Consider the following 288,358-nt stretch of genomic DNA (forward strand, 5'->3'; position numbering starts at 1 on the left):
GTTTTCTTTACTGCTGAGTAGAACTCCATTGTATAAATGTGCCACTTCTTCATTATCCACTCATCAGTTGAGGGACATCTAGGCTGGTTCCATTTCCCAGCTATTATAAATTGAGCAGCAATAAACATGGTTGAGCACGTACTTCTAAGGAAATGAGATGAGTCCTTTGGATATATGCCTAGGAGTGCTATAGCTGGGTCATATGGTAGATCAATCTTTAGCTGTTTTAGGAACCTCCACACTGATTTCACAATGGCTGGACCAGATTGCATTCCCACCAGCAGTGTAGAAGGGTTCCTTTTTTTCCACATCCCCGCAACATTTATGATCATTTGTTTTCATGATGGTGGCCAATCTGACAGGAGTGAGATGGAATCTCAATGTAGTTTTAATCTGATGACTAGTGACGTAGAACATTTTTTGAGATGCTTATATGCCATTCGTATTTCTTCCTTTGAGAATGCTCTATTTAGCTCCATAGCCCATTTTTTTTTTTGATTGGCTTGTTTGATTCCTTATTATTTAACTTTTTGAGTCCTTTGTATATCCAAGATATTAATCTCTATCAGATATATAGCTGGAGAAGAATTTTTCCCATTCTGTAGGTTGCCTCTTGCTTTTTTCACTGTGTCCTTTGCAGTGCAAAATCTTTGTAATTTCATGAGGTCCCAGTGATTAATCTGTGGTTTTATGGCCTGAGCAATTGGGGTTGTATTCAGAAAGTCTTTGCCAAGACCAATATGTTGAAGGGTTTCCCCTACATTTTCCTCTAGCAGTTTCAGAGTTTCAGGTCTGATGTTAAGGTCTTTAATCCATTTGGACTTAATTCTTGTGCATGGAGAGAGAGAAGAATCTATTTTCATCCTTCTACAGATATATATCCAGTTTTCCCACCACCATTTACCGAAGAGGCTGTCTTTTCTTCAGTGAGTATTTTTGGCACTTTTATCGAATATCAGGTGGTTATAGCTTGGACTTATATCTGGGTCCTCTATGCTGTTCCACTGATCTACATGTCTGTTTTTGTGCCAGTACCACGCTGTTTTTGTTACCATGGCTCTGTAGTGCACGTTAAAATCAGGTCTGGTGATACCACCAGCCTTACTTTTGTTGCTCAGTATTATTTTAGATATTCGAGATTTTTTGTGATTCCAAATGAATTTTTGGATTATTTTTTCTATTTCCATGAAGAATGCCTTTGGAATTTTGATAGGGATTGCATTAAATGTGTAGATTGCTTTAGGTAAGATTGCCATTTTCACAATATTGATTCTTCCAATCCAGGAACAAGGGATGTTTCTCCACTTTCTAGTGTCTTCTGCAATTTCTCACATGAGTGTTTAAAGTTCTCCCTTGGTTAGGTTTATTCCAAGGTACTTTACTTTTTTTTTTTTGATGCAATTGTGAATGGGAGTGATTCTCTGATTTCATCCTCTGTGTGTTTGTTGTTAGCATATATGAAGGCTACTGACTTCTGTGTATTTATTTTGTATCCTGCTACATGGCTGTAGGTTTTTATCAGCTCTAACAGTTTGCTAGTAGAGTCTTTAGGGTCCTTTATGTATAGAATCATGTCATCTGCAAATCATGATAGCTTGATCTCTTCCTTTCCAATTTGTATCCCTTTTATGCGTATCTCTTGCCCTATTGCTATGGCTAAGACTTCCAAAAATATATTAAATAAAAAAGTGGGGACAGTGGACACCCTTGTCTTGTTCCTGATTTTAGTGGAAAAGCTTCCAGTTTTTCCCCATTTAGTAATATGTTGGCTGTAGGCTTGTCATAAATAGCTTTTATTATATTGAGATATGTTCCTTCTATTCCCAGTCTCTGTAGGTCTTTTATCTTAAAGCATTAGGTTGGATTTTGTCAAATGCTTTCTCTGTGTCTAATAAGATGATCATGTGATTTTTGTCCTTCAACCTATTTATATAATGTATTACATTTATAGATGTGCATATATTGAACCATCCCTGCATCTCTGGGATAAAGCCTACTTGATCAGAGTGAATGATCTTTTTGATATGTTTTTGTATTCTGTTTGCCAATATTTTGTTGAGAATTTTTGCATCAATGTTCATGAGGGAGATTGGTCTGTAATTTTCTGTTTGTTCTATCTTTGCCTGGTTTTGGTATCAGGGTGATGCTGGCCTCATAGAAGGAGTTTGGTAGAATTCCTTCTTTTTCTATTTCCTGGAAAAGCTTAAGAAACAATGGTGTTAGCTCTTCCTTGAAGGTTTGGTAAAATTCAGCAGTGAATCCGTCTGGGCCTGGGCTTTTTTCAGTTGGGAAGTTATTGATAACTGTTTGGATCTCCATGCTTATTACCGGTCTATTTAAGTGATTAATCTCATCTTGATTTAATTTAGGTAGGTCATATAAATCAAGGAATCATCCATTTCTTTCAGATTTTCATACTTTGTGGAGTATATGCTTTTATAGCATGTCCCTGTGATTTTTTGAATTTCTCTGGAATCTGTTGTGATGTTACCTTTTTCATCTCTGATTTTATTAATTTGTGTCTCTTTTCTCTTTGTCTTGGTCAGATTTGCTAAGGGCTTATCAATCTTGTTTATCCTTTCAAAGAACCAACTCTTTGTTTCATTAATTCTTTGGATTGTTCTTTTTGTTTCTATTTCATTAATTTCTGCCCTAATCTTTATTATTTCTTCCCATCCACTGATTTTTGGTTTGCCTTGTTCTTCTTTTTCCAAGGCTTTAAGGCGAAGCATTAGGTTGCTTACTTGCGACCTTTCTAATTTCTTAATATAGGCACTTAAGGCTATAAATTTACCTCTTAGAACTGCCTTCATTGTGTCCCAGAGATTTTGGTATGTTGTGTTCTCATTATCATTTGACTCCTTAATTTTTTTGATTTCCTTCTTGATTTCTTCATTGACCCATTCATCACTGAGTAGTGTATTGTTTAGTTTCCATGATTTTGTGTATGCTCTGTAGCCTTTTTTGCTACTGATTTGTAGTTTAATTCCATTGTGGTCAGATAGAATGCAAGGAATTATTTCAATTTTCCTGAATTTGTTAAGATTTGTTTTGTGTCCTAATATATGGTCTATTTTAGAGAATGTTCCATGTTCTGCTGAAAAGAATGTATATTCTGCAGCATTTGGGTGAAATGTCCTGTATATATCTGTTAGTTCCATTCCTTCTATGACCTCATTTAGTCCAGATGCCTCTCTGTTTATTTTTTCCCGGGATGACCTGTCAATTGATGAGAGTGGGGTGTTAAAGTCACCCACCATCACTGTGTTTGGTGTTATCTGTGACCTTAGTTCTAATAGTGTTTGTTTGATGAATTTGGGAATCCCCATGTTAGGTGCATATGTGTTTACGATGGTAATGTCCTCCTGTTGAAGTGTGCCCTTAATCAATATAAAGTGACCTTCCTTATCTTTTTTGACTAACATTGGACTGAAGTCTACCTTGTCAGATACTAGGATAGCAACCCCTGCTTATTTTCTAGGCCCATTTGCTTGAAACACCTTTTTCCAACCTTTCACCGTAAGATAATGTGCATCCTTTGTAGAAAGGTAAGTTTCTTAGAGACAACAAATTGTAGGATCCTGCTTTTTAACCCAGTCTGCAAACCTATGTCTTTTGGTTGGGGCATTGAGGCCGTTGATATTAAGAGACATTATTGAAAGGTGTGTATTTATGTTTGCCTTTTTTTTTTTTTTTTGTGGTTCTGGTTCTACCTTGCTGTCTTCTGTTAACTAGTATTTGAGTATTGCTTGTTTTTTCTAGGTTCCTTATATGTGTGCTTTCCCTTTTCTTCAGCATGGAGGATTCTATCAAGTATTTTCTGTAGAGCTGGTTTTGTCTTCAAATACTCCTTTAACCTGCTTTTGTCATGGAATGTCCTTATTTCTCCGTCTATTTGAATGGATAGCTTTGCAGGATAAAGTAACCTTGGTTGACAGTTGTTATCTTTCAGAACTTGGAATACATCCCTCCAAGCCCTTCTGGCTTTTGAAGTTTGTGTTGAATAATCTGCTGTAATCCTGATGGGCTTGCTTTTGTAGGTAACTTGATTTTTCTCTCTAACTGCTTTCAATATTTTTTCTTTGGTTTGTGTGTTTGGTAGTTTGATTATAATATGGAGAGGAGAGGTTCTTTCCAGGTTTTGTCTGGCTGGGGTTCTAAAGGCTTCCTGTATCTGCATTGGCACCTCTTTCCCAATTTGGGGAAGTTTTCTTCTATGATTTTGTTGAAGACACCTACTATGCCTTTGGAGTGGAGTTCTTCTCCTTCTACTATGCCCTGAATTCTTATATTGGATCTTTTCATAGTGTCCCGAATATCTTGAAATTCCCACTCATAATTTTCTATAAGTTTGTCTTTCTCTTTGTTGGCCTGTATTAGATCTGCCACCTGGTCTTCTAGCTTAGATATTCTGTCCTCTCCTTCATTCATTCTACTGGTGAGATTTTTCTACAGAGTTTTTTATTTCATTAACTGTGTTCTTCATTGCTAGTAATTCTGACTGGTTTTTCTTTATTATTTCTATTTCCTTATTTATGTCTTGTATTGCCTTCTTTATTTCATGAAATTGGTGTCCTGAATCTTCTTTGATTCCTTTGATTTCCTCTTTAAGTTCCTCTTTGACTCCTTTGATTTGTTCTCTGACTTCTTTGAACATATTTACAATCATTTTTTTGAAATCTTTCTCAGGCATTTCCTCTAACTCGTTCTCACTGGAGGTCATTTTTGATGCATTACTATTGTTAGGTGGATTTATATCATCTTGCTTTTTAGTGTTTCATGTGTTATAATGTATATATTTTTGCATCTTGGATTAAGTTAATGCTTAGATTTTCTAGCTAGCTAGATATTCTTAGCTGTATCAATTGATTTGATGTTATATATCTTCAGGATAGGAGCTTAAGGTGTTAGGTATGGCTCTTAAGGCTCTCAGAGTATCTACAGAGGTGCTCCTAGGGGTTGAGTTTCCCTGCTATGGGAGTATTCAAGTAGGCTGAGTGGAATAAAATACAGGTAGGTTCTAAAATTGAACTAAACACTGTACACATTCAATCAACAACAGCACCAAATATTTATGCAAGAGTAGTTATTATAACAACCAGATCCTCTATCAACAACGAGGTTAAGATTTCTGGTCTGTTGAGGGATCCAAGTCAGCTTATGACCAAGTGAGATCCTTCCCTGGTACAATCAATCCCAGTTACCTTTTTGGATGATTTTGGTCTCAGTCAAGTTGCTGGCTGGGTTGTTGGGCTGCTGTCCTGATATCTGGAGCTGGGCAGTGGCTTTTCCTGCAGGGCAAACCAAGGCTGGCAACTGGCAACTGTGTCCCTGCAGATCGGCACCCTGCTGCTGGAATTGCTACTACTGCTGCTGAAGCTGCTGCTGCTGGATCTGCTGCTGCTGCCGCTACTGGATCCACCACTGCTGGGGACCGCTGCTCTGTTTGCTGGAGCTGGGCTCAGGCAGTGGGGGAGGGGAGGGAGCCACAGCTGCTCTGGTTGTCTCGATGCTCCACGTGTTCTTCTACCTCACGGTCTGCTCCTCCGCTGCTCGCTGCCGCTCTCCCCTCACATTTCCCGAGTTGCGGAGAGCGAGGTGTGAGGGGAAAATCCCGCACCTGGCTTTTCCTGCGGCTCGAGCTGAGCCTGGCGGCTTTCTGGTGTGCTGCCACCGCCTCCACGGTTGGCGGACCTGCTGGGCCCCTTTTGCCATCCTGTGCAGGCTCTGGATGCTCTGGATCTCTTCTACTTCTCCACTGCTGTTTTAATTTCCTATACACCTCACTTTTTAGTAAAAGTGTGTATTTTGCTGAGTTTTTTTGGTCTTCCCCCCACCCCCAGGCTGCTTTGGCGTGGTACCTATACCACCATCTTAACTGGAAGTCCGACAAATATATTTAAATGTAGCTTAGAAGTATTTGGAGACATTTATAATGAGTCAATTTTATAATTTTTTATTTTTATTTATTTTATTTGAAAGTGACAGAGAGAGAGAAAGAGGCAGATAGAGAAGAGAGAATGGGCATGCCAGGGCCTCTGGCCACTTGAAATGAACTCCAGACACGTGCGCCCCCTTGTGCATCTGGCTAATGTGGGTCCTGGGGAATCAAGCCTCAAACCGGGGTCCTTAGGCTTCACAGGCAAGTGCTTAACCACCCACCTCTCCAGCCCTAATTAGTCACTTTTAATAGAGGGATAAAAGACATTGAAAAAGTTATTAATTAAGTTGATTAAAATGATAACATCTTTTTTTGTTGTTTTTTTGAGGTAGTGTCTCACTTTAGCCCAGGCTGACCTAGAATTAACTATGTGGTCTTGGGGTGGCCTTGAACTCATGGTGATCTTCCTACCTCCGCCTTGTGAGTGCTGGGATTAAAGGTGTGTGCTACCATGCCAGGCAAATGATAACATCTTGATGCATCTGTCCAAAATAAGTATTTGTTGGGGCTGGAGAGACGGCATAGCGGTTAAACACTTGCCCGTGAAGCCTAAGGACCCTGGTTCGAGGCTCAATTCCTCAGGACCCATGTTAGCCAGATGCACAAGGGGGTGCACGCGTCTGGAGTTCGTTTGCAGTGGCTGGAGGCCCTGGCGCACCCATTCTTTCTCTCTCTATCTACCTCTTTCTCTCTCTGTCGCTCTCAAATAAATAAATTTAAAAAGTAACAAAATAAGTATTTGTTGACTCGTCATATCATGGTATCCAGGTTTAAGTTGTGATTACCATGCCTCAAGATATCAAGGTTAAGACTTCAGCTCACTTATGTTAACCTGTCCTTGATAATATTTGTAACTCCACCAAATTAGCTATGCTCCTCTATCTGTCAACTTTTAACTACTTAAAAAAACAAAAAACTGAGCCTTAGCATCAAGGTTTATTCATTAGTACTTAATCTTCTGCTAGAAGATTATTATATGTAAAGATACTATAACTGTGAGATGGTCCCTGTGTTGTTCATGTTGGTTTTGCCAGGTGGTCATTGCTAGGGTTATCTTATAAGTCTTATAAAATGATTTAGTTTAGGTGTATGTGGATAGAACTCTCTGAATGGGCAAAGGATATAAAGATACTTGTGTCCTGGGTTGGAGAGATGGCTTAGTGGTTAAGCACTTGCCAGTGAAGCCTAAGGACCCCAGTTCAAGGTTCAATTTCCCAGGACCCACGTTAGCCAGATGCACAAGGGGGCGCACGTGTCTGGAGTTCATTTGCAGTGGCTGGAGGCCCTGGTGCACCCATTCGCTCCTTCTCTCTCTCCCTCTCTCTCTCTCTCTCTCTCTCTCTCTCTCTCTCTCTCTTCCTCTTCCTCTCTCTGTCTGTCATTCTCAAATAAATAAACAACAACAAAAAAATTTTTTTAAAAAAGGAAAAAAAATGATATAGTTATTGTGAACCATTGTAAATTAAGTTACAAAATTGCCCAGTGGTTAGAGGTACTTAAAAAGATTACTTTATGTCTGCCAGAAGGTCTCTAATGTATGTAAAATGACCAGGTTCTGTTTTGTTCTTTTATTTTTATTTATTTATTTTGGTTTTCCAAGGTAGGGTCTTGCTCTAGCCAAGGCTGACCTGGAATTCACTATGAAGTTGCAGGGTGGCCTCGAACTCACAACAATCCTCCTACCTCTTCCTCCCAAGTTCTGGGATTAAAGGCATGTGCCACCACACCTGGATCTGTTTTATTCTTTTAAAAAATATATTTTAAGTTTATTTATTTGACAGAGAAGTCAGGAAATTGAGAGAAAGAATGGGTATCCCAGGGCCTCCAGCTGCTGCAAACAAACCCCAGACACATGCACCCCTTGTGCATCTGGCTAATATGGATTCTGGGGAATCAAACCAGGGTCCTTTGGCTTTGCAGGCAAATGCCTTAACCACTAAACCATCCCTCCAGCCCTGTTTTATTCTTAAGCTGTGTGTAATCAAAGTCTCAGTCAAGGTTTTAGTTAGGTAGTTGTCTCATTACTGGAATCTTAAGTTCATTGCTTATAGATATATTTATACTTATGACATGTACCTTGCTCTAGAACACAGCCTCATGTCCAAATAATCTTCTTTGATGAAAAATAATCTTGAACTCTGCTGTTCTATTTCAAATTTGGGGGTAATTGGTACCTACATAGGAATACAGGCTAGCCAAAGTTGTTATCAAGCACACATGCCAAGTTTTTATATTGTATTATCTTTTCCTGACATTTGATTTCTAGATCAAATTAATTTATTTAAAGTTATTGATAAGATATTGTTTTCAGGGCTACTAACATGTTCTTCCTGTACTTTTTTTTTTTTTTTTTGAGGTAAGGGCTCACTCTGACCAGGCTGACCTGGAATTCACTATGTAGTCTCAGGGTGGCCTCAAACCCATGGCAATCCTCCTACCTCTGCCTTCTGAGTGCTGGGATTAAAGGTGTGCACCATCATGCCCAGTTCTGCCTATACTTAAGATTGACAGATACTTAAAAGATAAAATTTATATGCTTTCTATGTTCCAGATGGGTACTGTTACCTGACAACTAAGCTTAAATGCTAATCAGAATGATTTTAAACTGTTGTGTAATTCTTTAACCACATCTGCTTCATTAACCAGGTATGCCCTGAATTACTTTAAGCAGATTGTTTTGATAATCAGGTGTGTACAGTCTCTCTGAGTGATTAATAACCATATGTAGAAGCTAAAGTTAATTAGAAACAGTGGAGTTAAGAGGATAACCAATATCTTGGTTCCTATCCCCAGGTCAAAAGGCGACAGGGGACAACGGGGCACTTCTAACCTTTAGCCACTGGCAAGTTACCTGTCTTTGTGGTCAGAAAGGAAACAGAAACCTGGAGAACAGGAAATGGACTCCAAGTCAGTGTATCTGCAGAAGGAGAGTCACTTCAGATACATCTTCTTTTTTTAATATTATTTTATATTGATAAATTCCATAATTGTAAACAATATCCCATAGAAATTTCCTCCCTCCCCCCACTTTCCCTCTTGAAACTCCATTCTTCATCATATCCCCTCCCTCTCTCAATCAGTCTCTCTTTTATTTTGATGTCATGATCTTTTCCTCCTATTATGATGGTCTTGTGTGGGTAGTGTCAGGCACTGTGAGGTCATGGATATCTAGGCCATTTTGTGTCTGGGGAGAGCACGTTGTAAGGAGTCCTACCCTTCCCTTGGCTCTTACATTCTTTCTACTGTCTCTCTGACAATGGACTCTGAGCTTTGGAAGGTATGATAGAGATATTTCAATGCTGAGCATTCCTCTATCCCTTCTTCTCAGCACCATGGTGCCTTCTGAGTCATCCCAAGGTCACCACCATCTGAAAAGAGAAGCCTCTCTAACCAAAAGTGAGAGTAGCATTAACATATGGGTCTAAACATTAAGAGAAGTGCTTACTGGGCAGTTTGGTGAGCATAGTATATATATTTACCTAGACACCTGCAGATATTACATCCCTAGGGCTCATGACTAACACTGTTGTAAGTTTACAGTATGAGGGATGAATTCCCTCCCATGGATCTGGCCTCCAGTCTAATTATAGAGCAGTTGGTTTTCCCCATAACAGGCATGCAACTATTACACACATTGGCTGTTTTGGCCTGGCTGGCCTAAAATATAAGGCTTGCAGTGTCCACTGTTGAGTATATTCACTGGTGATTTCTCTCTCTCCCATTGAACTGCACGCAGCATCACTTTTTCCAGCTTTCTGTCAAGTGGTCTACATGGAGGAGGTTTTTAGCTCAGTTCCAGCAGGATTTCTCAGTGACCTTGAAGCCCAAGAATGTGGAGTCTTCAGCAATAGGGTCTTACCATTTATTCCTGGTGGGAAACCAAGGACCTTGGCAATGGCCTGTAATGTTTTGGGGGCATCAGGAACCTCCCTGGCCAACAACTCCCTGGAAGGTATCCCATCCCTGGCAATGAAAATTTTCTAGTAACAATCTATGGCTTCTGAGTGTTCCATTGTCCAAAAATTTAGTTTTCCATATGACTTATTTGTATCCTCTTCGATTTTCATTAGCCCTCCACCTTCCTTTTACTCAATCTCTTCCCATGACCTCACTTAGGCCTTTTCACCCCTATTAATCTCTTCTTCTACTTACATATATACAATATCATCCTATTAATTACCCTTCCTCCCTCCCTTTCTATTCCCTTTCTATCTCCTTATTAGCTTACTGGACTCTGCTACTGAGTTTTATTCCTACTCACATAGAATTTCAATCATTTGTAGCTAGGATCCACATATGAAAGAGAACATGCGACATTTGGCTTTCTAGGCCTGGGTAACCTCACTAAGTATAATACTTTCCAGATCCATCCATTTTTCTGCAAATTTCATAACTTCATTTTTCCTTACCACTGAGTAGAACTCCATTGTATAAATGTGCCACATCTTCACTATCCACTCATCAGCTGAGGGACATCTAGACTGGTTCCATTTCCCAGCTATTGTGAATTGAATATCAATAAACATGGTTGAGTAAGTATCTCTAAGTTATTGAGATAAGTCCTTAGGATATATGCCTAGGAGTGGTATTGATGGATAATATGGTAAATCTATATTTAGCTTTCTCAGGATCCTCCACACTGATTTCCATAATGACTGGACCAGATTGCATTCCCACCAACAGTGTAGAAGGGTTCTTCTTTTTTCACATCCTCACCAGCATTTATGATCATTTGTTTTTATGATGGCAGCCATTCTGATAGGAGTGAGTTGGAATCTCAACGTAGTTTTAATCTGCATTTCCCTGATGACTAAGGATGTAGAACATATTTTTTTAGATATTATATGTCATCTGTATTTCTTCTTTTGAGAACTCTCTATTTAGTTCCATAGCCCATTTTTAATTGGGTGTTTGATTTCTTATTATTTAATTTTTTGAGGTATTTGTATATCCTAGAGATTAATCCTCTACAGATGTATAGCTGGCAAAGTTTTTTTCTTCCTATTCTGTAGATTGACTCTTTGCTCTATTCACAATGTTCTTTGCAGTACAAAATCTTTGTAATTTCATGAGGTCCTAGTGGTTAATCGGTGCTTTTATTTCCTGAGCAATTGGGGTTATATTTAGAAAGTCTTTGCCAAGACCAATATGTTGAAGGCCTTCCCCTATTTTTTTTTCTCTACCAGTTTCAGAGTTTGAGGTCTGATATTAAGGTCTTTGATCCATTTGGACTGAATTCTTGTGCACAGGGAGAGAGAATGACCTACTTTCATCCTTCTACAGATACATATCCAGTTTTCCCAGCACCATTTGATGAAGAGGCTGTCTTTTCTCTAATGAGTATTTTTGGCATTTTTGTTGAAGATCAGGTGGCTATTCTGTTCCATTGATCTACATGTCTGTTTTTGTGCCAGTACCATGCTCTTTTTTTCTTACTATGGCTCTGAAATATAGGTTAAAATCAGGTATGGTGATGCCACCAGCCTTACTTTTGTTGCTCAAAATTGTTTTAGATATTCGAGGTTTTTTGTGATTCCAAATGAATTTTTTGAACTGTTTTTTCTATTTCTGTGAAGAATGCCACTGGAATTTTGATGGGGATCGCATTAAATGTGTAGATTGCTTTTGGTAAAATTGCCATTTTAACAATATTGTTTCTTCCAATCCAAGAACAAGGGATGTCTTTCTATTTCCTAGTGTCTTCTGCAATTTCTTGCTTGAGAGTTTTAAAGTTTTCATTGTAGAGATCCTTCACTTCCTTGGTTAGGTTTATTCCAAGGTATTTAAAAATATTTTATTTATTTATTTGTTTATTGGAGAGAGAGAGAAAGCCAGATAGAAAGAGAGAATGGGCATGCCAGGGGTTCTAGCTACTGCATACTAACTCCAGATGCATGTGCCCCTTGTGTATCTGGCTTACGTGGGTCCTGAAGAATCAAACTGGTGTCCTTAGGCTTTGCAGGCAAATGCCTTAACCACTAAGCCATTTTGTCAGCCCCAAGGTATTTTTTTAATGCAATTGTGAATGGGAGTGATTCTCTGATTTCATCCTCTGTGTGTTTGTTGTTAGCATATAGGAAGGCTATTTTTGTGTGTTATTTTGTATTCTGCTACTTGGCTATAGGTGTTTTTCAGCTCTAACAGTTTGTTGGTAGAGTCTTTAGGGTCCTTTATGTATAGAATCATATCATCTGCAAATCATGATAACTTGATCTCTTTCTTTCCAATTTGTATCCCTTTTATGGGTGTCTCTTGTCTTATTGCTATGGCTAAGACTTCCAGTACTATATTAAACAAAAGTGGGGACCGTGGACACCCTTGTCTTGTTCCTGATTTTAGTGGAAAAGCTTCATGTTTTTCTCCATTTAGTATTATGTTGGCTATAGGTTTATCATAAATAGCCTTTATTATGTTGAGATATGTTCCTTCTATTCTCATTGTCTTTTATCATGAAAGGATATTGGATGCTTTTCCTGCATCTAATGAGATAATCATGTGATTTTTGTCCTTCAGTCCATTTATATAATGTATTACATTTATTGATTTGCATATGTGGAACCATCCCTGCATCTCTGGGATAAAGCCTACTTGTTTGAGGTGAATGATCTTTCTGATATATTCTTGTATTCTGTTTGCCAATATATATATATATATATATATATATATATATATATATATATATATATATATATATATTTTTTTTTTTTTTTTTTTTTTTTTTTTTGGTTTTTCAAGGTAGGGTTTCACTCTAGCCCAGGCTGACCTGGAATTCACTATGGAGTCTCAGGGTGGCCTCGAACTCACAGCGATCCTCCTACCTCTGCCTCCCAAGTGCTGGGATTAAAGGCGTGCGCCACCACACCCGGCTGTTTGCCAATATTTTGTTGAGAACTTTTGCATCTATGTTCATGAGGGAGATTAGTCTGTAATTTTCTTGTTTTGTTTTTCTTTTTCTGGTTTTGGTATCAGGGTGATGCTGGCTTCATAGAAAGAGTTTGGTAGGGTTCCTTTCTTTTCTACTTTATGGAAATGTTTAAGAGCATTGGTGTTAGTTCTTCCATGAAGGCCTAATAAAATTTGCCAGTGAATCCATCTCGGCCTGAGCTTTTTTGTTGTTGTTGTTGGGAGATTTTTTTTTTTTTATAACTGCTTGGATCTTCATACTTGTTACAGGTCTATTTAAGTGGTTAATCTTATCTTGATTTAATTTAGGTAGGTTACATAAATCAAGGAATCATCCATTTCTTTCAGATTTTCAAATAGTGGAGTATGTGTTCTTATAGTATGTCCCCATGATTTTTAGAGTTTCTTTGGCATCTGTTGTGATGGTGTCTTTTTTATCTCTAAGTTTATTAATTTGTGTTTCGTTTCTCTTTCTTTTGGTCAGATTTGCTAAGGGTTTATCAGTCTTGTTTATCCTTTCAAAGAACCAACTCTTTGTTTCATTGATTCTTTGGATTTTTTTTTTTGGTTTCTAGTTCATTAATTTCTGCCCTAATCGTTAATATTTCTTCCTGTCTACTGATGTTTAGTTTGCCTGGTTCTTTTTCCAAGGCCTTAAGGTGAAGCATCAAGTTGTTTCAGAGGCTTCTAAAGCAAGCCGCATGGTTAGCATGACCTTGACTTATCCAGGGGATGACACAGTGCTGAGAGTCATAGAGCTCTCCACAGGTTCCTAAGAGTCTCTCCTAGAGCCTTAAACAACTTCTAGAATACAATATATTGTTAATTATGGCTGCCTGTATTGTCTTGAACACCAAGTAAGTGAATATAACTACAAAATGTTACAATACAAATGAAAATTTAGATAGTTTCCTTTGTCTGATGCTGGCTTACATTACTAAGCTCTTGTGTTAACTTATGCCGTCTTTTGCCTTCAAGTAAAAGATCCAGTAAAAAAAAAAAAAAAATTTTTAAAAAAGAGAAAAGGGCTGGAGAGATGGCTTAGCGGTTAAGCGCTTGCCTTTGAAGCCTAAGGACCCCGGTTCGAGGCTTGGTTCCCTAGATCCCACGTTAGCCAGATGCACAAGGGGGCGCACGCGTCTGGAGTTCGTTTGCAGAGGCTGGAAGCCCTGGCACGCCCATTCTCTCTCTCTCCCTCTATCTGTCTTTCTCTCTGTGTCTGTTGCTCTCAAATAAATAAATAAATAATTTTTAAAAAAAAGGAAAAAAAAAAGGCCAGGTGTGGTGGTGTTCGTCTTTAATCCCAGCACTTGGGAGACAGAGGTAGGAGAATCACCATGAGTTCAAGGCCACCCTAAGACTACATAGTGGAGTCCAGGTCAGAAAAACCAAAATAAATAAATAAATAAAAATAAAGGGGAAAAAAGAAGGAAAGAAAATGGTTTGGGGTAAAATCCACCTAGGAAAGGTACAATGAATAAGAATACAAATTCTTATTTATTTATTTATTTGAAAGCGACAGACAGAGAGAGAAAGAGGCAGATAGATAGAGAGAGAGAGAGAGAGAGAGGGAGAGAGAGAGAAAGAATGAGTACGCCAGGGCCTCCAGCCACTGCAAACGAACTCCAAATGCATGCGCCCCCTTGTGCATCTGGCTAAAGTGGGTCCTGAGGATTCAATCCTTGAACCAGGGTCCTTAGACTTCATAGGCAAGCATTTAACCGCTAAGCCATCTCTCCAGCCCAAGAATACAAATTCTTTAAAAGAAGATAACTTAAGAAAAAAAAATCTAGAAGTAACCTGATCTACACTGATGGCTCAGGATAGGATGTTTGACCAGGCTGTGATCAGCTGGAGGAGTAAAATAGACTATCCAAAGATTGTCGTTGCTGGTTATATTTAGGTAGTGGTTATCAATTTGTATTGGTCAAGTCTTCTTGTTATGCCTTATTACAATGGAAATGCTTACCTTGCTATCATGTGTTAAAATGTGTAGCTTATTTTGTTTTTCTAGGATTTACAGTTATCAAACAGTACTAAATCACAGATGAGGCTTGAGGCTTTAGAACTATCTTCAGGTTGGTAAAAGGTTATGGGAATTTATGAAGCTAATATAAATACATTTTACATTATTAGAAGGACATAAATGTACAAAAATAAATTTTTTTTCAAGGTAGGGTCTCACTGTAGCCCAGACTGACCTGGAATTCACTACGTAGTCTCAAGGTAGCTTTGAACTCACAGCGATCCTCCTACCTCTGCCTCCCAAATGCTGGGATTAAAGGCCCACCATGCCCAGCTCCTACGAAAATTTTTTGAATGGTTATTTTTAAATTTTTTAAATTATTTATTTGAGAGCGACAGACACAGAGAGAAAGACAGATAGAGGGAGAGAGAGAATGGGCGAGCCAGGGCTTCCAGCCTCTGCAAACGAACTCCAGACGCGTGCGCCCCCTTGTGCATCTGGCTAACGTGGGACCTGGGGAACCGAGCCTCAAACAGGGGTCCTTAGGCTTCACAGGCAAGCGCTTAGCCGCTAAGCCATCTCTCCAGCCCTTCTTTTTTTTTAATTTTTAAATTTTTATTAACATTTACCATGATTATAAAAAAATATCCCATGGTAATTCCCTCCCTCCCCCCTGACACTTTCCCCTTTGAAATTCCATTCTCCATCATATTACCTCCCCATCACAATCATTGTACTTACATATATACAATGTCAACCTATTAAGTACCCTCCTCCCTTCCTTTCTCTTCCCTTTATGTCTCCTTTTTAATTTACTGGCCTCTGTTACTAAGTATTTTCATTCTCACGCAGAAGCTCAATCATCTGTAGCTAGGATCCACATATGAGAGAGAATATGTGGTGCTTGACTTTCTGGGCCTGGGTTACCTCACTTAGTATAATCCTTTCCAGGTCCATCCATTTTTCTGCCAATTTCATAACTTCATTTTTCTTTACCACTGAGTAGAACTCCATTGTATAAATGTGCCACATCTTCATTACCCACTCATCAGTTGAGGGACATCTAGGCTGGTTCCGTTTCCCAGCTATTATAAATTGAGCAGCAATAAACATGGTTGAGCACGTACTTCTAAGGAAGTGAGATGAGTCCTTTGGATATATGCCTAGGAGTGCTATAGCTGGGTCATATGGTAGATCAATCTTTAGCTGTTTTAGGAACCTCCACACTGTTTTCCACAATGGCTGGACCAGATTGCATTCCCACCAGCAGTGTAGAAGGGTTCCTGTTTTTCCACATCCCGCCAACATTTATGATCATTTGTTCTCATGATGGTGGCCAATCTGACAGGAGTGAGATGGAATTTCAATGTAGTTTTAATCTGCATTTCCCTGATGACTAGTGATGTAGAACATTTTTTTAGATGCTTATATGTCATTCGTATTTCTTCCTTTGAGAATGCTCTACTTAGCTCCATAGCCCATTTTTTGATTGGCTTGTTTGATTCCTTATTATTTAACTTTTTGAGTTCTTTGTGTATCCTAGATATTAATCCTCTATCAGATATATAGCTGGTGAAGATTTTTTCCCATTCTGTAGGTTGCCTCTTTGCTTTTTTCACTGTGTCCTTTGCAGTGCAAAATCTTTGTAATTTCATGAGGTCCCAGTGGTTAATCTGTGGTTTTACTGCCTGAGCTATTGGGGTTGTATTCAGAAAGTCTTTGCCAAGACCAATATGTTGGAGGGTTTCCCCTACTTTTTCCTCCAGCAGTTTCAGAGTTTCAGGTCTGATGTTAAGGTCTTTAATCCATTTGGACTTAATTCTTGTGCATGGCGAGAGAGAAGAATCTATTTTCATCCTTTTACAGATATATATCCAGTTTTCCCAACACCATTTGCCGAAGAGGCTATCTTTTCTCCAATGAGTATTTTTGGCATTTTTATCGAATATCAGGTGGTTATAGCTACCTGGGCTTACATCTGGGTCCTCTATTCTGTTCCACTGATCTACATGTCTGTTTTTGTGCCAGTACCACGCTGTTTTTGTTACTATGGCTCTGTAGTATAGGTTAAAATCAGGTATGGTGATACCACCAGCCTTACTTTTGTTGCTCAGTATTATTTTAGATATTCGAGTTTTTTTGTGATTCCAAATGAATTTTTGGATTATTTTTTTCTATTTCCATGAAGAATGCCTTTGGAATTTTGATAGGGATTGCATTAAATGTGTAGATTGCTTTAGGTAAGATTGCCATTTTCACAATATTGATTCTTCCAATCCAGGAACAAGGGATGTTTCTCCACTTTCTAGTGTCTTCTGCAATTTCTCGCATGAGTGTTTAAAGTTCTCATTGTATAGATTCTTTACTTCCTTGATTAGGTTTATTCCAAGGTACTTTACTTTTTTTTTGATGCAATTGTGAATGGGAGTGATTCTCTGATTTCATCCTCTGTGTGTTTGTTGTTAGCATATGTGAAGGCTACTGACTTCTGTGTATTTATTTTGTATCCTGCTACATGGCTGTAGGTTTTATCAGCTCTAACAGTTTGCTAGTAGAGTCTTTAGGGTCCTTTATGTATAGAATCATGTCATCTGCAAATCATGATAACTTGATCTCTTCCTTTCCAATTTGTATCCCTTTTATGTGTATCTCTTGCCTTATTGCTATGGCTAAGACTTCCAAAACTATTAAACAAAAGTGGGGACAGTGGACACCCTTGTCTTGTTCCTGATTTTAGTGGAAAAGCTTCCAGTTTTTCCCCATTTAGTAATGTGTTGGCTGTAAGCTTGTCATAAATAGCCTTTCTTAAATTGAGATATATTCCTTCTATTCCCAGTCCCTAGGACTTTTATCATGAAGGGATGTTGGATTTTGTCAAATGCTTTCTCTGCATCTAATGAGATGATCATGTGATTATTGTCCTTCAACCCATTTATATAATGTATTACATTTATAGATTTACGTGTGTTGAACCATCCCTGCATCTCTGAGATAAAGCCTACCTGGTCAGGGTGAATGATCTCTTTGATATACTCTTGTATTCTGTTTGCCAATATTTTGTTGAGAATTTTTGCATGTATGTTCATGAGGGAGATTGGTCTGTAATTTTCTTTTTTTGTTCTATCCTTGCCTGGTTTTATTATCAGGGTGATGGTGGCTTCATAGAGGAGTTTGGTAGAATTCCTTCTTTTTCTATTTCCTGGAAAAGCTTAAGAAACAATGGTGTTAGCTCTTCCTTGAAGGTTTGGTAAAATTCAGCAGTGAATCCGTCTGGGCCTGAGCTTTTTTCAGTTGGGAAGTTATTGATAACTGTTCGGATCTCCATGCTTATTACCGGTCTATTTAAGTGATTAATCTCATCTTGATTTAATTTAGGTAGGTCATATAAATCAAGAAAATCATCCATTTTTAATGGTTTATTTTTAATTTTTTTTTATTTATTTATTTGAGAGCGACAGACACAGAGAGAAAGACAGATAGAGGGAGAGAGAGAGAATGGGCACACCAGGGCTTCCAACCTCTGCAAGTGAACTCCAGACGCGTGCGCCCCCTTGTGCATCTGGCTAACGTGGGACCTGGGGAACCGAGCCTCGAACTGGGATCCTTAGGCTTCACAGGCAAGCGCTTAGCCGCTAAGCCATCTCTCCAGCCCTATTTTTAAATTTTTAAAAATATTTTATTTTTATTTGACAGAGAACGAGGGAAGGAGAGAGAGAGAGAGAGAGAGAGAGAGAGAGAGAGAGAGAGAGAGAGAATGGGCATGCCAGGGCCTCCAGCCACTGCATACGAACTCCAGAAGCATGCATCCCCTTGTGCATCTGGCTAATGTGGGTCTTGGGGAATCAAACCTGGGTCCTTTGGCTTTTCAGGCAAGCATCTTAACCACTAAGCCATCCCTCCAGCCCTTTTTTAATGGTTTAAATGTGTTGGCCAATAAAATCAGACTTAAATCTTGTCTCCAAAGGATAAAGCCCCACCAAGGAAAAAGGTGTGTTTAGAACAAATCTGGAGCCCAGCATTAAGATGTAAACTCTGATTTTAAAATACTAGTGATGCTGGTTGTTTGATGGTGTTCTCTTGGATTTTGTAACACAAGGAAACCCACTTACCTGCACCAGCTTGGTGATAATATTTAAATAAAAGATTGGAAGAAGGAGTCAGTCCAGTAAGTTTGGATGGGCACCATAGTATAATAGTCGCTCTAACTGCTATTAAAGTTATAGGTGACACTCTGTGGATTCATGGCACTCTGGTAACGAAGACCCACACAGTTGAAGGAAACATGTCTTGAATGGCAGAAGAATGACCAGAGAAGCCACTCTGAATCACCCTGCTGAGGCACCGAGAATGTCCTAAAGATAGGCAGCTCTGTTCTGACTACATCCAGAAGCTTCTCAGTCTATGCATAGCTGAAGCTTGGGGATCTACAGGTCCATACCCATCGCACAACTGGGAGCTGATTGGCGCATGTGCACAGGAAGCTTGAGGAAGTCTATGGGAGACACCTCTGGACAATGATCACGATGCCACACCATCCAACTGGGTCTGGCAGTGATACTGTTGCTGGTATTCTCAGTGGGGATGGGGGCAATGGCTCCACAGAGTTAAAACATGGGGGAAAGAATAGCTATAGCCCTGTTATACCTAGTGACAGAAAACATGATTAGAGGGCTGCTTTTGTAAGTCTGTGCCATATCAAGCCATGGGAAACACCCATGACTAGGAATTAAAATTGGAAAAAAATAGTAGTCTCTACACACTTTGAAAATACCTTGTCTGCTGTCAGGGATGGTGGTTCACTCCTTTAATCCCAGCACTTTGGAGGCAGAGGTAGGAGGATCACCATGAGTTCAAGGCCACCCTGAGATGACATAGTGAATTCCAGGTCAGCCTGAGCTAGAGTGAGACCCTACCTCGAAAAACCAAAATAAATAAATAATAAAATAAAATACCTTGTCTGTTACATTAATGGATGATGTACACCAAAAAAAGCAGCTGAATTCCTTGGTTGGTGTGGTTATATAAAAACTGGAGAGGCCTATACTTATTTTTAAATAAGGAGTGCTGTTTTATACAACACACACACACACACACACACACACACACACACACGTGTGTGTATATATATATATATGGAGAGAAAGAGAGCTGCTATGACTAGAGTCCAGAGATTTAAAGAAAGTGTGGCTAGAGGAGAGAAAATTAGCAAACTCCTGGATGTTGTGGGAAGCTATTGGTCATGGGCTAACTGGTCTATGTCCCTGATCAGACCACTAACAAAGATCTTCTTAGGATTATTATTTGGGCCTTGCATGTTGGACCTCCTAACTAGACTTATCACCATTAGATGCTCTCAGTTCTGAGGGCTTATTACAGTCCAGTGAAAGAAGAAGACTCAGATTTATAAAGATTGAAGTTTTTTTATATAAAATAGATAAGACTTCAAAAGGGGGAGAAACTATTGAAGAAACACTATCTAATATTTCTAGCTTATATTAGTGTAGATGGAGTATAATCAATTTATCTATAAGAAATGCAAATGTGCCTAGGACTTTCAGTGAAGCAATAGATGTTGAGATATTGTTGTACTTCCCTCTGAAACAGCAGTGGGGGAAATTACTTTGATGGTAGCTAACAACAATTCTGTGACTCCAAGCCTGACCCCTTTGGACAATATGTAATACCTTATCTCAGGAGACAGCAGCCTGTACTTAATCTTATTTGACAGAACCCTTCACTCATGGATGTAAATCTTTCCCCTCTTCAAGTGTTGGAAAACTCAGACAAAGGATTATAAAAGGCGTATACTTCTAGCAGAATCTGAGTTCAGGGCCTCTGTCTTTCTGGTGTTAGCTAGCAGAGGTCTGCACTCCCTTTCTCTGAAGAGGATTTTTGCCTGATTTTTGCTCACTGACTCAATTATTTCCTATAACACATACATGATCTGAAAGGTGCCCAAGAGGAGAGTTTTCTCTCTAGCCATAACATGTCTCAAATTGCAGAAAACCAAACCCAAGCTCTCATTGTATGATTGGCTAACTTTCAATGCAAGCTCAAGTCCTAGCCTGAAGTTAAAGTGAGGGCACTGACTGGAGTGAGATTCTGTAACTTGAGATGGAGATATATGGTAAGACCCTGGAAAATCTGGGGACATTGAACTCTCAGATTCTGAAGAACTCATTTTGGTTCCCTGGGTAATTAGTACCCACACAGGTATCTGGACTAATCAAAGATGTTTTCAAACACAGGTGCCAAGACTTTATACTGTCTTACTTGTCTTTTTGTTGACAATTTCTAGGTTAAATTAATTGGTTTAGATTTGTATTGTTTTCAAGACTGGTAACAGGTTTTGCCTGTATTTATTGCTATTAGATATTTAAAACATAAGCCTTTCTATGTTTCAGATATGGTTTATCTGTCACAGGACAACTAAACTTAGAGGTTAGACAAAATAACTGAAAGTGCCAGGTATGGTGCACACCTTTAATCCCAGCACTTGGGAGTCAGAGGTAGAAGAATCACCATGAGTTTGAGGCCACCCTGAGACTACATAGTGAATTTCAGGTCAGCCTGGGCTTGGAAAACAAAACAAAAACAAACAAACAAACACCTTAAAGTGTTTGTGTCATTCTTTTTTTTTAATATCAAAATATATTTTATTCTGGACCTCTTTCAGATCTGATTCAAATTACAGTCATCACAGCAATACAATGCAAAGGGAAACCGCAACAAACAAAAGCTGTGCCTGGAAGGATTGAAGGTCACAGGGACAAATCATTGTGATGGGAACCAAAATACATTGTGTCATTGATATGGTCCAGGACAGCACAGAACAGCTCTATCGGTGTTCCTCACATAAGAATCATGAAAACTGGGCTGGAGAGATGGCTTAGCGGTTAAGCGCTTGCCTGTGAAGCCTAAGGACCCTGGTTCGAGGCTCGGTTCCCCAGGTCCCACGTTAGCCAGATGCACAAGGAGGCGCACGCGTCTGGAGTTCGTTTGCAGAGGCTGGAAGCCCTGGCGCGCCCATTCTCTCTCTCTCCCTCTATCTGTCTTTCTCCCTATGTCTGTTGCTCTCAAATAAATAAATAAAAAATGAACAACAACAAAAAAAATTAAAAAAAAAAGAATCATGAAAACTGAACAGGAAGGTTCTTAACATGTACAGAAAACTGTCATGGGCTGGTTTATACTTTTACAACAGTTTTAAAGTTAACTGGATAACTAAAGAAATGATGCAGACATTTTAGTCCAGTGCTATAGGAGGCTCACAGAATTAGACCCAAAGGATTTGTGAAAATCAAAATGAAAACATTATATAGCTACAATGTCCAAGTCAGGAGAGAAGAAAATTTCTTCAGTATTTAAGATTCACACAGCTACAAAATGCAGTCTGCCTGTTTTTGTTTGTAATGCGATGGATAAGTACACATCAGACTAGATAACACATGCAAAATATTTGCTTGAACTTATCCAGAAACTTCAAAGAAAACATGAAACAGCTCACTAGAAAGAAAAAAAAAAAGCTCTAGTTATTCACCCTGCTCCAACTGTCAACATAAAGGCAGAAATAAAGCTATCCATGCTTCACAACTACTGATAAGACAAACTTCTAACTCAGTGTATTAAAAAAGTGAATACTTCCTCTTTTTACTCTCCTACATTTAACTAGAATCATGTTTTAAAAACTGATATTAAATGTGACACTTCAAAGCTATGACTGGAAGGAGTGAGTCATTCCTTCATACTCACCCTCCATCCCTACTGATTGAGAAAAGGAGGGGAAGAAAACAATAATCAAACAAACACACACACACACACACACCACAAACAACAACCTCAAAAAAACACAACCACCAGGGTCTCTGTAGGTTTGCTGCTATTCCCCAAAATGTTGGCTGTTGCTGACTTGCCACAATGTTGGTCCACAGAGGCAGGATTTCTGTGAGGACCGTGACAGTAACTCACCACATGCAAGTACCATTCTTTTTTTTTCTTTATTTTTTTTAATTTTTATTTATTTATTTATTTGAGAGCGACAGACACAGAGAGAAAGACAGATAGAGGGAGAGAGAGAGAATAGGCGCGCCAGGGCTTCCAGCCTCTGCAAACGAACTCCAGATGCGTGCGCCCCCTTGTGCATCTGGCTAACGTGGGACCTGGGGAACCGAGCCTCGAACCGGGGTCCTTAGGCTTCACAGGCAAGCGCTTAACCGCTAAGCCATCTCTCCAGCCCCAAGTACCATTCTTAAAGTGAGAGTCCAAGGTCTGTAGAAATGTACACTATGCTTATGAAAATGAACATGATCTTAGAAAAGTAAAACAGCACTGCATTTAAGATTAGCTTGTCTTTAATCTAGTAAAATTTGCTGTTTGTGCTTGCATCAGCGTGGTCACTTGTGATTTAAGAAGCAAAACTGCACAGTCCTCTCGGGCCTCTACTCATGACTAGTTTATGTTCCTCTGGAACGAGAGCATTCCACGCAGACAGATAGCTCCTTAAAAATAGTACTCTCTCATTAAATTTAATTTGACAGAAAGAAGTTTAAGGAAAAAAGGAGTGCTTTATATGTGAGAATGTACTTTGTGTCATTCTTCAGCTGAATACGTTTTACTAATCAAATGTGCGGTATATGTATATCCTTCAAGGTTGGTGTAACTTCCTTTCTAAGTATTCTAATAACCTATGTAGAAGCTAAATGCCAATTGGATTCACTGGGGCTAAAACAACCAGTATTTTGGCTCCTGCTCCCAGGTCATGAGGCCACTGGAGATGATGGGACACTTTTACATTGGCCCCTGGTAAGTCACCTGTCTTCCTGATCAGGGAGGATACAGATACCCAGAAACAAAAATAATTGGTGTACAGTCCAAAACAAGGGTCACGACTGAGGAGAAATCAGCACAGCCCTGACTCATCCTAACAGATAGCACCAGCATCAGAAAAGCTGTAGGGCTACTCCTGGGTGCCTAAATTCTTCTTTGAAGAGCAATTAATGACCTCCAAAATTAATCCTTGATTAAATTTCAGCTACCTGCTTGGTCTTAAACACTCAGAGAGGAACATATAACCAAAGATAAAGGGATGCATCAAATATTATATGAACTATTTTAAGTAACACAACAATAGTTTTACAAAAGGGGAGACAAACAAGGCCTTAAGGCATATTGGCCCCCTCTCTAATAGTTCTAAAATCTAAAATATATATGGTGACTCTGACCAAGGGTTGCTTAATTTAAAATGACTTCTTTTTTTTTTCCTGAGCAAACAGTACAATGTAATTTTAATCTGTATTGCTAATAAGAAGACATTTTACAGCATAGAAACATGATCTAAGTGATCATTTATGTTATCTTGTCATAAAATACAAGTGCTGGTGTACAGCACTGATACAGTTTCAATGATGAGGAAATCTGTCATTCATAACAGAGAGTCATGGAGGGACTTGCTGCCATGACTGGTTTTCCACGGCAAATATCAGTAGTAAAATAAGTTAAGGTACAAAATAAAACCAAGAAATTACCTAAACTGCAGGAACATACGATTTCATTTAAGAAACTGAAGACTGGGTTCTAGTTAACCTTTTAGTCCATACAAAAGTGTTCTCTTAATAAACCCCAAGCAACCACAGATTCAGATAAGCTGGTGGAATAAAGATGACAGCTCTCCACTATGCCATGAAGCCGTGGATCTCGTCTCTGGAAATGTGAAGGTCATGCGGCATCCTTATTCCCTAGTCTGTAAAAGGTGTTGGTCCACAGATGCAAAGGAAGACACTAGATTCTTCTCGACCTATTTTCAAAAATTCAGAAAGAAGAGCTGGTGATATGTGTCCCTGTTTGCCATTCCATTCTGAAGTAGGTGCTGAGAGAACAAATTCAACATCAAATCTTATCTTTAAATGCTAATTTCTCCAGTTGGCTTCTCCAAAATTATATCTTCCTCTGTTTTATTGAAGAACATCAACTTCATTTTCCTGAGTCTGGGCACATAGGTCAAAGAGTAGTTCAGTACTTTAATCATTGGTGTGAAGCCTGTTCCAGCTGCCAATAAAAAGAGCTCTTCTAATTCCTGGAGTTTGGAGATTTTAAAACTGCCCTGCGGACTGCTTACAGAAACAAAATCTCCAATCTGCAAACGATCAAGCTCTGGTGTGAAGAGCCCATTAGGATAGATTTTGATCAAAAAGTAGATCCACTTTTTGTTGGGAAGAACTGGTTCTTTAAATTCTGAGAGTAAGGAGTCAGATACAGGTGTATATGGCTTTATGATTTCTGCACCTTTGACAGTGAACTTGAGGTAAATATGTTGCCCGATTGGCACCTGAAGATGAGAACTTGCTGGCAGCATCAAACAGAAAAGCTTGTATCATGAGTAACATCTTCCTTGGACCCTAACTGGCATTTTCTGTAGTGCAGACCTGAGTCTTTCTTTGGAGTAAATGAATTATGCTTCTTCAGGGGATGACCGAGACATTTCCAAGAAGTGCTTTGTCTTTTTTTCAGGGTGATCTCTATTTTTCCCACATTCTCAACAACTCGCACAGAAAAATCTTCTTGTACTTCATGGCATAGCCCCAGATGTAAGAGATAAGCATAATCCTTGGTGATTGTTTCTCCTCTGAGGGAACCATCTTGGTAGTCAACTATGATTGATTCTAAACTGATTTCCTTCTGTTTAGTGTATATGACAATGGTGACTAAAGAGGCTGTCTGGAACCAGTCATAGCTTGGGGAAATAGGATCTTCTGTGGGCACTGGATGTGACACAGGGCTCTTGGGAAGCATGCCATTTAAGATTCTCTTTTCGCCCGGGCGTGGTGGCGCACGCCTTTAATCCCAGCACTTGGGAGGCAGAGGTAGGAGGACTACCATGAGCTCAAGGCCACCCTGAGACTACAGAATTAATTCCAGGTCAGCCTGGACCACAGTGAGACCCTACTTCAAAAAAAACAAACAACAACAACAACAAAAAAGATTCTCTTTTCCTCATGACAGTCTTTGGCAACAGCAGGCTTCACGGCCATCCTTCCAACCAGGCACTCCTTCAGTATGTACTCATAGTTGACCCAGCGATGAACCTGATCAAAAAGGTCAGTGCCATCTGATCCTGCTGCTCTCATTAGTTCCTCTTCAGGATGGTACTCCATGTATGGGCTGACATTATACACGAACCCTCTGATGCATATCCAGCAATCATCCTTCCTGTTGTATTTTCTGAGTTCTTCGGTGACTTCAACTAACCTGCCTTTTAATCCTGTTAGGTCCTTTCCACTTTTGGTCAGTCAGATCCAATCCATAAGACTTCTGCCCTGTTTTAAAGGTACGTTGCTATGCCCCCCCCCCCCGCCCCTGAGGTGACACGCTGCTGGGAGCCGGGGCAGGAAAGCCTGGGAAGGGACGTTCAGCATCCTGGCGGGCCCTGGGGGGAGTGGTACCCAGGGTTTCCCCCAGACCCGCTCACCTGCCCGGACCCCAGGGGAGATATTTCCCTCCCACTCTGGCTCTGCGGCCGGGCAGAGGCCTAAAATGACTTCTTATACCCAAAACAATGGTGAATCCCTTCTAACTTGTGCCAGGACATCATTAATAAGTCCTGAGGCCAAAAATATATTGTATATCCCTTACTGGCCCCCAATGGCTCTATGGTACCAACTTTTGGCCCTGGCTACCCCCAGGACAAAATTAAAAAGGTTACACTCTAGAAGGCTATTATACAAAATATGGTATATGCCATTATCAAGATTAAATGTTGTGTATATATATCCCTGGTAAGTTTGTTAATATCTCTTCTGCTTTACAAGTCATACAGAAACATTCAGACCATCTCAGACACTACTGTGCCATTTAATGAACAGTTTCAGCCAGCTCATGCTCAGACAGTCCTGAGACAATCCATCTACCTGGGTTGCCTCAAATGCTTCCCAAGTCCACAAGAAGGAAAACCCTAAAGAAGACTAGTGTGCTGTATGCCCACTTCTCATTAACTCTTGCTTTTATTCTTTCTTCCCAACATATTCTTCCAAGACTATTGTCCTACAGTCCATCAATATACTTTTGGGGTCCTTTAGAATAGTTCTCCTCTCTGGGAGAGACTCTCTAACTGCCATATTTTCCCACCCCCATTCAGTTGGAAATAGTTCAAGATCTGACATCATCGTCCCCTTTCCTCTAACAAAATAAAGGGGAAAAAAGAAGGAAAGAACATGGTTTGGGGTAAAATCCACCTAGGAAAGGTACAATGAATAAGAATACAAATTCTTATTTATTTATTTATTTATTTGAAAGCGACAGACAGAGAGAGAAAGAGGCAGATAGATAGATAAATAGATAGATAGATAGATAGATAGATAGATAGATAGATGGGGAGAGAGAGAGAGAGAGAATGGGCGTGCCAGGGCCTCCAGCCACTGCAAACGAACTCCAAATGCATGCACCCCCTTGTGCATCTGGCTAACGTGGGTCCTGAGGATTCAATCCTTGAACCGGGGTCCTTAGGCTTCACAGGCAAGCGCTTAACTGCTAAGCCATCTCTCCAGCCCTAGAGTGTCTTCTCATGAGAGGGGGTGGTGAGAAGGAGTACAGTTAGGGTAGCTGGACCATGAAAGTGAAAAATCAGGAAAGCTGCACTTGCTAGAAATCAAAGATGATCTGACTTGTTATCTCTTGCCTACTTCCCTAGACCTGGTTTTCCACAAACAGCCAGGACCCCTCCTAGGAGGGAGGTCTTTCATAGGATTTAAACATTGTTGTTGGTCAAGTTCAGTCCCTACAACTTGGTGTCAGGGCTAGCTTCTTCCTAAGACAGCCCCTAGCCCTAACAAACCAGCTGTGCCTTTGGTTCACTTGAGTGAAAAGTTAGCCCACCACTATAAGGTTATCACTACAAGGGAAGGGCAGGCTCTCTAACCACTTGGGAACTTCTAGCTGTGGGTGAGTTTTTTTCCTCAGCTGGGTCCAGTTGAGGGAGAACCCCCTAGCCCTTACTCTCCACATGGGTTCCTTTATTCCCTCTAGCTCCCCACATGGTAAGAAATTTCTCTTTTCTTTCCACAGTTTTCACAGGTCCTCCATGTGGGATCTCTAGCCACATGGGTGCTTTTCCTTGGCTCTGTACTTCCCTCAATAAATATAATAATTTCATAATTAAAAAAAGAAGTTGTTTTGCATGAGAATGTGATGTACCCACCCTTAGCAGCAGTTGCATCCCCACTCCATGTCTTAAAGTATTATCCTCTCCATCCTTGCCTGAAGGAATTAATCTGGCTTTGAGGAACCAGCAAAGACATTCCCTACCAGAGATGTCAGTCAAGACTATGCTGACACTCCTCAGTGCTCCCCCATCTTTGCTTCTAGACCTATAACCAGATGTAAGGCTGGGAAGACTCCTAAGGTTGAGATAGAAAGGTTGACTCTTAAGAAGATGAGATATATCCCTAACTTCAAGAGTTTTCTAACTTGTATACACAGAAGCATGGGAATATGTGTGTGAATGGATTTGAAGGGTGTAGGGTGATAGAAGAAGGAGTATAAGATTAGATCACACTGAATTTATTGAAATAGGCCCATTCAGCAGAGATTGTAGATTTAACACTACAGCTCATGCAGTTAAAAGAAGTGCCAAGAGTTTATTTGATTGATTGGCTGAAGTATGGATCCAAAGATGGCCTACTGTGAATGTGCGCGAGTTGCCTATATCAGGCTTGGCTTAATATTGATGAAGGGATTAAAAGGCTCAGAAAACTTGGAATGCTGGAGTGGATTTGCCATGTAAACTCATCTTGGCGCCCAGAATGGTTGGCCCAGAAGACGTGCCCTTCACTAAGACTATAGAAACAGATCTGTGAGGAGAGCCCAGCAGACTGAAAGTGCCCAGCAGTTGCCATACCACGTAAAGAAGCCCGGCAGTGTGAACCGCCCTTGCCACATTATCTGAATTAGATGCAATGGGTCTAACTGGATACTGGAGTAACAAGGGCCAAGTGACAGTGCTGAACTGTCAAAGGCAAGGTGAGTGTGTTTACTGTAATGGGCAGCATAAGCAAAACAATGCCCATAATGGTATGACTCATGTAGACATTTGGTACTGAGAGGGAGTAGGCAGTTAGGGTGAATGGGTCCCTGAAAGTAAAACACACAGGAAAGTCTGTACTTGCTAGAAATCAAGGATGATCTGACTTCATATCTGTTGCCTAGGAGCCTAGCCCTGTTTTTTTCACAAACAACCTGGACCTCTCCTGGGAGGGGGTCTTTCATAGGATTTAAATATTGTGGTTGGTCAAGTTAAGCCCCTGGAGCTTGGTGTCAGGGCTAGCCTCTTCCTGAGACAGCCCCTAGTTTTAACCAACCAGCTGTCCTTCCCATTACAGTACTGTAATGGATAAATTTGTGGTTCTTGGGTACAACCTGGGACCCCAAGCCTTGAGGCCAGTGTATCCATGAGGAGGCATCAAAGGAAGGGGTCCACGCATACCATGTGGAGGCATGGGGCCTGGGTGATCCATGGGGGATCCAAATGGTGGTCCTGGGGGGGGGCATGCCCATTGGAGGAGGTCCACGATGAGGCATTCTAGGAGGCAGTCGGGGAAGTGGCTGCCCCCCAGAGCCTGGAGGCCCAGCATGAGGATGTCCTAAGCAATGGGGGCCATGGTGGGCCAGCTGCATCTGACACATACCTGGATGGGGCATCCCACCTGGTGGGAATGGATGAGGGTGTGAATGTCCATGACCAGGGTGTCCAGCCCCTGGGGTACCTGCTGCTGGGGGCTATGTTCTTTAGCCTCAGGAGACATAGGTGGCGGAGGCATGGCTGGGGGTATTTCAGGTGGGAGGGCTCCAGGAGGTGGAAAGGAGCCGGGTGGAGGCATGCCTGGAGGAGGAAGCCCATATCCCAATGATGATACCACAGGATTGGGGGCAAGGGGTGGAGGGGGTGCATCTGCAAACAGCTGATGGTGGCAGTCAGCCTGGGAGAGCCGGTTCTGGGCCGCCAGCAGCCGCTCAGCAGCTGAGCAGTGGCGCTCACCCTTAGAGTCCTTGAAGGCATAGGACACAGTGATAGGGCGGTTACAGAGGTACTGCCCGTTCACGGCCTCAATTGCTGCATCCGAAGCATCGAAGGAAGCGAAACTAATAAAGGCATAGCCTTTGGAGTTGCCTGTGTCAGGGTCCTGCATAATCTTGGGGGTTTGTAGGATGACCCCAAAGGCACGGAAAGTATCATAAAGCAGCTTCTCGTCGATCTCCGGGTCCAGGTTCCCAGTGAAGATGTTGGCCCTCCACATCCAGGTTTTTGTTGTGAGCCGAGGACTTGTTCACTCGTATTGGCTTCCCGTAGTTCGATCATGTTCATAATCTTGATGACATAGCCAGTGTCTTCCTCACTTAAGAATTCAACAAAGCCATAGCCTTGGTGCTGACCAGTGACTCTTATCCTTCGGCATGTGGGTGTTGACTACGGGCCCAGCCTGGAGGAAGAGCTCCCACAGTAGTGGTTCACTAACCTTCTCGTCCAGACCCCCACGTACACCATTGCATCCTGGTTCTGTTCGGGGATGGGCCCGGCAGCTATGGCAAAAAGGCTCCCACCTTCTGCAAGCGAGCAGCGCCACCCTCTGACCTCGATTGCATAAAATGATTTTTTAAATGTTACTTTTTATTCATTTACCACAGGGAGATAGGAAAGAGCTGAGGAAGGGAAGGTAAAGTGGGGAGAAGGGAGATAAGCCACACAGTCCAGGAGCCCATGTAAACGAACACAAATCTTGGATTTAAAATAAAAAACACACATGAAAGGGATTTTTTGTTTAAAAAAGCTTGCACTTCCAAAAAGATTAAGGACAGTAATAAAACTAGTAAGTGTCCCTTCCCATTCTGGATGGTTGCCAGGTTGGGAGAGGGAAATCTTACCAATGCATTGACTTTCAAAAGTGTTGCTACCACAGTTCGAGGCATGGGGGTAGTGTCTACGTGGGCCAGAGAAGATATACTTTAGAATTAGAGCTCAGTTCATCTGGACACACCTGCACCATCAGATGCCCCTGCCAATTGGCTTGAGCACAGAGGAGGAATCTATCTACACCTGGGCAGAGTGTGTGCACAAGAGAGATCTGATTCAGTGAGATGGGCAAATGATAAATCCTGCAACTGAAGCAGGCAAAGTGAGCTGAGATAGGCATAGAAAGGATGTGACATAGGATCATCCTAAGATCCCTCCCTTTAAGGGTCATCCTGATCCTCCCTGGCCAGAAACTACCTGCCTGCTGCTCTGGAACCCCCACATTAATGGCTGATTAATCATAGTGCTCCTAGAAGTGAACTAGATAAGAACCCTACTAAGTTCCTGTTTGATCTGTATAAGCAGAAAAGTTCCAACACAAAGGAAGGAAAGGCTACTTTGAATAACAGCAACAGAGAATCAAGGCATTTTTCAACAATTTCCAGACTTGAGCCAATTTACAGATCCAGAGCCCCTTGAATGAAGGGGTGGTCCTGGGTCTACTTGAGGAAGGACCCTCCTACAACCCCCCCCCCTTTTTTTGAAGTAGGGTCTTGTAGCTCAGGTTGACCTGGAATTCACTATGTAGACTCGGGGTGGCCTTAAACTCACAACGATCCTCCTTCTTTGCCTCCCATGTGCTGGGATTAAAGGTGTGCACCACCATGTCCAGCTCCCCAAAAGTTTTAATATTAAGCTTACTCCTATCCTTCCTCAGAAGGCCCTATGGCCTTTTGCTAGGGAAACTGTACAATGGGGAAAAGGAAATAATTAGGCCTCGAAATCAATGGGGTTTTGACAAATGTTAGACTGATAGTGGGTCTAGTGAGTGCCTGAACTCATCCTGTAGTTATTTCCCCAGTCCTAGAGTGCATTAGGATCAATATACCTGGGGGTTGGCAGAACCCCTACACTGGTTTCCTGACCTGTAGAGTGAGGGTTATTATGGTTGGAAAGGCCAAATTGAAGCCCTTGGAGCTACCACTAACAGGGAAAATGGTGAACCAAAAATGGAGGAATTGCCAAAATTAATGCCACTATAAAGGACTTGAAGGCTGCAGAGTTAGTGGTTCCCACCAATTCTCCCTTTAACTCTCCTATTTGGCCTGTTCAGAAGACAGATGGATCCTGGAGAATGACAGTGGATTATTGGAAACTTAATCAAGTTGTGACTCCAATTGCAGCTTGCTGTACCAGATGTGGTTTCATTATTTGAACAGATTAACACATCTCTTGGTACCTGGTATGGAACTATTGATCTTGGGAGTGCTTTCTTCTCAATACCTGCCCATAAGGACCACCAGAAGCAATTTTCCTTCAGCTGGAAAGGTCAGCAGTATACCTTTACAGTTTTACCTCAATATACCTTAATATAACCTTAACTCTCCAGCCCTGTGTCATAACTTATTTTGCAGGGATCTTGATTACCTGTCCCTTCCATAAGTTGTCACATTGGTCCATTATATCAATGACATTATGCTGATTGGATCGAATGGGCAGGAGGTGCCAACCACTCTGGAGTTGCTGGTATAGCATAAGTACACCAGGGGATGGGAAATAAATACATCTAAAATTCAAGGACCTTAGACCTCAGTGAAGTTCCTAGGAGTTCAGTGGTACGGGGCATGCAGGGATATTACTTCTAAGTGAAGGATAAATTGCTGCACCTGGCCCTTCCTACCACTAAGAAAGAAGCACAACGTCTAGTGGGCCTATTTGGATTTTGGAGACAGCACATTCCTCATTTGGGTGTGTTACTCTGTCCCATATACCAAGTGACTCAGAAATCTGCTAGTTTTCAGTGGGGCCCAGAACAAGAGAAGGCTCTTCAACAGGTCCAGGCTGCTGTGCAGGCTGTTCTGCCCCTTGGGCCATATGATCCAGCAGATCTGATGGTACCTGAGGCATCAGTGGCAGATAGGGATGCTGTATGGAGCCTTTGACAGGCCCCCATAGGTGAATCACAGCGGAGGCCTTGGGATTCTGGAGCAAGACCCTGCCATCATCTACAGACAGTTACTCTCCCTTTGAGAGACAGCTCTTGACTTGCTATTGGGCCGTAGTGGAAACTGAACATTTGACAATGGGCCATCAAGTTACTATGTGACCTGAGCTGCCCATTATGAGCTGGGTGTTATCTGACCCACCAGGCCATAAAGTTGGATGTGCACAGCAGCCATCCATCATCAAGTGGAAGTGGTGTGTATGTGATCGGGCTCTAGCAGGCCCTGAAGATACAAGTAAGTTACATGAGGAAGTTGCCCAAATGCCCATGGTTGCAATGCCTTCTGTCCCCAAGCATGCACCTATGGCATCGTGGGGTGTGCCCTATGATCAATTGACTGAAGAGGAGAGGACTAGGCATGCTTTACAGATGGTTCAGCATGTTATGCAGGCACCTCCCAGAAGTGGACAGCTGCAGCATTACAACCGCTTTCTGAGACAACTCTGAAGAACTATGGTGAAGGGAAGTCTTCATAATGAGCAGAACTATGGGCAGTGCACGTGGTTGTGCATTTTGCTTGGAAGGGAAAATGGCCAAATGTGCGGTTATACACTGATTCATGGGCTGTGGCCAATGGTTTGGCTGGATGGTCTGGGGTTTGAAGGGAACACAATTGGAAAATTGGTGAGAAGGGCATTTGGGGAAGGTGTATGTGGATAGAACTCTCTGAATGGGCAAAGGATATAAAGATACTTGTGTCCTGGGTTGGAGAGATGGCTTAGCACTTAAGCGCTTGCCTGTGAAGCCTAAGGATCCCAGTTTGAGGCTTGATTCCCCAGTGCCCACATAAACCAGACGCACAAGGTGGTGCATGCATCTGGAGTTGGTTTGCAGTGGCTGGAGGCCCTGGTGTTCCCATTCTCTCTCTGTCTGTCTCTCTCAAATAAAGAATAAACAAAAAAATTTAAAGATACTTGTGTCCCATGTTAATGCTCATGAAAAAGTGACCTCATCAGAGGATGACTTTAATAATCAAGTAGATAAGGTGACCCATTCTGTGGAGAGTGGTCAACATCTTTCCTCAGCTACCCCTGTCATTGCCCAATGGGCCATAAACAAAGTGGCCATGGTGGCAGGGATGTAGGCTGTGCATGGGCCCAACAATATGGACTTCCACTAACTAAGGCTGACCTGGCCATGGCTGCTGCTGAGTGCCAAATCTGCCAGCAGAAGAGACCAACTCTGAGCCCCCGATATGGTAGCATTCCTTAGGGTGATCAGCCAGCACCTTGGTTCTGCCAAAAGAACCATCGGGGACTTACAGAATGCCTTATTCATTATCATGGTATTCCATACAGCATTGCTTCTGATCAAGGAACACACTTCACAGCCAAGGAAGTGCAGTGCCACCATATCCTGCTCCCTCCCCCCTTTTTAAAAAAATTTAATTGTCATGTTTATTGAGGGAAGTACAGAGTCAAGGAAAGGCAACCATGTGGCTAGAGATCCCACATGGAGGGCGTGGGAAAACCTTGAAAAAAGAAAAAGAAAAGAAAATTCAAAGAGCTCCTGCCATATGGGGAACTGTAGGGGGTAAAGAGCCTACGTGTAGACTAAGGGCTAGGGAGCCCTCCCCTTGGCTTAGCCTGGGCCTGGCTGAGGGGAAACTCACTAGCAGCTAGAAGTTTCTAGGTGATCAGGCAGCTCAGAGGTCCCCATTTTGTTTTTGTTTGTTTTGTTTTGTTATTTTCTTCTTGTAGTAGGGTCTCACTGTAGCCCAAGCTGACCTCAACTCTCAGTAACCTCCTACCTAAGTGCTTTCCTGAGTGCTGGGATTAAAGGCGTGCACCATGTCTGGCTATTTGGAGTTTTCTAGCTTATGTAAATAACAATTTAAAAGAAGCAAGTCTACTAGTACTACTGCTACTGCCAGCGTGGAGGCTCCTCATATTCAAGAGGCCACCTTGGGGTGTGCACCAAGAAGGTAACACTGCACAAAGAGGCCCATAAGGTAGGAGGGATATAAATTGGGCCCAGGTCCTGTGGGAATGTGGAACAAAGTTGTATGCTGTGTCCTGAGATCTACATTAAATGGGAAGTAGTGAGAAGCATTATAATACAGGACCGTTCCATTTAGTTTTTAGGACCAGTGTCCAGGTAAGCAGACTGACTTCGATGAGCTGGACAGGGAGGTCTCTGGGGGCTAGAATGCAAGTTTTGCAAATGGGATTAGGTATGTTCATGGTGGTATGGCCATAGACAAAAGCAAGATTTTCAAATAGCCTTATCTGTGCAAGATGCCCCACATAGCACAACTCTTACTGTGAGCCAGTTTGATGAAAACTGCACCTTTAGTGGCTCATTGGCCAAGTAGTGTAGCTGGGTAGGGACGATGACAAGATGACGATCAAGACAAGGTGGGAGGGGCTGGAGATAGCTCAGTCAGTCAAGCATAGCTCTGGTTCGAGACGAGGGCGTGGAACAAAAAGACCCACACTGAATTTGAGTGCAAAAAATAAATATAAAATTTATTAAAACACCCACAATATTTTAAAGATACCAGGAGTAATACAGTTCACAAACTCCATTGTTTGTGTAAATTATAATAAAATACAAATCAAAAAAGGATACATACTTGCAATTTCTAGGCACCCTAAATTAAATTTACTGAAACACTGGGGGAAAAGGGAGGCAAGGAGGGGAAGCTCAGGAGGCAAACCAATAAAGTGGAAGGAAAAAATATTAACAAAAAGGTAAAAATTATACAAAATAAAATTATCAGCATAAATTTACTGTACTAAGAATATCTACAGTTTAATAATACACATCCTATTGCCTTGAGACATTGCAAAAATCTACCATTCATCCATCAACCCCAGATAAACTTCATTTCAAGTAGCCACAGTTTACAAAGTCAAGACGGAATATTCAAGTATGGTTGTTAAGTTCACCTCCACTGGAAGCCAGGTAACCAAACAGGAATTCAAAGAGTTAAGAAATAAAACACATCCGAAAGCTACAAGGGTTCTAGATTACATCTAATGCATTAATATGCCATGAGACAACCGGTCCTTGTTTCTTTAAATAAAATGACATCACTCCTGTTTGTTTCTCCCTTTATTCCCCCTCAAAAGAAAAAAGAAAAGGCATTGAACTGAGAAAATTTGGGATGTCTGAATCGTCAATTAGTATCTGAAATTCCCATGTGAACAGTGAGGAGTCCTCCTGAATGATGGGTAGTCAAAATGAGGAGCGCATGACCACTACCCTGCAGAAAACATCCCTGATACTGGAACAGAAGCAAGTTAAGAGTAGGCTGCACAGCTCACTGATTCTTAGGCGCAAATCAGCTTTGGACTTGGTGATCATACCAAGGTCCCTGCTCAGGGGAAGAGCCCATTGCTCTGCCCTTGTGAAAGCTGGGGGCACCAGGCAGTCTGCGCTCTCAGAAACAACTATGCGGAGCCGGGTGGGGCCGTGAACCTGGGCAGAGGTGTGCACCCCCAATGTGTTATTTTGGTCCAAGGTGTGGCAAAGTTGGCCATGTAGGACAGCAGATAAAACTAGGTATTGAAGGACTCATTCAAATGACAGCAATAATGGCTGAGAAAGCTCAATGAGATGGGCAGCAGAAATTCACATTTTATCCAAAAGCAAAACTTAAGAGAATGAAAAAATCCAACCATGCTCCTTTCTTTAGGCATTCTGCCACTGTAACTACTGAGGAATGAGAAACAAAAATGACCCCAAATGTGTCAAGGTCAAGTACATCACCAAATGGATAGCCTGCAGGTATCATAACCCTCATGGAATCTATCAAAGTTGTCACAATGTCCTGTTTTTTTGAGGTATTTAAAAAAAATATTGTGACAATGGATGATGCAAAAATGGAGCGTGTGGTTGAGTTCTTAAAACATCAGCTTATGTGGACATAAGAAATTTAGCACCAACTAAAAAGCAGCCTTGGTGGCACCAAGGGAGAAAGCAAGCTTCTGCCGTTAGTCTGAACATGAGGGGCTGCCAATGAGTGGCAGAAGCCAAAGGCTGGCATAAGCCTTTGTCCGCCACCACAACTGGGTAAGGGGAGGTAGGATCCCTCTGTACCTCAGAGTCCCCTCCAGGCTTAGCAATCTGCCCAATCTGGCAGAAGAGCAGGAATACCAACTCCCCTTGTCAAAAGCCACTGCCCTCCCTTTTTTAACCTGGCCTGAGAAAATGACCACAAACCCACAGCGCTCGCCCGGCAAAGGCTGAGCTGCCCTTCCCACCTGCCTTGCTTTGGCCACCAAGGGAAGAACAATAAAACCAACAGGGTGGGGGCGGGGGGACTGCTCAGAGCAGATTATAGCATGGTAAACAGGGGTCTAAGAAGACAGCACCAAAAGAGGAGGGAGGGGAAGAGCCGAGAGACTGGAGCCCACCTTGTTTTTGGTTGGTTGTGGTTTCAAAATGTTGATTAGCACCTCAGCAAGACAGAATCAGGGACAGTCACATTAAAACACCATAGCACCATTTTATTAGACTATTTCAATTCATAAAAATGCTTCCTAGTCCATAAAACACACTTCAGTAACAAAAGGAAAGAGATATTGGTTGAGGCACGTCAGGGATATATCAGAGTTTTCCACCAGCTTGGCCTTGGTTTGAGATCTCGAGGTGGTTAAACGTCAAGAAAGTCTGGCTGGATTCCTCTCAGTGACGTCAGGTTTCCATCCTCACTGTCAACCATCCTCACACATCTCCCACTGTCTGATACAAAGCAACAGAGCTCTGCTTTTCTTACTTTAGCACTTAGCAATCCCTAGCTCTACAAAGACTGTTCCCAAAAGGCCGGTGGAAAGACCAGAGGGGCAGGAGGGGTCCTTTTCCATGCACACCACTGTCACATCAGTGAGAAGGCAAAGCAGCACCCAGGAGGCTGGGGGACAGGAGCTTAAGCCCTGCTAAAGCCATATCCCCGAGCTAACCCCCAACCCATGCAACACCTTTATTGGAGCTGCTAATAGGAAGATGGTTTCTTGAGCTAGCACCAGTTATTCTGTGAGAACTTGCTGCAAAGTGATTTTCATCTTAAAAAAATCTCTTAGCATAGAACTTCACAAGTACTTCCTTTGCATGCAACAGGCAGGGAAACAAAACAAAGCAAAAAAGGGAACCAAACACTTGCACTACATGTGGATGGTGTCTGCAGATGGGCACACTGGGGAGATGGCTCTAAGACGCAATGGTCTTCCCTTGCTAGACTATTACTATTAAAACTTGGTCATGCTGTCAGTTTCTTTAGTTGCAATGGCTTTATTTTTCTTCTCATGATAAAAATGTCAGTCAATCATCTTTAAGACTTAAAAAATGATAGTGCCTGTAAAAAATAAAAATTTGATTTTCCTCTTTAAGAAGCCTTCAGCAGCAAGGGGGGGGGATAGAGAGCTGTGCATAGTTACTTCTTAAATACACGTCTAAAGCATGCTCATTTCAATGACTGAGATTTGAGGTAGGTTATACATGTAGTGTGAAAATCAGCATGGGCTCAAGTGTGGACACAGCACCCTGAGCCCTGGACAGTGCTTGCTAGGAGGACACAGGAAGGTCAACACAGACTGCCTCCTACCTTGCCTTGCAGCAGCCCGGTTTGGGCCTAGAGTTTATGAACCAAGGCTATGTGGGCTGAGGGAAAGACGTCACATGCTTTTAACTTGTATTGGTTTCTCCTTTCATCTAATGGCTTTGCTACCAAAGGGTGGTGAGGGGAAGAGTATACTGAACACACGTCAGAGAGATTCACACACTGCCAAGTATCCGAATCACCTGGTTACACTCAGGATCTTCCAAACCAACAGCCAACCTGGGGCTTCCACGGGCCATACAGACGGTCACATTCTCCAAATGCTTCGTAAAATATCGTATTTCTTGCTTAAGATCATTTAAAATGAAGTTTTCAAGGCACCCCCGCATCTACCTAAGCACGGAATCAAATGAGACCTGTGTAAAAGTACTGATGCGATAAGCAAAATAGCATTTAAAGGACCCAACTTTTCCTCAAAACTAGAAAATTAGCATGCTCCTTAAAGACTCTGCCTTCTTTAGCTTGTCAAATGGAAGGTCAGAGGTTTTCCTATAAATCTGAATTCTGAATAATTCTAAATCCTGATAAGCTCTTGGGTATTTATTTCAAAAGCAATAATATTTCATTTTTGTCCTGTAAAATAAATGCAACTTTACAGAATATGGTAAAAGTGAAGGATAGACAAAGCACGTTAAATATTCAGCTACTATTTACAATTTCTCCCACAATTACATGTTAAAATGTACTTTTTTTTTTTTCAAGTTGCTGTTTAAGTCTAGGCAAAAGTGCTTAAAAAACTCTTTTCATTATTTACAGTTAAAACCAGACCACAAAAATGCTCAGGACACCTAACAGCCACTCTCTGCCAGCGCTTCCGAAGGGCTACAGTCAACACCCTGCCGCTCGGCTCTCAGCTCTGGCACAAGGCACAGGGATGCTCAGGAACTTGCCTTTAGCACTGTCACTGGATTGCTCAACTCAATTCATGAAGACCACATCTGAAGAGAACTGCTTAACAAACTTCTGATGTTTCAGGGCTTGGCTGTCACTCACCACATGGCCATATCCCACCGTGTGTCCCAATGAAGCCCTCCCCCCACGTCCACATGAGTAGCTTGGTACCACTGCTGCTAACAGCACAGGAAAAACAAACACTCTAAGAAGTCTGACTTGCTGTAGATGAGCGTTGCTTCTACCTGTCGGCCCAACCTCTCGACAAATGTCACAAAAATTAAGCACCGCATTCTCAAATGAACTAATGAATGCACCAGGATTTTAGAATGGGTGTTACAGGAGCAAGGAAGGGGAGAAAGTGATCCAATGGAGACTTGGCCCCCACAAGGGAGGAAAAGCATAGCAACCTGTTGAAAATCTTTGACTCTTGTACTTTAAGATGAAGTGTAGGCCACTCCCTGCACACCCAAGAACGTGCAGGCTGGGAGGCATGCACCATAGTCCAATGTGGAGATCCAGGAATAAGGACGATGCATGTGACTTGCTGTTACACTGGTTGGCTGAGCTCCTACAGGACACCCCCTGCCCTGAGTCAGGAAAGTCCCAGCACAATTCTACAGCACCAGGCTCTTGCACCACCACAGCACCGCACAGAGCCATGCTGACTCTTCACAGCTTGGGTTCAACTTCTTGTTTGTAAAGATACAGTAGCCCTTTTTCAGTATCAAACTGTGGGGCAATTTTTAAATTGCCACTAAGCTTCCTTCAGCTCAGTACTCACTGGCTTATCAATGTGGTGGAAAGGGCTCCCAGGAACCTCTAGACTCCTACTCCAGCATGAGGTGCTTACCTAGCGAACCAGGACATCATGTGACTTGATAAATAACGGACAGAGGATTCAGTGTGGAGACTAGCAAGCTTGAAGCTGTCTACTTCCAACCTGGTTTCTGGGGAGATCTACACCAGCACCTCTAGGCTGGGCCCCTCGATGTCTACAGCTTCTCCTGTCCTTGGAGAGGACGGGTTACAAGGGCCCCTCTGCCTGTGGGAGGGAGGAATGGATTGGGGCTGTAATGCTGCCCTTGGCTGGTGAGTGGCAGATGGCCGAGAGAACCGCCAGCTCCCAGGAGGCTGGGCTCACCAGGCAGGCACAGCACTGCAGGCCATTCCTGCCCATCCCTTACCATTACTATTGTCGCTTAAAAAAAAAACCCAATAAATACACATTTTAAATGGAATTTAAAACTACTCCTTTGTGAAAGGACACTATAAACTTTCTTTCCATTATTGTGATATACAAGGATAAAGTTTTAAAAACAAAGGGAAAATAAAACCCCCTCAAACAAGAGGAAAAATAAAACAATGTGGAGATATAAATATTAAGATCACTGAATCACCCGACAGCCGTGGTTTCTTCTTCAAAGTGCTGGGGACGAAGGGGAAGGGAGAGGCGGGTCAGTTCTGAGGTTTGGACCATAAATACATATATATGATAGGCATATCCATATATGTAGATATAGAAAGACTTCTGCACCCCCAACCCGCCCCCAGGCATGAGGGCAAAAGCACCACAGAGACAGCTCGGGCCAGGCCCGACGCTGAGGTACGCTGGCTCCTGGCACCTAGATCCAGCGGCTGTAGGGACCAGTGACCTTCGTGTAGGCGTAAGAGGACACGGTGACCGCGGAGTCTGTGGGCATGGCCAGTGCCTGCCGGGTGGGAACAGCCCCCTTCTTCTCCTTGTGCTGGGGCTCAGGGACCATGGCACCCCCCCACTTGCGCTTCTTCCCATAGAGCTTCGCCTCCTGCTGGCCCAGGCCCAGTCGTGCAGCTTCCTCTTGCCGCTGCCGTGCCCGCTCTGCCAGCTGCTTCATCTTGGCTTCCCAGAGCGCCAGTCCGTGGTTGGGCTGGTTGAGGTTCTTGTGCTGGTAGAAGACCAGCGAGATGCGGGTGGGGTGGCAGCGGTTGGGTTTCTTGAGAGGGGTGGTGGCATGCAGCTCCCGCCGGGCACACTCAATAAGGATGGAGCCGTGGGCAGGGGCCACAGCCACACCACCGATGTTTTCATCCAGGAAGTTGTGTTCACTGTCTGACCACAGCTCCTCCTCCTCCTCCTCTTCCACACGAGGGCCACCCTTTTCCTCCTTCACAGCTCCCTTGCTGGCATGGTCCTCAGCTGTTCCCTCCTCTAGGTTGAAGGGATCCCACAGCTTCTCCTCTGACTTCAAGGCTCCAAAAAGCTTGTCACTGGAGCTCAGGGGCATGCTGAAGGCCTGCCAAGCTTTGTCCAGCTGGCTGGCTCCTGGGGTTGGAATCCTCCCTTCCTCCACTTTCATGGGGTTCCACAACTTGTCTTGGAAACCAGGGCCACCTTTCAGGGCAGAGGTGAACTCTCCTGCCCCTAGACCCCATGGCTTCTCCGTCAGGCCAGGGCCAGCCAAGGTCGAGGTGCTGTTCCCAAATTTGCAGGGGCTCCACGGTTTGCCTCGGAGCCGTCCTCCGGAGTGGGGGTTGGGCTGCTGGCCCTCAACGGCAAACAGTCCCCACTGGCTGTCAGCGAAGTGCGAAGGGGTCAAACAGCTGGCCCCATAAGAACCAAGCTTGTCAGGGACGATGGCAGAGCTCTCCCCAGGAGGGAACACACCCCAGCTGCCTCCCACACTATTAGTCCTTTTGGGGGACATGCTTGGGCCTGAGTACTGTCCCCATAGGTGACTGGGACCCCCGTTCTGAGATGCTTCCGGTACAGGTGTTCTGCCTATCTTACCAGGGTCTCTGGGTACAGATTCAGCCTGGGCTAGAGAGTCGACTGGCTCTTGCTTGATGGATCTGTTGTAGCAGTTGGAGCTTTGAGCAAAAGGAGAGGGGTCCCTGGATGCTGGGTGGAGCTGGGGGACCTTGGGAAGCATGTACTCCTTGGGGCCTGGGTAAGCAGACTGCTGGTGGTGAGGGGCAGGATGGTGGCTATCTGTGGAAACAGCCTGGCTGGGTAGCTCAGCAAACTCAGCACCACTGTAGGCAGGGCTCAGGCTGTTGTGCAGAGCATGGAGGTCTGGCTTCTTCTCAAAACTGCTGCCACCCCCATGTCCCCAGGCACTAGGACCCAGGAACTGGGAGGGGAAGACGGGGTTACTGGATGGAAAGCCATAATAACCAAAGGAGGGAAGAGTGTACTTGGAGTGGAACCCGTTGACAGACGCCAGGCCAGGCTGTGCATAGCGGGAGTGGTAGGAGTATACACTGCTCATACTGTAGGGGTCCGAGGGTCGGCAGCTGCCCAGCACCGAGTAGCTCTCCACCACTGTGTTGCTGCTATACTTGAAGGAACTGAAGTGGTTTTGTGGCTCCACCTTGAGGGAGGGCTTCAGGCTTTGCTGGGACAAGCCACCTTTCAGAGACAGGCCTGAGGGAAAGTGAAAGACAAGGTGAAAAGGGGGCCAAGAGACCCACAGCCTGGCAAGGCCTGGGTGGAGGACAGTGGATGGAACCTCCCACCTTTCTTGAGACACGTCCTCTCTCTCAGTACAGGCAGGATAGGTGAGGTGCTGAGGTGAGCTTAAGCTGGGCCTAGACTTGCTCCCTCGGTACACAGGCCCACCCTGTCAGAGGTGGAAGGAAGCCACTTGTATTGAGCTCACTGTACTCTGCTGTCACCTCCCTTCTTATCTGACCCTAGTGAGCTTCCTCAGTTTCCACTGACATGCCACCTCCCCTGACTGCTGCTGAAGAGAAATGGGAACTCAGGCGCTCATAACCCACAACTACCCATGGGTCCTAGAATGACACCACTCTGCCCAGACTGAGAGTTTGAGCATGCTAATTGAGAACCCAAACTCTCTTCCAGCTTAGGAAGCTCATTCCTGAAGATAACCAGTCTGCTTGGCACTAGGCACCCCTCTGATGGGCATAGTGCAGAGATGCCCCAGGACATCCCCTCCTCAGTAGTCAGCATGCAATGCAGGGGTGAGAAAACTTGAGAAAGGGAGCCATGTCTGCCCTGGCAGTGCCCTCTGCACTCACCTGGGTCAGTAGAGACCCCAGCCAGCTCCAGGGCCTCCTGCTTGATCTTCTCAGGAGTATTCAACCTTTCCTTCTGCATCTTCTTCTTCTCAGCCGCTGCCTTCCTGGCTTCCAACTGCCGCTGGCGGCATGACTTGGCAGGCTCAGGCAGGCGCCTGACCTCCCGAGGGAAGGCGGTGAGCACCTGGATGGCCCCACTGCCCACCTTGGCCTTCTGGTTCTCCTCACTGCCAAACTCATCTGTGCTGGCCATCTTATACAGGGGGAGCACATGCAGCTGCTCATCTTCGGGGATCTGGCCCACACAGCGATTGTCTTCCTTGGTCAGTGTGCAGACCTGGCCCGTGGAGGGACAGAAGACAAGGAGGCCATGCTGAGAGGGAGACACCAGTGTTCCCGGACATGTGCCCTCCTTCCCCACACAGTCCCAGCAGCAGCCATGCACACAGTCTCTAGGTTCTGAACAGTAACAGCACACTAACAGAGTCTGCAGCGCAGCTTCCAAGGTGGATCGGCCATGTGATCTCATACGGCCTGCCGCAACCAAGAGTGGGGGAGACGACGCACAAGGGGTTGGGGCTGGGCTGGGAATGGGAACCGCTCTGGTGCACCCCAGCAATGCTGCCACTGCACTGCATCACCCAGCCAAGCCTCAGACCTGCTTGAACCCTAACACAGTTTCTTTGCTCTTAAGCTAATTTTCATCTTTATTGAAAAATGATCTCCACAACCCCACTACCTAGGAATAATCATTGTAAACCTGGGTTCTACATGCATACATATATACACAGTACTTTTTGGTAATTAAATAGGATACTATACATGCTGTTTTGTAGCAGCTTCATTATTTTCTTAATGCAGTTAATACGCTTTCTTAGAACAGATACTATGAGGTATACCTGCCACATATTGATAAAATGCCCTCCAAAAGCTTCATTTGTGTGTTTACAAAAACACATTGCACATTATTAAAAATGTATCTTGTTGCTGGCTTCCATTTTTACAACAAGGCTATCTTCAAGTTTACTACCTATACTTGTTTTTTCCCCTCCTGTTTTGGCTGTGGTATTTAGGACAGTAACCTTGGAGAGATGGTTCCTCCCAGAGCTAGCTAATTCCTGAAGGTGGCAAAGATTTTTGGAAAAGACACCTTTGATATATGAGTGAGCTAAAAAAATGTAGACCTGTCCCACAACTACTATTTTATCAAGCTCATAACAATAAACCAAATCTCTTCCTGCCCTAAATCATGCCAAGACCAAGTCCTAGACAATGTCCTCTACAGCCCAGAGCCTGCTCAAAATATCCAAACCATCCAATCCTGAACTTACTCATTATTGCCTGCATCACCCAATCATCCTGTGGACATCACAGTAAAGGACCCCTGTGCTCCTGACCCAGCCTGGTGCTTCTCTGAATCATGCCAACCCTCCTCTCTCCAGGAATCTGGGATTGGAACATTCTTTCTTGAGGACTTTCATTTCCTCATCTGAATGTCTTGATACTTTGTTTTGAGGTAGGGTCTTGTATTCTCAGAGTGGCCTTGAACTCATGGCAGTTCTCCTACCTCTGCCTCCCAAGTGCTGAAATTAAAGGCATGTACCACCACATCCAGCTTGATTAAAACAAATCTTGGAATATTTTAACACAATTCTCTAATTGTCTTTCCTCTTTAGTGAATTTTCTGCCTTGTGCCAAATTTTTTTTTATAGTATTTGGTTTTCATCATCTATATAAAGTCATCTTTGGATATTCAGACTATCATTCCTTGATCACAAGTAATGCCTCAGGATTTGAGTTGAAGGCTCCGTGTTTGCTTGTCATGTAAAGCCACATGCACAAAGTGGTCTGAAGTTCGTTTGCAGCAGTGAGACATCCTGGTGTGTCCATATACACTCATTATCTCTCTTGAGTAAATAAAAACATCTAAAAATTTATTTATTTGCAAAGGGAGGGAGGGAGAGAAAGAAAAGAGCTGGTGCCAGATGTGGGTTGGCATATGCCTTTGCTCCCAGCACTTGGGAGACTGATGTAGGAGGATAATTATGAGTTCAAGGCCAGCCTGAGACTATATGGTCAATTCCAGGTCAGCTTGGGCTAGCGTGAGTCCCTACCTTGAAAGACAAAACAAATAAATAAATAAAAATTGGGCTGGAGCGATGGCTTAGCAGTTAAGTGCTTGCCTGTGAAGCCTAAGGACCCTGGTTCCAGGCTCGGTTCCCCAGGTCCCACGTTAGCCAGATGCACAAGGGGGCGCACGCGTCTGGAGTTTGTTTGCAGAGGCTGGAAGTCCTGGCGCGCCTATCTCTCTCTCTCCCTCTATCTGTCTTTCTCTCTGTGTCTGTCGCTCTCAAATAAATAAATAAATAAATAAATAAATAAATAAATAAATAAATAAATAAATAAATAAAAGAAAACAGCTGGGCATGGTGGGTCACCTCTTTAATCCCAGCACTTGGGCGTCAGAGGTAGGAGGATTGCTATGAGCTTGAGGTCATCCTGAGGCTACATAGTGAATTCCAGGTCAGGCTTGGCTAGAGCAAGACCCTACCTCGGAAGACCCCCCCAAAAAAGAAGAAAGTGAAAGTAAGTATGTACACACCAGAACAAACTTTACATACATGCACTATGCACTCACTATGCCTTTCATGTATACTGGGGAACCAAACCCCAGCCACCAGACTTTACAAGTAAGAACCTTTAATGGCTAAGCCTCCTCTGTAGCCCAAAAAATTTCTTACAAAAATACTGCCACAGTCAGACCACTATGCACTGTGAACATTCTGATGATCACCCTCAGACGCCTGACTGCATACACATAGCGACACATGCTTTCACACAGCAAGGCTGCTTTATATACCATGCTGCTCTAAAACCCACTTTGCTTGGCTCCTCTATTTTGATTGTGTTGTTTTATTTTCTATAATGGTTAATATTGTGAACTTGATTGGATCTAGAATCACTCAGGAGTTCATTTTCACTGGGCACAAATGATGTGCCCAGAGTCAGTCTGTCTCTCTCTCTGCTTGCAAATAAATTAAAACTTTCAAAAACTCCTTTAAGGGCTGGAGAGATGGCTTAGCGGTTAAGCGCTTGCCTGTGAAGCCTAAGGACCCTGGTTCGAGGCTCGGTTCCCCAGGTCCCACGTTAGCCAGATGCACAAGGGGGCGCACGCATCTGGAGTTCATTTGCAGAGGCTGGAAGCCCTGGCGCGCCCATTCTCTCTCTCTCCCTCTATCTGTCTTTCTCCCTGTGTCTGTCACTCTCAAATAAATAAAAAATGAACAACAACAACAAAAAAACTCCTTTAAAAACAAGCATATATGGGCTGGGTGTGGTGACACACACATATCTTTAATTCAGTCCCCATGTCCCTTCTGATTCCCCCACCTGAGACCACCCCACAGGTAGGGATGTGATGGGACCTAGGCTTCCTTACCACGGTGCACCCATTGTAGAGGTTATGCTGGTCCTTGTGAGCATGGGCGCAGAAGTCCATGCAGGCTGTGACTCCTGAGAAGGGCCTCCCCTCCTTCAGCCCCAGGCGGCAGTCAATCGCTATTTCCTCATTGGTCACCTGTGAATGGCCAAGAAGAGCTGCTTATGGGCCTTAAGGTGAGTGACCTTGATGCTATACCTGGGAGTTAGGACTTGGCAGGAGACAGAGTAAAGATCACATCTGCCTTGAACTTGGGCTACAGAGAAAGGCTTTCTGATTGAAATGCCTCTGAATAAAGGCACTGCTATCATCTGGGAGGTGTGGGGCTGAAGGAACTAGGGCTTCAGTGGTAGAAAGCAGAGCAGAGGTGGCACAGGGCCATGGGGGAGGCAGGGATTAGGGTGTATGGTGTGGGGATGAGTACAGTGTCTTGTCACTTTGGTCTGAGCTCTTCTGATAAGAACACCAAGGAACCTGAACTGCCACCTTCTGGGAGCCTAGGCTCAATGGGATGTGGAAGGGAAAGGCACAGGCCCAGTACCTGGTTCTGATAGGCCTGAGGGGCCAACTGCTTGTACAGGGGAGCAACTTCGGTGGCCAGGTCCTGGAAGCTCTTCCGGAGCACTTCTTCCTGCAAAAAAGAACAGCCACACAGATCCAGAGTGGCCCTACCCAGCAAGCCACTCTGGGAATGAGCCCTGTGCAGAGCCACTTCTGGGTGCCACTAGGAAGGGAGGAAGCTAGGTGCCACTGGGGTTTTACAGTGTTCCCTTTGTAGTGACTATTTTAAAGTTGGGCATAATGAGGTACCCCACGAAAAGTCACTGCCAAAGGTCTATAGTCATCCTGACTGCTAAGCTACCAGGGTTCAGCCTAGGACAACAGAGCAGGCCCTTGCTTTCTGTGCCAAGTACTTTGGGTCACAGGTGTGGAATGGTAAGAAGGAAAATGTGGAGCAACAGGTGTGGATCCCCTTTCCATGTTAGGGAAAGGAAAATAGAGGTAGACGAGACTGTGCTGGAAATTCACGGTTGGTCAGCCCAGAGCCTGTTACAAGCCAGGTGTCAGATGAGCTCCAAAGCTTTAATCACTAGGCCCAAACTACTATATGTGCCTACTAAAATGCAAATAAGTTACAAGTCAGGTCCCTCAGTAGCTCCATGTGACTCACCGCAATAGTCAGCAGAAAATGTTTCCATTATCTGGGCAAGTTCCAATGGACAACTCTGCTTTACACCAACAGGCAGCCACCCCACTACATATGCAGCAAAGTGTTAGGCTTCTGTTGCTTCTTCTTTTTTTTTTTTGTGAGTTAGGGTCTCACTCTGGCCCAGGCTGACCTGGAATTCACTATGTAGTCTCAGGGTGGCCTCGAACTCTCAACAACCCTCCTACCTCTGCCATCCAAGTGCTGGGATTAAAGGCATGCACTACCATGCCCAGTTTTCTATTTCTTCTCTGGCCTCTCATGGTAGCTAAGCAGGGCTTGCAGAAAGAAACTCAAGGAGGCCACAGGCTCAGGTATACAGAGTTTATGAAGCAGGAGGGAAACAGTAGCACATACACATCTCCCCCCACAGTGCTAGAGATAGAAACTGGGAGAATGGTTCAGCCACCTATCCACAGGGTGACAAGGCCTGGCTGCTGTCTAGATACTGCCGCCAGTACACTGGGCTCAAAGCTCCTCAGCACTGGGGTGAGGCATGGTGAGCTCTGTAGAGGCAGTTTGGGGTTGAACCTTGCCTTCACCATGGACCAGCCACAGGCCTTGAACAAGCCATTAGCTTCTCTGTGAGGGAACAGTGCCTCGGTCATGAGGCAGTCCTGAGATGAACTGAGACAGCTTTGACATCCAGCATACAGTAAATACATAGGAAATGGTGGCTGGCAAGAGTCAGATCTATGTGGGAGAAATTAAGACATTATCTTTTTCCGTCATCCTTAGGTCCTGGTGGCCCTAGGGGCTCCTTCACTCACTGGAGCAATTGCATTGATTGCTTTATGGGGGGAGGATCCTAGCTTATAAAAGTCTAGTATCAAATTTAGCTATTCTAAGTTCATGTTATAGTCTAAAAACCAACTCTTAGGGGAAAAGAGAGTTTTCAATTTTAAGATGTTTCCTTTTACTTATGAAGAACATAGCTTGAAAGTCAGGAACACGGATGTTTACTTGGGCTGTGGAACAGAAAAGTGCTCAAGGGGTAAAGTGGGAAGACAATACTAGCAGCCTGGGGCTTTGGAGAATGAGACAGGCATCAACATGCCTGCCTGGAACCCAGCAGAGGGGCCAATCCCCAGTCCTTCAAGAGTGCAGGAAGGTGAGAGGGGGCTGCTGCTTTGTGCTTAGAACGCTGAGATTACTTATTGGCATGGCCATTGCAACATGGGCTACTGAGGAAAAATGGCTATAGGGAGGTGGCCTGAGCCAATGCTCATGGATCCTACAAACTCAGCGGGACATGCAGTGGAGACCCTGGAGTGCCTGTCCCAGGCATCACACTCAGCAGTGGTACTTGTGGATTGCACCTGGTTGTCATGACCAGGCCTCCCAGCTTGGGAACAGTGAGGGCCTTGATGACCTTATGAATGCCTGGAACATCTTCCCAGCAACCAGACAGTGCAAGAGATGCCACAGAAAATCCAGTGAACACTCAATGAGCCACTTGTGGGTACAAAGTCCCTCCTTCCTACTCCTCTTCCTACACTTCAAAAGATGTCCTAGAAGAAATAACCCTTCAAGAGGATCAAATTCAGATGAGAAATCTGAGTATGTATCTCAACTATCCAGAATAATTACTTTATAGAGGTTGTTTAACCTGCTAGGGCCTAAGAGATCTACAGCTAGTAGGTCTAATTTTTCATACCTCTAGACACATACTTTATTTTATATAAGATAAGGCTTAAAAAAACACAAGAAAACAGGCAACGTGCATTTGCTGCTTCTGTGTGCCAACCCTACCACCTCTTGCTTGGCTATTAACAACCCAGATGGGAAAGGGTAAGAAGGGCCCTTGTATGCTATGGGATGCTGTGCTTACCTCCTTGGGGTTGTCCCCTGTGAGACGGAACTTGCGAGGTGTCTTGCTCCGTGCATACTTGCAGCCATTGAAGTACATGCTCCAGGAACAGCCGAAGGAGAAGGAGGCACCGCAGGTGTTGGGGTCTTTACCTTGGCAAGCACAGGTCCGGCTGCAAGAGACATCACAGGTGAGACACACAGACATAATCTCTCTGTTCCGGAATCTTTTTCCTTCCTTAAGGGGAGGCTTTACTGAGACCTTGTAACCAGCAGCCTCTCCACTGACTGGGGTTCATTTTTTCCCAGCCCTTAAGTAGTTCTTAGGAGCTCGCTTGGGCATCTGCCCTAAGATGAAGAGCAAATCAGAGTCTGTGGTTGAGATTTGGTAAGCAAATGAACATTCAGTAAGGTTCATGCTGTGCCTTAATTCTAACATCCCAGACAGCTCCAATACAGACTTCCAAGCAGGAAACTCCCAGGGTTTGAACATACCTGCTTGCTACAGCTTAGATGCTGACAGGCCTAAAATTCAACGCTCAATAAAATGTGGAAACAACCCAAAGGTCCCTGAATTGGGAATGGAAAATCACTGTGACACATCCACATAGTAGAATACCACTCAATGATAAAAAGGAATGAGTCAGTGACACATGTCAACACAGAGCCCTTTGCCATGCTCAGTGGAAGAGGCCAGACTCAAAAGGTTATGTTCCATGTGACTCCTTCTATGTGACTTTATTTTTTTCCATGTGTATGTGTGTTTGTGTGTGTGCACGTGTGTTTGTGCATGTGAGGGCCAGATGTCAATGTCCAGTATCTTTCATCTTATTTTGAGACAGGGTTTCTTGCTGAACCTAGAGTTCACTGATGTGGTTAGATAAGCTAGTTAGTAAACCCTATGGATTCTCCTGTGTCTGCCTCTCCAGTGCTGGGGTTTATTATGGGCACATGTTGCCATGCTTGGCTTTGTTTTTTAAATATGGGTACAGGGAATCTGAACTCAGGTCTTCATGCTACTGTGGCAAGCCCTGCACCCACTGAGCCATCTTCCCAGTCCTGATATGACATTCCTGCAAAGGCAAATCCAAAGGGGCAGGAAGAGACAAGTGGTTGCTGAGGGTCAGGGGAAGAGCTGGGGGCAAAGGGCACAGAAGAGTTGCGTATGTATGTTATAAAACTGTACTCTGTCTCAACTGTGGTTCTAGTGGCTACATGGCTATAGACACAGTTAAAATTCCAAACTATATACCCTCAAGTATAACTTTACTGAAAATAAACAAACTCTTAATAATATGGCCACAACTCAATCAAGGTAGGTTTTGTAAATACCACTACCATGTACTTGTGGGATGCACGCATTTTTGGTGCACTTGTTAAGGAGGTGAACTTACGTAAAGGCTGCCCAGAATCCCTGTGCCTGCTTTCCAGGGAACCCTGGCCCTCCTGCCCCTACCCACACACTGCCATCCTACCACGTACTCATCGTTGAGGCCACATCTCCGGCTGGTGGGGTTGCCGTACTTCCGGAGGGTATCTGTGAGCTCCTGGTAGAGGGTGTCTCCAAGGCTGCGAGGGATGCCCTCCCAGGCCAGAATCAGTATGACAATCACGGCATTTTGGCAGTGGTGGCCTGCCCGGTGCCGTACCAGGCACAGCAGCTTCTCCTCCAGTGTGTGTCTGCGGATCACCTGTAAGAGGTATGGGGCCAAGCCATTACCTATGAGAGACAGCTGTGTCCTCTGCACAGTGCTATATCCCTCATGTGCACAGGCCTGCAAGGTGAGTCTTAGGGCAGTGTGCCACAGGTTTCATATCCTAGTGACAGCAAGTGCACAGGCAAAAGGCTTATCATTAGAGAGCAAGAAACACATTTTTAAAATATTTAATATATATAGAGAGAAAGCAGAGAGAGAGAGAGAGAGAGAGAGAGAGAGGGGGAGAGAGAGGGAGCGGGGGGGGGGAGGGAGGGAGGGAAAATGGATGTGCCAGGGCCTCCAGCCACTGCAAACAAACTCCAGACTCATGCGCCCCCTTGTGCATCTGGCTTATGTGGGTCTTGGAAAATTGAACTGGGATCCTTTGGCCTTGCAGGCAAATGCCTTAACTGCTAAGCCATCTCTCCAGCGCCACCCCCTCCACAATAGTTTTAAAGAGAGAATTTTTTTTTTTTACAAAAATAAAAGACACTGGGTGACCAATAGGTCAAAATACATAGATGAAACTATAAGCTGGAAATATTGGCAGAATTTAATATTGTTCTAAAGCACTGGTAGAGAAAATACAGCACACCTGTATGTATCTAAAAAGCAAGGGGTTGGCACTGTGGAAAATAGTTTGTGGTTCCTTAAAAAGCAGAGCAGAAGAGGTTAACATATATCACCGTCCAGCAATTTTTTTTTTTGAGACAGTCTCATGTAGTCCAGGCTGGCCTCAAACTTGCTGTATAGCTAAAGATAGTCTAAAACTTCTGATCGTCCTGTGCCTACCCCCAAGTGCTAAGATTACAGGTGTGAGCCACCACACCTGGTGTGATCCAGCAATTCTCTGCCTTGGAATAAACCCACAGGTACTGGGTGTGGAACTTGGAAACACACATATGTTCACTGCAACATATTACAATGAGCAAAAGGCAGAAGCAACTCAAGTGGATATCAACAGATGGACTGACCAACAAAAGGTGGTACAACAGAGTGTTGTTCATCTGTGAAAAAGAATGAAATTCTGACATATACTACTACATGGGCAAACTTGAAAACATTACATTAAGTGAACTAAGCTATACACAAAAGAACACATACCGCATCATTCCATTAATAAAATGTGCCTGAAAGAGTCAGGTTTATAGAGACAGAAAATAGACTACAGGTTATCAGGGCCTGAGGAAGTGAGGAGGAGGCATTACTATTAATGGGGCAGTTTCACTTGGGTTTTATGAGGAAAGAGTTTTGGAAAGAGACAGTGGTGATGGTTGTGTAACATTGTGAATATACCTATAACCATTAACCTGGACTCTTAAAATGACTGAAATAGCAAATAGTATATTGCATATATTTTACAAAAAAAAAAAGAGGGCTGGAGAGATGGCTTAGTGGTTAAGGTGCTTAGCTGCAAAGTCTAAGGACCCAAGTTCAATTCCCCAGTACCCAAATAAGCCAGATGCACAAGGTGGTAAAGGCACCTGGAGTTCTGGAGGCCCTGGTATACCCATTCTCTATCTGCCTTTTTCTTTCTCCAATAAATAAATAAAATATTTTTTAAAAAGATATACCAGCCAGGCATGGTGGCATACACCTTTAATCCCAGCACTTGGGAGGCAAGGTAGGAGGATCACCATGAGTTCAAGGCCACCCTGAGCTAGAATGAGACCCTACCTTGAAAAAAAAAAAAAAAAAAAAGATAGACCAAAAAGACCTTGTTGAATGGTATACTTCAAATGGCTGAATTATAGGGTATATGAATTACTTATCAAGCAAGCTGTTTTGATTTTTTAAATTAAAAAAAATTTTTTTTTGAGGTAGGGTCTCACCCTAGTCCAAGCAGACCTGGAATTCACTATGTAGTCTCAGGCTAGCCTCAAACTCAGTGATCCTTCTACCTCGGCCTCCTGAGTTGTTGCATTTTTATTTACTTATGAGAGAGAGAGAGACAGAGAGAGAATGAATATGGGTGTGCCAGGGCATCCAGTCACTGTAAACAAACTCCAGAGGCATGTGCCACCTTGTGCATCTGGCTTATGTGGGTACTGGGGAATCGAACTTGAGTTCTTTAGCATTGCAAGCAAGCACTTTAATGGCTAAGCTATCTCTCCAGTCCTGTACTTTTTTTAAAAAAAGTATTTTATTTATTTATTGGCAAGCAGAAAGAGATGGAGAGAACAAGAGGCAGAAAGAACGGGTGCACAAGGGCCTCCAACCACTGCAAACAAACTCTAGATGCATGCCCCACTTTTTGCATCTCACTTTACATGGGTACTGGGGAATGGAACCTGGGTTGTTAGGATTTGCAGGCAAGTGCCTTTACTGATGAGTCATTTCTCCAGCCCTGTTTTATTTTTTTAAAGGGCCCTGGGCATCATATGGTCCATAACCTGGACCTGGTTGTGCCCTCACGCAGGTTTCTATTCCTTCCCCAAACAAAACGATGCACTAGGGCAAAGGATCCTGGGTGCTGAGAAATGAGATGGTTGAGTCTCCCAAAGATGCCATTGTAACTGTGACCACATGCAAGGGTGGAAGTCTGAGAGCATGGCTGGGTTGAGAGCAGATGAGAAAGGGCTGAATGGAAGGCAGAGGGACAGGGTCTCAGCGAGGGTCTCTATAAAAGATTGTAAGGAGGACTGGAGAGATAGCTCAGTGGTTAAAGTGCTTGGCTTGCAAAGCCCAATGGCCTGGGTTTGATTCTCCAGTACTCATGTAAAGCAGATGCATAAAGTGGTGTCTGCATCTGGAGCTTGTATGCAGCAGCTAGAGGCCCTGATGTGCCCATATTCTCTCTCTCTCTCTCTAATAAATAAGTAAAATATTTTTTTAAAAGAATGTAAGGAAGGAGATGGCTCAGTGGGTAAAAGAGCTTGCCACACAACTTGCAGTTTCCTGCCCAAGACTGTGGAATTTCTCAGCAACTGCCTGCATTAGCAGGAGAAAGGGGCAGCTGTCTCTGAAGCTGATGTGATTTCCTACATGAATTCTCTGGGAAGGTACCGCCTTACCACATGAGAATGTCCTCCAGAAAGACTACCTCTGATGCAAGTGGGGACAACATGCTTCTTCACTCAGGTGAATGCAGTAAGGAGCACTAAATTCTTTGTTTAATTAAATTCTGCAAAGCCAACTGAGAAGTGCTAAACATGGGTATATGGCAGTCAAAGTTCAGACATCTTTATTTTCATTAAATGCAGAGAGGCAGAGAAAAGGAGTCTACACCTTTGTGTGCAGATGGACAGATGCTGACAATGGTCACCATACCAGCTTCCCTCAAAGTCAGCCACACACAAGTCCACTCAGTCTTTCTGCCTTTGCCCATGCCTTTGCCATTCCTCACTAGAAATGGTTCTACCTCCTTGGGGCACTTAATACCTACAACCCATGCATGTTTACCTTCCAGGAATACCTAGCCTAAACATTCCTCTTGCCATTCTAGTCCTGGCCCTTAATTCCTACAGTACCACACCTGCCTTTTCAAGTCTGTGACCTCACTTCCAGGGTCTCTAACACCTAAGCAGCTAAATATAGAAACTGTCTTGCATATCAGCCGATGGCATTCATAGGACCTCAGTGGCGCCTGCCCCTTACTCTGCAATGGCAGGTCCTTCACTGTTTCAAGAACTCCCAGTGGGGTTTAATTCAACGATACTGTCCCTGCCGAGACACCCAGGCTTCCTGGAAAGAAACGGTGGCTCACAGGCTGAGCCAAAGCAAAGCTGGTGACAACATTGGCTTGAGGCCTCACCTTATCCCTAAGGTTGGCATATAGCAAGCAGGTCAGCTCAGTGTCCTCCCTGGCTTCCCAGTAGAACAAGAGCATTAGCTGCTCAACACAGAGAAAGGAGAGGAGCCAGAGCCCTAGAGGCCAGCATGGATCATGCCAATTCCCTTCTTCCTATGCTATGGCCCTGACCCAGAGGCTACAGGCAATCAATGTAACAAATGACACAGGTCCCAGACAGCCCAGAATGCCAGGCACTGGCTTCTGTCTTTTACACACTTGACCAGCATTGGCATTGCAACCTGCTCTACCATATGAGCTCACGGGCAAGGAAAGCCAGGCAGAGTTTAGCCACAGGGACTCAACACTTACCCACTTAGCAATGGGACAGCCACGGGAGCTCTTCCCTTCTTTTCCCGTGTAGATAACCTTCTCGATTCGTATGGCTTTCCCTTTTTCTCCATACCTGGGTAGAGAGACAGAAGCTGCCATCAGCACAGTAGAGCCGCAAAGGAGAAATCGCACACATCAAGAAGTCGCTGTACTAGTCTGGGTTTTAGGTTACTGTGGGCACAAGAGTGAAGGAGAAAAGTTTAAATAGTGGTGTGCTCAGAGGCTCTGGAGGCAAATGGCTATACCAAGGTTTCCAGGCTTTGGTTCACCTGTCCCTCCCTAACTCCTGCCTGTCCACCTGACACAGACAAAAGAGGCACCTTCAAAAATCCAAAGGCTAAACAGACATTTACACTCTGAGTCAGCTGTTGAAACACAAAGGAAAAAATAAATGGAGGAATCTTATTGGTCACCACAGCTAACCTCTGGACATGAGGATGTGGGAGTGGCTGCCACACCCTAATACTGATGTACAGTGGCTAGGTCTGCTTCCAGCACTTTTCTGCTTCCTTGGGCCCACATAGCAACAGTACACACCTTTTTTTTTTTTTTTTTTTTTTTCCTGAGGTAGGATCTCAGGCTGACCTGGAATTCACTACGGAGTCTCAGGGTGGCTTTGAACTCACAACAATCCTCCTACCTCTGCCTCCTGAGTGTGGGATTAAAGATGTGCACCAGCACGCCCGGCTGACACTGCACATCTTTAGGTCTCTGACACTATCCACTTAACTACATCATGCTTACAGGGATGAAATTATGACCCCAGAGTCAAACTGAATTACCAAGTCCACACAACTATATGGAAGGTCAGACAGGCTAGATCTAAGCACTGAGCACTGAGCACTAGCCTAGTCACTGTCTTGATATAAAGATGTGGCCGAATTATTGAACATCTCTAAGCTTCAGTTTTCTCATCATTAAAGGGAGATAAAAATCACTCCTACCTCAAGGCTTGGTAAAAATCAAACAATTCTGGCATGAGGGAGGAGCTCGTTAATAACTCTTGTGTGAGCACACACAAGTGGCATTACTCCTTAGGCTCCAGCTCCTTTTAGGAGACAGGGTCTGTCAGTGGCCTTGAACTCATCATCAAGCATCAATTAACTTATCAAATGTACTTTTTTAAAAAACATCTCAGGATTCATAGCACTGAAGGGATTTTTCCTCTTTGATCAATTACCTTGGTATGATTTTAATAGACTGAATCAAAATATTCTTGTATTTCTATGACTTCAGTGTGATATTCATCATCTCATGTATTCCACTTCTAGGAAGCACTACCTCAAAAATAATTGTTAAATATATTGGGCATGGCTGTAGTAATAGCAGTAACAGCAGCAGGCATGATTAATCCCACTTGGCTAAAGATTTCTCTGTATACCCAAGGATACCTTGTAAATGTTTAGAGAAAGGTAAGCATCAAACATTTAACTCAGTGTCTCATGGGAATAATAATTACTGCAGGGCTTTAATTACTCTGCACTTTGATAGTTTTCCTCTTTCCTTCTTTCTTTCTCTCTTTCTTTTCTTTCTTTCTTTTGAGGCAAGGGTCTTGCTATTATATAGCCCAGTCTGGCCTAGAACTAGCAGAACTTATGGTTTTAGGCTCCTAAGGGCTGAGATTACAGGCATGTGCCACCATGCTCTACCAATACTTGGGTGTCTTAAAAAAGACCTACTAGAGCCGGGCGTGGTGGCGCATGCCTTTAATCCCAGCACTCGGGAGGCAGAGGTAGGAGGATTGCCATGAGTTCAAGGTCACCCTGAGATGACAGAGTTAATTCCAGGTCAGCCTGGACCAGAGTGAGACCCTACCTCGAAAAACCAAAAAAAAAAAAAAAAAAAAAAAAGACCTACTAATGCTTGGGTATCTTTAAAAAGCCTGTTTTTCTGTCTCTTACAAATAAATAAAATATTATTTTAAAAAATAGGCTGGGAGCCAGGCATGGTGATGTATACCTTTAATCCCAGCATTTAGGAGGCAGAGGTAGGAGGATCGCCATGTGTTTGAGGCCACCCTGAGACTACAGAGTGAATTCCAGGTCAGCCTGGGCTAGAGCAAGACCCTACCTTGAGCCCCTTCCCCCCGCAAAGGGCCAGTTGTGGTGGTGCACACCAGTAGGATATTGCTGAAGAGGCAGAGGCAGGAGGATCAGGAGTTTAAGGCCAGCCTGGGCTACTCACTTAAAACAAACAAACAAAAAAGCAAGGTGTAGTAATGTATGTCTTTAATCCCAGCACTCAGGAGGCAGATGAGTTCAAGGCCACCCTGAAATTACACAGTGAATTCCATGTCAGCCTAGGCTATAGGGAGACCTTACCTTGAAGAACAAAATATCAATACAACAGCAACAACAAAAAAAGGGATGAGAAGACAGCTCATTGGTTAAAGGCACTTGCTTGCAAAGCCTGTCAGCCTGGGTTCAATTCCTCAGTACCTACTTAAAACCAGACACACAAAAGTGGCATATGTGGGAGAGATGGCTTAGTGGTTAAGATATTTGTCTGCAAAGCCAAAGGACCCAGGTTCTATTACCCAGGACCCATGTAAGCCAGATGTTCAAGGTAGCATGTGTGTCTGGAGTTTATGTGCAGTTGCTGGATGCCCTTGCATGCCCATTCTCTCCCCAACCCTCAAATAAATAAAAAAAATTAAAATATTTAAAAAATTCAAAAGAAGTGGCACATGCATGTGGAGTTCTTTTGAATCAGCAAGAGGCTCTGGTATGCCCATTTTCTCCCTCCACAGACACAGACATAAAAATACATATTTTTTAAAAGACCTGTTTCTTTTTTCTTTTTTTGTAATTGAAAAAGGAAAACAGTTTCTTTTTAAAATGCTGTCTACGGGCTGAAGAGATGGCTTAGCGGTTAAGCGCTTGCCTGTGAAGCCGAAGGACCCCGGTTCGAGGCTTGGTTCCCCAGGTCCCACGTTAGCCAGATGCACAAGGGGGCGCACGCGTCTGGAGTTCGTTTGCAGAGGCTGGAAGCCCTGGTGTGCCCATTCTCTCTCTCTCTCCCTCTATCTGTCTTTCTCTCTGTGTCTGTCACTCTCAAATAAATAAATAAATAAATAAATAAATAAATAAATAAATAAATTTAAAATGCTGTCTACTAATCTTTAATCCAAGCACTTGGGAGGCTGAGGAAGGAGGATTGCTGTGAGTTTGAGGCCAGCCTGAGACTCCATAGTGAATTCCAGGTCAGCCTGGGCTACAGTGAGACCCTACCTTGAAAAACCAGTAAATAAATAAATAAATAAATAAAATAAGCAAACAACTAGAATAAAATGCTGATCTAACCTTGCCTGTTTCACTGGAGACCTTAGGGAAGGGGTGGGAAGTGCTTCTGATCACTGGGACATTAAAATGCAAAAGCTGTTGGTCACTTATAGGAAGCATTTGGTGACAGAAATCAGTTGTTAGAGAATGGTCTCACACAGTGCTTCTTTTGTGTAGTGCCTGGAACATGCTCAGTTCCATGAGCTTTATCAGGACACAGCCCACAGGGCAGGCCTGGGCCCTCAGTGTGTGTGGGGATCCCTGTTGGGAGAACAGCCTGAAGCTGCCACACCACTCTCACGGAGAAGACTATCTCATGTTTCCTACAGGAGGGTGAGCTGAGGACAAGGATACTGCTTTCTGACCCGCTCCACCCTCACCAGCCCCACCTAGTGAGAAGCAACCTGCAGTGAGTGGAGCACTGCAGAATAAATAAAAGGGACAAGGACTGCCTTTTTTTTTTTTTTAAACAAAGCAGTGTCTGGACTAAGGACTGTCCTTGCAATGCAGACACATTTGTGAGGGAGCTGTAAAACTTCTTAGCAATCAAATGGACAGACTGTTTTTTACGGAATAAGTATAACAATCCATGAAATGTGAATAAAGAAGTAAGAAAAAAACCGATTGTCTCTGTTTAAAGACAGACACTTAATTCTTGCTTTGGCTCTTTCACTGTCAGCACCTTACTTTCTGGCCTATTATGAAGAGATCCTTAATTATAAGCTCCTAGGCTTAAACTGAGTCTGTAAGGTTTCTAAGACCCTTAGTGGTTCTAAGGGTGTTCCCAAGATCTTCAGTATCAGCATCACTGGGAGCTGGGTGGGTGCAAGGAGGTAGGCTCTCAGGTCACATCCCACACTCAGTGAAGCCCAGCACTCTGTACCTTGCTAAGCTCCCAGGGGTTTCTGATACCTGAAAGCTTAAGAGCTACTGATTTAGGGGCTGGAGAGATGGCTTAGTGGTTAAAGTGCTTGCCTGCGAAGCCTAAGAACTAATGTTCAACTTTCCAAGTCCCACGTAAGCCAGATGCATAAAGAGATGAAAGAGCGCAAGGTTGCACAAAGGGGCACATGCACCTGGAGTTCTACTGCAGTGGCTAGAGGTCCTGGTGCACCAATTCTCACCCTCTCTCTCTCTCTCTTTCATGCATGCGCACAAACATAAAAAATAAACAAACTACTGATTTGGGGCTGGAGAGATGCTTAGCAGTTAAGGTGTATACCTGCAAAGCCTAAGGATCTAGGTTTGATTCCCCAGTACTCACATAAGCCAAATGTGCATACATCTGGAGTTTGTTTGCAGTGGCTAGAGGTCCTGGCACACTCATTCTCTCCCCCCTCCCTCTTTCTCTCTCTTAAAAAAACAAATAAAAAGAACTGATTCAAAGCTGAGTTTTCTGGGTCAGCTCTACTATATTACAGAGCTCAAAGGACTTGCCAGCACTGAGGAGGAAAAGGGGAAGGAGGAGGAGAAATAAACCCTCTAGCTTCACTAGCTCTTAACTGACTTAGCAATTACTACCATTGGCGGCCATGCAGCCTCACAATCCATGATTAGTCTCCTGGAGGTTTGCTGAAGGTAGCACCTCTGCTGTGTGGGTTATAGTAACAGTTACCTAGGTTATTTCACAGGGATGTAAATTCCACTTGCTCTCAAAAAAGACCTACTCTTCCCTTAAACCATCACCAGCACCACATAATGGGTGTGGTGATACACACCTGTAATCCCAGCACTTGGGAGATGGAGGCAGGAAGATCAGAAGTTCAAGGGATTTTTGGCTACACAGAACAATGAATAATGAGTAAAGTGCTATGTTGCAGAGGGTCCTTTGCTATAGAGAACACAAGGAGGAGTTTGACGACTCCAATCACCTATGACTATAGGGCCTGGGAGGCCAGAATATACTGAGATACTTTAGGATTTTCCATATCTGTGCCAGAAAAGTCAAAAGGATCAATATTTCCTTGATTTTACTGTGCAACCCCTCTTGACTTTGGTTAATTCCTGACAATAGAGAGGTCCTGCAAATAAAGGGTGGAGAGAAAGGTCCAAAGGTGACAAACTCAATTCCCAGTTGAGGGATTTTCATCATTCATTTACTGCCTTCCTTGTTCCAGAAAAGCTCTTAGTTAAGATATGTATAAGATAAAAAATTAAGTGATGAGTCACAAGAAAGAGTTTAGTATAGATATGCTGGTATATAAAATATAACCAAAGGTTTTAAGTATCTTTTAGAGATGAACCTAGAATATCTTGTGACATGAGAAGTCAAAAACATTAGTAAAAGATGAGAAAAAGACTGAGAAGTCTGAATAAGATTAGAAGAGACTCCCATTGCTGTTGAGACAGTGCACTCCTCCTGGGGGGCTGCAGAGATGTGGCCCTCAGCTCAATGGCAACCTACATGATAATGGAAATGTAACCTGTTATGTGATTCCCAAGGTCTGTAAGATAAACCAGTTGCTGAGGAAAAGCAATCTCCAGCCTTGGAAGGAATTCCTCCCTGGGGTCAGTTGAAGAATCTATAGTTGGCTGTTGGTTTATAAAAAACACCATCTCAAAACACTTCCTTTCAATCCTTATTTCAGAATGTGCTGTTATAATTATTTAGAGACCTGTGTGGAAATAACATAAAATTATCCCCTCCCCTCCCCAAATCAAAACCAAATAAAGAACCAAACACCTGAGCTGGGCGTGGTGGCACAAACCTTTAATCCCAGCACTTGAGAGGCAGAGGTAAGAGGATCATCGAGTTCAAGGCCACCCTGAGACTACACAGTGAATTCCAGGTCAGCCTGGACTAGAGTGAAACCCTACGTCAAAACACCAAAAAACCAATCCCCCCACAAACAAACAAACAAAAACCCAACCAACCAACCAAACAACCCCCCCCCCCAAAATAAAACCCCAAACACCTATCCCAGATCAAATGTGAATATCTGACACTTCCTCCTCCACCCCACAGCAAATGATGGTGTTGCTATTCCTTACAAAAACTTATCACTGGCCAAGTCAGGTGTGGTGGCTGATTCTTATAATCCAATCCCAGCACTGACAGGTGGAGGCAGGAGGATCAGAAGTTAAAGCCAAGTCACATGAGCATTCATGCTCCGAAAAGAGTGTTCGGCAAAGGCATGAACAGAGATCAGAGTCTGTATGCCACAGCACGTCAAGAGGACTTTATCCACAGGTGAGTATTATAGGTGAAGGGAGCTGTACATACAAAGTGCAAAAGAGCTAGGGCACATGGAACAATGAAAAGATAAGAAGAGGGGTAGAAAAGTCAGCCCAACCTTGGGTACATGGCAATAGTTTAATTTTACTAGATTTGTTTCAGAAAAGAACAAAACAAAGAAATCAGACTAAATGATGCCTAGTCCATCTGGAAACTACAGCATATATCCATGTGGGGCGCCCATAGCCAGCATGTATGGCACACCCTGCTTTACACTGTTCTGTTCTCTTGTGTTCAGGGGGTCCCTTCAAATCAGGCTTCAGTTCAGAATGGGTCTTTGATCAAATGCTTTCTGTTTGTTTGTTTTTTGGTTTCTCGAGGTAGGGTCTCACTCTAGCCCAGGCTGACCTGGAATTCACTATGTAGTCTCAGGGTGGCCTCGAACTTACGGTGATCCTCCTACCTCTGCCTCCCAAGTGCTGGGATTAAAGGCGTGCGCCACCACGCCCAGCTTGATCAAATGCTTTCTGATGAGTGACTAAGTAGAAGTGTTTCCAGACCCACAGGAAATGAAGAATAATTACCATGTATTATTGACCTTCACCCATCTCACCTTGGTTCGGCTCTCCATTTTGTTCCCTGATGCACTGACAGGATTAGTCTGGCTCCTCAGGCCATATAAAACCTGGTTCCCAAGTCCATGAAAACCCTCAGCCACTCAGCCTTCCACAAAATGGCATGCATATATGTATGAGCAAATATAGGCTTCGGTCCAGATCACTTTTTTATTAGGAATTTGTAATCAGTATGTGTATGACTAAGAATGTCCACTCCTTTTTCAAAGCAATTATAACTTCTCCTATCAGTTCAGTCCATCCTTACAACACTCTCATCATCTCTATTTGGTAGATAAGCAAACTGAGTAGCCAGGTGTGGTGGTGCACATCTTTAATCCCAGGGCTTGGGAGGCAGAGGTAGGAGGATTGCCATGAGTTTGAGGCCACCCTGAGACTACATAGTGAATTCCAGGTCAGCCTAGACTACAGCGAGACCCTACCTCAAAACAAAAGGGAAGGTAAGGAGAAGGGACGAAGGAAGGAAGGAGAAAGAAAGAAAAATGAGGGTTAGACAGATAGCTCAGTGGTTAAGGAGCTTGCCTGCAAATGTTAAGGACCCAGGTTCGATTCCCCAGTATCCAGGTAAGCCAGATGCACAAGGTGGCACATACATCTGGAGTTCATTTGCAGAGACTAGAGGCCTGGGTATGCCCATTCTCTCTCTTTGTCAAATAAATAAAATATGAAAAGAAAGAAAAAAAAAAAGTCAGAGAAGAGTAGAACAACTTAGCCAAGGACTTAGCAGTACAGGAAATGGCCAACACCGGAGCCCAGCCTAACTGCAGCACCCATGCTCTGAGACCCCGAGCTAAGTCACCTCTCCATACATGAACTCAACACTACTGTCTGCCGCAGCCTGTGCGTGGACCTTACAGTCTCTATCTACATGACTGCTTTAGGAAAAAAAGGACTGGAGAGATGGCTTATTAGTTAAGGTGCTTGCCAGCAAAGCCAAAGGACCCAGGTTTGATTCCCTAGTACCCACGTAAAACCAGATGCAGAAGGTGGCATATGTGTCTGGAGCTCATTTGCTGTGTCTGGAGGCCTTGGCGTGCCCATTCTCTCTTTCTCTCTCAAACAAATAAAATATTTTTAAACAAAATATATTAAAATTTAAAAGGGCTGGGAGTGGTAGCACATGCCTTTAATCTCAGCACTTGGGAGGCAGAGATAGGAGAATCACTGTGAGTTTGAGGCTAGCATGGAATTACAGAGTGAGTTTTAGGTGAGCCTGGGCTAGAAAGAGATCTTAGCACCAAAAAACAAAAAAAACAAAAAAACAAAAAAAAAAAAAAAAAAGAGGGAAAGATAAGAAAAAAGAAGGGTTGGAGAGATTGATTGCTCAGTGGTTACGGCACTTGCTCACAAAGCCTAACAACCTAGGTTGATTCCTCAGCACCGATGTAAAGGCAGATGTACAAGGTGGCACATGTATCTGGAGTTCTTTTGCTAGATAGAGGTCCTGGTGTACTCTCTCTCTCTCTCTCTGTATCTGATTGCAGACAAATGAATAAAATATTTAAATAAATTTTTAAAAGAGCTGTTAAATAAAAATTCCAGTCTTGAATTTTTTTTTTTCGAGGTATGTTTTCACTCTAGCCCAGGCTGACCTGGAATTCACTATATATGCTCAGGGTGGCCTCAAACTCACGGTAATCCTCCTACCTCTGCCTCCCGAGTGCTGGGAATAAAGGTGTGCACCACCATGCCCAGCTTCCAGTCTTGAATTTGAAGTGGGAGTGTTAATACCAACTCCTGACATATTCAACCACTAAAAAGAGATAACAAAAAGTGAAAATCTACATTTGCATGACCAACCACTGTAGCAGTGTGCACCCTGCTAGGAACTGCAGCTTTTCTCTAAATGTGTTTAATCTTATAAAAGGAACCAGGACTTCGTAGTGAAATGTACAACATGAGGCCAGAATGTCTTGTCATATAAGAAATCAAGACATGATACTATCTATGAAGTAGTTTTGGAAAGAAAGAATATAAGAAAAGGAAAGAAAAGGAGAAACAAAGAAAGGAAGGAAGGGAAAAACAGACAAGAAGAAAGAGAGCAAGCAACTAACTTGGCCCAACACAACGTTAGTTCTAAGTACAGACTGCAGGACTTCAGGAGGGAGAAGAACACATACTAACAGTGCAGGAGAGCTCTGAGCTAAACTCAAGCTATGGGAAATCCAGGAAGAGAAGGGGCAGGGGCATATGGTAGGCAGACCTATAGATCAAACGAAACCCAAGACTGGAAGTAAGATTCCTACCTTTATCCTGGAATGATGTTGGGGCTTTCTAAATGCTATCTATATAAGGCCACAGATACCTGTGCATCACTCACCGCTCCTCCATGAGTTCCCGGATAGAGGCTACTGTGGGGCCAGATCCCAGGTGAGTATAGTATGGCCCTTCATCTTTCTCCACTATTTGTTCTGCAGAAACACCAAAAGCAAGCATTATTGGAGACATCAATTAGTCAACACTAATTTAGAAAAGCAAACTACTTATGGGAAAATTTACAGGCATGTTACAAATGGCTCGTAAACATGTAAAAATGTGTTCAATCCAATTTGAAATCAGGAAATATACTTTAAAATTATATTCGTAATAAAACACACCCACCACCCAACAGAGGGGCCAAAATTTAGAAATAATGTTAAAACCAAATGTTGTCAAGACTTTGGAAGTCAGCTGACCATCAGGTGATAAAGCTGATGAGTTATAGCCTATAGCACCCAGAAATTAATTCCTCTTCTACACACTCTCTAGACCAGGAGCCAATGAGCTACTCCAAATGAACCACAAAAGAAAATCAAATGCCAATACTCACAGCAGCAACATGAGCAAACAACAGGTGAAGGCAACAAAAGTGTCTATCAATAGATGCAGAGGTAACTTAAATGTGGTACTATATCTATATCCATGCACTTAGCCTCAAGAGGGAACAAAGTTCTTTTTTTTTTAGCATTAGGAATTAGACCCCAACATCTTATGTGTTCTAGATAAGCACTCTCCTACTGAGCTATGTCCCCAGCCCTTTCAATCTTAGGGGTGTGGGGGGGGGGCGGTATTTGCACATGTACCACTTTTCTGTTAGATTGGCTAACAAGTGCCCAAGTCATCAATCCTGTCTGCCCACTCTCAGCACTAGGGTTACAGGTATGTGTGGTCCTACCTGGACTTGTATGGGAGTGCTGGGGACTGAACTCAGGTCCTCATGCTTGTGCAGCGCTCTACCCATTAAGCCACATCCCCCAGCCCTCAACTTTTCAACTTTTGGGGGTGGGGTGAGGTATGTGAATGAGTAGATGGGTGCATGCCACTAGTTATGTTCTCAAAACAGAAATACACTCATCCAACTTCTCATCAATAGCTGTTTCTTAGACAGAATGCAGATACCAGAGCACCATCCACAATGCCTCCTGCCTCCTTGCATGCACCATCACAGCATCATGTCACACAAATGCACAGTACCCTGCGTCCTTAGGTCCTTTCCTCACTGCTAACAGTGTCTTCCGTTATTTCTCCCTTTGGAAAAACTCATCTTCTGCGGTGTATTTAAGTTCCACCTGCTCTAAGAAGTCTTACTGGATTTTCAGGAGTACCTTGCATACAACAATCATACCAGAAGATGGACCCAGTTGCATTATGTAACTTAATGGCGCACTGAAGCACACACACAAACTGTGCAGACAGAGACCTTGGCATGCTCCGGAGCCCTCTAATCCTCGCGCCTTCGTGTGTAAAGCACATCAAGGCTTAGCCCAGTGTTTGGCACATATGAACTGAAGTTTTTTTTTTTCTTCTTTCTTTTTGTTTTTCTAGGTAGGGTCTCACTTTAGCCCAGGCTGACCTGGAATTCACACTGTAGTCTCAGGGTTGCCTTGAACTCTCAGTGATCCTCCTATCTCTGCCTCCCGAGTGCTGGGATTAAAGGCGTGCGCCAACACGCCTGGCTAAGAACTTACTATTGCTCATGCTCATTCAACAATTGTAGGATCCTAAGCAAGTTGTACCAACCTTCATAATGCTTAAAATAGTTTACTAATATTCATAAATCACATAAGTATTTGAGGAGTAGATGAGCTATGAGGTACCAAGGCTTAAAATTTCATGAATGGTTTCAGCCATAGAACTAAAAAACTATTTGCTCCAAATATATCCTTGCTGAACTATAAAAAAGGGGATTACAGAAGGAAGTGAGTCAAGAGTGAAGCGTGGAGGCGGTTGGGAGAGACCAGCTAGGAGAATGTGGGTGCTGGAGGTAGTGGTCTAAAAGCTCCTTAGAGGTGCTAGGAAGACCACATGGCACACAGAAAACAGAATATAAGAATATGCCAGAACTTCTGGGCTCTGCTCCAGTTTCTGTTGTGTAGAGAAAATTCAAAGTAATCAAGTGGCTATGGGGTCTTACACTGCAATGAGAGCACCATTGTAGCTTTTGGTAGCTACAGACTAACATAGTCAAGGCACAGAAAGGAGACTTTCAAGAAGAAGTTGCTAACTAAAGCTTGGCAATCTCATCCTGCAGCTGACAGAAGAAACACATACCTTAGCCAAGCCAACCTGGAAACCTGTTGATGGGTTTCTCTGCGAAGGACAACCACTGAAACACAGGGAAACCACACACCAAACGACCACACAAAGCCCAAGCTGCTTTGAGCAGGCAACAAGGCAGCCCAGGAGTGTATTTCAAGCACTACTTCTTTTATTGCATACCTTTTTCTTTTCTTTTTAAAATATTTTTATTTATTTGCAAGCAGATATAGAAGAGAGAAAAAAGGAAGTAGGGAGGAGAGATAATTGGGTACACCAGGGTCTCCAGCCATGGAAAATGAACTCCAGATGCATGCACTACTTTATGTATCTGGCTGTATGTGGGTACTAGGGAACTGAACCTGGGTCCTTTGGCTTTGCCAGCAAATGACTTAACCACTAAGCCACCTCTTCCAGCTTACCTTTTCTTTTCTTTTCTTTTTTTTTCCAGGTAGGGTTTCACTCTAGTCTGGGCAGACTTGGAATTCACTCTGTATTCTCAGGGTGGCCTCGAACTCACGGTGATCCTCCTACCTCTGCCTTCCAAGTGCTGGGATTAAAAGCATGAGCCACCATGGCTGGCCAGCCTACCTTTTCTCTCAAAAAAAATTTTTTTAACTAAAGAGAGAAATATAGATAGGGATTATGGAGGCACCAGGGCCTCCTATCACTGCAAACAGACTCTAGATGCATGCACCACTTTGTGCATCTGGCTTTACACGGCTAGTGGGGAACTGAACCTGGGCCATCAGGCTTTATAAGCAAGTGCCTTTAACCAATGAGCCATTTCCCCAGCCTTGCATCCCTTTTTCTGAGTATGCATTCATACGAGGGTGGGCAGTCTATGGGAAGAACACTGACACAAGAAGTATGTTTAATTGTGAAACTAGCATGTGTATATGCATACACAGAGACACTATCCAAGTCTTGTTATGTAAACATTTCTTTATTTTATTTTATTTTTTTATGAGAGTGAGAGCGTGTGCACAAGAGAAAGAGAGACCTGCCATGCTAGGGCCTCCAGCTACTGTAAAAGAACTCTAGATGCATGTGTCACCTTGCACACTTGCATCACCTTGTGCATCTGGTTCTCCATGGGGTTTGAAGAGTTGGAGCATGGGTCCTTAGGCTTGGCAGGCAAGTGCTTTAACTGCTAAGCCATCTCTCTCACCCCCCTTTTTTTTTTACATAGTTTTTGCTTTATATATTCAACATTACATATAGTTCTTACAGGTTCCTGAGTTAGGAACTGACATTGTTTAAGTATGAGAAGAGACACAATATGAAAATCAAAATGTGGCGGTGGATGCCTTTAATCCCAGCACTTGAGGGGCACAGGTGGGTGGATCGTCATGAGTTTGAGGCCGTCATGAGACTGCATAGTGAATTCCAGGTCAGCATGAACTAGAGTGAGACCCTACCTTGAAAAACTAAAACAAACAAAAAACCCTCTGTAGTATTAAAATTTAAATTGCATGTTTTGGGGAAAACCAACCACCCTCTAATTTGACTGGAGGCCAGCTCCATGGGAGGGAATACATCCCTGATACTGAAAGCCTATAACAGGGGTAGTCATGAGCCCTAGGAGTGTAACGTCTGCTGTTGTCTGGCTAAATGTATATACCATGCTTATCAAACTGCCCAGTAAGCACTTCTCTTAATGCTCATACCTTATATTAATGCTACTCTCACTTTTGGTAGAGAATCTTCTCTTTTCAGATGGCAGTGACCTTGGGATGACTCAGAAGGCATCATGGTGCTAAGAAGAAGTGACAGAGGAGTGCTCAGCACTGAAATGTTTCTATCACACCTTCCAAGGCTCAGAGTCCATTGTGGGAGAGATGGCAGAAAGAATATAAGAGTCAAAGGAAGGGTAGGACTCCTTACAACATGCTCCTCCAGACACAAAATGGCCTGGAAATCCATGACCTCAGAATGCCTGATACTACCTATATTAGACCACCATAATAGGAGGAAAAGACCATGACATCAAAATAAAAAAGAGACTGATTGAGAAGTGAAGGGGATATGATGGAGAGTGGGGTTTCAAAGGGGAAAGTGGGAGGAGGGAATTACCATGGGATATTGTTAACAATTATGGAAGTTGTCAATAGAAAATTAGATTGCAAATGAATATGTTTTGTAGCTTTTCATTACTGTGAAAACCTACCCAATATAATAAACTTTAATAAGAAAAGGTTTATCCAACAGTTTCAGAGGATTTCCATGGACATTTGGGTCTATGGTGGCATAGTAAACCATGGTGTGAGTGCATGGCAGCTGGGAAGCAGAGAGAGAGGAAGAGGAGGGATCAGGGTTCCAAGCCCCTTCAAGGGCATATCCCTTGTAAAAAAAGAAAAAAGAGAGAGAGAGAGAGAGAGAGAGAGAGAGAGAGAGAGAGAGAGGGAGGGAGAGAGAGAGGGAATGAATGTATGTGTGAGAGTGTGTGTACATGTGCACATCTCGCTTTACATGGGTACTGGGGAATTGAATCTGGGCTGGCAAACTTTGCAAGCCTCTTTAACCACTAAGCTATCTCCTCAGCCCTGCTGGCCACCTCCTAATAGCTCTACTACTTCTTAATAGTCCCACAGGCTGGGGAGCTAGCCTTCAACACATGGGCCTTTGAGGGATACTCAAGATCCAAAACTTCAGCTATGAGCTTAAGCTGTACTCACTGTAAAAGCCTAAAAGTAACGACACTCCAGCAGCTATGAGAACCCCTAGCTCTCTGATTTTGACTTCTCAATATCATTTTCCACCAAAGGAGCAGGCACGCTCAGAGTAAGAGCCAAGAAGTGCTCATAGAAGAACTTGGTGGTAAGGCATGTCCAAAGAACCCTAGAGCTGGCCTAAAGGGGTTTCTCACTGGCCAAATTAGGGATGAGCTGGACAAAAAGAATGTAACTTAAAAAATAAAACAAAACACCTTAAATATATCAAAATTAACAAATGCATAAAAAATAAGAAAAAAGGAAGAAAAACCTTTTTTATTTTCTACCATTGGAAATGACTGTTCATTTGCTACTATATGCATAATTTCATCAGGTAACACCAGAATACAACTCTGCTATGTAAACCACAATAATACCTTTGTATTATTTGAAATTTATCATATATGTGTGTGTGTGTGTATTTATTTAGTGTGTGTACAAGTGTGTGTGTGTGTGAGAGAGAGAGAGAGACAAGCCCAACAGACTGACCTTTTTATGTAAGAGAGTGAGAGCAAGAGAGAGAGAGAATTGGTGTGCCAGGGCCTCCAGCCACTATAATCAAACTCCAGACATGTGTGCTATTTTGTGTGCATGTACATTTTACTTGGGCACTGGAAGTCCAGCTCAGGTCCTTCCTCATATTTAGGAGGCAAGAAAGTACTTTACTGACTAATCTATCTCCCGAACCCTGTCTCATACTGTTTAAACAGACCTATCTCACATATCAATATATATAGTACAGAGAAAAACCAAGAGCTAAATAAACAACACATGCTCACTTGACCACTAAACTTTTCTGTTAAAACATCAAATTTATGCTGAAACTGAGTTTACATGCCTTTTGTTTTTCATACTCAACAGCTTTGTGTTTCAATGTTTAGTCACAGCACGTATTATTGGAGGACATTTTAAATAGCACCTAAACATAATATATCTAATACCAGCAATATTTATTAATTAAAATATAATGAAGGACTGGGAAGATGGTTCAGCATGTAACAGTGCTTGCTGTGGAAGCCTGAAATTTGGTCTTCCACACCCACACAATAAACCAGATGTGACTGCCCAGGCCTGTAATGCCAGTACTGAGGAGGATGGAGACAGGACTGCTGAAATATGGCAAGCTCCGGGTTCAGTAGGTCTCGAGGAAATAAATAAGGCAAAATAGGAGTAGAGAAGGCTACCTGATGTCCTCCTCTGGTTCCTGCATGCATGCACATGGGTTACACACATCTGCACACACTACATCCCAAAAAAGATAATGGGAAAACTAAGGTCACAGTCAAGTCTGTATAGGTGTGTCAGAATAGTTGCCTAGCTGACAACTTGTGGAAGACATCATTACTATAAGCTTTAGCTTGACCTCAGATATGTTAAGGATTTTATTTAGATGAATACATACAAACACATATCTTTCAACTGATGAAATATGCTATTAAGCCATCTTCTCTGTGTGTGTGTTTTTTTTGTTTGTTTGTTTTGTTTTTATCAAGGTAGGGTTTCACTCTAGCCCAGGCTGACCTGTAATTCACTATATAGTCTCAGGGTGGCCTCGAACTCACGGCAATCCTCCTCCCTCTACCTTCTGAGTGCTGGGATTAAAGGAGTAATATAATGTGCGTTATGGGGAGTTGACTTTGACAGTCTCCAGTCTGACAGGCCCTCGTGCTTAAGCAGCAAGTGCTCTTACCTTTATATATCACCACGCCTGGTTTCTCTTTGTTTTTTTTTTTTTTGAGGTAGGGTCTTGCTCTAGCCCAGACTGACCTCTCAGGGTGGCCTCAAACACACAACCATTCTCCTACCTCTGCCTCCAGAGTGCTGGGATTAAAAGCGTGTGCCACCACGTCTAGCTTAAGCCATCTCTTATATTTTGACAACTGGTCATTAAAGAGAAAAGCATAAGTTTTACCTCTAAACTTTTAAACACACAAGATGGTATTAGTGGCCATAGGTACTGTGTTTTACAGTAGCACTCTAGAACTTGTTCATCTTGTAAAACTCAACTTGACACCCACTGCACAACTTCCCAATTCCCTGACAACCATTTTTATTCTATTTTCCAATCGTGTTAGACTATTTTAGATACCTCACCTAAGTGAAATTGTACAGTATGTATCTATGTATGACTGATGTATTTCATCCAGCATGTTTGCTAGATCTGTCCATATTTAGAAAAATGTCACACATTAAATGGAAGAAAGAATGTAGAATTAGAGCCAGGTCCCCAGCACTCAGGAGGCAGAGGTAGGAGGATTGTTGAGAGTTGGAGGCCACCCTAAGACTACATAGTGAATTCCAGGTCAGCCTGGGCTAGGGTGAGCCTCTACCTCAGAAAACCAAAAAGCCAAAAACAAAAAACAACCAAAAAAAAAGGAATGTAGAATTATAAAGTCATTACTTTGCAATCCATAATGAAAAAGTAATTTACTTATGAGTCTCAGGGACCTGGATAGTCACATTTGGCAAAGTACACTCCAAACACTTTTGGTTGGATGCAGAGAGGGAAAAGAACTGCCTCTCATCACCTTGACCTGGTGATCAATGTGGCATCAAACAGTGGGACAAGTAGATTATTTTTGTGTGTGTGGTTGAGAGGGGGGAGGGTGTTACCAGAATCTAAGTCCTTAGAACTAACCTTCAGTCTACAGGAAATACAAGGACCCAGGAATATGCTATTTGGCATCACATATCTGAAATGATTTTGAGTTCATCAAAAGGACAGCTGGTCCTGTTCTTTTCAACGGTAACTTCTGGGCATGGAGTCCATTCTACAGCTAACAAAATGTGCCAAGAAGTTTATACTCGTTATGGTGCCAAAAAGGAGACACTATCTTGCAGGGCTGGGGTAGCATTCTATATGCAACCCATGATCTTAATCATCAATCAATAGATGGTATTGCAGCAAAATAAGGTGTATTGACCTTGGTGCTTTCTCGTGCTACATATCTTTAATGCCGTAGGTGAGGTGATTCCATTTATTTGGTTTTCTGTCATTTGGTTGTCCATGTTTATTACTTTTTCCCCCTTCTTATGCCATGAATTTTGCATTTCCTTTTATTTTTCTACTAGCACCACCCCTAATAACTTGGAAAATTGATTTCTTTTTTTTTACTTAAAAAATATTTATCTATTAGAGAGAGGGGGAGGAAGATAGAAAATGGGCACACGAGGGCCTCTAGCCACTACAAATGAACACCAGATGCATGCACCTTATGCATCTGGCTTTACATTGGTACTAGGGAATAGAACCTGGGTCCTCTAGCTTTGCAGGCAAGCACCTTAACTGCTAAGCCATCTCTCCAGCCTCCTGATAACATGTTTTTGATATAGTAGTAACTTGTAGAGATAAAGTCAAGCCAGGCATGGTGGTGCACACCTTTTTTTTTTTTTTTTCCAGTTTTGGGCACACACTTTACTGCACTTAAGTTCTTACACATTCATTTCCCAAATGGGACAAGTGTATCCATCTTTTTAACCTTCATAGGTCACATAAGGCCCAGCCCAGAATGGGAACTCAATAAATACTTGATCTTCAAAGCATGACCATGCATCCATCTGTAATTCTCTATTGTCTGAAACTGGTTTTCTGCATCCAGCCTCCCACATGCTGTTTGTAGGATATATATATAAAATTTCACAATAGGCTTTTTTTTTTTCCTGAGATAGTATTCATTTTAGACAGAGCCCAATTTCCAAATCAAGATGACATTCAGGTGTGTCAGGTGGTTTAGTCATTAAAAGACAAAAACCAACCCATTATTTGCCTATACACTGTGAATTTACCCTTCCCTTTACTCTCCTGGCTCTTATGAAAGCAGTTAGTCTAGTTCTTGCCACCTGTAAAAGGCCTGGTCCACCAGACACTTTGTGGTCCTAGAAGAGCTTTTAGTTCAGCTTTTGTCGATATAAAAGCTGTGTGTTTTGACTGAAGATTCTCTACTATCTTTTCTTCTATTACTATGCCTTTGGCTACTTCATCCTCTGACAGCAATAACTTGGTTTCTGAGTCTTTGGTTATAATACCATGAAGGACTGTCGTGACTCAAGGCTATTAGCCACCACCACTTGATGCTGATAAACTTCCAAAGCATTCTGAGCACGATTAATTATGATGGAAGGGTCAGTCTCCAACTTAAAGGAAATTATGAATGCTTTCGGAGCCCAATTTTTAACCAAAGGAGAAAGCATTTTTGGCACCATCTTCATTGTTATCACTCTGTATTGTAATTATGTCTGTATCCAGTTCCTTGGCTAGACTGTGAGGTCCTTGAGGGAGGGCGATGTCTTAGTCTCTGTATCCCCAATGCCTAGTGCATACAGAATGCAAAGAGGCCATCACCAGATCAAGAGGAAATTAACCCAAGATTGGTTATAGGAGATCAGATCTCTGGAAGAGAAGCGCCCATCACCTGCAGTGGGCCACCAGATGACTGGATCTTGAGTTCAGGCACTTCAGACACAGGAATATAGAAATCTGACATGGCAGCAGCCAGGTAAAACATCACAGAAGAGCCTTGGCCCAGCGTTTGGCACCCGCGGGCTATGGGAATTCCGTGACCAGGTTTGTTTCCTCCATCAGCGCGTTAGCACCTCTTGGCACACACCTTTAATCCCAGCACTCGGGAGGCAAAGGTAGGACGATCGCCTACCTCAAAAAAACAAAACAAAACAAACAAGCCAGGTGTGGTTGGCGCATGTGTATGTGTTCACGCACATACCCCATATACATGTGTGCAGTGGCAAAAGAACACCAAATGTCTTATTGCTCATACATGTATTTCCTTGGGACGGGGTTTCTTTCTCAATCCAGATCTGCCACCAGTGAGCCTACTGACTGACTCTCCAGTTTCTGTCCCCAGCAGAATGAGGTTATAATGTGCACAGCCATGCCCAGATGTGTGTTATGGGGAGTTGACTTTGGCAGTCTCCAGCCTGACAGGCCCTCGTGCTTAAGCAGCAAGTGCTCTTACCTTTTGAGCCATCTCCCCAGCTCTTACTTTTTGAGGCAGCAACTCATTTAGCCCAGAATAGCCTCAAACTTTCCTTGTCACTGAAGATGACCTTGAACTCCTGATCCTCTTGCCTCTACCTTACAAGTGCTGAGATTACAGGCATGGGCCACTATGCTTGGCTTTAGAAGAATGATCACAGTTAATTTTGACAGGTGAACATATTTAGTGTTCTGTTCACAGCCAGCATATAGAATTTCTTCATCTATCATTGGATATATCTCCAGAAAATTTGGGTTCTTACAGATTTATATTTGGAAATGATTTTTTTTTTACATTTGGAAATGTTTTAATGAAGCCTTTACATATGTGAAGGGTGACTTAATCCAGTATCAAATTCTTGTTTACCTAAGACTATTTCAACACTTTGCTCTGAAAAAAAAAAAATACTCTGCTTTGAGAAGTGCCATATATATATATATATATATATATATATATATATGTATGTATGTATGTATATCTCCATATATCCATCAAAGGACTTGTGTCCAAAATAATGAACCCTTACTCATCAGTAAGAAACATAAGAACATAAGGAAAAATAGGCAAAAGAATGTAGATAGGCGTTCTACAGAAAGAGAGCATGTGAAAAAGTGTTCAACCTTATGATCAATATGACAGAGGGTTGGGGACATGGCTCAATGGTTAAAGGCACCTGCTTGCAAAGCCTGCTGGCCCAGGTGTGACTCCCCAGGACCCATACAAACCCAAATGTACAAAGTGGTGCATGGGTCTGGAGTTCGTTTGCAGTGGCAGAAGGCCCTGGCATGCCCATTCATTCATTCTCTCTACTCATAAACAAAAATATTTTAAAAGGGCTCGAGAGATGGTTTAGCAGTTAAGATGCTTGTGAAGCCTAAGAACCCAGGTTTGATTCTCCAGGTAAGCCAGATGTACAAGGTGACACATGTGTCTGGAGTTCGTTTGCAGTGGCTAGAGGCCCTGGTGTGTCCATTCTTTCTTTCTCTTTGGCTCAAATCAAAATAATTTAAAAATGTATATGTATATGTGTATGTGTGTGTGTGTGTGTGTGTGTGTGTGTATTTGTTTTGTTTTGTTTTTGTTTTTGAGTTAGGGCCTCACTCTAGCTCAGGCTAACCTGGAAATCACTCTGTAGCCTCAGGGTGGCCTTGAACTCATGGCAATCCTCCTACCTCTGTCTCCCGAGTGCTGGGATTAAAGGCATGCACCACCATGCCTGGCTAAAAAATATTTTTTAACAACTTAAAAAAACAGGGCTGGAGAGATGGCTTAGTACTTAATGTGCTTGCCTACAAAGCCAAAGGAACCAGGTTTGATTCCCCAGGACCCATGTAAACCAAATGCACAAGGTAGTGCACACATCTGGCAATTCTCTCTCTGCAACCTCTTCCACTCTCTCTTTTAAATAAATTAAAATAAAATATTTAGAAAAAGAAGAGGGTGGTTGGAGAGATGGCTTAGTGGTTAAGGAGCTTGCCTGCAAAGCCAAAGGACCTCAGTTCAATTCCCCAGGACCCACGCACAAGGTGACACATGCATCTGGAGTTTGTATGCAGTGGCTAGAAGACCTGGCGCACCCTTTCTTTCTCTCTCTCACTCACTCTGCCTCTTTCCCTGTCTCAATTAAATAAATAAAAATATTATAAACAAAAGAAGAGGAGTGCATGAAGGCACAGTGAACTAGTACTACACACCTGCCATGATGGCAAAGTTGGCACTATCTGTTGATGAGGGTGTACAGTCATACTGAAAGAATCTAAATCATTACAACCACTGTAAAAAACTGACAGTAACTACTAAAGCTGAGCACACACAACCTCAGTCCTAAGAAGAAACTCAGGAGAGGTGTAGAAATGAATAGAAGGGAGACTAGTTGGGAAGAAGTGAGTTAGCAGGAGTGGGAGGAGAACAAGTAAAGGTAATGGGAAGCAAATGTGACCAAAATATGTCATGTAACTGTCAAATCAAATTAATCTGAAAATCTGTTTGACCTACAGTAGACTCTATGAGAATGGGCACGTGGGGGGGGGGGAAGGCAGGAGGTGGATCTAGACCTGGTTATGCAATATATGTTTTTTGTCGTTGTTGTTTTATGGTTGTTTTGTTGTTGTTTTTTTTTCCATGTAGGGTCTCGCTCTAGCTCAGGCTGACCTGGAATTCACTATGTTCTCAGGATGGCCTTGAACTCACGGCGATCTCTGCCTCCTGAGTGCTGGGATTAAAAGCATGCACCACCACGCCCAGCTCAATATATGTTTTAAAATGTATTTTTACTTATTTATTTGAGAGAGAGAAAGAGAGAGAGAGGGAATGGGCATTCCAGAGCTAGCCACTACAAACAAACTCCAAATGCATGCGCCCCTTGTGCATCTGGCTTACGTGGGTCCTGGAGAATTGAACCATGGTCCTTAGGCTTCACAAGCAAATGCCTTAACTGCTAAGCCATTTCCCCAGCCCCAATATATGTTTTTAACAGCAATAATGTAATACATATCTTTATATGTAACGTATAATATACAGTATATAACAATATAGTGTGTGTGTGTATATATATATATACACAAATATTTATATATGTACCAAAAGACTTACATCAGTATTTCCTCTTTGTTTTTATTTTTCTGAGGCAGGATCTCATTCTAGCTTAGGCTGACCTGGAACTCAGTATGTAGTCCCAGGCCATCCTCACACTCACAGTGAACCTCCTACCTCTGCCTCCCAAGTGCTAGGATTAAAGGTGTGCACCACCACACCCAGTTAGCATGATTTATAATAACCCTAAACTGGGAACAATACAAAAGACTATCTGTGATCAAAGGGACTTCACAAAGGCATATTCACAAATGAATTTCTTTCTTTCTTTCTTTCTTTTTTTTTTTTTTGTTTTTTTGAGTAGGATTTCATTCTAGCTCAGGTTCTCCTAGAATTCACTATGTAGTCTCAGGGTGGCCTCGAACTCACAGTGATCCTCCTACCTCTGCCTCTCGAGTGCTGGGATTAAAGGTGTGCGCCACTACGCCTGGCTTTGAATTTCTTTTTTTTTTAAAGTTTATTATTATTATTATTATTATTTTAGAGAAAAAACTGGCATGTCACAGGGCCTCAGCCACTGAAATTGAACTCCAGATGTTTGTAACACCTAGCGGCTTGTGCAACCTTACACTTGCCTCACCTTTGTCTGTCTGACTAACATGGGATATGGAGAGTAGAACATGGGTCCTTAGGCTTCACAGGCAAGTGCCTCAACCACTAAGCCATCTCTCCAGCCCCACAAGTGAATTTCAGCAAAATAAGAATGAATAGATACTACAACATACAACACAAACTTCACAATCATGGAATGCAAAAAAAAAAAAAACAACAAAAAAAAACACCATAAAAGAGAACTTATGTCTGCATACACGATTCTATATGCAGGAAATTCAAGAAAGCAAAACTGATCAGAGATGTTAGACTAGTTAACTTAGGACAGGGTTAGTCAACTCCATTAAAGGCCAGTCAGCATTCTGGGTTCCAAGTGTATGAAGGTGCAGGTGACTAGATGGCTCTGCCACTGTAGTGCACAAGTAGCTCTAGAAGTTACATAAACAATGAGCATGGCTGTTTCAACAGAACTGGATGGATCCTGGAGTCTGGATTTTATAATTTCTTTAAAAAAATATTTATTTATTTGAGAGTGAAAGAAAGAAGTAGACAGAGAATGGGTATGCCAAGGCCTTCAGTTGCTGTAAACGACGCATGTGCCACCTTGTGTGTCTGGCTTATGAGGGTCCTGGAGAATCAAACCTGGGACCTTTGGCTTCACAGGCAAACACTTTAACTGCTAAGCAATCTCTCTAACCCTCATAAAAAAACTTTGTAAAAGGTTTTTTTTTTTTTTTCTGGGTGTGGTGGCATACACCTTTATGAAAGAGAGAGACAGAACTGGCACACCAGGGCCTCAGCCTCTGAAATTGAACCCCTGATGCATGTGCCACCTTGTGTGTCTGGTTTATGTGGGACCTGGAGAATAGAACATGGGTCCTTAGGCTTCACAGACAAGTGCCTAAACTGCTAAGTTATCTCTCCAGCCTGGATTTTGTAATTTTTAAAAAATATTTTTATTTATTTGCAAGGGAGAGGGGAGAGGAGGAAGAAGAAATGACAGCATGGGCAGGTCAGTGCCTCTTACCACTGCAAACAAACCCCAGATGCATGTCACTTTGTGCATCTGAGAAATTAAACCCTGGCTGGCAGGCTTTGCAAGCAAATGCTTTTAACTGCTGAGTCATCTCACCAAACCTGAATTTTATAATTTTAATATTTTTTTTTAAAGAGAGAGACAGAGAAGAGAGACGGAAAGACTGTAGGAGCCATTGGATGGTTAGGAGCATCCAGAGGCATTGCCACCAACCTCTCCTCCACACACAATGACTGACTGGTACTCTCATAATCCCATGGTGAATACTAGTAAACCCACTAAGGAAGGCCTTCAGTAGAATGGGAGTGATAAAGGGGAATGGTACTTATACATGATTTGTCCCTTCAACAAAGTTTTTAATCAATAAACATAAAAGAGAGAAAGGGCTTCCATTCTCTCTCTGGCTCTTTGTAAAAATTTTTTTTTCAAGGTAGGGTTCTTGCTCTAATCCAGGTTGACCTGGAATTCACTATGTAGTCTCAGGCTGGGCCTCGAATTCAGTGACCCTCCTACCTCTGCCTCCAAATGCTGGGATTAAAGGTGTGTACCATCACACCCAGCTTTTTTTTTTTTTTTTTTAAATTTTATTTAAGAGAGAGAATGTATGCATCTGCCAGGACCTCTAGCCCCAGCAAATGAACTCCAGACACATGCATGTGCCACCAAGTGCATCTGGCTTACATGGGTTCTGGGAATTGAACCTGGGTCCTTAGGCTTCTCAGGCAAACACCTTAGCTGCTAAGTCATCTCTCCCATCCTGGGTCTTTCTTCCATTTGTTTGTTCCATGCTTCTCCACACCAACTCATGTTCCCAGGATTTCCAACTGAATGACTATGTATAGGATCCTGTCCTGTCTCCCTTCTGAGTCTCTCATCTCCATCTGATGTTAGTTTCAAGATTGGTTCACCTAAGTACATGTGTGTGTGTATACACACACACACAAATTTTGAAGTGATCATTTATGCCTGCACTTCATCCTCACTGATTTGCTTTTCCTGTAAATCTGATTCGGCTTTTTGCAACTTTAAGTTTACATTTATTTCTTTTGGTGTTTAGTATGTTTGTGTGTAGCATATATATGCGTGTGTAAATGTACATGTCCTGTGTACACACATGCAGAAGTCAAGGGGGCTGGGTGTCCTCTATTGCTCTTCCATCTTGTTTCCCTGAAACAGAACTTGGAACTCAACATTTTTTTTAAAGATGAGTAATTTCATTTTTATTTACATTTAAGAGTCTATCGCCCCATTATGTTGTAGTCTGGGAACTCAACATTTTTTAACTAGACTGGCTCCCAGTGATCTTCCTGTCAGTGACTCCTCAGCACTGAGATATATACATATGTGTGTGTGTGTGTGTGTGTGTGTGTGTGTGTGTATGTGTGTGTGTGTGTGTGTATAATTAACAACTTCTACACTTACAGACAATAAACCATGATATTTTCCTCCTTTCCCCCACTTTTCCCTTCATAACTCTGCTCTCTATCATTCCCCTCCCTCTCTCCATTAGTGTCTTTTAATTTGATGTCATCATCTTTTACTGCAATTATGAGGGTCTTACAGCACTGAGATTATAGGCACAGGAGACCATGCTAGGCCTCCCCCCACACCTCAAAGTAGGGTCTTTTTTTCTTGCTCTAGCCCAGACTGACCTTGAATTCACTATGTAGTCTCAGGGTGCCCTCAAACTTACAGTGATCCTCCTGCATCTGATTCCTGAGTGCTGGGATTAAAGGTGTACACCACTATGCCTGGCCATGCTAGGCTTTTAAATGGTTTTCTACATGGGTGCTATGGATCAAACTCAGATCCTCATGAGTGCACAGCAAGCACTCTTACTGAGTTATCTCCATACTCCCTTTTAAAAATGTTTTATTTTCATGAGAGAGAGAATGAATGAGTGAATTAATGAATGAATATAGGCACCTAGGGCCTCTAGGCACTGCAAATGAACTCCAGATGCCTGTGCCATCTTATGCATCTGGCTTATGTGGGTACTGGGGAATTAATGAACCTGGGTTCTTTGGCTTTGCAGGCAAGCACCTTAACAAGTAAGCTATCTCTCCGGTCCTCCATACTCCTTTATGTGCTTTATAATAGCATAGTTCTTTTGGAATTTACAGAATGAATCTTGTCATTTTGTAACTTTAGCATATTATCCTTCATTTTGGATACCACAGTAAAGATTTCCCTAAGCTTCTCTTAAAGTATAAATTGGTTGTTTGAACAAGTCTTATATATAATATTTATATCTAAAGATGTGTATCAATAACTCTACTTTTCCCACAGACTGAACAGTACCATAATGAATGTGTGTGTTGTTTAATCAACCTTGTATGTGTGTGGGTATGTGCATGACTGAAGATTATGCACGTTGCTGAGCATGGTGGCACACACCTTTAACCCCAGTACTTGGGAGACAGAAGTAGGAGAATTGCAGTGAGTTTGAGGCCACCCTGAGAATACATAGTGAATTCCAGGTCAGCCTGAGGTAAAGTGAGACACTATCTCAAAAAACCAAAATAAATAAATAAATAAATAATAAAAAGATTATGCATGTTACTATTGACTTACATCCCTCTTTCTTTTTATTTGGAAACAGGGTATGACTAAGTTGCCCAGGCTGGCGTTGAACTCACTTTGTAGCCCAGCCAAGGCCTTGAACTTATGATCCTCCTGCCTCGGCCTCTAGAATAGCTAGGATTATAGGGCTGCAACACCAATGCTAGTTAGTCTCTTGGCAGGGGAAATTTTATCTCGAAGGCTCTTCACCTTCAGCTTCTCATCAGTTTGAGGCTCGATTCCCCAGGACCCATGCTAGCCAGATGTACAAGGGGGCGCATGCGTCTGGAGTTCATTTGCAGTGGCTGGAAGCCCTGGTGTACCCATTCTCCCTCTCTCTCTCCCCCTCTTTCTGTCTGTCACTCTCAAATAAATAAATAATAAACAAAAAAAATTTAAAAATTAATCTTAGCAGTTCTTTATCTAGCACATACTATTTCCACCTTCAACTAAGTAAGCTTTTTTGTACATTATTGATTTGTGAGAGAGAAAAAGAATGAGTGCATGGGCGCACCAGGACCTCTCGCCACTGCAAACAAACTCCAGATACATGCATCACCTTGTGTATCTGGCTCTACATGGGTATTGGGGAATTGAACCTGGGCCAGCAGGCATTGAAAGCTAGCACCTCTAACAGCTGAGCCCTATCTCTAGCCCAACCAATTAAATTTCTATTGATCCCCTAAAACTCACTCAGGCATCATCTCTTCCAGGAAGTCCTCTGATAATCTGCCTACACAGGGTGAGATTCTCTACCTTTATATTAGTACATAAATATTCTATTATCCACAAAAAAAATATTTAAAGCATTTAAATTAGTTCCTCTTACAATCCCCATGGGGTTGACCTGCATCCCCAATGAGGAAGGCCTCTTCAGAAAAGGCGCAGGGAGGAGGGAAAGGATGATAACAATGTGATGTTTACATACAAAATATGACCATATCTAATAATAGTAAAAAGAAGTTCCTCTTCATATCAAATTGAATGTACGGATGCAGAACAAATTTCTATACAACTAAAAAAGCTATAGCAAATAGGGGCTGGGCAAACAGCTCAGTTGGCAAAGTGCTTATCTCCTAAGCATGAGAACCTGAGTCCAAGTCTCAGAACCATGCAAAATGCCAGGTGCGGTGGTGCACACCTGTAGTCCCAGTGTTAGGGAGGTGGAGACAGGAGAACTAGTGACCAGAGTTCCAGGTCAATGAGAGACCTTGTCTCAAAAAAGGTGGGCAGTATTTCCAGGGATGAAAGCTGAGGTGGCCCTCTAGCCTCCATACATAACATGTGTAGCTGCATTTACACATGCACACACATGCGTATAAAACAACTAAAGGGCTAGAGAGATAGCTTAGTGGTTAAGGTGCTTCCATACAAAGCCTAAGGACCCATTTTCTACTCTGCAGGTCCCACATATGCCAGATGGACAAAGTGATGCAAGCATGCAAAGCTGCCATGCACACAAGGTGGTACATGCATCTGGAGTTTGACTGCAGTGGCTAGAGGCCCTAGAGCACCAATTCTCTGTCTCTCATAAAAAAAAAAAAAAGTCTGTTAGGCTTGTCTCAAAACAAAGAAACAACAACAACAAAAATCTAAAGAAAGTGAATGTGGTGGATCATGTCTTAATTCTAGAACTTGGGAGGCTGAGGCAGGGAGAATTGCCATGAATTTGAGTCCAGTCTGGACTACAGGGTAAGTTGTAGGTCAGCCTGGAGCTACAATGAGACCCTGCCTAAAAATAAAAACAGAAAGCAGACTTCACAAGATTGTAAAATGAGACAGCTTAGTGTTCCCTGTTCAGGACTGTGGTCCCTCCCGAAGTCCCCTGGCAGACACTGCAACCATCCCTATCTGCTGAACAATGTCAGGCTCTAGGCAAAGACAAGGTTTTTCTTGCAGTCACTTGTTTAGGGCTGGACAGTTTTAAAATGTAACAGTTCTACAAAGGCCACCTCTGAGATCTAAATCCAACCTCCTGCCTGGCTCTGGTTTAGTCTTCCTAGCTTCCTGTAGGCTGCTTAGCAGACACACTAAGCATTTAGAAGCTAATACTACCTTTTCCCTCATCTATAAAATGATGAATAGATCTGAAAGGATGCTTTTCCCCCTAAAAAGTCATTAGGGTTTATTCTCTGTCCTGAACAGGGTTCCCTGAGCATTTCCCTATTACTGAGAATGGACATACAGTCCCTGCAGCCCAGTGTCCCACTCTGACAAGGATCGCAGAATAATTAAGGGTAGTCAGGTGATCTCCAATGCATATTTCAGAATGGTAGAAATATATTATTAACCTATAATCCCCTGCAATAGAGAAATTGAGTTTATAAAACTGTTTTTATATCATCTAAATCTACTTATTTGCAGACTCAAGGCTGCCTTTAATTCTAGTATTCCAAGAGTCAGAGAACAAACATATAAATCTCATTAAGACACTCAGCAGTCACTTTTTTTCCCCCCAAGACAAGGTCTTGCTACATAGTCCATGCTGGACTAAAGCTTCTCATGCAGCCCAGACTGACCTCAAACTCATGGTTCTCCTGCCTCTGTCTCCTAAATGCTGGAATTACATGTGTATGGCACTATACCTGGGTCCATCACTTACTTACTTACTTACTTATTTATTTATTTATTTATTTATTTATTTATTTATTTATTTATTTATTTTGAGGTGGGGTTTCACTCTAGCCCAGACTGACCTGGAATTCACTATGTAGTCTCAGGGTGGCCTTGAACTCAAGGTGATTTTCCTACCTCTGCCTCCTGAGTGCTGGGATTAAAGGCATGCACCACCACATCTGGCTATTCTTTTTTATTTTAACATATTTTTCTTTATTTATTTGAGAGCAGAGAGATAAAGAGAAGAGAGACAGAGAGAATGGGCATATGCCAGGGCCTCCAGCCACTACAAATGAACTACAAAAGCATGTGCTACTTTGTGCATCTGGCTTTACATGGCTACTAGGGAACTGAACCTAGGTTGGTAAGCTTTGCAGACAAGTGCCTTAACAGCTGAGCCATGTCTCCAGCCTTACATCATTCTTTTATATGGGTAAAACAAAGCTCTTGGCAGTTAAGGTCCTGGTTATATAAATACCCACATTGGCCCACACTGTATTTGTCAAGACTAAGCAACATATATGAACAGCAGGTTTATTTTGCCATACTACTGCAAACTGTACAAGTTTATTAGCAAGTGTTTACCATGGAAGCTTAATGGTCACATCTCTGAAAACTTTTCCTCATAGCAATCTGCAATCTGAATCTTCCCAAGTTCCACAGGAGAGGGGAGTTATGGAATGATCCTCATTTCTCATTAATCTCAGACTGAGAACACCTGTTCTGGAAAACCTCCTGGGCCTCAACTCAGATTCTGCCGCAGCAGCTGATGAAGTAGCAACATGAGGCTCTACATGTTTCTGGAACAACAATGGATGACTTTTGTAACAAACTTCAAGCCCTCCAAAAACTGTCTAAGAGCAAAAGACTTCTTCTGAGGCCCTCTTCCTCCCCCTGATCTTTGTCACAGTTAGATCTTACTTCTATCACAATATGGCATGGTGTTCAAAGTCCAAATGCTTATGTTCAAATCTCACTTCCACCACTTCTATGACTTTGGAAGACTACTTTTCAAATGACTTCTGCTTTCTCGTGGTAAAAATGGAGCCACTGATAGTCCTCACATCATAAAATTTCAAGGATTAAATAAGATGGTGGGCTTTTTGGTTAAGATGGTGGCGTAGGAACCACACCAAAGCAGCCTAAGGGAGAAAAGGAAAGAAAAAACAAAACAAAAAGCAGCAAAACACACAAACACACTCTGCTACTTAAAAGGGAAGGTATATAATACATTATCAACCACAGCAGAGAAGTAGAAGAGATCTAGAGCATCTAGAGACAACAGAAGCAGGCAGAAGCAGCAGAACCAGGTCCGTGTGGCCACTGCCACCAGGCTTGGCATAAGCCACAAGACAAACCAGGTGAGGGGATTTTCCACTCACCAGCCTCTTCACAAACTCAAGAACCATGATGGGAAGACAGCAGGGACTAGTAGAGTGGCTTGTGAGGAAGAGGATCTCAAGGGCCAGTGGGAGAACTTCAGCCACCATCCACAGCATCCCCTCCCCTACCACCAGCACAAGCACCAGCAAGCACCAGAGAACTAGAGAAGGGAACTCATCTACACAGCACCAGGAACAGGTGATCAGAGCAGTGACCCACCAACCCAGCCAGCCTACCTAAGCCCACAGTGTAGCAAAGAGGGACCCAAGCAGGCGCACAGCACAACTGAGACCAAAGCCATCCCAAGAGGTTACTGGGATTACACCAGGTCAGTACATGCCAAATTAGCCTGGTATATAGGCTTGCATCAGAAGTGCTAACTGTACCATCCATGGCAGGGTAAATTATATGTTAAATCTGATGCATGATGAGATTTGCCATTTTGTTTAAACATTTTATTTTTATTTATTTATTTAAGAGTGAGAAAGAAGGAGGAAGAGAGAATGGGCACACCAGAGCTACTAGCCACTGCAAATGAACTCCAGATGTATGCATAATCTTATGCATCTGGCATACATGGGCTCAGGGGAATTGAACTAAGGTCCTTTGGTTTTGCAGGCAAGTAAGTACCTTAACTGCTAAGCCATCTCTCCAGCCCAGATTTTTCATTCTTAAATAAGGTATATTTTGGGCTTGACATTTGTTGTTTTATGCTTTATAGTGCCTTTGTCTTCTCTTCTGTCATTCATTGGGGAAGGGTCTCAGTTGGTCACAAGCTGACCTTGGAACCCTCTACAGACCAGAAATAGCAGCCTCCCAGTTAACAGGATTATGGATATGGGGCAAATACATTTTGTTAGAGGATCTGTTTGTTGTAATAACTACTCTTGCATAAATACCCTGTGCTATTTTACACTGAATGTGTACATTGTTTATGTTTTAGAATTTGCCTCTATATTTTTACACCCAGCCTGCTAGAATACCCTCATAGCAGGCAAACACAATACCTAGTATCACTTTTGTGGATACTCTGAGAGTCTTTAGAGCCACATCTAGAACCTTAAGCTCCTCCCGTAAAGATATATAACATCAGATTGATTGATACATCTAATAATACTGCAGATAATTAACTAGAAGAGCCAAGCATTAAATTAATCCAAGATGCAAAAATCCTACATTACAATACAAGAAACACAAAAAGCCAAGACAATATAAATCCATCAAAAAGTATAAATCCATCAGAAATTACCTCCAGTGGGACTGATTTAGAGGAAATGCCTGAGAAAGATTTCAAAAGAATGACTATCAATATGCTTGAGGAAATCAAAGAAGCCACAGGAAACCAATTTAATAAATAAGGAGGTCAATACAAGACATGAATAAGGAAATAGAAATAATAAAGTAAACCAGTCAGAAATTGTAGCAATGAAAAACACAGTGGAATAAAAAACTCTGTAGAAAAGCTCACCAGTAGAAGGGAAGGAGGAGAGAACAGAATATCTAAACTAGAGGACCAGGTTGCAGATCTAATACTGTCTAACAAAGAGAAAGACAAACTAATAGGAAGGTATGAATGGAAATTTCAAGATATTTGGGACACTATGAAAAGATCAAACACAAGAATTCTGGGTATAGTAGAAGGAGAAAAATTTCAATCCAGAAGGCTTTTCACCAAATTCATAGAAGAAAAATTTCCCAAAATTTAGAAAGAAATACCAATGCAGATACAGGAATCCTTTAGAACACCAAACAGACAAAACCTGGAAAGAACCTCTCCTTGCCATATTATAACTCAATTACAAAACACATAAAACAAAGAAAATATATTGAAAGAAGTTAGAGAGAAAAATCAAGTCACATACAAAAGCAAGCCCATCACATTCACAGCAGATGACTCAACACAAACTTTAAAAGCAAGAAGGGCTTGGAGTGATATTCCAAGTTCTGAAAAATAACAACTGTCAACCAAGGTTACTTTATCCTGCAAAACTATCCATTCAAATAGAAGGAGAAATAAGGACATTCCACAACAAAAGCAGGCTAACAGAATATTTGAAGACAAAACCAGCTGTACAGAATATACTTGAAAGGATCCTCCATACTGAAGAGAAAGAAAAGCACACACATAAGGAACCTGGGAAAAACAAGCCATATTCAAATACTAGTTAATACAAGAGAGTAAAGGTAAAACTGGAAGAACTATAAAACAAGGAAAATGGCAAAAATACACACCTTTCAATAATAACAATTAAAAATATTTTTATTTATGTATTTATTTGAGAGAGACAGAGGAACAAAGAGTGAGAGAGGAAATGTATGCTCCAGGGCCTCCAACTGCTGAAAAGCAACTCCAGATGTATATGTCACACTGTGCATCTGGCTTATATGGGTCTTAGGGAATTGAACCTGGGTCCTTTGGTTTGGTAGGAAAGTTCCTTAGCTGCTAAACCATCCCTCCAGCCCTCAAGAATAACTCTTTTTTTTTAATATATTTTTAAAATTTTATTTATTTATTTATTTGAGAGCGACAGACACAGAGAGAAAGACAGATAGAGGAAGAGAGAGAGAATGGGCGTGCCAGGGCTTCCAGCCTCTGCAAACGAACTCCAGACACATGCGCCCCCTTGTGCATCTGGCTAACATGGGACCTGGGAACCGAGCCTCGAACCGGGGTCCTTAGGCTTCACAGGCAAGCGCTTAACCGCTAAGCCCAATAATAACTCTTAATATCAATGGCCTCAATGCCCCAACCGAAAGACATAGGTTTGCAGACTGGGGTAAAAAGCAGGATCCTTCAATTTGTTTCCTCCAAGAAACTCACCTTTCTACAAAGGATAGATACTATCTTTGGGGGAAGGTTGCAAACTGGTGTTTTAAGCAAATGGACTTAAAAGAATATTCCATGCTGAAGAGAAAGAAAAGCATACATATAAGGACCCTGGAAAAAACAAACCATACTCAAATACTAGTTAATACAACAGAGCAAAGGTAAAACCAGAAGAACTACAAAAACATGGCAAAAATAAATATACCCCTTTCAATAATATCTCTTAATATCAACGGCCTCAATGCCCCCCCACCCAACAAAAAGACATAGGGTTGCAGACTGGGTTAAACAGCAGGATCCTTCAATTTGTTGCCTCCAAGAAACTCACCTTTCTCCAAAGGATGGACACTATCTTAGGGTAAAAGGTTGGAAAATGGTGTTTCAAGCAAATGGGCCTAGAAAACAAGCAGGGGTTCCTATCCTAATATCTGAAAAGGAAGACTTCAGTCCAACGTGAGTTAGGAAAGATAAGGAAGGTCACTTTATATTGATTAAAGGCACACTCCAACAGGAGGACATTACAATCCTAAACATATATGCACCTAACATGGGGGCTCCCAACTTCATTGAAGAAATGCTATTAGAACTAAGGTCACAGATAACACCAAACACAGTTGCAGTAAGTGACTTCAACACCCCACTCTCATCAATTGACAGGTCATCCCAGCAAAAAATAGAGAGGCATCTGGATTAAATGAGGTCATAGAACAAATGGACCTAACAGATATCTACAGGACATTTCATTCAAATGCTGCAGAATACACATTCTTTTCATCAGCACATGGACCATTCTCTAAAATAGACCATATATTAGGGCACAAAGCAAATCTTAACAAATTCAGGAAAATTGAAATAATTCCTTGCATTCTATCAGACCACAATGGAATCAAACTACAAATCAATAGCAAGAAAAGCTTTAGAGCATACACAAAATCATGGAAACTAAACAATACACTACTCAATGATGAATGGGTCAATGAAGGAATCAAGAAGGAAATCAAAAAATTCATAGAATGAAATGATAATGAGAACACAACATAACAAAACCTTTGGGACACAATGAAGGCAGTTCTAAGAGGGAAATTTATAGCTGTATGTGCTCATATTAAAAATTAGAAAGGTCTCAAGTAAATGACCTAATGCTTCACCTTAAAACCTTGGAAAAAGAAGAACAAGGCAAAATGAAAATCAGTAGATGGGAAGAAATAATAAGGATTAGGGCAGAAATTAATGAAATAGAAACCAAAAAAAAAAAAAAAATCAATGAAACAAAGAGTTGGTTCTTTGAAAAGCTAAACAAGATTGCTAAACCCTTCCCCAAAGAGAGAACAGACACAAATTAATAAAATTAGAGATGAAAAAGGCAATATCACAACAGATACCTGAGAAATTCAAAAAAATCATAGGGACATACTATAAAAACATATACTCCACTAAGTAAGAAAACCTGAAAGAAATGGATGATTTCCTTGATTTATATGACCTACCTAAATTAAATCAAGATGAGATTAATCACTTAAATAGACCTATAACAAGTATGGAGATCTAAGCAGTTATCAAAAATCTCCCAACTAGGCCTGGAGAGATGGCTTAGTGGTTAGGCGCTTGCCTGTGGAGCCTAAGGACCCCAGTTCGAGGCTCGATTCCCCAGAACCCACGTTAGCCAGATTCACAAGGGGGCGCACCCATCTGGAGTTTGTTTGCAGTGGCTGGAAGTCCTGGCGCGTCCATTCTCTCTCTCTTTCTCTCTGCCTCTTTGTCTGTCGCTCTCAAATAAAAATAAGAATAAACAAAACAAAAAAATCTCCCCACTAAAAATAGCCCAGGCCCAGATGGATTCACTGGTAAATTTTACCAGGCCTTCATGGAAGAACTAACACCATTGCTTCTTAAACTTCTCCATAAAATAGAAAAAGAAGGAATCCTACACCAAACTCCTTCCACGAAGTCAACATCATCCTGATACCAAAACCAGACAAAGGTAGAACAAAAAAAGAAAAAGAAAAAGAAAATTACAGACCAATCTCCCTCATGAACATAAATGCAAAATTTTTCAGCAAAATATTGGCAAACAGAATACGAGAATATATAAGAAAGATCTTTCTTATATATTCACCCTGACCAAGTAGGCTTTATCCCAGAGATGCAGGGATGGTTCAACATACACAAATCAATTAATGTAATACATTATATAAATGGACTGAAGGACAAATATCACACGAACATCTCATTAGATGCAGCAGAAGCACTTGACAAAATCCAACATCCCTTCATGATAAAAGTCCTACAGAGACTGGAAATAGAAGGAACATATCTCAACGTAGTACAGACTATTTATGACAATCCTACAGCCAACATAATACTAAATGGAAAAAAAAATGTAGCTTTTCCTAAAATCAGGAACAAGACAGGGGTATCCACTGTACCCACTTTTATTTAATATAGTACTGAAAGTCTAAGCCATAGCATTAAGGCAAGAGACATACATAAAAAGGATACAAATTGGAAAGGAAGAGATCAAGTTATTATTATTTGTAGATGATATAATTCTATACATAAAGGACCCTAAAGACTCTACCAGCAAACTGTTAGAGCTGATAAGCACCTATAGCATATAGCAGGATACAAAATAAACACATAAAAAGCCTTCCAATATGCTAACAACAAACACAGAGGATGAAATCAGAAAATCACTCCCATTCACGATAGCCTCAAATAAATAAATAAATAAAGTATCTTGGAATAAACCTAACCAAGGAAGTAAAAGAGCATTACAATGAAAAGTTTAAAATACTCAAGTGAGAAATTGCAGAAAGCACTAAGAAATGGAAAGACATCCCTTGTTCTTGGATTGGAAGAATCAACATTTTGAAAATAGCAGTCTTACCAAAAGCAATCTACACACTTAATGCTACGTCCTCCAAAGTTCCAATGGCATTCTTCACAAAAATAGAAGAAAGAATCCAAACATTTATTTGGAAGCACAAAAAACCTTGAATAGATATCTAAAACAACTTTGAGCAACAAAAATAAAGTTGGTGGTATACCAGATTTTAACCTATACTACAGAGCCATAGTAATAGAAACAGCACAATACTGGCACAAAAACAGACATGTAGATCAATAGAACAGAACAGAGGACCAGATGTAAGTCCAGGTAGCTATAGCCACTGGATATTGGACAAAAATGCCAAAAATACTCATTGGAGAAAAGACAGCCTCTTCAGCAAATGGTGCTGGGAAAACAGGATATGTATCTGTAGAAGGATAAAAATAGATTCTTCAAGTCCAAAAGGATCAAAGACCTTAATATCAGACCTGACACTCTAAAACCGCTAGAGGAAAAAGTAGGGGAAACCCTTCAACATATTGGTCTTAGTAAATACTTTCTGAATATAACCCCAATTGCTCAGGAAATAAAACCACAGATTAACCACTAGTCCCTCATGAAATTACAAAGATTTTGTACAGCAAAGGACACTGTGAATAAAGCAAAGAGGAACCTACAGAATGGGAAAATATCTTCGCCAGCTACACATCTGCTACAGGATTAATCTCTAGATTATACAAAGAACTCAAAAACTTAAATAAGAAATCAAACAACCCAATTTAAAAAATGGGCTATGTGTGGAAAAAGAGGAACCCTTCTACACTGCTGGTGGAAATGCAATCTGGTCCAGCCATTGTGGAAATCAGTGTGGAGGTTCCTAAAACAGCTAAAGATTGATCTACCATATGACCCAGCTATCACTCTCCTAGGCATATATCCTAAGGACTCATCTCATTTCCTTAGAAGTACGTGCTCAACCATGTTTATTGATGCTCAATTTATAATAGCTGGGAAATGGAACCAGCCTAGATGTCCCTCAACTGATGAGTGGATAATGAAGATGTGGCACATTTATACAATGGAGTTCTACTCAGTGGTAAAGAAAAATGAAGTTATGAAATTTGCAGAAAAATGGATGGACCTGGAAAGTATTATACTAAGTGAGGTAACCCAAGCCCAGAAAGCCAAGCGTCACATGTTCTCTCTCATACGTGAATCCTAGCTACAGATGATTGGGCTTCTGCGTGAGAAGGAAAATACTTAGTAGCAGAGGCCAGGAAGTTAAAAAGGAGACATAAAGGGAAGAGAAAGGAAGGGAAGAGGATACTTAATAGGTTGATATTGTATATATGTAAGTACAATGATTGTGATGGGGAGGTAATATGATGGAGAATGGAATTTCAAAGGGGAAAGTGTGAGTGAGGGGGGAATTACCATGGGATTTTTTTTATAATCATGGAAAATGCTAATAAAAATTTTTAAAAAATGGGCTATGGAACTAAATAGAGAGTTCTCAAAAGCGGAAATACAGGTGGCATATAAACAACTAAAAAAATGGCTACATCCTACATCCTACATCCCTAGCCATTAAGGTAATACAGATTAAAACTATGTTGCGATTCCATCTCACTCCTGTCAGAATGGCTACCATCATGAAGACAAATGACCATAAATGCTGGCAAGTATGTGGACAAAGAGGAACCCTTCTCCACTGTTGGTGGGAATGCAATCTGGTCCAGCCATTGTGGAAATCAGTGTGGAGTTCCTGAGACAGTGGAAAATAGATCTACCATATGGCCCAGCTATACCACTGCCAGGCATATATCCCAAGGACTCGTCTCCCTACCTTAGAGAAACTTGCGCAACCATATTTACTGCTGCTCTGTTCACAACAGCTAGGAAACATTACCAGCCTAGATGTCCCTCACCTGATGAGTGGATAATGAAGATGTGGCACATTTACACAATGGAGTTCTACTCAGCAGTGAAGAAAATTGAAATTTGTGGGAAATGGATGGATTTGGAAAGGATTATTCTTTGTGAGGTTACTCAGGCCCAGGAAGTCAAACTCCACATGTTCTCTCTCATATGTGGATCCTAACTATGTGAGTTGGAATAAAACTCAGTAGCAGAGGCCAGTAAGCTAGAAAGGAGATTTAAAGTGAATAGAAAGGGAGGGAGGTGGGACTTAATAGGATGGTGCTGTATATATGCAAGTAGAACAGATTAATGGGGGTAAAAAGGCCTAAAAGAGGTCAGGGGAAGAGATTGAGTAATGGAAAGGTAGAGGGAGGGCTAATCAAAATCTAAGATGATATGGATAAATCAAACAGAAACCTATTTGGACAATGTAACACTCAGAAGCCATAGACTTTAACTAGAAAATTTTCAGTGCCAGGGATGGGATACCTTCCAGTGAGTTGTTGGCCAGGAAGATCACCGATACTCCCAAAACAGTATAGGCCACTGCTGAGGCTCTTGGTTTCCTAGCAGGAATAGATGGTAAAACCCTATTGCTGAAGACTCTACATACTTAAAGACTCCACATACTTGGGCTGCAAGGTCACTGAGAAATCCTGCTGGAGCTGAGCTGAAAACCTCCTCCATGTAGACAAGATAGCAGAAAGCTAGAAAAAGCTACAATGCATGCAATTCAATGGGAGAGAGAGAAATCACCACTCAAGATATTCAACACTGGGCTCTGCAAGCCTTCAATTTGACCAGCCATGCCAAATGAGCCAATGGGTGCTATACTGGCATGTGTGTCATGGGGGAGACCAGCTGCCCTCTAATTTGACTGGAGGTCTGCTCCATGGGAGGGAATACATCCCTGATACTGAAAACACAGGGGTAATCATGAGCCTCTGGGGTATAATGTCTGCTAGTGTCTGACTAAATGTATATATACTATGCTCACCAAAATTCCCAGTAAGCACTTCTCTTAACATTCATACCCATATATTAATGCTACTCTCACTTTTGATTAGAGAAGCTTCTCTTCAGATGGCAGTGACCTTGGGATGACTCAAGGCACCAGAGTGCTGAGAAGAAGTGACAGAGGAGTGCTCAGCACTAAAATATCTCTATCACACCTTTCAAGGCTCAGGGTCCATGTGGGAGAGGTGCTGGAAAGAATGTAAGAGCCAAAGGAAGGGTAAGACCCCTTACAACTGCTCCTCCAGACACAAAATGGCCTGGATATCCATGACCTCACAGTGTCTGACACTATCTACACAAGACCATCATAATAGGAGGAAAAGATCATGGCATCAAAATAAAAGAGAAAGTGATTGAGAGGGAGAGGGGATATGATGGAGAGTAGAGTTTCAAAGGGGAAAGTGGGGGGGGGGGGATTACCATGGGTTATTGTCTACAATTATAGAAGTTGTCAATAAAAAAATAAAAGTTAAAAAATTAAAAAATAAAGGCCTGACGTGTTGGCCCACGCCTTTAATTCCAGCACTTGGGAGGCAGAGGTAGGATGATTGCCATGAATTTGAGGCCACCCTGAGACTGCATAATGAATTCCAGGTCAACCTGGGTTAGAATGAGACCCTACCTCAAAAAACGAAAAATAAGCCAGGCGTGGTGGTGCACGCCTTTAATCCTAGCACTCAGGAGGCAGAGGTAGGAGGATTGCCATGAGTTCAAGGCCACCCTGAGAGTACAGAGTTAATTCCAGGTCAGCCTGGACCAGAGTGAAACCCTATCTCGAAAAACCAAAAAAAAAAAAAAAAACAAAAATAAAATAAGATGGTGACTGTAAGATGCTTAGCCCAGTGCCTGGAACAGAATATGTGTTTCACAACTACTACTGTGGTTGCTCTCAATAGCTTCCTGCCCAGCCTCCTGCGGGAGATGACCCAGCATCAGTCTGTGTTCCATGCTACTCTAGGGCATACTTTGTTGTTTGAGGCAGGGTCTCATGTAGCCCAGGCCAGCCTTGAACTCATTATGCTCAGGATGACCTGGAACTTCTGATCCCTCTTCCTCATCCTCTTCCAAGTGCTGGGTTTATAGGTATATGTAATCACAACCAGTTTATATGATGCTGGGAATCAAATCCAAGGCTTGTTCATGGTGGGGAAGCATTCTACCGCCTGAGCTACGTCCCAGCACCCATGTAAAGCCCCACAAAGTGGTGCACATGTGTATAATCCCAACCTGCCTACACTAATGCCAGGTGCAGTCAGGCGAATCTGGAAGCTCGAAAACAGCAGTGTCAAGAGAGACCTTGTCTCAGAAGGAGAGGAAACATATTCTAAGATTGTCCTCCCACCTCCACACACACATTAGCATGTGCGCGAATGCACACACTCTCACACAAAATAAAGTGTATATTTCATTGTGGACATTTTTAGGAAGCAAGTCAAAAAAGTCTATGGCCCATTGTCTGGCCACAGAAACAATCACTTGTTATAGTTCCTCCTAGTCTTTTTTCTATTATTTTCCACCTAGGTAATGTGATCATTTATATACCACTTGTTACTGCTGTTTTTACCTAAATGCTAAACGATATGAAGACATTTAACACCATAAGTAGGCTTAACAACATAAGTAGGCTTGACCATAATCATTTGTCTAAAACGAGATACAAATAAAACACAAGCTAGGACAAAAAGTGACTGGTGACAATGGGACCCTCTGCTACTCCCTTTTGCCTAGGCCCTCCCCAGCCTGGCAACAGCGATGGCACCCTGCTGGGTTTCTCAGAACCTGATATCTACTGTTTGCATCCATTTCCTGGCCTCAAGCTGGAATGCATCCTCCCTGGGGCCTCAATCCAAGAAATACTGCTTGCCTTCCATTCTGTGTGTATGCTCCTGGAGCCCTCAAAGGGATGTACATCCCTTAGTCTGGAGTGGCCACTTCCCAGATCTCCCAAAATATGTTCATTACTTTTTTCAAAATTTTACTCTCCCATGGCAAGGGCCATGCCTAGACTTAGGTATGCTCTCACCACGTGGTCAAGTCTATGCAATAGCAGGTAGGGGAAGGAGATCTTGTTGAATAGGCCACTGGATATTTTATCTATTTTGTCTCTGCAAGTAAGCTACAAAGTTCATCAGTGATGAGCCATCTCTTCATTTTTTTTTTTTTTTTTTTTTTGGTATTTTATTTATTTGAGAGAGACAGAGAGGCAAATGAGAGGGGGGGGGGGAGACAATGGGCGCACCAGGGCCTCCAGGCAGTGCAAATGAACTCCAGACTCATGTGCCACTTTGTCCATCTGGCTTACATGGGTCCTGGGAAACTGAACCTGGGTCCTTTGGCTTTGCAGGCAAGCCCGTCTCTTCATTTTTATTCTAATTATACAGGGCTATCTGGTCAGTATACAACTGATAATAAAGTCCTAGCAATCTTGCCCCTTCCGCAACCCATGCTTCTATTTCCTTTTCTTGCTGATGAGACCTTTCTGGACTTCTCGCTGTGCCAGAGGCATTTTTAAGTACTTAAATGGATTAACTAGTCTAAACCCCAGGAAATAGGTTATCATTTTCACTGTGCACTAGAAGGAACTGAGGCACTGAGAGCTTACAGGAAGTGCCCCAGCTTTTCCAGCTAGCAAGCAAAGGAGCTGGAATTCAAATTTTAAAACTACCTTGACCAACCCTGATATTCATAAAGATGAATTCAACAATTAAGATATTTATTAAGGATCAACTAAGATCCAAGCACTAGGTAAGGATGTATGGGTGGAAAACACTCAGCACAGCACTACATACAGGCAAGCAAAAGAGGTTAAAACATACAAAGAAGGGCAGTTCTTGTGACCAGAACATGCTTCCTCCAAGTACTAGGAAAAAAGGGAGCCTCAAGGCCTTCACTGTTAGATGTTAGTCATATCTAACAAGAACCTGGCAGGGCCTTTCTCATTTGTTAATCTCCTGATAGAAGAATAGGTGTGGTGGTTTGATTCAAGTGTCCCCCATAAACTTAGATGTTCTGAATGCTAGGTTTCCAGCTGGTGGAGATTTGGGAATTAACTTCTCCAGGAGGCAGTATATTGTTGGGGGTGGGCTTTTGGGTGTTATAACCAGTTTCTCCTTGCCAGAGGTTGGCACACTCTCCTGTTCCTGTTGTCTACCTGATGTTGTCCAGAAGGTGATGTCTACCCTCTGCTCATGCCATTGTTTTCCCTGCCATGAGGTGCCATGGAGCAGCACCTCAAGTCTGTAAGCCAAAATAAACCCTTTTTCCACAATCTGCTCTTGGTCAGGTGATTTCTACCAGCAATGCGAACCTGACTGCAATAACTTTCTTTGTTCCCTAGTGAGTCTCATCATTGGCCCTGTGTCCCTGTGTCCGAGAGTCTGGGATATCTGCAGTGGAGGACAGCCCAGTTCCTCCTCATGGACTGGGATGTGGCACCCACTCAAAAAAATACGATTAGGGCTGGAGAGATGGCTTAGCAGTTAAGTGCTTGCCTGTGAAGCCTAAGGACCCCGGTTCGAGGCTCGGTTCCCCAGGTCCCACGTTAGCCAGATGCACAAGGGGGCGCACGTGTCTGGAGTTCGTTTGCAGAGGCTGGAAGCCCTGGCGCACCCATTCTCTCTCTCCCTCTTATCTCTTTCTCTCTGTGTCTGTCACTCTCAAATAAATAAAATTATTAAAAATAAAATAAAATATTAAAAAAATACGATTATATGCAGTTTAACAAGTCAAGAAGACAGCCTGTGGTGGTTGGAATTAGGCACTCCATATACTCATGTGTTCTGAATGCTTGATCCCCAGCTGATGGCAATTTGGGAGGTAGAGGACGTAAATTGCTGGGAGTGGGCTTAGAGGTGTTAACAGCCAGCTCTGCCTAGCTATAGTCTGGCTCACTCTCCTGCTGCTGTTTTCCACCTGCTATGGTGGAATAATGTACAGCCTCTGCTCATGTCATGCTTTTTCCTGCCATCATGAAGCTTCCCCTCAAGACTGTAAGCCAAAATAAATCCTTTCCTCCTGTCAGTTACTTTCATTAAGTGCTCCATCCCAATAACAAGAAGGGAACTACAACATAGCCCTTTCCCAATACTCATTTGTACATCACAAAGTCACAAAAATTCAACATGCTTATTGTCAGCATGAAATGTTTTTTTTTCCCCGCTGTCAACACCTGAAATGCATGTGTCTTTCCCAGAATGCTCCACAAACAGCAGGGCATGAGAGCCAGAGTGGCTCTGCAACTGTACCAGGGCCTTCCTGTGGGAAAATGCATATCTACAGGAAGAATTCTAAGGCCCCAGACTTCACTTTCACCCATGAATGCCAGGCCTACAAGCTGACTGAGCTCATCAGCCTCTCTGACCCATGCCATAGGGACGCACACACTGCTGCAAAGCCCTGTTATAGCCCATCATTTGGACCTGACCTCCCGCCTTGTGGGCACGTCCGTCTTGGCCTGCGCAACCCAAGTGCATCCTCCCCACCATATCTGTCCTCAGTGAACTCCCCGGCCACCCCTTGCCATTCTTGCCTGCCTCATGATACCGTCCTGACAGTTCCTGGCCAGTCTGTTCTCCCTACCACAAGCCAGAACAGCCTTTCAAATCACAATGTGGCAGGGACTCACTTTCTGTCAAACCCCTAGGAAATCATTACTACCCTAGGGATCAAGTCTAACTCCTGACCTTGGCTCCCTGGGCCCTAAATGATCTGGCCCCTGCTTACCCCTACACTCACCTTTTCTTCATCTCACTTTGCTCTTGGTAAGCCAAGGAAAGTCCCACTATCCCAATGCCTGCGCTGTGCCCTCTCCCTAGAATGACTCCTTTCCAGCTTATGGTCCTGCAAAGCACTAACTCCTGCAGGAAGGCTTCCATGAGGGATGGATTCAACTGGATCAGTACAACACAGCACCTGTTCCACTCTACCTACCTAGCACACAGCATGATCAGTTTCCTTCAGTGACTTTTCCATTAGCCAGTTAGTTCATTTCTGCATTCCCAGGACCCAGTCACATATAAAGTAAACCATCTGCCAAATGAAAAAGCCACGAAATCTAAGCCCACTGAGCTGCCTTACTTTTCCTGACCTCAGTGTAGACTTACCAACACAATCACATGTAGGGAATTCCGCCTGGGCCCTCTTAGCAGGTGTGTCCAGCAGACTTTTGGTGGGTGTGTCCAGGTACTTAAGAGGTGACTCTAAGAAGCCACTGAGGGTGGGTGTGAGTGGGTTCTCAGCCTCAGTGGGCATGGCCTCCTGGCCTCCCTCCTCTGAATGGAAGCAGGTGGTTGAGAGCACAGTCACGGCCCCTGAAGACTCGATCTTGATCTGCTTGGGGGAACGGGTGGCAAAAGGGCTCTCAGGGGCCGGGAGACATGTTGACTGGTTCTCAGGGTCCTGAATGGGCACAGAAGGGGGTCCAGGAAGCCCAAAGCTATCCCCAAATTCTGCCTCAAACTGTCGGATGAGCTCTTCCAGCTTGTCATCAGCAGGAGGGAGGGGACCGGTGGAGCCTGGCTGCAGTGCTGCCATAGGACTGGGGGACCTCATTTCCTGAGTAGGGGGCAGCAGGCTGTCCCCAGAGGGACTAGGTGCAAATAGCGCAAGAGAAGGTTCTGGGGGCAAGGGGGCAGCAGGGGCCTGGGAGGCAGGGCGTGGAGCAGGGAGGCGGCCAGGTGGAGGTGCTCGCGCTTCCTCGGAGGCTAGGGATCTCAGCCCATCTAGCACAATTTGCCTGAGAGGCAGGAAGAGGGGCTGCATGTCCCTGGACCTGGATTTCTTGATCTGAATGGGCTTTCGTACACTGAGCTTGGTCCCAGGGGTGGCTTTCTCTGCTCCCACAAGACCTCCAGCTGGTGTAAGGGGCTTCTTCTTTTTCTCCTTGGGTGGTTTGTCTGGAGGCCGTGGGGCAGGTGAGCCTGGTGGGGCCCACCAGCCAGGAGCTGGAGGGTCTGTGGGAGTGGGGAAGGAGGCATCCTGGGCCTGCTCCAGGAAGAGGCTCCGCTTGTGGTGCAGGTGCTGCTGCAGTGCAGTCTGGGCCTTCTGGTGGGTGTCTGGCTCGGAGGGTGGCAGGGGAGCCTCCCTCTGGGGGACAGGGGAGGGACAGGGGGCTGGGGCTGGGGCTGGGGAAGAAGAAGGTGCCTCAACCTTGACCTTGGGCTTGGTGGGCAGGGTCTCAGGCCGTTTGAATACTGACTGAATGTAATCACTGGCACTGCCCAACAGCTGCTCCAGTTCAGCCATGGGGTCGGGGCTTGGACGGGGCACAGGCCAGGAGTTCCGGGGTGTTGCTGGAGGGGTGTCAGTGCCCCAAGTTTCAGGAAACTCGGTTCTTGGAGTTGTTGGAGGGAAGGCTGGGCTATCGGAGACAAAGGTCTGGTGTTCCTCAGGGGAAACCACAGGCCAAGAGGGGGTCCGGAGATAGGACTGGGGAGATCTGAAAGGGGCAGATGGGGACAAGGCCTCAGGGAGGGGACAAGAAGCTTGGGAAGTGGAATGAGAAGGCTGGGGGAGGGCAGAAGAGAGCTGTGTGAGGGCTTCGATGGCAATGGCTGTCTGCAGACTGATGTTCTTCTCCTTGGCAATGCTCAGAGCACTCTGGGACAGGGGCAGGCCCTCCAGGGGAGGCACCTGGGGGACCTCAGAGCTAAGCACTGGTCTGGTGCTTGGTGCTGGGAGGCCAGCCTCACCAGGAGGCAGAGTCCCTGGGAGTCTGGGCCGCTCCTGTCCTCCATCCATGACCACAGACTTGATCTTCCCTTCCAGCCACTCGAGGTAGTCAGGGCACTCTGGGCCATCACAATTGCAGTTGGGTGGTTTCATGCCATGCCGTGCAAGGGCCAGGGCCGTCTGCAGTGTGTCAAGGTCTTCACTGCTCTCAGAGCAGCCCTCAGGCCCTGGCCGGGGACCCCTACTGTTGTTCCCAGCTTCGCGATTCATCTCACGGTTGAAGGTTTCATAGAGCCGGGTGCTAAGGGCCCCATAAGAGGACACAGCTTCAGCCACAGCCGAAAAGGCAACCAGATCGTGAGCATCTTCCAGACGAGCAGTGTGAGCTGGGCCTGGGGCAGCGTCCCAGTTGGGCTTCTGGTCTACCCGCCAAGGACCTGCAGCTCCCAGCAGACTGGGTCCAGCGGGCTCTCTAGCACCATTGACCTGAGCCCCTGATGTGTTTAGCTGCCGTGAGTCCCCATGGTACACTGGCCCTGAGTCCATCTGACCTGGAACAGGTCCATCAACTGGGCTGAGCTCTGAGCCTGTCTGGAGAGAGAGGGGAGAAGACAAAGGGAACAATATGAGCCACAAAGTAGGAAGCAGATGTGCATAGGAGTCAGAAAAGTAGTTTTCACAAACTGGATCGAGGTCAGTCATAGCTTCCTGCTGAGCAAGAACCTACAGTTCCTTTCCCTCCCATTTAAGCCCTCACTCTTAAGCCTTAGCTGAGCTTAGAGAACTATTAAAAGATCACATTTCCACACACAGACCCAGGCCTGAGGGGAAAACTGATGATCCCACACAGTGTGTGTCAGCCCATGCTGAGCCATCCGTGATGATATGTGAATTGCTGCTTGGAAGAGATTCAGACCTCTTCCCAAACCCAGGAACCACCACTGTAACACCCAATGTCCATGAAATCAAACAAAAGGAAGGCGTAAGCCAGGCGTGGTGACACACCCTTTAATCCAAACACTTGGGAGGAGGATCACTGTGAGTTCAAAGGCAGTCTGTAGTACAGGTCATCCTGGGCTAGAGTGAGACCCTACTTTGACCCACCCCTCCAAAAGTGGGGGAAGGCACAATAGGAAGGGAGCCAAGAGGGCCTTGTCCAGTAAGGTAAAAGCTAATACAAAGACATGAAATTGAGTTGTAAGATTCACCCCTTGAAAAATAAAGTTCCTTTCTGGGCTGGAGAAATGATTTAGTGGTTAAGGCACTTGCTTAAGCATGATGGCCCTGGTTTGAATCCCTAGTACCCATGTAAAACCAGATGCACAAGGTGGCGCATGCATCTGGAGTTCATTTGCAGTGGCAAGAGGCCCTGGTGTGCTCATATGTACTTAGTTATTTTCTCTCTGTGTGTCTCCTTGCAAATAAATAAATAAGTAATAATAAAATAATGTTTTTACATTTATTTCCATAGACTGCCTAGAAAAATCCAAGAAACAATGGATTTTCAAAAGCCGCAGTGGTTGCTGCAGCAGTGGGCGGACACCTGAGGAGGTGTAAGGCAGACGCGTCCTTTGAAAGCCTCTCCTTACAGAGTAATGACAGCAGCTACTTCATGGGGTCACCGTTTGGATCTGAACACTCCTCAAAGGGCTCATCTTGAAGGCTTGCACTCCAGATGATAGCGCTATAGGGAAGTAGTGGAAATGTTAGCAGTAGGGTCTAGTCATTGGGGTGTGCCTTGGAAGGGGACACTGTGATCTCAGGCCCTGCCTTCTTTCTCTGCTTTCTCTCCACCATGATGTTCTGCCTCACCACAGGTACCCAGTGATGCAACCAAGTGAGCATGAACTGCACTGTGAGCATAAAAAGTCTTTCCTCAGTTTAAGTTATTTTTCTTAGTGGTGTGTATGCTTTGTTCACAGCAATGGAAAGTTGACTGATACAACAATAGAGAATTTTAGGGCTGGAGAGATGGCTTAGTGGTTAAGCGCTTGCCTGTGAAGCCTAAGGACCCCGGTTCGAGGCTCGGTTCCCCAGGTCCCACGTTAGCCAGATGCACAAGGGGGCGCACGCGTCTGGAGTTCGTTTGCCGTGGCTGGAAGCCCTGGCTCGCCCATTCTCTCTCTTTCCCTCTATGTGTCTTTCTCTCTATGTCTGTCGCTCTCAAATAAATAAAAAATGAACCAAAAAAAATTTTAAAAAAACAATAGAGAATTTTAGTAAAAAGAATCTTAACCAAATTATCAAGGTCATCATATTAGTTAATTTTCCCATTGTTGTGATCAAATACCTGATAAAAAGCAATCTAAGGCAGGTTGTGAAGATAGCTTAGTGGATAAACCACTTGCCACACAAGTATGAACACCTGAGTTTGGGTCCTCAGAACCCATGCAAAGCCAGATGCTGAGCCATGAGTATCTGTAATCCCAGTGTGCCCACAGAACATGGGCCAGCTGGCCTGGTGAATGAGAGATCCTGCCTCAAACAACCTGGAAGGCAAAGATAAAGTTTTCTGATCTCACATACATGAACACTAACACACATACCCCCCCCCAAGAAAAACAATACCCACATAAAGCCAGATTCACACTGGAGTTTGTTCACAGTGACAAAAAACTCTGGGTGCCCACACTCACATTCTCATTCTCTTTCTCTCTCATAAATAGATAAATTTTAAAAACAGAAATGTTTTTAAATGTTAGACTACGGATATGTCAGAGAACGCCACTGTTTTTAGGGTACACATACACTAAAGTATTTAGGGGTAAAAGAATAGAGTATTTATATAAACTTAATTTTATTTGGTTCCAAAATATTTATGTGTATATAAAAATATGCAGAAAAACCACTAAAGCAAATGAGGCCCACTGTAAATATTTTGGATATGTAGGAATTTGGGTGCAATTCTTATAATTTTGGTATGTCTTAAAATTCGATAAAAAATAAACAGTTATGAAATAAGTTAATCCCTTGGCTGAGATGATGAGGTCCTAAGTCGGACAGGGCCACTACAGGCTCCAACATAGTGGTAGAAAGTAGGACTTGGGATCAACCTTGGCAGAGGTGAGGCCATAGCCTGTAGTTCCTGTTTATCCTCACTATTGCTGCTGTTTTGGTCACAGAGGACCTACATGCTTCTCCACTGTTGCCATATTCTTTATAGGCAATTATCAGTGCTCCCTGGCTCCTGATGGCACCACCTCCCCACAAGGCTAGTAGAACTATCTGTGGCTCTTTCTCCTGGGCTCTCGTAACATCTTTACATCATGGTTCCTTTCAGGTTCCCACAGCATCTTTATAAGAATGTATCACATACTATCACTATTACATGTTCAAACAGCTGCCTCCTCTACCATGTGAGCATTACCACAGGCAATGTTCAAATACAATGACTCCTGTCTTTCCCCCCATGTCGAGGTTGGCAGAAAATAACATTTCAGATACCTAGGAGTGTACAATGGCCCAGTACTTCTTCCTTAGAAGTCTGCATAAATGTGGCTCACGGAGGCTACAAAATCTAAAGCAATCAAATTTTACATGATGTGGTGGCGCACATCTTTAATAACAGCACTCAGGAGGCAGAGGTTGGAGATCGCCATGAGTTCAAGGGCAGCCTGAGACTACATAGTAAATTCCAGGTCAACCTGGGCTAGAGTAAGACCCTACCTGGAAAAAATTTACATTATGTAAAAAAAGACAGGAGAAGAAACATGTGTAACAAGAAAAAACATGAAAGTAGCAATGATTTACAAAAACAATGTCAGGAAGATGAATGCTACATGAACTGAGGCTTCCCCAAAATGGTCAAGACAATGAAAAGGGATTAGAAGTTATTTTTAATGTGTGAATAAGAAGGAAGGGCTAGAGCTAGCTTTGTACTTCTGAACTCCCTGAGATGGAAAATTCTTTTAAGGCCAAAATAGAAAAGAAAGGGGAAAGTAGTCATGGACAAAGGGAGAAAGGCAACAGGTCAGCAACGGTAGAGATTAGCAAAAACTAAATTCTACTTTTCTGGTCAAGGGGACCCCACTCATGCATTCCTCAACACCTGCCAGTGAGCCCAGAGAAAACTTGCCAGCAGAAGGTGCCAATGGGCACAGAGAACAGAAATCATTCCCAACTTTCAGTCTATTGAGTTGGAAATCAGGTGGAACTCTTGAATGGGTGGAAGAAACGCAAGGAGTCAGGTTCCAAAGCAGATTATCAGCCCAACAACCTTCAGTCACATGGTCACTGGTCCAAGCAATGGATAGATAATATGACTGATAGATCACAAACCCAGAGACTGGGCCACTTGTGCTGCAAGTCTGTTTTACCTGGTTTGTACAGAATTACTGATTTTGTTTGCCAAAAATTCAAAAATCAAATGGCAAATAAAACCTGGATTTTTCTTGCAGGTCCATGTATCTACCTGGCACATTTGTCCACAGCAGAGCTCATCCCCATTTCACCAGCTGCATTGTCTTCTGAAAGCAAGACCAAGGGTCAGGGACTGACTACTGATTAATCATCTAAAATCACTTCATTCATTTGCGCTGCTTGCCAAGCTCCTGCAGGCTTTTGCATTTACAACTTGGTCTGAAGGTGTTCAAGTTTCACAAGGTTTGCCAGGATCCCTCTGAGGCTAGCTATAGAAAGTGATAGGCTTGTAAGGGCCAGAGGGCCAAGTTCAAAGGGTGTAAGTGGCTAGGGGGTACTGTCTAGTGGTCTGCCACAGGGCTCTGTCCTCAGAACTGTCCACTTCAAAAAATTTATCAATGATAATAGAGAAGACACAGATGTTGAAAACAAGAGGGATAAATTTATGGTGAGTAATTGTGCCAACTGCCAAAAGGTTAAGTAGATTGGACCAGGTACCAAAAGGTCAAAGATAAGGAGGGTAAGTGCAGCCCAATATTTACACCCAAGCCACATCTATGCAAGCAACAGATGGGAAAAGCATATAATGGAAGCAGTGTACACGCAAATGCCTCGGGGTCGGGAGGATGAAAGACTGGCTGCTAACAGATATACATTCACTATGGGTGTATGTATTGTGTATGGTGAAAAAGGGTTGAGGTACACAGAGTTGATTAAAGAACCCTTGTCATATGCACATACAAAAGCCCATATGAGGAGGGTGAGCATGAAAGGGAGGAGATGCACACATTCATGGGTGTTTGAATACAATGACTGAGCTCATTGCAAAGACATGGGCAACATGGGTTGAGAACACTGATGGGTGTATAAATAGGAAAGTTGGAAAAGGAGCCTGTGGAAGTAGGCAGGCAAGTTTAGTTCTGTTTCAGCGGTTTTATAGTGAGTGGCAGGAGGGGCTAGAGCCCACAGGAGGGCAGTGGAGAGTCCATGCAGAAAGCAGATGTGGAGAAGCAATCTCTAGTGGTGCCTGCTGAGTGAGAACTGAGGGTGAGAGTGGGGGGCTTAGGTTGAGCATGTCTGAGTTGGGATTATGACAGAGTCTGTGTTGGCCACAGTCTCCCTCCAGCACTGCCCTGGGGACACCAGACAGCTGCTGTGTTCCTTGTTAACCTCTCCGTGGATGAGAGAGTCCTTCCTGCTGCTAGAGACTGGTTCCATATATTTTTGAAGTATCAATGTATTAAGAAAACTCAGCCCTACACTAAGCCCATGTTCTTGGTTTACACCTTTGCCTGTTTTCTAAAATTCTTCTCCTTAGTGTCATATAAAACAAATCTATTTCTTTCCAAATGGATATTTAAATTTTTTGAGTTTTATCTTCCTCAGAACCAAAAGGACCTGTTCCTTGGATGGAATGCTTATTTGTATTGACAAGTGCTCATGGGGTATTGTTACAGTCTTGAGCTATCCTGCTTGTTCTCTGTGGCCTCAATGGGAAGCCTGTGTTCAAGCAGGTACGTCTGGGCTTTTGTGTATGTGCACTTTGTAACAGCCATACATGACAAAGGCTCCTTTATATAACTCTATGTATATTCAACCCTTTCCTCATCATCTGGCATGACACATCCAAACTTGCCACCTATAATCTCTGTTGTTCAACACACTTCACCTGTCCTTGAGACTCCCAGCCATCAATTTCCTAAGTATCTCTCATTCCACCCAGTCTTCAACCTTCAAATTGTTAACCATGGCATGCATACATATAAAGGAATTGGTGTGACTAGTCAGCAGACAATCCCTCCACCCTATGAACTCTCCTTTGTGATTTCAGCACTTCTTACATGGAGAGCTGAGAAGTCTACACATTCCCTTCTGTTCAATCTGGGTGGCTTTGTGACAAGTATTGAAGTGATCTTCAGAACTAAATTGAAAAGGACACTATAAGATGGGTATGGGCTAGAGAGATGGCTTAGTGGTTAAGGCACTTGCCTGAGAAGCCTAAGAACCCAGGTTCAATTCTCCAGTACTATTTAAGCTAGATTCATGCACCCTTAGTGTGCCCATTCTGTATCCGCCTCTCTCAAATAAATATATGTTTATTTTTATTTATTTATTTGACAGAGAGAGAGAATATGGGTGAGCCAGGGCCTCCAGCCACTGCAAATGAACTCTAGATGCATGCACCACTTAGTGCATCTAGCTAACGTGGGTCCTAGGGAATCAAACCTGGGTCCTTTGGCTTTGCAGGCAAATGCCTTAACTGCTAAGCCATCCATCCAGCCCTCAAGCAAATAAATATATTTTTTAAAGATGGGTGTGATAGTTATGTTCTGTTGCCAGCTTGATCAAATTAGGAATCCATAGACATTCCTCTTGATTGGGTCTTTGAGGTTGCTTCCAGGAAGGATTAACTAAAGGAGGAAGTCCTTCCTCCAAAGTGAGTCTTTCCCCCAGAGTGAGTGGCCCTCCCAGAGGTGGGCTTATGTAAGGAAGCATCACAGGAGGATACTGAGGCAGGCAGGTTCTGAGTTTAAGGCTAAATAGTGACACCCTAGAAAAGGAGCACAGAGGGAAGTGTATGAGAGGTTGGAGAGAAAGGAGTGAGAGAGAGGAGGGAGCGAGGCTATTTTATCTTCTGTGAGGAGTGTGAGAAGGCCCAGGACCATGCATGAGCCACATGCATGAGCGGGCTCAGCCAAGAGCTACCATTAACTACCAAACATGAGGGGGAAGGAACCCTTTGAGGAGCCCAAGCCAGTGTCTAAGGACCTGGAGCTCTTTAGCCTTCCCAGCTGAGACTAACATCACAGAGTTGAAATGCTTCCTAAGATGTCATTTCTGATACAGATGCAAAGGGAGAGACAGGTTTGTGAACAACTGCCCTAAAAGCACATGGTGCTGTGAGTGTAGGGTACACCTGGGCCTGTGAAGGTGGGAGAGGAAATATGGTCTTCAAGCAGGTACATGTGGGTTGTGTCCAGAAAGCTTCATCTCAGAGTAACCTTTGGGATGAGGCTGGAAAGATGGACAAGTATTTTAGAACAGCAAAGAATCCCAGATGGAAGGAACAGTACATTATAGAGGAGGTCTGGCCAGATTAGAAATGGGTAATCACAGTTTAGTGAATCTTTATTATGAAGTGAATGGCTGGAGATATGGCTCAGTTGGTCAAGCACTTGCCTAGCATGCACAAGGCCTTGGGCAATACCCAGAAAAACAAACTATCCTAAAGGGGAAGGAACGAGGAGTATGTGCTGCAGCATGAGCACAGCAAAGGGTAGATTTACATTTCAGGAGGGTATTCTGGGGTAGAGTAGGCTGCAGGGTTCAAGGTTGTGAGTCAAAGGCTGGACAGATTAAAGCTACTGTGGAGACCCATGGTAGTAAGGGCCCGAATGAAGGCACTGGCAGAGAAAGGGGGGGGGGACATTCATGGGGGGAAATGATTAAGTATAGTGGGTTAAGACAAGGAACAGTATCAACTCATTCCAAGCCATTCCTTGCCCAGTTCTATTCTCTCCAGGATTGTGCCACAATCCAGCCACCATGCATGGCATCATTCTGTTTGGGTCATTTACACAGTGTGCCTGACCAAGTGCATGGTGAGCAAATAGAGGACGAGGCTCCCAGCACACCTTTGGAACCTAACAGAGTTCCTTTGATGTGTTCTAGAAGATCTGTGGTTCTGCTTCACAAGGAGCTAATTGCACATGCCTTCTCCCTCCTGGGCTTTGAGAGAGACCTACAGAAGCTCCAGGCAGAGTTGGTGCCCGCCACCCCCCAGCCCCCCACTATGACAGTGTGTCACAATGCATGTGTGGGAGAGATTGACAAAGACCACTGAAAAGCATAAGAAAAGCCCTTACCACAAAGGAGCCAAGGACTTAGCAACAGAACAGACTCTCTGGCCCTATCCACTCTCCACAGAGAGGCCCAACAAAGCCCCAGCTGCCTCTTCCAGGTACAAACCACACTCAGCCCTCATGGGGTCCCTCTCACTCCAGTGAGGTTTCTTCCTTAATTGAGTCGTAAGAACACTCCAGTCCCCAAGTTGGGGCGTGCTCCTCTATTCCGGGGCAGCAAGGGTTTATCACCAGGCAACTGACAGGTAGTTAAGTGTTACTCAGGTAAAGAAAGGATCCAAACCCTTATGCTCCTCATGAAGAACTTGTATGCAAACCTCATAGTCACCAGAGGCACAGTGCTTACCTCTGGAACACTCCTTGCCTCACCTCAGGGCTTCAGAAGCCACTGCTGGAATGTGACTGTAGCCTGCTTGGCCAGGACTCCAAGGTCCCACACACTGCCTTCTCCTCTACAGCAATATCCCTACCAAAGCCCAGATCCCACCACCACCCCAAGATACCTGCAAGTGTTCAACAGCAACATCCACAGATGTCAGTTAAGGCTAGGAAAGGATGGGACACTACTCCTCAAAATACTTCATTTGGTCAATAAGACAGAGTTGCAGAAATGACACTAGCTTCCAAAGTTATTCCTGGCTCTCAGCAGGCCTAACAACATGCAAACCAGTTTGGCAACGTTCAGTTATGGGGAAAGAGAAGGGAGGAGGGAAGGGCAATATTGAAGGAAAGAGCAAAAGTCATTGCCCATCCTTCTCAGGACCTCATAAAAGGAACATAGTCCATCCACAGGGCTGGCTTGCTGCTGTCAGTGGCTACACACCATATAAGTAGAAAGACCCAAGAAGGTGCTTGCAGACAGAATGAGCAAGTCACCTTACCTTCAATCTCCACAGAGGCCAATGGCTGATCTCCATGATGAAATCTCCACAGGTGAATTCTCACAGACTGGGAGGCTGCTTCCCTACCCAGACTGACTCCTCTTAGCCAACTTAAACTTTATAGCTATGCCTTTTTTCTTAATGCCGAAGTTTAGATCTTCACAGGAGGCCAAATCCTTCCTCCTCTCCAAGTGTAAATGGCACATGGATCCTGCGTACAGCATGTTCTAAGTAGAGCTGATCAATTATTCATGTCTTAAAAGGATCCTACACTCCTGGGGTTACTGACAAAGCCAATCTGTGGTGGAAAGACTTTCAGGGTACCCTGGCAGAGGACATGCACAGTTGTCTACTTTGGCAAGACCCCCTCTGCAAACTGCAAACCCAAGAAGGTTCTGTCTAACTTCTAGTGTGTGGGGGAGGGGTGGAGTGTAGTGTATGCATGTGTGTGCACTGATGCCCACACCCCATGTGTGTATGAATAAATGTAAGGTGTCCTTTTATAGCTCATCTACATATTTCCTTGAGGCAAGGCCTCTCCCTGGTGGTCTGAAGGTCCCCCATAAATTCATGTGTTTTGAATGCTTTGTCCCCAACTGATAGCAATTTAGGAGGAGAAGCCTTGCTGGAGAAGTATATTGCTGGGGGCAGGCTTTGCCTGCTAGAGCTCAGCTCACTCTCCTGCTATTTTCTACCTACTATAGCAGAGGTGATATCCAGCCTCCGCTCATACTATGTTTTCCCCTGCCATCATGAAGCTTCACCTCGACTGTAAGCCAAAATAAGTCCTTTCTCTTATCAGCTGCTTTTGGTCGGATGTTTTGTCCCAGCAACAATAGCATAACTAAAACACTCCCTCAGTGAGCCCCAGGAATTCTCTGGTCTTCGCCTCGCCCTCCCCCTCCCCATTGCAAACTAGGATTATAGATGTGCTTGGCCATAGCCTGCTTTTTTTAAATATATGTTCTGGAGAGTTGAACTTGGCAGTCTCCAGCCAAGCACTCTTAACCAAGAGGCCCTTATGCTTAAGTGGCAGAAGCTTTTAACAGCTGAGCCATCACCCCAGCCCCAGCCTAACTTCTTGACTATGTGTTGGCAGAACACATTTTTGTGTGAGGTGGGGGGAAGTACATATTGGTAAAACATTTAGAAACCCAATATTTTTCCTACTACAAAATGGGTGGATACAGCAGATCAGGAAAATGTTGACATTCCCTGAGGTCGTCATACCTGGCAATACTACAGGTCTGTGAAAGTTCATGCCCTCTGGCCTTAGAATTATTAACATGGATTCCAAGAAGAGGAGATGTTGAGAAAGTCTACATAATTCTGGTGGAATGCTCTCATCGTAGGTTAAGTATCCTGCTAATCATTCTATACTCTATTTTGTTTAACCATCAAGCACGCTGTAGGGTTCATCAATATGGAACTGAACCCAGAAAGGTTAAGTAACTTATCTGGGTCCCATAGAAATCAAAACAGCATTGCTAGTTTTATTTATTTATTTATTTATTTATTTTCAGCATTGCTAGTTTTAAACCACATATTGTTTTTGGGGTTTTTTTTTTTTGGTTTTTTTTTTTTTGTTTTGTTTTTTGCTTGTGTTCACGTGTGTATGTATGTATGGTATGTGCATGTGTATGTGCCCTTGCAGGGCCCCATGCACTCATCTGTGGCAGGGGCACCTACCTGCAGTGGCCAGAGCTAAACATTATGTGTCCCCCTCCATGGCTCTTCATCCAGTTCTCATCTGAGCTGGAGCCTCTTACTGATACCAGAGTTTGCCGTTTTTCTGCAAGCCTGGGTGAGTCTCCAGACTCAGCTCCCCTTTGTGGGGCTGGGGTTAGAGACACATGCCAAGCGGTTTACATGGGATATGGAGATTCAAGCTTAGGTGGTTTTGGACCCCTCAGGTCCTCGTGCTTTCTCAGGAAGTGCACTTAATTGTTGAGCCATCTCTCCAGTTTACAAAGTACTCTCAAAACTCACTTCAAGAAACATAAGAGCAGGTGTGGTGGTGTACATCTTTAATCACAGCACTTGGAAGACAGAGGTAGAAGTGATCTATGAGTTCAAGGCCACCCTGAGACTACATAGTGAATTCCAGATCAACCTTGAAAAATACAAAAAGAAACAGAGCTAGAGAGATGGCTTAGCAATTAAGGTACTTGCCTGCAAAGCCAAGGACCCAGGTTCAATTCCCCAGTACCCACGTTCAATTCCCCAGTACCCACGTAAGCCAGATGTACAAGGTGGTACGTACATCTGGAGTCTGTCTGCACGGACTGAAGGCCCTGGCATGCTCATTCTATCTATCTGCTTCTATCTCTCTCAAATAAGTAAGTATTTAAAAATTTCAAGACAATGGTTTCTGCTAACTGAAAAAAAAAGAGAGAAACACAAAAGCAAATAAGACAAATAGAAGAAATTAAAGTTATCCATGCCAAAGATTTTCCCTAAAACTTTAAAAGAATGACAACCTAAAATATGGGAATGGCTTTTAGTTGGTATGTTTCTTCTTCATGAAGATAAGATAGGGGCTAAACATGAAAATATTCAACTTCACTAGCAAACACACACACACACACACACACACACACACACACACACACACACAAACAAGACCAAAGAGAGGCCAGGTTTGACAACAGTGCATGTCCCTAATCCTAGCACCCAGGAGGCTGAGGCAGAAGGGTCACAAATTGAAGGAGAGCCTAGGCTACATATGAGACCCTGTCTCAAAAAACAACCAAACAAGACAAAAACAAAACCAAAGAAACCACATTGAAATTCCACATTATAAGCTTAAGAGGAAGTGTTGAATTTGAATCTTGCCTAGGTATATGCCACTTTGGACACTCTCTGTGCCTTATTCCCTCACTAGTAAACTAGAGAATACTAACAATAGCTCTCATAAAGTCCTTTTGAGGATTAAATAAATCAGCATAGGAAGGGTATGCACCCATGGGGTTTAGCAGCAGATCTTTCCTATATATCACCAACAAAAAGGCAAAATGGGACAGTCATTTCAAAAGGCTTATGGACTATGTCCTGTGACCCTCAGTCCACTCTCAGGGAAACCATGCACATGTGCAAGAGGCAGTATGTACACAACATATGTAGCAGTGTTAGCTATGCACACTAGAATGAAGATAGTTGAAATGCTCACCAATCAAATAATATGGCAGCCACACGACCATGAAAGTCTCACAAACTATGGTAAGTTTTAAAAAGTAATTTTCAAAGAGTACATATATTCTGCAATTCTAAAAAGCTCCAATAAATAAGCACAACTGGGCTGGGGAGATGGCTCAGTGGATAAAGTGCTCACCCTACAATTTCAAGTTACCTGAGTTCAGATTCCCAGATCCCAAGTAAAATGTCCTGAAGCTGAGGCAAGCTTCTATAGTACCAGACCATTTTTACTGAGAAGAGAGGTGGAGGCAGAAGCATTGCCCAGAAGCTCACAACAAATATCCGAAAGTTGTCTTCTGGCCTCAAATGCACCACGGCACATGCACACCCATGCAAATAAAAGGAAACTAAATTATAAAGTGTAAATGAAACTAAAATAAAGTTTTAAAGGGAAAGGTAAATGTAAAGGAATGCAAAGATATGATGAAAAACTTTTTTGGTTTTTTGAGGTAGAGTCTCACTCTAGTCCAGGCTGACCTGGAATTCACTATGTGGTCTCAGGGTAGCCTTGAACTCATGGCGATCCTCCTACCCCACCTCCAGAGTGCTGGGATTAAAGGTATGCGCCACCATGCTTGGCTAATGAAAAACTTTTTTTTAAATTAATTATTTATTTATTTGAGAGTGACAGACACAGAGAGAAAGACAGAGGGAGAGAGAGGGAATGGGCGCGCCAGGGCTTCCAGCCTCTGCAAACGAACTCCAGATGCGTGCGCCCCCTTGTGCATCTGCCTAACGTGGGACCTGGGGAACCGAGCCTCGAACCGGGGTCCTTAGGCTTCACAGGCAAGCGCTTAACCGCTAAGCCATCTCTCCAGCCCCTAATGAAAAACTTTTAAGACAGGAAAGATAAATACCAAGTTCAAGGCAATGGTTACCTCTGAAGGTAAAGACAAAAGATGGCCTGAGAGGAAATAGCTGTTTAATATACATATAAGGTTATACATTTATGTATGCATAAGAAAAACTGACATTAGTAGGTGTGCAACTATCTAAAATAATAAAGAACAGCAACATATAAAACCACAGGGAAATGAGCTTAATGAAAAAATGACTCAAGAATATCCTTGTACTCCTTACATGGATGCTTACCAAACTTTTTTTTTTTTCAAGGTAGGGTCTCACTCTAGCCCAGGCTGGAATTTACTAGGTAATCTCAGGATGGCCTCAAACTCATGGTGATCCTCCTACCTCTGCCTCCTGAGTGCTGGGATTAAAGGCGAGTGCCACCATGCCTGGCTCTTTTTTCTTTCTCTTTTTCCTTTCCTTTCCTTTCCTTTTTTTTTGACAGTCTCATGTAGCCCAGGCTGGTCTCAAACTAACCATTTTACAGGAGTGTGCCACCATGCCTGGTTCATAAGGTGCTGGGATTGAATCCAGGGTTTCCTACATTCTAAACAAGAACTCATCACTGAGCTATATACCCAGCTCTTACTAATAGTTTTTATAATGAGGAAGTAAATACTATTTAAGTGAAAAATCCCTCAGGATTCCGATTTAACAAATCCATTTCCTTAACAATGCACAGGCTCATATAAATACCATGGGGAAGGAATATACAGAAATGTGAACAGTGCTTACTTCTAAGTGGCAGAGAGTGAGTATGCTTTCTTATTGTAAGTCTCCAAAACTTACTGTTCATTTATTCTTTCGGATAAAAAAGGATTAAGAATAGAGAATTCACAACAGAAATCTACACCAAATGTGCATGCTTCTGAACTGGGTGGAATTTCAGGGGCACCATGCAGAAGCAGATCTCTCTCTCCCCGCCTGCCTCAGCCCTCACAGGCATAAGCGCTCACACACACAGAATTCCAGTGAGAAAACGGAGGACATGTCCACAGAGTGACGAGCACTCTGCAAGGCATCCTGGAGGCTGAAGAGCGCTCAGCCCTAGAAGAGCCTGGTCCCACTGCCCGGGTCCCAGGGTCCCAGGCTCCCAGGGTCCCAGAACACAAGCTCCCTGCCCTGCCCAGCCCCAGCCCCTCCAGCAGCAGTGTGGCGTTGTGTCGGGCTGCCAGCAGGAGGAAATGGAGCAGACCACATCTGAGACCTGGCAGAAGGCAGCCTCGACAGCAGACAAGAACGAGGTCACAGAGCAGACAGCTCCCACCACAGCCACACGCCCGCCTGGGCCATCAGCCGGCCCACGCCATGCACGTCCCACCACCAGCAGGGTCCCCAAGGCTTCCAGGGGGCGGGGCGCCCACGGGCTCTCCGCCTCCTTCTCCTCCAGCTCCAAAACCTTTGCAAAAGGCTTAAGGAAAAGAAAAGCAAACACTGCACCACAGCCCTTCACAGAGCCTTTGGCGCGTGGCCCCATGCACGTTTCCTGAAGTAGCCTCGAATCCCTCAAAGTCCACTGAATTCAGGTGTATCAAAGGGTTAGGAAGGAAAAAGTGCAGTTTGGAGTACTCGATGCAAACTCTAGATTAAGAAAACAAGCACTTACATGCTTAAATGGAATCTTTCAATTCTTCCAACAATTTAACAGACCAGCAGCAAGTCCACATCAACTTTGGCAGAGGAGCTCAATAAGGCACAAACTAAAATGCTCCAAATTGGCAAGTGGCCAAAGTTGACTCCAACATCAACAGCACTGATGGGGAAGTCATGGCCTCCCAGCTTCCAAGTTTTAACCATTCCTTTGGAGAATGAACCTTACACAGTTACTAATGGATTTTATCTTCTTCCTCAAACGCCTGTAGAAGCTGCCTGCTTTTTCAAGGAGTCAAGAGGCATTTTTCTTTCATATGGGTGTGTGGGGGGGGAATCTTTAAGCAATCACCCAAAAACCTGGAGAAAAATAAATTTTGCTGGAGATACGGCCAACATAACAGCCATAAGACCAATTCTACCTAGTGGATAGGAAAAATGGGAAAATGTCTGTATTTGAAGGACGCCTGCTGCTGTTAGAAGGCTGCAAACACAGAAGTGCAAATATATTCTCTTTATTCTAAATCTCAAAGTTGGAATAAAAAACCAAAAATATCTATCCTCATGTTAGCAATCAGACTTTCATACATACACATTCTTCTGTGGGGTTGGGAGAAAAAGTAACAACAACATTGACCCCACATCATTCATTCTCTTCCCTAGAGGCAGGGGGAAGAAGTGGGCAGGGGACCAGGAGTGATGAGGAAGACCCCAGGAGTCCAGTCCTTCCCATCCAGGTAACGTACCACCATTCCACTCGCCTCCCTCTCTAGGTTTTTGAGACCCTCCTTGGCCCTCCAGACTCTCCTTCATCCTCTTTGCTAGCAACTCAATATACCTTTTCTACAAAATTCATGTTATAAGCCAAGTTTCTGGGTATTCTGGTTAAAGTCTTCATCATCTTCAACTTCTCCAGAGCATTTCAGACCTGCCTTCTCTCAGATGGGTTAATCTCTGAATTGCTCAAGGGACAATCCCAGCAGGAAGCACCCTGGCTGGCTCCTCCACCGCCACTCTGACCCCACCATGAGACCTTTAGATTCATTCTACTCACCTACATTCACCAACCCTGACTCCCAGTCCAAGGTACCCTCCAACTCACAACCCCATTCTTTTTGTTCAAATAATAAAAATACAGACAGCTGAGTAGGTAAGAGAATGACTAACTGTATCAGAGAAAATAAAGACACTTCCATGTAGTGGGGCCGGTCTGAGGAACTAAGTCTACATTTCTAAAAAGTCTTTTCTACATATTAGTAAAGACTGAAAGCTCAGTATGAGGGAAATGTTTTGGTAAGTTATGGAAAAGCTCAGAAACCTTAAAACACCAGGGAAAAAAGTTGAATGCAACTTGAAGTAAAACTAGTAGATAACTGCAGTACCATAAACCACTCATGCTCTTAACAGAATGTTGTTGTTATTTTTCAAAGTTAAAAAGAGCTGTGGTAGCCCCACATAAAAATGAAATTCCACCTACTGGTGTTATGAGCACATTGTTAAAACAATCACTCATAGTCAGCTTCACTTTTAGGCAATGGGAGCTCAGGGATGCAGAAGCCTTGCCTCATAGACAAGATGTTTGATTATGTCTTAGATCCATTTAATAGAAGTTCCCTCAGGAATTTACATTTCACCATCGTTACTAAAATGACAGCATAAGCCTAAGTCACATACTCTGTGTCTGTGCATATGTAATGAAAACAGACACTAATTCAGAATTTTGAATGAAGTTGCCTTTTATGCAATTACTAGCAGGGTATCAAAGGCATGCATTACCAAGCCAGAGAAAATCTGGTCCATAACCCAAGAGTGTAAAGAGAAGTCATAAGAACAGAACAATAAGGAAAAAAAAGAACAGTTTCAGCAGACATTGTTCAGGAAGAATAGAATGGTTTTTCACTATAAAGTGAAAAATAAAGAGGTAAACACAACATAACTAGTGATCATTTTGTACTTTTGGTTTTTAGTAAACTATACAATTACACTTAAATTTGTAAAATTGGGATCACTGAGCATATTTAATGGGTTTTACATGCTAATTTTTTCCCTTAGGATAGCAAGCCTTTACCCATACTGTTAACTGTTTTGTTTTTTTTTTTTCCTTTTCGAGGTAGGGTCTCACTCTGGTCCAGGCTGACCTGGAATTAACTCTGTAGTCTCAGGGTGGCCTTGAACTCACAGCAATCCTCCTACCTCTGCCTCCCGAGTGCTGGGATTAAAGGCGTGCGCCACCACGCCCGGCTTTGTTAACTGTTTTTTAAGAGTTTCACCTTTGACAAAACAAATATATAAAAGACACATAACCCGGTGTGGTGTCTCACACCTTTAATCCCAGCACTCTGGAAACACAGATAGGAGGATTGCTGTGAATTTAAGGCCAGCCTAGAACAGAGTTCCAAGTCAACCAGGGCTAGAGTAAGGCCCTCCGGCAAAAACAAAAAAACCTGACACACAGATCAACAGAATATAACACAAAATCCAGGTATAAGTTCTAGTAATGACAAGTACCTGATCTTTGACAAAGAAGCCAGAAATACACACTTCAGAAAAGATAGCATTTTCAGCAAATGATACTAGAGAAATTGTATAACCACATGTGGAAGAATGAATCTAAATTCCCTGCCCTTACCAAAATGACCAAAACAACTCCACATGGCTTAAGGACCTCAACATAAGACCTGAAACTCAAACAACTACAAGAAAAAATAAAGAGAACATTCCAAGTTACAGGTGTAGGAAAAGACCCCAGTTACTCAGGCAATCAAGCCAGGCATGGTGGTGCACACCTTTAATCCCAGCACTCAGGAGGCAAAGGTGAAATCACCGTGAGTTCAAGGGCACCCTGAGACTACATAGTAAATTCCAGGTCAGCCTGGACTAGAGTGAAGCCCTACCTGGAAAAACAAAACAAACAAACCAAAAACAACAACAAAAAACAACCAACCAATTCAAAAAATGGGTTAAGAAACTGAACAGAATTCTCAAAGGAAGAAATACAAACGCCCAATAAACGTATGAAAAGATGTTCAACATCTTTAGCCATCAGGGAAATACAAATTAAAATGACGTTGAGAGTCCATCTCACTCCAGTCAGAATGGCTATCATCAAAAAATGAAATAATGGGCTTGAAAGATGGTTCAGCAGTTAGGGCACTTGCCTGCAAAGCCTAATTATCCAGGTTCCATTCTTCAGTAGCCACACAAAGCCAGATGCACAAAGTGGAGCATGCATCTGGAGCTCATTTGCAGTGGCAAAAGGCTGTGCTATTCCCATTCTTTCTCTTTACCTCTTTCTTTTTCTCTAACTCTTTCTGTCTTTCTCTCTCAAATAAATAAGTAAAAAATATTTTTAAGGGCTGAAGAGATTGCTTAATGGTTAAGCGCATGCCTATGAAGCCTAAGGACCCTGGTTCAAGGCTCTATTCCCCAGGACCCATGCTAGCCAGATGTAAAGGGGACACACACATCTGGAGTTCGTTTGCAGTGCCTAGAAGCCCTGGCATGGCCCCTCTCTCTCTCTCTCTCTCTGTCACTCTCAAATTAATATTTATATATACATATACATATACATATACATATACACACACACACACACACACACACATTTTTTTTTTTTTTTGGTTTTTTCGAGGTAGGGTCTCACTCTGGTCCAGGCTGACCTGGAATTAACTCTGTTATCTCAGGGTGGCCTTGAACTCATGGCAATCCTCCTACCTCTGCCTCCCAAGTGCTGGGATTAAAGGCGTGCGCCACCACGCCCGGCTCACATTTTTTTTTTTTAATCAAATGACGGCTGAAGAGATGGCTGAGCAGTTAGGTACTTGCCTGCAAAGCCTAACAACCCAGGTTCAATTCCCCGGTGCACATGTAAAGCCAGATGCACAAAGTGGCACATCTATTTGGAGATCATTTGCAGTGGCTGGAGGACGTGCTACACCCATTTTCTCTCTCTTTCTTTTGTCTCTTTCTGCTTGTAAGAGTAAAGTGAGGTAACTCAGGTCCAGAAAGTCAAGTGCCATATGTTCTCTCACATATGTGGATCCCAGCTACAAATGTTTAGATTTGTATGTGAGGTGGAGTAAAAGTCAGTAGTAGAGATCAGGAAGCTATAAAGGGACTACAAAAAGAGGGAGAAGAGGAGAGGACTTAAGGGAAGAGTACTGTAAATATTTGAGAGATAAGATTATTGGGGGTGGAATGGTCTACGTGGGACCAGGGGGAGGAATTAAGGAAGCGTGGGAGGAGGGTTAATCAAGATTTAAGATATTATTAATAAGCCATATAGAAACCTACTTCTTTACTAGCCAATAATATATGTTTAAAAATAAAGAGAAAGAGTATGGGCAAAAGTATTCTATGAACATGGATAATGGTGCAACCAGAAGCCATAGGTTGTTATTAGAAAAATTTCATCCTAGCTACAGATGATTGGGCTTCTGCATGAGAATGAAAATACTTAGTAGCAGAGGCCAGTAAGTTAACAAGGAGACATAAAGGGAAGAGAAAGGAAGGGAGGAGGGTATTTAATAGGTTGATATTGTATATATGTAAGTACAATGATTGAGATGGGGAGGTAATATGATGGAGAATGGAATTTCAAAGGGGAAAGTGGGGGAGGGAATGGAGGGAATTACCACAGGATATTTTTTATAATCATGGAAAAATGCTAATAAAAATTTAAAAAAAAAAGAAAAATTTCAGTGTCACCAGGCGTAGTGGCATAGAGGCAGAGGTAGGAGGATCATCATGAGTTTGAGGCCACTACACAGTGAATGAATTACAAATCATCCTAGGCTACAGTGAAATCCTACCCCCCAAAAAACAAAAAATTCAGTGTCAGAGGTGGGATACCTTCCAGTAAGTTATTGGCCAGGGAGGTCCCTGGTGCCTCCAAAACATTACAGGCCATGGCCAAAACTCTTGGTTGCCTACCAGAACTACAAGACAAGACCTATTGCTGAAGACACCACATTTGGTCTGCAAGTCACTGAGAAATCAAGCTGGAGCTGACCTACAAACCTCCTCCCTGTTGAGTAGCTGTTAGAAAACTAAAAAGAGCTATGCAGCATGCAGCCTTCTGGGAGAGAAACATCATCAATGATGTTAAACAGCAATGGACCCTGCAAGCCTTAAGACTGGCCAGCTAGGCCAAATGTGTCAACTGGCAAAATAGTGGCATGTGTGCTATCGGGGAAACCAACTGCTCTCTAGTTGGTCTAGAAGCCTGTTCCACAGGAGGGAATGCATGCCTGGTACTGAAAACCTAGTCAAAAGCCTATCACTAGAAACGTCATAAGACTTCCGGTTAAGATGGCGGCGTAGGTACCACGCCAAAGCAGCCTAGGGGGGAAAAAGACCAAAAAAACTCAGCAAAATACACACTTTTACTAAAAAGTGAGGTGTATAGGAAATTGAAGCGGCAGCGGAGAAGTAGAAGAGTTCCAGAGCATCCAGAGCCTGCACAGGCGGGAAAAGCGGCTCCGGCAGTTCGGCCAACCACCGCGGCCGTGGCGCACCAGAAAGCCGCCAGGCTCGGCTCCAGCTGCAGGAAAAGCCAGGTGTGGGCGCTTCCCCTCACACTGCGCTCTCCGCAACTCAGGAAACGTGAGGGGAGAGCGGCAGCGAGCAGCGGAGGAGCAGACTGCGAGGTAGAAGAATGCTTGGAGCACTGAGAGAACCAGAGCAGCTGCGGATCCCTCCCCTCCCCCACCGCCTGAGCCCAGCTCCCGCGAACAGAGCAGCGGCCTGGGACCGGCCACGGCAACTTGGGCTGACAGCGGGACCCAAGCAGGAGCAGAGTTCAGCAGCAACATCAGCGGCTCCAGCACCGGTAACAGCAGCCCCAGCAGCAGCAGACCCAGGAGCGGCAACAGTGGCAGACTCGGGAGCAGCAGCTTCAGGGGAAGCAGAGGCAGTGGACACAGCAACAGCAGCTTCAGGAACAGTGGTGGCTCCAGCAGTGGCAGCTACAGCAACAGCAGGGGCAGCAGCAGCGGTGGGTCAATCAGCAGCAGCGGCTACAGTCCCAGCAGGGGCAGCTTGAACAGCAGCAGTTCCAGCAGCAGGGGTGCTGATCTGCAGAGCCACACTTGCCAGGCGCGGTTTGCCCCGCAGGAAAAGCAAGTGCCCAACTCCAGAAGTCAGAACAGCAGCCCGACGACTCAGGCAGCAACTTGACTGAGACCAAAATCATCCAAGGTAACTGGGATTGCACCAGGGAAGGGTCTCACTTGGTCGCAAGCTGACTTGGATCCCTCAACAGACCAGAAATCTTAACCTTTTTGTTGATAGAGGATCTGGTCATTATAATAACTACTCTTGCATACATACTCGGGGCTGTTTTTGATTGAATGTGTACAGTGTTTAGTTAAATTTTAGAATCTACCTGTATTTAATTCCACTCAGCCTGCTTGAATACTCCTATAGCAGGGAAACTCAACCCCTAAGAACATCTTTGTAGATACTCTGAGAGTCTTAAGAGCCACACCTAACACCTTAAGCTCCTACCCAGAAAATATATTACATCAAATCAATTGATACAGCTAAGAATACACAGCTAGCTAGAAAATCCAAGCATTAACTTAATCCAAGATGCAAAAATATATACATTATAACACAAGAAACACTAAAAAGCAAGATGATATAAATCCACCTAAAAGTATTAATGCATCAGAAATGTCCTCCAGTGACAAAGAGTTAGAGGAAATGCCTGAGAAAGACTTCAAAAGAATGATTATAAATATGTTCAAAGAGGTCAAAGAACACATCAAAATGAACAAAGAAGAAATCAAAGAGGAAATCAAAGGAATCAAAGAAGATGCAGGACACCAATTTAATGAAATAAAGAAGGCAATACAAGACATAAATAAGGAAATAGAAATAATAAAGAAAAACCAGTCAGAATTACTAGCAATGAAGAACACAGTTAATGAAATAAAAAACTCTGTAGAAAATCTCACCAGTAGGATGGATGAGGGAGAGGACAGAATATCTAAGCTAGAAGACCAGGTGGCAGACCTAATGCAGTCCAACAAAGAGAAAGAAAAACTTATAGAAAAGTATGAATGGGAATTTCAAGATATTCGGGACACTATGAAAAGATCCAATATAAGAATTCAGGGCATAGTATAAGGAGAAGAACTCCATTCCAAAGGCATAGTAGGCATCTTCAACAAAATCATAGAAGAAAATTTCCCCCAAATTGGGAAAGAGGTGCCAATGCAGATACAAGAAGCCTTTAGAACCCCAGCCAGACAAAACCCAGAAAGAACCTCTCCTCGCCATATTATAATCAAACTTCCAAACACACACACCAAAGAAAAAATATTGAAAGCAGTTAGAGAGAAAAATCAAGTTACCTACAAAAGCAAGCCCATCAGGATTACAGCAGATTATTCAACACAAACTTTTAAAGCCAGAAGGGCTTGGAGTGATATATTCCAAGTTCTGAAAGATAACAACTGTCAACCAAGGTTACTTTATCCTGCAAAGTTATCCATTCAAATAGATGGAGAAATAAAGACATTCCATGACAAAAGCAGGTTAAAGGAGTATTTGAAGACAAAACCAGCTCTACAGAAAATACTTGATAGAATCCTCCATGCTGAACAAAAGGAAAAGCACACATATAAGGAACCTAGAAAAAACAACCAATAATCAAATACTAGTTAACAGAAGAGAGCGCAGGTAGAACCAGAAACACACACACACACAAATGGCAAACATAAATACACACCTTTCAATAATATCTCTTAATATCAATGGCCTCAATGCCCCAACGAAAAGACATAGATTTGCAAACTGGGTTAAAAAGCAGGATCCTACAATTTGTTGTCTCCAAGAAACTCACCTGTCTACAAAGGATAGATATTATCTTAGGGTGAAAGGTTGGAAGATGGTGTTTCAAGCAAATAGGCCTAGAAAACAAGCAGGGGTTGCTATCCTAATATCAGACAGGGTAGACTTTAGTCCGACGTTAGTCAAGAAAGATAAGGAAGGTCACTTTATATTGATTAAGGGCACACTCCAACAGGAGGACATTACAATCCTAAACGTATATGCACCTAACATAGGGGCTCCCAAATTCGTCAAACAAACACTATTAGAACTAACATCACAGATAACACCAAACACAGTGGTGGTGGGTGACTTTAACACCCCACTCTCATCAATTGACAGGTCATCCAGGGAAAGAATAAACAGAGAGGCATCTGGACTAAATGAGGTCATAGAAGGAATGGACTTAACAGATATATACAGGACATTTCATCCAAAGGCTGCAGAATATACATTCTTTTCAGCAGCACATGGAAATTCTCTAAAATAGACCATATATTAGGACACAAAACAAATCTTAACAAATTCAGGAAAATTGAAATAATTCCTTGCATTCTATCTGACCACAATGGAATTAAACTACGAATCAGTAGCAAGAAAGGCTATAGAGCATACACAAAATCATGGAAACTAAACAATACACTACTAAATGATGAATGGGTCAATGAAGAAATCAAAAAGGAAATCAAAAAATTTATAGAGTCAAATGATAATGAGAACACAACATACCAAAATCTCTGGGACACAATGAAGGCAGTTCTAAGAGGAAAATTTATAGCCTTAAGTGCCTATATTAAGAAATTAGAAAGGTCGCAAGTAAACGACCTAATGCTTCGCCTTAAAGCCTTGGAAAAAGAAGAACAAGGCAAACCAAAAATCAGTAGACGGGAAGAAATAGTAAAGATTAGGGCAGAAATTAATGAAATAGAAACAAAAAGAACAATCCAAAGAATTAATGAAACAAAGAGTTGGTTCTTTGAAAGGATAAACAAGATTGATAAACCCTTAGCAAATCTGACCAAAAGAAAGAGAGAAGAGACACAAATTAATAAAATCAGAGATGAACAAAGTTACATCACAACAGATTCCACAGAAACTCAAAAAATCATAGGGACATACTATAAAAGCATATACTCCACAAAGTATGAAAATCTGAAAGAAATGGAGGATTTCCTTGATCTATATGACCTACCTAAATTAAATCAAAATGAGATTAATCACTTAAATAGACCTATAACAAACATGGAGATCCGAACAGTTATCAATAATCTCCCAACTAAAAAAGGTCCAGGCCCGGATGGATTCACTGCTGAATTTTACCAGACTTTTAAGGAAGAGCTAACACCATTGCTTCTTAAGCTTTTCCAGGAAATAGAAAAAGAAGGAATTCTACCAAACTCCTTCTATGAGGCCAGCATCACCCTGATACCAAAACCAGGCAAAGATAGAACAAACAGAAAATTACAGACCAATCTCCCTCATGAACATTGATGCAAAAATTCTCAACAAAATATTGGCAAAAAGAATACAAGAGTTTATCAAAAAGATCATTCACCCTGACCAAGTAGGCTTTATCCCAGAGATGCAGGGATGGTTCAACATACGCAAATCTATAAATGTAATACATTACATAAACGGGTTGAAGGACAAAAATCACATGATCATCTCATTAGACGCAGAGAAAGCATTTGACAAAATCCAACATCCCTTCATGATAAAAGTCCTACAGAGACTGGGAATAGAAGGAACATATCTTAATATAATAAAGGCTATGACAAGCCTACAGCCAACAAAATACTAAATGGGGAAAAACTGGAAGCTTTTCCACTAAAATCAGGAACAAGACAAGGGTGTCCACTGTCCCCATTTTATTTAATATAGTTTTGGAAGTCTTAGCCATAGCAATAAGGCAAGAGACACACATAAAAGGGATACAAATTGGAAAGGAAGAAATCAAGTTATCATTATTTGCAGATGACATGATTCTATACATAAAGGACCCTAAAGACTCTATTAGCAAGCTGTTAGAGCTGATCAAAACCTACAGCAATGTAGCAGGATACAAAATAAATACACAGAAATCAGTAGCCTTCACATATGCTAACAACAAACACACAGAGGATGAAATCAGAGAATCACTCCCATTCAAAATTGCATCAAAAAAAATAAAGTACCTTGGAATAAACCTAACCAAGGAAGTAAAGAATCTATACAATGAGAACTTTAAAACACTCAAGCGAGAAATTGCAGAAGACACTAGAAAGTGGAGAAACATCCCTTGTTACTGGATTGGAAGAATCAATATTGTGAAAATGGCAATCTTACCTAAAGCAATCTACACATTTAATGCAATCCCTATCAAAATTCCAAAGGCTTTCTTCATGGAAATAAAAAAACAATCCAAAAATTCATTTGGAATCACAAAAATCCTCGAATATCTAAAATAATACTGAGCAACAAAAATGAGGTTGGTGGTATCACCATACCTGATTTTAACCTATACTACAGAGCCATGGTAACAAAAACAGCATGGTACTGGCACAAAAACAGACATGTAGATCAGTGGAACAGAATAGAGGACCCAGTAAGCCCAAGTAGCTATAGCCACCTGATATTCGATAAAAATGCCAAAAATACTCATTGGAGAAGAGACAGCCTCTTCAGCAAATGGTGTTTTGAAAACTGGATATATATCTGCAGAAGGATGAAAATTGATTCTTCTCTCTTGCCATGCACAAGAATTAAGTCCAAATGGATTAAAGACCTTAACATCAGACCGGAAACTCTGAAATTGCTAGAGGAAAAAGTAGGGGAAACCCTTCAACATATTGGTCTAGGCAAAGACTTTCTGAATACAACCCCAATTGCTCAGGCAATAAAACCACAGATTAACCACTGGGACCTAATGAAATTACAAAGATTTTGCACTGCAAAGGACACTGTGAAAAAAGCAAAGAGGCAACCTACAGAATGGGAAAAAGTCTTTGCCAGCTATATATCTGATAAAGGATTAATATCTAGGATATACAAAGAACTCAAAAAGTTAAATAATAAGGAATCAAACAAGCCAATCAAAAAATGGGCTATTGGGCTGGAGAGGTGGCTTAGCGGTTAAGCGCTTGCCTGTGAAGCCTAAGGACCCCGGTTCAAGGCTGGATTCCCCAGGACCCACATTAGCCAGGGGGCATATGCATCTGGAGTTCGTTTGCAGTGGCTGGAAGCCCTGGCGCGCCCATTCTCTCTCTTTCTCTACCTCTTACTCTCTCTCTCTCTCTCTCTGTCACTCTCAAATAAATAAATAAAAATGAACAAAAAAAATGTTTAAAAAAAAATGGGCTATCAAGCTAAACAGAGAGTTCTCAAAGGAAGAAATACGAATGGCATATAAGCATCTAAAAAAATGTTCTACATCACTAGTCACAGGGAAATGCAGATTAAAACTACATTGAGATTCCATCTCACTCCTGTCAGATTGGCCACCATCATGAAAAGAAATTATCATAAATGATGGCAGGGATGTGGAAAAAAAGGAACCCTTCTGCACTGCTAGTGGGAATGCAATCTGGTCTAGCCATTGTGGAAAGCAGTGTGGAGGTTCCTAAAACAGCTAGAGATTGATCTACCATATGACCCAGCTATAGCACTACTAGGCATATATCCAAAGGACTCATCTCATTTCCTTAGAAGTACGTGCTCAACCATGTTTATTGCTGCTCAATTTATAATAGCTGGGAAATGGAACCAGCCTACATGTCCCTCAACTGATGAGTGGATAATGAAGATGTGGCACATTTATACAATGGAGTTCTACTCAGCAGTAAAGAAAAATGAAGTTATGAAATTTGCAGAAAAATGGATGCACCTGGGAAGGATTATACTAAGTGAAGTAACCCAGACCCAGAAAGCCAAGCGCCACATGTTCTCTCTCATATGTGGAGCCTAGCTACAGATGACTGGGCTTCTGCGTGAGAATGAAAATACTTAGTAGCAGAGACCAGTAAGTTAAAAAGGAGACATAAAGGGTAGAGAAAGGAAGGGAGGAGGATACTTAATAGGTTGATATTGTATATATATAATTACAATGATTGTAATGGGGAGGTAATATGATGGAGAATGGAATTTCAAATGGGAAAGTGTGGGGGTGGGGAGGGAGGGAATTACCATGGGATATATTTTATAATCATGGAAAATGTTAATAAAAAATTAAAAAAAAAAAAAAGAAAGAAAGAAACGTCATGAGCCCTGGGAGAGTAACACCTACTGTTTTCTGGCTAAATGCATGTATTATGCCCACCAAACTGCCGTGAAAACACTTTTAAATGTTTATGTTGTTTATGCCCTTGTATTAAAGTTACTCTCATTTCTGCTTAGAGAAGCTGGGGTGACTCAAAAGTCACCATAGTGCTGAGAAGAAGTGACAGTGAAGTGTCCAGCACTGAGTGAGACCTCTCTATCACACCTCGTAAGGTTCAGAGTCCATTGTGGAAGAGAGGCAAAAAGAATATAAGAGCCACAGGAAGGGTAGGACTGCTTACAATGCTCTCTTCCAGACACAAAACTGATATTCATGACCTCACAGTGCCTGAAACTACCTACACAAGATCTTCATAATAGGAGGAAAAGATGATGCTATCAAAATAGAATAGATTAGAAGCCAGGTGTGGTAGCACATGCCTTTAATCCCAGCACTTGGGAGGCAGAGGTAGGAGGAGTGCAGTGAGTTCAAAGCCACCCTGAGACTACACAGTGAATTCCAGGTCAGCCTGAGGTAGAGTGAGACTCTATCTTGAAAAACCAATAAATAAATTAGTAGAAGAGATTAACTGAAAAGAAGAAGGGATGCAACCTCTTCCTCTATGATGTCTCCTGGGCCCTGGTAGATGTGATAGAGATGGCTCATCTCTCCAGCCCAGACAGGTTTTTTTAAACGATTGTTCTTTTCCTCTTTGATCCATGCTGCTCTCACTCTTGGTTGTAGAATTTGCTTTTTTTTTTTTTTGGTTTCCAAGGTAGGGTCTTACTCTAGCCCAGGGTGACCTAGAATTCTCTATGTAGTCTCAGGGTAGCCTTGAGCTCACGATGATCCTCCTACCTCTGCCTCTCGAGTGCTGGGATTAAAGCTGTGTGCCACCACGCCTGGCTGAGAATTTGCTTTTTACATATGGCAGTGAATAGCAGGGAGACCCAATATCCATCAGCACAGGAAGAAAAGAAAGCTGACTGCAGGAGATGAGCCATCTGTATCACATCTACCAGGACCCAGAAGACATCATGGAGGAAGAGGTGGATCAAACACAAATGCTGCTCTTACAGCTAGTTTGAAAATCACCTCCAGGGAGATGGCCATAGGCACTGAAGAGACCTAAAACTCATCAAAACAGAAAATCAGAGGATGCAGAAAGCTCAACACTAAAGGAGACTTAAAACCCACCCTCCAAGGCTCAGGAAACTTGAGGCAGAGAGGGCAAAAAAATTTGAGAGCCACAGGATGGGAAGGAGTATTCTGAATCAGTGACCCCCTCTACCTCCCCCACAGTGAATACCAGTAACCCCACTGAGGAAGGCCTTCCGTGGAATGGGGGCAGGGGAGAGGGAATGTAAGAGCATAACCCAATGGGAACATGACTAATATACAATATGTGTATACAGTGAAGTTCACAATAAATACAGAAATAAAGTTGTTTCACCTTTGAAGACTACACTGTTTTCCTTAGCACATTCACAGTATATGCAGAACTGAGGTTGAATCTCTAGATTCTATCATGGTTTGCTCCACTGCCTGTCTGGGTGTTTTGTTTGTTTTTTGTTTTTTTTTACAATGTTCTACATCTGTTTGGCCTTATGATGTCCCTGATGAAGCAGGGATAAAAATTAGGCACTAAGACAAGGGCTGAATGGATGGCCTCCACTGGCCCCAAACACTAGGTAGCAATCTTGATAATAACAGGCAGGGTTTTAGCAAGCCTTGGAGACAACTACCCACCCTTCCAAGACTGGAGAGAGGTAATGGTAGCACCAGAATCATTTGTCCATGTCCCAGGTGACACTAACCAGATTCACAAAGCCCACTGTTTGAGAAACACATGTCTTAAGAACACCCAGCAAGGGATAAGCAGACTGAGCATAGCCAACAGGCTGAGAGCCAAGCCCTCTTCTGAATGGCACTGGACCAGAGCTCTTCTGCAATCTCCACTGGCTCAGGACAAAGTAAACACAAAAACCAAGAATCAGTGTTAACTTTAGAACTTACATCACAACTTGACATTAGCATAGCACCTAAACACATGATTATTTTTCTAGTAACTCATTTATTTTGCAAACTTGTGATGGATTGGGAATTTTTCTTAAAAAGGAAACTAGAGAGGATGGATAATGGGTGTATAGGAGTGTAACTAGATAGAAAAAACAACTTCTAATGTCCTGTAGCACACCAGAATGACTATGGTTGAAACAACCAATTGTACATTTCACAACAGCCAATACAGCATCATTAATGTTCACAACACAAAGAAATGATAAATGCTTGGGATAGTAAATATGTCAATTACCATAATCTGGTCATTGTAAATTGTATACATGTAATGAAATATTATACTGCAACTTATAAATATGCACAATGATGTGCCAATAAAAATAAATATTAAGGGCTGGAAGAATGGCTTAGCAGTTAAGGCAATAGCCTGAAAAGCCAAAGGACCCAGATTTGATTCCTCAAGACCCATGTAAGCAAGAAGCACAAGGTAGTTAATGCTTCTGGAATTCGTTTACAGCAGCTGAAGGCCCTGGTGTGCTCATTCTCTCTCTCTCTCTCTATCTTCTTTCTCTCAAGTAAATTTTAAAAATTAAAAAATAAATATTAAAAAATTAAAAACCTAGTCCTTCACCATAAACTTCAAAGATCACTAATTTAAATGCTAATCTTAGCCAGGCATGGTGGTGCACACCTTTAATCCCAGCATTTGGGAGACAGAGGTAGGAGGATCACTGTGATTTTGAGGCTAGTTCGAGACTACATAGTGAATTCCAGGTCAGTCTGGGCTACAGTAAGACCCTACCTTGAAAAAACAAAAACAAGGGTGATGGAGAGATGGTTTAGTGGTTAGATTGTTTGCCTGCAAAGCCAAAGGACCCATTTTTGATTCCCAAGGGCCCATGTAAAGCCAGATGCACAAAGTGATGCATGCATCTGCAATTCATTTGCAATGGCTGGAGGCCCTGATGCACTCATTCTCTATCTGCCTCCCCTCTGTCAAATGAATAAATAAATATAACATAAAATATATTTTTTAAAATGAAATAGTACAGGGGTCATGAGATACGCACAACAGAATTTGAGGACATGTCTCATACCATATACAAAAATCATCAAAATTGATCAAAAATGTACGTATAAAGAACTGAAAGTACAAAACTTACAAAAACAAGCAGAAGTCTTCATCACCTTGGATTAGGCAATGGTTTCTTGGATATGACACAACAACAGGTAACAAATAACAAAAGAAACTTAAATTTATGAAATTTTAAAAGAAAACTTTTTTGCTTCAAAAGACTCCATTAACAATATGTGCACATAAGAAACCATATGATGGGGCTGGAGAGGTGGTTTAGTGGTTAAGACTACTTGCCTGCAAATCCAAAGGACCCAGGTTCAATTCACCAGAACCCATGTAAGCCAAATGCACAAGGTGGTGCATGCATCTGGAATTTGTTTGCAGCAGGTGGAGGCCCTGGCATGTGCATTCATTCTCTCTCTCTCTTTCAAATAAATAAATTAAAAATAAAATAAAAAACACATGATGAGAAAAATACTTGCAAATCATACACCTGATATAGGACTATTATCTATACAAAAATGCTTACAATTCAATAATAAAAAGGCAAAAGACAACCCAATTCAAAAATGGGCACATTAGGGCTGGAGGGATGGCTTAGTGATTAAGGCATTTTGCCTGTAAAGCCAAAGGATCCATGTTTGATTCCCCAGGACCCACATTAGCCAGATGCACAAGGGGCTGCATGCATCTGGAGTTCGTTTGCAGCGGCTAGAGGCCCTGGTACACTCATTCACTCTGTCTCTCCATCTTTCTCTGTCAAATAAATAAAATTTTTAAAATGAGCACATTAGCTAGGCATAGTGGTGCATGCCTGTAATCATCATTTAGGAAACAGAAGTAGGAGGATTGAGAGTTCAAAACCAGCCTTGGTTACTTCGGTTGTCTCAAAGGACAAAAAACAAACAAAGGCATGTTGACACAAAATCATGTACATGATTCCTCATACCTATTGTCCTAATAGCCAAAAAGTGGAGAATTCAACCAATTTCTGATGAATGGGTAAACAAAACATGATTTACTCATTCATTGGAATATTCTACATTAAAAAGAACAGAGTACTGGCATATACTACATACAAATGGATGGGCCTTGAAAAATATTCTAAGTCAAACAACCAGGACACAGAAGGTCACATGTTACATAATTCCATTTATAGGAAATGACCAGATCAAGCAAGTCTATGGCGGTATCATCTATGTTAGTGGGTTCCAGAGGCCAAAGAGGTTGGGAAAGCAAAATGGAGACAAGGGCTGTTTCCACAAGGTTTGGGGCTTATGAAGGTTCATAAAATATAGCAGTGCAATTACACAACTCTGAATATACTAAAACTCATTGAATTTTAAATAGGTAAATTTCATGTTACATGAGTAATGTGTATCTCAATAAGAATGTAGTTTTAGGGGCTAGGGGCTGGAGAGATGGCATAGTGGTTAAGGTGCTTGCCTGCAAAGCCAAAGGGCATTGGTTTGATTCCCCAGGACCTATGTAAACCAGATGCACAAGGTGGTGCATGCATCTGGAGTTCATTTGCGGTGGCTGGAGGCCCTGGCATGCCCATTCATTCTTTCTCTCTCTCTCTTCCTCTGTCTTGTTCTCTCAAATAAGTAAAAATTAAAAAAAAAAAAAAAAAGAATGTAGTTTTAGGACTTGGGTTCAAATCCCCAGTACCTATGTAAAGCCAGATGTACAAAGTAGTGTATGCATCTAGAATTCATTTGCAGTGGCTGAAAGCCCTGGTGCACCCATTTTTCTATCCCCCCCCCCCCCCACATACAACCTTCTTTTCTTCTCTCCCTCTCTCAGGCCACCAGGCCACTCTGAGACTACATAGTGAATTCCAGGACAGCCTGGGGATAGCAAGAACCTACCTCAAAAAAAAAAAAAAAAAAAAAAAGGAAAGAAAGAAAGAAAAAGAAAAAAGAGAAGACCTTAGAGAACCCTTCCTCTCAGATTCTGTAAGAAGCTGTGAGGCAAATATCGAAGTAGAACTCTTGCTCAAGGAAGGAGGTCTTGGCCTGAAGGGTGAACTCCCTCTTAATCCAAGGCAGAAGGGAAGAAGCAGAAGACAGACCACAGTACCAGGGAAAATGCCCCTTTCAACTTTACTTATCTCCCCATTAGGTTACCAGAGAAAGTGAAAACAGAAGGGTCTTACCCCAAGGCTGAGGGCAGAGGGCAGGGGTCCTTTTCTACAAAGACAAACAGGAGCCACTTTCTCACACCTCACTGCCAGTCTTTGAAGGAAGGGAACCCTCTCTGCAGGAGTGGTGGCAAGAAAATAAACACAAATCACTTGTTAGGGGAAAAAAAATCATGTTTTAAATTCCCACCATAATAGACAAGTAAGCTACAGAAAGATAACTAAGGGTCAATTACCTGTGAAGCATTCCCCTTGTGATGTAAATGACTCACTCCAGATATCTTATACCTGGGGGAGGACCCGGGCAGGTGACATTCCTCAGGCCCAACCTCACAACACAGCTCTGTTGACATTTTTTCAGCACCTGCCCCCCACCTCTGGCTAAAGATGAAAAGTCTTAGCCAGTGATTCCAAATTGTTGGGATGGGCAAGAAATGTGGCTGAAACCTCCTCCAACCTTAGGGTGCGCCACTTCAGAAAACAGAGCTGTACTCCACTCTGGCAATCTATTCTCCAGCACTTTGTGCAAGAAGTAGTGACTAAATAAGATTTTTTTTGGGGGGGGGGTACGGTCTCACTGTAGCCCCGGCTGATCAGGAATTCACTAGTCTCAGGATGGCCTTCCTTACCACTCCCACTGTTATGTCTTTAAGATGGCAGGCCACAGCCCATGCCCTATCCCTTTCCTGGCTTGTCTGGTGTTGGTCTGGGTATGGTGGTACACACCTTTAATCCCCGCAGTTGGGGGGGATGAGGTAAGAGGGTTGCTGTGAGTTCGAGGCTGCCTTAAGACTACATAGTGAATTCCAGGTCAGCCTAGGCTAGAGTGAAACCCTACCTCAAAAACCCAAGAAAGAAAAGGAACACTGGCTCAATGGTAAGCCACTTGCTTACTATGTACAGGGCCCTCAAATGACTTGTGATTGGCGATGGGGGGGGGGGTTGTTCCTCCCACAAAAGAGATTGTAACAACTGGCATAATTTGCATACAGTCTACAGATTAGCAAGTGAGGCAGCACCTATCATATTCACTTCTTGATTTTGATCACTGCTCTGTGGTTATGGATATGATTTTAGAAAAACAACACTCAAGTATTTAGAAGTAAAGGAGCTTCTATTTATTTTTAAGTGGTTCAACTAAAAATTACAGGAAAGTGGGGCAGGGAGTATAGCTCAGTGGTACAACAGATGCATAGCATACCCAAGACCCCGGGTCCAATCCCAAAGAGAAAAAGAGAGGGGGACAGGTATATAGGAGGGAACAAAGCAAATGTAGTAAAATGTTAACATCTGGAAATGCAGATGCAAAGAATTCTTTATATTCATCCTGTAACTTTTCCAACAACAGAATCTATATCAAAATTAAGCATTAAAAACAAAACAGTGGGGCTGGAGGGATGTCTTAGCAGTTAAGGTGTTGCGTACAAAGCCAAAGGACCCAGGTTCGATTCCCCAGGACCCACGTTAGCCAGATGCACAGGGGGGTGCATGCATCTGGAATTCATATGCAGTGGCTGGAGGCCCTGGTGCACCCATTCTCATTCATTCTCTCTCTCTCCCTCTTTTTCTGTCAAATAAATGAATAATAATAAAACAGTGAAGCTACTGATTGATATCCAAGTCTTCTGGTATCTGAAGAGGTAACAACACTCTTTATTTTATAGATACACAACTAAGTCAGTGGTCAAAGTCAAAGGTCGTTAGTAACAACTGGAGGGTTGTAAAACTTGGGTTTTTTAACTGAAGGCAGGCCCTAGTCTCCTCACACTCAGAGACAGTAAGCCGCCCGGTGAGGACTGAGAACCATAGAGAGGTAAGTGGCTGGGGCACCCACACAGTGTTCTGGCTGCAGCAGCACTAAGCATGGACAAGGTTGTCAAAAGCCAGGGAACAGCGACTGCCAACCCCCTTGGCCCAAGACCCCTTTTATCCCATTCATGGCAGGGACTAACCCTTTTCCTGAGTATTTCAAGAGGGCTTACCAGAGGCTTCATAGACACACAGAAGGACACAACCAGGGCCACCCAGGCCCACCTGAAACAATCTCACAGTGTAGAGTGCCAAGTAGTAGACCCCAGGAGCTCAGCCTGTTGCCCTCTAACCCTCTAGCCAGATGGAGCACATCTGGAAAGCCTTAGCAAATATTCTCATTCATTCATATCCTCTTCCCCTCCCCCAACAAAAATATTTTAAGATCCTACAACCTACTTGTTTTAAGATCCAACAGTCATCTTTATTTTCCTAATAAAGCTATTGTTCTTTAAAAAATGGGCTGGAGAGATGGCTTAGTGGTTAAGGCACTTACTTGTGAAGCCTAAGGACCCAGGCTTGACTCTCCAGATCCCATGTAAGCCAGACACACAAGGTGACCCAAGTGCACAAGGTCGCACATACATAAAAGGTGGCACATGTGTCTGCAGTTTGAGTGCAGTGGCTGGATGCCCTAGCATGCCAATTTTCTCTCTCTCTCACTCATTTAAAAAAAAAAAATCAAAACAAAACAAAACAAAAAAAAGGACTGGAGAGATGGCTTAGCAATTAAGGCACTTGCCTGTGAAGTCTAAGGACCCCAGTTTGATTCCCCAGTACCCATGTAAGCCAGATACACAAGGTGGTGCATGCATCTGGAATTCGTTTGCAATGGCTGGAGGCCCTAGTATGCCCATTCTCATCCCCCCTCCCACTCTCAAATAAATGAGTAAAAATAATTTTTAAAAAAAGCTTAAGGGCTAGCGAGATGGCTTAGCGGTTAAGCGCTTGCCTATGAAGCCTAAGGACCCGGGTTCAAGGCTTGATTCTCCAGGACCCACGTTAGCCAGATGCACAGGGGGCGCACGCGTCTGGAGTTCATTTGCAGTGGCTGGAAGCCCTGGTGCGCCCATTCTCACTCACTCACTCTCTTTCTGCCTCTTTCTCTCTCTGTCACTCTCAAATAAATAAATAAAAATGAACAACAACAACAACAAAAAGCTTAAAATTGGGCTGGAGAAATGACTTAGCAGTTAAGATGCTTGCCTACAAAGCCAAAGGACCCAGGTTTGATTCTCCAGAAGGTGCATGTGTCTGGGGTTTGTTTGCAGTGGCTGAAGGCCCTGGCATGTCCACTGTCTCTCTTTAAAAAAAAAAAATAGTTATTATTGTTATTTATTAGAGACAGAGAGAGAGAGAGAGGGAGCGAGTGTGAAGGAGGGAGAGAATGGGCATGCCAGGGCCTCTAGCCACTGCAAACAAACTCCAGGTGCATGTGCCACTTTCTGCATCTGGCTTACATGGCACCTGTATAATTGAACCTGGGTCCTTAGGCTTCACAGGCAAGCACCATAACCACTGAGCCATCTCTCCAGCCCCTTTTTCTCTCTCTCCCTGAAATAAAATAAATACTTTTTTAAGTTTAAAATATAAAAAAGGTAGACCTGGGCATATAGCTCAGCGGTAGAGTCCTTGCTTAGAATGGCTGCAGCCATGGGTTTGAGTTCCAATATCACAAAAGCCAAGGGTAAAAAAAGTCACACCTATAAATACAGAGATAATAAATATTTTCTCTCTCTCTTTTTTTTTCTTTCTTTCTTTTTTTGGTTTTTCAAGGTAGGGTTTCACTCACTAGATTCCAGGCTGACCTAGAATTCACTATGTGGTCTCAGGGTGGCCACAAACTCACAGCAATCCTACCTTTGCCTCCCCAGTGCTGGAATTAAAGGCGTTTGCCACCACACCTGGCTATAAATATTATTCTCATTGATAATAATAGAAAAAATTGTAATGTCGTAATTATTTTTGCTAAAGTTGCAACCCAAGAAGTTAGAAAATAAAAATAAATGAACCCCTAGAGATAAAGACAAAATGCATGCCAGGAGTAATGGCACATGCATTTAATCTCAGCACTCAGGAGGCAGAGGTAGGAGGATCATTGTGAGTTCAAGGCCAGCCTGGGCTAAAGTGAGATCCTGCCTTAAAAAAAAAATACAGTAGTATTTACAAATGAATCTAAGAAAGGGCTCTCCAAAAGAAAAGAAAATAATTCCCTGACAAGACTGGCTATTATATAAAACAAAATCAAGAGCTGGGCATGGTGGTGCACACCTTTAATCCCAGCACTCGGGAGGCAGAGGTAGGAGGTATCGTGCTCAGACAGTAAAGTACCTACCTTCCAAGTATGAGGACCTGAGTTCTATCCCAGCACTCACATAAAATGACAGACAAGGCAGTATATACCTATAATCCCAGTACCAAGAAGGGGGCAAGCAGAACCCTGGGGCTCACTGGCTAGCCAGGCTAGTCTAATTGGTGTACTCTATCTAGGCCAAGGAGTCTCAAAAAGTGGTACACAGTGCTCCTGAGGATAACACCAGAAGTTGTCCTCTGGCCTCCATATGCATGCCCACATACATGCACCTATGCATATACATGTGCTGTGCCCACACATATAATAAACATGAACACATGCAAATAAAATTCTTCATCTGCTTACTTGAACTGCCTGACATGTTCTGCAATGAATTTACATTCATTGTAATAGGTAACAGCAAAAAAAAAAAAAAAAAAAAAAAAAGTTTTAACTATTTCCAGAGTTTGGTTGTATTTGAAACATTACAGCTGTTATACTTAATCTTCCTTGTGTTATCACAGGTGTTTGCATAATGTTTGGTCTTTTCACCAACCATCACAGCACTTAAAAGCATGTCCTTTCAGTCCTCATTAAGTGCTGAGAGTCCCAAATAAGCAGAACCCCTTTATTTCAGTCTCCAGTCTACTGTTCTCAAACTTTGGGATATATAGGACTGCTTCCTACTGGCTACAAATGCTGATTCCCAAGTCCCATCCCATCCCTCTCTGACCAGGAAGAAGATTTGGATTCAGGTTGCCCTTGCACTAACCACTGAGATTCTCCCTGGTGTCCTGAGGGTGAAGTGAGCACAGAAAAGAGAAGGCCCTAGCTGGCTCAGAAGCTGGGTGAACAGAGCTCTAACAGGCTGGAAAGGGGACCACCTGTGTGCATATGTAAGCTTGCCAAGTTAAAGAGGGTACCATGCACAGGGAAGGCAGGGGTGAGAGCAAGAGTCGTCTAACAGGTGAGCTGCGGGTTTGCTGACAGAATGTGCTCTGCTCTGGGAGGAGGCATCTGGAACAACTCCATGGGTTCATGGAGGTCCATCTGTCAGTTTCTGCTCAGCATCCTGACAGGCAGCACCTCCAGAGCTGGCAGAGAGACAGCTGTGGCTGCCAGGAAGGGCCCCTCTCAGCCCTGGGGCCACCTGGCATGCAGCACCATGCCACCCTAGGTGGGTTCTGGGAGACAAAATGAAATGCTTGTGGGATGGTGTGGGGGACTCAGTAGTATCCTCAGCCCCTTCTGGAACCCCCAGCATTTGTAGGGTATACCCCTGCTTCTATTTTTTCCTGGGATTTAAGACAAATAATCAAAGGTGTCAGAGAACCTTTTCTATCTGTTCTACTGCCCTGTGTGAGAGAGGAACACTTGGGAGAGCAAGGCGAGCCCAGACCACCCACTAAATGAGTAGGAGTTCACTGCAACAGTGAGGTGAGACTGGTGACAAGGACATACGGCCGCACAGAAGAGGTGGAACCCTGCTTCACAACAGTGGGCATAGCCACATGTGTGAGTCTGCAGCTTCCATGCACAATGAGGAGAGCCCAACCCCCCAGGCAGACATTTCCATCACCACTCCAGCTTCTGCAGCAGGAGAAACCAGAGCTTGATCTGGCAGGATCAAGCAAGTGGGCAGAGTGGCATACTGTGGCAACCTTACATTCTCAGTTCCCAACAGAAACTTGAAATTAAAACACCATGGGAAATACTAGCACACTAACAGGCATGAACTTGGCCTGGGACCCACTTAGGGGAATGGACTCTGGAGAGCAGTAAACGTGAGAGGTTACCCTGAGTAAGGAGCCTAGGCATATCATTGTGGAGCTGCTCCATTAGTGGTCTCACAGCTCTGCTTCCAGACTTGAGGAACAGTCCTCCTGAAGAGAAGTGGCAGATGTGTTTGTTCTGTGTTATCTTCAGGCATTTGGGAACTGAGAAAGCCGGCATCCTACCAGCTGGTACTAATGAGAGTGGATGACAAGTGGGTTGCTATGGGTCACTATGGGTAATTAGGAGGTGTGGAGTCTTTCCTGATACATCATGTGGGAAAATGGTCCAGGACTCTCTTTTGTCCTGTAGAGACAGGGAGGGTGCTCCATCTGTTATTCATATCAAGCCTCCAGGCTTAGAGCCAGGGCTGCCTTAGGCTCTGCTCCTCACCTTGGCCCAGGCTTTAAAGAGGTGAAACACAGCCGACTCTCTCAACCAACTTGGTTTCACAGGTACTTATTAAAAGCCATGCTGAGATGAGACAATGAAACTGATGAGTACTCCACTAGAAACCCGTACCCAGACACTCCAGTATTGCCACAGAGGAGCAAATAATAATTATGAGAAGAAACAGCAAAGTGTCACAGGTGACAGCAAAAAGCAGCTGGTAGCAGGAATATTTACAGTGTGCCTTCAGAGATGGGTTAAAAATTCTAGAAATCCTCAGAAGCCATAGATTGTTACTAGAAAATTTTCAGTGCCAGGGATGGGATACCTTCCAGTGAGTTGTTGGCCAGGGAGGTCCCTGATGTCCCCAAAACATTACAAGCCATTGCTGAGGCCCTTGGTTTTCCACCAGGAATAGATGGTAAGACCCTATTGCTGAAGACTCCACATACTTGGGCTGCAAGGCCACTGAGACATCCTGCTGGAGCTGAGCTAATGACCTCCTCCACATAGACCAGCTGACAGAAAGCTGGAAAAAGCTAACTGCATGCAGTTCAATGGGAGAAAGAGAAATCGCCAGTGAAGATACTCAACAGTGGACAATGCAAGCCTTATATTTGGCCACTCAGGCCAAATGAGCCAACGGGTGAAATACTGGCATGTCTGTTATGGGGGAAACCAACCACCCTCGAATTGGATTGGAGGCCCACTCCATGGGAGGAAATACATCCCTGATACTGAAAACCTACAACAAGGGTAGTCATGAGCCCTAGGGGTATAACATCTGCTTGTATCTGGCTAAATGTATATACTATGCTCACCAAACTGCCCAGTAAGCACTTCTCTTAATGTTCATACACATATATTAATGCTACTCTCACTTTTGGTTAGATATTTCTTTTCAGATGGCAGTGACCTTGGATGACTCAGAAGGCACCATGGTGCTGAGAAGATATGACAGAGGAGTGCTCAGCACTGAAACACCTCTACCACCCCTTCCAAGGCTCAGGGTCCATTGCGGAAGTGGTGGCGGAAAGAATGTAAGAGCCAAAGGAAGGGTAGGACTCCTTACAACACGCTCTTCCAGACACAAAATGGCCTGGATATCCATGGCTTCACAGTGCCTGACACTACCTACATAAGACCATCATAATAGGAAGAAAAGATCATGACATCAAATGAAAGAGAGACTGATTGGGGGGGGATATGATGGAGAGTGGAGTTTGAAAGGGAGAAGTAGGGGGACGGAAGAAATTACCATGGAAAATTGTTTACAATTATGGAACTTGTCAATAAAAATAAATAAATAAATAAAAATTCTTGATCAGCCTGGGATAGAGTGAGACATGAGAGAAAAAAAAAAAGTGCAAAACTGACTAAGGGTGGAGCCCAGAGAAAACTGGCGAGCCACAGCCTGGGTTCCAGTTCAACCCCCAGCACTGACCGGGCTCAGCCACAAAGGAAAGATACTACTCACAACAGAGTAACTAAGAAGTGTGTGACACTTTGATGGGGAGTTAGAAAGACTGGAGTAGACAGATAGACTTCCCTTTTCCAGGACAAGAAGAACCAGCAGAATGTTGTTCATTCTTCTTCCAAACCTCTAAGTCCTATGTGATTCCAACTGAAAACTCCCAATATTTCTTACAGAACTTGACTTGCTCATAATTCTTCTTATTTTTATTTATTTAGTTAGTTAGTTAGTTTTTCCAGGCTAGGGTCTCACTGTAACCCAGGCTGACCTGGAATTCACTATGTAGCCTCAGGCTGGCCTTGAACTCACGGCAATCCTACCTCTGCCTGCTGAGTGCTGGGATTAAAGGTGTTCATAATCTGATTTGGAGAAAGAAATGTCAAAAACAAAGGGGAGATGGTTTAGGGGTTAAGGCACTTGCCTGCAACCCCTAACAGAACCCATGAAAGCCAGATGCACATGGTGATGCATGTGTCTGGAGTTTGTTTGCAGAGGCTAGAGGCCCCGATGTGCATTCTCTCTCTCTCTCTTTCCTCCAATAAACAAATAAAAAATATTTTTACAAAACAATAAAAGAAAAACTAAAACAAACAACATCAACAACCAAGACCAAGTATTGTGATAACTAGGGCTGCAGAGATGGCTCACTAAATAAGGCACTTGCTATGCACGTGCTAGTACATAAGTTTGGATCCTCAAATAAAAGCCAGAAACGTGGTAGGTTTCTGTAATGCCAGCCAGCACACCTACAGCAAGAAGGGAGGCAGAGATAAAAGAATGTCCCAGAAGCTCATAGATCAGCTAGCCTGGCCAATACAGTGGTGAACAATAAATAAGAGACCTTACCTTAAATGAGATGGAAGGGGAGGGCCTGAAAGTTGCCTTCCAATCTCCACACAAGCACCATGGCACACAAACACACACAGGCACACATCAAAAGAGAAAAGCTGTGGGCTAGAGAGATGGCTTAATGGTTGAGGCACTTGCCTGAGAAGCCTAAGGACCCAAGTTCAATTCTCCAGGTCCCACATAAGCCAGATGCACAAGGTGGCGCATGTATCTGGAGTTTGTCTGCAGTGGCTAGAGGCCCTGGCATGCCCAATCTCTCAAATAAATAATTTTTTTGTTGTTGTTTTTGTTTTTCAAGGTAAGGTCTCACTCTAGTTCAGGCTGACCTAGAATTTACTATGTAGTCTCAGGGTGGTCTTGAACCCAGTGATCTACCTACCTCTGCTTCCCAAGTGCTGGGATTAAAGGCATGCACCACCATGCCTGGCCAAAAAAAATTAATCTAATAATAAATACTAGGGATAATAGCCTTCTGTTTTGGAAAAGTTCCATTCCTGTCTCGTGCCTTATAGAAAAATAAACTCACTGTAAAAATCTGGGTACCTAAAATAAAACTATAAAGTAAAAATTTAAAAAAAATAAATTGTGATCAAATTTTTTGTTTGTTTTGTTTTTCGGTAGGGTCGTACTCTGACCCAGGCTGGCCTGGAATCAATTATCTCAGGCTGGCCTGGAACTCACAGAGATTCTCCTACCTCAGCCTCTTGGGATTAAAGGCATGTGCCACCACCACAGTGACTGCTTTTTCTTTCTTTCTTTCTTTTTTTTTTTTTTAACAAAATACAAGCAGAAGTTTGCTGGGGATAGCTCAGTGTGCAGCAGGTATACCATGTGTGGGACCCTAGGTTCAATCCCCACCACGAACAAACAAAATGTGCATGTGTGCATCTCTACATATATATCAGAAAAGACTACTAGGAACTTTTGGGATCTGGGGAAATGGCTCAGCCAGTAAAGCATTTGCTATGCAAGCATGAGGACCTGAATTTAGATCCACAGCCCCCACATAAATGCTGGGTAGGTGTGGAGGCCTGCCTGTAATCCAGAGCTCAGTAGGCAGAGACAGGGAGCAAACTCATTAGCTACACTAGCCAAACTGGCAAGTTCTGGGTTTAAGAGAAAGACTGTCTCAATAAATAAGGTAGAGAGCAATCAAGGAAGACACTTGATGTCAACCTCTGACCTCCACATGCACACACCCCACAAATACGCACATGAAAAAAAAAAAAACCTTTGATGGAGTAATAAAAATCTAAGAACAGGGAATGGGGCTGGAAAGAAGGCTAAGCAGTTAGCATTAATTGTGAAGGCATGAGGGTGAAAGGAGGCCTCAGAGAACACTTCAGTTTTATCCCTAGGACCCACATAAACAACTGGGTGTGGTCATACAGGTCTGTAACTTCATCTGATAGGAAAGCAGAGACTCAATCACTGGAGCTCACAAAAAAAAAAAAAAAACCAGCAAACTCAAAAATCAGTTAGAGACTTCAGCTCAAATAAGAATGGATGGGCTGCAAGGCCACTGAGAAATCCTGCTGGAACTGAGCTGATAACCTCCTCCATGTAGACCAGCTGACAGAAAGCTGGAAGAAGCCATTCTGCATGTAGTTCAATGGGAGAAAGAGAAATCACCAGTGAAGATATTCAACAATGGCCACTGCAAGCCTTATATCTGGCCAGCCAGGCCAAATGAGCCAACAGTGCAATAGTGACACGTCTGTCATGGGGGAAACCAACTGCCCACTAATTGGACTGCAGGCCCACTCCATGGGAGGGAATACATCCCTGATACTGAAAACTTAAAACAGGGGTAGTCATGAGCCCTAGGGGTGTAACGTCTGCTGCTGTCTGGCTAAATATATATACTATGCTTATCAAAGTAAGCACTTCTTTTAATATCCATACCCTTATATTAAGGCTACTCTCTTTTGGTAGAGAATCTTCTCTTTTCAGATGGCAGTGACCTTGGGATGACTCAGAAGGCATAATGGTGCTAGAAAGAAGTGGCAGGGATGCTCAGTACTGCAATATCTCTATCACACCTTCCAAGGCTCAGGGTCTATTGCAGAAGATGTGATGGAAAGAATGTAAGAGCCAAAGGAAGGGTAGGACTCTTTACAATGTGCTACCCCCAGACACAAAATGGCCTGGATATCCATAACCTCACAGTGCCTGACACTACCTACACAAGACCATCATAATAGGAGGAAAAGATCATGACATCAAAATAAAAGAGACTGATTGAGAGGGGGAGGGAATATGATGGAGAGTACAGTTTCAAAGGGGAAAGTGTGGGAAGAAGGGCATTACCATAGCATATTTTTTATAACCATGGAAGTTGTTAATAAAAAAAGTTGCAAAAAAAAAAAAAGAATGGGTGGAAGAGAGATGGAAATGAAAGAGACAATATTCCCCCCAGACCACTGCAGGTGAGCATATGGGGCGCCACATAGACCCATACACGTGAATACACCACACACACAAGCAAAAATTAAAAACAAAAGAGGTCATGTATACAATAGGTAATACACAGAATAAATTAAAAAATGACTCATGTTTTAAAACATTTTCCATTTCAAAACTGGTGAAATGTAGCCGGGCTTGGTGGCACATGCCTTTAATCCCAGCACTCAGGAGGCAGAGGTAGGAGGGTCGCCATGAGTTTGAGGCTACCCTGAGACTACATAGTGAATTCCAGGTCAGCCTGGGCCGGAGTGAGACCCTACCTCGAAAAAACAAAAAACAAATAAAAAAAAATTGGTGAATGTGAGATAGCTCAGCAATTATAAAAGTGCTTGTCTTCAATGCCTGCTGACTTTACCTCAGTTCCTCAGTATCCATGCAAAGCCAAATGCACAAAGGGACACATGCATCTGGGGTCCATTTGCAGTGGCAAGAGGCTCTGACATGCCCATATATATACACACTCACTTTCTCTCTCTCTCTCTCACAAACAAGTTTAAAAAAAAAACACCTTTTCTTTTTTTGAGGTAGGGTTTCACTCTAGCCCAGGCTGACCTGGAATTCACTATGGAGTTTAGGTAGTCTAAGGGTGGCCCCGAACTCATGGCAATCCTCCCATCTCTGCCTCCTGAGTTCTGGGGTTAAAGGCATGTGCCACCACACCTGACAATAAAATATTTTGTAAATATTTTATTTATTTATTGGAGAGAGAAGGGCAAACAAGCTCTGGACACATGTGCTACCTTGTATATCTGGCTTATGTGGGTCCTGGGGAATTGAACATGGGTCCTTGGACTTTGCAAGCAAGTGCCTTAACTACTAAACCACCTCTCCAGCCCAACAAAAATATTTTTTAAAACAACAAATTGTGGGCTGGAGAGAAGGCTTAGCAGTTAAACCATCTGCCTGCAAAGCCAAAGGATCCCAGTTCGATTCTCCAGGACCAATGTAAGCCAGATGTACAAGTGGGCACATGCATCTGGTGTTCATTTGCAGTGGCTGGAGCCCTCGCGTACCCATTCTCTCTCTCTCTCTGCCTTTCTCTGTCTCAAATAAATAAGATATATATATATACACACACACACACATGCACACATACATATATATATATATATATATATATATATATATTTTTTTTTTTTTTTTTTTTTTTAAATTGGCTGGGCATGGTGGCGCACACCTTTAATCCCAGCACTCAGGAGGCAGAAGTAGGAGGATCACTGTGAATTCAAGGCCACCTTCAGACTACATAGTAAATTCCAAGTCAGCCTGGGCTAGAGTGAGACCCTACCTTGGGGAAAAAAAAAAATGGAAGCTGGGCATAGTGGCACACATCTTTAATCCCATCACTTGAAAGGCTGAGGCAGGAGGATTGCCAAGAGTTCAAAGCCAGCCTGGACTAAAGTGAGACTCTTCCTCAACACCCGCCCCCCTCCAAAAAAATGGTAAAAGTTAGGGGACTGCGGAGATGGTACAGTGGGTAAGAGAGCTTGCTGTGCAAGCATGAGGAGGAGTACAATCTCTAGCGCCCACATTAAAAAAAAAAAAACTGAGCATGGCCACACATACCTGTAACCCCAAGTGGGGCAGAAACAGGAAGACTGCTAGGGCTAGGTGGTCAGCTGATCTCACTGACAAGCTACGAGTTCAGTAACAGGCTCTCTCTGAAAAGTAAGGTGGAATAGAAGGATACCTGACATTCTCCTCTGGCCTCCACATGCACATATGCACAGGGTGTATGCATCCGCACACACACATATACCACACACAACTACACACATGCATGCATATACCCCCCCCACACACACACCAAAAAATATATTGGCAAGTTTGAGGCCAGCCTAAGCCTACACAGTGAATTCAAGGTCAGCCTGAGCTTGAGTCAGAACCTACCTCAAAAATACAAAACAGAAGCCAGGCATGGGTGTGCACGCCTTTAATCCCAGCACTGGAAAGGCAGAAGTAGAGGATCGCCATGAGTTCTAGGCCACCTAAGAATACATGGTGAATTCCAGGTCAGCCTGGACTACAGTGAGACCCTACCTTGAAAAACAAACAACAAAACACAAAAGCAAACAAACAAAAAAAAAGGAGCTGGAGAGATGGCTTAGCAGTTAAGGCATTTTCCCACAAAGCCAAAGGACCCAGGTTTGATTCCCCAAGACCCATGTAAGCCAGATGCACAAGGTGACACATATTTGGAGTTTGTTTGCAGTGGCTAGAGGCCATGGCATGCCTATTCTCTCTATCTGCCTCTTTCTCTCAAATAAATAAATAAAGTATTTAAAATAAAAAACAGGGCTGCAGAGATGGCTTAGCAGTTAAGGTGTTTACCTGCAAAGCTTAATGATCCAAGTTAAATTGCTTAGTATCCACATATAGCCAGATGCAGAAAGTGGCACATGCATCTGGAGTTCATTTGCAATGGCTGAAGGACCTGGTGCACCCATTCTCTCATCTCTCTCCTTTCTGCTTGCAAATAAATAAATAAACATTTTTTTAATTGACAAAAGTTAAAAGACTGAATTTCTCATTCACTGTTGCTGAGAGTCAATTTACCTTTAGGTGAAGATACCTTTTGAAGAATCAAATTACCTTTGGGGAAGCTAACTTGGTAATATCTAATAAAATGTCATTTGAGCAAATTTGACCTGTACAGTTAAATAAATGACAACTGTGTACAAGGCTAGGCATGGTGGCACATGCCTTTAATCCCAGCACTCAAGAGGCTGAGGTAGGACAATCAATCATTGTGAGTCCAAGGCCAGCCTGAGACTACATAGGGAATTTCATGTCAGCCTGGGCTACAGCAAGACTCTACCACAAAAAACCAAAAAGTTGTGTACAAATATAGAGGTAATTATCTCATCATTTTTAAAGATAGAGTTTTAAACATTTTATTTATCTATTTTATTTATTTGAGACACAGAGAGGGAGAGAGAGAGACAGCGTGAGAATGGGCACGCCAGGGCCTCTAGCCACTACAAACTCCAGGCACATGCCCCACCATATGCATCTGGCTTATGTGGAACCTAGAGAATTGAACCTGGGTCCTCAGGCTTCACAGGCATACACCTTAACTGCTCAGCCACCTCTCCAGCCCAAACTATTTCATCATTTTATAACTATAAAAAATAGAACTTTAAATGTCTATCAATTGGGTAAAATTACATTAAAATAAATTTGCATTATTATAAACTCAGCAACCATTTTTGTTACTGTTTTTGAGACAAAACCTTACTGTGTAACTCAGGCTGGCATTGAACTCTTGGTCCTCCTGCCTCAGCCTCCTGAGTGCTGGCACTGCAGATGTGGGTCACCATGCCCAGCTTTTTGTGGTCCTTAAACAAGCTAATAGGAGCCGGGTGTGGTGGCACATGCCTTTAATCCCAGCACTCAGGAGGCAGACGCCACCCTGAGACCAAATAGTGAATTCCAGGTCAGCATGGACTAGAGTGAAACCCTACCTCGAAAAACCAAGGAGAAAAAAAAGGCTAATAGATATACTGGCATAGAAAAGTGTCTTCAGGGATGGAGAGGTGCCTTAGTGGTTAAGGCGCTTGCCTGAAAAGTCAAAGGACCCAGATCTCATTCCACACGACCCACATAAGCCAAATGCACAAGGTGGCGGACGCATCTGGAGTTCGTTTGCAGCAGCTGAAGGCCCTGGTTGCCCATTCTGTCTCTGCCTCGTCGTTCTCAAATAATTAAAATATTTTTAAAAAACAGTGTCTTCAAAAGTTATTCAAAAGCAGATATGGTATAAATTACTTCAGGAACAGTATTAAGTTCTGGAAAGATAAGTATTTAATGACTGCACCAGAATGGAAAAGAAGTAAGGGTTATGTTTTCAATTGTAGTACAATATTACTTGACTCTTTTAAATGGATATATACAATTTTAAAGTTAAAAAAATTCCACTGGGCACTACTGTTGGTTTTTTAGTTGAATTTTTTTTAAGAGAGTGAGAGAGAATTGGGCACCAGGGCCTCTGCTACTGAAATCAAACTCTAGATGCTTGCACCACCTAGTGCACATGTGCGACCTTGTGCTTGCTTCACCTTTGTGCATCTGGCTTATGTGGGATCTGGAGAGAGATCAAACATGGGTCCTTAGGCTCCACAGGCAAGTGCCTTAACCATTAAGCCATCTCTCCAACCCAAAGTTGAATTCTTATGTCCATTCATTCTCCAGCTCCCTACCCATGACCTCCCTTTCCCTTTATGGCTCTCTGTGGAGTTACAATGAAGGGTGTTGGTGGTTTGAATCAGGTGTCCCCCATAAACTCATGTGTCCTGAAGGCTAAGTTCCCAGCTGATAGAGATTTGGGAATTAACACCTCCTGGAGGCAGTGTATTGTTGGGGGCAGGCTTATGGGTATTATAGTTAGCTTCTTGGGCTGGAGAGATGGCTTAGCGGTTAAGCGCTTGCCTGTGAAGCCTAAGGACCCTGGTTCGAGGCTCGGTTCCCCAGGTCCCACGTTAGCCAGATGCACAAGGGGGCGCACGTATCTGGAGTTCGTTTGCAGTGGCTGGAAGCCCTGGCGCGCCCATTCTCTCTCTCTCCCTCTATCTGTCTTTCTCTCTGTGTCTGTCGCTCTCAAATAAATAAATAAATAATGAACAAAAAAAAAAATTTATAGTTAGCGTCTTGCCAGTGTTTGGCACACTCTCCTGTTGCTGTTGTCCACATTATTTTGGTCAGGTGGTGATGTCCACCCTTTGCTCATGCCATCATTTTCCCTGCCATCATGGACCTTCCCCTGGAGTCTGTAAGTCAAAATAAACCTTTTTTCCCCCACAAGCTGCTCTTGGTTGGGCAATTTCTGCCAACAATGTAAACCTGACTGCAACAAAGTACAAGAAATACATCCCCCAAAGTATGCTTTCTCTCTTGTGTCAAGTCACTTCTTCAAGGGCCACTGGGCCCAGAGTGGGAAAGCCAGGCCTTCTTAATGTGGATCATTGTTGCTCAGAAGCCCTGATCTCTAGTGTAGAAATGCCAAAATAGATTTGCAGTGGGGATGGAAGCAGTACTTAAGAGATGCTACTCTATTTTGCTGGTATCACTCACATCAACTGTCTTCTCCATCCCAGGATATCAGAGCCTGACTGGTACCAGTTGGACCATATTTTCTAAGGATGCCATGAAAAAAGCAGGAACTAAGACCTTAGCCTATAGACCAGCCCATCTTAAGCCATGAGCTCTAGGTCAGCACTTACTTGTCCCTCTCTCATTCCCTACCCTAGAGTTTCAGTCCTCTAGTGGTAGCCCAGGAGGCTTTTCTGCACACCGATGGGGACACTTCTGCATGCTGAGGATATGCACCTATCGTTCCAAGGCAATCAATTCAAACAGATCTTGCTTAAGCTGATAAGTCTTCCACCAACCTATTATCAAGCTGGTAAGTGATCCAGAGCCACACTGTCTGCACTGCACCTACAGGGATTCTCAGAGTTCTGCTAGGAAGAACATGGTCAGGCTGGACAGCCTTGGGATTCATGTGCTGGTTCTCTCTCCTAGAGCTCCAACACATAGACTGTCAAAGCCCAGAGAAGGATGCAACAGTCAAACTAGAAAAACAAGTTTTATTTTTAAGAGCTTGCTGTAAGAAGAAAGAAAAAAAAAAAGCATCTAAAAATACAACTAAGGGTGCTGGAGAAATAGCTTAGTGGTTTAGCGCTTGCCTGTGAAGCCTAAGAACCTTGGTTCAAGGCTCAATACCCCAAGACCACATAAGCCAGATGCATAAGAGGACACAAGCATCTGGAGTTCGTTTGCAGTGGCTGGAGGCCCTGGTGCCCCCATTCTCTCTCTCTTTCTATGCCTCTTTCCCTCTGTTGTTCTCAAATAAAAATAAAACAAAAAAAAATTTTAAATACAACTAAGAATCCAGAAAAATGGCATAACAAATGAGAAAAGGATGACAATTTAAAGTAAAAGTTGGGCTGGAGAGATGGCTTAGCAATTAAGGCACTTGCCTGCAAAGCCAAAGGACCTCAGTTCGATTCAATTCTCCAGGACCCACATAAGCCAGATGCACAAGGTGGCACATGCATCTGGAGTTTGTTTGCAGTGGCTGGAGGCCCTGGCATGCCCATTCTCCCTCTCCCTCCCTCCCTCCCCCCACCCAGTGCCTCTTTCTCTCTCTCAAATAAATAAATAAAATTTTAAAGTAGAAGTTAATGTTTTTGCTGCATCTTAGTTGCTTTTAAATTCTCTATATTAGAAATGCAAAAAAAAATGACAAGGCATGGTGGTATACACCTGCATTCCCAGCACTTGGGAGGTGAAGGCAGGAGGATCAGGAGTTCAAGTTCATCCTTGACTGTACAGTTTGAGGCTAACCTCAAAAACCTATCTCAAAAACCAAAGAATCAGCCAGGTATAGTGACACATGCCTTTAGTCCCAGCACTCAGAAAGCTGAAATAGGGATTTTACCATGAGAGGATTTTAACAATAAAGCCAACCTGAGGCTACTGAGTGAATTCCAGGTCTGCCCAGGCTAGAGTAAGACCCTACCTCAAAACAAAAAAGTGCAGAAAATATTTTAAAACTTCACAGTACTGAAGGAAATGAAATATAATTAACTGAATACACATTATGCTAATAATCTGGAGATGGATCACTTACATGGAAAATACAAAGTAAATGTTTGATACTTGTTTTATGCAATAGGTACAGGATGGACAAGCCAGAAAACTGTCAAGACCCATACCTTAACAAGAATACCAAGCACAGATGGTTTCATTAGATTTAGAATGGACTTATGTAAGCAGTACTACTTAAATTGTACCAGATCATTAAAAAAGCACTAAAGCAACACAATACATTACATGACAATATGGGTTCTCTCAGATCTTGTAAGTCTTTTTCCTGTTACAGTACATTACATTAAGTTGCTATCTTCCTAATTACCAACATATAACAAGGAAAACACAAGAGGAAAATTAAAAGTTAATCTCACAAATATAGATAGAAAACTGTTAGTAAATAAACAGTTGTGTTAAAAAATATCCCACTAACAAGTATGGTATATTCAAAAAATTGAAAATATAGTTTTGGTATTAATATAGTAACATAATTTATCTTATTAAAAGACAAAGTAACAATTCCCCTTGTTCTTCAAACCATGCAAAACACACAAGACAAAAATGAAACAATGTCAGGTATGTTAGTGCACACATTTAATCCCAGCACTAGGGAGGCAGAGGTAGGAGGATCACTGTGAGTTCGAGGCCACCCTGAGCTACATAGTGAATTCCAGGTCAGCTTGCACTAGACTGAGACCCCACCTCAAAAAGAAAGAAAGAAAGAAAGAAAGAAGGGAGGGAGGGAGGGAGGGAGGGAGGGAGGGAGGGAGGGAGGAGAAACAACCACTTCTTATATGAAAAACTTAATAAAGTGGTAGGAGACTATTTCTTTCACGTGATATATAAGAAATCAAACCACAACCCTAAGACTGCAACAATCCACAAGAGCAGGCTTAAAAGCAAAATGGTAGTCATTCATGTTAAAGTGTGAAGAAAAAAAATCCATAAGGGGGCTAGAGAAATGGCCTAGTGGTTAAGGTGCTTGCCTGCAAAGTCAAAGGACCAAGGTTCAATTCCCCAGGACCCACATAAGCCAGATGCACAGGAATGCAAGTATCTGGAGTTCATTTGCAGTAGCTGGAGGCCCTAGAACTCCCATTCTCTCATTTTCTCTATCTCTATATGAATATCTCTCTCTCTCTCTCTCTCTCTCTCTCTCTCTCTCTCTCAAATAAATAAATAAATATGTTTTAAAAGTATTTTTTTAATCCATAAGTGGAAAAACATTCTCGATCCAACAATATTTAGCAAATGCATTTGACACAGAAGACACACATCCCTGGCCTCTAATCCTGCTCCACCTGTCATGAAACATCAGGTCCTAGCCTAGAATCAATTTTTTTTCCACCTGCCCCAGAGTTCCCATGAGAACTACAGGAAGAACTTTGAAAACTTTTGCCCATATGCTCACACTGCCAATGGCATGGTGACTAGCTGTCATCTACAGTAAAGTGGGCAATACCCCCACATGACTATTAACACTCCACAGGTGTACTTGTAAGCTACTCCAGTTAACAGTGAGTAGCTGCACTGTGAGTGTGCCAAATTCCTCCTATTCCCTTCCTTGCTCTGTCCCTTTCTTAATTTTTCTAAGGATGGGTGTTACCTATGTAACAAAAAAGAATTTAGGGTCAGGTGGAGTGGTGCATGTCTTTACTCCCAGCACTTGGGAGGCAGAGTTAGGAGGATCACTGTGACTCTGAGGTCAGCCTAAGACTACAAAGTGAATTCCAGGTCAGCCTGGGCTAGACTGAGACCCCTACTCATAAAACCAAAAGAAAAAACCAAGAATTTAAGGCTGGACAGATGGTTTAGTAGTTAAGGCAGTTGCCTGCATAGCCAAAAGACCCAGGTTTGATTCCCCAGGACCCATGTAAGCCATATGCACAAGATGGTACATGCATCTGGAGTTTGTTTGCAGTAGCTAAAGGCCCTGGCATACATCCATTCTCTATCTGCCCCTTTCTCTTTCTCTCTCTCAAATAAATAAATGAAATGTATATTTAAAAAAAGATTTCATGCCAGGTGTGGTGGCACACATCTTTAATCCCAACACTTGGGAGGCAGAGGTAAGAGGATCACCATGAGTTCAAAGCCACCTTGAAACTACATAGTGAATTCCAGGTCATTCTGAGCTATAGCAAGACACTATCTAAAAAAAGAAAAAAAATTTAAATATAGGCTTTCTTTAAAAAAAAGTTATTCAAGTTTGGAGATTATTATGCCTTAGAAACCTGATAGAAAAGGAATTAGAGGGTGATAAAAGGATTAAACAAAGTGCGGGCTTGCAAGGGCAAGGTCCCCTGCCCTGCGTCCCATCACAGTGACACCCACTTGTGCCAGAGCAACCACAAGGTCCCCTGCCCTGCGTCCCATCACAGTGACACCCACTTGTGCCAGAGCAACCACAAGGTCCCCTGCCCTGCGTCCCATCACAGTGACACCCACTTGTGCCAGAGCAAGCACAAGGTCCCTGCCCTGCGTCCCATCACAGTGACACCCACTTGTGCCAGAGCAAGCACAAGGTCCCTGCCCTGCGTCCCATCACAGTGACACCCACTTGTGCCAGAGCAAGCACAAGGTCCCTGCCCTGCGTCCCATCACAGTGACACCCACTTGTGCCAGAGCAAGCACAAGGTCCCTGCCCTGCGTCCCATCACAGTGACACCCACTTGTGCCAGAGCAAGCACAGGGTCCCCTGCCCTGCGTCCCATCACAGTGACACCCACTTGTGCCAGAGCAAGCACAAGGTCCCTGCCCTGCGTCCCATCACAGTGACACCCACTTGTGCCAGAGCAAGCACAGGGTCCCCTGCCCTGCGTCCCATCACAGTGACACCCACTTGTGCCAGAGCAAGCACAAGGTCCCTGCCCTGCGTCCCATCACAGTGACACCCACTTGTGCCAGAGCAAGCACAAGGTCCCTGCCCTGCGTCCCATCACAGTGACACCCACTTGTGCCAGAGCAAGCACAAGGTCCCTGCCCTGCGTCCCATCACAGTGATACCCACTTGTGCCAGAGCAAGCACAAGGGTCTGTGAAGGTATTTAAAGGTATTCCTGGAAAAGTCAGGTTAAACCCCCCAAGCCCAAAGCCAGCACATACTGCTACATACACTACTGCCTCCCCTGACTTTGTTCAAATGCCACAGAAACTCAGTATTGGCAGCAGGGAAAGATTTCTTCATCCAGGTGTTGGTTATACAGCTGTGTTTATGAAAATTCACTGTCATGTAATGCAATACTTCAATTAAAAAAAATTTAAGGGCTGGAGAGATGGTTTAGCAGTTAAGTGCTTGCCTGTGAAGCCTAAGGACCCCAGTTCGAGGCTTGATTCCCCAGGACCCACGTTAGCCAGATGCACAAGGGGGCGCACATGTCTGGAGTTCATTTGCAGTGGCTGGAAGCCCTGGTATGCCCATTCTCTCTCTCTACCTGCCTTTCTCGCTCTGTGTGTCACTCTCAAATAAATAAATAAAAAATGAACCAAAAAATTTTAAAAAAAATTTTAAGGGTGGCAGAGATGGCTTAATGGTAAAGATGCTTGCTCACAAAGGTAAAGGACCCAGGTTTGAGTCCCCAGAACCTACATAAACCAGATACATAAGGTGGCACAAGCATCTCGATCTTGTCTTTAGTGGCTAGAGGCCCTGACATACCCATTTTCTATCTGCCTCTTTCTCTCTCAGTAAATAAATATTTTTAAAAATTAAAACCTAACAGGGGAAAACTCATTTCTATGACAAACTCAAGAGCTTCCTTCCAATTTTCTCATTTTATTCAATTCATGAACCAGTTTGTCTCATGGAATAAGACAAACCACTCTGACCTGTTCTATCTAAGCTTTTCCAGATTCTGTTATCACTAAAGTTATCAATGGATGAGAAAAAAATTCAGGGGCAACCCACAACTATGGGAGACCACTGGACAAGGCAGCTGCTCTCAACACCAACATGCTCTAATCAGCTGAGGAGCCTCAAGAAATAAATAAATGTCTGAGGCTTAGTTCACTCCAGAGCAGCAATATTAGAGACTCTAATATTCTTTTGTAAAAGCTGCTAATGGGGCTAAGGAGTTGGATAAACCAGTCAAGTGCTTGCTATGCAAGCATGAGAATTTGAGTTGGATCCCTAGCATACACACAAAAGCCAGGCACAGTCACATGTGCCTATAATCCCAGAGCTGAGAAGGTAGAGACAGGAGTATCCCTGGGGCTTGCTGAATCAGTGAACTCTGGTTTAGGTCAGGAAAGACCAAGACCCTATTTCAAAAAATAAGGTAGAGGGGCTGGAAGATGGCTCAGCAGTCAACATGCTTGCCGGCAAAACCTAACAACCAGAGTTTGATTCCCCCATACTCATGTAAAGCCAGATGCACAAAAGGGGCACATGCATCTGTGGTTTGTCTGTGGTTGCTAGAGGTTATTGTGCACTCTGTCTCTGTTTGTAAATATTTTTTTTTAAAAAAGGGGGGGACTGCTTGGACATGGTGGTGCACGCCTTTAATCCCAGCACTTGGGAGGCAGAGGTAGGAGAATCATAGTGAGTTCATGGTCACTCTGAGGCTACATAGTGAAATCCAGGTCAGCATGAGCTAGAGTGAGACCCTATCTCAAAAAACAAACAAAGAAATAAAAAGGGACTGGATCCCAGTACTCAGGAGGCAGAGGTAGGAGGATCGCCATGAGTTTGAGGCCACCTTGAGACTACATAGTGTATTCCAAGTCAGCCTGGCTAGGGCGAGACCCTACCTTGGCAAAACATAAATAAATAAATAAATAAATAAATAAATAAATAAATAAATAAATAAATAAATAAAGGGCTGGAAAGACCACTCAGCAGTTCAGACACTTGCCCTTAAAGTCTAACAACCTGAGTTCAACTCCCCAGTACCCACGTAAAGCCAGATGTACAGTGGTACATGCATCTGGAGTTGGTGTGCAGCCACTGAAGGTCCCCGTGTGGTGGTTTGATTATGGGGTCCCCCATAAACTTTGGTGTTATGAGTGCTAGGTTCCCAGCTGATGGAAATTTGGGAATTAATGCCTTCAGGAGGCAGAGTATTGTTATAGGCAGGCTTATGGGTGTTATAGCCAGTTTCCCCATCTCAGTGTTTGGTACATTCTCCTGTTGCTATTGTCCACCTTATGTTGGCCACGGAGTGATGTCCACCCTCTGTTCATGCCATCATTTCATGCCACTGTGGAGCTTCTCCTTGAACCTGTAAGCCAAAATAAACCTCTTTTTCCCAGAAGCTCCTCTTGGTTGGGTGATTTCTACCAGCAATGCGAACCAGACTGCAACACCCAGTGTACCCATTCTCTCTTTTTTTCCCCCTATCTCTCTCTTTCTATCTATCTCTATCTATCTCTCTATCTCTCTATCTATCTCCTCTCTCTCTCTCTCTCTTCCCTCTCTCCCTCTGCTGGGCATGGTAAGACCCACCTTTAATCCCAGCACTTAGTAGATTGAGGTAGGATAACTGTGAGTTTGAGGCCAGACAGAGACTAATTCAAGGTCAGCCTAGGCTACAGCAAGACCCTACCTCAAAAAACAAAACAAAGAAAGCAGAGGGCAATTTAAGAAGAAACAGTTGACCTCTGGCCTCCACATGCACACAAGCACATGTGCATAAATACTACACACCATGCACATATATACACACACACAAAAGTGGGAGGAAGAATTAAGAGTGGCTCAACTAGTCAAACCAGAGAGACTAGCGACTAGCCGCCGCAAATTCACTAGACAAGTTACAGCCCAGTCCCTGCCTGTCCTGGTGGAAGCTGGAGTGGGAGTGTTTAAGGCTCACTTGCTCTGGCACCCATCCAATTCCTACTCCACACCCTACTTCCCAGAATCAAGCAGAAAGACCCAATGGGGGAGCAATGACCCCAGCATGGAAGGTGTGGCATCTGCAAAGTGAGTGGGGAGCTCCCAGAGTTGGACACAGAATCCTGAGTTCTGGCTCCTAGCCAAAGTGTTCAGATTTCTCTGGACCACTTGCCAGGACAGCCCCAAGGCACACGCCACTCTAACCACACAACCCCATAGCTAAGCCCTAACTACTACCCAGGGGCCAAATGATGCTTGTGGGATCACAGATGGAAAACAGGAAACCAAGGAGAAATGACAGCAGAAGAAAAGGCCACAGGGCAGAGATCAGCACAGAACTTCTCCATCAGATAAGACTGAGCTCAGGGACAAGGGCCAGTGAGAAGGGTGACCCCACATGGCCTGCCTATCCAGGCCTTCCAATACTACTATCTAGAGTCCCCAGGCCCATCATCCTCTGTCTACTTCCCTGACTCTGGAACAGGGACTGTGGGTTTGAGCCAGCATATTGCTACTGTAGTTACACAGATCCGTGACATTTTCCAAGCTCACTAAATGGTTCTGACCCAAGAAATCATGGCCCATACTTCACAAAGCAAGACACCAGAGGCAATCTCTGCTCAACCTAAGATTAGGGCTATGCTCACAAAATGAGTGGTGAACATGGGCTGGGCTAAGGCCCTGAAGCATATCCTAGGATGGAGAAAGAAAGGGATGCTGGAAAAACAAAGTGAATATCTCTCAGGCACCAGCTCTCGCTTCACCAAAAAGCCACCCCCCTAGCATGTGGGGTGTGTGTAATAATGCCCACAGTGTGAAGATCTAGTCTCCTCTCTCGAGGCCCAGCAGGATCAAAGGGAGCCCTCTGTAACCTGTTCACACCAGCAGAACAGTGACTTGGCCTGAAGGGTACTCCCACAAGAAAGCAGCCACAAGTTGGGTGAATTCAAACAGGGTTCTTCCCAGGGTCTCTGCCTACTTCTGAGAACTGTCACTGGTCTCCCTGCTCCTCTTTGCAGAGTGGGCAGCAGTCAGCGATGGAACCACCTTGAGGGACAGAAACCTAGAATGTCAGGCAAGGCTACTTCTGTAAACTCCATCTGCTTAGTGGGGCTGGGAACCCAAACCAGCAGGCCAGATTCCTGGGGACAGGCATTTGGAGGGAGGCAGTAGATGCTACAGAGGCTACGAGGAGAAGTCAGTCAACAGGGCACTGCCCTCAGGAGCTCTCTGTCAAGGACAGGTTGCGAACCCTTTCAATATGTTTGTTTCCTTGCAAAGCCCATGGGGTTATGATTACACATGATGATGCTTGGAGACAGGGTTGAGAAATCCAATTACTTTAGTACCAAGGGCACAAGAGTTCCAGGCCATGGACAAGACCCGGATTTGCTTAGACCTAATCCTCCTATCCTTGCATACTTGCCCATTAAGAAACACATTTGTGACAGGACAGTCTTACCCCTTCCTACTTTCCTCTAGATTAAGGCAGCTAGAGAAAGGAAACTAGTATTTTTACTTTTTTGTCTAATCTTTAACTTTACAAACAAAAAATCCACAGATCCTTAACTGGAGGAAGTAAGATTACGACGCTTCAACTCAAGCAATCAAGAAGACTGGGGTACGCCAGGCGTGGTGGCGCACACCTTTAATCCCAGCACTTGGGAGGCAGAGGTAGGAGGATCACTATGAGTTTGTGGCCATCCTGAAACTACATACTGAATTCCAGGTCAGCCTAGGCTACAATGAGGCCCTATCTTGAAAAACCAAAACGAAAAAGAAGATTGAGGTGTCCACCTTTATAAAAAGATCAAAGCACTGGGCGTGGTGGTGCATGCCTTTAATCCCAACACTCGGGAGGCAGAGGTAGGAGGATTGCCATGAGTTCAAGGCCGCCCTGAGACTACATAGTTAATTCCAGGTCAGCCTGGACCAGAGTGAGACCCTACCTCGAAAAACCAAAAAAAAAAAAAAAAAAAAAAAAAAAATCAGAGCACTGTGTGATCAAGAGAAAAGAATTTTTTTTTAGATTAGTAAGAATCACCAACAAAGGTCTGAGAATATAGGTTAATGGTACAGCACTTAGCTAGCATACAAAAGCCCTAGGTTCAATCTTCAAAACCATATAAACAAGCAAATAAATAAAATTACCAAATGAAAATGGGCAGGGTGACATAAGCCTACAATTCCTGCCACTAGAGAAGTTGAGACAAGAAGATAGTAAGTTCAAGGCCTGTCCAGGCTCCAGAGTAAGTTCAAGACAGCCTGGAAACATTACAGAGTCCTATCTCAAAATAAAAGGTAAAAAAGAGGGTTTGGGATATAACAACCTGGGGGGGTGGGGAGAGACAGACAGACAGACACACACCAGCAAATGGAAAAGGCAGCTTTAGTTTCTTGCAGGGCCCAAGTCCACACTGGTATCTACAGGAGACTTGGCCTCATGCTGCAGTGTTCTTTCTATAAATCATGTAGCTCTTTCACATACAGTTCTGCCCTGCAGGGGCTCCTGTAGTTCAGGTGCTCCACCATCAGACTCCGGACATGCAAGAGGCATCTTTATTTGGACAGCATGAGGTACAAGTCAACTTTTGAGAGGCCCCAAAAGTCTCTGGAACAGAGAAGATCTTCACTCTCCCAAGTGGTACTAACTACTATGTAGGTTTCTCAGACAAAGCACAGAAGAGCAAGGGAGCCAGGTCCAGAAACAGGGTAGACAGTCAAACAGGCATCACTATGCACTGCCAGGAAGAACAGTGCAAAGCAGTGCTGTTCAGGGCATGAGCCACTCGGCACCACAAACGCAAACCACTAGAAACACTTACCAAGAACCAAGAGCACAGGCACAAAGCCCAACCTGCTGAAGGGCTCACAGGCCAGTCTGGATAGTCCTGAATGCCAACGGATGCCACACAAGTAGTACCAAAGTAGTGCTATGTTTAAGAAATGAACAAAAAGGAGCTGGAGAGATGGCTTAGCAATTAAGCGCTTGCCTGTGAAGCCTAAGGACCCTGGTTCAAGGCTCGATTCCCCAGGACCCACAATAGCCAGATACACAAGGTGTTTGCAGTGGCTGGAGGCTCTGGCGCGTCCATTGTTTCTCTATCTGCCTCTTTTTCTATCTGTTGTTCTCAAATAAATAAATTTTTTTTTAAAAAAGAAAGAACATGATAGAAGTGATAAAGTCTGTGCTTGCTTCTTCAAGTGAGCAGCAAGCTACTCATGTAAAACTAGGACAGATGACTTAGGCAGTAACTATGTGTCAAACTTAAAATACTTTGAAATTTAGTAACTTAGTTAATGTTATGTACTTTATAATTTAGTAACTTAGCTAATGATATACATAAAATATTTTCATGGAAAGCAAAAAAAAAAGAGAGAGAGAGAGAAAGAAATGAGCAAAAGGAAAAAAAGCCACCTAGATTGTCTAGATCTAGTTTGAGAAAAACTAAGTAAAAGGTAAGACCTTTGCTTTACAGAGAAAATCTTATGTCCATGGACTTTAAATGACTTCCCTATAACTGACAGAGCCCTTTAGTAGTAGCAGAGTAAAAAAGAGACTAGACAATCATGCTTCTTGTCACCTCCTTTCCTCTCCCTCAGCCAGTGGGTCTCACTGAAGCCCCATGAAGCAGAAAGACCAACATTTTTTGGCCACATGTAGTGTCCAAACTTTCTGTTTTTGGGCCACATTTAGTGCCATGTATCCCAGGCTAGCCCCAAACTATGTAGCCAAGGATGACCTTGAACAGATCCTCCTGCCTCCACCTCTCAAGTACTGGGATTACAGGTGCGTGCCACCACATCCAGCTAAGTGTTCACAAAACCCTTGATAACTTTTTTCTTTCTCTTCCCTTTTAATTTTTTTTTTTTAGTTTATTTTTGGAAAGTGTTAGAAATATAACCCAGGGCCCAGATATGTTAGGCAAGCACTCCTCAACTGAGCTATATCTATCCCTAGGACTCCCACTCTTAGTGAGCTGAAGGAAATTTCAGGTTCAGTATTTCTATCCAGCCTTCTCTGGATCTCAAATCCATCACACCTACCTAAAGTCAACATTTTACTTTCAAAATTAAGCCCCTTTTTCACCAGGTCCATTTCTGAACACACTACTCTAACCATCACAAAATCTAGAAACACTAACCTTCAAAGCAAGGTTGGCATATTGATTGTTCCTTCAAAGTCCCCTGAGGTTCCATGAGCCAAAAACAGAGCAAAAACTATAGGGGATTAAATGGGGCAAGAGGTCTAGTCTGTAGTATGCAAATTTAGAGCCTCAAACACACAGTAAGATCAAAGTGTTCACTGCATGAAACCAAGGACTGGCAATGCTGGTTTTCCCACTTAGTTATAATTGTAGGCAATTTAGTCCATGTCTTACTTTCAGTGGTTCTGCAAGGTTCAAAAAATAATGACTTCCATTTTCTGTACCAAGTACTGTATCTAGAACATGCTAAATACTCAATAAAATACAAAAAAAGAGAGATAAAATGTGCTGATGTGGAGTTAGAGTTCTGGTTAGCATGATAACTATACATTATAATCATCCAAGACATCCCCATATTGCTCACCCAAAGGCTTCCTAAACTAACCCACAAAGAAAGCCACCTCCTCCTCAGAGCTCCTCAGATGCTGGGAACAGGGGGAGGGGGAGTCCTCAGCTGACTGCCAGATGTCTGGGTGTGAGAGGAAATGAGGCCAAAGGCCCAAGAGGTCAGAAGTGGGAAAGAGAGAGGACTTAAGAGGACTGGGAGACCCAAAAGCTGAGCCAAATCAAAGTCTTTCCCCAGACTCCCCTGCTCCCAACCCCCAGCCAACCAAACCACTTGCTACAGCCTCCAGGGTATGGGAGGGAACTTGGCAAGACCACAAAGCCCATTTCTAGCAGAAATGTCCATCTGCAGCTGGAGGGAGCTGAGCACCCATTCCCCTCCTCACAGGTCCAGCAAGAGGATTGCAGAGCCATCAAACATGGTGGCATCTGGACTCAGATCCAGGCCCTGACCCATGGTGGACAGGAAGGCTCTCCTTTCTGCTTACTCTCCTATCCTGAAAAGCTCTCTTCTCTCCCTTCAGATCCTAAAAGGACTGAGGTCACCACAAAGATGCAGCTTAGCTCTGGGATTAACTCCGGTTCTTAGCATGCCTCAGGAAGCCCTCTCGCTCCATCCCCAAATGCAAGTCTAACATCAACTTACTGCTCTAGCCTAGCAGGCTCACCTGATTTCAACTTCAAAGAGAAGGGGAGCTCCTGGAAGAGTAGGCAAGAAAAAAAAAAAAAAAAAAAAAACAGGCGGAGTGACAGAGAAGGTAGGAAGTCAAGGATCACAGGACATTTCTGCAGGGGTCAAAAGGAGAGGCAGAAGGCAAAGATCCTGGGCACAGTCCCAAAATAGCCCCAGACATCCTCAGTCAGTGGAGTGTTCCCATAGGGCAGAGCGTGGGAGCCCAAAAGCAGGGCAGCTTGGGGTTCTCAGTACTGGGCACTCACATCTGTCCTGGAAGCCAAGGGGGAGGAGGTAGTAGTATGTGCTATGGTATGTGCCTTGGGATACCACTAGTGGACATGAAGCATACTAGACAGTAAACTGACAACATGCATTCATCAATCTCAGCTTTGTGTCTGTGCACACCCACACATCAGGATATTCCTGGCAACACTCAGCACACATGGAAACAGGCACATTTCCTCTGGCTGCTCGATACCACTCACCCATGGGGATTACCCCTCCTCCACTCATCCTGTGGGAACACACACCCACCCTTTGTCTTGATCATAGAAGGGGCCCACACACCAGACACTTTTATAGCATGACTTCATGATGGAAGAGAGTTGCACAAAACTGTCTCATTCAGGGTATGTGGGAACACTACCCCAACTGGCTACTTGAGAAAATCCAATGTAGGAAGCAGAAGGCAGAACCAGAAATGGGAAAAAGGGAAGGGGGGCACTCAAGCCAAGTGCTGGCAGTGCCCAGGCTGAAAGGAAGTACAGTTCTCAGATAGGCAACTCAATACCACAAACAAGCAAGATACCAAGATATAAATTCAGAGCTGTAGGAATAAAACTCCGGAGGATAGGAATGGGGGAAGACTTCCTCTGGATTTTCAAGTAACCCTTGTCACATGCCCATTAAAAAGTAGAGGTGGGGATACTAGGCTGGAAGCCTTCAGCAGGTCTGCAGAACTGACTTTATGCCAGGCCAGCAGAACATGGGGAACTGAAGAGCACAGACAAACTGGAAGGGAAGCAGGTCTGCCAAGATCAGCCATCGCTGGGCTGGCAAGCAGGCAGGATGGGTGCTTTCAGGAGTAAGCAGACAAGAATGTAGGTACAAAGGGAGAGAGCTGACCCCCACCCCCAGCCCATCTGTCCCCATGTCCTTGTCCTGCTTTTCCTGGGCTGGAAGAGCCTCTGTCCCACAATCTTTATATTTCCAAGACCCACAGTCCTGAAACAGTACACTTAGTGACCACAACTACTCCAGTCAGCAGGGGCCAGGTGAGCGAGCAGAAATGGAACCTGGGATTCTTCCCTGAGAAGAGGCAGATGAAAGTCAGCATGAAATGAGGTGAGCTCACAGCTCTGTGCACGCATGCACGCACGCACGCACACACGCACTGCCAGTGTGTACTATCCTAGCCTGAGGACTCCCAGAGTCTATCCCAGGTGACCACGCACTACTCCTAGCCTCACCTAAGCATGCCAGCTTCCCAGGGGAACTGAGGTCACCTGACACTTCACGCCCCTAAAAGCTGTTTCAGAAGCAAAATCCATGCACACCCCTAGGGGTGCTTCCTTACCTAAATTTTCTTGGGCAGAGGCTAGGGGACCACCCAGCCTTCATAGATCCGCCTTACAAACTTATCCAGGAGCCCTACTCTGTATGCAAAAACAGAGCCCTTCCCTGCCAGTGTCACTACCCAGACAGTGAGGTGACAGGGAGCCATTTCCAGGCACTTCAGCAGAGCCTTCCCAGGAAGAGGAGGTGGATTTGCAGGGAGGAGAGACTAAGAGCATGTGTGGGACACTAACAACTCACCTACCTGCTACTTAAGTAGCCAGGTTCCCCAGCTTCCTTTCAGCTAGAGTTTTGCTGGGCCTGCCCTACCCACCTGTCTCCACACTCCCTTCCGGGATCTGCTCTTGAGAAGCCACCACACTGAGCTGCCTGCTTTCTCCACCTTGGGCAAAAGATACTGCTGAGTAATTCCAAATTCATCTTGGGCCCCAAGCCCTAAAAACTGACAAAACCCAAATAAACCTACTGATCCCATCCTTGCCAACCTAGGAGGACTAGCCATGGTCACCAAGTAATCAAAGATACCCCACCACACTCTTCCCTTCCTTTCCCTCAAATACACCTGCCTCCCACCCCCGCCCCACCTGGAGCAGCTCAAAGCTTCTGCTTGCCTAGCACCTGGGAATACAGCCTTGCCTGTCACCCAGACACCCAGCAATACAGAGTAACAGCAGACACCGGCTGGCTTCCCAGCCATGATGTTGCATCAGCCCCCACCCTACCCAAAATATCCTCACCCCCACCACCTCCTCTCCTCTCCAGCCATCTCCATGGTGACAGCAGAATGACTAATGACACCCTATCAGCTTCAGACTCAGGAGTGCAATCCTCCCTCCCCGCTTGCTGTCCGCCCCCCCCCCCCCCCGGGATTTCTGCAGATTGGATGCAAACCAACAGTGCTGGGGACATTCTCCAGAGATTTCCAGAGGTAGGGCTGGGGGAGTGGGTTGCACGTCTTAAAAAAAAAAAAAAAAAAAAAAACTTCGACAAACCAAACCCTAACTGCACCAAACCATCCAGCTGAGAAAGCAAAAAGAATCTAAACAAAACCCACACAGGCCTGAGAATTCATTGGCCGCCCACACTCGCGCCGCCCCTCCCCCTCAGCTGCTGCTATACACACAGTGGGAGATTAAGGGATCACCAAAGGAGACCCTTTATTTTTATCCAATCCACTCAAATACTTCACCCCCACCAAATGCGCGCGCTCCCGCGTACGTGTACGTACGTACACACACACACACACACACACACAGTACCTTGACAGTCGCCCCTTGTGTCCAAGGCCCTGTTCCTTCACCAGCCTTTATTTCCACCTGCAAAAGAAGCCATAAAGACTCATCAACCCGGCTGGTACCAGAAGGAAGCGAAGTCCTCCAGCGCGCCCAGCGGCTGCAGGAGCAGGCCTGGAGGGGAGAGGGCCTCGGGAAGAAAGACTAGCTAGCGGGGACCATCTTCCAGCCTCCAGCGGCCGCCCAGACCCGCCAGGCTGAGGGCCTTGCGGTGTTTGTTTGCATTTCTCCTCATTTGAGCCCTCTTAGATCCTGCAAGGCACCACTTCCCTGCCTGAGCCCTGCCTGCCTTCCCTCCCTCCGTCCCCGCTCTACCTCGGATGGCCTCCTCCCGAGCAGGCTTCGGCCGCCGCCGGGCCTCCCATTATCCCCCCGGAGGGAGCGCACCGAGGGAGGCACTGCAGAGGAGGCGGCGGCCAGCTGCCGGCTGCGCTCCCTCTCGCTCTCCCTCTCCCTCTCCCCACCTCCCTCCCCGAGCTGGTGTGCGAGGGGGCGGCGCGAGCAGCAGCCAATCCCGCGGCCCGCCTGCCCCCGCCGACGACCGACCTGCCCTGCCCGAGGCCAGGCGGGGGCCTCCGCCGAGGGTTCCGCCACCGCAGCTCCTAGGCAGGCCTGGGATTCCAGGGCTCCCCGACAAAGCAGGCGTCCCCGGTACCGCCAGTCAAAGGTGGCAGAGTGAGCGGGGTAGGGTAAAGACCGGGGTTCTCCCACCCCGCCTGCAGGACGTGAGAGAACAAGACCTAATACCCCGCCAGTCCTCCAAGAAGAAAAGGCCAGTAGAGCTTGAACCTTTACCCAGCTTTGCAGAGGAATGGAGTAACTTATCCAAGGTGACAAGGAACACAGAAGAGCTGAAATTCCAAGCCAGGTCTGTCTGTCCGGAAGACCACGCTGCAGCTCCGCTCCCCTGGTCACCCCCCTGGGAAAACAGACTACAGCCCACACTGCCGGTGGCTGGAGCCTTCCAGCGTCAGCTGGGCCTTCCCCAGGGCTTCAACACCCCCCCGCCCCCCCGCGCCCTAGGATCACTCGGACCTGGCGCCGGAACATACTCCCAGCCCGTTTCTCTACTCTTGGAGAGGCTCTAAGAGATGGGCTCCAAGAGGTGCACCCCAAGCCCCCAGGGCTTCCTATCTCCAGGAGAAGCAGGGCAGACAAGGTGGCCCAGACTCCAAAAGCTTCTATATTCTAGTTCCCACACTCCAGACTTCTGAAGGTTCAACAGCCAGAATATTAATAAGGGCTGGGGTCACAGGAATTTCCTGCCAATCCACAGTCCTGGATTCAGTTTCAGGCCATCCCTGGACACATCCTCCTCGACCCATACCCTTCCTGAAGCTGACCACCACAGAGTTTCTACATACGAGACTAGCACCCACATATCTGGATTTGATTCCTACTAGATCCACTATGCCCAGGTGGTGGGAACTTACCTCTCCTGGCCTCTCTTTGCTCATCTGTAAAACGGAACCAGCAGCTACTGCATAGAGCTGTGAGGACTGGAGAAGACAAGTGGCACACTGCCTGCCGTACTGTGGATGCTGCTGGCTACCAGCACTCTGCATTTCTGCCAAGGCTCAGGGTGCTGCTTCTCACTCTCACAGATGAATAAGCAGAGGCAGGAGAGAAGTGAGTCATGGCTGCAGGATGCGTGCACCCCTGCAGCAGTGACTCGCTCTATTACCCACTCCACCACAGAAGCCTAACTGCTCCCCTCTTTAGGACCCCCAGGGGTTACTCAGAACTGGATATGCTGCCTTGGGAGAGCCAGCAATGGTGAGGAGGCTCCAGGGCCCACACCTGCCTCCCCCTGGGGACAAAGGGCAGTCCTATATGGCCTCTCCCAGAGCAGGGAAGGGAGGGAGCAAGTAACAAGGCAGGGTGAGGCACATCCTAAGCCACGGCTCCAGGTATGTGTAGACACATGTGCCTCTTAACTCACACTACTGATCAGGTCAAGTGGAGTGAGTCCCTCCTTTGTCCTGGTTCCCAAAACTCATTCTACCCGCACAAAATTGTGTGTGCCCCCCCACACACACATAAAATGCTGTTGGGCAGGAAACACTAACACAGCTTGGACAGTATCAATGAATACTGTTGCTGCTACAGCTGCCACTGCTTATCAAGCCCCCGCTACACACCAGGCCCTCTGCCAACCACATTGTAGGATCTTCTCATGCCACTGACTCCATGAGCAGCCTTGTCTCTCACAGGACAGGGGAGTCTAAAGGATGTTAAGCTACTTGCCTGTCATCAACAGCTGGCAAGTGATGAACCAGAATTCAAACCTAGCTTTACTCATTCCAATTCTGTCTCCTCTCTCTGCCAAGGCCAAGGAGCTACAGAGATGACTGGGCTCTCCTGAAGTAACCACTCCTCATTAAGGCTACAGACCTGGGCTGTAGAGTTGGCTCAGCAGTTAAGGTGCTTGCTTACAAAGCTTGATGGTCCAAGTTCAGTTCCCCGGTACCCATGTAAAACCAGATGCACAAAGTGGCAAATGCATCTGGAGTTTGTCTGAAGTGGCAAGAGGCCCTGGTACATCCATATTTTCTCTCTCCTTGCAAACAAATATTTTTGTCAAAGACCACAGACCTGAGCCATGGTATGGCATTTATATGTATGGAGGTTATCAATAAAAAGATTTGTTAAATATTTTATTTTTTTATTTGCGAAAGAGAAAGATTATGGGTGTGCCAGGGTCTCCAGATGCTGCAAATGAACTCAAGATGCATGAGCTACCATGTGCATCTGACTTTATGTGGGTACTGGGGAATAGAACCTGGATCATTAGGCTTTGCAGGCAAACGCCTTAACCGCTAAGTCATCTCTCCAGCCCAACAAAAAGTTTAAAAAAAAAAAAAAGACAAGAGGGCTGGAGAGATGTCTTAGCGATTAGGGCATTTGCCTGCAAAGCCAAAGATTTCCCATTCAATTCTCCAAGACTCACGTGAGCCAGATGCACAAGGGGGCACATGCATCTGGAGTTCGTTTGCAATGGCTGGAGGTGCTGGCATGCCAATTCTCTGTCTCTGTCTCTCTCTCTCCCTCTCTCAAGTAAACAAATAAATAAAATATATTTTTTAAAAAAAAGACAAGAAAGCCGGGTGTGGTGGTACACACCTTTAATCCCAGCACTCAGGAGGCAGAGGTAGGAGGATCACTGTGAGTTCCAGGCCACCCTGAGACTCCATAGTGAATTCCAGGTCAGCTCAGAAAAAGAAAAAAAGAGAAAGACAACAGGGCTAGAGATATGGCTCAGTGGTTAAGGCACTTGCCTGCAAAGACTAATGACCCAGATTCTATTCCCCAGTACCCATGTAAAGCCAGATGCACACAGTGGCAAATGTAGCTGGAGTCCATTTGCAGAAGCTAGAGGCCCCTGGAGTACCCATTCTATCTCTCTCTTCTCTCTCTCTCTCTGTTTACAAATATATATGTATATGTATATGTATATGTATATGTATATGTATATGTATATATATATGTGTGTATATGTGTATATATATATATATATATTTTTTTTTAATCTTAGAGAGAAGAGAGAGAGATATTGGCACACTAGGGCTTCAGCCACTGCAATCGAACTCCAGACACTTGTGCCACCTAGTGGGCATGTGCTACCTTGCGCTTGCCTCACCTTTGTGCATCTGGCTAACGTGGGATCTGGAGAGTAGAACATGGGTAGTTAGGCTTTGCAGGCAAGCTCCTTAACCACTAAGCCATCTCTTCAGCCCTAAAAAATATATACATATTATGTATCCTCAGGGTGACCTTGAACTCACAGCAATCCTCCTATCTCTCCTAAAAATATTTTTTAAAGGCATCAGACTTGAGAATAGTAATGTTTTCACCCTTGGAAATTGGAGACTTCCCAATTCTGCTCCTCTGCCTTCCCTCCCATCCAGATCTCTCTCAGCAAGCAAGCATGGTATAAGGCTAAATCAAAACAGTGCCTCCCCTCTACTAGATCCTTAACCACCAAGCCTCCTTGAGCATCAGCAGCTCCTCTTGGGCTCCATGGAACAGACTGCTGATTCTAGAGCACCAATCACATCTAAGCAATTATTTATTTTCACAGCAATCCTCCCCACTTTCCTAGGCTTTGCACAGAGCTGGAATGTGCTGAGCAGAGTTCTACTGGAGGTAAGTGGCAGGGGGGATGGGCACCGAGATAGAAAAGCCCCTCTTTCCAGCCAGCATTCTCACTGAGATCCCTAAGGACTGGGGTTGAAGGGTCAGACCCACCACAGCTGAACTGCAGTCCCAGGCTTGTCCAGCCAGCAAGCATCTCTGCCACCTTACAGAGCCTCAAATCCCTACTAGACCCATCTCCCCATCTTCTTGTGCTAACTCAGCTCTATCCCAAGTCCAAGTCTCCATTCTGCCCTCCAGCCACCCTTAGCTACCCCAAGGCAGCCTACCTACTCCCACCCTGGCTTCCTTCTTCAGAGGCACCTGAAATGTCAGGGTTGGACAGTCACAGAGGCACACACCAGGGCCACTGAGGTAGGACACTTCACTCCCTGTCTCTTCCCATCTCTTTCTACATTTGGGTTTCAGTGACCAACCCAAAGGTACTTGGGACCCCTCTGTATAAGACAGAAGATCCTTCCTCCACCTTCCAGCTTGACTCTCAGTCCCCACTATGATCCCAGCAGAAGGAATGGGAACACAATCCCTAGGGAGAGGTGAGTGGATTCACTCCTTTCAAGACACAAGCTGAGGGCTGGAGAGATGGCTTAGCGGTTAGGCGCTTGCCTGTGAAGCCTAAGGACCCCGGTTCGAGGCTCGGTTCCCCAGGTCCCACGTTAGCCAGATGCACAAGGGGGCGCACGCGTCTGGAGTTCGTTTGCAGAGGCTGGAAGCCCTGGCACGCCCATTCTCTTTCTCTCCCTCTATCTGTCTTTCTCTCTGTGTCTGTCGCTCTCAAATAAATAAATAAAAATTAAAAAAAAAAAAAGACACAAGCTGAGAACTTCAAGAACATGGAACTCACAGGCCACACAGATAAGCAGGGAATGCAGGCACACCCAGACACACACTGGGGAGGGAGGAAGGAGGAGGGAAAACACTCAGTTACCAACTGCAGGTGAGGCCATGCAAATAGAGACTGGAGACAAAGTATCTTCCTCAAACCTCAAAACCAACCAACCACACAGGAATCACCTATGCCCATTCTGCAGATGAGAAACTAGGATAGAGAGTTCCAAGTCTCTTGCCCAATGTCACAGAGGTAAAAAGTTAACCAAGCAGGGCTCTTGCTATTCCCTCACTTTCAGGATCACTATGAGTAACTTTTTTTTGAGAGAGAGAGGAGGGGAAGAGAGTGAGATTGGGCATGTCAGGACCTTCAGCCACTGCAAATGAATTCCAGATACACATGCCACTTTGTGCATCTGGCTTACATGGGTCCTGGAGAATTGAACCTGGGTCCTTTGCCTTTTCAGGCAAGCATCTTAATTGCTAAACCATCTCAACAGCCCCACTATGAGTAACTCTATGATGTTCAAGCTCACCCACCTCTCCTGGAGCTGAGAGAGAACAGAGACAAACAGGCAGCCCCCTCTTCCCTCATCTGGGCTGCTTCCTAAACAAGATAACTCCCCATAATGTTCCCTTCAAAGCTCAGTTGAAGCCTGCTTCCTTTAGGAAGCCTTCTCTGCTTACCCCAGCTTGCTGCCAGCTTATGGCACTTCTAACATTTCCCATTGAACACTCAGGAGTTTGTCTTCCTGTATGTGTGCCCTGCCTCCCCATCCACAAGGGTTGGAGCTATGCCTCTCCAAAGATCCCAATACTAAAGGCACTTGGAATAAACAGTGAGAGAAGTGGTCGACCTCTTTCCCTTTCCATCACACAAAGGGTCCTGTCCAAGAAATCTAATACCCAACCCCCCACCTTCCGAGCGTAGGTTTGAAGTCCCTGGTGTCTATACATCAATTTCCACCCAAGTAATTGCAGACCATCACATACACACATCCCCTATATTAGAAACTCATTGTGGTTGTCATGGGAACTGCCTTTGCCTTCATTCACTGATCAGACCTCACAATTAGCTTTGGCAGCGGAAGTGTGTGTCAACTACAATGACAGGGAGGAGGAAGTCTAGGAGCAGCCACAACCTTAACAATGGGGAAAAAAAAGATGCTCCTCCTCAAAGATGCATCAGATTGAGACTGAACCAAGGCACCCATTGATCCCATCTGAGGGAAACCAAAGAGAGCCAGCCGACAACCCCAGCCTCTTACTTCCACTCCAACAAACATGTACACATCTGTACCTCTGATGGGTCACAGTGCCTACACCCCTTGAGTCCCACTAGGTGTTTGTGTGAAGGTCTATGAACTTCGACAGGGTGAAATTCAACATCCCTGAGGTACCAAATGTTTCAAGACCCAAGCAAGTAACAAGGGAGTATATGGTGTTATTACACAGAAGTCAGGGCAGGAACACTGAGTACTTCAGAAACCTGCTGCAGGCCCCTGAGGAACACCTCCAAAATTGATTAACACCGAGCATCTAACCTTCCACCTCAAAAATCCACACCTTCAGGTGTGTGCAGCAGTATGAGTGCAGCTTTCCACACCCCTCTTTCCACACCCGTGCTACCAGCCACAAACACTCCAGGAGCAGCAGGATTGGGGGAGGGAGAGGACACAGTCTTCACATGTCCCTACATTTAAACTTTTAAGGCCTCTTCTTTTCCTTTTGGGCTGGGCTGTAAAGGGCCCAAAGGTGACTGAAGCTAGACTCTGCCTCAAGGCATCCCTCCCTTACAGCCTTACCACAACATGCTGCAAGGAAATATTTCAGCTCTAACCTCATTAAGGACAAAGTTAACACTCCTGCCCTGCCACTGCTGGCTCGGACCAGCACTGCGCCTGGCCCATACCCAGTCTCAGGTAAGCTCTGCTGAATGAGGCTGTCTACAGGTCAAAGCAGATGTGGCTTTGCCTATGGAAACTATGGAAACTGAAGAAACACTTCTCCAGAAGAGGGACACTGCAGATCTTGAGACCTAGGGAATATTCCAGAAGGTGTACTTCTTAACCTCTTGATGCCATCTCTTCTCCTATCTCTTAACCCCTTCATTGCACCTCTCCTCCCTGTATAGAGAACAAAAGATTACCATCCCTCTCTCTTCGAGAGTTCTGAAATCATATCCAGCTTTTCTGGGGGAAGTGAGTTACCTAGAAAGGGCAGAACAATAAAAAAGTCAAAACCCATGTCCTCTCTACAAAAATGGCTCTGAAGTGGAACAGACTCCAGTCTAGAACTTGGTCACTTGTTTTTGGCTCTGCTTTCCCAACCCCCTTCCTGAGGCTTCTCTTTTCAATTTGGTGGGGTAGGGGACTATGGGGACACCCACAGTTTCACTACCGCTTCCAAATGACTGTCCAGTAAACCCTTCATTCCTCTTCTAGGACTCTGAAGTTGTTCTCCTACCTGCAATGAGAGTTCTCTTATTTGTCCGCTGATTCCCAGGAAGGGTGTGGAGAAGGTGGGATACAACAGTCGGAACTTGTATAAGTCAGAACAGCAACGCACCATCCAAAAGCGTCTGGGCTGCTGCTTGCAATGCATGCAGCAATCAAGCAACTCCCAGATCACCAGAAAGGTAGCCAGTGACCTCATCACACAACCCACTCCCAGCTCAATAATTAACACACCTTAGGCTATTTCTTATACAACTGACAGGAGACAAGGTCACCATGGAGTATATACAATCCATGGGTGACAGCAGCCTCAGCCCTGCCACAGACACACAAGGCATAGGCGACAAGCAACACTAAAGGATCCTCCCAGAGGCTCACAGGAAGGCAAAAAGGTCTCTTTCCTTAACACCTGCCCTTCTAAGAGCCCACTCTCATCTCACAAGGCTGCTATGAAGAAGAGATGAGGACTGGATTCTGAGACACCAACATGATGGTAAGGCCACTCAGTCACCATACCAACTTCTCCAGAAAGATGCAAGCCAAAACAGAGGGAGAACTCTGGGTAGGGTTCATGAGCAAGTATGTATGGGACTAGAGTCAATAAGAACAAGGTTTACAGAAGCCATGATAAGGACTGTGGGAGGATGCCTTTTCCCCAAGGAGCTGTGGAAAGAGCCTCTGAGTGGGAGCCACGCCTCACTCCTACTGCTATTCCAAAGTAAAACATGCCTTATAGAAGCAGTGAGCTTGAGGGCTGGGATGAAGCTCAGTCAATAAAGTGTTTGCTATGGAAACAATGAAGACATGAATGTTGTCCCTAGTACCCATGTCAAGTGTGGCTGGGAATGGTGGCACATGCCTTTAATCCCAGCACTCGGGACGCAGAGGTAGGAGGATCACTGTGAGTTCAAAGCCACCCTGAGACTACATAGTGAATTCCAGGTCAGCCTGGGCTAGAGGGAGACTCTACCTTGAAAAACAAAACAAAATGTTAAGTGTGGTGGCACACACTTGTGCTGGAGAGGTGGAGACGGGAAGATTCCTGGGCTTGCTGGATAGCCTGCTGAGACTGATTGGTGAGCACCAGACCATTGGGAGACTGTCTCAAAAAAGTCAGACAGCCCCTGAGAAACAACACTCAAGGTTGTCCTCTGCCTCTACATATGTGTGTGGATGCACAGCAACAGTGAGCTTTGTATTGGGATAGAACCCAGTAGAGCCATGCATGGTGGTACACACCCTTAATCCCAGCACTTGGGTGGCTGAGATAGGAGGATCACTATGACTCTAGGCCAGCCTGAGACTACAGAGTGAATTTTAGGTCAGCCTGGGCTAGAGTGAGACTTTATTTACCTGGGGGGTGGAAAGAAACCCAGTACAGCATTGTACCTTTTCAAATCTTAACATTTACCTAGGCTGGGGGGTTCACAATCTAAACTTAAACCAAAAAAGTCCTGAATGCAGCCAACCCAAAAGCTATTTTCCCAACATAAAAGAGGGCATGGTATGGACCACACAGGGATACCCTATGTCCAGATCATAGCAATACCCAATAGATTTTCCTGCAGAGGGGAAAAGGGGGCTGGAGAGATGACTTAGTGGTTAAGGCACTTGCCTGCAAAGCCAAAGGACCCTGGTTCAACACCCAGGACCCACATAAGCCAGATGCACAAGGGAGCATATGTGTCTGGAGTTCATTTGCATTGGCTAGAGGCCCTGGTGCGCCCATTCTCTCTCTCTCTCTCTCTCTCTCTCTCTCTCTCTCTGTCTCTGTCTCTGTCTCTGTCTCTCTCTCTGTCTCTCTACCTGCCTATTAATGTATGTCTCTCTCTCTCTCTCTGTCTCTCTACCTGCCTATTAATGTATGTCTCTCTCTCTCTTTCTCTCTCTCTCTCAAATAAATAAAAATAAAAATATCTTTTAAAAACTTTGTTTTTTCAAGGCCTAGTCTCACTCCAACATAGGATGACCTTGAACTCATTCACAGTGGTCCTCCTACCTCAGCCTCCCTCCCTAGTGCTGGTCTTAAAAAGGCATGAACTGAGCTAGAGATGGCTTAGTGGTTAAGGCACTTGCCTGCAAAGCCAAAGGACCCAGGTTCAATTCCTCAGAACCCACATAAACCAGATGCACAAGGTGGCGTATGTGTCTGGAGTTCATTTGCATTGGCTAAAGGCCCTGGTGCACCCATTCTCTCTCTCTCCTCTCTCTAATAAAACAAATTAAAAAATAAAAATTAGGGCTTGAGAGATGGCTTAGCCATTATGGAGCTTGCCTGCAAAGCCTAAGGACCCATGTTTAACTCTCCATATCCCAAGTAAGCCAGACATACAAAGGTGAGGCAAGTGCAAGGTCACACACGCCCACTAGGTGGTATAAGCGTCTGGAGTTTGAGTACAGTGGCTGAGGCTCTGGCATGCCAATTTTCTCTCTCTCTCTCTCTGTCTCTATGTCTCTCTCTCTTGCTCTCTCTAAAATAAAAATTTAAATAAAATAAAAATTAAGAGGCATGAACCACCACACCTGGCTAAAACCTTTAATTAATTAGTTAATTTTAGAACTTTTAAAAATAGGATCTCTATGTAGCTGAAGCTAGTCTGCAAGGCACTATATAGGCTAGGCCAGCTTCCAACTTGTGACTCTTTCCAACCTCTATTTCTCAAGTACAGGTGTGTTGCCACCATGCTGGGCTAAGAACATTCTTTATCTGTACTTGCCCAACATATAAGCCACCAGCTACATGTGGTTGAGTACTTTCAAGGTAGCTAGTGTGACAGTTAATGCATTTAATTTTAATTTGAACAGCCACCTGTGGGGACTATTAGCATTGGTAGATTACTCAGGTAGATTACTATTTATTATTACTATTTTAAATCTATGGAGGTCATGAATATTCCTGATATTGGCTCAAAAAAAATGTACTTTTGGGCTGGAGAGATGGCTTAGTGGTTAGCATTTGCCTGTGAAGCCTAAGGACCCAGTTTGAGGCCCGTTTCCCCAGGACCCACGTTAGCCAGATGCACAAGGGGGCACATGCATCTGGAATTTGTTTGCAGTGACTGGAGGCCCTGGTGCACCCATTCTATCTCTCTCTCTATCTGTCTCTTTCTCTCTCTGTCAGTCACTTTCAAATAAATAAAAATAAACAACAACAACAAAATCTTAATGTACTTTCTCCCTGGAGAAAACACATTCATGTACATTTATATAATATTTGGCTAAAACTTTCAGCAATCTCACAAACCTTGCTCCAAGCCATGTTCAGTCTTGCTCTAGGTAAAAGATTAAGTCTAAAAGCCGGGTGTGGTGGCGCACGCCTTTAATCCCAGCACTTGGGAGGCAGAGGTAGAAGGATCTCCGTGAGTTCAAGGCCACCCTGAGACTCCATAGTGAATTCCAGGTCAGTCTGAGCTAGAGTGAGACCCTACCTCAAAAAAGCAAAAAAAGAAAAAAAAAAAAAGATTAAGTCTAGAGCTGGAGGTATAGCTCAGTTATAAAGTACTCACTTGCCCAGCATGCATGGAGTCCCATGGGCTTAATCCTAAAAACAAAGAATTAAGGCTAGAACTTGAACAAAAAATGTTGTGGCCTACAACAGATATTTCTTCTGCAATGTAGATGTCTTAAGAAATATGACATTATAATTGATGTTATGCTTTACAAATACAACAGCCACAACAAGGGCCCCACCCTCCACCCTAGAGGATGCCCTCATAATATCCCAGTCCGCACCAAGTTTCCACTCAGACATGTGCAGTCACAGGACACAGGGCACCTCTGGGGCTAGGTCTTCAGTGTAGTAACTGTAAACATGACACATTCTTCAAACATGGCTTTAGTCTGCCTACTTATGACATTTACCTACCAACAAAAGTTCTGCAGACTCCCCCATATGAAGGAGCCAACTCCTTTCCCACACAACATTCCTTAGTTTCAGCTCTCTACCAGCCAAGGAGCCTGGGTTCCTTATTCGTGTGTTCCCTTTCTTTGACTGACAGAGCTTCCCATTTATCCTGATTAAGTGCCATTGAATCTGGCTGGTGATTACTGTTTAGGCCACTCTAATTTCCTCTGTCCCACCATACAGTTTAGTTACTGCATCCTCTCCTCTAGGACACACTCAAGGATCTGTCTACATCTTGTGAAACAGGCACACATCTTTTCTGCTCCATGACCTCCAGAGCCTCCCATGAGAGCCAAGATTCTACAGACATATACCTCCTCATCCTCAACCATCATCTACAACTTTTGTGGAACTGTATCAGGCTACAAGTGGCTTCTGAGTATTTTCCTGACTATTCTCAGAACACACCAAGTCCTTTTACTGATAACTTAGTTGACTAAAAGAAAAGACCCCAAAGAACAAGAATAAAGAAAATCTTTCTCTCTCTCTCCTTTTTTTTTCCGAGGTAGGGTCTCACTCTAGCCCAGGCTGACCTGGAATTCACTATGGAGTCTCAGGGTGGCCTCGAGCTCACGGCAATCCTCCTACTTCTGCCTCCCAGGTACTGAGATTAAAGGTGTGTACCACCATGCCTAGCTTTTTTCTCTTTTTTATTTATTTATTAGAGATAGAAAGAAAGAGTGCACCAGGCCCCCCCTTTTTTTTTTTTTGATTTTTCAAGGTAGAGTCATGCTCTAACTCAGGCTGACCGGGAACTCACTCAGGCTGGCCTCAAACTCTTAGTGATCCTCCTACCTCTGCCTCTCAAGTGCTAGGATTAAAGGCATGTGCCACCACACCTAGCTCTTGAGCACTTTTAATTTTTTCTTTTTTTAATTTAATTTTATACTTTTGGTTTTTTGATGTAGGGTCTCAATCAAGCCCAGGCTGACCTGGAATTTACTATGTAATCTCAGGCTGTCCTCGAAATCACAGTAATCTTCCTACCTCTACCACCCAAGTGATTGGAATAAAGGCATGTGCCACCAGCTCGAGCACATTCATGACTAGTAAGAAGGGGTAGGACATGAAGAATACCAGTTGTCAACCAGGGTAAGGAAACCCCACCCATTCCTTAACACTCTAGGCCAGGGAAGCAGAAGCCTCTTAAGATTTTCTTTATTCTTGGGCTGGAGAGATGGCTTAGTGGTTAAAGCACTTGCCTGTAAAGCCTAAGGACCCAGGTTTGATTCTCCAGGTCCCACATAAGCCAGATGCACAATGTGGCTCATGTGTCTGGAGTTCATTTGCAGTGGCTGAAGGCCCTGGCACACCCATTCTCTCCCTCTCCCTGCCACTATCTCTCTCAAATAAACAAATAAAATAAGCTGGGCATGGTAGTTCATGCCCTGCACTTAAGAGGCAGAGATAGGAGGATCACCATGAGTTCAAGGCCACCCTGAGACTACACAGTGAGTTCCAGGTCAGCCTGGGCTAGAGTGAGATTCTACCTCAAAAAAACAAAAAAAGCCGAGCGTGTTGGCGCACGCCTTTAATCCCAGCACTCGGGAGGCAGAGGTAGGAAGATCACCGTGAGTTCGAGGCCACCCTGAGACATAGTGAATTCCAGGTCAGCCTGAGCTAGAGTGAGACCCTACCTCGAAAAGCCAAAAAAAAAAAACCCAAAAAATTAATTAAATTTTAAAAATGTGTGTGTGTGTGTGTGTGTGAGAGAAAGAGAGAGAGAGAGAGAAATATCAAGAAGAGCTCCTCAAATTCTAATGGACATACAAATTACTGGGAATCTAGCTGAATTCAGATGTGGATTCAAATGGTGTGGGACAAGGCCAGGGAGTGTGCATTTCCAACATGCTCCAGGAGATGTTGGTGCTGCTGATCCACTAAGCAACAAGTGGACATGAGACTGTAGACCTTGCTGGTGTCCTTAGATTAGACTCAGGTGAGCAATCTGCAGCTGGCAGCCTGCCACCTCAAGCTCTCACCTGCATGAGGGTCTCCAGGCTAGCTTTATATTAAATTCACTCTGTGAACCACAATCTAATTGAGGTCATCCCAGATCACTGAAGTCAGAGACCCGACACTATTATTTAATTTTTCCCAGGTGATCCCATTGTGGAACCCTTGATCTACATAGCTGACAGAACAGGAGTGAGATCACTGCCCTCTGTGCAGGATAGCTTCGTGACAAACACCACATTTCAGATTTGTCCAGGAAGCTGCTGGACACCGTCATTTTTCTGCAGAAAGCCAGATCTTAGCTTGTCTAGGCTGCTTCATAAGGCACTCCACAGTTCACAACTAGCCTTTGTAAGCCTAACTTAAAAAAAAGTTATTGATAATTATCATTCATATACATAATATATATTTTAGTATTTTACTATTTATTTATTTAGAGAAAAAGAGAGGGGGAGAGATGGAGAGAGAGGAAGAGGTCCATTCTCTATGTATATCGCCTCCCTCTTTCAAATAAATTGTTTTTAGTATGTTTATTTATTTCTTTGCAACCAGAGAGAGAGAGATAGAGAGAGGAGATAGAGAAAAAATGGGCGTGTCAGGGCCTTCTAGGGACTGCAAACAAACTCCAGATGCATGTGCCCCCTTGTGCATCTGGCTTACATGGGTACTAAGGAATTGAACCTGGGCCCTTTGGCTTTGCAGGCAAGTGGCTTAACCACTAAGCCATCTCTCTATCCCTATTAAACGAACTCCAGACACATGCACCACCATGTGCATCTGGCTTTATATGGGTACCAGGGAATCTAACTCAGGTCCTTAGGCTTCACAGGCAAGCGCCTTAACCACCTCTCCAGCCCCTAAGCCACCTTTGTTAATAGTCTATTCTACAACTATCAAAATTAACATCAAGGGCCTTGGAAGAAAGCTTAGTAAAGCACTTGCCTCATAAGCATGAGGACTTGAGTTTGATCCTCAGTACCCACATTTAAAGCAAAACAAAAACAGGTATTAATGATGGTCTATACCCATAATCCCAGTGCCAGGGAGGTGACAACAGGGGATCCCAGCCACTCTGGCCTAACTGGTGAGCTCCAGGCAAATGAACCACCCTGTTTCAAAGCAGGTAAAGGGCATTTCTGAGAAAACACTCAAGACTATTCGCCACAACACACATACCCACAAATTTAACATCAAGCTAATACATTATAATTTCCACTGTCACTGAAATACTGGACTTTTGTCATCTCTGCTCTTTTGCCTTCTTTCACCCACAATAATTCTGTAAAGACTGATTCCATGACACAGGAAATGGTATTCACTAGGGAGCAAATGGCCCAGGCTCAAGCAGAGCAGTGACTCTCTCTTTTTCAGTGTAGACCTTCTAGCATGCCTAGACCCAATGGCTGCTTTCTCTGCCCATAGTTCCATTCCCTAAATTATAACCCTATCTTACTTCCTTCTCATTCTTATTGGGAATATACAGAAGACCTGTGGTCACGAGCATTCCCCACCAGGTCCAGGACACTCTAACCACCAGACTTCCTGACATGCGTGTAAAAGCTCAGACCCTCTTGAGCCTCTCAAACTATGAACTCCAGCAAGCACCAATTTACCATCTGCACCCTCCACACAGCAGCAGTACACCACAGAAAGCTCAGTTCTCCCCCAGTGACAACACCTTCCCCCTCACTATTTGCTGTCTGCACCTTTTTTTTTTTTTTTTTACCATTTCCTTTTTAAAAAGCAATCCTATCCCCTTTTACAGTATGGGTATGGTGTTAAAAACGTACTTACATTTGAAAGAGAGTGTCCTTCTCCTTGCCAGGCCTTTTCAGGCCCTTATAACACCAAAGTGGGGTTCCTTTTGCAACACTTCTACTTCCCCAGTCACTTCTCCTTTTGCTGCTGAGCACCCCTCTTCAAGGAGGAGCTACCAGCAAGCTGTTCAAGAACTGATCAGGTTTTAGACTTTGTTGAAAGAAAGACACACACAAAGGAGTTCCAAGGTATGTTGTCTCTTATCTGGCACAAAGTTATATTAGACCCACTTGGCTGATAGTTAGAAAGTCTTCTCATACCATGTATCATTAATTTCTTTCATTTCCACCAGTGCTATTCTCAGTCAGGCTTTCAACATGATGCATATATTTTTCCATATACACTTTTCCCCCATAAAGCACAATTCTCCTTCTCAATCAGGTCTTTACTTCCCTGAACATCTTTTCAGCAGTCCAGGACCATATGACTCCTTGCTCTCTACCCTATGCTTAGTCCCAGGGCTCTGATCCACAATTCTTCTTTGAAAAAGCCAAGGGCTGTCTTGAGATAAACATTTCATCAGTATTGCATGTTTACACCTTAAACTAATACACAGTTGTTTATACAGAAATTTTAATTCATTTTATACACTCTAGGAATGTTCTGTAATAGTGCACTGATTACCTACTATGTCAGACATTCTGCCTATTCTATATTACATTTCATCCTCACAACACCCGGAGAAGGATTACCCCTAAGAAAAACAATGCTGGAAAGATTTACTATGTTGCCCTCCTATGAGCCCTGTTGTGCCTCATACTCAACCAAACCAACTTTTCTAATCAGAAGCCCTTGCTATGCTACCAAGCTACCAACCAGATGAAGAATGCAAGTCAAACATCTGACATCAGCCTAGGCTCTGACTCCTTCCTAGAACTAGGAAAGTAAAACAAACTCCTTCGGTGCAATGGTGCATTACAGCTACTGCCAATTCATCCCAACCTCATGTTGGGACCCACAGAAGTGGCTACCAGCCCTGGGAAGCCAGTCTTAAAGTGCTGAACTATCTTTCTGAATAGATGGACTCCCAACCACTTTCCCCAAAGCTCACTGGGGAAAAAAATGGGGATATGGAAGGAAGATGGAAATCCCAAGATCACCTCTGCCCCCTAGCCCCCTCACTATAGGATGATACAAAGCAGCTGTCAGCAGTCAACTCAAAGGAAACCCCGGACAACTGGGAGAATGGAGCCAGGGTACAAGCAAAGTGTGCCAAGAGGGGAAACACCAAGGGGCAGATATGCAAGTAGATGGTCTGGTTTCTGAGGCTCCAGGGTGTTCAGCTCCACCAGAAATATCAGCCAAACAAACAAACAACAACAAAACTAACAAAAAGACATGCTCCTTTTGCTAAGCGCAGCTATGATCTAATGACTAAGGTCGCAGCGGTCCCTTGAGGCTGCTCAGCATTTTACTCAGGCAGTCTCTTAGGCATGTCTTGGCTTTTCCACATGTAAGTCTATTAAAAAAGAGGATCACCAAGACAATGGCTCCTGGGCTTCTTCATGGGCCAATTAAAAGAAAGATGTGAGCCAGGCATGATGGCACACGCCTGCCTTTAATCCCAGCACTCAGAAGGCAGAGGTAGGAGGATTGCCATGAGTTTGAGGCCACCCTGAGACTACATAGTGAATTCCAGGTCAGCCTGGGCTGGAGTGAGACCCTACCTTGAAAAAAAAAAAAAAAAAGATAATGGGGCTGGGGAGATGGCTCAGGGTTTAAAGGCACTTGCTTGCAAAAACCTGCAATTCTGGTTTGATTCCCCAGTACCCACATAAAGCCAGATGCACAAAGTGGCACATGCATCTGGAGTTTGTAGTGGCAGGAGGCCCTCATATGCTCCCCCACCACCCATTCTCACTCTTGGTCATAATATCAATGTTTTAAAATATATTGTGGAGCCTGACACTATTTACTGTTTTACACTTTAACAAGGAAAAAGTTAAGGGGGAAAAAAACCAAAATTTTTCTTCATCAAAGCACATCTTAAATATCAAGGAAAGTTAAGCATGGTGGTGCACACCTTTAATCCCAGTACTTGAGAGGCAAAGGTAGGAGGATCAATGTGAGTTGAAGGCCAGACTGGGCTACAGCAAGATCCTACCTCAAAAAAAAAAAAAAAAAAAAAAAAAACTTAATAAATAAGAAACTCACTCTCCTGTCCCCACACACTTTCTCTAAGAAATTAAGCCAACAATAATCCACAGATCTGCATGTGGACCTCAAGTCCTAGGATGTCACAGGCCATCCAGGCGCATTTTTGCATGACCCTGGGGGCCTAGAGAGTCATTTACAACAAGGTCTTCAAGGTGGTGCATACATTTCTCAGCAGGTTGTCTCTAAACTTCAGCCAACCCATATCCACAGTACCTTCATCACGACCACCCAGCAGCTTATACATGAGGATGACAGGCCCTGGCTGATCTACCAGCCTCTTTCACTCAGGTATGCACCACTGTTGCCAAAAGCAGCCTTTAATGCCATACACAAGGGCCACCAGTTACAAGACCATCTAGCTTACAAAGCTCAGCCCCCTCAAAGAATGGAGAGAGGTACAAGGAAGAAAGAAGGAAATGAATGCTAGAAGGAAAGAAATGAAGGAATCAGGCTCTACAAAGGACACTGGGTAGTTATCTAACACCAAAACACCAGCTCTTGTACCAAGAAACCTTGATTGATCTGACCCTATTTGAGACATGACCTGCAGGGCACTGGGCTAGCACTGTAACTGACCCTGACATCAGCAACATAGAAGGCTGGACACTATGCCCCAGCTGGGTTGGGGAGTTACAGGTGTGCTCCAGGTGCCTGCTTTAACCTGTCAGGGTAAAAAGGGCACCAAGTCTGTGGTCCTTGAGTCATGCCATATGGCATTTGTAGCAAGTGGACAACGGAGGGAGTGAAGGGACAAAAACAGCCACTTCTCTGCTCTCAGCACTTGAATCTTTCTTCCCTGCCACAGCCCCGCCAGCTTGCAGCACAGCCCTGCACTCAGCGGTCAGGGAAATCCCGAGTGTGCACCACCAGCCCAGCCCTGTCCAGCCACAGGTGCCATAGCGCACAGAGCACAGCCACTTAAGCCCAGCCGAGGGGATTCTGAAGGGCATCAAGTACAACTCTTCCATTTTCCCAAGTGGAAGATAGGTTCAAAGAGGCCAGCGTTTGCTGGGCCTTAGGCAGATAAGTGGCAGAGCGGGGGAGCCCGGCAGACAGCTCAGACCTCTGTCTCTGTCCAGCGCCAGTTCCGCTGCCTGGAGCCGCCTAAACCGCTGCACCGCTCAGCCTAAGCCACTCAATTCCCTTGTCTCTACTTCTGCCAACTCTCTGCTGTCACAGCTGCCACCAACCTTGTATAGGCTGTCTACAGCAGAATAGGAAGGGGGAAAAAAGGCCACTGTAGGGTCAATACCTCTGCACTTCTCCCTCCCCCTCCCCCTGGTGGCTTCCATCCCAAGTCCTCCTTCCTCCTCTACCCTGAATAAAGATCTCCAAAGTACATCATTCGTTCACGAATTAGTATCTTGTGCCTACTACCAGCCAAAGTACTATAGTGCCAAAAACTCATTGGCCTCAAAAAGTACTCAGTATTATCAGGGAATCCAAATCACGTGTTTCTCATTAAATTCCATTTCACTGGCTTGCCTGGTGAGAAAAACAATGGCACCCAAGAAAAGGCATAGGGAAAAAAATAACCCTACTCCATCAGGACAGCATAAAATTACCATAACTTCCAGAACTTTCCTTCCCTCCCACCATCCTCCACCCCCCACCTGGCATCATCATTGCCCACATCACCCATACAGTGATTCTGAAATACAATATCTAAGGCTCAAGCAGGACTAGAAACTGCTAGGACTTAAGATAGACATCACTGTCATGTACCAAATAAAACAATCCCAAATGATGGCACTGGCTCAGCACCCAGTAAGATCCAGCCGGTCTTATAAAATTGTCAGTTCTGTAAAGGAGCCCAATTGGCTTCAATGTCAGCTATGCTCCTACTCATGGGGCCCCTCAAAAGTGGACCAAGAGACTAGGAAAGGGGGGATGGACTTAACTGGGTGAATCTTTAACAAACCCTGCATGATGACATCGGGTCAAGCAAGGGATGAAGAACCTAATAGAGGCCAGCTTACCTCCTTAAGAAGCCCCACTTTTTTCTTCAGCACCTCACACTTGCGCAGTTTGCAGATCTGGTGTGTGCGGCGGTTGGTACAGCTGGTGCAAGCGCCACAGTTTTCCAGCCGCCGGCAGGGCTCACAAGACCCACACCGTTTCCGTTTCTTTCGCCCATCTCCACCCCCTCGAAGTTGGGTCTCACTCCCAACCATGGGAAGCCCAGGCCCCTGGAAGCCCCCTACCATCACCTGGCCCTGTGGGAAGTCATAAAGGCTTGGCAGGTCCGCTTGGACTGCCAGGGGCACCTGAAACTGGCTCATGATGCTGACAGAGGAGGGGTCATAGGTGCCCGGGCAGAATCACCTTCCAGTTTCCTGTTGCCTGCAAAGGCTATCAACGGGTCCTTCTCTCCTGAAACAAGAGTCTACAGGAGTGAAGGCAAGATTTCCTCTCTGAGATGGGTGGCTCTTCCTGAGCCCTCCTCACCTCCTCTGCAGCAATATGACAGGGATCCTTCTGGGGCCAATCTCCCACCCGCAAGGGCCCAGGATATGAGGGAAGACAGCAGCAGCGGCCCCCACGTTATGTATCATCTTGGCTGGGTGAGTTCCTCACCCTCACCCACCCGGGACCCGGGCATGAGGTGAGTTGGTGGGTGTGTTGTGTGGCAGAGCAGTTTAAAGAGTTTCCTCCAGGTACTTTTCCCCCTGGGGTCAGGATGATGGAGAAGGCAGCGCTGCCTGAAAGAGAGACACAGAAAGGGGAAGCGCATCACTTGGGGGTCAGGACAACTTTCATGTGCTACCTCTTCCTGCTTCTGGGAAGAGAGAAAATGGGGGAAGGGAGACAGGGTCTGACTCAAATGATCTCTTCCCCAGAACCTCAGGAAAGACGCACCAGGGAGCATCATGGGTTGAGGGGCCCTAGGCGACCCACTCAGGAAGGTGCTCAGGGTGGGGATTTCTGAGCAGTCTGCCCTCTGTCCTGCCCCCCACCCCATCCCACGCCCCACGGGCTCGTGAGAGTTTCACTAAAATCTGCACGGTCCCTCTCACGGGATAGCAGGGCCCCAGTCCAGGGAACAGAGCTTGCAAAATAAAAGTTTGCAGAGAGCCTCGCTGCAGGCGCCCCCGGCTCGGAAGCGGCCTGGAGGTGGGGCGCGCCCGCGGGGGAGTCCACGCCAGACGCCACGCCGCGCCCGTGGCCCGAGCCCGGCGGGCCGGAGCAGGACCGCCCGCACCACCGAAGGGCGCGGGGAGGAGGCGCGCCGGGGCGCGGGCCGGGCTGCGCGCGCGTCGCCGCTCCGGCTCCTTTGTTCTGGGGCCTCAGCCGCCCGGCTCCCGCGGCTCCGCAGCCCCCGCCCCGCTGCCGCCCCCGCCTGCCGCCGCCGCACGGGGCCCCGCAGTACCCACCCCCGGCCCGGAGCCACCCAGGAGCGCCCCCCCGTCGGCCCCGCGCCTCCCCTCCCCCGCGGGCCGGGCCCCCGGGCTGCCCCTCCCCCACCGCGGCGCCGGAAAGCCACCGACAGCACCGACCTGCCCGCCACCTCCGGGGCGGAGCGCACAAAGGGGCAAAGTTTCCCCGCCCGCACCGCCACCGCCGCCGCCGCCGCCGCCGCCGCCGCCGCCCGAGGCGTCCACCTCCCGGAGCGCCTGGCCCGGCCCGGCCCGGCCCGGCCGAGCTCGACGCACGGAGTCCCCCCGCCTGGGCCCAGGAGGGAGGAAGGAAGAGGCAGCGGCGGCCGCGGCGGCAGCGGCAGCAGCAACAGCGATGAAGGCGTCCGCGGGACTCCCCGCCCCCCGCGCGCCGCGGCACGTGCTCGCCCGGGGACTCCCCCGCCCGGGAGGGCGCGCACGTGCGGCCCCGCCGAGCCCCGCCGGCCCTGTCGCGGGGCCGGGGCCGCGCTGGAGGGGAGTTCCCCACGCGGCGGGGCGAGGAGCGGGCGGCCGGCCGCGAGCCGTGGGGGCAGGGCCCCCCGCCAGGCCTCCGCGGCTTTGCACCTGCAGCACTCCCTGGCATCGCGGGGCGCCCTCCCCGGCTCTCGGCGGTCCTCCACACCGGGTTGGCCGCCTCTGTCCTGCGGCGGGGGTGGCGGGGCGGGGTGGGGCCCGCGTTCATCTCAACCCTGAGCCGGCCTGGGTGTCCCCACTTCCTGCCACTCCCTACGGGGCTCCCAGCGCCCCCGGGAACCCTGAGCTCCGGGCCCCGCTGACCCTGTGTCCCTCCGACTGCCGCGCGCTCGGGCCGAGGCAGGACAATGGGGGACATCGCCGCGTTTGCATACCGAGTCAAGCCGGCCGGCAAGCATGGGGTGCCCGGCGGCAGAGACCGCGCTCTGGCTGCATGGCATTCTCGTAGGGGCACGGCCGAGGGAACTGCCCAGGCGGACCCCAGGGCCCTGTCATCCCGAGCCTCCCCTGTGCGGCGCTCTGCTATTAGGATTTGAAAACAAAGACTAATCCGATGCCCCCGCCCTGCCTCCCCAGGAGGGGCACCGGCGCGTCACGGAGGGTAACCCGGCGGACGGCGTTCAGGTGGGCCCTGACAGCTTTCGAGGGCCCTTGGCACGATCGAGCCCAAAACCTCGGCAGACACTTTGAAAAGTCACCTCAGGCTATGTTCCAGGCAGGGGGTAAAGGACGGGGACGAGACGCAAGAATATCTCCAAGTTGCCAAACTGCTCATTTTCTGGGCTGTTCCCCCCCCCTCACCTGTTATAAGGGCCAAGTTGAAATTCCAGGTTAGATTAATTCAGCTCCACCCATCTGGCCTGACTGCCAGGATGGTGCCCGCAGCTGCCTTCTACCTATCTGGGTTGCTGTGGAGAAGGGTGGGTCTGTAACCTACACACGGGCAAGTCCTGGCAGAAACAGCCACAGGGCGGACTAGCCTGACCAGTTTGGGCGGTGCTCACTGAAGCCAGGTACCTGGCAGGCGTCCCCGCTGGCTGAAGCTAACAGCTCAGCCCCAACTGGAAAAAAGAGCATTTGGTGGGCTATTTGTGGGGGCAGGGAGGACGAGTTGATCTCAAATAGCGCTGTCCAGAAAGCTCTAGGCAGGTTCTGACTGGGACTTCCTTCTGGAAGGCCTGATTTTAACAACCTGTTCCAGTGGCCAGGTTGTCAGCTGTGGAGTGGGTGGTGAACATGGCTGTGACCCCTACTTCCTACCACGGCCTTTGGAAGGAAATAAGAGTGTCTACTCAGGGAAGTAAAGACTGAGAATATCACTAGAATGTAATTGTCAAATATGAGAAGTTGTGGACTTTTAATTATTTTCAATACAATAAATTTTGTTTAAAATATATAAAAGAGGGCTGGAGAGATGGCTCAATGATTAAGGCATTTGCCAGCAAAGCCTAAGGACCCAGGTTCGATTCCGCATTACCCATGTAAGCCAGCTGCACAAGGTGATGCGTGCTTCTGGAGTTCATTTGCAGTGGCTGGAGGCCCCATTTTCTCTGGCTTGCCCTGTGACCTTGAACTGGGTACTCATCATCTCAATGAATCCAGAAAAAGTAGGTAATATCAAGTTCCCTAAGTGAACAACTTTGTGAAGTAGGTACTCTCATCAAACCCATTCTACAGATAAGTGGTGTTGGACTCATAATTTGAGACAAGCACCTTTTCTCCTGCATTCTGTCTTGGTAATTGGCATCAGCAATTTACTGTGCCTATTTACTCTGCACCAGCAATTTATCAGAGGGTTATTTCATAAACTCCTTTAGGTTTAGGTAATGTGGACGCTGGTGTCATTGGGTGAGACTGAATCTAGGAAGAAAGATGCCTAGGCCATTTGGATAGAGTGAGCAGACGAGGGCTAGCAATGCAGGTGTTGCTCCCATTCCTGTGGAGAAGCTCATGGAGTGGACTTGGAGAATGAGAAGAAAGGACTCCAGGACAGAGCCTTAGGGACCATTAGCTCATGAGCACAGCAGCAGACAAGAAGCTAGCCCAGGGACCAGAGAAGGGGCCACCAGAAAGAAGGAAACCTGGACAGACAGGAGGACAAAACACCTAACAAACTTGCCAGGTCAGATGACAGGCCCCTGTAGAACTTCACCTTGGTGCTGTTCTGTTGCTTGTTCTTTCCCACTTGCTTCTCTGCTATGCCACTTTTTTTATCTGCCAGATTCCCACAACTCCTGAGGTCCAAGTATAAATGTCACTTCTTCCATCACAGCTGTGGCAAGGCAGATCCCACAGCCCCACTTTAGCTCCCGGCTCTCACTGGAGAACAGCTATCAGACTTGTAATTGTTTGCATATTTCCCTTTTGTTATCAAGCTAGTTGCGGAGGCTTAGGTCCAAATAGCCTTTCTCACTCTAGACTAGATCAACGTTAGCTGAATGAAGAAACACATTAGTAGTGCCAGACAATGAAATATCCCAGAAATGCTGAGGCTTCCAGTTTTCCTGCCTGGTGTCCAACCTGTACAAATGCTGAAGTCCAAACCACTCAGGTGCTGTCTTTGGGTTCCCAGATTCCATCCAAAGAGGCTCTTCCTTCCTAAATGAAGGTGTGGAGAAGCTAGACTCTCTCGGGACAGCAGTGGAGGACCCTAGGGCTCCCAGCTAAGTGCATTCCAGGATTGACAGCATCACTACCACCCTGAAACTGGTGAGAGGTCAATGCCCGCCCTGCCCTAAATGTACTCAATGAGAAACTCCCAGCCAGCCCCAGCAACCTTTAACAAGACCTCTAAGTGAGATCAAGTTTAAAAATCACTGAATTGGGAGAAGCAGTGTGGAAGCAAGCCCAGTGCCTAGTGGAGGAGGCCAGGGTCAGGTCCTGAGAACCAAGTCTGCCCTTTGGTAACCTGGTCTGGCTGGTCCAGCCACTGAGTCTCTGGTAGGCAAATGTGCACACAGAGGTCAGAACCTGGCTGTACTGCTGCCCCAAGGACTGGAACAGGAACACCCCATGCCAGGATAGGAAAAGGACAATATGGGCAAGGGACATTTCCTTGGATGTGTGTAAGGGCACAGGTGGGGCCAACTCTTCAGCCCTAGCACTACCATTTGAGAGACAAAAGAACTTCAGCTTACAGAAGTCATTTGTCCAAAGTCATTTGCTTACTCAGTGGCAGAATCTGGTCTGCAATTCAGGACCCTACTCTTTGCCTCGAGATCTCACTAGGGCTGTACAACACAGAAGCTGGCATTTTGCTCTTGTGAAAGGGACTGTTCAGATGCATGGGATGTGTGTATGGTATCTAAACTGTTTTGGAAAAGCTCAACACATGTCTCTGTGAGATTGTTTGTTTTAACATAGGGTTTCACTCTAGCTCAGGCTGACCTGGAATTCACTCGGTAGTCTCAGGGTGGCCTTGAACTCACAGTGATCCTCCTACCTCTGCTTCCCAAGTGCTGGGATTAAAGGTGTGTGCCACCACACCCTACTTATCTCTACTTTTTAATAAGCTTTGAGAGTACATATAGGTTGAAACAAATAAGCAAAGGGAGTGCAAGGATACCCATCATAATGGCAAAGAGGTGAAATCTTCTATAAGTCTCCCAAGCTGAGGGGGCTGGGCAGAGAAGAAGAGCTCTGCTTGACTCAGAAACCCAGGTTGCTGAGGGATTAAGGCTTAGGTGCATCCATACCGTGGTTGACAGGGTCAGTTATGTTTATAGTTAGGATCAGTTACAATAGCAAACAGTTCCCAGATGTCAGGGGATTCACACAACGCAAGTATATTGCTCAATCACAGAACATGTTCACTGTGGGTCAATAGGAGATCTGTTCCCATAGTTACCAGGGACGCAGGCTGGTACAAGTGGACAAGTGTCTCTTTAGCGTGGAGGGCAGGGATGGGGCAAATCAAGCACTGGATCTTTCATCTGTTCCCTAGAAGCAACACGCATCACTTCTGCTGACTGGCCATGTCACAGGGGGCAGGAAAGTTCCCTAGAAGGAACAGTGAATGTGTTTAGTTAACAGTATTAATAACTAATGCATAGGGAATGTGAGCGTTCTGTAACTGTGATTAATCCTGCCGATTTCCAGGGCATTACTCCCTTCTGAGGACACATAAGTGAGATTCCCATTCTAATGGATTGCCATTTCTTCCATTAGAACAAGCCCAGAGACTTAAACCGTGGTGAAAGAAATCTGAGTTGAAAGAAGCATAGTGGAAGAGGCGAGTGGCCACAGGGAAAGCTCCATAGAAATTAACTTTTAAAGAGAAAGGAATCCAGCTAAGAAAAGGACTCAGGGTATATGTGACACCAGAAACTTCTGAAACAGTGTGGCATTGGCAAAGGCATTTCCTGCCTTCTACCATCACCTCATCCTTCCTGGCTAAATTCAGGTGACACTTCAGGAAGTCTTTGGTGAGCTCTTGAGGGGCCACCAGTCATCTTGTAGGAGTGCTCCATTCTGGCCTGTGCACTGTGTAGCAGGCAAGAGCACACCTTGGCCAATGCTGGGCTGGATGAGGGCTATATTGGAGAAGGATGTCTGAATGGATGCAGAGACTGGCTTGAAGGTTATTGCAGAAATCTAGATGAGAAAAAAATAAATCAGGTAGTTAAAGTCAGGATGGAGAGACTTATGGGAAAAGATTTGGGGAATGGGAGAAAATAGCATGGAAGCTAACTGGACCAGGGGAGAGGGAGGGAGGTTTCTGGAAGATCAACCAGGTAGATAGTAAAACCAAGGGGCCCAGAGGAGGAACAAGTTGATGACTGAGGTCAGCTAGGATATGTCCCATTTCAGGTACCTATGGGACATGCCTACAGACAGATCCAGGAGTAACATTTGTAAATCAGGTTAAATTTATTTAGGTAAAGGAAATTGGCTGTGATCAGATATTGATTGAAAATCAGTGCCAAACCCTCTTAACAAGGTCAGAACTTTTATTTTTGTGTGTGGCTTTTTAATTTATTATTTTTATTTTATTTTGGGTTTTTTTTGTTTTTTTTTTTTTTTTTTTTTTTTTTTTTTGAGGTAGGGTCTCGCTCATGCCCAGGCTGACCTGGATTCACTATGTAGTCTCAGGGTGGCCTCGAACTCATGGTGAGCTTCCTACCCTTGCCTCCTGGGTGCTGGGATTAAAGGTGTGTGCCACTATAACCAGCTATTTATTTGTTTTTTATTAAAGGTCTCATGTAGACCAGACTGAACTTGAACTTGCTATGTAGCTAAGGATGACTTTGAATTCCTGATCCTCCTGCCTCTACCTCCTAAGTGTAGGTTACCATATTTTGTTTGTTTGTTCAAGGTAGTCTTGTTCTAGCTTAGGCTGACATAGAACTTACTCTGTAGTCTAGAGTGGCCTCAAACTCACAGTGATCCTCCTACCTCTACCTCCCAAATGCTGGAACCACAGGCATGCACCATCATGTCCAGCTAAGGTTAACATATTTTTTTGTTCTTTTTTGGTTTTTCAAGGTAGGGTCTCACTCTAACCCAGGCTGCCATGGAATTCACTATGTAGTCTCAGGGTGGCCTCAAATTCACAGTGATACCCCTACCTCTGCCTCCCTAGTGCTGGGATTAAAGGTATGCACTACTATGCCCAGCTAAGCTTACCATTTTTTTTTTAAGAAACTTATAAAGGAAACAAAACAAAAGTGTGCGTGGCAGGGAAAATATGTATAATATAAAAATGGTGAAATTTCTCAACAAAAGAATTCATTCAGTACAGTGAAAAGGCCTTATACAAAGAACTGAACATCCCTAAAAGCTTAGTTCAACTTCAGCTGGTTTGTCCCATGTTAGAGTTTCTGTGTTGCTGTGGTCCATTCTTTTGAAAGCAGAAGACTGCTTGGCCATCTGAAACTTTAACATATCAACCCTCTTGAGGCTCTTTTTTTGTTGTTGCTGTTTTGTTTTGTTTTGTTTTTCAAGGTAGGGTCTCACTCTGGTCCAAGCTGACCTGGAATTCACTATGTAGTCTCAGGGTGGCCTCGAACTCACGGTGATCCTCCTACCTCTGCCTTCCCAGTGCTGGGATTAAAGGCGTGCGCCACCACGCCTGGCTCGAGGCTGTTTTTAAAATAATATTTATTTGAGAGAAAGAGGCAGATATATAAAGACAATGAGCATGACAGGGCCTCCAGCCTCTGCAAACGAACTTCAGACACATGTGCCACCTTGTGCATCTGGCTTTGTGTAGATCCTGGGGAATTGAACCTAGGTCCTTAGGCTTTACTGGCAAGTGCCTTAACTGCTAAGCCATCTCTCCAGCCTTTGAGGCTCTTCTTTTTATTAAACAATGTATTTTTATTTATTTGCTTATTAGAGACAGAGAGAGGAGAAGATAGAAAGTGAGTAAGAATGGGCATGCCAAGGCCTCTAGCCACTACAAACGAACTCTAGATGCATGTGTCACCAAGTGCATCTGGCTTATGTGGGACCTTGAGAATCAAACCTGGGTCCTTAGGCTTTGGAGGCTGCACCTTAACTGCTAAGCCATCTCTCCAGCCCCCTTGAGGCTCTTTTTGAGCCCCATTTGTAAGAATTTCACAATGCAGGGGTAGCAGTCCTCAGAGCCCCCACAAAGACCATATTCTCCCCACTCAGTTGTCATGCCCACTCAGATACTTCCTTTTCTCCTATGTACAGGGATGCTTCCTCCAGGTGCCCAAGTTCCAGGTTCAGCCCCCCTCTCTCTAGTTTGTGACTGTGTGAGATAAGTCAACCCCTTCCCATCTGTGAAGATGGGACTAATGATACATCCTTTGCAGAGTAATCAAATGAGCTATTCTGTGGGAAAGCCTTATCTCAGACTTTGATAAATGGTAGGCGTTTAAACTGTTCCCCCTTTCTATACTCATCCAGTTCTTTGATTCACAGAGAAATGACCTTACAATACTTTAATCACATATAACCATGACAACCAGTATTCACATGTGCAATAAGCAATGAAGACATTATGTATTACCCCCAGTAATGAGATGTAATGGTGTCCAGATGCCTAGCAAGAGGTTTGGCAGTGCCTTCCCACTTAGGGACAGCAGTTCACCAACTGTGTCCCTGCCTCATACTGGATGAAAACTAAGTCCTGTCAGCTCCAGTCTACTTGCTGTCTCAGGCTCCCTGCTCTCCCTGTTCCCATCTGCCTCTGTTTCTCTCTCTGTGGTCTCCTGTCTCTCAGACACAGATGTATTGCCTTTGATTCTGACCTTTTGGGTATTGGCAGTCCTACTCAAAGCAATGCAGCCAGTCAGGAATTCGTTTCAGACTCTTGCTTCTCAAAGCATGGTTTGTGGGGGGGGGGGGGGAACAGCAGCAGCACCAGAGCTTGGAGAAGTGTGGCACCAGAGCGCTGATCAGAAGCTGCGTTTCAAGACCTCCAGGTGACTCACAGGCCCCCTAGTGATGAAGACTCTCTGCTTCTGAAGCCTGCTTAACTTAAAGACATATAGGGTTTTTAATATTTTTAATTTTTTGGGGGGGGGTTTCAAAGTAGGATCTTGCTCTAGCCCAGGCTGACCTGGAATTCACTCTGTAGCTAAGGGTGGCCTTGAAATCACAGTGATCCCCCTACCTGTGCCTCCCAAGTGCTGGGATTAAAGGTGTGAGCCATCACACCTGGCTTACAGAAAAAAAGAATACTGGCATCTTTCACTGAGCTGAGAGGGGCACCAAGCACTCCTGTGATAAAAGGTCATTCTAACATCATTCCTGGGAATATTCACAGCATTGTACTCTCTATGTGCTGACCTAGGAAGAGAAGTTATCCACTGATGTCTCCATGTCCATTTATGTCATTCTGTACTAATGGTGGCACTACAAGGCTGTGAACCAATGCCTTCTCAGACTACAATTGGATGTGGATTTTAACATCAGCTTGTAGAAAATAATAAAAATCACTGAGTCAAAAATCCGTAAGATAAGGCTGGAGAGATGGCTCAGCGGTTAAGGTGCTTGCTTGCAAAGCCTTAATGATCTGGGTTCAATTCCCCAGTACCCATGTGAAGTGAGGTGCACAAAGTGGCACATTCATCATCTGGAGTTCATTTGCAGTGCTCTGGAAGCCCTGATGTGCCCATTCTCTCTATGTCTCTCTGTGTCTCTTTTCTGTCTCTCTCTGCTTACAAGTAGATAAAAAAATATTTTTAAAGACTCTTTAAGACAGGGCTGAGGAGGTGGCTCAGTGGTTAAAAGTGCTTGCTTGCAAAGCCTGCCTGCCAGGGTATAATTCCGTAGTACTCACATAAAGCACAAAGTGGTTCATATATCTGGAGGTCATTTGCAGAAGCAAGAGGCCCTAGTGTACCTATTCTCTTCCTTCCCCTCTGTCTATTTAGATATATATTCTATAAGACCCATCTGGGCAGATGGCTCAGAGCTTAAAGGTGCTTGGTTACAAAGCCTGCAAGCAGCCTGGGTTTAATTCCCCAATGCCCAAGTGCACCAAGTGGCACATGTGTTGAGTTTGTTTGCAGTGGTATGCCTATTCTCCCTCTCTCTCTTTCTCCTCTCCCATCCCTCCCTTTTGTCTTTCAGGAAAATAAACATTTTTAAAATTTCTGTAAGACAGAAAAGTGTCACAAGCAGAAAGAAGCTAAGCATGGTGTCACACGCCTTTACTCTCAGCACTCAGGGACCCAGGTAGGAGGATCACTGTAAGTTTAAGACCAGCCTGAGACTACATAGTGAATTCCCGGTCAGCCTGGACTAGATTGAGAGCCTACCTCAAAAAAAAATGGGAGGGGGGCTGGAGAGATGGTCTAGTGGTTAAGGCGCTTGTCTGGGAAGCCTAAGGACCCAGGTTCAATTCTCCAGTACCTACATAAAGCCAGATGCACATGGTGGTACATGCAACTGGAGTTTGTGTGCAATGGCTAGAGGCCCTGGCATGCCCATTCTTTCTCAATCTGCCTCTTTCTCTCTCTATCTCAAATAGATAAGTAAAAATAAAGTATTAGAAACAAAGCTGGGCGGGCGTGATGGTGCACATCTTTAATCCCAGCACTCAGGAGGCATCGCCATGAGTTTGAGGCCACATTGAGACTACATAGTTAATTCTAGGTCAGCCTAAGATAGAGTGAAACCCTACCTCAAAAAACCAAAAATAAATAAATAAATAAATAAATAAATAAATAAATAAATAAAATTAATAATAATAAAATAAAATAAAACGAAGATCCCACATGGGAATAAGATTGTCCAGACAAGCAAGAACAGGCAGTGGGCCAAGGACACCTTAGCCAAGCACTGGTGGGCACTCAACAGGGCCTACCCAGACTCACAGACCTATGAGAAGCCTCATGACTGCTATAAAAAGAATGCTGGGCATGGTTACACACACCTTCAATCCCAGCACTCGGGAGGCAGAGATAGGAGGATCACCATGAGTTCAAGGTCACCCTGAGACTACATAGTGAATTCCAGGTCAGCCTGGGCTAGAGGCAGACCCTACCTTGGAAAAAAAAAAAAAAGGAGGAAGAAGCCCAGAACCCAGAATTAAGCAGAGGCCTCACTGGAGAAGCTGGTTTGTAAGTACCTGCTCACTTCCATAATAGGAAATACAGTGCAGGTTCAATAATGTTGCTGGGGTACAAGGAATAGGCTGCCCTCGGCTTGAGCCTTGCTCATGGTTTGGAGTCTGTCCCCAGCTAAGGCACTGGACCAGCCGGCTGGGTGAGCTCCTATGACCCACCTCTTTTTTTTTTTTTTTTTTTTTATTCTTCATGGTAGGGTCTCACTCTGGTCCAGCCTGACCTGGGATTAACTATGTAGTTTCAGGGTGGCCTCAAACTCATGGCAATCCTCCTACCTCTGCCTCCTGAGTATTGGGATTAAAAGTGTGTGCCACCACACCCGGTTCTCATTTTTAAATTTAGAAGAGAGAGCTGGGAAGATGCACAAAGTGGCACATGTGTTTGAAGTTTGTTTGCAGGGGCTGGAGGCCCTGGAACATCTATTTTCTCTGTCTCTCCTCTCTCTCACATTGCAAATAAATAAATAATATTTTAAAGAAGGGAGGCCTGGGGGAGATGGATCAATGGTCAATAATTCTTACTGCTTAAGCATGAGGGCCTCTCAGGCCAGGATTACCAAATTCAACTCCCCAAACCTACATACAAAGGTGAGCATCCACTGTGGAAATCAGTGTGGAGGTTCCTGAGACAGTTAATCCATTTACCATATGACTTAGCTCTACCATTCCGTGGCACATAACCTAAGGACTTATTACTTTACGGATAGCTTGCTCATCCATGCTTATTGCTGGTGTATAGCTAGGAAACAGAGCCATCCTAGATGCCCTTCAACTGATGAATATATAATGGAGATGTGGTATATTTGCACAATGAAATTTTATTCAGTGGTAAAGAAATGTGCAGGGAAATGGATGGATCTCAAAAATATTATACAGCCAAGCATGGCGGCACATGCCTTTACTCCCAGCACTCTGGAAGGAGGGGTAGGAGGATCCCTGTGAGTTCCAGGCATCCTGAGACTACATAGTGAAGTATTGGTCAACCTGGGCTGGAGGAAGACCCTACCTTGAAAAAAAATATTATACTAAGTGAAGTAACCAAGGCCCAGAAAGTCATATGCCACATGGTCTGTCTCATATGTGGATCCTAGCTTCAGTTGTTTAGATTATGTATGTGAGTTAGAGTAAAAGTCAGTAGTAGAGGCCAGGAAGCTAGAGAGGGACTAAGAGGGAGGGAGGAGAGGAAAAGGCTTAAGGGGAGGGTGTAGCAGATATGTAAGTAGTGGGGTTAGGGGGTAGAAGGGAGGAGGTGGGAGGAGGATTAATAAAAATTAAAGGTGCATGAATAAGCCATATGGAAACCTACTTCTTCGCTAGCTGAATAATATATGTGTTAAAAAAGAGAGATTTTGGGCAGAAGTACTCTATGAGGATGGATAATGCTGTGCCTAGATGCCATAGATTGTTACAAGAAAATTTTAATGTCAGAGGTGGGATATCTTCCAGCAAGTTGTTGGCCAGGGAAACCCCTGATGTTCCCAAAACATTACAAGCTATTGCCAAGGCTCTTAGTTGCCCACCAGACCTAGATAGTAAGAAGTTGTTGCTGTAGACTCCATAGGCTTGGGCTGCAACACTATGAAATCAAGCTGGAGCTGAGCTGGAAGCCTCCTCCCTGTTGACTAGCTGTCAGGATGCTGGAAAGAGCTATGCAGCCTGTTGGGGAGAAGACACTGACAGTCGTAACCAGCAGTGGACCATGCAAGTTTTAAAGTTGGCCAGCAAGCCAAATGTGCCAACTAGTGTAATGGTGGCATGTTTGTTATGAGGGAGACCACCTGCTCTCTGATTGGATTTGAGGCCTGCTCCATAGGAGGAAATTCCTACCTTGTATTGAAAACTGAGTAAAAAAAAAATCTATGGATGGAGAGGTCATAAGCCCTGGGGGGAAACTACTACAGTTGTTTGACTAAATGGATATATTATACCCACCCAAAGTGCCTTCTAAATACTTATATTCATGCTCATGTATTAATGCTACCCTCACTTTTGGTTAGAAGAAGAGAGACTAGTTTGAAATAAGAAGGGATTCAGTGGAGGTAGAATTTGGGAGGGGGGAAAGAGAAGGTGGTGGGAGAGGATTATAATCATGGTATATTGTTTATATTTATGGAAGTTGTCAGTAAAAAAGCTTTTTTGAAAAAAGAGGGTGCTGGAGCGGTTAAGGTGCTTGCCTGTGAAGCCTAGGGACCCAGGTTCTAGTACCCATTTAATGCGAGATGCACAAACCATTTGCAGTGGCTACAGGCCCTGGCATCCCATTCTCTCTGTCTCTCTTCTCTCTCTCTCTCTGTTTGCAAATAAATAAATGCACAAAGTGGCACATGCTTCTGGAGTTTGATTGCAGTGGCTGGACACCCTAACATGCCCATTCTCAATCTCTCTCTCTCTCTCTCTCTTTCTTTGCTGGGTGTGGTGGTATACACCTTTAATCCCAGTACTTGGGGACAGAGGTAGGAAAAGTGCTGTGTGTTTGAAGCCAGCCTACATAGTGCATTCCAGGTCAGCCTGGGCTAGCTAGAGTGAGACCCTTCCTTGAAAATTAAAACCCCATAATTTTCTTTTAAAAAATACAGCTGGGGGCTGGAGAGATGGCGTAGTGGTTAAGTGCTTGCCTGTGAAGCCTAAGGACCCCAGTTTGAGGCTCGGTTCCCCAGGTCCCACGTTAGCCAGATGCACAAGGGGGCGCACGCATCTGGAGTTCGTTTGCAGTGGCTGGAAGCCCTGGCACACCCATCCTCTCTCTCTCCCTCTATCTGTCTTTCTCCCTGTGTCTGTCACTCTCAAATAAATAAATAAAAAATGAACAAAATAATATTAAAAAAAATACAGCTGGGCATGGCCATGCATGTCTATAATCCCAGTCTCCTGGAGTGGTGGTGGTGACCAGAGATTCACTGGGTTCACTGATGGACAATAGCTCTGGTGTCCATCTCAATAGTAGGTGACTAATAAGAAAAGGATGCCAGGCATTCTCCTGGACATGCACACACATGCATGGGCTCCACATCAGCACACACATGTGCATACACATATCATACATGCCACACAACATATACTCTTTACATACATGTGCACACACACACATACATTTAAAATGTTAGAGTAGGGTGGGACAATTTTCATGAGAGACTATTTGCTTGTCATTTGCTTGTCAAATGTTTTACCTTACAAACCTGGGATGTACCAATGTTTTTTCCATAATTTTGCATAAGATGGGGTAGTTCAGGGAATGTATACTGTAAAAGCAATGTTGATAATTCCAAGCCAAGTTCTTGTAAGAGACAACTGGTTCTTCATGTAGAAGAACTCTCCAAGCTTGCTTCACCGGGTAACTTTCTTCTGCTCAAGCAGACATTGGTGCAGGGAGGTCCCCAGAAGGGCTGGGTAGTTGTGTGGTCAGGCTCACACCACTGAGATGAACTTCCAACTCAGGTACAGTTATGAAGGAAGGGGTATTTATTGAAGTTTACAGATCCAGGGGAAATTCCATAATGGCAAAAGAAGCTGGCCTGCTTTCCCAGGTCCATGCTGAGAGAGAAAAGCCCCAAGCCACCACAAGGAAACAAGCATACTTCAGGGATACCAGGCAAGGTCAGGCATATGTTTAGACTGGAATTCCAGATCCATCCCCACACCTTAGGGTTGGACCCCACGATCCACCCACAGTGACACTTCCTCCAGCCAGGTAGCTGTAGATCTAAATTACAAACTATAATAAAATCCTGAATATATTGAGTGCCATCCATTCAAACTACCATGTTGTCTAAGCATACAATAAAACCTTCTAACTTAAAAGATAAAAGACTTACAAAATAAATGAACAAGAAATGTAGTATTTATCTAACATGTAAGAAAAAAATGAAGCTGAGCATGGAGGCGCACACCTTTTGGGAGGCTGAGGTAGTAGGATTGCTATGAGTTCAAAGCCAGCCTGGAGCTATAGAGTGAATTCCAGGTCAGTCTGGGCTACAGTGAGACTCTATCTAAAAAACAAAACAAAACAAGAAAGTATACCCAAAGGGGTTAAAAACAGACCCAGGAGATAAGAATTTATCGAAGAAGAAATAGAAATTGACATATAACTAAATAAAAATACAAATTTTGGGGGCTGGAGAAATGGCTTGTGGAAGCCAAAGGACCCAGGTTTGATTCCCCAGGACACACATAAGTCAAATGCACAAGGTGGTGTATGCATCTGGAGTTTGTTTACAGTGGCTGAAGGATTTGGAGTGCCCATTTTCTCCTCTCTCCACCCTCCTGCTCTCAAATAAATAAAATTAGATTAAAATTAAAGAGAAAAAGATTTTAAAAATACAAAAATTTCAAAGACTAACATTATTTCCTATAATATGCCATTGATGAGATCATAAACTTATATACACATCTGGGAAGTAAGTTGGCAATGTTCATCAATAGCCTTAAAAATATTTTAAACTGGGTATGGTGGCGCATGCCTTTAATCCCAACACTTGGGTGGCAGAGGTAGGATTGCTGTGAGTTTGAGGCCATCCTGAGACTACATAGTGAATTCCAGGTCAGCTTGGGCTAGAATGAAACCCTACCTCAAAAAGCAACAAAAAAAAATTATACTGTCCTCTAAGTGATTTGGCTAGGTACAGTCTGGGTGTGGTGGTGTATACCTTTAATCTCAGCAGCATTCAGGAGGCAGAGGTAGTAGAAGGATCAGTTTGAGTTTGAGGCCACCCTGAGACGACATAGTGAATTCCAGGTCAGAGTGAGACCCCACCTGGAAAACACACACACACAGAATCCTAGGTATATAGAGGTCTAGGGACATGGACTGGAGAGATGGCTTAGCTGTTAAGGCACTTGCTTGTGAAGACAAAAGGATCCATAGTCCATTCCCCAGTACCTACATAAAACCAAATACACAGTGTGGCGCATATGTCTGGAGTTTGTTCATAGTGGCTAGAGGCCCTACTGGGCCCATTTTCTCTCTCTCAAATAAATAAAAATATATTTTTAAATTTATTTCATGTTATAGACAGTTTATAGAAATGTTGTTTTTTTTTTTTCTTTCTTTCTTTCTTTTTTTTTTTTTTAGAGGTAGGGTCTTGCTGGCCTGGAATTCACTATGTCATCTCAGGGTGGCCTCAAAATCACAGCAGTCCTCCTACCTCTGCCTCCTGAGTGCTAGTATTAAAGGTGTGCACCACCATGCCCAGTTTTAGAAGTGTATTTTTGTTAGAACCTGGAATTCCAGATGACATCAATTATTTTTGACCAATGGAATGTTCTTGGCGACAAGAGAACACATGCAAATGATCAGGTTTCTTTGGAAGAGTTGTCATTCTTTCCCTTGATTTGATTTGGAGCTTCTTATGCAGGTGCTGTCAAACCTGAGTGCCTGGGGCAGTCTAGCCAGAGGGCTGGTGGCAATGGACAAGAGCCAGATGATCTGGGTTGGTTCAGACCGTTTGGTCATTCCTGCTTTTGAAAGGTGGTTGGCTGGCTTCCAGCAGCTGAAACTCATTCTCATGAAACTGTGCCTTTGTATTTTTATTTATTTATGGGTTTTCAAGGTAGGGTCTTGCTCTAGCCCGGGCTGACCTGGAATTCACTATGTAGTCTCAGGGTGGCCTTGAACTCAACAGTGATCCTCCTACCTCTGTCTACTGAGTGCTGGGGTTAAAGGCATGCACCACCACACCCAACACTTTATTTTTGTTTTGTTTTTGAGCTAGGGTTTCACTCTAGCCCAGGCTGACCTTGAACTCATTCTGTATTCCCAGACTGGCTTTGAACTCACTGTGAACCACCTACCTTTGCCTCTGCTGGGGTTAAAGGTGTGTGACACCTGGCTTGTCTTTGCATTTTTAACAAAGTCCCAAATGAATATTCTGTAATCATGTCCTTGGAGGATTGCTTACCATAGCTTAAGGTGGCTTCAGAATTTTTCTTTTGGGCTTGCTTTTTTCTAAGCTACAATCCCAGTCAGGGTTTCTATCCTTGGTCTTTTGAAGAGGAGCTTAATTTTAGGAAGCAGTCAAAATTTATTTAAAAACCAAGCCTAGGGCTGGAGAGGTTGCTTAGTGGCTAAGGTGTTTGCCTGCAAAGCCAAAGGATCCTGGTTTGATTTTCCAGGGCCTACATAAGCCAGATGTACAAGGTGGTGCATGCATCTGGAGTTCCTTTGCAGTAGCTGGAGGCACTGGCGTGCTCATTCAAATCCAAGTAAGACATTTTTCAAAGTAAGGAGGTCACTTGTAATGACATTATATGTCATCCCACCCATTATACTCCCAGTGCCTGGCACACAGATGTCAGTGTTCTTGTTGAGTTGCAAATGGAGCCTGGATCCATAGGTACCCACAACTGGCTCCAACGGGAACTCTGGAGACTTCGGAGAGCAACAGCAGCCCCACTTAGGGACTCATAAATCCTAATCTGCATGTTGGGTAGAAGTGTGCCATGTCTATACCTTACACATGTGAGCAACAAGAAAATACAGCAGTTACCATCCTGTTACTAAGGGTGAGCTGGATTTAGCCTCCCAAGGCAAGCACTACTTAGTGGCACTGGACAAATCCAGGCCTTTTGGGAAGAATTTTTCAACGCAAACCAATCCATAGAATGTCCAAGCATGGGACTTTTGGCAAAGGCAATGGCTGAAACATAACTCGCCTTTTCACCTAAGGATTGCAAGACATTCACAGTATTCCAGCCCTGCAAAAGGACTGAGGTGCACATGGCCACAGTTGAATGCATTTAAGGTGTCTGAGTTAAGCAGCTCACAGGATACAGGGCTTGAGCATCAGGCATCTAGGTGGTTCTGGTTCTGGTGTTAATTGTGTGACCTTGGGGGAAATATTTTACATGCACCATCCTTTGGTCTCTAGTGCTCTTAGAGACCTGGGCTCTAAACTGAGAAGAAGCACGAGAACCTTAGGAGGGCAGATCTCCCCACTGGAACCTGCATGGGAACAGAAGTCCTGTGGAGCAGCAAAAGCCAGTTTGAGCAGCATCATAGTCCCAATTTTAAAAGCAAAAAAAAAAAAAAAATTAAAAAAAAGCCACAAATGAAGCCCAACTGCTGCTCCTGGCTATGGAATCTGTTCCAGCACACGGGTCAGCTGAGGTCAGGTTCAGGGCACGCCGCCAGACGCCAGGCGGGAAGGAAGGGCAGTGAATGCCGGCAGGCCTCTTCTCTCAGCCCTCTACTTTCTGACCAAGTCCAGTACCACAGCCCTTTGTTGGGAGGCCCAAGGGAGCTCACAGGCACCTTCCAAACCCAGGCAGTCTGGCTCTGGCCTCAGATACAGGTCTCACAGAAGTGCTGGGAGAAGCAGATAAGGAAACAGCAATGGCCATGTCTCTTCTTTCCTAGCAGGAACGAATACGTCACCCTTGCTGCCTTCACCAGCCTCATGGTCTCCCTTTCCCTTCCTTATCTTCCTGCCTTTGCTCATGGTGACACTTGTACCCCAACTGTTGCTCTAAAAATTCTGCTATATTAGATGCCACTTCAAATGCTATGTGACCCAGAAAGTAGCACCTTTTTCCAATCTGTCACTCTTAGGGGCATGCTGTCCCCCCTGCAAAGTGGCCCTGCTCGACACCATCACACCATGTGAACCCCGTCCTTTGCCATGCCACTCTCTGACTTGCCAGCCATGGCTTTTCCATTGTCGGCCAAGACAGTCTTCAGCTAACTCTTCAAGGCTCAGCTCAGAGGCCATCTGTGAAGGACAGGCCAACACTCTGGCTGGCTCTCTACCCACCCACATCCACCAGCTCCATTTCTTGGATGGCAGCTGTATGCCCAGAGATTAATAAACCTGGGAGCCCCTTGCAAAGTAGGTATGAAGTCAGTGTTTCTTACAGCTTTAAGGAAAAAAGCTCAGAGAGGTTAGAGAACATGTACATGTTGCTCTTTGGCCAGTGGCCCAGCAGGGATTTGCATTTAGGTTTGTCTGTTGCTCACATTCAAGTCCTCCGTTTACTCCATGGTACTTATTTCTAAAGCAAATATTCAAGGTTTTAAACCTTTTATAAACTTTTTTTTTGAGAGTGAGAGAGACAGAGAGAGATAGATAGAAAGAGGTGGGGAGTGGGGAATGGGCACACCAAGGCCTTCAGCTGCTATAAATGAACTCCAGATGCATGTGCTCCCTTGTGCATCTACCTTTATGTGGTACTGGGGAACCAAACCTGGGTCCTTAGGCATCACAGACAAGTGCCTTGACCACTAAGCCATCTCTCCAGCCCCCCTCTTTTTTTTTGTTTTGGTTTTTCAAAGTAGGGTCTCACTCTGATCCAGGCTGACCTGTTATTCACTACGTAGTCTCAGAGTCAGGGTGGCCTCAAACTCACTGTGATTCTCCTACTTCTGCCTCCCGAGTGCTGGGATTAAAGGTGTGCACCATCATACCTGGCTTTTAAAGAATATATTTATTTATTAGAGAGGGAGAAAGAGAGAGAAAAGAAGAAGAGAGAGAATATGGGTGCCCTTGCAAGTGAACTCCAAATACATGCACCACTTTGTGTATCTGGCTGACATGGGTACTGCGGAATTGAACATGGGCTCACAAGTTTTGTAAGAAAGCGTCTTTAACTATTTAGCCATCTCCCCAGCCCTGACGATTGTTTTTAAAGCAAGGAATTTAAGATATTGAATCCAACGTATAACTCAACCTTCTTTCCCTGGTTTCTCCCACATGCCACCTCTGATGGCCCAGGCTATCTGCAGAGGCTCCCTACTGGTAACATTTGTCTGGGGTCCCAGTTACAGGACACCTGATACCCACATGTGCTACAAGCAGGGTGCCAAATTAGACATGAAAGAATGTTGCAACAAGCCTAGAGCTACAGGCTTTATTTACTTGTCTATTTATTTATTTGAGAGAAAAAGAAAGAGGAAGAGAGTAAGAAAGAATGGGTGCATCAAGGTCTCCAGCCACTGCAAACAAACTCCAGATGCATGTGCCACCTTGTGCATCTGGCTTTATATGGGTCCTGAGGAATCGAATCTGGGCCCTTTGGCTTTGCAGGCAAGTGCCTTAAACACTAAGCAATCTCTCCAGCCCTTATTTACTTATTTTAAGACAGGTCTCAAGTAGCCCAGACTGGCCTCAAACTTTCTATGTAGCCAAGAATGGCCTTAAATTTCTGATCCTCTAGCTTCTACCTTCAGAGTGCTAGGACTAAAGGCATGTGCCACCATGCCCAGTATTACAGTTACCTCTTCCTTGCTGGCACAGAGTATCTAACCAGAAGTAGCTGATGGGAGGAAAGTTGTTTATTTTGTCTTACAGACTTGAGGGGAAGCTCCATAATGGCAGAGAAAAATGATGGCATGAGCAGAGGCTAGACATCACTTCCTGGCCAACATCAGGTAGACAATAGCAGCAGGAGAGTGTACCAAACAAACACCCATAAGCTCATCATCAATAGTACATTGCTTTCAGGAGACTCTAATTCCCAAATTGTCATCAGTTGGGGACCTAGCATTAAGAACACATGAGTTTATGAGTTTATGGGGGGGCACCTGAATCAAACCATTGTATTCTTCCCCTGACACCCATAAACTGATGATCATCCAGGATGTAATACATAATTATTCAGTTCAACCTTATTTGTTTATTTATTTGACATAGGAAGAGAGAGACAGAGAATGGGCACACCAGAGCCTCTAGCCACTGTAAATGAACTCAAGACATGCAGCTGGCTAACGTGGGTCCTGGGGAATCGAACCCGGGACCTTTGGCTTTGCAGGCAAATGCCTTAACCACTAAGCCATCCATCTAGCCCTCAGTTTAACTTTTAAAAGTCCCCACAAAGCTGGACGGGTGGCTTAGCACTTAAGACACTTGCCTGTAAAACCAAAGAGCCCAGGTTCGATTCCCTAGGACCCAGGTAAACCACAAGTTTGTTTTATTTTTCTTCACTGTAAAGTAAAGCACAAGGTGGCACATGTGTCTGGAGTTCGTTTGCACTGACTAGAGGCCCTGGCATGCCCATTTAGTCTCTCTTATAAATAAATAAATATTTGAAATTTCCCATAGTTTTTAATCAATTTAATACTACTCAAACATCCCCACAGTCCAAAGTTTCTTTTTTTTTTTTAAACATTTTTATTTATTTATTTATTAGAGAGAGACAGACAGAAAGAGGCAGAGAGAAAGAGAGAGAGAATGGGCGCGCCAGGGCTTCCAGCCACTGCAAACGAACTCCAGACGCGTGCGCCCCCTTGTGCATCTGGCTAACGTGGGACCTGGGGAACCGAGCCTCAAACCGGGGTCCTTAGGCTTCACAGGCCAAGCGCTTAACCGCTAAGCCATCTCTCCAGCCCAAGTCCAAAGTTTCTTAAGTGAGCTGTAAAACAAACAAAAACAGAAATAAAACAAAACCATAATGGCACAGAATAAACATTCATATTGCAAAAGATGGCTTTAGGGCTAGAGCGATGGCTTAGTGATTAAGATGCTTGCCTGCAAAGCCAAAGGACCCAGGTTCTATTTCCCAGGACCCACATAAGCCAGATGCATAAGGTGGCACATGTATCTGGAGTTCATTTGCAGCAGCTGGAGGTGCTGGCATGCTCATTCTATCTGCCTATCCTCCCAACATAAATAAATAAGGGCTGGAGAGATGGCTTAGCAGTTAAGTGCTTGCTTGTAAAGCCTAAGGACCCCAGTTTGATGCTCGATTCCCCAGGACCCACGTAAGCCAGATGCACAAGGTGGTGCATGCATCCGGAGTTCGTTTACAGTGGCTGGAGACCCTAGTGCACCCATTCTCTCTCTACCTCTTTTTCTCTCTATCTGTCACTCTCAAATAAATAAATAAAAATAAAGTAAAAATTAAAAAATATACATATTGTTTTTTTTAATTTAAAAATAAAAAAAATTTAAAGAAAGATGGCATTAGCCATACATGGATGGCATCTGCCTTTAATCTCAGCAGTTGGAAGGCAGAGGTAGGAGGATCACCATGAGTTAGTTTAAGGCCACCCTGCAACTACATAGTAAGTTCTAGGTCAGCCTGGGCACAACAAGACCCTATCTCGAAAAACAAAACTAAACTAAGCAAACAAAAAGAAGATGGCATTGTCATAGTAGAAAAAGATTGAACTAATACAAGATTTAAAACAAACAGGGCAAACATCAAGTTCCATAGCTCCAAATCAACATCTCTAACCAGTGATGTCTCTGGGGTTCCAATTCCACCCCTCCAGCTGGCTGCCCACAGCTTGCAGCTGTCCTTGGTGGCTCTATCACAGTCCTGGCATTCTAAAAAGTCCTGGGGGTCTCCACTGCAACCCATGGTTCATCCTTGTTGCAGTCCGGTTCACAGTGCTGGCAGAAATCACACAACCAAGAGCAGCTTCTGGGAAAAAGAGATTTATTTTGGCTTACAGGCTCGAGGGGAAGCTCCACGATGGCAGGGGAAAACAATGGCATGAGCAGAGGGTGAACATCACTCCCTGGCCAACAGAAGGTGGATCACAGCAACAGGAGGGTGTGCCAAACATTGGTATGGGGAAACTGGCTATAAAGCCCATAAGCCCGCCCCCAACAATACACTTCCTCCAGGAGGCATTAGTTCCCAAATATCCATCAGCTGGGAACCTAGCATTCAGCACACCTAAGTTTATGGGGGACATCTGAATCAAACCACCACAATCCTCATGGTTCCATCAGGTCTCCATGCAGGGACTTCTAACAACTCTGCTTCATATTGCCCATGGCCATTAAAAAAAAAAAAAAAAAAAAAAAACTAAATTGTGTTGTAAGTCCAATGACTCTCTCTTTCCTGCATTTGTTATACTCCATAATAGCAGGTGAGCTATTAAATTGTTAATCAGGGGGAGAAATTAAACCGAGTTTGAAGAGGGGGTAACCTCCTTCAGCATTCAGGACCCCTGCTTTCAAAAGTGTTTGCATTCTTCCTACTGTCCCAATGCAGACAGCTGGCCCAATCTCAATAGAGACTACAGCTGAATGAAGCTGTTGTCTTTAGCCCTAAGCTTTCATTTCTTTCTGTGCCATATCCTTCTGTTCATACCTGTCCATTTCTATGTACTGCAATTCTGCACAATTTTTCAGGACATAGGCAGGTGAAATATAGCAAGCCTCTCACACAAACTGCTTCTGGACCAGTGCTAGGGATTGAATCCAGAGCATCATGCATGCTAGACAAACACTCTACCAAATGAGCTACATCCCTAGCCCAGCCCCAGGATCTGTTGGCTTAGCTGTATGTAACAGGGATATCCTAAACAACAGTGACTTAGAAGTTTATGGCTTTCTCACCTAAGAGAATTCAGAGGAAAGACAGCCAGGCGTGGTTCTATGGAGTCACTGCTAAATCTGCTTGACTTCTGCCTCCTTGTGCATTTCCATCCTTATGAGGTACTTCGTGACCCCTCCAGGAACACTTGGGGAGGTAATGTCTGGGAGTGGAAGCAAAGCCTTCATTCACTTCTATTCATCTTCTATTTTTACCATTGGCTCTATATGGTCTATCAGAGAAGTTGCTCACAGCCCTGGAGAGAGCTGGCCTGAGATTCAGCAGGTCTGTCTTATGTTACCAGCAGCATGGAGTAAAGGCAGTGGGGACATTTCATTGCTTAGCACAAGAGGCCCTTCTCAAACTCCACTACTTCCCCTTTTCCCTTCCTCTTCCTTCTTTCTATTCCCCCAGTGTTTCCTGGGTTACTCACTGCTGTCTGCCAGCCACTGGAGCTACAAACTGGGCTAAGACGTAGTCTGTGCTCTAAAAAAGATGTATGGGAAGAGATGGTTTTAATGTTGTCCCAACAGTGCAACAGTAAGATGAATGCACTCAACAGGAGCCCGGAGTGCAGAGCCCAAGTCAGCTGAGGCTTTCTGAAGGCGGCGCTGCTTATGGAGGCCTACTTGAGGAAGGCATCCCAGGACAGGCTCCAGGAAATGCGCTGTGGGTGGCAAGTTGAGTGGACGACAATGAGGGTTTGATGGAAATAGGAACAGAGGCTTGATAGGACATATACCTGCTCAGGACCCCTTCTCTCAAAGGGCCTGTGAGGTCACTGTGTTTGAGATCTATGTGGCATCTGTGTGAAGCAGGGATTTAAAATAAAATTACAGGGCTGGAGAGATGGCTTAGCGGTTAAGCGCTTGCCTGTGAAGCCTAAGGACCCTGGTTCGAGGCTCGGTTCCCCAGGTCCCACGTTAGCCAGATGCACAAGGGGGCGCACGCGTCTGGAGTTCGTTTGCAGAGGCTGGAAGCCCTGGCGCGCCCATTCTCTCTCTCTTCCTCTATCTGTCTTTCTCTCTGTGTCTGTCGCTCTCAAATAAATAAATAAAAATTAATAAAATAAAATAAAATTACAGTAAGGGGCAGTGCTTGGGCAGGAATCTGGATAAGGAGGCTGGAGAACAGGCAGATTTGAGGAAATAGAAAATTTGGTCGTGCCAGATGATTGCTCACATGCTGAGGATATGTGAAAGGAGGAGTCACAGATGGGATGACTGAGTCATCACAGATTCCCAGAGTTCAGGGATTTTTCTTCATCACCCAGTGCTTTCTTGCTTGGGAGACTAACCCCCAGCCTCAAAGTAGGATATACCTCACCATGCTTCTAAGGGCATACACACAGGCCTATTTTTTTTTTTTTTAAGGTTTAATTCAACTGCCCCAAGGAGACAAAGTTATATCATACTCCAGTGAAACACACGCACACACATAGTCTATACAATGCAATCAGGTGGGCCAAACCAACTGAAGTTCACAAATATCACCTGGAGCCAGGTATGTTGGCTCACACCTGTAATCCAGTACTTGGAAGGCTGATGCAATGGACTATTGTGAGTTCAAGACCACCCTGGGACACATAATAAAGCCAGACCAGCCTGAGCCTCCAAGTGAAATCCTATGTGGCGCAGAGAGCTCTAGAGGCCAAGGCAGGGATCACAAGTTTGAAGCCAGTCTGTGTTACATAGTGAGTTCCTACTGCTAAAAAAATGTCACCTGAACTGACTGATTCTCAGTGGAAGCTTTAGCTCTAAACAAAACCCACTTCTCATGAGCATCTGCCAGTCTTTGTGTAGAATCAGTGATAAATCCTCTTCCTGTGCTTGGCACTGAGCCTGCTTGGTTGAAGGTGGAGCCTATCTTACACGTGGAAGAGGAAAAGTTAGGTACTGTTCTTCCCAGATTCCTTTGCGGCTGCTTGGCAAGTGTGGTGGTTTGATTCAGGTATCTCCCATAAATTTAGGTGTTCTTAATGCTAGGTCCCTAGCTGATGGCAATTTGGGAATTAAAGCCTCCTGAAGGCAGTGTATTATTGGGGGTGGGCTTATGGCAGTTTCCTCTTGCTAGTTTTTGGCACACTCTCCTGTTGCTGTTGTCCATCTGATATTGGCCAGGAGATGATATGCACCCTCTGCTCATGCCATCATTTCCCCCTGCCATTATGGAGCTTCCCATCAAGTCTGTAAGCCAAAATTAACCCTTTCCCCCCCATAAACTGCTTGTGGTTAGGTGTTTTCTGGCAGCAATGCAAACCTGATTGCAACAGCATGTCAAGGGCCTGTAGCCCAGGCTCTGCAAAATCAGATTACCTATCAGAATCTTGGTCCAAGAGGAACTTTCTGCATCAGCAGCAATAGTTGCAGGGAGAACATTTTCCTAATAGCCATGGTAGGCCTTGTGAGTGTTGTGCACCCAAACTTAAGCTTCATTACGGTCACAGTAACTTGCTTCTGTTTATAATGAAGGACTTGGTGGCTATCAGCCCAGCAATACATGGCCAAGTATATGCAAGGGTTAGGACATATCCATAGGACAGTCAAACCACTTGATTAGAAGAAAGGTTTCTTTTCTAGGTTAAGTGTGATTAATTTTGATTGTCAACCTGACTATATTTAGAATTTCTTAGGAAACAAACCTCTGGTCATGTCAATGAGGGAGTTTCTAGATTAGGTTAATTAAAGTGGGAAGAACCAGCCAGGCATGGTGGAACATACCTTTAATTCCAATACTTGGGAGGCAGAGGTAGAAGGATCTCTGAGAGTTCAAGGCCACCCTGAGACTACATAGTGAATTCCAGGTGAATTAAGCCCTGGGCCAGCAGGCTTTGCAAACAAGTGCATTCAACTGCTGAGCCATTTCCCTAGCCAGCACCATTTTTATATGTACTTTCATTATGAAATAATTTATGAATTTATAGAAAATCACAAAGTTAGCAGACTTTCCACATATCTCTCCCCCTAGTTTCCCCAAATCTTACATCAAAATGGTAACTTGTCAACTGTGGTGCCACATGAGTATGTTACCATACTCCAGCTCCAGACCTGAGTTGGACTTCATTCATTTCTCCACAAATATCCTTTTCCTCTCTCAGTCACAGATGATCCTTTGTGGTTGGATATGTCTTACCTATTTTTTTTTTTTGTTCATTTATTTATTTATTTGAGAGCAACACAGAGAGAAAGAGGCAGAGAGAGAGAGAGAAAGAGAGAGAATGGGCACGCCAGGGCCTCTAGCCACTGTGAATGAACTCCAGACACATGTGCCCCCTTGTGTATCTGGCTAATGTGGGTCCTGAGGAATCGAGCCTCAAACCGGGGTCCTTAGGCTTCACAGGCAAGCACTTAACTGCTAAGCCACCTCTCCAGCCCTGTCTTAGTTATTTTAATTATTGCTATGACCAAACACCTGACAGGAAGCAGCTTAAGGGAGAAAACTGTTTATTTTGAGCTGTACTCTACATAAGATACATTCCATCACGGTGGGGAAGGAATGGCAACAGTGTGTGTGTGTGTGTGGGGGGGGTCACATTCAACTAGGAAGGAGTCTACAGCAATACCACCCTGAACATGCCTGATCTTGTCTGATCTTGGAAGCTAAGCAGGGTCAGGCCTGGATAGTACTTGGATGGGAGGATGGAGGAGATAAGGAAGTAGAGCCAGGCTATTAAATCTCCAGTCCTGCTCTCAGTGACCCACTTCCAGCAGCAAGGCTCTACTTCCTAAAGGTTTCCCAACCTTCCCAAACAGTGCCGCCAGCTGTGTTAAAACAAATGAGCCTCTGGGGAAATTCCACATCAAAGGCACAAGTTACCAACTTTTCATTTTTGATTTTTTTGAGACTGGGTCTTGCTAGGTAGTCTAGGCTCACGTTGAACTCTGGATTCCTCTACTTCAGCCTCCCAAAGTACTAGGATTTCAGGTAGGGGGTCACCATACCTGGTGCTGGATGCCAACCTTTTAAAAAATATTCACATGATAAAAGGTGTTTGAGAAGAATATTTTGATAGGAAGTTAAAGGGTAAACTGGGACATAGGAAGGCATCTGCAAAGGCCTTCTAGAACCTTCACTAATCTTCCAAATGCATTCTCACATTAATGTCTGAAGAGGCTTTCATCTTTTATTTTTGTATTTTTTATTTTTTTTTTGAGGCGAGGTCTTGCTCTAGCCCAGGCTGACCTGAAATTTACTATGTATTCTCAGGGTGGCCTCAAACTCAGAGCAATCCTCCTACTTCTGCCTCCCAAGTGCTGGGATTAAAGGCATGCAGATGAAAGACTTTCAAAGGCTCACTTGCTGAGAAGAGAATCTGGGCCACCGGAAGCATCTCTGTTCTTGCTCAGGGACCCAGTTGCTCAAAGGAATATTTAAGAAGCCTATTTGTTTCCACCTAGGCATACTGGCAAAATAAAAGCTCTTCCTGGGCTAGAGAGATGACTTAGCGGTTAAGGTGCTTACCTTTGATGCTTACGGACCCAGGTTTGATTCCCCTGATCCAATGTAAGCCAGATGCACAGGGTGGCACATGCATCTGGAGTTCCTTTGCAGTGGCTAGAGACCCTGGTGTGCCTATTCTCTCTCTCCAATAAGATTTAAAAAAAAAAATAATAATTCTTCCTACTCAAGCTGACCCAAGTTATCTGACTCTGAGAGACCCTGCAAACACAGAGTGAGAAGACCTATACCAGGCTGGCTCCAGTGTTGGGTAGAGATGATTTTAGGCAAAATGCTTAGCTGTTACTGTCAGTCAGTCCCAGCACAACTCCTATGCCTATGGTACCCCTATTTCTTATAAAAAAGATTTTTTTTTTTTTTTTTTTGAGATGGTCTTATGCCCTGACTTGCTTCAAACTTGCTAGATGAGGCTTTTGCCTCTGGACCTTCCTGTCTCTACTTCCCAGATGCTATAGTTAGAGGCTGTGCCACCATCTTCTGCTATCTCTTTTAATCTCTAAGGCTGACATAGGAGGAGCACCATGAGTTCAAGGGCAGCCTGGGGTTCCAGAGTGAGTTCCAGGTCAGCCTGGACTAGAATGAGACCCTACCTCAAAACAAACAAGAAGGGTGTGGTGGCATGTGCCTTTAATCCCAGCACTTGGGAGGCCAAGTTAGGATGACAGCTGTGAATTCGAGGCCATCCTGAGACTACATACTGAATTTCAGGTTAGCTTGGGCTAGAGTGAGTCCCTACCTTGAAAAACCAAACACAAATAACAGTAACAAAAAAAAAAATCTAAACACGAGGACAGCTGGGCCTGGTAGGCCACGCCCATAATCTCAGTACTCAGGAGACTAAGGCAGGACAACCAGGAGTTCAAGGCCATCATCAGCTATACAGAGTTTGAGGCCTGCCTGAGCGACAAGAGCTCCTGTCTCAAAACACACCCATATTTACACATCACAGCTAACAGAAAAGGAGAAATATTTGTACATCATGTATTTCTCTATTAAGACTTGCAAGAAGCCTGTGGCCCTGTCCAAGAGCAGATACTCTGCACTGAGCCCAAACACATAAAAAACTTTTGTAACTCCACAATGACAGGTTAAATAACTCCAAGAATATAAATAGACATTTTTCCAAATAAGATATATAAATGGTTAAGAAACAGAAAGACGAACCTCAGCATCATTTAGCCATCCAAGGAATGCACACCCAAGCCACAGGAGACAGCATTCTACGCATACTAGGTTGGCTGTCATGAAAATGGTACCAATGAGTGAGTGAACAAAATGTGTCAGACCCATACACATGAAATGATCCTTCGTCACATGAAGGAGTGAAGTGCTGACAATGCTTCTGCTTCAATGAACCTTGAAAACATTATATCAAATAAAAGAAGACAAAGTCAAAGAAGACAACGTTATGTAATTTCATTCACATGAAACGTCCAGATTGTCAGTCTGCATAGAGAGGTTGGTAGTTGCCTAGGGCTGGAAGCAGAGAATAAGTGAGGAAAAACAGGACGGACTTTCTTTTTGGGGTGATAAGAAACTTTCTGGAATTTGGTGCTGGTTGTACAACTCTCTGATTATACTAAAAAGTACTGAACTATACAATTTAGATGTATGAATTGCATCTTGATAAATTTTTTTTTTTGTGGGGGGGGTTCAAGGTAGAGTCTTGCTCTAGTCCAGGCTGACCTGGAATTCACTGTCAGGGTGGCCTTGAAATGGGGAGGGGATTAAAGGTGTGCACCACCACCCTGGCTCAAAAGTTGCTACATTTTTAAAAGTGTGATAAAGAAACTACTGATGGCAGAAAGAAACTGCTGATGCTGGGCGCGGTGGTGCACCAATTTAATCCCAGCACTTGGGAGGCAAAGGCAGGAGGATGGCTCTGAGTTTGAGGCCACTCTGAGACTACATGGTGAATTCCAGGTCAGCCTGGGCTTGACCAAGTGATGTTCTATCTCAAAAAAAAAAAAAAAGAAACTGCTGAGGCTTTTAGCAAACCTAGACTTGTTAGAAACCAGTCTCATGCTCACTTTTCAGAAGCCAAGATTACTATGCTCAGGACACTAGTCCCGGCTCACTGTTGTCCTGTGTGCTGCAGAACTGTCAAGGGCTCAGTGCAGAGTATCTGCTCTTGGACAGGGCCACAGGCTTCTTGCAATGGAGCACTTCACTTCTAAAGAACTATGCTTTCCTTCCCTCCAGAAAGTATCGTTCTTGATGCTCTGTCTTTCTTCCCTAGAGCTTCACTCCACTAGTCTGAATCTCACAGGTAAGATGCTGATGGAAAGCCCTTTTGCCAAATTCTCAGTCAGAGGCTAACTTTGGGGTTCTTGATGTTCTCTTCCTTTCTTCAAGGGAAGCTTGTCAGCTCTAGGACAAGGGCCTCACTCCCACTCCCACCCTCCTGTACCAGGAGTGGCAGCCAGGTAGGTAGAAAGAGCTGAAGTAGCTGGAGTCCAGGCTCTATTTCCCTGTTCTACAGTGGGCATCCAACACGCCTGATCTGCCTTCCTTTCCCTCTTCATGTGAAGGAGGGCTTGCTTCACTCTGGGACAATTCCTGCCCTGGCACGTCAGGGGGACAAGACAACATACATGAGCCTGGCTGGTGAAAGACTTCAGAGGAAGAAAGGCTAAAACTTTCTCTCAGATAACTGGCCATCTATTGGGGAGACCGGAGCATAGGTACATCCTGGCATAGAAGAAAAACTGGATTAAGAGAATAATAAAACTTAAGTCAGGGCTGGAGACTCAGAAGTTGAACGTGCTTCCAGTGTAAGTATGAGGGCCTGAAGGGGCTAGAAACAACCAGAGTTCAAATCTCCAGATCCCACTACCAGCAGGACCTTGCCACACATACCTGTATCCCCAGTCCTGCAAAAGGGAGCACAGAGAACAGGGAATTGCCTTAGCTACCAAAACCAAGCAAGGGGCTAGAGAGATGGCTTAGCAGTTAAGCGCTTGCCTGTGAAGCCTAAGGACCCCAGTTCGAGGCTTGATTCCCCAGGACCCACGTTAGCCAGATGCACAAGGGGGTGCATGTTCGTTTGCAGTGGCTGGAAACCCTGACGTGCCCATTCTCTCTCTCTGCCTCTTTCTCTCTTTGTCTGTCACTCTCAAATAAATAAATAAAAATTAAAAATAAACAAAAAAACCCAGCAAGCTTTGGTATCAGTAGAGACTCCAGCTCAAAAAAGAATGGGGAGAAGAGCAATGGGGGCAGGATACCTGAACACTGGCTCCAACCCTGCAGGCAAGTCTGCTCCATCTAACTCCATATGCTTTGGGCACTGCAAAGGCACACAGAAGTGCATATACCACCCAAACACACCCTACACACACCATACACACACATAAGAAGAAGAAAAAAGTCATCTTTATTACTTAAGTCAACTTTATTTTCAAAGTGCTTGAAATATATATATTAAAAAAGAAAAAAAAAAAAAAGACAACGGCAGTCTAAACATAGCACAGACCAGATCCATGATTTTCAGAGAGTGCTTGAAGGGCAAAGGGGACAGAGATAGAAAGAATTCAACATTTCTAGCTTCAGAAAGAGAGCCCAAATCAGTCAGAAGGTCTATTGGTTACAGGTTCTTTACAAAGGTGTCTACCTGCAATAAAAAGAAAATCCATGAGTTACATTTCACATTTTCAGCAGATTACTCAATGGTCCATCCACAACACACATGTGTCCAGTCTCATGGGTTTTTGTGAGTAAGGGAAAATAGGCCTAGAGAAGAAACATGAGCTGCCCAGTCAGATAGGCAGAGGTGGGATAGCATACAAAGTCTTTCCTCTCTCTTTAGAATGCCTTATAGGAGGAAGTCAGCTGGTGAGCACACTTTACAAGTCAATTATTCAACAATTATCGACCCAACAAACTTCAGAATAGGAATTTTATTTGTAACCTATACAAGATCCTTCCAGCTTTGGAGTGTAAATGCAATTTGAGATGCAAAGAAAGAATCCAATATAGTGAGCTTTGTTTAAGGCAGAGACCAGAAAGATAAAAGTACAACACTGAAAAACTACCAGAAAACAGGAGCTGAAGTACTACCCACCTTTCTCATGAGCTCTTCTTGTTTGACGACTTCTTCAGAAAAATCATCAGTGACATCCAGCACCAACACTGGAACACTCTGCAGAGCCTCAAAGTGCAACCTGAAGGCAAAAGTCAGTCAACTAAGCCAAGCATCACATATCAACTCCTGTAATATCCAGAGAGCAGATGGCAGTTCATGCAGCTTCCTGGTAACACAGCATGTAAACCACATTTTAAAAAAGGAACCCCATAAAGTTGCTGGAATGTAGAAGACCGATTTCTCTCTAGTTTTGAGACATCTTTCTAAAATATTTGAAGGAAGGAAAGAAAGAATGAAGGAGGGAGAGAGGGAAGGAGAGAAAGAGGGAGGGAGGAAGGGAAATAAGGAAGGAAGGAAAGAGAGAGAGAGGGAGGACAGCAGGGCGAGAAGCAGATAGGGTAGGAGTAGAAAGGGAGGTATGCAAGCCAGTGCCAGAGAAACAGAATCTAATAAAAGTCCCTTGGGAGGTGCAGATTGTATTTAACACATTTTGGTGGTGGAAGATGTAGTACATTTCCAACTTCTTTATGGGGCTGTGCATTGAGCTTCTGGTTCAACATGGCTGTGGGAAGCAGGCTTCTGTCTTGCTGTTCGGCACTGGCACTTACTTGGTTGACTTGTGAATAAACCAGTCTTCGTGCTGTCCATGTAGCTGCTCAAGATAGGCCAACTGGATGCCCTTCTCTTCCACCCTGGCCCTCTGGTACAGTCTCTTCAAACAAATCTGAAAGACACCCCTGTTGTTATAACACAGTCTCAGAGAACCTGAATATCCACACAATGCCTGCATACCTACTTTGAGCACTACATGCTATGATCTTATTTCTGCTACCTGTCTGTCTGTCTATGCATTTACATTTATTTATTTGTGTATGTATATATGGATGCACTAGGATATCTTGAAGCTGTAAATGTACACCATACACTTGCACCACTTTTTGCAACCAACTTACGTGGGTGACTTAGGAATTAAACCAGGGCCATCAGGCTTTGCAAACAAGTGCCTTTTACACCTGAGCCATCTTCCCATCCCCATCTTCTGCTATCTTGTTTTCTTATCTAATCAGAACTCTGTACCATTCCCTTTACCTTCACCTTAAACTTGCTCTTTCCTTGGAGTTTTTCCTTTGGCAAAAAGTATTAATTCAGCCAAGCCAGGAACCTGGGACTATCCTTCTTTTCCTCTTCCTAAACTTATCAGGAAGTCACCAAATTCCTTTTAATCTCTTCTTGCTCCTCCTCTCACCTCTGCCTAGCCAGGTACTCATGACCTCTCATCTAGACTCCCACACAAACTTTCTGCCTCTCTGTCTTCTGGAAGAGAACACAGACCTTACAGGCAGGAGGTCCACAAGTCAATCAGTTGTCATGGTGTACTTGCCTGAGATCCTGGTGGGCTGCTCCTTCCCAGCCCTCCATCCACAGGTAGCTAGCTGTAAGGATTCTCTGCACTAAGGCCCATTATGGAAGCTTCTGGCAAAAGCTGTTCTCTCCTTCCAGTTTGTCTCTTAGTCCAGCCAGCCTTCCATGATATGGCAACTAATGATACTGGTATCCTTGCTTAAGATGCTGCATTTCCCAGGTTCCTTACTGGCTATAGCCATAACCACAGGCTTCAAAGAGGCAGAAACTCTCCTTCCTCAGCTTCTCAGGTGCTAGGATTACAGACATGGACCACCATGCCCAGCTTGTGACTAGCCTTCTACTTATAAAGTGGTTAAGTTGAAACTTTTCTTTCATATTCTATCAAGCACTCAGTCTGGAGAAGAATGCAGCCTTTGCCAGGAGTGGTGGTGCATACCTTTAAAATCCCAGCACTTGAGAGGCAGAGGTAGGAGGATCACTGTGAGTTCCAGGCCATCCTGAGGCTTCAGTGAATTCCAGGTCAGCTTGGACTAGAGTGAGACCCTACCTCGAAAAGACAAAGATAAACAAATAAAACAATTTTATTTTATTTTATTTATTTATTTTAGAGGGAAGCTTGACACTAACTTCCTTTCCTCTCCTTTTATAGAACTCCAGGCTGCATCCATCTGTAGGCCTGAAGTTCTCTGGCTCAGAGAAGGGTGTCTCCTTTACCTGTCACCCCTCCTACTTGTCCACACTTTCTTAGTTTCTCCTTGCTCACTCTTCAGCCAGATTTGGCCTTCTTCTTGTGGAAAAAGCCAATCTCCTTCATACCTCCAAACCTTTGCTTTCATTGTTTGTTTTGCCTTCTTTCATTATTTAATAGCAACTGTCCAAGAACATAGTAACCTACCACTGACTGAGGACTTTCCTTTTCTTTTTTTTTTTGTTTTTTTGAGAGAAGGTTTCACTCTAGCCCAAGCTGACCTGGTGCAAACTCATGGCTATTCTCCTACCTCTGCTTCCCAAATGCTGGATTAAAGGTGTGCGCAACCATGCAAAGCTCTAATATCATCTTTATGAGATAGATCTCACACTATAACCCCAGCTGACCTGGAGTCACTATTCATCCTAGGCTGGCCTCAAATTCATGGCAACCTTCTTGTGTCAGCCTCCCAGACACTAGCCACTATGCTTGACTTTTGGAATTGTATAGTATAGATAGTAATAAAACATGCAACAGCAAGTCAAGTGCTGAACTGTGTGTGAGGTGTGGATTCTGAGTGCACTGTTTTGGATGTTCTCAAATTCCTACTTCTACGGAGCTTGTCCTTCACTGGGGTCCCAGATTACTGTGTGCTGCTGTGAGCTTGGAACTGGTTAGGCCCTGGGAAACAGACCACCAGAGGTTTTGTAGATATATCAGAGGACAGAGGGAGGTCTGTACAGGGCTAGGAAGGCAGAGAGACTAGCGGATACCCAGAGCATAGGGCTAGAATCTTGTCTTGTCCAGGACTGAGCAAGGAGTCCAGTTGCACAGGTGGTCAATAAATGTTGTGTGTATTCATTTTATTGGATCTAGTCTCTAGATCTCCACTTACCTTTTACCTACTTTCACTTATTCAATTTCCTTTTGTCTTCTTCTCTCTTTCTACCCCTGCAAGCCCATTCTCGCTGCTGATAGCTTTGAGACCTTTCACCTTGGTTCTTCTCTTCTCCTAACTGCACAGATTTGTTAAGCAAGAGTCTTGAACCGCTGAACCATTTTTCCACACCCAAGCTTGTCAATATAGCTTTAACTTTCCAGCTTCCCAAATTCTTGCCACTCATAAGCAATGTGATTAATAACTTCATACTTTGAACAAGTTTAGCATATACATTTGCCTATTCCCTACCTGTTAAAAATGTATGTAAAGGGCTGGAGAGATGGCTTAGTGGTTAAGCGCTTGCCTGTGAAGCCTAAGGACCCTGGTTCGAGGCTCGATTCTCCAGGACCCACGTTAGCCAGATAGATGCACAAGGGGCCGCATGCGTCTGGAGTTCATTTGCAGTGGCTGGAAGCCCTGGAATGCCCATTCTCTCTCTCTACTTGCCTCTTTTTGTCTTTATCCTTTTTTTTTTTTTTTTTTTGGTTTTTCGAGGTAGGGTCTCACTCTGGTCCAGGCTGACCTGGAATTAACTTTGTCATCTCAGGGTGGCCTTGAACTCATGGCAATCCTCCTACCTCTGCCTCCCGAGTGCTGGGATTAAAGGCGTGCGCCACCACACCTGGCTGTCACTTTCAAATAAATAAAAATGAACAAAAAAATTTTTTTTTAAATGTATGTAAAAAATGTCCTACCATATATTCTACTTGTTTTTCTTCCAGACATGATGGTTCATGCCTGTAATCTCAGCACTTGGGAGGCTGAAGCAAATGAATGTTGTAAGTTACAGGCCAGCTTGGGGGACAGAGTAAGACCCCTCTCAAAACAACAATATTCCAGATGTGATGGCACACACCTTTAATCCCAGAATTTAAGAGGCAAAGGTAGGAGGATAGCCATGAGTTTGAGGCCACCCTCACACTACTTTGTGAATTCCAAGTTAGCCTGGGTTAGAGCAAGCTCCTACCTCGGGAAAAAAAAAAAAAAAAAAAAAAAACCATCAGAACAGAAATAATGTTTTTAAAAAATTTTTTTGGAGGGCTGGAGAGATGGCTTAGTGGTTAAGCGCTTGCCTGTGAAGCCTAAGGACCCCAGTTCGAGGCTCGGTTCCCCAGGTCCCACGTTAGCCACATGCACAAGGGGGTGCATGCGTCTGGAGTTCGTTTGTAGAGGCTGGAAGCCCTGGCGTGCCCGTTCTCTCTCTCTCCCTCTATCTGTCTTTCTCTCTGTGTCTGTCGCTCTCAAATAAATAAAAAATTTTTAAAAAATAAAAAAAAAATTTTTTTGGAAGCAAGCCCAACAGACTGGCTTCCCCCACCCCCCAAAGATTTATTTATTTATTTGAGACAGACAGAATGGGAGAGAAAGAGAGAGAGAAAGGGGGAGAGAGAGAGAGAGAGAGAGAGAGAGAGAGGGAGAGAGAGAGAGGGAGACAGCGTGTGTGCCAGGGGCCTCCAGCCACCGCAAATGAACTCCAGATGCATATGCCACCATGTGCATCCAGCTTACAAGGGATCTGGAGAACTGAACCTGTGTCCTTAGGCTTCACAGGCATGTGCCTTAACAGCTAAGCCATCTCTCCATCCTTCTTCTTCTTTTCTTTTTAGTAGTTCCAGAGTTTTCTAGCACATGGCTGGAGCATAACATATTCAACAAGTCCCCTTTGATGAAACCCATGGGTTATTTTCAATACTTGGCTAACACAAACGTTGCTTTGTACACAAAGCAGTTTGCCTATGTATGGGCTCAATCCCAAGCGCCAGGACTAACATGTCAAAAGCATAAGCACTTCCTCAGGGGTTAACTGATATTCCCACACTCAAAAGCTAGGAGTTCCTGGGCTGGAGAGATGGCTTAGCGGTTAAGCGCTTGCCTGTGAAGCCTAAGGACCCCGGTTCGAGGCTCGGTTCCCCAGGTCCCACGTTAGCCACATGCACAAGGGGGCGCACGCGTCTGGAGTTCGTTTGCAGAGGCTGGAAGCCCTGGCGCGCCCATTCTCTCTCTTCCTCTATCTGTCTTTCTCTCTGTGTCTGTCGCTCTCAAATAAATAAATAAATAAATTTTTTAAAAAAAAAGCTAGGAGTTCCAAACCTGGCAAAACTACTCTTTCTCTAAGAAAGTAGTGAAAATGAGCACTTCTTAAATGTATACACACACACACACACACACACACACACACACATAGGGAGAGAGAGAGAGAGAGGGGGAGAGAGAGAGGGGGGGAGAGAGAGAGAGGGAGAGAGGGAGAGAGGGAGGGAGAGGGAAGGTGGGAAGGAGTGAGTGAGTCATGTTTTCAAGTATAAACAAGACAAAACAATTCTTATAAAAGCTGTAATTCTTCATTCATTGACTGCAAACAAACAATGATGCTGGCATGGCTCTATTAAAATAAGCTAACAGGGCTGGAATGATGGCTTAGTGGTTAAGGTGCTTGCCTACACAGCCTAAGGACCCAAGTTCAATTCTCCAGGTCCTACATAAGCCAGATGCACATGGTGACACATGTGTCTGGAATTTGTTTGCTGTGGCTAGAGGCCCTGGCATGCCCATTCTCTCTCTCTCTCTCTCTCTCTTTCTGTCTGTCTGTATCTAATCAATAAATAAAATAAGATAACATTTCCTTCTTTAGTATTGATCTGCTTAACTGAACAAACATTTCTTCCCCTGGAAGTCTAGGTAAAAGTCCTCTTTTAAGATGTGACACAGTTTTTACTTTACTGACATGGTCATAATGAACTCTTTGTAAAAAAGATCCCGTGAAGCAGCTGGTTATGGGGCACATGCCTTTAATCCCAGGATTCAGGAGGCAGGGGTAAGAGGATTGCTGTGAGTTCAAGGCCACTCTGAGATGACATAGTGAATTCTAGGTCAGCCTGGGCTACAGTGAGACTGTACCTCAAAAAACTAACAAACAAACATACAAGATCCCGTGAAGTAGCTCTGACTTCACTCAGCCTTCACGGGGGAGTTACACCTGATTGTGTACAGAACAGACAGCACAGGGTTAGGTGGCAGGGAAGAAGCCTTCAGCCAGTCTTCTCCTAAACCTGCTATTAACTAGCTGCTTGTACTCTGACAGGAACTGGACTGTGACTACTGCTGGGTCTGCTCACTGTGCTCCCAAGGCCACATCCAGCTGTCCAGCTGTCAATTTGCTCCCATGCAACCCCTGAATACTGCCTCCAGGCTTCCTGGATCCAGCAGAGCCAGGCTTCTTGAGGCATACTTTCTACTTTCTCTTCTGGATTCTTTTTTTTTTTTTCCCCCAAGGTAGGATCTCGCTCTAGCCCAGGCTGACCTGAATTCACTATGTAGTCTCAGGGTGGCCTCAAACTCATGGTGATACCCTACCTCTGCCTCTCAAGTGCTGGGATTAAAGGTGTGTGCCACCATGCCCAGCTGGATTCTCTTAATTTACTTTTTTTTTTAGAGAGAGAGAGGTAGATAGAAAGAGAATGGGGGCACCAGGGCCTATGGCTACTGCAAACAAACTCCAACACATGCATCATCTTGTGAATCTGCCTTTACATGGGTACTGGCCAAATGAACCTGGGTCCTTTGGCTTTGCAGTCAAACACCTTAAATATTAAGCCATCTCTCCAGCTCTCTTCTGGATTTTAACACAGTGGAAACAGAGAGAGCCAGACATTTCTAATTCTTTCTTTCTTGTTTACTTTTCTTCCCCTCCCTCCTTTCAACTTGCCAACTTTTAGAATTTGGAGGACAAGTGGACAGGAGCCACAGGCCTTGCTAAGGCCTGTCTCACACACTTTAAGTCAGTGTTTGCAGATCTGTGGCTGGACTACTGGGCATTGACATAGTCTTTTGCACAGACACATTTTAACTTCTGAATTACTCTTCCTTGGGGTTAAGGTACCTCTCTAGGCCAGGTGACTTCAGGGGAAGATATGGACATTCCTGGGTTTCTTCATCTAATGCTATGAAATTAGCACTAAAATCCCCATCCAATCCCCAAATGAAATCTTTTTTTTTTCCCCCTGCCATTAAGTTGCAGTAATTCTTCAAGTCCCCTCATTCTATACAAGGTGGAAAACTCCAACTATTCTCTCCAAAGACCAGCACCAGTGGTAATCACCATCACCACTACCACTGCTCCTTCACCTAGGGCACTCAAGAGTGTACAAGAAGTGAGGGGCACTTCCTTGCTTTCCTCATGGGTTCCAGTGTCTGGGTCCACCATCTAATCCCCAGAGACCAGAACCTGTGAGGTGGCTAGGGAGCACTAATTTACTCCCAGGAACAAGTCAGCTCACCGCCTCCTTTTCTCCTTCCTGCACTGTCACCGTGGCGCCAAGCCGATCATGCTGACGTTCTGTCTCTCTTGAAGTAGGCTGGTCAGTCAGCACTCTTTCTTCTCGCAGTGCCTAGTATTCCACCTCCTGCTTCCAGTCCAGTCATCTCAAGACTCCCATATGAAACATGTTGGCTTTTCTAACACTGCCAAAATCTTCACTGTGTCTAACGCTAAAGCACCTCAAACCTGGAGAACCAGAACCTTACTTCAGTCACTTCATACTATCCTATTTGAGAAGGAGCTTCTCTCCTGCCACTCAATGAATCTACTCTCTACCTCTAAAATACACTCACGGAGCCGGGCGTGGTGGCGCACGCCTTTAATCCCAGCACTCGGGAGGCAGAGGTAGGAGGATTGCCATGAGTTCAAGGCCACCCTGAGATGACAGAGTTAATTCCAGGTCAGCCTGGACCAGAGTGAGACCCTACCTCGAAAAACCAAATAAAATAAAATAAAATACACTCACCTTCATAATGTACAATGAAAACCATTGAAAGCAACCACTTATTTAGTTAATGCACCTGACTTCAGCTTATCCACTTCACAGAAGATTCCTCTCAGACCTCCGCCCTCACTCACTCCTCACCGAACCTCTACGTCAGTTTTTGTTTTGTTTTGTGGTAGGGTCTCATTCTCTAACCCATGCTGACCTAGAATTCACTAGTAGTCTCAGGGTGGCCTCAAACACACAGCAATCCTCCTACTTCTGCCTCCTGAGTGCTGAAATTAAAGGTGTGTGCCACCAGCCTGGCTTTGACTTGATTTTATTTGAAACCTTAGATTCCACTTACTTCTTGTGGAATCATCTACCTCCTCCTGTGATCCAGCTTCTTCATCGCAATGCAGAAACTCCTGATACAAAGATGTTCCAAATCAGGTCCCAGTTCCACTCAAAGGCATCTGTCCTGGCTGTCCCTTCCTGAAGTGAGGCTCTTTTTTCCAGTCCTCTCCTTAAGCCTGTATAAGTCTTGTGACAGAAATGTCCATTTGTTCTCTGACTGCTCTATTCTCGGGCTTCCTTCCCCATAGGCCTGATCCCATCTTTGAAAAGTACAGCCTCTGCTTACAGACAGCTATCTGCTTTCTACAATGATGGGGCACACCTAGCACCTGACTGCATTTGACAAGTATGTCTCAAAAGCTGACAGGACTACATCTCTCAAAAACTACCTTGCCTTGACATGGACTCAACTCCAGAAGAGTGCTTAGAGATCTAGTCTGAGCCGGTGGAATTCAGTGGAATGCTTTCCAGGGCTAGCCAAGGTCACTGTTCATCAGCAGAAGCCAGGGACCAGTACTGTCTCCAGAAGCTCCTGTTATAACATCACTGTGTATGCAAGGCTAGCTCCAAAGTCCAAGTCAGAGAGCCAGAGATACATTTCTATAGCCCATCCTGCCTTACTGGGGGGGGGGGGGGCTCAAAGTTCAAATGAGTAATAAACTAGGGCTTTACAGAACACATGAGGAAATTCTTCTCTCCCTTCTCATATCCTAGAAAGCAAAAGAAACGGTCTAGAGATGGCTTAGCAGTTAAGGCACTTGCCTGCAAAGCCAAAGAACCCAGGTTCGATTACCCAGGACCCACATAAGCCAGATACACAAGGGGGTGCACTCATCTGGAGTTTGCTTGCAGTGGCTGGAGGCCCTGGCACACCCATTCGTTCTACTTGCCTATTTCTCTCTCTCTCTCAAATAAATATATAAAAATAAAACTTAAAAAGAGAGAGAGAGAGAGAGACCGGCCACTACAGCCTCTGACAATGGAAAAACTGAGGTCAAAATTTGTGAGTTACATACCTGGAGGCACAGAGATTAAAAACAGCCCCCGCCTCCCACCCCTGCCAAAAAAACACCCAATTTGTTCTGCCTCATTGCTCCAAGATGGACTCTTCTATGCACAGCTACTTGTTTGAGCATGCTTGCTATTGCACGACTGTGGGAAATGGGCTGCTTAATCTAGAACTGAAGGTATCCACTTACTGCTCTCTGCTGGACAATGCCTAACTTCTCCAACTAGAAAATCAGAGACTTGGAAAATATCACCTCTTGAGGTTTTACACAGCTCTAAAATCTAGGGCTTTAGGTTCAAAGTTACCTGGGGAGAAGCCTGGAGATAGATGAAGCCATGTACACAGACACGATTGGCAAATGCCTGCAGGAGAAAAGAATGCCAGTCCTGATAGATGTGCCATTCAATGTCACTCAGGGAACCATTTTCAAAAAGATTCTTCGCAAAGACATACCTGGTTGGAAACGCAAGTGGGATAGGGTGAGGTAAGAATGGGAAACAGAGGGAGAAAGGTTCAAAAGAGAAACAAAAAAAAAAAAATGACCAACTTGTTCCATGTCTCTCCAAACCATTTACCCATTTTAGCTCAACAGCCCTTAAGAAATCCAAATTATTATTGTATTTTGAATTTGCTTTTATTTTATTAATTATTATTATTATTATTATTATTTTTTTCAAAGTAGGGTCTTACTCTAGTCCAGGATGACCTGGAATTCACTATGTAGTCTCAGGGAGGCCTTGAACTTATGGTGATCCTCCTACCTCTGCCTCCCCAGTGCTGGGATTAAAGGTGTTTGCCACCCCACCCAGCCTATTTTATTTTTTGGCATGTGTGATGTGTGTTCGTGTGTGCCCACACATGCAAGACACATGCAGAGGTGAGAAGACAATGTTCAGTCACTGTTCCTTGCCTTCTACCTTGATCATTTGAGCCAGGTTCTCTCGTTCTCACTGTTGTTTATGTGGTTGTTCATTACTACATTTGCCAGGCTAGCTAGTCCAAGAGCTTCCAGGAAGTGCTCCTTGTCTCCACCTCCCTTAGCACCCTACAAGTTCTGGGATTACAGAAGTCCTGCCAGGAATTCTGGCATTTACATGGGGTCTGGAGATTCAAACTCAGTACTTAAGCTAGTGCAGCAAGTACCTTATCCACTGAGCTATCTCCTTAGCACAGAAATCAGAATTCTTAAGCTGTATCTCTCTCCAGGCTCTATACTAAGACAGTACCTTAGACATAGAGAAGATTCATGCTTCAGTTTTTCATGCAAAATAATACCCTATAAAACAAAATTATAAGAGAACTGAAAGGTCCCGAGAATTTTTTTGACTAGCAATCAATGAGAACACATACTAGAGTACACATATAAACTTGAACTTTGAGGCTTCCTTATTATTACTGCAAGACTCCAAATAAAACCCAAGTGAATGAAGGATAAAGCCAGATTCCACATTTCATCTCAGGACTGAGGGCTTCTGGGCCTCCAGCTGCTAAGCCATCCTTTTGTCTAGTTGAGAAGTGGAGGGAGCTTTCTTTATGTGGTGCCAGCTATGGAGCAGGAAATCCATTCCTACTGACTTCAGTGCTTCCAAGAAAGTACTTTCCTCATACACCAGGAGTATTGCTCCCTCTGCTGCAGAGCTTCTAAGTCAGATAAAAGAAGACTAAAGCTGAAAGTCTAACTAGCTTCTTGCTCGGCTTACTTCTACAACAACAGGAGGATCTGGTAAAGTAGGAAATTGGAATTAAGCAGACCCCACGGCCTCAGAAGGGGCAATTTTGTGTTCAAACCTCACACATCCTGATGCAAAACAAAATTTACATCCTAAACAATGAACTTCAGTTTCTAAGGCAACGCTTAGTGACTAGAAGAATGAAATGCAGAATCTGTGTGAGTGGCTAAGGGAAGTACAAACTACAAGGCTAAGAGTGTCATCCTTAAGAAACCAGGTTTCAGAGTATCTCTGTAATATTTCATCCCAGTTGCAGCGTTTACAAGCCACGACACCTGGAGAAGCCCCCTGACTCTTGGCCCACTGTTGTGGTGACTGCATGTAACACTCTTAAAGTGCTTAGAGGGGCCTGTGCACATAGCCTTTGACATCTTAGTTATCAGAACTGCCTTTCCTAGCTATGAAGAAGCTAGTTTACCTTTTAATATCAATACTCGTGAGGCAGAGGTAGGAGGATCACTGTGAGTTCAAGGCCACCTTGAGACTATAGAGTGAATTCCAGGTCATCCTGGGCTAGAGCAAGAGCCTACTTCAAAAAAAAAAAGAAGCTAATTTGGAAATTCCACAGGTAAACTTTCCTACTCTGGAATGTTTCAGCTTACAGGCTAGCTAGGGCAATAAGAAAAGGTAACTTTCATAAATCAAGCAATGAAAAGATGAAAGTTAGATCTTACAAATAAAAACAGGCCTGGCCCTGGTTCAAAGCTCAATTCCCCATTACCCACATAAGCCAGAGGCACAAGGTGGCACACACATCTGGAGTTCGTTTGCAGTGGCTGGAGGCCTTGATGTGCCTATTCTCTCCCTCTGCCTCTTTTTCTCGTTGTCATTCTCAACTAAATAAACATACAAAAAAAGGGGCCCTTGCCTCTCCTGGATGAGTACTTCCCTTACTCTCCAAAGGTGGTGATGATGGGTGTGAGGGGCAGAAGGACAGTTGCTAAGCAGAGGGAATAAAAAACCGCAGAGGCTATGGAGAGGAACAGGGCAGAAGGACCTGCAGTAAGAGCTCTGTTCTAAAATGTTAGTGTTTCCTTTAACTCAAAAAAGACTTAGATTTTTTCCTTTCTGTCATCCACTCTTTGCAAATAGTCCATGTTCCTCCTGTGGAATGCATACTTTACACATGAGCCTACCACATATGTGAGTATTTAGTTTCTGCTGGAGTAACATCCTTATGGAAGAAAGGACTGGGCCTGTTTTCTCTGGTGTAGCTTAGGGCCAGGCTTGGTGCCTAAGCACAAGACGCATTCAATAAATCTGTGCTGAGCAAATGAACAAAGGAACGAATGTCTACTGCTTTGGCATTAGAATTGAACACAGGCTCTGGGCATGAGAAGAACCATTCTACCACTGAGCCACAGCTGGGCCCTGAAATCAATATTTTAAAAGAATGGAAAGCCTAGGGCTGGAGAAATGGCTTAGCGGTGAAGGCAGTTTCCTGCAAAGCCAAGGGACCATGGTTCAATTCCCTAGGACCCATGTAAGTCAGATGCACAGGGTGGAGTTCATTTGCAGTGACTGGAGACCCTCATGTACCCATTCTCTCTCTGTCTCAAAAATAAATAAAAAAAAGAATGGAGAGTCTAACATAGAGTCTCAATACCCTCTATGTTAGTTTCCTAGTTACCCTTTCTGTCTGAAGATGCCTCTAGTGGAAACACCTACAATGCTAGTACTGCCCACAGTGTAACCAGTTCCTGCCTATTCCTTGGTAAGTAAATGTCCAGAACCAGGTAGGCTTTTGTTTGTTTGCTGTTTTTTCCTGAGGTAGGGTCTCACTCTCTAACCTAGGCTGACCTGGAATTCACTATGTAGTCTTAGGCTGGCCTCGAATTCAGATCCTCCTACCTCTGCTTCCTGAGTGCTGGGATTAAAGTTGTATGCTACTGGATTGGAGAGATGCCTTAGCAGTTAAGGCACTTGTCTGTGAAGCCTAAGGACCCAGGTTCAATTCCTCAGGACCCAAATAAGCCCTATGTCCAAGGTGGCACATGCATCTGGAATTCATTTGCAGTGGCTAAAGGCGCTGGCCAGCCCATATTCTCCTTCCCTCCCCCCTCTCTGCCTTTTGCTCTATCTCTCTCAAATACATAAATTTTTTTTTTTCCGAGGTAGGGTCTCACTCTAGTCCAGGCTGACCTGAAATTCACTATGTAGTCTCAGGGTGGCCTCAAACTTAGGGTGATCCTCCTACCTCTGCCTCCCAAGTGCTGGGATTAAAGGTATGCGCCACCACACCCCGCTTAAATACAATATTTTTTAAAGAAAAGTTTGTGTAGTCGGGTGTGGTAGGATTAAAGGCGTGCGCCACCACACCCCACACCCCACTTAAATACAATATTTTTTAAAGTAAAGTTTGTGTAGTCGGGTGTGGTGGCGCACGCCTTTAATCCCAGCACTTGGGAGGCAGAGGTAGGAGGATCACCCTAAGTTTGAGGCCACCCTGAGACTACATAGTGAATTTCAGGTCAGCCTGGACTAGAGCAAAACTACCCCAAAACAACAAAAACGAAAAAGGTTTGTGCTATCACGCGTAGCTTTTTTTTTGGGGGGGGAGGTTTCGAGATAGGGTTTTACTCTAGTCCAGGCTGACCTGGAATTCAATATGGAGTCTCAGGGTAGCCTTGAACTCACAGCGATCCTCCTACCTCTGCCTCCTAAGTGCTGGGATTAAAGGTCTGCGCCACCACACCCGGCCTTTTTTTTAAAATTGAAGCAGGGTCTCACTCTAGCCCAGTCTGGCCAAGAACTCACTCTGTAGCCTCAGGCTGGACCTGAACTCATGGCCTTGAACTTGGAGCATGAAGCTTTTTAAATTTCACTTTATTTTAGAGAGAGAAAGAAAGAGAATGGGTGCTCCAGGGTCTTTCAGTGGCTGTGAACGAACTCCAGACACAGGCCCCCTTGTGCACATGTGTGAAAGTGCATGCTTAAGTCACTGTGCATCTGGCTATGTGGGACCTGGAAATTTGAACATGCATTCGTAGGCTTCACAGGCAAGTATCTTCACTGCTAAGCCATCTCTCCAGCCCTTCCTTTTTTTATTTTGAAAAAAATTATTAGATTATTATATTTATTCAGGGAAGTATAAAACCAAGGGAAGAAAAATTGATACACCCATGTGGTGGGCCTGGAAGAAACATGAAAAGAGATTTAGAGAGAAAAGAAAATACGGAGAGCTCCTGCCATGTGGAGGACAAGAGGGGGTAAGAGAGCCCATGTGGGAGTAAGGGCGGGGCTCTCACCTTATCTCAGCCCAGCCAGGTGAAGATGAGGGAAGCTTTCCAGAACCTAGAAATTCAAGAGCCAGCCAAGAGACTCATGTAGCTGCTGCTGCTTTTTAAATTTTCTGTTTTTTTTTTTTTTTTAGTAATAGGGTCTTGCTCTTGCTCAGGCTGACCTGGAATTCACTATGTAGTCTCAGGATGGCCTCAAACTCACAGTGATTCTTCTACCTCTGCCTCCTGAGTGCTGTGATTAAAGGCATGTGCCACCACTCCTGGCTCTTGTAGCTTCTTTTTTTTTTTAATTTTTAAATTATTTATTTATTTATTTTTATTTATTTGAGAGAAAGAGAGAGAGAATGGGTACATCAGGGCCTTTAGCCACTGCAGATGAACGAACTCCAGATGTATGTACCCCTTTATGCATCTGGCTTATTGGGTCCTGGGGGATCGAACCTTGGTCCTTTGGCTTTTCAGGCAAGTGCCTTAACCACCAAGCCATCTCTCCAGCCCTCATGTAGCTTTTTAACAAAGCATTTCTATCAGGCATGAGGGCACACATTTGTAATTCTAGCATTCAAGAAACAGAGGCAATAGGATGAATATAAGGCCAGCTTAGCATTGTGAAGTCAAGGCCAGCCAAGACTAAATAGTTAAGACTCTGTCTCAAAAAACAACAAACAAAAAACAATAATTGATGCCAGCTTGGTAGTGCATACCTTTAGTCTCAGCACTTGAGAGAGGCTAAAGTGAAGAGAGCTCAAGGACAGCCTGGAGCTAGAGAGTAAGTTCTAGGTCAGCTTGGGCTTGAGTTAGACCTTGCCTAAAAAAAAGAAAAATAGGGGCTGGAGAGATGGCTTAGTGGTTAAGGTGTTTGCCTGCAAAGCCAAAGGACCGTGGTTAGATTCCCCAGGACCCACTCAAGCCAGATGCACGAGGTGGCACATGCGTCTATCTGGAGTTTGTTTGCAGTGGTTGGAGGCCATGCTGTACCCATTCTCTCTCTCTTTCTGCCTCTTTCTTTCTCTCTCTCTCTCTCTCTCTCTCTCTCAAATAAACAAAAAAATAAAGTTAAAAATATTTTAAAAAAATAGCCAGGAGTGGTGGCACACACCTTTAGTCCCAGCACTCAGGAGGCAGAGGTAGGAGGATTGCTGTGAGTTGGAAGCTACCCTGAGATTACATAGTAAATTCCAGGTCAGACTGGGTTACAGTGAGACCATGAGATAGTTTTTATAATGTTTTAAAATGTTAATAAAAATTGATATAAAGAACAAAAATATAAATTAATTTAAAAAAAAAAAAGAAAAACCAGAAAAAAAACCCGCCCAAAATTATAAAAAATACAAACCTAAAGCATTTGAAATTAACAAAGAAATTTTGTTTTGTTCTGAGAGGTCTCTCACATGGTGAGAGTGGCCTACCTCACTAAGGGGCCAGAACTCAAAAGAACAACTATGAAAATTTCTATCCAGGCCTGGTAACCATAAGTCTCTTAGCTTTATAGTGCTAGAGACAAAGCTTGGGACAGGACAGAGAAAGGCAGCAGTGGCAAGGCTACAGCAGAAAAAGGACATAGTCCTGGAGCCAAAATGTTTATGGGCATACATGTAGCTTATCTGAAAAGCATGCCTATAGGAAATGCTATAGCATTTCCTTCACATCTTGCAAGATTCTGAGTGTCCTTAGAATCATCACATGTCATTTACAAAGGGGACCCTTATTTTTTCTCTCAGGAGGCCTTATGGAAGCAATAAGAACCAAAATTAGCTTATTTAGAATTAAACAGGCAATCAACCTAGTGTCTTTAGCAGTGAAAGACAATGAAAATGGAGCATTTCCCATCTTAAGAAATCAATAGGGCTCAAGATAGGTAATTCTGTTCCAAAGCATAATTTCTCCCACAAAAGTTACTCACAACCTTCAAGTTCAAACCCCAGCAGTGTACATATCGAGCCAGCCTGACTTTGTTTGTGAAGTGGCTAAATACAAATAATAACCTGGTCTCTCATGGCTGAACAGAGCCAAGAATCTAGAGCCTGGATGGGCTAGCTATTAAAAGCCCTTCAACATTAACGAGATGGCCTAGCAAGTAAAAGTGCTTCCAATGTGAGCATGAGGACCTGGGTTTGGTTCCCTAGCACTCACTTAACTGCTGGGCATAACCATGCAAGTATACCTGTAACCCCAGTCCTGTGGAGAGCAGAATGGAGAATAGCTGGGATTCATGAAAATGACAGCTCAAGATTCAGTGAGAGCAAGGCGGTGGCACACACCTTTAATCCCAGCACTTGGGAGGCAGAAGTAGGAGGATCACTGTCAGTTTGAGGCTAGCCTGATACTCCATAGTGAGTTCCAGGACAGCCTGTACTACAGTGAGACCCTTCCTCAAAAATCCAAAGCAAAGCCAGGTGTGGTGGCGCATGCCTTTAATCCCAGCACTCATGAGGCAGAGGTAGGAGGATTGCTGTGAGTTCGAGGCTGCCCTGAGACTCCATAGTGAATTCCAGGTCAGCCCAGGCTACAGTGAGACCCTACCTCTATAGGCCCAGGTTTGATTCTCCAGTACCATGTAAATTCAGAGGCACTAAGCAGTAAATGTGTCTGGAGTTTGTATGCAGTGGCAGGAGGCCTTGGAATGCCCATATTCACTCTCTGCCTGCCCCCTTTTCTTTGTCTCTCTCTCTCAAACAAATATTTATTGGGGGGGGGAGCAGGAGGGGGGGAGGTAGAGAGAGAGAACATGAATGGGTGTGCCAGGGCTTCAAGACACTGCAAACAAACTCCAGACACATGCACCACCATGTGCACCTGGCTTACATGCTGTTGGGGAATTGAACCTGGATCCTTAGGCTTTCCAGGCAAGTGCCTTAACTGCTAAGCCCATAATTTTTAAAAAAGGAAACATAGAAATGAGAGAAAAGTGGAAGACACCAGATGTTCTCCTCTGGCTTTTGAAGACATACAAAGGATACACACATGTGCACACACATATGCATATGTGCGTACACACACACACACACACACACACACACACACACACACACGCACACTTGCATATACCTATCATATATATTAACAAAAAAAGCACTTAACAGTTGCTCCCATAAGTGTCCAAGATAACACCTTTCCTCATAAAATGACATGGAGACAGAAACCAGTTTCAGATGTAAGTTTTCTAGCTAGATATCCTTTCCTGAAGAATGACAGTAGGTGACTGGATTGCTTAGATTGTTCTTTTATTTACTTATTTTTATGTTTAAAATATTTTATTTATTTATTTGAGACCACACACAGAGAGAATGGGTGTGTCAGTGCCTCTAGCCACTGCACACGAGCTGCAGAAACATATGTCATCTTATGTGGGTATTGGGGCACTGACCCTCAGTCCTTAAGCAAGCACCTTAACCACTAAGCCATCACAGCAGCCATTATACTGTTTTAAGTACAAAAATTTTAATTCCATCAGCTTTTTTTCCCTCCCTCCCTCCCTCCCTCCCTCCCTCCCTCCCTCCCTCCCTTCCTTCCTTCCTTCCCTTCTTTCTTTCGAGGAAGGGTTTCATTCTAGTCCAGGTTGACCTGGAATTCACTATGTAGTCTCAGGGTGGCCTTGACTCACTGTGATCCTCTTACTTCTGCCTCCCGAGTGCTGGGATTAAAGGCATGTGCCACCACACTCTGCTTCTTTCTTTAAAAAAAAAAAAAAAAAAAAAAATATATATATATATATATATATATATTTATTTATTTATTTATTTTGAGAGAGAGAGAAGAAAGAGGTAAAAAGAGAGAGAGAAATGGGCATGCCAGGGCCTCCAGTCACTGCAAAGGAACTCCAGATGCATGTGCCACCTTGCACATCTGGCTCAAGTGGGTCCTAGGGAAGTAAACCTGGGTGCTTTGGCTTTGCAGGCATGTGTCTTAACCACTAAGATATCTCTCCAGCCCTCAAAGTAGGTTTTAGTGGCTAGACAAACACCATGTAGGGCCTATGCAAGAAAATACATGCTAGGAACTGAAGAGATGGATTGGTAGTTTAAGGTACTTGCTGCAAAGTCTGACAGCCTGGGTTCAATTCCCAAGTACCCACATTTGCAATAGCAGGAGCCTTGGCACATTCATATTCACTCCTTACAAATAAATGGTTCTGTTTTTTTTTTTTTTAAGAAAATATATGCCAAACAGCGTGAGGCTTGTGGCTGACAGAACGTGTGGCATCTTACCTGTCACTGTACACAGACCTCTCAAAGATCTGAATGGGCTTCTTGGTCTGGATAAGTTTCTTGGGGAACGGCTCCAGTTGTACTTTCAGGCGGCTCATAAAGGAAAATGTCTGGAATGTGTATGACCATCGCGCTGGTTCCCTGTACATCATGTTGAGCAAGTTTCCAAGACTTTGGGCAGTGTCAGCCTACGGGAGAATAACAAAGAGAACCTTCTAGAAAGTGTATTTATTTCAGCATATGCCCTGTCCCCCCTCCTCACTTCCCAAGAAGGTTCAATAATCAATGTGAGAATCACAAAAGTTTCCTTTTACTAAAGAAATATAGTTAGCTGAAATGACAGATAGGAAAGACTGTCCCATGGTATGAAAAGAATTTGATGAAGCAGATGACATGCCAACTCTGATATAATAGAAAAGAGCAGAGTAAAACCCATACATGAAGTTCACACAATCACTGCCCTGATCTACCACATAGCTCTCAGACTAAATGATGGGGCAGTGAGTCACTCTGTCAGACATGGAGGTGGACTGTGTACAGGCTAATGCACCAGGAAGCTTTGGACTACAAAAGGGAGAATGTCTGGGAACAAAAACCATAAAGACCTACAAAATTTCTAAACAAGCCCATCTCTGCTATAGAAAAATTACAAACATCCTTCAAATGTGTAAACAAAAGGATAATATTTGGGCATAAAAACATTATGCAACCGAAAATGCATGAAGATCTATGCACACAGAGAAAGTTATTTCCCAAGATAGGAGAGACAGATATATCTCAACAAGATTCAAGAGATTGTTAAAATAAGAAGCATTTCATGCCGGGCATGGTTGCGCACACCCTTAATCCCAGCACTCGGGAGGGAGAGGTAGGAGGATTGCCGTGAGTTCGAGGCCACCCTGAGACTCCATAGTGAATTCTATCTAGGTCAGCCTGGGCTACAGAGAGATCCTACCTCAAAAAACAAAACAAGACAAAAACAAAAAAAGCCAGGCATGGTGATGCCCTGCTTTAATCTCAGCACTCAGGAAGCCTAGGATAGCAGGATTGATTGCTTTGAATTTGAGGCCAGCCTTAGACTACACAGTAAATTCCAGGTCAGCCTGAGCTAGAGCAAGACCCAACCTCAAAAAACAAAACAAACCAAAACAATACAAACAACAACAACAAAAGCAAATAATAACTAAAAAGGAAAGCTGAGCATGGTGGCGTACACCTTTAACCCAAACAGGAGGCAGAGGTAGGAAGACTGCCATATTTCAAGGCTACCCTGAGACTACAAAGTGAATTCCAGGTCAGCCTGAGCTAGAGGGAGACACTACCTCAAAAAACAACAACAACAAAAACCCCAAAACAAACAAATAAGCAAACAACAACAACAAAACCCTAAAAACTAAAAAGGAGTCTCCAGTTGAGCAGCTCAACTTCAGACAGCTTTCCACACCCTCCCCTCCCCCATGTGCCAGAGCCAAGAACCACTGGAGATCTCAGAATGATTAGAGATCAGTCACCCCCTCAAACAGCACCCAGCACAGCTGATTGGAAGAGTAGACCCACCTAACCAGTGAGCTCACACCACAGTGCACCACAGAGGGAACCAGCTTCACACTCAATGTAGGTGAGATAGAAGTCACCCCAAACAGTCACTGGGCTGTTTTACTCTGATGCAATACATAACCCAAAGCCTGGTATATAGGCTTCCACTGGAAGTGGTCGCTGCACCATCCATATCAGGGCAAGGTGCTAAAGAATCTCAGGGAGGGAAAAATCCAAAACCTAGCCCACCTAGATAAAAATACTAATTTGTTAGAGCTTATGTAAGTTGAGACTACTTTGCCATTATTAAATAAGTTGTGTGTTCAGGTCAACTTTTGATACTTTTTTCTTTTAAAATCATTTATTTTAAAACATGAAACCCAAGCTTAATAAAAACCACAGAAGATCAGTGGAACAGAATAGAGGACCCAGATGTAAGCCCAAGTAGCTATAGCCACCTGATATTCGATAAAAATGCCCAAAATGCTCATTGGAGAAAAGACAGCCTCTTCAGCAAATGGTGTTGGGAAAACTGGATATATATCTGCAGAAGGATGAAAATAGATTCTTCTCTCTCGCCATGCACAAGAATTAAGTCCAAATGGATTAAAGTCCTTTACATCAGACCTGAAACTCTGAAACTCTGAAACTACTAGAGGAAAAAGTAGGGGAAACCCTCCAACATATTGGTCTTGGCAAAGACTATGAATACAACCCAATTTCTCAGGCAATAAAACCACAGATTAATCACTGGGACCTCATGAAATTGCAAAGATTTTACACTGCAAAGGACACAGTGAAAAAAGCAAAGAGGCAACCTACAGAATGGGAAAAAATCTTCGCCAGCTATATATCTGATAGAGGATTAATATGTAGGATATACAAAGAACTCAAAAAGTTAAATAATAAGGAATCAAACAAGCCACTCAAAAAATGGGCTATGGAGCTAAATAGAGAGTTCTCAAAGGAAGAAATACGAATGGCATATAAGCATCTAAAAAAATGTTCTACGTCACTAGTCACCAGGGAAATGCAGGTTAAAACTACATTGAGATTCCATCTCACTCCTGTCAGATTGGCCACCATCATGAAAACAAATGATCATAAATGTTGGCGGGGATGTGGAAAAAGAAGAACCTTTCTATACTGCTGGTGGGAATGCAATCTGGTCCAGACATTGTGGAAATCAATGTGGAGGTTCCTAAAATAGCTAGAGATTGATCTACCATATGACCCAGCTATAGCACTCCTAGGCATATATCCGAAGGAATCATCTCATTTCTTTAGAAGTACGTGCTCAACCATGTTTATTGCTGCTCAATTTATAATAGCTGGGAAATGGAACCAGCCTAGATGTCCCTCAACTGATGAGTGGATAATGAAGATGTGGCACATTTATACAATGGAGTTCTACTCAGCATTAAAGAAAAACGAAGTTACGAAATTTGCAGAAACATGGATGGACCTGGAAAAGATTATACTAAGTGAGGTAACCCAGGCCCAGAAAGCCAAGCACCACATGTTTTCTCTCATATGTGGATCCTAGCTACAGATGACTGGGCTTCTGAGTGAGCATGAAAATACTTATTAGCAGAGGCCCGTAAGTTAAAAAAGGAGACATAAAGGGAAGAGAAACAAAGGGAGGAGGGTACTTAATAGGTTGATATTGTATATACGTAAGTACAATGATTGTGATGGGAAAGTAATATGATGGAGAATGGAATTTCAAAGGAAAAAGTGGGGGGGGAATTAACATGGGATTTTTTTTCTAATCATAGAAAATGCTAATAAAAATTTAAAAAATAAATAAAAACCACAGAAATTACATGGACAAGAACTTTAATTATTTGCCAAGAAAAACAATGTTTCCTAAAGAAATAAAAATCAAACCCCAAACCCAGTTTTAAAAAACAAAGACAAAGTACAGTAATACACAGCCATGGCCCTACAGAGACTGGAGAGATGCGAGGCTGGCTCGGCTCAGATGTTATGGTCTCCTGGGGGCAGATGTGGGCAGAGGGGCAGTAATTAGGAAGCAAACATAAACTCACACACACACACACACACACACGTGTACATATACACATACATATATAAGGGAAATGACACACAACTGTTAAGGTTAACTCAAAAAAGATCCCCTCACAGGACCCTAGTCACTTTGGGTTGCCATCTAAGTACCCACTCTGGACTGGGCAGAGTTGGACCTAGGCAGGATGGGCAGTGGAGCTGGGGCTGGGAACTGCATAGTGAGATGGGGTAGGTGGGCGCTGGGGGACCTGGTCAGGGGCTGCTCCTAGTGACATCAGTGTCCTTATCCCTCTAAACCTTCCTCCCATCTGACCAGAGACCTGGGTTTGGCTGGTAGTACAACCACCAGATGCTGGGGTTCCTGAGATGGGGGTAGAATGGCGGACAGCCATAGGCAGCTGGCCTGCCGCCCCTTGGGGATGTGGAGGGGTCACAGGGATAAGTTAGGCAGGTGACACTCAAAATATAGGCAAGGTAAAAAAAACACACACACAGTGACACAAGCTGCCCTCTCTGCCAACAAGAGATCAGAGTGGGCATCCCCTTCTTCTTCCCCTTCTTTCTCCTTTCTTCAGCCTCGGGGAGAGAAAAGTCAAAGGCAGGGCCCGCAAACAGACGGTCAGCACTCCCAAGACAACACAGGTCCACAGCCACATCCGGGCAGTACCTGCCACTCGTGCTATGTCCATGCAGCATTTGTTTCAGAGAGGCCCCAGGGCACACACAGGCACCCAGGTGGAAGTGCCCGTGCCTCCCTCTGGACCTGCATCCAGGAATGTGCCCGGCACACAGGGCCCAGGGAAAACACTGGGTTGGCTGGCTGCAGCCGATCTCCAAGGCCCATACTGTCTGGCAGCTTCATTCCCACTTCACAGGTAGGAGGACCAAAGCCATAAAGACCTTGGTCCAAAGTCCCCAGGATGCTTGTTCCTGCGGACATGGCCCTTCTGGGGCGGCACCTGCCTGGGGAGGAGTGTCCAGGCCCTTTGGGCCACTTGTTGATCTGCAGCCCCTCACCTGCAACACCCCATGAAGAACTGAAGCAGCAGCTACTCCAGCCCTGGCTCCTAGGCAGCTGTCAGCCTCAACTCTAGGCTGTTTTCAGAGTCACACTTGATGGCTCTGGGTCAGCCAGGGGCCCCCCGGGGAGGCTGGGAGTGAAGTTAGTGATTAGTCCCAACAGGGGGCATGTGAGGCTGGGGGCTCATTCATGGCCAGTTTGAGTCCAGCCCCTGAGGCTGCTGGGCTCCAGAGATACTGTGCCTGCCGTAGGTGGAAATGGAATCAGAGAGAGAAGGAAAAGGGGGGCAGCGTCTTGCTCCACCTGCACCCCAGCCTGCCTAGGAGATGACAGATGTGATCAGTGCAAAAAAAGCAAAATGGATGAAGCTGCCACTCTTCAGGAGGATGAGGGATGAGGGAGTTTGGCACCAAGAAGGTGGCCAGTGAACAACCAGGGCTGTGTGTGGCACCTGCTGCCCAGGGAGGCATGGGTACCTCAGGCAAGGGTGGGCACCGAGGAGACAGTGATGCTGAGCAGGAGGCAGAGGAAGGGCTGTGCCCAGGAGGAAACTCTGGGAAGTGATAGGAAGGGCCAAGTCAGCCAGGTGGTCAGAAGGAAGAGCTCGATGCTAAGGAGATAGGGAGGTGTGTGGAGGGGCTGCATTTGTGCAGGTGAGCAGCAGGGAGCAGACCTGCCCAGCAGCTGAGGATGCCAACCAAGCACAGGGCCTCTTGCTGCCTGTGAACTGAGAAGTGACCTGTGGAAGCACCAAGGGCAAGGTGGCACCAGAAAAAACTTGGAGCTACTGGAGGGAAGGAGGGTCTCGAGTGCAGGAGTTGCATGGATGGTTACCTGCAGAGGGAGCCTGTGGGAACCAAGGACCTGACACAGCAAGGCTCAGCGAACACAAGTGGGTGGCAGGTGTGGGGGGCTCAAGGCCAGGCAGGGATGGGATGCTGGTGGCAGCATCTGTCCCGGGCATGAGCCCAGCGCTCTAACTTCTTGGGCCAGCCCAGGGCTCATGCTGGGCATCTCTGTACCCCCTTCAGGGAGGGGAGAGCTAGGGCTGGCCTGGCATGACGTGCAGGGTCAAGCAGCAGCATTGGCATGGGAGGAGTGGGGAGGTTGGCACACGGGGCAGAGAGGCACTGTCTAGTGTCCACTGCCGCTGGAGTCAGGGCGAGACTGGCTCATATCTGGCTTTCATGCTGGAAGTGTATAAGGGTGGGGGCAACTCGCGCCCAAGGAGGAGTGTGGTCTCACAGCGGGGATTCTGGAAATTGGCATTCTGGCTCATGTACTTGGTGACTGAAGCATTGCTAACCGTGTGTGTGGCGGCCGGGATGCTGGCTTCGCTGCCATAGCTGCTCTTGCAGCTATACAGGCTGGGCATGTGTACACGGTAGAGACTGTCATGTGCCTGCAGCTACCCAGAGGTGGCCTCCTCCTCCCCATCCTCGTCAGGGCCTCTTGGTAGCTGGGGGCTCTGGTGGGACATTCCTCAGCAGCTCAACCACGACATCCTGCATCTCCACCCAACTTTTGATACTTTTTAACATGCTTTTATTTTTCTTTTTTGGGGGGGTGAAGGTCAAGGTCTCACTCTGGCCTTAGCCCCAGGCCTGCTGGGAGCTCATTGCAGCATCATATCTCAGACTCCCAATGACTGAATTAATGATGCAAGACATAAAGCCTATCCACTCTCCTGGACTGGTTTGTTTGTCAGCTGGATTTTAGGTTTCTTCTGTTTATGCTCTATCTAATACTCTTCCCATGCACAAATCCTTTACTCCCCAACTTTTTTTTTTTTTTTGGTTTTTCGAGGTAGGGTCTCACTCTAGCCCAGGCTGACCTGGAATTCACTATGGAGTCTCAGGGTGGCCTGGAATTCACAGCAATTCTCCTACCTCTGCCTCCCGAGTGCTGGGATTGAAGGCATGCACCACCATGCCCGGGCCCTCTCTCTTTTTTTAAATCATTTTTATTTATTTATCAGAGACACAGAAAGAGAGGAAATGGGCACACCAGAACCTGAAGCCACTGCAAACGAACTCCAGAGACTGTGCCACAACGTGCATCTGGCTTACGTGGGACCTGGACAATCGAACCTGGGTCCTTAGGCTTTGCAGGCCTTAACCACTGCCATCTCTCAAGAACCCCCCCTTTTTACATTCTCTCCTGTTTATTCTCCATAACTCCAAATTTCATAGCCTCAACAACCTCTCAAATCTGTGAAAACTAATAGTACCCCAACTTCCCTTTATACTAGTTCTCAAACTAACCCAGTCTACACTGCTTCCATGTCTAAGTGCTCAAAACACTAGCATACTTCATAACAGCCTTGTCTGTTTAGTCATGAGCAATTACTGAAGTCAAAAGAATAATGTAGCCAGGCATGGTGGCACATGCCTATAATCCCAGTACTCAGGAGGCAGAGATAGGAGGATCATCTTGAGTTTGAGGCCAACCTGAGACTACATAGTGAATTCCAGGTCAGCCTGGGCTAGAGTGAGACCCTACCTTAAAAACCACACACACACACACACACACACACACACACACACACACACACACAAACTAATAATTAATACTAGGACATACATGTTATCCACAAGCCTGGGCCACTCCTGCCAGTTACTCTGAAGTAATATAGAAGCCATTTCCAGCACCTTGAGCTCCTACCCTGAAGACATATCTTCTATCTACACATTTAAAAAAAATATATTTATTTTAAATGGGGGGGAGAATGAATAAGAATGGGGTGCTAGGGCTTCTAACCACTACAAATGAGCTCCAGATGCACCTGTCACTTTGTGCATCTGGCTTTACATGGGTACTGGGGAATTGAACCTGGGTAATTAGGCTCTTTAGGCAAGCACTTTACCTGCTGAGCCATCTCACCAGCCCTCATCTACATTTTTGAGAATACAGCTGATAAACATAAAACCCAAGCAATGAAGTAACTAACTTGAGATGTGAAAATCTCAACACAGTAATGCAAGAAACACACACATTGGGCTGAAAAGATGGCTTTGCAGTTAAGACTCTTGTCTGAGAAGCATAAGGACCCAGGTTTGAGTCTTCAGAACCTATGTAAGCCAGATGCATATGATGATGTATCTGGAGTTCATTTACAGTGGCTACAGGCCCTGACACACCCATATTCTCTATCTCTCTCTCTCTTTCTCTCTATCTCACAAATTAACTAAAAAAAAAGAAAGAAACACACACAAAAATCAAGACAACATAACTCCTCCAAAATTATAAATCCAATAGCAATGAACTGAATTAGATAAAATGTCACAGAATTTCAACGATTATAAAGTTGTGCTGCAGCTAGTTTCATGTTGCTGGCAGAAAACACCTGATCAAGAGCACCTTGTGGGAAGAAAGGGTTTATTTTGGCTTAAAGACTTGAGTGAAAGCTCCATGATGACAGGGGAAAATGATGGAATGAGCAGATGGTGAACATCACTTCCTGGCCAACATCAGGTGGACAACAGAAGCAGGAGAGTGTGCCAAACACTGGCAACAGGAAGCTGGCTACAACACCCATAAGTCCACCCCCAACAATATATCACCTCCAGGAGACTCCAGTTCCCAAAATGCCACCAGCTGGGGACCTAGTATTCAGAACATGTTAAGTTTATGGGGGACACCTGAATCAAACCACCACATTCTGCCCCTGGCTCCCATAAACTGATAACCATCCATGAAGTAAAATGCAATGCATTCAGTCCAACATTAAAAGTCCTCAGTTTTTATCAATCCCAATGATGTTAAAACATCCCCATAGTCCAAGGTCTTTTAACTGAGCCATAATACAAAAAAAAAAAAAAAAAACCACAAAAAACAAAAAACTCTGTAAAGACACAGAATAAACATTCACATTCCAAAAGATGGCATTGGCACAGCAAAGAAATATTCAACTAATAAACAGGGTAAAGATCAAACTCTGTGGCTCCAAGCCCAACAACTCTAGTCAGTGACAAGTCTCCAAGTCTGATAATCCTGAGGCAAGCCCAATAGACTGGCTCTTTTTTTTTTTTTAATTTTATTTTATTTATTTATTTTTTTTATTAAAGCAAGAGAGTGGGAAAGAATTGGCACGCCAGGGCCTCAAGCCACTATAATCAAACTCCAGATGTGTGCACCACCTTGTGGCGGCCTTGCACACTTGTGTCACCTTGTGCATCTGCTTACGTGGGACCTGGAGAGTCGAACATGGGTCCAAACACCAATATATGCCAATGCACTGATTATGATACAGAAATTTTGAAGTGCCCTGGGTTCTTGTCTTATGAATTCAAAGAACTGAAATCCACAGAACAGAAGGTAAAGTTTACAAAGACTTTATTATACTAAAAGAAGGAAAGAGGAGAGAGTATGAATCCTGCCCATGAGAAGGCAGGAGGGAGTAAAGCCCATCTAGAGACCTAGACTGGGGACATTTATAGGTTCTGAATGTGAGCTGATCTAACTAGGTTCAGGTTTAATCCTTCCAGGAGTCTTAATTCTACAACATGGGAATCAAGTTGTTTGTGGAAAAACAGAACTAGGGAACTCCTTCAGGCAGCAAGAGATAAGGAGAAGCCAAATTCTTCTCTGACCTCTAGCAAAGTGCAGACTGCAAGGACAGGCTCCAGGACATTCCTTACTTTCAGGAGGCCCAGCCATCATAAATTGCCTCAGATGGATCTAGAAAAGATTATACTAAGTGAGGTAACTCAGGCTCAGAAAGGCCAACTGAAACAGGATGTTCTTGAACACCAAACCCTGAGTTTATGTTTGATTGAACCAAAGAATTAGGCAAACCAAAAGAAGGATAATTATCAAATTATTATATTTACTGAAGGAAGTACAGAACAAAGGGAAGGAAAATGAATACATCCATGTGGTCTGAGAGTCCACCTGGTGGGCCTGGAAAGACCACTGAAAGAAAAAGAGGAAAGAAAAGGAAGTTCAAAGAGCTCCTGCCATGTGCAGGGCAGGAGGGGTTAAAGAGCCCATGTGGGAAGTAGAGGTTAGGGGGTTCTGTTGTCTTAGCCCAGCGGGAAACTCACTAGAATCTGGAGATTCAGGAGTGGTTTGGCAGCCCAGAAAGCTTACTTTGGTAGGTTTTACCTTCTGGTTCAGGTGAGCCAGAGAGCCAGCTGATTGGTCTGGGTTAGAGGCTGTCTCAAGAACAAGTCAGCCACGATGCCATGTTCTGGGGGCTGAACTTGACCAACCACAATGTAAGGATTAGATTTAAATTCTAGGAAAGGGTACCTCCCTCCCAGGAGGGGCCCAGATCTAGGGAAGATATAAGAAGTCAGATGAGGGCTGGAAAGATGGCTTAGTGGTTCAGGTGTTTGCCTGCAAAGCCAAAGGATCTTAGTTCAATTTTCCAGGAGCCACGTAAGCCAGATGCACATGCATCTGGAGTTCCTTTGCAGTGGCTGGAAGCCCTGGCACACCTGTTCTCTTTCTACCTCTTTTTCTCTCAAATAAATAAATAAAAATGTTAAAAAAAAAAAAGTCAGATGATACTTTGATCTCTAGCAAAGTGGAGACTGCAGGGATACTTTCAGGGGCCTGGTCACCCTAACCGCCTAACAGAGCTACCTGACTCTTTTTCACAACACCACATGTTGTCTCTCATATGTGGATCCTAGCTTCAAATGTTTGGGTTTCTATGTAAGTTGAAGTAAAAGTCAGGAGAGACTAGGAAGCTAGAAAGGGGCCATGAGGGAGGGAGGAGAGAACTTAAGGGGAAGAGTATAGTAGATATGTCAGTAGAGGAGCAGACTACTGGGAGTGGAATGATCAAAGCAGGTTCAGGGGTGGGGATGGAGAAATGGATGGGTTAATCAAAATTAAAGACGTTGGGAAGATGGCTCAAAGGTTAAAGGCACTTGCTGGCAAAGCCTGCTGGCCTGGGTTCAATTGCTTAGTACCTACATTAAGCTATATGCACAAAGTAGGGAATTCTTATGGTGGTTTGATTCAGGTGTCTCCCATAAACTTAGGTGTACTGAATGCTAGATTCCCACCTGATGGAGATTTAGGAATTAACGACTCCTGGAGGGAGTGTATTGTTGGGGGCAGACTTATGGGTGCTATGGCCAGTTTCCCCTTGCCAGTGTTTGGCACACTCTCCTGTGACTGTTGTCCACTCTATGTGGGCCACCCTCTGTTCATGCCATCATTTTCCCTTGCCATTGTGGAGCTTCCCCTCGAGCCTGTAAGCCAAGATAAACCTTTTTTTTCCCACAAGCAGCTCTTGGTTGGGTGGTTTCTACCAGCAATGCAAACCTGACTGCAACAGTAAAGTGGTACTGACGAGTGGGATTGCTGCTAGACACCTGACTGTGTGGCTTTGGCCTTCTGGAGCTGATTTTCAAGAGGAATGTGGAAGGATTTGAAACCTTGGCCTAAGAAACCCCTTGCAGTGCTATAAGTGATGCCCCCAAAACATTACAGGCTATTATTAAGGCTCTTATTTACCTAGCTGAACTAGATAGTAGACCCTATTGGTGAAGACTCCATATATTGGGGCTGCAGGACACTGAGAAATCAAGCTGGAACTGAACTGGAAGTCTCTTCCATATTGATTAGCTGTCATGATGCTAGAAAGAGCTATATGCATGCAGCCTTTGGGGAGAAAAGTCATCAATGGTTGTAACAAGCAGTGGACCTTGCAAACTTTAAGGCTGGCCAGCCAGGACAAATATACGAACTGATGCAATGGATAAACAAGTGTTCTCTGAATGGATTTAAGTCCCACTCCATGGGAGGAAATTCCTGCATGGTACTGAAAACCTAATGAAAAGCCTTTCACTGAAGAAGTCATAAACCATAGGGAGGAAAATACTATTGCTGTGTGTATAAATGGGATATATTGTACCCACCCAACTGCCCTCTAAAAACACAAAATGCCCTCATAAACCATAACATAACATAAGCATATTTACTCCTATATAACAATGCCATTCTCATACTTATTTATTTATTTTGGTTTTTTGAGGTAGTTTCTCCCTCTACTTCAGGCTGACCTGGAATTCACAATTCAGGCTGGGCTCCACCTCCTCCTCCTATCTTTGCCTCCTGAGTGCTGGGATTAAAGGTGTGCACTAGCACACCTGGGTACTCTCACTTTTCGTTACAGAAGCTTCTCTTTTACGATGGCAGTGACCACGGGGGAAGACTCAAAACTCAACAAAGCACTGAGAAGTGACAATGGACTGTTCAACACTAAGGGAGATATCTCTCACACCCTTCAAGGCTCAGGGACTATCATTCCCTGGCCTCTGCATGTGTGTACATGGGACACAGGCATTGCACACATGTGTATATACCATATACACATGTTACAAACATACTGAAAGAAAGAAAAGAGGGAAGGAGGGAAGAAAAAAAGGAAGGAGCCAATGCATGTCTATAAACCTTTTACATTTATGTAGGTGTATGTAAACATGCATTATATCCTCTGTAGAGAGAGAAGTATAAAAGGGAAAAAGTGCTAGCCATTTGTCTCTAAATAGTGGGCTATAGGAGTATTATATATTGCTGCCTAAGTAATGTCAAAATTAAGTGCTCGCCTCTGCTTTATAGTTTGGGGTAATCTCTCACTTTGATGACTCTTATGATTTTCCTCAGGTCTCTGAATCTACCACGTGCACACTGCGCCCCTTCCACCCCCGATCTACCACGTGCACACTGCTCCCCTTCCACCCCCGTCTACCACGTGCACACTGCTCCCCTTCCACCCCCGTCTACCACATGCACACTGCTCCCCTTCCACCCCCATCTACCACGTGTACACTGCTCCCCTTCCACCCCCGTCTACCACGTGCACACTGCTCCCCTTCCACCCCCATCTACCACGTGCACACTGCTCCCCTTCCACCCCCATCTACCACGTGTACACTGCTCCCCTTCCACCCCCGTCTACCACGTGCACACTGCTCCCCTTCCACCCCTATCTACCACGTGCACACTGCTCCCCTTCCACCCCCGTCTACCACGTGCACACTGCTCCCCTTCCACCCCCATCTACCACGTCCACACTGCTCCCCTTCCACCCCCGTCTACCACGTGCACACTGCTCCCCTTCCACCCCCGTCTACCACGTGAACACTGCTCCCCTTCCTCCCCCATCTACCACGTGCACACTGCTCCCCTTCCACCCCCGTCTACCACGTGTACACTGCTCCCCTTCCACCCCCGTCTACCACGTGCACACTGCTCCCCTTCCACCCCCATCTACCACGTGTACACTGCTCCCCTTCCACCCCCGTCTACCACGTGCACACTGTTCCCCTTCCACCCCCGTCTACCACGTGTACACTGCTCCCCTTCCACCCCCGTCTACCACGTGCACACTGCTCCCCTTCCACCCCTGTCTACCACGTGCACACTGCTCCCCTTCCACCCCCGTATACCACGTGCACACTGCTCCCCTTCCACCCCCGTCTACCACGTGCACACTGCTCCCCTTCCACCCCCGTCTACCACGTGCACACTGCTCCCCTTCCACGCCCATCTACCACGTGCACACTGCTCCCCTTCCACCCCCGTCTACCACGTGTACACTGCTCCCCTTCCACGCCCATCTACCACGTGCACACTGCTCCCCTTACACACCCGTCTACCACGTGCACACTGCTCCCTTTCCAACCCCGTCTACCACGTGCACACTGCTCCCCTTCCACCCCCATCTACCACGTGTACACTGCTCCCCTTCCACCACCGTCTACCACGTGCACACTGCTCCCCTTCCACCCCCGTCTACCACGTGCACACTGCTCCCCTTCCACCCCCGTCTACCACGTGCACACTGCTCCCCTTCCACCCCCGTCTACCACGTGCACTCTGCTCCCCTTCCACCCCCATCTACCACGTGAACACTGCTCCCCTTCCACCCCCATCTACCACGTGCACACTGCTCCCCTTCCTCCCCCGTCTACCACGTGCTCACTGCTCCCCTTCCACCCCCGTCTACCCCGTGCACACTGCTCCCCTTCCACCCCCGTCTACCACGTGCACACTGCTCCCCTTCCACCCCCGTCTACCACGTGCACACTGTCCCCTTCCACCCCCATCTACCACGTGCACACTGCTCCCCTTCCACCCCCGTCTACCACGTGCACACTGCTCCCCTTCCACCCCCATCTACCACGTGCACACTGCTCCCCTTCCACCCCCGTCTACCACGTGCACACTGCTCCTCTTCCACCCCCGTCTACCACGTGCACACTGCTCCCCTTCCACCCCCATCTACCACGTGCACACTGCTCCCCTTCCACCCCCATCTACCATGTGCACACTACTCCCCTTCCACTCCTGATCTACCACGTGCACACTGCTCCCCTTCCACCCCCGATCTGCCACATGCACACTGCTCCCCTTCCCCCCCCCATCTACCACGTGCACACTGCTCCCCTTCCACCCCCATCTACCACGTGCACACTGCTCCCCTTCCCCCCCCATCTACCACGTGCACACTGCTCCCCTTCCACCCCCATCTACCACGTGCACACTGCTCCCCTTCCACCCCCATCTACCACGTGCACACTGCTCCTCTTCCACCCCCGTCTACCACGTGCACACTGCTCCCCTTCCACCCCCATCTACCACGTGCACACTGCTCCCCTTCCACCCCCATCTACCACGTGCACACTGCTCCCCTTCCACCCCCGTCTACCATGTGCACACTGCTCCCCTTCCACCCCCATCTACCACGTGCACACTGCTCCTCTTCCACCCCCGTCTACCACGTGCACACTGCTCCCCTTCCACCCCCGTCTACCACGTGCACACTGCTCCCCTTCCACCCCCATCTACCACGTGCACACTGCTCCCCTTCCACCCCCGTCTACCAGGTGCACAATGCTCCCCTTCCACCCCCATCTACCACGTGCACACTGCTCCCCTTCCACCCCCATCTACCACGTGCACACTGCTCCCCTTCCACCCCCGCCTACCATGTGCACACTGCTCCCCTTCCACCCCCATCTACCACGTGCACACTGCTCCCCTTCCACCCCCATCTACCACGTGAACACTGCTCCCCTTCCACCCCCATCTACCACGTGCACACTGCTCCCCTTCCTCCCCCGTCTACCACGTGCACACTGTCCCCTTCCACCCCCATCTACCACGTGCACACTGCTCCCCTTCCACCCCCGTCTACCACGTGCACACTGCTCCCCTTCCACCCCCATCTACCACGTGCACACTGCTCCCCTTCCACCCCCGTCTACCACGTGCACACTGCTCCCCTTCAACCCCCATCTACCACGTGCACACTGCTCCCCTTCCACCCCCATCTACCACGTGCACACTGCTCCCCTTCCACCCCCGTTTACCACGTGCACACTGCTCCCCTTCCACCCCCATCTACCACGTGAACACTGCTCCCCTTCCACCCCCATCTACCACGTGAACACTGCTCCCCTTCCACCCCCATCTACCACGTGAACACTGCTCCCCTTCCACCCCCATCTACCACATGCACACTGCTCCCCTTCCACCCCCATCTACCACGTGCACACTGCTCCCCTTCCACCCCCATCTACCACGTGCACTCTGCTCCCTTTCCACCCCCATCTACCATGTGCACACTACTCCCCTTCCACTCCTGATCTACCACGTGCACACTGCTCCCCTTCCTCCCCCGTCTACCACGTGCACACTGCTCCCCTTCCACCCCCATCTACCACGTGCACACTGCTCCCCTTCCACCCCCATCTATCCATGTGCACACTGCTCCCCTTCCACCCCCATCTACCACATGCACACTACTCCCCTTCCACCCCCATGTACCACGTGCACACTGCTCCCCTTCCACCCCCATCTACCACGTGCACACTGCTCCCCTTCCTCCCCCATCTACCACGTGCACACTGCTCCCCTTCCACCCCCATCTACCATGTGCACACTACTCCCCTTCCACTCCCGATCTACCACGTGCACACTACTCCCCTTCCACCCCCGATCTGCCACGTGCACACTGCTCCCCTTCCACCCCCGTCTACCACGTGCACACAGCTCCCCTTCCACCCCCATCTACCACGTGCACACTGCTCCCCTTCCACCCCCGTCTACCATGTGCACACTGCTCCCCTTCCACCCCCATCTACCACGTGAACACTGCTCCCCTTCCACCCCCATCTACCACGTGAACACTGCTCCCATTCCACCCCCATCTACCACGTGAACACTGCTCCCCTTCCTCCCCCATCTACCACGTGCACTCTGCTCCCTTTCCACCCCATCTACCATGTGCACACTACTCCCCTTCCACTCCTGATCTACCATGTGCACACTGCTCCCCTTCCACCCCCGATCTGCCACGTGCACACTGCTCCCCTTCCACCCCCATCTACCACGTGCACACTGCTCCCCTTCCACCCCCATCTACCACGTGCACACTGCTCCCCTTCCACCCCCATCTACCACGTGCACACTGCTCCCCTTCCACCCCCATCTACCACGTGCACACTGCTCCCCTTCCACCCCCATCTACCACGTGCACACTGCTCCCCTTCCACCCCCGTCTACCACGTGCACACTGCTCCCCTTCCACCCCCGTCTACCACGTGCACACTGCTCCCCTTCCACCCCCGTCTACCACGTGCACACTGCTCCCCTTCCACCCCCGTCTACCACGTGCACTCTGCTCCCCTTCCACCCCCATCTACCACGTGCACACTGCTCCCCTTCCACCCCCATCTACCACGTGCACTATGCTCCCCTTCCACCCCCATCTACCACGTGCACACTACTCCCCTTCCACCCCCATCTACCACGTGCACACTGCTCCCCTTCCACACCCATCTACCACGTGCACACTGCTCCCCTTCCACCCCCGTCTACCACGTGCACACTGCTCCCCTTCCACCCCCGTCTACCACGTGCACACTGTTCCCCTTCGACCCCCATCTACCACGTGCACACTGCTCCCCTTCCACCCCCATATACCACGTGCACACTGCTCCCCTTCCACCCCCGTCTACCACGTGCACACTGCTCCCCTTCCACCCCCATCTACCACGTGCACACTGCTCCCCTTCCACCCCCGTCTACCACGTGCACACTGCTCCCCTTCCACCCCCATCTACCACGTGCACACTGCTCCCCTTCCACCCCCATCTACCACGTGCACACTGCTCCCCTTCCACCCCCGTCTACCACGTGCACACTGCTCCCCTTCCACCCCCGTCTACCACGTGCACACTGCTCCCCTTCAACCCCCATCTACCACGTGCACACTGCTCCCCTTCCACCCCCATCTACCACGTGCACACTGCTCCCCTTCCACCCCCGTTTACCACGTGCACACTGCTCCCCTTCCACCCCCATCTACCACGTGAACACTGCTCCCCTTCCACCCCCATCTACCACGTGAACACTGCTCCCCTTCCACCCCCATCTACCACGTGAACACTGCTCCCCTTCCACCCCCATCTACCACATGCACACTGCTCCCCTTCCACCCCCATCTACCACGTGCACACTGCTCCCCTTCCACCCCCATCTACCACGTGCACACTGCTCCCCTTCCACCCCCATCTACCACATGCACACTGCTCCCCTTCCACCCCCATCTACCACGTGCACACTGCTCCCCTTCCATCCCCGTCTACCATGTGCACACTGCTCCCCTTCCACCCCCATCTACCACGTGCACACTGCTCCCCTTCCACCCCCGTCTACCACGTGCACACTGCTCCCCTTCCACCTCCGGTATACCACGTGCACACTGCTCCCCTTCCACCCCCTTCTACCATGTGCTACTTCCTTTCCACCCCCAATCTACCACGTGTACACTACTTCCCTTCCACTCCTGATCTACCATGTGGTGCTCTCAGCAACTCTAGGCCTGCTACCTGTGCAATTTCTTTAAACTCAGGGTAACTCTCTTCACTACTCATTTCTCCTCAGAATTTCTTGGTCTCTACTTTCATATTTTCCCTTGAGTCTCACCGTTTGCCCTCTTAATTGCCCTCCATAGGAAAGCACACAGGAGATGCATGTGTGTTCCTTCTAAATCTCCATATACAAGCTCCTCAATTCTATCACTCACGTGCTTGTACTCTACTCCAGTCTTTCCATGAAAGCCTCAGTTTATCTTAAATGGGCTTTATGAAATCCCCTCCACTAGCTTGCAGCTCTACTCCAGTCTTTCCTCCCAAACCCCAATTTTTCTAAAAGAAGAACCTTATAAACTGCAGTGTTTTCCACATGAGAGCAGGTTTCCTATTTCCCATGTGTTTATGACTCTGCTCCAGCCTTCCTTACTAGATCCCAATCTCCCTTAAATAAACCCCACAATTTGTAGTTCCTTCCTAAATAAATGTATTAATTATTCATAATTTATCCTATTTATTAAATTTGGTTTTTCAAGGTAGGATCTCATTCTAGCCCAGGCTGATCTGGAATTCACTATGTAGTGTCAGGGTGGCCTTGCTTTTTCCTATGAGAGAGAAGGGTGAAGGGAGAATTGGCACACCAGGGTCTCCAACCACTGCACGTGAACTCCAGATGCATGAGCCTCCTAGCACACTTGCATTGCCTTGTGCATCAGGCTTATGTGGGACCTGGAGAGATGAACATGGGTCCTTAGGCTTCACAGGCAAGCACCTTAACCACTAAGCCATCTCCCAGCTCTATCACCTGTTGTTCAAGGAGTATGTGGGTACAAGTGCTGTCACTCCCTCTGCTACTCTAAGCTTCTTGTCCAAACTGGTCCTTTGCTAGTCACACTGATGTGGCTGGCATTAAAATCAACCCTATGGCCTTGAAACACATAGGACCCAGCCTGGCACAGTGCCTGCACATAGTATGTGCTTTTAAAATGTTAGCTAGTGCTCAAATATCTAAAAGTATCATTAAGTATTAATCCTTCCAGTCAGCTTCAGTAATAACAATATACTTACTTACTTACGGGCAGAAATGACCAAATTCATTGCCAAAGCTAAGACAGTTGGACATGCTTTGGAAAACCACAAAGAAAAGAGGCAGGCAAGCACTTATATAGACATATAAAAGCCACAAAAATAAAAACTAAACATACTGAAACAAGGCATATCCTCTGTGGTCTGCTTTCTGGAATGAAGCTATTTAAAAAAGGAGACAATCTGGTCAACTTCATCTCCTCAGAGAAAATTAAATTATTACAATTTCATTACTCACCCATGCCTGCCAACTGCCCACCACAGCTGAAAACTTACGTTTTGGATGCCAGAAGCCTGGATATTCTGCCATGTTGCTACAGGTTCTGTAGCTGTGTGCCACTCTGGGTAAGTTTTCCTGAGCAACTTCACAAAGGTGGACTTTCCCACAGCTGTAACGCAAACAGCATGTGTTGGATGCTTCCCAGGTCAGGCTAAAGAAGGGTGTTAGTGAACTGTGCTACCAGTCCCTTTACATGAGCATGCGAACCAGCTTTACCAATGCTACTGTCATAACAGTGATGGGCAGGCAGCTAACCAGTCACCACCATGAACACACATCATGTGGAGGGGAAATCATGTTAGGACTCTACCTGCAATTTTAATGGCCTAACTACCCAAAGGCAAAGTAATAGCAGTAATAGGTATTAAGTAATAGCTAAAAATATAACAGAACCATCAAAAGTAGATGAAACCAACAACATAAATTATGAAGCTTAAGTCAAGTCTTATTTGTTTTGTGACTAAAAATTTTAAATACAAAGTGAGAAAAACATGATTGTCATTGATTCAACAAATCTAACATGGGCTGGAGAGATGGTTTAGCAATTAACGTGCTTGCCTGCAAAACCTGAGAACTGAGGCTCAACTCCCCAGGACCCATGTAAGCCAGATGCACAAGGTGGCACATGCACCTGGAGTTTGTTTGCAGTGGCTGGAGGCCTTGGCATACCTATTCTCTCTCTATCTACCTCTCTCTCAAATAAATAAATAAATAAAATATTTTTTAAAAAATATAATAAATATTGATGGAGATGTGCTTAAGACTGGCAGACACTGGGGTACAACAAGAAAGAAAACATTGAATGGGCCAGGCAAGGTAGTGCATGCTTGTAATCCCAGCATTTAGTAGGCAGAGGTAGAAGTATTCTGTGAGTTTGAGGCCACCCTGAAATTACACAGTGAATTCCAGGTCAGCCTGGGCTACAGCCCTACCTCAAAAAAAAAAAAAAAAATTGAATAGATTTTCCTCACAGAGGACATGAGTGATAAGTCCTAAACAAACACACAAGTGGTCACTAAGCAATTGTGATAAATGCTGGGAAGGGCAAATACAGAGTGTTTCTAATGGAGCTCAGCAGGTCAGAAAAGTATCCTCTGAAAAATGGTATCTGAAAAAAAGAAATAAACTTGAAAGTTATTTGTCATATAAAAATGAAACAAATATTAAAATATTTATTGCTAGGACAAAAAAACACAAAAAACCTGGTATCTGGGGTAAGATGATCAGTCAGCTAAACCAGGGAGGGTGAATGATAATCCGTGCATGGTGAGTAGCATGAGCACAGGTCTGGGAGAGACAAGAATGAGAAGCCAGCAGGGGTGCAGAATGGGCAAATGTGGGAGAAGAGTAGCTCAAATGGAACAGACAGGCTGTCCAAAATAGGGTACACAGGTCCTCACAGTCACGGTAAGAAGACTTCTCAAGGTAAAGAGAGGTCAGCAGCAATGACTTAAGGAGAGACATTCCAAGATTCTTTCTTAGGTCTTAGAGATCACTCTGCCAGCTGTGTAAGAATGGGCTGAAACCTTAGAATACTTGCTCAACGATGTTTATTGCCGCTTTATTCACAATAGCTAGGAAATGGAACCAGCCTATATGTCCCTTAACAGATGAGTGGATAATGAAGATGTGGCACATCTACACAATGGAGTTCTATTCAGCAGTAAAGAAAACTGAAATTATGAAATTTACAGGAAAATGATGGATATGGAAAGGATTATACTTTGTAAGGTAACCCAGGCACAGAAAGCCAAACGTTACATGTTCTCTCTCATATGTGATTGGACTCCTATGTGATTAGTAATAAAACTCAGTGGCAGAGGCTTGTAAGCTAGAAAGGGGATATAAAGAAAATAGAAATGGAGGGAGGGGGGACTTAATAGGAATGTCTTGTATATATGTAAGTAGAAGAACAGATTAATGGGAGTGAAAAGGCCTAAATGAGGTCAGGGGAAGAGATTGAATAAAAGAAAGGTGGAGGGAGGGCTAATCAAAACCTAAGAGGATACAAATAAGTCATATGGAAACCTACTTTTTTTTTTTTTTTTTTTTTGGACAATGGAACACCCAGAAGCTATAGATTATTACTAGAAAATTTTCAGTGCCAGGAATGGGATACCTTCCAGTGAGTTATTGGCCAGGGAGATCACTGATACCCCCAAAACATTATAGGCCATTGCCAAGGCCCTTGGTTTCCCACCAGAAATAGATGGTAAGACCCTATTGCTAAAAACTCCACATACTTGGGCTGCAAGGTGACTGAGAAATCCTGCTGGAGCTGAGCTGAAAACCTCCTCCACGTAGACCAGCTGACAGAAAGAAAGAAAAAGCCAAGGTGCATGCAGTTCAATGAGAGAGAAATCACCAGTGAAGATACTCAACAGTGGACACTGCAAGCCTTAAATTTATCCAGCCAGGCCAAATAAGCCAATGGGTGCAATAGTGGCATGTCTGTTATGAGGGAAACTAACCACTCTTTTGGACTGGAGGCCCACTCCATGAGAGGTAATACATCCCTGATACTGAAAACATGCAACAGAGGTAGTCATGAGTCCTAGGGGTGTAATGTCTGCTGATATATGGCTAAATGCAGATATTATGCTCACCAAACTTTCCAGTAAGCACTTCTCTTAATGTTCATAGCCATATGTATATATTTTTAATTACTATTTTTTAATTACAACTTCCATGATTGTAAACAATATTCCGTGGTAATGCCCTCCCCCCCATTTTCCCCTTTGAAACTCCATTCTCCATCATATCCCCTCCCCATCTCAATCAGTCTCTCTTTTATTTTGATGTTATGCTATTTTCCTCCTATTATGATGGTCTTGTGTAGGAAGTGTCAGGCACTGTGAGGTCATGGCTATCCAGGCCATTTTGTGTCTGGAGGAGCATGTTGTAAGGAGTTCTACCCTTCCTTTGGCTCTTACATTCTTTCCACCACCTCTTCCACAATGGACCCTGAGCCTTGGAAGGTGTGATAGAAATATTGCAGTGCTGAGCACTCCTGTCACTTCTTTCTATCACCATGATGCCTTCTGGGTCATCCCAAGGTCACTGCCATCTGAAAAGAGAAGGTTCTCTACCAAAAGTGAGAGTAACATTAATACATAGGTATGAACATTAAGAGAAATGCTTACTGGGCAGTTTGATGAGCATAGTATATACATTTGGTCAGACAGCAGCAGACATACCCCCAGGGCTCATGACTACCTCTGTTGTAGGTTTTCAGTATCAAGGATGTATTCCCTCCCATGGAGCAAGCCTCCAGTCCAATGAGAGGGCAGTTGGTTTTCACCACAACAGACGTGCCACTATTGCACCCACTGGATCATTTGGCCTGGCTGGCCAAATATAAGGCTTGCAGTGTCCACTGTTGAGTATCTTCACTGGTGATTTCTCTCCCTCCCATTGAACTGCATGGAGAATGGCTTCTTCCAGCTTTCTGTCAGCTGGTCTACGTGGAGGAGGTTATCAGCTCAGTTCCAGCAGGATTTCTCAGTGCCCTTGCAGCCCAAGTATGTGGAGTCTTCAGCAATAAGGTCTTGCCATTTATTCCTGGTAGGAAACCAAGGGCCTTGGCAATGGCCTATAATGTTTTGGGGGCATCAGGGACCTCCCTGGCCAACAACTCACTGGAAGGTATCCCATCCCCGGCACTGAAAATTTTCTAGTAACAATCTATAGCTCCTGAGTGTTCCATTGTCCAAAAAAGTAGGTTTCCATATGATTTATTTATATCCTCTTAGATTTTGATTAGCTCTCCTTCCACCTTTCCTTTATTCAATCTCTTCCTGTGACCTCACTTGGGCCTTTTCACTCCCATTAATGTATTCTTCTTCTTACATATATATAATGCCATCCTATTAAGTACCCCCCTCCCTGCCTTTTCATACCCATATATTAATGCTACTCTCACTTTTGGTTAGAGAAGCTTCTCTTTTCAGATGGTGGTGACCTTGCGATGACTGAGAAGGCACCGTGGTACTGAGAAGTGATAGAGGAGTACTCAGCACTGAAACATCTCTATCATATTTTCCAAGGCTCAGAGTCCATTGCAGAAGAGATGGTAGAAAGAATGTAAGAGCCAAAGGAAGGGTAGGACTCCTTACAACGTGCTCCTCCAGACACAAATTGGCCTGAATAGCCATGACCTTGCAGTGTCCAACACTACCTACACAAGATCATCATAACGGGAGGAAATGATGATGATATCAAAATAAAAAAGGGATTGATTGAGAGGGGAAAGGGATATGATGGAGAGTGGAGTTTCACAGGGGAAAGTGGGCAGTGGGAGGGAATTACCATGGGTTATTGTCTACAATTATGGGAGTTGTCAATAAAAATAAATTAAACAAAAAGAATGGGCTGAAGCAAAGGGAGGGAGACCAGTCAGAAGTTAATAGTGGCTTCACCAAGATGAGACCAAGACAGAAAGTGGTGACTACTATGAGAAATATTTTGAAGTTAGAATAAACTCAGTGCCACAATGCTCAAATTATTTATTCACATGCTGGGGAGATAGCTCAGCAATTAAAGGCACTTGCTTGCAAAGCCTGCAGGCCCAAGAAAAGTCAGATGCATAATATGGTACATGCATCTGGAATTCATTCGCAACAGCAAAATGCTCGGGCACACTGGTGTAGTCAGGCTCACATTGCCAGCAGAAAACACCCAACCAAGAGCAGCCTGTGGTAGAAAAGGGTTTCCTGTGGCTTACAAACTTGAAGGGAAGCTCCATGATGCCAGGGAAAAATGACGGCATGAGCAGTGGGTGACCATCACCTCCTGGCCAACAGCAACAGGAGAGTGTGCCAAACACTAGAAACAGGAAGCTGGCTATAATACACATAAGCCCACTCCAAGTAATTTGGGCTTTAATTCCCAAATTTCCATCAGCTGGGGACCTAGCATTCACAACACCTAAGTTTATGGCGGATACCTGAATCAAATCACCACTTTCCATCCTTGACCCCATTAACTGAAACACATAATGTAAAATACAATGCAATCCATCTTTAAAAGTCCTCATAGTTGGGCTGGAGAGATGGCTTAGAGGTTAAGGTGTGTGCCTGCAAAACCTAAGGACCCAGGTTTGCTTCTCCAAGTCCCATGTAAGCCAGATGCACATGGTGGCACATATGTCTGGAGTTCATTTGCAGTGGCTAGAGGCCCTGGCATGGCAATTCTCCCCCCACCCCCATCTCTAATAAATAAACCTTTTTTTGGTTGTTTGTTTTGTTTTTGGAGGTCAGGTCTCACTCTAGCCCAAGATGACCTGGAATTCACTCTTTAGTCTCAGGGTGGCCTTGAACTCACAGCCATCCCCCTACCTCTGCCTCTTGAGTGCTGGGATTAAAAGCATGCACTACCATGCCCAGCCCAAATAAATCCTCATAGTTTTTATTAATACCAATGGTGATCAAACATCCTCATAGTTCAAGGTCTTTTAACTGAGCCATAATACAAAAAAAAAAAGAAGAAGAAGAAGAAGAAAATACACCATAATGGCAGAGAATAAACATTCACACTGTAAAAGATGGCACTGAGCAGAGGAAAGAAATATTAAATCAATACAAGATTTAAAGAGGGCAAACACCAAACTCTGTAGCTCCAAGTCCAACAACCCTAGTCAATGACAAGTCTCCAAGTCTGATAATTCCAACCAGCAGCAAAGTCTCTGGAGTTCCATTTCCATCCCTCCAGATAAGCTACTCACAATCCCAGAAAACTTTATCCAGTGCCAGAAGCTCTCCTTGGCAACCATCCCATAGTCCCGGCATCTCCACTGGGTCTCCAACTACAACCCATGGTTTATCTTCATGGCTCCCTTAAGCCTCCATGCAGGTAATAAGACTGTTTCACACTGCCCATGGCCATTTCCAAAACACAAGATTGTGTTGCAAATGTAATGACCCTCTTTCCTGCATATGTTATACTCCATAGTACTAGGTGGGGTGCCAATTTGTTAATCCACAGGGGAATAAAGCAGACTTTGAAGAACAGGACACTCCTTCCGCATTTAGGCCCCTTCAAAAGACTCTGCATTCTTTCTGTTGTCCCAGTGCTGATCAGCTTGCCCAATCTTAATGGTAGTAATCTCTCATACAATTGCAGCCAAACAGGCAGCAGTTTTGGCCCAAAGATTTCATTTATTCTGTGCCATATCCCTCTGCTCACACCAGTACCTTTCTATACAACGCAACCCTGCACAAATTCTCAGGACAGGGGCATAACAGCAAGCCTCTCATACAAACTATTTCTAGCCCAGTCCAGGCAATACTCTTTCTTACCCTCTTTAACCAAACCTTACAGTCCATAGTTCTTACACATTCAGGTCTTCAGCTCTAACCAGAATAACCCATCAAGCTATACTTACAGCAGTGCAAGTTGTCTCTTAGACCAAGGTTTCAAATCCTTCCACATTCCTCTTGAAAATCAGCTCCAAAAGGACAAAAGCCACACAGTCAGGATTCTAGCAACAATGATCCCACTTCTTGGTACCAACTTTACTGTTGAGGTTAGGTTTGCATTGCTGGTAGAAAACACCCGACCAAGAGCAGCTTGTGGGGAAAAAAGGTTTCTTGTGGTTTACAGACTCAAGGCAAAGCTCCATAATGGAAGAGGAAAACAATGGCATGGGCAGAGGGTGGACATCACCTCCTGGCTAACATCAGATGGACAACAGCAACAGGAGAGTATACCAAACACTAGCAAAAGGAAGCTGGCTGTAAGCTCACCCCCAACAATAAACTGCCTCTAGGATGCTTAATTCCCAAATTGCCATCAGCTGGGGAGACTAGCATTCACAACATCTAAGTTTATGGGGGATGCATAAATCAAACCACCACACACATCCATACTTTCTCTCCCTTGTGCAAATAAATGAAAGTGTTTTAAAATGTATCTATTTCCATTTACACCAATGTCTGGCCCATACCTCTCAAGAGTTCCAAAACCACAGAACCCTCCAGACATTTTCAACTTGAACATCCTAAGAACACCTCAAAGCCAACATATTCCCTGAATGATCTCATCTTCTTGCCCTCCACATTAACTTTCTCAGTTCTCAAGTATGGCTAACACCATCTACTCACTGTTGGAACTTCCTCCTCTGCCAGACCTCCAAGCTCTTTGCCACCTGAGCTATAGCCTCAACCCCCTCAACTTCTTCAAGGAGTATCTTTCCTGGGTGAGTTCTAACTTTTGGGGGAAATTCAGATGGAACCAAGAGAAAGAAGTGAAGACCTTATCAATTTTTTTTTTTTTTTTGAGGTGGGGTTTTGCTTTAGTCCAGGCTGACCTAGAATTCACTATGCAGTCTCAGGGTGGCCTTGAACTCATGGTAATCCTCCTACCTCTGCCTCCCGAGTGCTGGATTAAAGGTGTGCACCACCATGCCTGGCTCCACTTGTCGATTCTATGTCATGTGTGGCAACTGGTCAGGAGTGCTTTAAGTCCCTTTGCTCCTGCTTCTAACTTTCCCACTTTTCCTTTCTTATCCCTGTTAGCACCTCAGTACTCAGTAACAGATCCTCATCATCCCTTGAACCTCTGACTCAAGCCTGTGCTCTGCAACCTTTATACTGCACCCACACTATATGTAAAAGACGGTTTACAATCCTGACAGGAGCTGAGTATGGTGATGAACACCTTTAATGCCAGCACTTGTGATAAAGAGGCAGGTTAAGACCAGTCTGGGATAACTAGTGAGTTTGAAGCCAGTCTGTACATAGTGAGACTCTGTTTCAAAATCAAACCCTTTAAAGGAGCCTGGAAGAGGTTCAGGAATAAAATGCACTTACTTGCAAAGCTAGTGGGCCCTAGGTTCAATTGCCCATTCATCCCCCAGCCACACATGTCAAGATAGATAAGCACTTTCTTGCATCAGCAAGAGACCTGTAGCATGTACACACACACAAGTGCAAAAAACCCCAACTGACTTCATGCTAAGATCCAAGCCCATGAGCATGGTCTAGGAGACATAACAGGACCTGGCCCCTGCTGATAGCTCTCTGCACTCAGCTTTCCTGTACTAACGATAGCCCACATTCCTCACAACCTTACTCATGCCATGTTCTCTCCTGTGAACATGACTCTATGTTCATTTCCCATTTTTTGAACTCCTCCTGGCACCTGGACAGCTGCTCCTCAGTCTTCAAGAGTCTGCTCAGATGCACCCCCTGTGTGGAACCTTTCCAGATCCTGACACCTCTATACCAGGCTGACCAATCCTTTGTGGCTGGCCTGGTATTCTGGATACCACTCCATCACTGAAGTTATAATTATGTTTCTCCAGGCAGAAGATGGGGCATCCACAACATAATAAATCAAGCCTCACACCCTACCTAAACTAACAAAGCACATAGTAATTTCAGGTCCCTCAGAATCCTACATATGTGAAAAATCCTTAAAAAAAAAAAAAAAAAGCCAGGCATGATGGTGGATACCTTTAAGCACACAGTAATTTCAGGTCCCTCAGAATCCTACATATGTGAAAAATCCTTAAAAAAACAAAAAAAAAAGCCAGGCATGATGGTGCATACCTTTAACCCTAGCATTTGGGAAGCAGAGTTAGGAGGATCACTGTGAGTTTGAGGCCCCCTAAGATTACATAGTGAGTTGTAGGCCAGCCTGGGCTAGAGAGACCCTACATAGAAAAACTAAAACACCTTCAGAATGGATTGGGAGTTCCATCTCCTCTCTCTCTCTCTCTCTCTCTCTCTCTCTCTCTCTCTCTCTCTCTCCCTCTCCCTCTCTCCCTCTCCCTCCCCCCCCCTCTCTCTCTCTCTCTCTCTCTCTCTCTCTCGCTAAGTCAGGTGTTCAAGAAGCCCAAGCTTCTTGAAGTCCAAGGCCTTGAAGTCAACATGTAGCTGAGGATGACTTTGGATTTCTGATCCTCTTGCCTCCACCTGTACAGGGTTAGTCAATTCTTTCAGTCACTCATGGTGACTGATCAGGAGTAATGTCTCAGCACAGCCCACACATCCAATATGTGACATTCATTACACTTAGCCAACTTTTCTGAATGCACAGGATCAGAACAAAGAACATGAACTTGTGCATTTTGTAGTCATGCTCTTCTCTCAGTCCCACCTCCACCTAACTTGTTCATGACTTTCATTTTGTTCAGCCTCTGCCCACACACCAGTGAGTAAGTTCCTTCCTTTGCAACTCCAGGTTTGTGTCTTAATCCTTTCACCTACCAAACCTAACAGTTCAGCTCATCCATCAAATTTGGGACTTCTCTAACTTATACCTAATTCCTATCACAGTGGTCGGTTACCCCACTGGCTAAGTTGTTATATTTCAGAAACGTGTCTGTGCTGACTAGGCCCCAGCTTAAAATGTATGGCCTAGACAGCCAAGATTTAGATTGCAAGTTGTATAGTAAGCCCTACTTATAGGCTGCAAAGAGATTTAAGTAATACGAGAAAAGCCAGACATAGTGGTTTGTATTTGGGAAGCTGAGACAGGAGGATTGCTGCAAGTTCAAGGCCAGCCTGGACTTGAGCCCCTGTCTCAAAAAGACAGACAAACAATAAATAATATGAAAAGATGAAGGTAGCTGACCACTATAAAAACTAAACTGTTGTAGATGGAAGAAATAAGATAAGCTCTGAGGGCTGGGGAGTGCCAGCTCCACCTCTGAGGTCATAAGATTAGCTCATCTTAGGGCAGTCAGGGTTCTGAGAATCCAACTCATGCCATTTACACAAACAAAACCTGGCATGTCAGCAAATTAGATGTAATGGGAAATGCAAAGTTCCAATTACTAGAAATATCCCTTATGATGCCCAGGGCATCCTGAATCCCCCCTCCCACACTGCCCAATTCCAACTTCAGCAGAATGACAATACATGGTCCTGAGAGCTGTGATGCCAAGCTCAGAGAGCCTGGGTAATTCACTATGGAGCAGCGTGCCAGAACTAATTCCACTAGAACCACCTTTGCCAGGCCCACCCACAGTTAAGGAATTATCACTCAAAAAACAATGTGAATTTAGATTTTTAAGTTAAAACCAGAGACAACAAAACTTTTCCAGTGCTATACTGTTTTTTTTTTTTTTTTTTTTTTTTATTTGTTTGGGTTGTTATTTTTGTTTTTGGGTGTTTTTTTTTTTAAGATACTTTAAAAGTGTTCTCATAGGCTTCTTTTTAAAAGAAAATTTATTTATTTGAGAGACAGAGAATGAAAGAGACAGAGAGAAAATGGGCATGCCAGGGCCTCTAGTCACTACAAACAAACTCCACAGGCATGTGCTACCTTAAACATCTGGCTTACCCAAGTACTGGGGAATTGAACCTGGGTCCTTAGGCTTTGCAGGCAAGCACCTTAAATGCTAAGCCATATGCTTCTTTCAGCTCCCATATGCTTCTTAAAAGTGACTGACTTTGGTTCTCCACTGCCATAGAGGTCACCTAGTAACAAGAATGTCTATAGCAAGCCTCATTTCTTTAGGCAACATTAGTCTCTTATGATACCATTATCTCAGACTTGGCAAAATTCAATTAGAATCCAATATAACCAGTTCAATATACTGTTACAGGGCCAATGGTAAAATGGACCAGTGGTAAAATGCTTGTCAATAAATTATCATTTCATCTGGCTACCTGACCTATAAAGCAGCATAAAACCTTTAGGGTTTTGGCCATCAGCATACTTTATTTTATGTGCCATGGTTTTGAAAGGTTGGAAGCACTTAGGATCAGAGTGATTTTTTTTTTTTTTTTGAAGTAGGGTCTCACTGTAGCTCAGGCTGACCTGGAATTCACTCTGTAGTCTCAGGGTGGCCTTGAGCTCAAGGTAATCCTCCTACCTCTGCTTCCCAACTGCTGAGATTAAAGGCATGCACCACCATGCCCAGCCATGTTTATTTTTATTAGCTCCAGGATTATCAATCCACAGGTTGAGATTCCCAAACCATAGCCATTTCTTCCCACAGCTCTTCTACAAACTGCAATGCCTGCTAAGGTTAGTTATGCTACAACCTACTAGTGACAGTATCTGATTGAATACCCCAAAGAATATATTAAGTTTAATATACTAGTATCTCATGGGAACTTCTTAAGATATTCTACCACCTCTAGGCATTTTCTTTTTTGGGAAAAAAATATTTATTTATTCACAAGGACAGAGGGAGAGGGAGAGAAAAAGACAGAGAGAGAGGGAGAGAGAATGGACTGTCAGACCCTCTTGCCAATGCAAACAGCCTGGATGCATAGCGCCACTTTGTTTATCTGGCTTTATTTACTTGGGTACTGGGGGGATTGAACTTGGACCTTCAGGTTTTGCAAGCAAGTGATTTTAACTGCTGAGCCATTGTCCCAGCACCTAGACATTGTCTTTACTTCAATAACATGGAAAATATGGGGGGGGGGATCCAGTTTTGAAATCCTTCACCAAAATCAATAAATAGCACTAAATATAAAACTATTACTTTAAAAAAGTTCTCCCAAAGAAAATTTAGTATTTTTGTCAGGAAATGCCATTTAATGCTGAACTCTTGTGGAGTAGCTTCTGTGTGGCAGGTACTGTCACTAAATGAAGGAGGCTGAGTTCTGCCCATAGGAACTTATTCTACTTCAACCTTTAGACTAACTACCTAGGATCATATAGGCTCTAACCCTAAAAGCATTCTGGGATAACTTACTAAATCAGTCATTAAGCTTAAAAGAAACAAACAATACATTTTTACAACTTGGTTTATTTTATTTTATTTGTATATGGGAAACGATCAAGATTTTTTTATTGACAGCTTCCATAATTATAGACAATAAGCCATAATAATTCCCTCCCCTCTCCCACTTTCTCCTTCACAAATTCAGTCTCCATCATATCCCTTCCCCCTCTCAATTAGCCTCTCTTTTATTTTTATGTCATGATCTTTTTTTCCTACTAGGATTTTTTTTTAAGGGGGTGGTTTCTCACAGCTCAGAGTATGACGCATGGAAGAGCCTCACTTATCTGGCATGCCCTCCTCACCCACTTGCCTACTGGGTGATTCATCCTTCCACTGTCACTTTCTCTTGGAAGCCTCTTTGAACTCTCTCCAGCTCCACTTCATCCCTAGGCAGACTTCATTACTCCCTGCTCTGTTTACCAGGGCCTTCATTACATGGTAATTATTTGTTCACTCATCACATTCATCAGCAAGACTGGGAGCTCACTTTTTGAAGACAGACTATATCTTGTACTTTTTGCATTCTGGGTTCCTAGTTAAGTACTAAGAACACAGCTGGATGAATAGGCTCAGGTGAGTCAAGAAACAGAGAATCCAAGATACAGTGTTGAAGTTCAAGGTCCTTTTTTCCCAGGATCCTTTGCTCAATTTTATACTTGATACAAGTAAAAAACATATTAGTGTATACCCAATTTTGAATACTGGAGGTAACATTTGGTTACTGCTTTATGTATATAAAACTCTCTAGACTGAAAAGAGTAAAGCTGGGGTTGGGGAGATGACTCAGTGGTTAAAGGTCATGAGTGCAAGGGGAGTAATGCCTGCTGGTGTCTGGCTAAATGCATATATTATGCTCACCAAACTACCCAGTAAGTGCTCCTCTTAACATTCATACTCATATATTCATGCTACTCTCACTTTGGGGTTAGAGAAGCTTCTCTTTTCAGCCAGACAAGCAAAGTGGCACATGCATCTGGAGTTTCATTTGCAGCAGCAAGAGGTGCTGGTACATCCACTCTCTCTCCCCCCTCTCATCACAGATAATAAAAATTTTGTGTATATATATATATTTATGTATATATATATATATATATACATACACACACACACACACATACATACATACATACATACATACATATATATATAATACATATAAACAAACATAGATAAATAGATATAGACAGACAAGTAGAAGATATAGTTATAGACTAGGCACAGCTTAGGGGAGGAAGGGATTTATTTAAAGCTTACAGATCCAAAGTAAAGTAAAGTTCCTCCAGTGGTAGAAGAAGCTGGTTCCCATGCATAAATCCAAGCAGACAGTAAAACCACTACCAGCCAGCGATACCAAAAGGCAGCAAACACTAACCAGCAACAAGCAAGAACCTGGAGCTCAGACCTCTCTGCATACTTCTGGGCTGGAATTAGATCTGTCCTGAGGGGAGAAGGATATGGTAGAGAGTGGAGTTGGAGGGGGAAGGTAGAGGAGAGGAGGGAATTATTATGGTTTATTGTGTATAATTATGAAAGATGTCAATAAAAAAGTTTTTAAAAGGGTGCAATAATGGCATGTCTGTTATGGGGGAAACCAACACTCACTAACTGGACTGGAGGCCTGCTCCATGGGAAGGGATACATGCTTGGTACTGCAAACCTATGACAGGGAGGTCATGAGTGCAAGGGGAGTAATGCCTGCTGGTGTCTGGCTAAATGCATATATTATGCTCACCAAACTACCCAGTAAGCGCTCCTCTTAACATTCATACTCATATATTAGTGCCACTCTCACTTTGGGGTTAGAGAAGCTTCTCTTTTCAGATGGTGGTGACATCTGGGATGACCCAAAGGCACCATGGTGCTGAGAAGTGACAGAGGAGTGATCAGCACTGAAACATCACACCCTCCAAGGCTCAGGGTCTATTACAGTAGAGGTGGTGGAAAGAATGTAAGAGCCAAAGGAAGGGTGGGACAGCTTAAAATGGATTCTTTCAGATAAAAAATGGCTGGATATCCATGACCTTGCACTGCCTGGCATTACCTACACAGGACCCTCATAATAGGAAGAAAAGATGATGACATCAAAATAAAAGAGAAACTAATTTAGATGGGGAGGAGATATGATGGAGAGTGGATGTGTGAAGGGGAAAGTGGGAGAGGAGAGAGAATTATCATGGTTTATGGTCTATAACTGTGAAAATTGTCAATAAAAAGAAGTTTAAAAAAAGTTTTGGGCTGGAGAGATGGCTTAGCGGTTAAGCGCTTGCCTGTGAAGCCTAAGGACCCCGGTTCGAGGCTCGGTTCCCCAGGACCCACGTTAGCCAGATGCACAAGGGGGCACACACGTCTGGAGTTCGTTTGCAGAGGCTGGAAGCCCTGGCGCGCCCATTCCCTCCCACCCCCCCGTCACTCTCAATAAATAAAAATGGACAAAAAAAAATTTTTTTTTTAAGTTTTAACAAAAAGAGTAAAACTGGGGCTGGAGGAATGGCTTAGCGGTTAAAGCATTTGCCTGCAAAGCCAAAAGACCCAGGTTCAATTCCCCAAGACGCATGTTAGCCAGATGCACAGTGGCACACCCATACTCTCTCCTCTCTGTCTCATTATTAAATACATATATACATACATATTTAAATAAAGCCCTGGCATGCCCATTCTTAATCTTTCTCTCTTCCCTCCCTCCTTCTCCGTCAAATAAATAAAAATAAATTTTAAAAAAAGAGTAAAACTGTTTCCTCATTTTACAGTGGGTCTTTGCAAAAACCTACCTCAACAAATAAGAATGGGTCTGGAGAGATGGCTTAGTAGTGCTAGCAAAGCAAAAGGACCCGGGTTCAATTCCCCAGTACTCATATAAAGCCAGATGCATAAGGTGGTATATGTGTCTGGAATTTGTTTAAGGTGGCTAGAGGACCTGGCATGCCCATTCTTTCTCTCTTTAATAAATAAATAAAATTGAAAAAAAATAAGAATGGACTCAGATGACTCACTGACAATTATATCTCATACAGCAACTATTACCTCAATTTACATTTGTATTCACAACATAACTGGCTTGGGAAGATGTATCATTTTAGTGGTGAACAGCACTGAAATTCAACTAGGTATTCTATCTTAGATTTTCAGGAGTTCTAGGTACCAGGCTTTGGACTCTCAATTACACACTTTATAATCACATAAAATGCCAACACCTGCTACCACACAGATCACTTATGTGCTGGTTTCTGTAACTTTGGGATCAGATTAGCTGGAGTCAGAATAGCAAGACTATCAGAAGGTGCCTTTAAAGACACGTAGCTTAGTTTAGGAATAGGATTCATCTCCCTTGTTCAGGTTTTTTGTTTGTTTTTGTTGTTTTGTTTTGGTTTTGGTTTTTCAAGGTAGGGTATCACTCTGGTCCAGGCTGACCTGGAATTCACTGTGTATTCTCAGGGAGGCCTCGAACTCACGGCGATCTTCCTACCTCTGCCTCCTGAGTACTGGGATCAAAGGTGTGCGCTGCCATGACCAGCACTTTACAATTCTCTTGCTAGGGATACAGAGTCCATGCACAGCGTCTTGGGTTCAGTCCGTAGCATCAAAAAACAAAAACAAGGGCTGGAGAGATGGCTTAGCAGTTAAGCACTTGCCTGTGAAGCCTAAGGACCCCGGTTCGAGGCTCAGTTCCCCAGGACCCACGTTAGCCAGATGCATAAGGGGGCGCACGTGTCTGGAGTTCGTTTGCAGAGGCTGGAAGCCCTGGCGCGCCCATTCTCTCTCTGTCCCTCTATCTGTCTTTCTCTCTGTGTCTGTCGCTCTCAAATAAATAAATAAAAAAAATTTAAAAAAAAAAAACAAGCTGGGCATGGCAGCGCACACCTTTGATCTCAGTACTCAGGAGGCAGAGGTAGGAAGATCGCCGTGAGTTCGAGGCCTCCCTGAGAATACACAGTGAATTCCAGGTCAGCTCGGGCTACAGTGAGACCCTCAAAAAACAAAACAAAAGAAAAAAAAAAGAGAGAAAGAAAAGAAAGTTGTAACTTGACTTAGAATACAATTTAGGGCTGGAGAAATGGCTCAGTGGTCAAAGGTGTTTGCTTGCAAAGCCTACAAACCCAGGTTTGAGTCCTCAGTACCTATGTAAGCCAGATGCACAAAACAGCACATACATCTGGAGTTTGTTCACAGTGGCACACCCATACTCTCTCCCCTCTGTCTCATTATCAAATACATACATACAAACATATTTAAATAAAAACAGTTTAGGGGCTATAGAGATGGCTTAGAGGTTAAGGCACTTGCCTGCAAAGCCTAAGGACCCAGGTTCAATTCCCCAGTGTCCACATAAGCCAGAAGCACAAGGTGGCACATGTACCTGGAGTTCATTTGCAGTGGCTAGAGGCCCTGGCATGCTCATACTGTCTCTCCCTCTCTCTGCACCCATTCTCTGTATCTGCCTCTTTCTCAAATAAATAAATTACATTAAACTTCAAAAAAAAAAAAAAAAAAACAGTTTAGGAGCCAGGCATGGTAGTACATGCCTTTAATCCCAGCACTTAGGAGGAAGAGGTAAGAGGCTCACCCATGAGTTTGAAGCCATACATAGGGAACTCCAGGTCAACTTGGACTAGAGTGAGATCCTACCTTGAAAAACAAAACAAACAACCAACAACAAAAACCACAGTTGAGGGTGGGGTGTGGTGGCACAATTCACAACCCCCTCTATTTAGGAGTCTGAGGTAGGACAAACACTTGAGCCCAGAAGTTCAAGACTAGTCTGAAGGGCTGAAGGGATGGCTTAGCAGTTAAGGCATTTGCCTGCAAAGCTAAAGGACCTAGGTTCGATTCCCCAGGACCCACGTTAGCCAGATGCACAAGGGGGTGCACGCGTCTGGAGTCTGTCTCTCTCTCCCCGCCCCCTTTCTCTGTCAAATGAATAAATAAATAAAAATAAAAATTTTAGCCGGGCGTGGTGGCGCACGCCTTTAATCCCAGCACTCAGGAGGCAGAGGTAGGAGGATCGCCATGAGTTCGTAGGCCACCCTGAGTCTCCATAGTGAATTCCAGGTAAGCCTGGGCTAGAGTGAGACCCTACCTCGAAAAACCAAAAAAAAAAAAAAAAAAAAAAAAAAAGACTAGTCTGAGCAATATAAAATCTGACTCAAAAACAACAAAAATTCATGTATTTTCTCTATGGACCAATGATTAACAATGACTAACTTCCACAAGGATCTAGAATACAATTCAAAGCTGTGATAATCACTTCATAGATATGATGATCAGGCAGCACAGATGAACAGGACACTGGTGGCTCCAACCCAGGGAAGATGCTGAATGTACAAACAACCTCAACAGACTCAATGCAACCACAGCAGTGGGTACAAAGTTATGACAGCCCACAGAGGAGGAATGACTAATTCTGTCTGGGAAGTGTCATTTATATGTGTGGGGTGATGGAAAGTAATGTGTGATAAAAGCAGAGTCAGCTGAAGTCCCCCAGTCCACTCATCACCCTTTTCTTGTCAACTGTATTCATCTCCATGACTTCAACCAACTTCCATGTCTGAAATCTCAGCCCTACTTCCAACCTCTCTGGACTTCAGGTACAGACTCTGGCCAACCTCATGATCTCCATCTCTCTGTATCTCCAGATTCCTCAAACAAAATATATCACTTGTACCTCCCCGAGACCTCCTCTGCTTCTTGAGTCAAAATCCAAGTGGCCACCAAGTCCTGCCAATCACAATTACAAAGTGTCTTTCAAATCATCACTTCTTTCTCCTTCCACTCAGGCCTGCATCTTTCCTTCATCCAGTTAAAACCACAAAACTAGTCTATTTACTCCAAACCAGTCCAATTTATTTATTATTCATCCAACCAACTGGAGACAAGGCACTATGGGCACTGCAATAAACAAGACATTAAAAAAAAAAAACACTATTCATTTACATAGCCCATTTCTTTTTTTAAAATTTTTTGTTTTTTATTTATTTATTTGAGAGAGACAGACAGAGAGAGAAAGGGGCAGATAGACAGATAGAGAATGGGCATGCCAGGGCCTCCAGCCACTGCAAGGGACCTCCAGATGCGTGCGCCCCTTGTGCATCTGGCTAACGTGGGTCCTGGGGAATCGAGCCTCAAACTGGGGTCCTTAGGCTTGACAGGCAAGCACTTAACCACTAAGCCATCTCTCCAGCCATTTCTTTTTTTGAAATTAATCTGGTCATGGCACATACTGACTTCAAGTCTCCAAAAGCTTCCCAATGCCAATAGGACAAACTGCTACTATGGGCGTCAGGCTCTTCAACATCTTCAACCCCACCAATTTCCTGTCCTGCTACCATTTCACAAGCTCGTTTAACTCCAGGCACAGATACTTCCTTTCTATGAAAACACAGCGTATTTCCTCAGTCTTCCTCATCTTGGTAAATGTTATCTCCTATGCCAGACGCTTTTCTCCTTTTCTTCTTCCTGGGAATGCTTACACTACAGTCTCAGTTTCTTTGTCCAGTCATGGATGTCATCATGGTATGGAAATTAGTTTTAGAAATCTGCCTTTTAGCTGGGAATGGTGGCTCATGCCTGTAATCCCAGCACTTGAGGCTGAGGTAGAAGGATCACCATGATTTGGAGGCCAGCCTAGGGGTATAGAGTGAGTTCCAGGTCAGCCTGGGCGATAATGAGACCCTGCCTCAAAAACCAAAAGAAAGAAATCTATTTTTCCCATTTGGTTACAAGCTCCTAAGAGTATCATATTCACTACGTGCTCAGTAGCCTATGCTGTGACAAACCATTTAATTTAAAAACTCAAACCCACTTCCAGCTTTAGCTACCACTCACTCCATGACTCCTCTTTCTAGGAAGTGTTCCAAACAGTTGTCTTAACCCACTCTGCAATTCTCCTTGAGTCTATGCCAACAGGCTTTCACTCCTACCACTACTCAAGTGGTTCTTTGCAAGTTCATATATAACCTTCACTCACTTTAACATATTACACAATTTACCATTCCCTCGCTCTGAGCACCCTCATTACTTGATTTGCAGGATGTCACTCTCTTGTTTTCTCCTGTCTCAGCGGCCTTTACTTCTCACTCTCCCCTGCTTGCTCCTTTCCCTCTCCCCTTATCTCTTGATGTTTACAGGCCACAGGACTCAATCCTTCACTACAGTCTCTTGGCTTTAAATATCATCTATTTATAGCTCCAGTCCAGGGATTCTCTCCATTCTAGATTCCCATAACCTAACAGCTTATTCAACATTTCTACTTGATTATCTAAAACTTATACAAAAACCTAACCAAATTTGGAAACCCACTCATCCAACCTGTTCTTTCCAAGTTCCTCCATTTAAAAAAATCTGAGATATGGGGAGAGGATATGGAGAATGGAGATTCAAAGGGGAAAGTGGGAGGAGAGAGGTTATTACCATGGAACAGAACAGAGGACCCAGATGTAAATCCGGGTAGCTATAGCCACCTGATACTCGACAAAAATGCCAAAAATACTCATTGGAGAAAAGACAGCCTCTTCAGCACATGGTGCTGGGAAAACTGGATATGTACCTGTAGAAGGATGAAAATAGATTTTTCTCTCTCTCCATGCACAAGAATTAAGTCCAAATGGATCAAATACCTTAACATCAGACTTGAAACTCTGAAACTACTAGAGGAAAAAGTAAGGGAAACCCTTCAACATATTGGTCTTGCCAAAGACTTTCTGAATATAACCCCAATTGCTCAGGTAATAAAACCACAGATTAACCACTGGGACCTCATGAAATTACAATGATTTTGTACAGTAAAGGACACTATGACTAAAGCAAAGAGGCAACCTACAGAATGGGAAAAAATATTTGCCAGCTATAGAGGATTATTATCAAGGATATACAAAGAACTCAAAAAATTAAATAATAAGAAATCAAACAACCCAATTAAAAAACGGGCTATGGGGGTTGGAGAGATGGCTTAGAGGTTAAGTGCTTGCCTGTGAAGCCTGAGGACCCCAGATCAAGGCTTGATTCCCCAGGACCCACATTAGCCAGATTCACAAGGGGGCACACGTGTCTGGATTTCGTTTGCAATGGCTGGAGGCCCTGGCACACCCATTCTCTTTCTCTCTCTCTGCCTCTCTCTGTCCATCACCCTCAAATAAATAATTAAAAATAAACAAATTTTTTTTTAATGGGCTATGGAACTAAATAGAGTTCTCAAAAGAAGAAATACAGGGCTGGAGAGATGGCGTAGCGGTTAAGCGCTTGCCTGTGATGCCTAAGGACCCTGGTTCGAGGCTCGGTTCCCCAGGACCCACGTTAGCCAGATGCACAAGGGGGCACACGCGTCTGGAGTTCGTTTGCAGAGGCTGGAAGCCCTGGCGCGCCCATTCTCTCTCTTTCCCTCTATCTGCCTTTCTCTCTGTGTCTGTCGCTCTCAAATAAATAAATAAATAAATAAATAAATATTTTAAAAAAAAAGAAGAAATACAGATGGCATATAAGCATCTAAAAAAAATGTTCTCCATCCCTAGTCATCGGGAAATGCAGATTAAAACTACATTGAGATTCCATCTCACTCCTTGACTACCATCATGAAAACAAATGACCATAAATGCTGGTGGGGATGTGGAAAAAGAGGAACCCTTCTACATTGTTGGTGGGGATGCAATCTAGTCCAGCCATTGTGGAAATCAGTGTGGAGGTTCCTAAGACAACTAAAAATGGATCTACCATATGACTCAGCTATAGCACTCCTAGGCATATATCCAAAGGACTCATCTCATTACTTTAGATACTTGCTCTACCATGTTTATTGGTGCTCAATTCACAATAGCTAGGAAACAGAACCAGCCTAATGTCCCTCAACTGATGAGTGGATGATGAAGATATGGCACATTTATACAATGGAGTTCTATTCAGTGATAAAGAACAATGAAGTTATGAAATATGTAAGAAATGGATGGACCTGGACAAGATTATACTAAGTGGGGTAACCCAGGCCCAGAAAGCCAAACATCGCATGTTCTCTCTCATATGTGGATCCTAGCTATAGCTGATTCGACTTCTGTGTGAGTAGGAAGAAAACTCAGTAGTAAAGGCCAGTAAGCTAGAAAAGAGATATAAAGGGAAGAGAAAGGAAGGGAGGGGGTACTTAATAGGATGGTATTGTATATATGTAAGTAGAAGAATAGATTGATGGGGGTGAAAAGGCCCAAGTGTGGTCAGGGGAAGAGACTGTGTAAAGGAAAGGTGGAGGGAGGGCTAATCAAAATCTAAGAGGATATAAATAAGTCATATGGAAACCTACTTTTTTGGACAATGGAACACTCAGGAGCCATAGATTGTTACTAGAAAATTTTCAGTGCCAGGAATGGGATACCCTCCACTGAGTTGTTGGCCAGGGAGGTCCTTGATTCCCCATAAACGTTACAGGCCATTGCTGAGGCCCTTGGTTTCCCACCAGTAGATGGCAAGACCCCATTGCTGAAGACTTCACATACTTGGGTGCAAGGCCACTGAGAAATCCTGCTGGAACTGAGCTGATAACCTCCTCCATGTAGACCAGCTGACAGAAAGCTGGAAGAAGCCATTCTGCATGCAGTTCAATGGGAGAGAGAGAATCACCAGTGAAGATACTCAACAGTGGACACCACAAGCCTTATATTTTGCCAGCCAGGCCAAATGAGCCAATGGGTACAGTAGTGTCATTCATGTCTATCATGGTGGAAACCAACTGCCCTCTGACTGGACTAGAGGCCCACTCCATGGGAGGGAATACATCCCTGATACTGAAATTCTAAAACAGGGGTAATCACGAGCCCTAAGATGTAACATCTGTTGCTATCTGGCTAAACATATATACTATGCTCATCAAACTGCCTAGTAAGCACTTCTCTTAATGTTCATACCCATATATTAATGCTACTCTCACTTTTGGTAGAGAACCTTCTTTTTCAGATGGCAGTGACCTTGGGATGACTCAGAAGGCATCATGGTGCTGGGAAGAAGTGACAAGAGTGCTCAGCACTGCCAAGGCTCAGGGTTGACTGCAGAAGAGGTGGCAGAAAGAGTATAAGAGCCAAAGGAAGGGTAGGACTCCTTACAACATGCTCCTCCCGACACAAAATGGCCTGGATATCCATGACCTCACAGTGCCTGACACTACCTACACAAGACCATCATAAGAGGAGGAAAAGATCATGACATTAAAATAAGAGACTGACTGAGAGGGGGAGGGGATATGATGGAGAATGGAGTTTCAAAGGGGAAAGTGAGGGGGAAGGAGGCCATTACCATGGGATACTGTTTACAATCATAGAAGTTGTTAATAAAAATAATCAATAATAAAAAAATATTTTTATTTATTTGAGACAGAGAGAGAGAGAGAGAGAGAGAAAGAAAGTGATACAGTAACAGAGAGAGAGAATGGGTATGCCAGGGCCTCCAGCAACTTCAAACAAACTCCAGACACATGTGCATCTGGCTTACGTGGGTCCTGGTGAGTCGAACGTGGGTCCTTTGGCTTTGGAGTCAAGTGCCTTAACCACTAAGCCATCTCTCTAGCCCTCACCTGTTATTTTCAACATGTCCAGTGGGTAATGCTTTTGTTGCTCCCAGTCTCCATCATATTAAAAACTCACCATAGACTCTAAGTTCCACTAAATTTGGTCATCCCTTACCTCTCTGACCTTATTTTCCTCCATTCCCTTCCAGGATCACTCTACTTCAGCCACAATGGTCTTTTCTATTCCCTGAACACACCATGCTGCCTCTGTACTCACTGTGCCTGTAAGATTCTTCTCCTAGCTACCCACCTGGTTCACTCACTCACCTTCAAGTTTTTGATTACTTCATCAATGACCCACTTCTTAATTACCCTATCTAAAATGACAAAATTCCCCTCATGTTTCATCTTTGACATTTCTCCCGCATACTCATCACCATCTAACCAACTATTTACTTTGCTTGATTAATACAGTCATTGTGTATGCCTCCCTATTAGAATTCCATGACAGTAGACTTTCATTTCTTCTGTTCACATCTATATCCTCAGGGGCAAGAACAGTGTTGGCATATGGCTCAAAGGGCGATTTGCTGAATGAATGAGAGATTCTGTTTGCTGCTTATAATGTCTTCAGGATTCAACACATGCAACTCACAGTCTTAGTGCCTTTGCATAAGGTATCAAGTGAGAATTTACTGAGTTGGAGTGTTTTGCTCTTATTTTTAATTTTTATTATTGTTTATTACAATACTGTTTTCTTTTTTTTTTTGGTAACAGAATGTTTAATACATTCTAAGTTTAAAGAGATATGCTTCTAAAAAAATCTTAAACCGGGCGTGGTGGAGCACACCTTTAATCCCAGCACTTGGGAGGCATAGGTAGGAGGACTGCCATGAGTTCAAGGCCACCCTGAGACTACATAGTGAATTCCAGGTCAGCCTGAGCTAGAGTGAGACCCTACCTCGAAAAACAAAAACAAAAAAAATCTTAAGACATTATCGTGCAACTAGCACAGAGACAAATCAACAACAGTGAATATGGCATTCAAATCTTGAAGATGAGGGACTCAGTGATTCCCAAATACTGACACACACCAAAAATCATCTTATATTCTATGTGAAATGGGTGTTTATTTTTGTTTTTGCCAAATCTAGTAACCCCATAAAAACAAAGAAAGTGAACACTGTTGCTTCCATTTCGATCTACTACAAGCTAGTAGAATTCTTCCCCTTTTACAGCTTGGGTGACTTTTATGCCCCTGTAGATGGGTACTGAGGGCCAATGCCCTAAAAACTAGAGGCAAGAGCCACAGTTGTTGGGAGTGGTGGCTCCCGCCTTTAAATCCCAGCACTTGGGAGGCTGAGGTGGGAGGAATCACAGTGAGTTCGAGGCCAGCCTGGGACTACAGAATGTGTTCCAGGTAATCTTGGGATAGAGTGAGTCCCTACTTCAAAACATTAAAAAAAAAAAAAAAAAAAAAAGAGCCCCCAGTGAACTGTTGGAGGGGAGAGTGGGTCCCAGCCAGTCAGTACCCTGGTTGGCGGAGACCAAGGCTTAGCGCCCACTCTCTAGCCCTTACCAATGTTGCCTTCGATGCACAGTCTTCGGGGACCGCGCCCCTCGTGAAGGCCCCTGGACGGGGGCGCGCACTCCCACGGGTGCTGAGCCATGGAAAAGAAGGGCGCCCGAAGCCGACTTAGAAGCAACAGACCCGCGAACATCCCACTCAAGCTTAGCTCAGCGACCACTTCCGCCCAGCGCACTTCCGCCCTTGATACTCTGCTCACGACACCTCTGACGTCAAACGACGCTATGCAGGAAGTGGCTGAGTTAAGGTAGCTGAGGGCCGGGGCGTGGGCGTGTCCGCGGGACTGCTCTGTTCTCGCGATATTCGCAGAGCCGCAGGGAAAACGGGAAATCTCGCTGAGTTTGGCTACGGGTCCTGCTAGACTTGGGGTTGCGGCGGTGGCAGTGATAACTGCAGCCACTTTTTTTTTTAATTGGACGAAAGAGAAGTAATAGTAGAGGCCCGTCTCCTTGGTATTGTCACTATGTTTTCCCAGGTAGTGTCTCCCTCTAGCCCAGGCTGACCTGGAATTCAGTATGGAGTCTCACGGTGGCCTCGAACTCACGGTGATCCTCCTACCCCTCCCCCCCCCCCCCCCCCGTGCTGGGATTAAAGGCGCGTGCCACCACTCCTGGCCATTGTCACTTTTTTTTTTAGTGGTGCTGGGGTTTAAGCTAATGGTAACCTTTGCCTTTTTATAGGCAAATCAAAATAAATGGTAAATTTCAAAGAAGTTCTTCGCTCCCCAGGTGTTTACCTTTGTATTATAGGAAGAAATTGGGCAGTTTTAAGTAGGAAAATGGCACAATCTGATGACTTACACAAATTAATTTTTCCCATTTCCTTTAACTTCCAGCAAAATGTTGAAACATTATTTTATCATTAACATCAGTTTATTAGTCTTATCACTAACTTTTGCCTCTTGAACATATGTTTGCTGGTTCAGTCGATTTGTATCTGGAATTCACTTGCAGGAGGCTCTGGTATGCCAATAGTGTGTCTCTCTCTCTCTCTCTCTCTCTCTCTCTCTCTCTCTCTCTTTCTCTTTCTCTCCCCTTGCAACTAAGAAACACAGAGGCCTTGGAAGAGAGGGAGAACCTGAGGGTGTCACTGGAGGGGCTGCTTCACTTGTGTCCCTGCCAGGGCCTAGGCTACCAGGATCCTCTGTCCAATATCACCTCCTGCCTTGTTGTGGAACCTCCTACCCCCTGCAAAAGAAAACCTTTATAACAAAATGTAAATGTATTGAGGGAAGCTGGGCATGGTGGCTCATACCTGATGTGGTGGTTTGAATAGATGGCCCCTAATATATTTTATTTGTTTGTACTTTGCATCTGCAGCCACCTGGCTGGAGGCAGTGTCACTGGGTGGATCTTAAGGTGTGGTGGTGGATTTCAGATTTCAATCTAAAGATATGCAAAGTGTGCCTAGCTGGAGCTCCTAAACTGTGCTGTGTGGCTTTTGGCTTGTGCTTCTCTCTCTGTGTTTCGTCCTGTGAAAGCAGGCCAGCTTCTTCTGCCATGTATGGAACTTCCTCTGGATCTGCAAGCTTCAATAAATATCCCTTCCTCCATAAATGTGCCTGGTCTTGAAGTTCATCTCAGTGAACCTGAAGCTGTCTGCTACACCTATAATCTCAGTACTTGCAAGGCTGAGGTAGGAGGACTACCGCAAGTTTCAGGCCAGTCCAGGGTACATAGTTCCAGGCCATCTTAGGCCTGAGACCTTATCTCAAAGAAAAAAAAAAAAGTACTTGCTGGTGTGGTGGTACACACCTTTAAGCCCAGTACTTGAGGGGCAGTGGTAGGAGGATCAGCTGAGTCGGAGGCCGCCCTGAGACTACATAGTGAATTCCAGGTCAGCCTGAGCTAGAGTGAGACCATGCTTTAGGTGAAAAAAAAATACTGAAGAAAAGAACATCTAAGTATACCATTCAACAAAACATTCTAAACCAGGCATGGTGGCACATGCTTTAATTCCAGCACTTGGGAGGCAGAGGTAGGAGGATTGCCATGAATTCAAGAACTCCCTGAGACTACATAGTGAATTCCAGGTCAGCCTGGGCTAGAGTGAGACCTTACCTCAAAAAAAAAGACATTCTTTTAAATATTTATTTATTTATTTGCACACAGAGAGACAGAAGAGAAAGAATGGGTGCACCAGGGCCGGTAGCCCCTGCAAATGAACTCCAGATGCATGTACCCCTTTGTGCATCAAGCTTTATGTAGGTTCTAGAGAATTCAGGCAAGTGCCTTAAGTGCTGAGCCATCTCTCCAGCCCTCAACAAAACATTCTATGAACAATTCCTATGTTGATTTTCCTGAATTCCCTTCAAGTCCGTGGATTCTATTTTGTACCTGCCAGTTAGCATCTGTCAAGGGTCATCACTATTAGCCTGACTTTTTCACAATTTAATCATCTCTTTATTTAAATGGAATCATTTGCTAGATGTGGTGGCATATGGCTTTAATCCCAGTACTTGGGAGGCTGAGGAAAGAGGATCGCTGTGAGTTCCAGGGCAGCCTGGGCTAGAAGAGATGCTGCTTCAAAATGAAAAAAATGGGCTGGAGACATGGCTCAGCAGTCAATGTGCTTGCCTTCAGAGCCTAAGGACCTGAGTTCGATTCCCAGTACCCACCTAAAGCCAAGACAAACAAAGTGGCACATATTATTTGGAGTTTCTTTGCAGTGGCCTGAGGCCCTGGTATGTCCATTCTGTCTGTCTCTCTGCTTGCAAATAAATAAATAAGTAAATAAATTTAAAACAAACAAATCGGATCATTTAATAAGCATTTGTGGTAGTTTGAATCAGATATCCTCTAAATTCATGTGCTTTGAATGCTGGGTCTTCAGCTGGGGACAGTTGCAGAGGTAGAGCCTTGCTTGAGGAGGTGTGTTGTTAGGGGTGGGTTTTGTGATGTTAGAGACAACGCCCCCTTAACAGCTTAGCTCACTCTCCTGATGCTGTTTTCCACCTGCTGTAGCAAGCAGTCTAGCCCTGCTCGTGCCATGCTTTCCCCTGCCTTCATGAAGCTTCCACCAAGACTATAAGCCAGAATAAACCCTTTCCTCATGAAGGGTTAATGACTTTCCCTGAAAACTAGGGGGAACCAAAGAGTTAAAAACTACCACTAAGGGCTGGAGAGATGGCTTAGCGGTTAAGCGCTTGCCTGTGAAGCCTAAGGACCCGGGTTCGAGGCTCAATTCCCCAGGACCCACGTTAGCCAGATGCACAAGGGGGCGCACGCATCTGGAGTTCGTTTGCAGTGGCTGGAAGCCCTGGCGCGTCCATTCTCTTTCTCTCTGCCTGTTTCTCTCTCTGTCTGTCGCTCTCAAATAAATAAGAATAAACAAAAAAAATTTTAAAAATTAAAAAAAAAAAACTACCACTAAAACTAGCAGGCAATAAAGAAGCCACATTATTGGGGCACATTAAGTCTGGCATCTTCCCTAATTTTAGCTCAGATGACCTAAGAAATGATCTGGGTATACTTAGACAATCCTGGCTGAAGAGACCTATTCTGAATGAGGACACAAACAGCTACAATTTTCTTATTTACTGCACCTGGTACAATCTGTTTCTTAGGATCCTCCTTATAAATTTGAACCTCAGCCTGGCTCAGTGCTTCAGGCTTCATCCTGCAGGAAGGCTGCTGCCCCTCACTATTTCAATAAACTGTCTGTAGAGATCAAGTGCGGTGCTCTCTTTGCTTTTCTATTACACTTTCCTTACACCTCCTGTCACATGCTTTTTGTTGGTGGTTTTATCCCAGAAATGCAAAGTTAACTACAATAGTGCTTTTTTCATTAAACATATCAGTGACAGGTATGAGTTCTAAATTATTCATCTCAAGGCTACCTAGTATTTTCTCCATTCCTCTCTTTTTAAAATATTTTATTTTGTTTATTTATATGAGAGAGAGGAAAGAGAGAGAGAATGGATGCACCAGGGCCTCTAGCTCCAGATGCATGCACCATCTTGTGCATCTGGCTTATGTGGGTCCTGGGGAATCAAACATGGGTCATTTGGCTTTGCAAGTACTTAACCACTAATCCATCTCTCTGGTCCTCCACTCTTGATGAACATTGGGAGTTTCTGGACTTGAATCAGGATAGTGTTGTTGTGACCACTCTTTTTATCCTAATTAATTAGTGTATGTGTGTTTGTGTGCGTATGTGCGTGCATGCGTGTGAATGCCAGGGTCTCTTGCCACTACAAACAAATGTCTATCAGGCTTTAAGTGGGTGGCTGTGGAATTGATCCCTGACCAGCAGGATTTGCAAGCAAGGGCTTTTAGCTGCTGAGCCATCTCCCCAGCCCCAGTTATAACTAATGTTACACATGACTGTTGGTGAACAAAAGTTTGCATTTCTCTTGGGTGTATACCTGGAGCTGTTCAGCTATACCAGACTCTCCCACATAGAAAGTGCACACACACAATATGTGGCTATACCAACCAGCACTGCCACCACATGTGGGCAAGAGCTCTGGTCTTTGTCAATTGGTGGTGTCAGCTGTTTCGTTTTATCCATTCTGCTGTGTATATGGAGTCTTCTTACAGCTTTTTTTCTCTTCTTTTTAAAAATATTTTCTTGCACATGTGCATGTGTCTGGGTGGGTGTCCCAGGGTCTCTTATGCCTCACTGAAAATGAACACCAGATGCTTACACCACAGCCAGGTGTGGTGGCGCACACCTTTAATCCCAGCACTCTGGAGGCCGAGGTAGGAGGGTTGCTGTGAGTTCAAGGCCACCCTGAAAACTACACAATGAATTCTAGGTCAGCCTGGGCTAGAGTGAAACACTACCTTGAAAAACAAAAACAAACAAGCAAGCGAAAAAGATGCTTACACCACTTTTTGTGTCTAGGTTTAAATGAATGCTGAGGAATTGAACTCAGGCCATAGGCTTTGTAAGCAAGCACCTTTAATGCTGAGCCATCTCTCCTGCTCTTAAAGTTTTTGTTTATTTATTTATTTACTTATTTGAGACTAGTTCTTACTTCTACAACCCAGGTTGGCCTCAAACTCACAGCAATCCTCCTGCCTCACCTTTTTTTGATGCTGGGATTATAGGCGTGTGTCACTATACCTGGACTATTTTTTTTATTTTGGATTTATAACATGAATTAGTAAATCAAACCATCTTTTGACTAATCGCCTGTAAGTTATCCTAATGCCATAAGTAAAGATCTTTTTATCACTTATTTTGTTTTAGTCTATGTTATAGAATTTATAAAAATTCAGTATTTTGGTGGGTGAAGTGATATACCCCTGCAATCCCAGTACTTGGGAGGTACAGGAGTTCTAGGTCGTACTCAGCTACTTAGTAAGTTAGAGGCTGTTGTGCCCAGTTCTCGGCACCCCCTCAGTGACCACCAAGAAGAACCATACACATATGCAAGGGCAAGGAGTTTTATTTGGGGCTTAAGCTCAGTCTCTTGACTACACCAGGCAGTGGATCCATACAAGAGCCAAGAGCCGCAGGGGGCCAGGTATTTTATAGGGATTTGAACAAAGAAATAGGGAATGGGTACATGATTGGTTGATTTCTTAGGACATTGCCAGCAAGGTTGGCAGGCGGGAGCTAGGTAACTAAACAACCTCTGTTGCGATTGGCTAAACAAGCAGCAATAACATTTGTATGTATTTCTATTGGCCAGGACAGGGAGGCAGGAGGGACAAATATCTCAATTGGCTGGGGCAGGGAGGTAGGAGGGACAAGTCTTTGGCAAGTCTTACGTGTCCTGGGCAGGGTCCGGCTGCTGTCCCTTTGTTCCTTTGTTTAAGCTGAAACATTGTAATTTAGGCCTAACCAGGGCAGCACTCTACTAAAGCCTGTCATGGCCTAGTTCAGTTTCTGGGTCCTTCAAGGCAAACCTGGTCTGTGAAGGAGTTAGCAGACCCTGGACAGACACCAGGGGACTTCCCCAAAGATGGCTGACTTGCAGACAAATTTGAGCCACGGTCTTCGTAGAGATAACCAGCTGGCCCCTCTATCTCAGGCCACAAGAAGCCACTTGCTGACTGGCCACCCCGGGAAACTAAAATAACTCCAGACTGCTTGCAGTTTCCATGTCCTCACCCTGTCCTCATTTTGCAGCTAGAATGTCCCTACACCCAATCCCAAGACTAATATAACCTCCCAGCACATACCACCCACTACGTACTCTTGTTTCCAGGGTCATAGTGCCATTGGAACCTGAGATAGCAACCACTCAGGCCCTCCACTCTAAATAAAACCTGCTCTTTGCTGTTGAGATTCCTATCAGCCTCTTTCTTCCAAACTTGCCTCCAAACATTTTCCTTGTAGGCTACAAGACCCTGTCTAAAACACAAAAAGGAAGGGTAGAACGCCTTACAACGTGCTCCTCCAGAAACAAAATGGCTGGATATCCATGACCTCACAGTGCCTGACACTACCTGCACAAGGCCATCATAATAGGAAGAAAAGATCATGACATCAAAATAAAGAGAGATTGATTGAGACAGAGAGGGGATATGATGGAGAGTGGAGTTTCAAAGGGGAAAGTCAGTGGAGGGAGGAAATTACCATGGGATATTGTTTACAATCATGGAAGTTGTCAAAAAATTTTTAAAAAAAGAAAGAAACACAATATTGCCAGATATGGTGGCACACACCTAGAATCCTAGCACTTGTGAAGGAGGCAGGATGATCAGGAGTTCAAGATCATACTGGTCTTATATAAAACCCTATCTAAAATGGATAGACAGGGGCTAGAGAGATGGCTATTAAGGCACTTACCTGCAAAGCCTAATGATCTGAGTTCAATTCCCTAGTACCCAAGTAAAGCCAGATGCACAAAACGGCACATGCATCCGGAATTCATTTGCAGCAACTGGAGGCCCTAGTGCACCCATTCTGTCTGTTTGTCTGTCATCTCTCTCTCTCTGCTTGCAAATAAATAAAATATTTTTTAAAAATGGATAGGGTGGGCTGGAGAGATGGCTTAGTGGCTAAGCGCTTGCCTGTGAAGCCTAAGGACCCCAGTTTGAGGCTTGATTCCCCAGGACCCACATTAGCCAGATGCACAAGGGGGTGCACATGTCTGGAGTTCGTTTGCAGTGGCTGGAGGCCCTGGCGTGTCCATTCTCTCTCTCTTATCTGCCTCTTTCTCCCTCTCTCTCTCTCTCTGTCACTCTCAAATAAATAAATAAAATGGATAGGGTCTGGAGAGATGGGTTAGTGGTTAAGGTGCTTGCCTGCAAAGCCAAAGGACTCAGGTTCAGATGCACAAGGTGACACATGCATCTGGAGTTTGTTTGCAGTGGCTAAAGGTCCTGATGTTCCCATTGTTTTTCTCTCTCTTATACACACACACACACACACACACACACACACAGATATATATATATCTGTCTCAAAGAAAATAAATTAATTTTTTAATTTAAAAAAAAGTGGATAGATGGACTGGAGAGATGGCTTAGCAGTAAAGGCACTTGCCTGCAAAGCCAAATAACCCAGGTGTGATTCCCCCAGGACCCATGTAAGCCAGATACATAAAGTGGTGCATATGTCTGGAGTTTGTTTGCAGCAGCTAGAAGCCCTGATGCACCCATCCTGTCTCTGTCTCTCTCTCTTCCTCTTTCTTTCTTTCTCAAGTAAATAAATAAAAATAAAATATTTTAAGAAATGGATAGATTGCTGAAGACTCCACATGCTTGGGCTGCAAGGTCACTGAGAAATCTTGTTGGAGCTTACCTGAAAACTTCCTCCTTGTTGACCAGCTGACAGAAAACTGGAAAAAGCTACATTGCATGAAGCTCCATGGGAGAGAGAGAAGTCATCAGTGGAGATAAACAACAGTGGACAATGCAAGCCTCAAGTTTGGCCAGCCAGGCCAAATGAGCCAATAGGTATGTTATGAGGGAAAACAAGAGCTCTTTAATTGGACTATAGGCCCACTCTACAGGAGGGAATACATGACTAATACTGAGAACCACAGGGAAGTCATGAGACTAGGGTTGTAACACCTGCTGGTGTCTGGTAAATGCATATATTATGCTCACCAAACTGCCCAGCAAGCACTTTCCTTAATGTTCATACCCATATATTAATGTAACTCTCAACACTGGTTAGCGAAGCTTCTCTTTTCAGATGGCAGTGACCTCTGAGATGACTCAGAAGGCACCATGGTGCTGAGAAGATGTGGCAGGGGTGCTCAGCACAGAAACATCTCTGTCACACTTTCCAAGGCTCAGGGTCCCTTGTAGAAGAGGTGGAAGAAAGAATGTAAGAGCCAAAGTAAGGGTAGGACTCCTTACAGTGCATGCTTCCAGACACAAAATGGCCTGGATATCCATGACCTTACAGTGCCTGGCACTACCTACACCAGATCCTCATAGTAGCAGGAAAAGATAATGACATCAAAATAAAAGAGACTGATTGAGAGGAGGGGATATGATGGAGAGTGGGGTTGCGAAGAGGAAAATGAGGGGGGAGGGAAGTATCATGGTTTATTGTCTATAATTATGGAAGTTGTCAATAATAAATAATAATGAAACACAAAGACTGGAGAGATGGCTTAGTGGTTAAATGCTTGCCTATGAAGCCTACGGACCCTGGCTTGAGGCTTGATTCCCCAAGACCCACGTTAGCCAGATGCACAAGGGGGCCATACATCAGGAGTTCATTTGCAGTGGCTGGAGACCCTGGCATGCCCATTCTCTCCCTATCTCTCTCTCTCTCACTCTCTCTCTAATAAATAAAAATAAACAAGGGAATTAACATGGGATTTTTTTTATAATCATGGAAAATGCTAATAAAAATTTTAAAAAAAATAATAAATAAATAAACAACAACAACAAAAAGAAGGGAAGGAGACTGGGGAGATTGCTCAGGGCTTAGAAGCCTCGTAGCACAAACATGAGGACCTGAGCTTGGATTCCAGCAACATGTAAAATGACAAGGTGGGACGCACTGTGATCTCAGTGCTGAGGAAGCGCAACAGGGAATCTTTGGGTCAGTCTAGCTAAATCAATGAGCTGTGGGTTCTGTCCCAAAGCATAAGGCAGAGAGTGACTGAGGAGGACACTCTAGCCTCCACATCTGCACACATACACACATGCACATCACATGTATGCAAAAACATTTTAAAGTTCACTATATTTCTTTTTTAAAATATTTTATTTATTTGAGAGAGAGAATGGGCATGGCAAGGTCTCTGCAAATGAACTCCAGATGCATGTGCCACCTTGTGCATCTGGCTTTACATGGGTACTCAGGAATCGAACCCAGGTCCTTAAGCTTTTCAGGTATGCATCTTAACCACTGAGCCATCTTTCCGGCCCATAAAAGTATATGATATTTCAGCCAGGTGTTGTGGTGCACGCCTTTAATTCCAGCACTCAGGAGGCAGAGGTAGGAGGATCACTGTTTGAGGCCACCCTTAGACTACATAGTCAATTCCAGGTCAGCATGGGCTACAGTGAGACCTTACCTCAAAAACAAACAAACAAACAAAAAAGATACTGTATTTCTCAATATAAATTTCACATTCCTAAGACAAAAAAATCAGATTGGCCCAGCTATGGTCAGGCATTTAACATTGCTCAGCTGTGGCCAGGGTCTAGAATTTCATGGAATAAACACAGATGTTGGGCACTGTCTTAGTTACTTGTTGCTGTGACAAAATACCTGACCGAAGCAACATAAAAGAGAAGAGGTTTATTTTGGCTCACAGTTTCAGAGACATTTTAGTTCACTGTGGTGGGACAGGAATGATTGGAGAGGCTCTGCTCATAGCAAAAGAAGCATGTTGTGGGCCAGTTGTGGTGGTGCACACCTTTAATCCCAGCACTTGGGAAGCAGAGGTAGGAGGATCGCTATGGATTTAAGGCCACCCTGAGACTACATAGTGAATTTCAGGGCAGCCTGGACTAGAGTGAGACCCTACCTCGGAAAAAAAAAAAAAAAAAAAAAGAAGAAGCAGCAGCATGTTGTGACCACTCCTCACAGTATAGCAGAGCCAGGAGGGAGCACAGAGTGCCAGTTGAGCCAGCCAAGGGTATAACCACTAGTGACCCATCTCTAGTGACCTACTTCCTCCAGCCAGGTTCCACCTCCCAAAGGCTCCACAGCCTTTGAAATAACACTCATGCATTCCAAGCATGAGTCTGTAGGGTGACATTCAGGATTCCAACTAGAACAGGAACACACCTCTATACATGAGGAAGGCTAATTAAAGGGGTCATTGTGAGGAAGTAACCTCCAAAAGGTGATCAATTTCTTTTGGCAGGGTGGTAGTAGGGTGGTTTTTCTTTTTACTTTTCTTTTTTTCTTTCCTGCTCTGGTGCTGGCCAGATGTCAGGAAGTAGTGGCATGTTGTTGAACAAGATTCACTTCCTGGAAGAATGAACCACTTCTGTTCCTGGTGGTTGTTGGATATCTGATATCTGCTGGAGTTAATAAGTCGGGGAGGGGGAGCTGCCAGGCACTCTAGCTATGCAGCAGCCCTTCGCTCATCCATTGGCTGAGCATTTACCACAACCTAACCCTGTCTAGTTCCCACAATGCAGCTCTGAAGGATTTATTTTTCAACTGTTTTAAAATACTAGTGTCATCAATAAAAACTGACCCATATTACCTTAAAGGCTATATGTTGCCATTAAAAATGGGAGATACTCAGCTGTTCCACTTGTGGGCATATACTCAAAGGACTCTATGTCCTACCACAGAGATACCCATACACCCATGTTTATTCTCAGTAGCAAAGTAATGGAAGCCACTAGATGCCAATCAACAGGTGAATGAATAAACAAAATGTGATATATATACACACAATAGAATTTTCTTTAGCTGTAAGGAAAAAAAGAACTTGTGACATTTGGAAAAAAAAATCAAGAATGTATTTGGAAATTATTATATCCAGGAAAGTAACCTGAGACAAAAAAGTAAATATCACATGTTCTCTTACATATGTGGATCCTAACTTTTTAAAAATTTTTATTTTTATTTATTAGACAGAGAGAGAGAGAGAGAGAGAGAGAGAGAGAGAGAGAGAGAGAGAGAGAGAAGGGGCGCACCAGAGCCTCCAGTCACTGCAAACAAACTCCAGACGCATGCATCTGGCTTACGTGGAACCTGAAGAATCGAACCTGGGTCCTTAGGCTTTGCAGACAAGTGCCTTAACTGCTAAGCCATATCTCCAGCCCGGATCCTAACTTTTAATATTGGATGTGGATATAGCTATGAAAGTAAAAAGTGAACCATAAAGACTTAGGGTAAAGAGATGTTAAACACCCTCCAAGACTCAGGAACCATTACAGAAGAGGTGGCAGAGAGAATGTAAAAAAGCCAAAGGAAGGGGAGGCCATGGTATAATAGCATAATAGCAAGGGATTCAGTGGAGGGAGGGTATGGGAGGGGGAGCAAAGGAGGGGATTATGATCATGTTATATTGTGCATATGTATAGAAGTTGTCAAGAAAAAGGTTGTTTATTTTTTTCTTTTTTTAGTATTTCAAAGTAGAGTCTCACTCTAGCCCAGGCTGACCTGGAACTCTGTAGGTTCAGACGGACCTTGAACTCACCACCATCCTCCCACCTCTGCCTC

General features: G+C 44.4%; 2 protein-coding genes and 3 pseudogenes across 8 annotated transcripts; all 5 read right to left on the bottom strand.

The window, feature by feature from the left end:
- Positions 1 to 24,481: 24,481 nt before the first annotated feature.
- LOC101603042 lies at positions 24,482 to 26,221 on the bottom strand (annotated as a pseudogene).
- Positions 26,222 to 29,173: 2,952 nt separating this feature from the next.
- On the bottom strand, positions 29,174 to 38,704 carry LOC101603343 (annotated as a pseudogene).
- A 325-nt stretch (positions 38,705 to 39,029) lies between these two features.
- On the bottom strand, positions 39,030 to 186,093 carry Tet3 (tet methylcytosine dioxygenase 3). 6 transcript variants are annotated; one of them, XM_045153220.1, is made up of 12 exons: positions 186,020 to 186,093; positions 183,753 to 184,475; positions 164,467 to 164,523; positions 99,316 to 101,473; positions 64,976 to 65,066; positions 55,544 to 55,637; positions 51,227 to 51,435; positions 49,767 to 49,917; positions 47,270 to 47,359; positions 46,729 to 46,866; positions 43,290 to 43,626; positions 39,030 to 42,672 (listed from the first exon to the last, which is right to left on the bottom strand). In XM_045153220.1, exons 2-12 carry the CDS (start codon positions 184,053 to 184,055, stop codon positions 40,892 to 40,894), a joined length of 5,409 nt encoding a protein of 1,802 aa, XP_045009155.1. In that variant the 5' UTR covers positions 184,056 to 184,475; positions 186,020 to 186,093; the 3' UTR covers positions 39,030 to 40,891. The 6 variants fall into 6 exon arrangements, with proteins under 6 accessions (XP_045009155.1, XP_045009154.1, XP_045009157.1 ...); XM_045153219.1 differs by lacking the exon at positions 186,020 to 186,093 and adding an exon at positions 185,271 to 185,331; XM_045153222.1 differs by lacking the exon at positions 186,020 to 186,093 and having other exon boundaries at positions 99,316 to 101,469; positions 183,753 to 183,781.
- Positions 73,711 to 74,389, bottom strand: LOC105944756 (annotated as a pseudogene).
- A 29,239-nt stretch (positions 186,094 to 215,332) lies between the features above and the next one.
- On the bottom strand, positions 215,333 to 277,002 carry Dguok (deoxyguanosine kinase). Of its 2 annotated transcripts, XM_045152756.1 has the most exons (7): positions 276,797 to 277,002; positions 253,054 to 253,166; positions 234,265 to 234,452; positions 225,390 to 225,537; positions 216,595 to 216,710; positions 215,966 to 216,065; positions 215,333 to 215,515 (listed from the first exon to the last, which is right to left on the bottom strand). In XM_045152756.1, exons 1-7 carry the CDS (start codon positions 276,936 to 276,938, stop codon positions 215,489 to 215,491), a joined length of 834 nt encoding a protein of 277 aa, XP_045008691.1. In that variant the 5' UTR covers positions 276,939 to 277,002; the 3' UTR covers positions 215,333 to 215,488. The 2 variants fall into 2 exon arrangements, with proteins under 2 accessions (XP_045008691.1, XP_045008692.1); XM_045152757.1 differs by lacking the exon at positions 253,054 to 253,166 and having other exon boundaries at positions 276,797 to 276,928.
- Between the last annotated feature and the right edge of the window lie 11,356 nt (positions 277,003 to 288,358).

The sequence above is a fragment of the Jaculus jaculus genome, chromosome 6 (assembly GCF_020740685.1).
Source record: "Jaculus jaculus isolate mJacJac1 chromosome 6, mJacJac1.mat.Y.cur, whole genome shotgun sequence".
Taxonomy (NCBI): Eukaryota; Metazoa; Chordata; class Mammalia; order Rodentia; family Dipodidae; genus Jaculus; species Jaculus jaculus.

Coding starts and splice junctions, on each gene's coding strand:
- Tet3 (XM_045153220.1), bottom strand. CDS start 184,055: ATGAGCCAGTTTCAGGTGCCCCTGGCAGTCCAAGCGGACCTGCCAAGC. Junction 164,524..183,752: donor AAGTGGGGCTTCTTAAGGAG/GTAAGCTGGCCT, acceptor CTTCTTTTGCAG/GTGGAAATAAAGGCTGGTGA. Junction 42,673..43,289: donor TGGGGTCTCTACTGACCCAG/GTGAGTGCAGAG, acceptor ACTTTCCCTCAG/GCCTGTCTCTGAAAGGTGGC.
- Dguok (XM_045152756.1), bottom strand. CDS start 276,938: ATGTTCGCGGGTCTGTTGCTTCTAAGTCGGCTTCGGGCGCCCTTCTTT. Junction 253,167..276,796: donor GTGCATCGAAGGCAACATTG/GTAAGGGCTAGA, acceptor TTTGCGTTACAG/CTGTGGGAAAGTCCACCTTT. Junction 234,453..253,053: donor AGGCTTCTGGCATCCAAAAC/GTAAGTTTTCAG, acceptor ATTCTCCCGTAG/GCTGACACTGCCCAAAGTCT.